General features: G+C 42.0%; 7 protein-coding genes across 15 annotated transcripts; 2 read left to right on the forward strand and 5 right to left on the reverse strand.

Moving 5' to 3' along the window:
• Nucleotides 1-35,272: 35,272 nt before the first annotated feature.
• Nucleotides 35,273-49,807, reverse strand: LOC120065056 (serine/arginine-rich splicing factor 7-like). 6 transcript variants are annotated; one of them, XM_039015730.1, is made up of 9 exons: nt 49,732-49,807; nt 46,130-46,310; nt 45,603-45,779; nt 41,484-41,552; nt 38,957-39,028; nt 38,774-38,827; nt 36,103-36,147; nt 35,653-35,688; nt 35,273-35,551 (listed from the first exon to the last, which is right to left on the reverse strand). In XM_039015730.1, exons 1-9 carry the CDS (start codon nt 49,790-49,792, stop codon nt 35,497-35,499), a joined length of 750 nt encoding a protein of 249 aa, XP_038871658.1. In that variant the 5' UTR covers nt 49,793-49,807; the 3' UTR covers nt 35,273-35,496. The 6 variants fall into 6 exon arrangements, with proteins under 6 accessions (XP_038871658.1, XP_038871666.1, XP_038871683.1 ...); XM_039015738.1 differs by lacking the exon at nt 49,732-49,807 and adding an exon at nt 49,213-49,303; XM_039015755.1 differs by lacking the exon at nt 36,103-36,147.
• On the forward strand, nt 49,309-51,098 carry gemin6 (gem (nuclear organelle) associated protein 6). The gene is made up of 2 exons (XM_039015788.1): nt 49,309-49,752; nt 50,094-51,098. The coding sequence occupies exons 1-2, from the start codon at nt 49,625-49,627 to the stop codon at nt 50,479-50,481; spliced, it is 516 nt and encodes a 171-aa protein (XP_038871716.1). The 5' UTR covers nt 49,309-49,624; the 3' UTR covers nt 50,482-51,098.
• Nucleotides 51,099-66,801: 15,703 nt separating this feature from the next.
• Nucleotides 66,802-134,530, reverse strand: LOC120065085 (son of sevenless homolog 1-like). Its single transcript, XM_039015801.1, has 22 exons — nt 133,511-134,530; nt 121,872-121,997; nt 115,953-116,084; nt 111,962-112,126; nt 110,865-111,074; nt 110,403-110,546; nt 109,689-109,799; nt 108,574-108,672; nt 104,685-104,812; nt 101,013-101,674; nt 86,858-86,939; nt 82,358-82,480; nt 79,984-80,087; nt 79,549-79,771; nt 75,818-75,937; nt 74,106-74,268; nt 73,685-73,802; nt 73,180-73,352; nt 72,513-72,629; nt 70,485-70,755; nt 68,781-68,902; nt 66,802-68,522 (listed from the first exon to the last, which is right to left on the reverse strand). The coding sequence occupies exons 1-22, from the start codon at nt 133,595-133,597 to the stop codon at nt 67,944-67,946; spliced, it is 4,059 nt and encodes a 1,352-aa protein (XP_038871729.1). The 5' UTR covers nt 133,598-134,530; the 3' UTR covers nt 66,802-67,943.
• An 801-nt stretch (nt 134,531-135,331) lies between these two features.
• On the reverse strand, nt 135,332-229,938 carry map4k3a (mitogen-activated protein kinase kinase kinase kinase 3a). 4 transcript variants are annotated; one of them, XM_039015813.1, is made up of 34 exons: nt 229,713-229,938; nt 197,319-197,376; nt 188,373-188,463; nt 187,705-187,769; nt 185,209-185,264; nt 184,463-184,510; nt 183,788-183,830; nt 183,059-183,131; nt 179,947-180,078; nt 179,254-179,316; nt 178,749-178,830; nt 177,225-177,347; nt 165,105-165,177; nt 160,386-160,447; nt 159,131-159,193; nt 155,844-155,902; nt 148,908-148,946; nt 146,971-147,030; nt 146,106-146,163; nt 145,495-145,714; nt 144,359-144,465; nt 143,480-143,521; nt 142,992-143,076; nt 142,426-142,505; nt 142,061-142,121; nt 141,333-141,450; nt 141,183-141,241; nt 140,762-140,865; nt 138,925-139,096; nt 138,683-138,751; nt 138,303-138,395; nt 138,003-138,073; nt 137,807-137,862; nt 135,332-137,050 (listed from the first exon to the last, which is right to left on the reverse strand). In XM_039015813.1, exons 1-34 carry the CDS (start codon nt 229,806-229,808, stop codon nt 136,963-136,965), a joined length of 2,769 nt encoding a protein of 922 aa, XP_038871741.1. In that variant the 5' UTR covers nt 229,809-229,938; the 3' UTR covers nt 135,332-136,962. The 4 variants fall into 4 exon arrangements, with proteins under 4 accessions (XP_038871741.1, XP_038871757.1, XP_038871749.1 ...); XM_039015829.1 differs by lacking the exon at nt 159,131-159,193; XM_039015821.1 differs by lacking the exon at nt 146,971-147,030.
• A 3,898-nt stretch (nt 229,939-233,836) lies between these two features.
• tmem178 (transmembrane protein 178) lies at nt 233,837-242,383 on the forward strand. Its single transcript, XM_038971588.1, has 4 exons — nt 233,837-234,401; nt 238,174-238,287; nt 240,501-240,638; nt 241,419-242,383. Exons 1-4 carry the CDS (start codon nt 233,990-233,992, stop codon nt 241,658-241,660), a joined length of 906 nt encoding a protein of 301 aa, XP_038827516.1. The 5' UTR covers nt 233,837-233,989; the 3' UTR covers nt 241,661-242,383.
• Nucleotides 242,384-252,788: 10,405 nt separating this feature from the next.
• Nucleotides 252,789-254,066, reverse strand: LOC120022422 (beta-1,3-galactosyl-O-glycosyl-glycoprotein beta-1,6-N-acetylglucosaminyltransferase 3-like). Its single transcript, XM_038966311.1, has one exon. It carries the CDS (start codon nt 254,064-254,066, stop codon nt 252,789-252,791), a length of 1,278 nt encoding a protein of 425 aa, XP_038822239.1.
• A 9,941-nt stretch (nt 254,067-264,007) lies between these two features.
• LOC120022428 (beta-1,3-galactosyl-O-glycosyl-glycoprotein beta-1,6-N-acetylglucosaminyltransferase 3-like) lies at nt 264,008-265,285 on the reverse strand. Its single transcript, XM_038966323.1, has one exon. It carries the CDS (start codon nt 265,283-265,285, stop codon nt 264,008-264,010), a length of 1,278 nt encoding a protein of 425 aa, XP_038822251.1.
• Between the last annotated feature and the right edge of the window lie 16,929 nt (nt 265,286-282,214).

Consider the following 282,214-nt stretch of genomic DNA (forward strand, 5'->3'; position numbering starts at 1 on the left):
ATTTTGATTTGTTTAACACTTTTTTGCTTACTACATTATTCCATATGTGTAATTTCATCGTTTTGACGTCTTCACTATTATTCTACAATGTATATAATAGTGAAAAATAAAGAAAAAACGTTGAATGAGTAGATGTGTCCAAACTTTATATATATACTCTGCTACAGCATGGCAAGCGGTACCGGAGCGCCAAGTCTACGTCCAAAAGGCTTCTTAACAGCTTCTACCCCCAAGCCATAAGACTCCTGAACAGCTAATCAAATGGTTACACAGACTATTTGCATTGTCCCCTGCCCCCACCCCCTGTTTTACGCTGCTGCTACTCTCTGCTTATTATCTATACATAGTCACTTTAACTCTACCTACAGTACCTGTACATATTATCTCAATTTCCTCAATTAACCGGTGACCGTGCACATTGACTCTGTACCGGTACGCGATGTATATAGCCTCGCTACTGCTATTTTACTGCTGCTCTTTAACTATCGTTATTTTTATTCCATTTTTTACTTACACTTATTTTTCTTAAAACTGCATTTTTGGTTAAGGGCTTGTAAGTAAGCATTTCACGGTCTACACCTGTTGTATTCGGCGCATGTGACAAATACAATTTGATTTGATTTGATTTTCTGGCTTATAAATTAATTATATGTACCCATTGATTCTTGAAGAATATAACAGAAGCCAAAATCTAAGCTTGTTCTACTCCGATTTTTTTAAGCAAAGTAAATGTAAACTAACACTTTATAGCTTAAAAACCTGGTTAAAACTATAGTTGAAGTCGGAAGTTTACATATACTTTGGAGTCATTAAAACTCATTTTTCAACCACTCCACACATTTCTTGTTAACAAACTATAGTTTAGCAAGTCGGTTAGGACATCTACTTTGTGCATGACACAATACATTTTTCCAAAAATTGTTTACATACAGATTATTTCATTTAATAATAATTAATTGGATCACAATTCCAGTTGGTCAGAAGTTTACATACACTAAGTTGACTGTGCCTTTAAACAGTTTTGAAATTTTCAGAAAATGATGTCATGGCCTTAGAAGCTTCTGATAGTATATAAACACCATGGGACCACGCAGCCGTCATACCGCTCAGGAAAGAGACGCATTCTGTCTCCTAGAGATGAATGTACTTTGGTGCGAGAAGTGCAAATCAATCCTAGAACAACAGCAAAGGACATTGTGAAGATGCTGGAGGCAACAGGTACAAAAGTATCTATATCCACAGTGAAACGAGTTCTATATCGACATAACCTGAAAGGCCGCTCAACAAGGAAGAAGCCACTGCTCCAAAACCACCATAAAAAAGCCAGACTGCGGTTTGCAACTGCACATGGGGACAAAGATTGTACTTTTGGGAGAAATGTCCTCTGGTCTGATGAAATAAAATAGAACTCTTTGGCCGTAATGACCATGGTTATGTTCGGAGGAAAAAGGGGGAGGCTTGCAAGCCCGAAGAACACCATCACAACCGTGAAGCACGAGGGTGGCAGCATCATGTTGTGGGGGTGCTTTGCTGCAGGAGGAACTGGTGCACTTCACAAAATGGATGGCATCATGAGGAGGGGAAATTATGTGGATATATTGAAGCAACATCTCAAGACATCAGTCAGGAAGTTAAAGCTTGGTCGCAAATGGGTCTTCCAAATGGACAATGACCCCAAGCATACTTCCAAAGTTGTGGCAAAATGGCTTAAGGACGACAAAGTCAAGGTATTGGAGTGGCCATCACAAAGCCCTGACCTCAATCCCATAGAAAATTTGTGGGCAGAACTGAAAAGCGTGTGCGAGCAAGGAGGCCTACAAACCATACCCGGTTACCCCAGCTCTGTCAGGCCAAAATTCACCCAACTTATTGTGGGAAGCTTGTGGAAGGCTACCCGAAACATTTGACCCAAGTTAAACAATTTAAAGGCAATGCTACCAAATACTAATTGAGTGTATGTAAACTTCTGACACACTGGGAATGTGATGAAAGAAATGAAAGCTGAAATAGATCATTCAATTTACTATTATTCTGACATTTCACATTCTTAAAATAAAGTGGTGATCCTAACTGACCTAAAACAGGGAATATTTACTAGGATTAAATGTCAGGAATTGTGAAAGACTGAGTTTAAACGTATTTGGTTAAGGTGTATGTAAACTTCCGACTTCAACTGTATAATTTTGTATTACATTTACATTTTAGTCATTTAGCAGACGCTCTTATCCAGAGCGACTTACAGTAGAGTGCATACATTTTACATACTGAGACAAGGATATCCCTACCGGCCAAACCCTCCCTAACCCGGACGACGCTATGCCAATTGTGCGTCGCCCCACGGACCTCCCGGTTGCGGCCGGCTGCGACAGAGCCTGGGCGCGAACCCAGCCCAGCCTGGGCGCGAACCCAGAGACTCTGGTGGCGCAGCTAGCACTGCGATGCAGTGCCCTAGACCACTGCGCCACTGACTCACCATCATGCATGGTGAGTCTTGCATCCATAACTCTGTATCAAGGCACAAGGCGAGACCCAGATGCAGACACAGGAGGCAGATGGTTGTAGTCTTACAATGTTTATTAATCCAAAAAGGGGTAGGGAAGAGAATGGTCATGTACAGGCAAAAGGTCAAAACCAGTTCGGAGTCCAATAAGTACCGAAGGGCAGATTCAAGGTCAGGGCAGGCAGGATGATCAGGCAGGCGGGAAAGTAGTCCAGAGTCAGGCAGTGGTCAAAACTAGGAAGACTAGCAAAAGAGAATAGAAAATGAGTACGGGGAAAAACATGCTGTTTGACTTGACTAAACATAGAAGAAGAACTGGCACAGAGACAGGAAACACAGGGATAAATACACTGGGAAAATAAGTGGCACCTGGAGGGGGTGGAAACAATCACAGGGACAGGTGAAACATGTCGGGGCGTTGACACTCTGTCTATGAATTTGAGAGTGGTTACGTTTCTCCAGCCCCATCCCTCAGCTTTTTACCGAAACAGAGGCGTTGAAAATTCTTTGTTATTATTTCAACTGTTGATTCCCCCTTCAAGGACCTTCTGTTCCATGCCAAGGAGCCAAAAAGAGTAGGAGAAGGGGTAGGGAAGGTAGCAACAGCAGAGTGAACAGCTAAGGATAAAAGCTTTGAGCATCAATCTTTTAAGCTTTGTGGTGGTTTGTACTTTTGAGTGGCTGTGTTTAGAATGTGAAAAAGGTAACAAAAAGTTGTGATTGTCAATTGATTTTCTGTCTCCATCTTTTGGGACTGTATGAGAAGAAAGGCAAAGATGAACATAGGACAGTTCTGTTCAGAGTACTTTCCTCTATTTTTCATCAAGATTTTCTCTCCATCTGTGGATACTCATCTTGATTATCAACTAGATTGAAACAAAAACTCCCCCAGCCAAGTCTTTATCTACCTAATGATGCCATCTACTATGCTCTTTTCCTTTCTCTTATTAGGATATTGCTACTTCTCTGTTTCTTTCCTTTTCTCTCTTTCACCTCTGCTGGACAAGGAACCCTCTGAAAATCATCAGTTCTACTGAAAGGGCCTCCAGTTGTTCACGTAAAATGAATGAATGAAGTAAATTGCCTTGAGAACAAAAATCACATTTCCATGGTCTCGAGGGAACATTCCTTCTTTGCATTCATGACCTAACACCATTTTCATGGAGCTATAGTTCATTTGAGTAACGACAATGATTTACTACAAGATATGAATTGGAATATGTGCTCACCTGGGTGAAAAATGGTAAATTAAGTATAGTATTTATTTATTGTATTGATGTTTAAAGATTTGATTAATCTAAATTGTTTGTCAACTTTGGTTTGTCAACGTTTCTGGGTAGAATTCTCCTCAAGCTGCTGGTTAAATGTCACTAGAAATATGAGATAAGTTCCTCAATTGTTCCTCAATTCCATAATATTATCCTCAGTACTGCAATTGAGAGATAAAATAAATATTCAGTCCAAAAAGTCTGTAAGATCTCTTGTTGAGATGTTACTAAATATTTGGTCATACACGTTTTAATTTATCCCTCATGAAATCTGAGGTAATAATAATAATAATAATATGATATTGCACTTTACTTTTATGGTATCAAATAGTTTCTTGGCATACACTACCGGTCAAAAGTTTTAGAACATATACTCATTCAAGGGTTTTTCTTTATTTTTACAATTTTATACATTGTAGAATATTAGTGAAGACATCAAAACTATTAAATAACACATATGGAATCGTGTAGTAACCAAAAAGGTATTAAACAAATCAAAATACATTTTATATTTTATATTCTTCAAATAGCCACCCTTTGCTTTGATGACAGCTTTGCACACTCTTGGCATTCTCTCAACCAGCTTCATCTGGAATGCTTTTCCAACAGTCTTGAAGGAGTTCCAACATATGCTGAGCACTTGTTGGCTGCTTTTCCTTCACTCTGCGGTCCGACTCAACCCCAACCATCGAAATTTGGTTGAGTTCGGGGGGATTGTGGAGGCCAGGTCATCTGATGCTGCACTCCATCATTCTCCTTCTTGGTAAAATATCCCTTACACAGCCTGGACATGTGTTGGGTATTTGTCCTGTTGAAAAACAAATTATAGTCCCACTAAGCCCAAACCAGATTGGATGGGGTATCGTTGTACCTTGAATTCTAAATCACAGACAGTGTCACCAGCAAAGCACTCCCACACCATAACACCTCCTCCTCTATGCTTTACAGTGGGAAATACAAATGCGGAGATCATCCATTCACCCACACCGCGTCTCACAAAGACACGGCGGATGGAACCAAAAATCTCACATTTGGACTCCAGACCAGAGGACAAATTTCCACCGGTCTAATGTCCATTGCTTGTGCTTTTTGGCCCAAGAAAGTCTCTTCTTATTATTGGTATCCTTTAGTAGTGGTTTCTTTGCAGCAATTCGACCATGAAGGCCTGATTCACTCCTCTGAACAGTTGATGTTGAGATGTATCTGTTACTTGAACTCTGTGAAGCATTTATTTGGGCTGCAATTTCTGAGGCTGGTAACTCTAATGAACTTATATTCTGCAGCAGAGGTAACTCTGGGTCTTCTATTCCTGTCGCGGTCCTCATGAGAGCCAGTTTCATCGTAGCGCTTGATGGTTTTTGCGAATGCACTTGAAGAAACTTTCAAAGTTCTTGAAATGTTCCACATTGACTGACCTTCATGTCTTAAAATAATGATGGACTGTCGTTTCTCTTTGCTTATTTGAGCTGTTCTTTCCATAATATGGACTTGGTATTTTACCAAATAGGCCTATCTTCTGTATATTCCCCCACCTTGTCACAACACAACTGATTGGCTCGAACGCCTTAAGAAGGAAGGAAATTCCACAAATGAACTTTTAAGGAGGCACACCTGTTAATTGAAATGCATTCCAGGTGACTACCTCATGAAGCTGGTTGAGAGAATGCCAAGAGTGTGCAAAGCTGTCATCGAGGCAAAGGGTGGCTATTTGAAGAATCTGAAGCATAAAATATATTTTGATTTGAAAAGAAAAACCCTTGAATGAGTAGGTGTTCTAAAGCTTTTGACCGGTAGTGTACGTGTCTACGACAGGAAAGAATATGAAAATAATATGCACTCTTATGCCTTGCTTTCAATGTAAAGACGGAGTATTTTGCTCTTAAATGTAAGAACTTTTGTCTTTGATACAGGTCTACACCAAAGGTCTTGATAATATTACATATTTCGGAATCCCTTTACAAAATTCCACCTACAACAATGTGCTTCTCTTAGAACTCCAGTGAAAGTATGCTGTAAGCCTGTGACTGTGAAGTGAGGGCAGTGTATCTCCCAGCCAGAGATGAAAAGATGATTTAATAATCTCAAGGTCAGAGTCAACTCATCTGACATCTCTCCTTTTCTAATGTGCCAGGATACAAATGTGCCCAGACACACTGAGGCACACAAAAGATACCATATTCCCTATATAGTGCACTACTACTACTGTATATGGGGAATAAGGTGCAATTGGGAAACCACCCCTGAGTAGACCACAGCGCCCTTTGCTATCACTTCAAAGGGTTTTTTAATTCATTCACCATGAAAATAGGTAGTTTTAGCCCTCATTCCCTTCAATAATTGAAATAAAAAACAGAAACTATGAGGGTATGTACTGTATGCTATGTAAGAAAATTAAATAATGTAAATGCATGCACACCCACACACACACACACACACACACACACACACACACACACACACACACACACACACACACACACACACACACACACACACACACACACACACACACACACACACACACACACACACACAGTTCAAAATGTTTCAGAGACTATGCAATGTTTCAGAGACTACGAATCATAAAACACTGTTACTGGCCTCTAAAGAAAAATCTGCATTCAAAAGTGATTTACAAATGCCCTACTTCTTCACCAACCCTACTCAGGGATCCAGAAGTATAAATAATAGGCATTACATAAGTTTCCTATCGAACTATGCCCTGCGACGAACCATCAAACAGGCAAAGCGTCAATACAGGGCTAAGATTGAATCATACTACACCGGCTCAGACGCTCGTCTTATGTGGCAGGGCTTGCAAATTATTACAGACTACAAAGGGAAGCACAGCCGCGAGCTGCCCAGTGACACAAGCCTACCAGACGAGCTAAATCACTTCTATGCTCGCTTCGAGGCAAGCAACACTGAGGCATGCATGAGAGCATCAGCTGTTCCGGACGACTGTGTGATCACACTCTCCGTAGCCAACGTGACTAAGACCTTTAAACAGGTCAACATTCACAAGGCTGTGGGGCCAGACAGATTACCAGGACGTGTGCTCCGGACATGTGCTGACCAACTGGCAGGTGTCTTCACTGACATTTTCAACGTGTCCCTGATTGAGTCTGTAATACCAACATGTTTCAAGCAGACCACCATAGTCACTGTGCCCAAGAACACAAAGACAACCTGCCTAAATGACTACAGACCCATAGCACTCACGTCCGTAGCCATGAAGTGCTTTAAAAGGCTGGTAATGGCTCACATCAACACCATTATCTCAGAAACCCTAGACCCACTCCAATTGGCATACCGCCAAAACAGATCCACAGATGATGCAATCCCTATTGCACTCCACACTGCCCTTTCCCACCTGGACAAAAGGAACATCTATGTGAGAATGCTGTTCATTGACTACAGCTCAGCGTTCTACACGATAATGCCCACAAATCTCATCACTAAGCTAAGGACCCTGGGACTAAACACCTCCCTCTGCAACTGGATCCTGGACTTCCTGATGGGCCGCCCCCAGGTGGTAAGGGTAGGTAACAACACATCTGCCACACTGATCCTCAACACAGGGGCTCCTCAGGGTTACGTGCTCAGTCCCCTCCTGTACTCCCTGTTCACTCATGACTGCATGGCCAGGCACGACTCCATGCATGGCCAGGCACGACTACCCATCATTAAGTTTGCCGATGACACAACAGTGGTAGACCTGATCACCGACAACAATGAGACAGCCTATACGGAGGAGGTCAGAGACCTGGCCGTGTGGTGTCAGGATAACAACCTCTCCCTCACCCTGATCAAGACAAAGGAGATGATTGTGGACTACAGGAAAAGGAGTACCGAGCATGCCCCCATTCTCATCGACGGGGCTGTAGTGGAGCAGGTTGAGAGCTTCAAGTTCCTTGGTGTCCACATCACCAACAAACTAGAATGGTCCAAGCACACCAAGACAGTCATGAAGAGGGCTGAGATCCTCAAAAAGTTATACAGCTGCACCATCGAGAGCATCCTGACTGGTTGCATCACTGCCTGGCATGGCAACTGCTCGGCCTCCGGCCGCAAGGCACTACAGAGGGTAGTGCGTACAGCCCAGTACATCACTGGGGCCAAGCTTCCTGCCATTCAGGACCTCTATACCATGACGTGTCAGAGGAAGGCCCTAAAAATTGTCAAAGACTCCAGCCCCCCTAGTCATAGACTGTTCTCTCTGCTACCACATGGTAAACAGTACCGGAGGGCCAAGTCTAGGTCCAAAAGGCTTCTTAACACCTTCTACCCCCAAGTCATAAGACTCTTGAACAGCTAATCAAATGGCTACCCAGACTATTTGCATTGTCCCCTGCCCCCAACACCTCTTTTACGCTGCTGCTACTCTCTGGTTATTATCTATACATAGTCACTTTAACTCTACCTACATGTACATATTACCTCAATTACCTCGATTAACCTGTGCCCCTGTACATTGACTCTGTACCGGTACGCCCTGTATATAGCCTCGCTACTGTTATTTTACTGCTGCTCTTTAATTATTTTTTATTTTAATTTTTTACTTAACACTTCTTTTTATTAAAACTGCATTGTTGGTTAAGTGCTTGTAAGTAAGCATTTCACTGTAAGGTCTACCTACACCTGTTGTATTCAGCGCATGTGACAAATACAATTTGCTTTGATTTGATTTATTTATATTCTCAAAAACGACCTAGGTCTTGCCGATGACAAGCATACCTATTACGTGATGCAGCCAACACCATGCTTTAAATATAAAGAGTGTTACTCAATGATGTTGTCACGATCGTCTTTGGGTGAGAGAGAGGACCAAGGCGCAGCGTGTGCAAAATACATCTTCTTTTAATGAGAAGAGAGAAAAAACATAAAAACGAACACTATATACAAACCAACAAAACAACAAAACAACAAAGAAGCTAAATAACGTAAGTGCACAGACAAGCAACAAAACGTTCAACATAGACAATTACCCACAACAGCTAAAGCCTATGGCTGCCTTAAATATGGCTCCCAATCAGAGACAACAATAACCAGCTGTCTCTAATTGAGAACCAATTCAGGCAACCATAGACTTTCCTAGACACCTACACTGAACACTAAACCATCTACTCTACTTAACCCCCTAAACCATACAACACCCTAGACAATACAAAAACACACAAAGACAACCCACCCCAACTCACGCCCTGACCAACTAAATAAATAAAAGAAAAAGGAACAATAGGTCAGGAACGTGACATAACCCCCCCCTTAAGGTGCGAACTCCGGGCGCACCAGCATAAAGTCTAGGGGAGGGTCTGGGTGGGCGTCTGTCCACGGTGGCGGCTCTGGCACTGGTCGTGGTCCCCACCCCACCATAGTCACTACCCGCTTTCGTAGCCTCCTCCAAATGACCACCCTCCACATTAACCCCACTGGATTAAGGGGCAGCACCGGACTAAGGGGCAGCACCGGACTAAGGGGCAGCACCGGACTAAGGGGCAGCACCGGACTAAGGGGCAGCACCAGGATAAGGGGCAGCACCAGGATAAGGGGCAGCACCAGGATAAGGGGAAGCTCCGGACTGAGGGACGGCAGCTCCGGACTGAGGGACGGATCCTGGCTGGATGGCGGATCCTGGCTGGCTGGCTCTGGCGGATCCTGGCTGGCTGGCGGATCCTGGCTGGCTGGCTCTGGCGGATCCTGGCTGGATGACGGCTCTGGCGGATCCTGGCTGGATGACGGCTCTGGCGGATCCTGGCTGGACGGCTTATGGCTGGCTGACGGATCTGGCTGCTCATGGCTGGCTGACGGATCTGGCTGCTCATGGCTGGCTGACGGATCTGGCTGCTCATGGCTGGCTGACGGATCTGGCTGCTCATGGCTGGCTGACGGATCTGGCTGCTCATGGCTGGCTGACGGATCTGGCTGCTCATGGCTGGCTGACGGATCTGGCTGCTCATGGCTGGCTGACGGATCTGGCTGCTCATGGCTGGCGGAAGGCTCTGGCTGATCCTGTCTGGCGGAAGGCTCTGGCTGATCCTGTCTGGCGGAAGGCTCTGGCTGATCCGGTCTGGCAGAAGGCTCTGGCTGATCCTGTCTGGCGGAAGGCTCTGGCTGATCCTGTCTGGCGGAAGGCTTTGGCTGCTCCTGTCTGGCGGAAGGCTCTAGCGGCTCCTGTCTGGCGGAAGGCTCTAGCGGCTCCTGTCTGGCGGACGGCTCTGAAGGCTCATGGCAGACGGGCGGCTTTGCAGGCTCAGTACAGACGGGCGGCTTTGAATACTCAGTACAGACGGGCAGTTCATGCGGCGCTTGGCAGACGGACAGTTCAGACGGCGTTGGGCAGACGGGCAGTTCAGGCGCCGTTGGGCAGACGGGCAGTTCAGGCGCCGTTGGGCAGACGGGCAGTTCAGGCGCCGTTGGGCAGACGGCAGACTCTGGCCGGCTGAGACGCACTGTAGGCCTAGTGCGTGGTGCCGGAACTGGAGGTACCGGGCTGAGGACACGCATCTCAGGGCTAGTGCGGGGAGAAGGAACAGGGCATGCTGGACCCTGGGGACGCACATTAGGCCTAGTGCGTGGTGCCGGAACTGGTGGTACCGGGCTGAGGACACACATCTCAGGGCTAGTGCGGGGAGCAGCAACAGGACGCACAGGACTCTGGGGACACACAGGAGGCTTGGTGCGTGGTGTAGGCACTGGTGGTAAAGGGCTGGAGACACGCACCATAGAGCTAGTGCGTGGAGGAGGCACAGGGCTCTGAAGACGCACAGGAAGCCTGGTGCGTGGTGTAGGCACTGGTGGTACTGGGCTGGAGCGGGGAGGTGGCGCCGGAAATACCGGACCGTGCAGGCGTACTGGCTCCCTTGAGCACTGAGCCTGTCCAACCTTACCTGGTTGTATGCTCCCCGTCGCCCGACCAGTGCGGGGAGGTGGAATAACCCGCACCGGGCTATGTAGGCGAACCGGGGACACCATGCGTAAGGCTGGTGCCATGTAAGCCGGCCCGAGGAGACGCACTGGTGGCCAGATGCGTTGGGCCGGCTTCATGACATCCGGCTCAACGCTCAATCTAGCCCGGCCGATACGTGGAGCTGGAATGTACCGAACCGGGCTATGCACGCGTACAGGAGACACCATGCGCTCTACTGCGTAACACGGTGTCTGCCCGTACTCTCGCTCTCCACGGTAAGTACAGGGAGTAGGCGCAGGTCTCCTACCTGACTTCGCCACACTCCCTTTAAGGCCCCCCCCAAGAAATTTTTGGGTTGTACTCACGGGCTTCCAGCCTTGCTTCCGTGCTGCCTCCTCATATCGCCTCCTCTCGGCTTTAGCTGCCTCCAGCTCTTCACGAGGGAGGCGATATTCTCCCGGTTGTGCCCAAGGTCCCTTACCATCCAGTATCTCCTCCCATGTCCATGAATCCTGTGTAGGTGGGTCCTGTTGCCGCTTGACACGCCGCTTGGTCCTAGATTGGTGGGTAATTCTGTCACGATCGTCTTTGGGTGAGAGAGAGGACCAAGGCGCAGCGTGTGCAAAATACATCTTCTTTTAATGAGAAGAGAGAGAAAAAACACAAAAACGAACACTATATACAAACCAACAAAACAACAAACGACCGTGAAGCTAAATAACGTACGTGCACAGACAAGCAACAAAACGTTCAACATAGACAATTACCCACAACAGCTAAAGCCTATGGCTGCCTTAAATATGGCTCCCAATCAGAGACAACAATAACCAGCTGTCTCTAATTGAGAACCAATTCAGGCAACCATAGACTTTCCTAGACACCTACACTGAACACTAAACCATCTACTCTACTTAACCCCCTAAACCATACAACACCCTAGACCAGGGGTGTCAAACTCATTCCACGGAGGGCCTAGTGTCTGCAGGTTTTTGGTTTTTCCTTTCAATAAAGCCCTAGACAACCAGGTGTGGGGAGTTCCTAACTAATTAGTGATGTTAATTCATCAATCAAGTACAAGGGAGGAGCGAAAACCCGCAGACACTCGGCCCCCCGTGGAATGAGTTTGACACCTGTGCCCTAGACAATACAAAAACACACAAAGACAACCCACCCCAACTCACGCCCTGACCAACTAAATAAATAAAAGAAAAAGGAACAATAGGTCAGGAACGTGACAGATGTGTTGTGTTGGATTTGCCACAAACATTACGCTTTGTATTCAGGAGATAAAGTTAATTTCTTTACCATATTTTGTTTCAGTTTTACTTTACGAACTTACTGCAAACAGGATGCATGTTTTGGAATATTTTTTATTCTGTTCAGATTTCCTTCTTTTCACTCTGTCATTTAAGTTGGTATTGCAGAGTAACTACAATATTGTTGATCCATCCTCAGTTTTTTTCCCTTCACAGCCTTTAAACTCTATAACTGTTTTAAAGTCACCATTGGCATCATGGTGAAAACCACTCCAGCAACTGAGTTAGGAAGGACGCCTGTATCTTTGTAGTGACTGGGTGTATTGATACACCATCCAAAATGTAATTAATAACTGCACCATGCACAAAGGGATATTTGTATTTTCTTTTTTTTGTCATCTACCAGTAAGTGCTCTTCTTTGCAAACCATAGCAAAACCTCCCTGGTCTTTGTGGTTGAATCTGTGCTTGAAATTCACTGCTCGATTTAGCGACCTTACAGATAATTGTATGTGTAGGGTACAGTGCTGGGGTTGTCATTTACAAATCATGGTAAACACTATTATTGCACACAGAGTCCATTCAACTCATGTGACTTGCTAAGCACATTTTACACCTGAACTTATTTAGGCTTGCCATAACAAAAAGTTTGAAAACTTATTGACTCAAGACATTTCAGCTTTTCATTTTTTTTAGTATTTTTTTTAAAGAAACACACCCATTCCAGATTTGTACATTTTTATAACAGATATTTTCTTAAACGTAAAGTACATACACTGTATGTGTGGGAATGTTTCCAATGGTATTTGGCCACTTTAAGCAGTTGATTCCAATCGCTGGGATCCTTTTATACAGTAAGTGGAATGCACTAAATTATTGTCAAACCTCCATTTATCACAGTAGGCAACATTTACGATTTCATTTAAAAAGCGAAGGCTAAACAATTTAAGAGGAGGATGGAGATGACTCTGTGCCATAACATTTTTCAAATTTTGTATCACATCACACCTCGGCCTTGAGAAAAATGTCAAGGTTTCTATGGAAACACTCCAGCTGGACAATATTTTGCAGCAGTGCAAAGTTTAGGACACATGTTGCATTGTAGAGGCTTCATTTCTCCAATAACAGTGCGTGACTGACATTATCCAATAAGAATAAGGTCGGAGTCCCAAATGGCACCCTAATTCCCTGTAGTGCACTACTTTTGACCAGAGCCCTATAGACCCTGGTCAAAAGTAGGGCACTATTTAAAGAGTATAGGGTGCCTTTGGGATGTAGTCTGCATGTGAATCAATGATGTGGCGCTGACTGCTCCCTGTTGCTACATGATAACAGGTCTACTGGTTACAGTTTGGGCATTCCATATTCAATATTTAGCCCGTGGAACAGTCCCAATATACACCAGCGTTGATCTTGAAAAGGCCCTCGACACTCTCCACCGAATATCCCTATGGAAAATACCTCACCAGTTTGGAATCCCTCCCAAAATAGTCAACGTCATCAAGACCTTGTACACCGATTTCCACTGTCAGGTTGTCTGTAACAGACATTGTAACCAACAGTTTCGTAGTCAACACTGGTGTTAAACAAGGATGCATCCTCTCCTCCACCCTGTTTGTTAAAGACATTAACTGGCTTATGACACAGACCCTGACAAATGTAAAAAGTGTCATCAGATGGACACTCCCCTCAACTCTGGAAGATCTGGATAATGCAGATGACATCAACCGGCTCTCCTGCGGACAATCTGACATGCGAGAACAGGTTGACAAGCTCACAAACACATCCCTACAAATTGGCTTGAAAATCAATGCAACGGAAACTAAGCTCATGAGGAAAAACCACAAGACGCACGCTCATTAACATAAACGGAGGAGCGGTGGAGGAAGTTCAAGAATTCCTCTACCTAGGCAGCGAGGTCAGTAATGAAAAGGACGTCAACATCCGGATCATCGAAGCCATATGGAAATCAACTGACTCAACATCAAAACCAAACTCCGCCTGTACAACAGTAATGTCCTCAGTGTGCTTCTGTACGACTCTGAATGATGGAGGGTAACATCCAGACTGTCTACAAAACTAGAGACTTTCCAAAACAAGTGTCTCCGGAAGACACTTGGCATTTACTGGCCAAACATGATATCAAATGAAGAACTGCACCAAAAGACAGCGTCATTGATTCAATATTTTGTTGACATTCTATATTGTAGCAAGCAGTGTCTATCCTGATGTATGTGTGATGCAGGGAGTAGTGCTCTCATCTCTTTACTGCAGGATCCATGGCTAAGACTCCCTATACAACTCACCGTCTTGACTGTCATAATGCCTGCATAAGGTTGTTGTAACTTGGAACTTTATACAGCCCTTTATGTCAACTTACGTCATGTTGTCTGTCTTTGCCATACCCCTGTTCTGAAGCACAATGCACTGAAACTTCACTGGAATCTGAATGTGTCATAGCCGATTAGCGATGGAGACCGGCAATGTGACCAGTTAACCCGTTTGTGTCTCATATAGTCAACTGGATGTCCTGTGTGGCTCTGTTGGTAGAGCATGGTGTTTGCATGGGTAGTGGGTTCAATTCCCACTGGGGCCCACACATATATAAAAAATGTATGCACTCATGACTATAATTTGATTTACAGATATATTATGTCACTTTCAAATAAATTGTTGCTGTAAGCTCATAGAAACACAAAATCAAGTAAAGGCAATTGTGCCTACAAAATGAATCACAGGGAGCTAGAAGATATTCAGTTGGTGAGTAAAAATGACAACATTCAGTGATGGTTGGAAAAGGCAGTCATGGGAGAATGTATTAATTCATCTGTAATGACTTTGTTTTAAACTTTTTTACAGTTCATGGTTTTCTCAGTCCATCACGGTTTGTTTATCATTGTTTTTCAGCTTGAAGCAAAAGGAGACTCATTTGTGGAAACAGTATAATGACAGGGGGAAAGAGTGCAATGTTGTTGAGTTACAGTTATAATCATTTTCATAATGACTATTCATTAGTGGCATTGGCAAATAAGGTTTGTGTTTTCACAGTGTTGGTTTTCACTGCTGTGACGCACAACAGAAATGACTCATTAACAAGGATCCATGACACTTTTAGGAGGTAAAATATCAACGTTGCTTGTTTGCCGAAGGAGGATTTTGAATTGGTAGTATGGATTAAATCTATTTTTATTCATACTTGTTCTCCTGGACCCTTGTGGATGTTGTTTTTCTGAGTTAATATTTTATGCTTTTTTTTATTCATTGAGGCAACAAGAGCAAATTAACTTTTAAAAAATATATATTTTTGGAGTGAGGACCCTCTACTAATGAATCTGATTTTCTGAGTTAACCAATCTCAAGAGAACCAGCAGGGTTCAATTCTAGTTGAGCTATAAAAAGTCACATTTCTTAATAATGTGAGTTCAGGGAAATCCACATGAAGCTAAATGTGGCATTTTCTGTTAATAGTTTTCATTTTACCTTCATTGAATGGATTTACCCCAAGACACAATCACCTAAACACACACACAAACACACAAAACATGTCCATTTACTTTAGGGCCCACCTAGCATCTTTCTCTTTTTCTCTTTTTCTCTTTCTCTTTTTCTCTTTTTCTCTTTCTCTTTTTCTCTTTTTCTTTCTCTTTCTCTCTCTCTCTCTCTCTCTCTCTCTCTCTCTCTCTCTCTCTCTCTCTCTCTCTCTCTCTCTCTCTCTCTCTCTCTCTCTCTCTCTCTCTCTCTCTCTCTCTCTCTCTCTCTCTCTCTCTCTCTCTCTCTCTCTCTCTCTCTCTCTCTCTCTCTCTCTCTCTCTCTCTCTCTCTCTCTCTCTCTCTCTCTCTCTCTCTCTCTCTCTCTCTCTCTCTCTCTCTCTCTCTCTCTCTCTCTCTCTCTCTCTCCATATATTTCCTTTCAGTCCAGGCCTCCTAAGTTGTATACAACCACACAAATAGATTGTAATGAATTTCTATGCCATTTTATTCATATGGCTACATCTTAAAAGTATATTTTAAGGTATGTTTTAGATTTTATTGAACAGATAGTGAGAGGATGACAATGCTGAACGATAGTCAGGCTGTGTCAAAGGGCAGTTTTGAATCTGTTACACTGAATGCATGTGTACCAGTGGCTGCAGCATTGCCACAGGACCCTCAAGGGCACTTCCTGCTTCCTTTTGTCCATTTCCCGTATGGTCACCACACTCGATTACCACCCCGTGCTCAGTGGACGAACGATGACGAAGCACTAAAACCTGCATGAATCTGTTGGGAGGACAATGAAGATGTAGGATCGGTGCATGCAACTGTGAGATTACATCCTGTGGGTGTTTGTTCATCTGCCTACAAAACTCTTCATCTCCAAATACTGTTTGTAATTATTAAACCACGTGGAAGTTCCAGAACGAAGAAACATAGGCAGTTTCCCCACAGACAAAGGCAGTTTCCCCACAGACAAAGGCAGTTTCCCCACAGACAAAGGCTGTTTCCCCACAGACAAAGGCTGTTTCCCCACAGACCTGGGTTCAAATACTATTTTAAATCATTTCAAATCCTTTATCTGTGCTTGATTAAAAAGCTTGCCTGGCTTAATGGACCAATAGAATAGTCCCAAAACGGTAAACCCCGGCCAGATGGCAGTCCAGGCAGGCTAGAGCAAACGCTCAAAGAATTTAAAAGATTTCAAAAATTATTTTAAACCTGGGTCTGTTTCCCCCTCCCGCCATGTCTCTCTCTGTCTATTTTAGCCTCGATCACGTCATGCAAATTAGTGTAGTGGCGGCCCAGTATAATTTGTTTACTGGAAGATGGAGGAAATCAAATTTCATGATAGCCGGTGACACAGTAGGCTATTGCTTGAACACATGCTTTATGTGGAAAAATGTATTGTTGTAAATCTAAGCTGGCCCAAATTCAATGAAACTGTATTGAATGAGGAGCAAGATAGTCTGGCTTCACTACAGTAATTGTATATAAAATAGGCTTCCATAAAATACACAACAGCGAGTTACAGAATTACTGACACGACAGAGTCAAATTCATTTCGAACCAACGTTGGGGTCAATTCCTGAAATACCCTGTTTAAAACATTGTGTATGTATGTGAATCAGCCTTTGGACAATTAGCCATGGAACTATCCTTTTGAGATATTCTAAAATAGAAAACATGTACTAAATAGACAAGACATGTATGTGTTTTTGGACAAGGTTGCTTCGCCTCCACTGAAAAGGGCTCTCATCGACGCTAATGGAAATGACAGACAAGGTAAAATAGAAACCAATCATTTACGGAACCAAAAGAGCACCTGCCACAGTTAACTGAGATGTTTTGACAGGACTGAAGGGATCAGTAGAGACATAAAGGGCTTGAGTCTGAATATGAGTCTACTGCCTTTATGTCCCTCCAGGGCCACCATAAAAAAGAAAGCATACTCGACAGCTGAAATGGCACTATATAGGACTCTAGTTAAAGTAGTGCACAATGTGTAGGGAATAGAGTGCTATTTGGGACACAGCCTGGAAATCTGGAGGTAGATGGATGTATAAGTGGCCATCGGATCTCTTCGATTAACACGACGTTCCTTTGTATTTCAATATTTAGAGCCTTGTGGTCTTGCATCTGGCTTTGTTCTTCATCTTTGGTTGTCGGGTAAATAGGTCCCCTTTCGGCTGCTCCTAGACAGAGGCTTCATCCCAAATGACACCCTATTCCCTTTACAGTGCACTACTTTTGACCAGGGCAATAGCACTCCGGTCAAAAGTAGTGCACTACATAGAGAACAGGGTGCCATTAGGGAAACACACAGAGAAGATGCATGGACTCATGGACGCTCTGTGTGTTGCTGGGACTATGTTACCTCTGGGAGAGGCGTTTATTTTTATTAGAGCTTCTTTGGTCTCCTTTTTTGCTGCTGACTGTGGCACCTCTGTGGTTTTATCTGATCTCTCTCTCTCTCTCTCTCTCTCTCTCTCTCTCTCTCTCTCTCTCTCTCTCTCTCTCTCTCTCTTTCTCTCTCTCTCTCTCTCTTTCTCTCTCTTTCTCTCTCTTTCTCTCTAAAACTGCGTGGAGGCACACCGCATACATCACACCCAAATGAGCCTCCCAATTATGTGTGTGATGGGGGACTAAAAAAAGCCTGGCTCCCTCATTTGCATGTACAGCTGGGCAGAAGGATCAAACAGATTGTTCATGTATCCCTCTTTTGCGCAGCGGTGTCTCAGCCTTGAATCACAAGCTAGGGGAGAAAGAAGTTCACATCCAAGTCCTTCCATTTTGTCTTGTTTCATTTTGCAGCCCCCTCACTCTCCTCACATCTTTGTCTGGCACACTGCATTATCGGGAGAGAAGAGGGAGAGAAAGAAAAAGAGAGAGAGGGGGAGAAGAGAGAGAAGAGAAAGCGGCAGCTGCAGGTATTGATCGTCGACAGCGTTCAGCATAATGGGTGTTAATGTGAGAGTTTGTGAGAGACGAGGTGCCGTGGCTGGTGTGCCCATCGGAGCAGGGACACGTGAACCGCAGCCGTCGTGTGCTAAATGATGCCATATGCCAGGCTCTCTGCCAGTCCCCTTGAGGTAAACCCAGACTAACTCATGCTAAATTGTCCTCACGCTGGCTAAGCATCAGATTCAGATTTCTTACAGTTAGGAATGAACTGCAGAGAGAGTGAATGTCTGGCCCTGAAGGCGTATGACATTGAATGTCGATCAGCCTACACAGGCCGCAGCAGGGCCATATTGAGGAAAATAGATGTTGATTACGATTGATTAAAAATAATTTGATTTGATGATGGGATGCAATAATGTGCTGTAACCTGGATCAATAATTTTTCTTAAAAAATTGGACTCCTACACAAACAATAATAATATGGAAACAAAAGTATTTGTGATTTTTTTTTAAAGATGAATGTTATGTCATGTTATGCAGAAACAGCCATCACACAATCCAATTGCGTAATGAGACAAGTGTTTGTTGTGAGAGCGGATGTCAGACATTTCCTCAAGTTCGTCAAGTACCGCTCAGAGCACTTCACATAGTGGTCTAAGACTAGACTATCGGTCCCCTCGGGTGAGAGAAAAAAGGCTAACTATGACCTATTTCAGGCCTTTCTTACTCTAATGAAACCAGCATAAAATAGAGCATGACAAAAGCGCAGTGGCAGGAAATGGTCAAAGGGGATGAGGCAAAAAGGAAATTATAGCCAAGTGGTTTTCAGACGCACTCGAGAGTCTTGTTCTTCTGTTCTTTCTGACAGCTATTGTGGTGCAGTTCTCTCCCCCAATTAGCCTTGCTGATGGTGTTGTCAACTAGTGTGAGCAAGCGTTTGAGAAAGTTTGACAGTACATTTGTGTGTGTGTGTGTGTGTGTGTGTGTGTGTGGTGTGTGTGACCAAAGCAAAGACAGGTCAAATAAAGTTTTTATTTCTGCTATAGGGCTTACAAATAAGTGCCTCTTCTGAGAAAGTTTGGCAGTAAGTGTGTGTTGTTATCTCCACTATAGGGCTTACAAATGAGTTGTCTCTTTACTTCTTCTGGTGTCCAACAAGTAACGTGTTCATTTAACTTCATTCGAGTTAATTCACCTAGTTAAGAAGTCTAAACCTTATCCGTCTCTGTCCAAAGTACCGTCCAACCTTCTACTTACTGCCCCACTCACGGCTCCTCTGAGCTCTCCTCTAGCATGCTGCCAGGTCTGTTTGTGCTGTCACTGTGACTATAGGAGTTGGCAAGGCAGCTCAAACAGCCTAGTTCTCCTCCATCCTGGGTCTGTTTTGGCTTGACTTGCTTTAGTTTGTTTTCTGGGCAACCTTGCTTGCTTGTCTTCTCTGTGGCAGACCTCAGCCTCTGTGTCAAATTGAGAGCTAGCGCTGCACCTAGGTCCCTGACACTTAAAAATAGGCTGACAGTCGTGCTCAAAGGCCCTTTGCTTTTCTCTCTCTGCTTTACTCTACACCTGCCAGCTCCTCTCCGTAACACGCTCCTTTGCCCCCTCGAAAAGTGTTTTTCCTGGAAGAGGTGACACGCCGGCTGCACTATTAAAAATGTGCGAGTAGTGTAACGTACTCAATTCCTACCCAGAGCAAATGAAATAGAAGGTTCACTGAACTTCTAGGATACCCAAAACATTTTTATAATCAGAAAATCTCAAGAGGAGTTTTGGTCATTCCCCTGTCTCACTTTGGCGAGCATGTTAAGATGTTTTCAGTTTATGTAATAGCCCCTTGTGCCCTGATGATCAGCCTCTCTCCCCTTGTGCACTCCTGAATTGGCGCAGTCTGACTCACTGAGCGAGGTGCCAAAGGGCCGCTGGCAACCAAGCCCTCCTCAATGGAGTCCTTGTTCTGCCTTCTCGCCCGTCGCCGCTGCCAACTCTGCTCTGCCCAGACGTTCCAGAGAAAGCAGCGGGATCATCCTCGGCTACTGGAGCGTCTTTCTTAAGACGCGTCCGCACTACATTTTTTTTTATAAATAAAAGATGCGTCCGCTTCCGACAGATCAGCCAGAGTGGTGGGAATCCTTCCGCAGACATACCACAACGTACCCCGAGGGATGATTTCGGACGTTCCAAGTCATCCCAGTTGGACAGTTAAGAGCCCAGTCAGTTGGTTGCAAAACAACTAAAATAACTTGTATACATTCAGGACTTTGCTCAGCATAAGCTGTCATAAGCACCGGCAGTGACAGTGGCTTTACCCCAGTGTAACTGAAGCACTGCCGACAGCTCAAACTGGCACCATAGGAGGCCCAAGATAGGAACAGCAAGTTGATCAGCCCTAGAGGTAAAATGTACAGAGGCTGGCCTTGAACGTCGTTGGGAAGATGAACTAGCTGAATGAATTGAATGAGCTTCCGTCTTCTAACTCAGTTGCAGCAGAGACCTGAAGGGTGTCATTAGAAAGCAATTTTTCTGGGGAGCGTTATAATTCAATTACACTTTGTTTTTTATTACCCCCCCCCCCCCCGACGTTTAATGCTAATTTGAAAGGCCCCCGAAAAATATTTACAAGCACCCTGTTTAGAGGGTCATGAATCTGGGCAACAACAGTGTTAAGGGCAGACATTTAGGTAGATGATGGAGTGAAACAGAACAGATTGAATGGCATTACTATGAACTCTGCTCAAAGCCATTGCTCCACTAAATTACTAAATATTCCCCCCAAACGAGATGGGCACAAATGACTTTGTGATTGACTACTCAAGCTGGATTATCTATGAGAGAATGGGATGGTTTTTTCCATTTTAAGTCAAAACTTGCACAGTTTTCTGGAGGGCGAGTGGGTGGCTGGGGAAGAAAAAAATCGATAAGGCTCTCATCCCTGTGAAGAGGTGCTCAGAGAAAGAGAAGGGCATGGATGAAGGAGGAGAAAGAGGGGGAGGAAGAGGTGAAGGGTGGGATGTGGGAGAGGTGAGAGAAAATGGACAAGAGGGACAATCAGTTGGCTGAATCAGTTCCAAGAACTCCCAAACACACACACACACACACCTCTGCTGAGAAGTTACCGCCTAAAACATCTATACTTGTCTTTCAACAATCTGCCTAGTAGCTCACACATTGTCCTCTGCATGAGCCATAGAAAGCAATACATATTTTCATACATTACCACTGTACTCTCAATCACAAGTCTCCAGAGTTCGATAAAACAAAAATGTTCTTGTGCCGAGGGAGTTTGTTTAATCAATAAAACAATGTTTGCTGTTGGAGGCAAAAAGAAAGTCCACTGGAAAGGACCCTTGGATGAATATTCCAGCTAACAAAAGTCTCCACAGGTGCCACCAGTGTCACTGAACACACACACAAAACCACACAGCGATGATGGTGGGTTCCAGACAAGACAAGGCCAAGTATTTCGCCAAAGCCATTGGTTTCCGCCTATCCGACAACACTCCCATTGTGTGCGTGTGAATGAAGGCTTCATCTAATTCGCTGAGTCCCGCTGAGCCCCCACCGCTGTGCCCCCGCCTGTGTTCACTAATACAACCACCTTGGCATGCTCACAACTACAGGGGCTCAAGGTGCCTTGGTAATAATGAATACATTATTCAAATGTATTCAGCGATGACATTTAAAAGTCTTCCTGGCCACAAATCCGGCCCCCAAAAAGAAACTCATCGCCCGACTGGATGTTTAATTTCTGTTAGTGTTGCGTTGTGTTGTTCTGAAGAGAGAACAGGTGGGAGAACAACACAGAACATAGCTGGAGTATTTATTACGCTATAAATCTTTAATTCTCTTCTATTGCGGCCTCGACCATTATTACAAGGCCCGATGCAAATGATTATTTAAGAGACACATGGCTGGGATTCAGATGGCCTGAAAAGGTCTGGCCTGAAAACTATGTAAAAGGAAAAAATAGGTTATTAATATTGCAGAGAGAGAGAGTGTCCACCTGCGTCAAGTCTCTTCAGTCTAATGGCCGACATTGTTTAAAGGCTTTTTACAATACAGCTAGTGGCATATTAAATATGCCAAATGCTAGAGGCAAATAGTATTTTATTTGCTGTATATTGGCTTTCTGTTTTGCAATATATAGAAGAAAATATTGTTAACACTGTAGTAGCCTGCAGGTAGGTTAAATGCATTATGAGACAGTGTTACCGAATTATTTAGCTGAGAATATCAGCTTGGGCCCCTGTAAAGTTAAGTCTGGTCATGTCTCAGCACTAAGGTTGCAAAACCAGGATATGTTACTGGAAATGTTCCACCTTTACCAGCAAACAACCAGAATTATTTTAGAAGATGACATCTAGTGGCATTTTTGTGTACTTCAGATTATCACAGGTGTCTAATTATACATGGCCATCTGTGTGCCCTTACCACATGTTAAATATATAAAACAACCAAATAGGATTATTTTAAAATAAAAAATAGAATGGAAAAACTGTAAAACATTATCCTAAATATAAAACATCAACTTAGTGAATACCATTGATGTTTAATACGAGGGTTTACGTATGAAATATCCTTAATATTTGTTTGAAGCACTTTTATTTATTTTACTTTGTCAATATGTCTTTGTTGTCAATGTTTTGTCGCCAAACTGGCAGCAGTTATGAAAAAGTCAATGGTTAAAGAAGGACTTGCAAAGTTAATTGAAAATAAGGCCCTTGTTGATTAGATGCTATTTAACTATTATTAACTATTTCATCTTGAACCATATTGCCAATCCACTAGAAACTCATGGAAAATATGGACAAAGATGTCTAAAAATGAATACTACACTGAACATAACAAAATATAAACACAACATGTAAAGTGTTGGTCCCATGTTTCATGAGCTGAAATAAAAGATCCCAGAAAGGTTTAATATGCACAAAAAAAGCTTATTTCTCTCAAATGTTGTGCACAAATGAGTTTACATCCCTGTTAGTGAGCATTTCTCCTGTGCCAAGTTAATCCATCTATCTGACTGGTGTGGCATATCAAGAAGCTGATTAAACAGCATGATCATTACACAGGTGCACCTTGTGCTGGGGACAATAAAAGGCCCCTCGGGGCAGTTTTGTCACACAACACAATGCTACAGATGTCTCAAGTTTTGAGGGAGTTGCAATTGGCAGCTGTTGCCAGAGAATTTAATGTTAATTGCTCTACCATAAGCCACCGTCAAAATTGTTTTAGAAAATTGGGAAGTAGGTCCAACCGGCCTAACAACCGCAGACCACGTGTAACCACGCCAGCCCAGAACCTACACATCCGGCTTCTTCACCAGCGGGATCGTATGAGACCAGCCACCCAGGCAGCTGATGAAACGGTGAGTTTGCACAACCAAAGATTTTCTGCACAAACTGTCAGAAACCGTCTCAGGGAAGCTCATCTGCATGCTCGTCATCCTCACCAGGGTCTTGAACTGACTGCAATTCGGGGTCGGAACCGACTTCAGGGGGCAAATGCTCACCTTTGATGGCCACTGGCACGTTGGAGAAGTGTGCTCTTCACAGATGAATCCAGGTTTCAACTGTACCGGGCAGATGGCAGACCGTGTATGGCGTCGTGTGGGCGAGCGGTTTGCTGATGTCAACGTTGTGAACAGAGTGCCCCATGGTGGAGGTGGGGTTATGGTATGGGCAGGCAAAGCAACAGACAACAACACAATTGTATTTTATCGATGGCAATTTGAATACACAGAGATACCGTGACGAGATCCTGAGGCCCGTTGTCGTGACATTCATCCACCACCATCACCTCATGTTTCAGCATGATAATGCACGGCCCCATGTCGTAAGGATCTGTACACAATTCCTGGAAGCTGAAAATGTCCCAGTTCTTCCATGACCTGCATTCTCACCAGACATGTCACCCATTGACCAAGTTCTGGATGCTCTGTATCGACAGCGTGTTGATGCGAAGGAGGTAAATGGTATTTGTGACCAAGAGATGCATATCTGTATTCCCAGTCATGTGAAATCCATAGATTAGGGCCTAATACATTTATTTCAATTCACTGATTTCCTTATATGAACTGTAACTCTGTAAAATCTTACGAATTGTTGCGTTTATATTTTTGTTCAGTGTATACTGTGTATTCAGACCCCTTGACTTTTTTCACATTTTATTATGTTACAGTCTTACTCTAAAATGTATTGAATTGTTTTTTCATCTACACACAATACCCATAATGGCAAAGTAAAAACAGGTTTTTAGATTTTTGTTTGAATTTTATAAATGTATAAAAAGACATAATATCACATTTACATAAGTATTCAGACCCTTTACTCAGTACTTTGTTGGAGCACCTTTGGCAGTGATTACAGCCTCGGGTCTTCTTGGGTATGACGCTACAAGCTTGGCACACTGCTCTTTTCAGGTCTCTCAAGAGATGTTAGATCAGTTTCAAGTCCGGGTGCTGGCTGGCCCACTCATGGACATTCAGAGACATGTCCCGAAGCCACTCCTGCGTTGTCTTGGCTGTGGTCTTATGGTCGTTGTCCTGTTGGAAGGAGAACCTTCGCCCCAGTCTGAGGTCCTGATGGCGCTGGAACAGGTTTTCATCAACTATCTCACTGTACTTTGCTCTGTTCATCTTTCCCTCGACCCTGACTAGTCTCCCAGTCCCTGCCACTGAAAAACATCCCCACATCATGATGCTGCTACCACCATGCTTCACCATAGAGTTCAATCTTGGTTTCATCAGACCAGAGAATCTTGTTTCTCATGGTCTGAGAGTCTTTAGGTTCCTTTTGGCAAACCCAATCGGTCTGTCATGTGCCTTTTACTGAGGAGTGACTTCACTCTACCATAAAGGCCTGATTGGTGAAGTGCTGCAGAGACGGGAGAATCTTCCAGAAGTACAACCATCTCCACAGAGGAACTCTAGAGCTCTGTCAGAGTGACCACTGGGTTCTTGGTCACCTCCCTGACCAAGGCCCTCCTCCCCCGATTGCTCAGTTTGGCCGGTCGGCCAGCTCTAGGAAGAGTCTTGGTGGTTCCAAACTTCTTCCATTTAAGAATGATGGAGGCCACTGTGTTCTTGGGGACCTTTAAAGCTGCAGAAATGTTTTTTTCACCCTTCCCCAGATCGGTGCCTTGACACAATCCTGTCTCTGAGCTTATGTTATATTATTTCCAATCAATTGAATTCAGGTGGACTCCAATCAATTTGTAGAAACATCTCAAGGATGATGGATTGGAAACAGGTTATACCTGAGTTCAATTTCGATTCTCATAGCAAAGGGTCTGAATACTGGGTCTGAATACTTTTAATTAGCTATACATATGCAAACATTTCAAAAAACCTGTTCGCTTTGTCATTATGGGGTATTGTGTGTAGATTGATGAGGTAAAACATTAATTTAATACATTTTAGAATAAGGCTGTAACGTAATAAAATTTGGAAAAATTCAAGGGGTCTGAATACTTTCTGAATGCACTGTATAAGAAAACATTTTAAAAAAGCTATTGAAGTATAAATTACCATAGATTGCCATAGATTACCTGGTAATTACCAAAATTACTAAAGATTCTGGTTACTTTGTTAAATTACCGGTAGCTTTGCAACAGTCTGTTTCCTTCTGTTTTGTGCACACTGAACACAACCATGTTCAACAGTGGGCAGACGCTAAAAGCAGAGACTAAGATAAGAGTCAGGCAGTTAGTGGTTGATCTTAGATGACAGTTAGTGGTTGATCTTAGGTCCCTATCAAGTTTTAAGGAAGACCCAGATGCAGACAGTGTCGAAGTAACCAAGGTGTATTACTAGAACAGGGGCAGGAAAAATGACAGGTCAAGGGCAGGCAGAGGTCAGTCATCCAGATCAGAGTCAAAAGGTACAGAACAGCAGGCACTCTCAGGGTCAGGGCAGGCAGAATGGTCAAAACCGGGAAAACTAGAAAACAGGAACTGTAGAATAAGACAGGAGCAAGGGGAAAAAGGCTGGTAGGCTTGACGGACAAAACGAACTGGCAACAAACAAACAGAGAACACAGGTATAAATACACTGGGGATAATGGGAAAGATGGGTGACACCTGGAGGGGGGTGGAGACAAGCACAAAGACAGGTGAAACAGCTCAGGGTGTGACAGTCCCAAAGGTTATGACTCACACTGTATTTGTGTTTGTATTTATTATGGATCCCCATTAGCTGCTGTCAAGGTAGCAGCTACTCTTCCTGTGGTCCAGCAAAATTAAGGCAGGTATTTTAAAACATTACAATACATTCACAACAGATTTCACAACACAATTAAGTGTGTGCCCTCAGGCCACTACTCTACTACCACATATCTACAACACAAAATCCATGTGTACAGTCGTGGCCAAAAGTTTTGAGAATGACACAAATATTAATTTTCACCAAGTCTGCTGCCTCAGTTTGTATGATGGCAATTTGCATATACTCCAGAATGTTATGAAGAGTGATCAGATGAATTGCAATTAATTGCAAAGCCCCTCTTTGCCATGCAAATGAACTGAATCCCCCCCAAAAAGTCCACTGCATTTCAGCCCTGCCACAAAAGGAACAGCTGACATCATGTCAGTGATTCTCTCATTAACGCAGGTGTGAGTGTTGACGAGGACAAGGCTGGAGATCACTCTGTCATGCTGATTGAGTTCGAATAACAGACTGAAAGCTTCAAAAGGAGGGTGGTGCTTGGAATCATTGCTCTTCCTCTGTCAGCCATGGTTACATGCAAGGAAACACGTGGGATCGGGGCACCACCAGTACAGAGCTTGCTCAGGAATGGCAGCAGGCAGGTGTGAGTGCATCTGCACGCACAGTGAGGCGAAGACTTTTGGAGGATGGCCTGGTGTCAAGAAGGGCAGCAAAGAAGCAACTTCTCTCCAGGAAAAACATCAGGGACAGACTGATATTCTGCAAAAGGTACAGGGATTGGACTGCTGAGGACTGGGGTAAAGTCATTTTCTCTCATGAATCCCCTTTCCGATTGTTTGGGGCATCCGGAAAAAAGCTTGTCCTGAGAAGACAAGGTGAGCGCTACCATCAGTCCTGTGTCATGCCAACAGTAAAGCATCCTGAGACCATTCATGTGTGGGGTTGCTTCTCAGCCAAGGGAGTGGGCTCACTCACAATTTTGCCTAAGAACACAGTCATGAATAAAGAATGGTACCAACACATCCTCCGAGAGCAACTTCTCCCAACCATCCAGGAACAGTTTGGTGACGAACAATGCCTTTTCCAGCATGATGGAGCAACTTGCCATAAGGCAAAAGTGATAACTAAGTGGCTCGGGGAACAAAACATCGATATTTTGGGTCCATGGCCAAGAAACTCCCCAGACCTTAATCCCATTGAGAACTTGTGGTCAATCCTCAAGAGGCGGGTGGACAAACAAAACCCCACAAATTCTGACAAACTCCAAGAATTGATTATGCAAGAATGGGCTGCCATCAGTCAGGATGTGGCCCAGAAGTTAATTGACAGCATGCCAGGGCGGATTGCAGAGGTCTTGAAAAAGAAGGGTCAACACTGCAAATATTGACTCTTTGCATCAACTTCATGTAATTGTCAATAAAAGCCTTTGACACTTATGAAATGCTTGTAATTATACTTCAGTATTCCATAGTAACATCTGACAAAAATATCTAAAGACACTGAAGCAGAAAACTTTGTGGGAATTAATATTTGTGTCATTCTCAAAACCTTTGGCCACGACTGTACGTGTGTGTATAGTGCGTATGTTATCGTGTGTGTTTGCATGTGTCTGCCTGTGTTTGTATCTCTTCACAGTCCCTGCTGTTCCATAAGGTGTATTTTTATCCGTTTTTTTATTCTAATGCTGATTCTAATGCTTGCATCAGTTACTTGAAGCGGAATAGAATTCCGTGTAGTTATGGCTCTATGTAGTACTGTGCTCCTCCCATAGTCTGTTCTGGACATGAAGACTGTGAAGAGATCTTTGATGGCATGTCTTGTGGGGTATGCATGGGTGTTCAAGCTGTGTGCCAGTAGTTCTAACAGACAGCTCGGTGCAATCAACATGTCAATACATCTCACAAATTCAATTAGTGATAAAGTCAATCTCTCCTCCACTTTGAGCCAGGAGAGATAGATATGCATATTATTAATGTAAGCTCTCTGTGTACATCCCTCTTTGTGGCCGCTGACCAAACGACTGAACAGTAGTCCAGGTGGGACAAAACAGGGCCTGTAGGACCTGCCTTGTTGATAGTGCTGTTAAGAAGGCAGAGTAGCGCTTTATTTTGGACAGACTTCTCCCCATCTTAGCTATTGTTGTATCAATATGTTTTGACCATGACAGTTTACAATCCAGGGTTACTCCAAGCAGTTTAGTCGCCTCAACTTGCTCAATTTCCACATTAGTCATTACAAGATTTAGTTCAGGTTTAGGGTTTAGTGAATGATTTGTCCCAAATACAATGCTTTTAGTTTTTTAAATATTTAGGACTAACTTATTCCTTGCCACCCATTCTGAAACTAACAGCTCTTTGTTAAGTGCTGCAGTCATTTCAGTCACTGTAGTAGCTGACGTGTATAGTGTTGAGTCATCTGCATACATAGACACATTGGCTTTACTCAAAGCCAGTGGCATGTCGTTAGTAAAGATTGAAAAAAGTATGGGGCCTAGACAGCTGCCCTGGGGAATTCCTGATTCTACCTGGATTATGTTGGAGAGGCTTCAATTAAAGAACACCCTCTGTGTTCTGTTAGACAGGTATCTCTTTATCCACAATATAGCAGGGGGTGTAAAGCCATAACACATTCGTTTTGCCAGCAGCAGACTATGATCGATAATGTACATTTCAGAGGCAGTCTGAAATATTGTTCCACAACAATTTTATCACCACTGACTAGTTGCTTTTACTGTCTTTATTCAAATTCTATTTCATTGACACAAACGAGGACCGTATATATTGTGTTTATTTGCCTTGTCAAAATGTCTTGTGATGTCTGTGGGCCACATCTGCCAGTATTATGCTGCAAATTAGATGTACTAATGGATAATTAAGTACCCTATTATATACTATATTAAAAGGTAGCCAACTATTTACGTTGAGAAGACAATGTACAATGTGTGCCAGTGTCCCTAGTCAGCTTCATGATTCTATGAGCAGGCTTGAGACTTTCCACATTTTGTCCTTTTACAGCTTGAATTTACAATTAATTAAATTTAGATTTTGTGTCACTGGCCTACACACAATACCCTATAATGTCAAAGTGGAATTGTGTTTTTAGAAATGTAGAAAAATGTATTAAAATTAAAAGCTGAAAGGTTTTGAGTCAATAAGTATTCAACCCCTTTGTTATGGCAAAGTTTAGGATTAAAAATGTCACATAATAAGTTGCATGGATTCACTCTGTGTGCAATAATAGAGTTTTACATGATTTTTGAAAGACTACCTCATCTCTTTACCCCACACAAACAATTATTTTTAAGGTCCCTCAGTCGAGCAGTGAATTTCAAACACAGATTCAACCACAAGGACCAGGGAGGTTTTCCAATACCTATTAGTATAAATTACACTTTGAATGGTGTATCAATACACCCAGTCACTACAAAGATACAGGCATCCTTCCTAACTCAGTTTTAGGAGAGTAAGGAAAATGCCCAGGGGTGTCACCATGAGGCCAATGGTGTCTTTAAAACAGTTACAGCGTTTAATGGCTGTGATAGGAGAAAACTGAGGATGGATCAACAACGTTGTAGTTACTCCACAATATTAACATAAATGACAGTGAAAAGAAGGAGACCTGTACAGAATAAAAAATATTCCAAAATATGCCTCCTGTTTGCAATAAGGCACTAAAGTAAAACTGCAAAAAATATGACAAAGAAATTCACTTTATGTCCTGAATACAAAGCGTTATGTTTGGGGCAAATACAACACAACATCACTGTGTACCACTTTCAAATTTTCAAGCATGGTGGTGGCTGTATCATGTTATGGGTATGCTCGTCTCCGGCAAGGACTAGGGACTTTTAGGATGAAAAGAAACGCAATAGAGCAATAATCTGCAAATATTGTACACTGAACAAAAATATAAACGCACAATGCAACAATTTCAAAGATTTTACTGAGTCACAGTTGATATAAGGAAATCAGTCAATTTAAATACATTTATTAGGCCCTAATCTATGGATTTCACATGACTGGGAATAGATATGCATCTGTTGGCCACAGATACCTTAAAAAAAATGGTGGATCAGAAACCAGTCAGTATCGAGTGTGACCACATTTTCCCTCATGCAGCGCAACACATCTCCTTCGCATAGAGTTGATCAGGCTGTTGATTGTGGCCTATATAATGTTGTCCAACTCCTCTTAAATGGCTGTGCGAAGTTACTGGATATGGGCAGGAACTGGAACACGCTGTCGTACATGTCGATCCACAGCATCCTAAACATGATCAATGAGTGACAATGTCTTGTGAGTATGCAGGCCATGGAAGAACTGGGACATTTTCAGCTTCCACGAATTATGTACAGATCCTTGCGACATGTGGCCGTGCATTATCATGCTGAAACATGAAGTGATGGCAGTGGATGAATGACACGACAATGGGCCTCAGGATCGCGTCTCGTATCTCTGTGCATTCAAATTGCCATCGGATAAAATGAAATTGTGTTCGTATGCCTACCCATACCATAACCCCATCGCCACCATGGGGCACTCTGTTCACAACGTTGACATTAGAAAACTGATCGCCCACACGACGCCATTCATGCTGTCGGCCATCTGCCCGGTACAGTTGAAATCATGATTCATCTGTAAAGAGCGCACTTCTCCAGCGTGCCAGTGGCCATCAAAGGTGAGCATTTGCCCACTGACTTCGCTTACGATGCCGAACTGCAGTCAGGTCATTTTTGCTAAATGTTTTTGTGCTTATGGAAAGTTTCTAGGATCAACACTTTACATGTTGCGTTTATATTTTATTCAGTATACAATACAGGTGTGCAAAGCTCTTAGAGATTTAATTCTTACATATTTTTGACTCAGGGTTGTGAATACTTATGTAAATTAGATATTTATATATTTAATTTTCACAAAATTTGATCAAAAATTATAAAAACATCATGGGGTATTTTGTGTAGATGGGTGAGAAAAACGAATCAATTTAATCCCTTTTGTATTCAGGCTGTAACACAACCAAATGTGGAATAAGTCAAGGGGTAAGAATACTTTATTTGTCATGAGCTGGTTAAATTACTTGATATTAGTACTTTCATTTAAGCTATAACATAAATGCAGGGTCCTTGCAATTGCATAGCACCTGTGATTCACCTTTGGTTGTGTTCCTTTCCAGTGCTGATCCTTTGCCTTTATAGAACCCAACCAACCAATAGAAGGAGCTCTATGTTTAAATGATCTCAATTGCTTTGAGGGTTTACATGGATAAACAGAAGCAGCAGGAAACAGCACTTGCCGTATCAACAAAATATAGGTGGACATTATGATATAAAGTTAGGCTTAGATGATGGATGTTTGTCTTATACATGACTTCCTCATATGAGAGGATTTAATTCCCCATTTCCCCAAGACACCACACCACCTTGATTCGTCTTCGAACCCCTTGCATACCAGAATAAGGTCACGCACATTAGGTAGTTGACATTTTGCCTTTGGCTAATGAGGCTATTAAAAGATATGAGCAGTCTCTTTGGATTATGATCAAACAGCTGGGAGGAAAAGGGGAAAACAAGGAGGGAGAAACAAGCGGTAAACAGCTGCATTCCAATGGGTGCATCCCAAATGGCACCCTATACCATATATAGTGCACTTCTTTTGACTAGTGCCGATAGGGAACCATAGGGCTCTGGTCAAAAGTAGTGCGCTATATAGGGAAAAGGGTGTGATTTGGGATGCAGATAAAGGCCTCGTTCCCACTGCTGTTATAGGCTAAACGCTCCCTGGTCTTTACCTGCCCAACAGCATGTTGGCGTGTCTGAAAAACACTTCAGACATTACTACACCATGAGATTATTTTATTATTGTCAAATCTTTGGCCAAGTGAAACTGAGTGGAGAGGGTAACTGGAGGCCCATCAACTGCATCATGATTATCATCTTTTATGACCATCTCTTACCCCCTCCTTTGTCTCTGTGACCTTGGGCGTTTTCATAATCAAATGTGTTTACGATTTTATTTTATTAGGATCCTCATTAGCCGGCGACAACTAGTCTTACTGGGGTCCGACACATAACGAAAAAGACATTACAGACAAAATACTTTACAATTTACATAAATGTAAAAACATTACAGTGCATCTGTTGAGGCTCCTCAGAGGCGGAAGGGGTGGACCATCCTCCTCTGCAAATTTCCTAAAAATGTAAATTGTAAAACATTTAAAAAGTTATCCTTTTTAGATAAAACTATACCAAATATAATCACCTCACCAAATAATTGATTAAAACACACTATTTTGCAAAGGTCTACAGAAGCCTCAACAGCACTCTGTAGGGTAGCATCATAGCTGGAGGAAAGCTAGCTTCCGTGCTCCTCTGTGTACATTGACTTCAATACAAAACCTAGGAGGCTCATTGTTCTCACCCCCTTACATATGACAACTTCCGGAGGATGTCCTCCAGCCTATCAGAGCTCTTGCAGCATGAACTGACGTTGTCCACCCAATCAAAGCATCAGAGAATCAATTTAGTACTGAAGGTATAACCAACAGCTAGCTAGCTCTACAGTGTATAAAACATGGTGAGTAGCTGACTCAAAAAGAGAGAAAGACAATAGTTGAACAGTTTTGAACAATTTAATTTCTTCCAAAATAAAGGAGAAGCAAGAGAGAAATAGAGAGAGTGAGAGATTGTCATTTTTTCCCAGTTTCACTTACTTGGCAAAAAAAATGCAGCTCGCTAGTTTAGCCTACTCAAACCGAGGGATGCTATGTTAAATAGCTGGCTATGACATTCCAACACAACACTGGAACTCTTCTAAGTCAAGGTAAGCTTTTGGTGATACTAATTTATTGCCACCGGGGTCACTGCTTACTGACTGTACACTGTAATGTTATTGCATGATTGTAGAGGGGTTTACTAAAGTGTTAGTTATATTAGCTATGCTGACAATGACATTACTTTACCTAATATGGTGACAACGATGTAGGCTGTGTTTGACCTGATAAGGTTTTTTCACCTGGTCACATACAGCTAATATGTTGTGCATTGATGTCCACAAGGGAAGGGAAGACGTGAGAGGAGGAGAGCACATAGACGCAATAAGGAATACAACATGGCTTCTATGAAGTGAACTGTGTTTATGCAAACAGAACAAGACAGGGATAAACATACCTGAATTTGTCCAATAGAAACTCTTGTTTGCAACTGTTGGACTAATGATCACACCCTACATAGTGCATTCGGAAAGTATTCAGACCCCTTGACTTTTTCCACATTTTGGTAGGTTACAGCCTTATTCTAAAATTGATTAAATCTACACACAATACCCCATAATGACAAAGCAAAAACAGGATTTTAGAATTTTTGCTAATTTATGAAGAATAATACAATTTAAAAAAATACATTTACATAAGTATTCAGACCCTTGGTCTGAGCCTTTAGGTGCCTTTTGGCAAACTCCAAGCGGGCTGTCATGTGCCTTTTACTGAGGAGTGGCTTCCGTCCTGGCCACTCTACCATAAAGGCCTGATTTGGTGGAGTGCTACGGAGATGGTTGTCCTTCTGGAAGGTTCTCCCATCTCCACAGAGGAACTCTAGAGCACTGTCAGATTGACCATAGGGTTCTTGGTCACCTGCCTGACCAAGGCCCTTCTCCCCCGATTGCTCAGTTTGGCTGGGGGGGCCATCTCTAGGAAGAGTCTTGGTGGTTCCAAACTTCTAGCGTTTAAGAAGGATGGAGGCCACTGTGTTCTTGGGGACCTTCAATGCTGCAGAAGTTTTTTGGTACCCTTCCCCAGATCTGTGCCTCGACACAAGCCTGTCTCGGAGCTCTACGTACAATTCCTTTGACCTCATGGCTTGGTTTCTTCTCTGACATGCACTGTCAACTGTGGGACCTTATATAAACAGGTGTGTGCCTTTCCAAATCATGTCCAATCAATTGAGTTTACCACAGGTGGACTCCGATCAAGTTGTAGAAACATCTCAAGGATGACCTTGGGTCTGAATACTTATGTAAATAAGGTAATTCTGTTATTTATTTTGTCATTATGTGGTATTGTGCATAGATTGCTGAGGAATTTTATTCATTTCATCAATTTTAGAATAAGGCTATAGCGTAACAAAATGTGGAAAAAGTCAAGGGGTCTGAATACTATCCGAAGGCAATGTGTCAGCTAGATGCAGGCAAGTGTGCAAGGCGGTATTGGATGTCACTGTCTGTCCATGTGTCCCTGTATGTCACCATAAATTTGTTTCTCGACCTGTGTGCACCTACGTTGTAAAATTTCATTCATAGGCTAGGTTGTAGCAACATCATGATGGTCATAGGGAAAATTTGAGTATCATCTAATAGCCTAAACCTGTCACTGTTACATTGGACTGGGTGAATGGAATATGAATGAGAGTTATCCAATACGCTGTAATAGAAATAAGGCCATGCTCATGAAAACAAATGGTCCTACCTCATCTTAAATGGCACTGGTGTGCATCTATCAGTTACACATACATGTCAGTACATAAGTACACAAGTAGGTCACATGTCTGAAATAAAATATTAACCTACGATTTGTAGAGGCAAGAGCTTAAAGTAGTAGTAGTAGCTATTTGGTATCAAGGATAAGACAAGAGCAGTGTGGTCTGATCATGAGTTCAAAATTCAAAGAGCACATTTCGCAAGTGCAACATTGCCCTCTATAGGTATCCCTCAATTCAAAACATTTAATTTATCAACCATTTCATTTAGTTGTGCTATATAAAGACCAACTGTGCCCAGATGGACAACACAGCACCAAAACAGTATCACAACCATTTTAAATCAAATATACTTTATTAACCAACAACTATTTCTAAAACACAAAACACAAAAACGCATTCCAAACTGGGTCCCCATTGCTTCTTCTTGAACCGTCAGTAATATGCCTCAGAAGGAAATGAACAACACCACATATGTTCAAATGATACAATACAATGGGTTTACAAAGAACTTAGTCACTAGAGATGCTAACATAAAGAAACAAAAACGTCCCAAGTTCAGTCGTCCCTCTCCGAGCTGCCATTTCGACGAGGACTCCTCGAGGTAGAGTGGCTGAAAGAGAGAGAAACAGAAGTTAGTTTCCCCTCTTCATTTATTTGCTGTGCATTAACCCCACATTAAAGTCATTACCTCAGCTGGGAGGAAAAACGCACCTTAGTTTTTGAGGTGAAGCTTTAGATTTTGAACAGCTGGGATTTAAAATAGAATTTTCATTTTAGAGCTCATTCTTACAAGACTTCGACAGCGGCAATTTGTAGCAAGCAAAGTATTTAAAGACCATGCATTTAATATAAGTTCGTCATGCAAAATGAATTTAAAGAACACAATTCAAATAACCTCTTAATACATTTTTCACATATTGAATTAAAGATGTGAATGTAATTGTTGTTGATTTATTGCAGAGTCTACCTTTCACATGTAATGCTTAAGTAGCCTGACTTAATGAACCATCACGCATCTACACCGTTAACTGTAACCATGCATAACGATTGCCCTCCCCTCGTTTTGCTGCTTATCATGCATTTGTCAAACTGTTCCACAGCTCGTATAGAGAGCAGAATGGTGGAAAGAAAATTGGGGTCAGACTCAAGACTTCTGCATACCTCCTCGTGGGGGAACCAGACTTGGATCTGCCCACAGAACCAGACCTGAAGAAGTAAACATACAAGGCATTCATATTCTAGTGTCCCTTTTTCTGGTTGGTCATTGTTGTTTTTATCTCCACCAATGGGCTAAGATCACTTCTGTTACTTTTCCTGCAGTCTGAACATTCAAAAGCTACATGGAATCTGATATTTCAAGCCACCATTGCAAACCACCTTCAATCTGATTGCTGGCAATGCGACTTGTCTGAACAGTCAAATCTGATTTATTTGCCCTCAAGATACGTTGTTGAGTTTGACAAGAACGTGACGTTGTAGCTAGCTAGCTTGTTAATGGCTTATAAACAAATTAGTGAATGTACTACAAACCTAAACAGCTACCTAGCTAGCTAGTTGACTGCTGCGGCTAGCCAAAAAGAACTAGCTTTGAAAGTTGGATCATCTTATCCTGAGGCTTTAAAAGTGTTCTTACACTATGATTTTGAACATTCAAAGCAACTGGGTAAAAGTCCAGGGAAGGCATTGCTGTCACCTTAGGATTGCTACAAAACGTCTGAGTAATAGGAAGCACGAGCACACCACCAATCAGCCTACACCACTGCACACACACCCATCGTTACTATGACAACTAGTGTAGCCATGTCAGCGAATGACTGCTATCTGAACACACACATGTATTTTTATTTAACTAGGCAAGTCAGTAAAGAACACATTTTTGTTTACAATGGCGGCCTACCAAAAGGCCTGGGAATTAAACAATATATAGGACAGAACACACATCACTACATAAAGAGAGACCTAAGACAACAACATAGCATGGTAGCAACACAACATGACAACATGGCAGCAGCACAACATGGCAGAAGCACACAACATGGTAGCAGCACACAACATGGTAGCAGCACACAACATGGCAGCAGCACACAACATGGCAGCAGCACACAAAATGGCAGCAGCACACAACATGGTAGAAACATTATTGGGCACAGACGACAGCACAAAAGGGCAAGTACGATTTGGTCACTTGTAACTTGTTGTTTGAACAGTCACCATTACAAAACTGATTTAAGCATTAAGGCCTGCAGTGTGAACAAGGCTTTAGGCCTCACTTCAACTCATTCCACGGATGGCCGAGTGCCTGCGGGTTTTTCGCTCTTCCCTTGTAGTTGATTGATGAAATTAGGTCACTATTTACACTAAACAAAAATATAAATCAATATGCAAAAATGTCAAAGATTTTACTGCGTTACAGTTCATATAAAGAAATCAGCCAATTGATATAAATTCATTAGGCCCTAATCTATGGATTTCACATGGGAATACAGATACGGTATGCATCAGTTGGTCACATATCTTCAACAAACCAAAAAAAAGTGGCCTGTGGAATATTGTCCCACTCCTCTTCAATGGCTGTGCAAAGTTTCTGGATATTGGTGGGAACTGGAACACGCTGTCGTACACGTTGATCCAGAGCATCCCAAACATGGGGCCGTGCATTATTATACTGAAACATGAGGTAATGGTGGCAGATGGATGACACGACAATGGGCCTCAGGATCTCGCCACGGTATCTCTGGGTATCCAAATTGCCATCGATAAAATGCAATTGTGTCCCTTGTCCGTAGCTTATGCCTGCCCATACCATAACCCCAACGCCACCATGGGGCACTCTGTTCACAATCAGCAAACCACTCGATCCCCACGAGGCTGTCTGCCATCTGCCTGGTAGTTAAAAATCAGGATTCATCCTTGAAGAGCACACTTCTCCAGCGTGCCAGTGGCCTTTGAAGGTGAGCATTTGCCCATTGAAGTTGGTTACGACGCCAAACTGCAGTCAGGTCAAGACCCTGGTGAGGAAGACGAGCACACAGATTGCCTTCCCTGAGACGGTTTTTGAGAATTTGTGCAGAATTTCTTTGGTTGTGCAAACCCACAGTTTCATCAGCTGTCCTGGTGGCTCATCTCAGACGATCTCGCAGGTGAAGAAGCTAGATGTGGAGGTCATTTAATTCTCTGGGAACAGCTCTGTTGAACATTCCTGCAGTCACCATGCTCCCTCGAAACATCTGTGGCATTGTGTTGTGACAAAACTGCACATTTTAGTGGACTTTTATTGTCCACAGCACAAAGTGCACCTGTGTAATGATCATGCTGTTTAATCAGGTTCTTGATATGCCACACCTGTCAGGTGGATGGATTATCTAGGCAAAAGAGAAATGCTCACTAACAGGGATGTACACAAATCTGTGCACTAAATTTGAGAGAAAAACTTTTTGTGGAACATTTCTGGGATCTTTTATTTCAGCTCATGAAACATGGGACCAACACTTGTTATGTTTATATTTTTGTTCAACGTAGTAACTCTCCTCACCTGGTTGGCTCTCTCTTCATCTAAAGCGAAAACCCGCAGACACTATGCCCTCCATGGAATGAGGAACCTGCTTTAGTCTCTTAAGTCAGTGATGTAATATATCAAGGGGACAAATGTCTAAATTGTAATACCCGAAACGATCAATACCAACACAAAATTGTATTTTGTTGCAGTAGTGACAATCTTTGAGGATTGACACAAACTGTTGCATTAAGTGTTAATTACTCAACGTATGTAGCTGCATTGTTGACAATAGCAATGCAACGCTGATCAGAGCATTGAAACAGTTATATTTCTCACCTGGTCTTTGCATGAGAAAGTGACCTAGACCTTGATCTGGACTTTGATCGAGATCTAAAAATAAATTAGGGGGGAAAGCATCAACACCCATCATTTACTAAATAAGTGAACAATGTTATTGTTTTACACAATGTGGGATCTTAATAATAATAATGCAAGCAAGTCCATTTTTCTACAATTTACCTTGATCTCTTGGGGGTAAGGGCTCTAGATCTTCTAGGAGAACGAGAGCGGCGTGGAGAGAAGGATCTTGATCTAGAACATAAATATCAAAAGCTGTTAGCTAACATACATTCAGACCCGGTAAACTCTGCACTGCCATTCCTGATCAACTACTCTATCATACAAATCTGTATATGTATCTGTGGTGAATGTATGTATGCATGCAGTATATGGAGTTGTGTACAGCATAACAGTGTAATGACAATTTACTCTACACTGAGTGCACAAAACATTAGGAACACCTGTTCTTTCCATGACAGACCAGAGCTCTCCAAACCGTGTTCCTGGAGAGCTACCATCCTGTAGGTTTTCCCTCCAACCCTAATCTAGCACACCTGATTCTAATAATTAGCTGATTGATCAGCTGAATCAGGTTAGTTACAACTGGGGTTGGAGCAAAAACCTACAGAAAGGTAGCTCTCCAGGAACAGGGTTAGAGAACCCTGACATAGACTGACCAGGTGAAAGCTATGATCCCTTATTGATGTCACTTGTTAAATCAGTGTAGATGAAGGGGAAGAGACAGGTTAAAGAAGGACTTGAGACATGGGTTGTGTATGTGTGCCATTCATAGGGTGAATAGGGAGTTTTTCCTAGCCACCGTGCTTCTACATCGGCATTGCTTGCTGTTTGGGGTTTTAGGCTGGGTTTCTGTATAGCACTTTGTGACATCAGCTGATGTAAAAAGGGCTTTATAAATACATTTGATTGATTGGGCAAGACAAAAGATGTAAGTGCCTTTGAACGGGGTATGGTAGTAGGTGCCAGGCGCACCGGTTTGAGTGTATCAAGAACTGCAATGCTGCTGGGTTTTTTACGCTCAAGTTTCCCGTGTGTATCAAGAATGGTCCAGCACCCAAATGACATCCAGAGAACTTGACAACTGTGGGAAGCATTAGAATCAACATGGGCCACCATCCCTGTGGAACACTTGACACCTTGTAGAGTCCATGCACCGACGAATTGGGGCTGTTCTAAGGGCAAAAGGGGGTGCAGCTGAATATTAGGAAGGTGTTCCTAATGTTTTATACACTCAGTATATTCAGAAAGTATTCAGACCCCTTCCATTTTTCCACATTTTGTTTCGTTACAGCTTTATTCTAAAATGGATTAAACAACATCAACAACATCTACACACAATACCCCATAATGATGAAGCAAAAACAGATTTTTTTTAAATTTTGGCTTTAAATTTTTTAAATACCTTATTTACATAAGTATTCAGACCCTTTGCTATGAGACGCGAAATTGAGCTCAGGTGCATCATGTTTCCATTGATCGTGCTTGAGATGTTTCTACAACTTGATTGGAGTCCATCTGTGGTAAACTCAATTGATTGAACATGATTTGGAAAGGCACACACCTGTCTAAATAAAGGTCCCACAGTTGACTGAGCAAAAACAAAGCCATGAGATCAAAGGAATTATCCGTAGAGCTCCGAGACAGGATTGTGTCGAGGTACAGATCTGGGGAGGGTTACCAAAACATTTCTGCAGCATTTAAGGTCCCCAAGAACACAGTGGCCTCCATCATTCTTAAATGAAAAGAGGTTTGGAACCACAAATACTCTTCATAGAGCTGGCCGCCCGGCCAAACTGAGCAATCGGGAGAGAAGGGCTGTGGTCAGGGAGGGGACCAAGAACCAAATGGTCACTCTGACAAAGCTCCAAAGTTCCTCTTTCAAGATGGGAGAACCTTCCAGAAGGACAACCATCTCTGCAGCACTCCATCAATGAGGCCTTCATCCCTACGGGGGAAGCATGGTGGCGGCAACATCATGCTGTGCAGATGTTTTTCAGTGGCAGGAACACTAGTAAGGATTGAGGCAAAGATGAACGGAGAGATCCTTGAAAAAAACCTGCTCCAGAGCGCTCAGGATCTTAAGACTGGGGCGAAGGTTCACCTTCCAACAGGACAACGACCCTAAGCCCACAGCCAAGACAATGAGGGAGTGGCTTCGGGACAAGTCTCTGAATGTCCTTGAGTGGCCCAGCCAGAGCCCTGACTTAAACTAGATCGAACATATCTGGAGACCTGAAAATAGCCGTGCAGTGATGCCTGTAGAGAAAATAGAGAAAATGGGAGAAACTGTAGAGAAAATGGGAGAAACTCCCCAAATACAGGTTTGCCAAGCTTGTAGCGTAATACCCAAGAAGACTCAAAGCTGTAATCGCTGCCAAAGGTGCTTCAACAAAGTACTGAGTAAAGGGTATGAATACTTATGTAAATGAGATATTGATGAGGGGGGAAACAATTTAATACATTTTAGAATAAGGCTGTAAGTATCAAAATGTTTAAAAAGTCAAGGGGTCTGAATACTTTCTGAATGTACTGTACAATCATTTTTATTTCATTATATGTGTTACGAAAAAAAGAGGTCCAAGAATAGACCCCTGAGGAACTCCATCGATGATTGATGTGACCCTTTTCCGAGGAAGTTGGACAACAGAGCCTTTGGAACGAGAAAAATGTGCATAAGAATGCTCACCTCCTGCCACGGCCCCGGCTGCGAGAGCGAGAGTACCTCCTCCCACCGGACCTGGAGTGAGACCGGGACCTAAACCACATCCAAACGAGGGGTGGGGAGGGAAAGATGGACAGTTCAGAGCAGGCCCCGCGAAGCCCCACATAACACTGCCTCAGTCTGTCTTTAATTCTGACCTGGCCTCTGACAACAACAATCACCCTAAGCCCACTGATGCTCTGACACTGGCTCAAATCAACACACAAAAAGAGGGGGATTACATTAGATTTAGCATTACACGTGCAATGGTACTGGTAGTAGGAGTCACTATATAGACTAGAGGTCGACCGATTAATCGGCATGGCCGATTAATTAGGGCCGATTTCAATTTTTCATAACAATCGTTAATCTGCAATTTTGGGACGCCGATTATGGCCGATTACATTGCAATCCACGAGGAGACTGTGTGGCAGGCTGACCACCTGTTACGCGAGTGCAGCATAAAAAGGACCTTGTGGCTACAAGGAGCCAAGGTAAGTTGCTAGCTAGCATTAAACTTCTTATTAAAAAAACAATCAATCTTCACATAATCACTAGTTAACTACACATGGTTGATGATCTTACTAGGTTAACTAGCTTGTTTTGCGTTGCATATAATCAATGCGTGCCTGCTAATTTATCATCGAATCACAGCCTACTTCAACTTCGCCAAATGGGTGATGATTTAACAAAAGCGCATTCGTGGACAAACCTAACCATAAACATCAATGCCTTTCTTAAAATCAATACAAGTATATATTTTTTTAACCTGCATATGTAGTTAAAATAAATTAATGTTAGCAGGCAATATTAACTAGGGAAACTGTGTCACTTCTCTTGCGTTCAGTGCAAGCAGAGTCAGGGTATATGCAGCAGTTTGGGCCGCCTGGCTTGTTGCAAACTGTGTAAAGACCGTAATTAATTTGCCAGAATTTTACATAATTATTACATAGAAGTTTGTGCAATATAACAGCAATATTTAGACTTAGGGTTGCCACCCGTTCGATAAAATACGGATTGGTTGCGTATTTCACTGAAAGAATAAACGTTTTGTTTTCAAAATGAAAGTTTTCGGATTTGACCATATTAACGACCAAAGGCTCGTATTTCTGTGTGTTTATTATATAATAATTCAGTATATGATTTGATAAAGCAGTCTGACTTAGCAGTGGTAGGCAGCAGTAGGCTCGTAAGCAAGCATTCATTCAAACAGCACTTTACTGCGTTTGCCAGCAGCTCTTAGCAATGCTTGAGGCACAGCGCTGTTTATGACTTCAAGCCTATCAACTCCCGAGATTAGGCTGGCAATACTAAAGTGCCTATAACAACATCCAATAGTCAAAGGTATATGAAATACAAATGGTATAGAGAAATAGTCCTATAATTCCTATAATAACTACAACCTAAAACTTCTTAACTGGGAATATTGAAGACTCATGTTAAAAGGAACCACCAGCTTTCATGTTCTCATGTTCTGAGCAAGGAACTTAAACGTTAGCTTTTTTACATGGCACATATTGCACTTTTACTTTCTTCTCCAACATTGTTTTTGCATTATTTAAACTAAATTGTACATGTTTCATTATTTATTTGAGACAATTGATTTTATTTATGTATTATATTAAGTTCAAATAAAAGTGTTCATTGTTCATTCAGTATTGTTGTAATTGTCATTATTACATATATACAGTTGAAGTCTGAAGTTTACATACACTTAGGTTGGAGTCATTAAAACTTGTTTTTCAACCACTCCACAAATTTCTTGTTAACAAACTATAGTTTTGGCAAGTCGGTTAGGACATCTACTTTGTGCAAGACAAGTAATTTTGCCAACAATTGTTTACAGGCAGATTATTTCACTTATAATTCACTGTATCACAATTCCAGTGGGTCAGTATTTCAAGGCCTACATTCAAACTCAGTGCCTCGTTGCTTGACATCATGGGAAAATCTAAAAGGAATCAGCCAAGACCTCAGAAAAAAAATGTAGACCTCCAGAGCAATTTCCAAACGCCTGAAGGTACCACATTCATCAGTACAAACAATAGTATGCAAGTATAAACACCATGGGACCACGCAGCAGTCATACCGGTCAGGAAGGAGACACGTTCTATTTCCTAGAGATGAACGTATTTTGGTGCGAAATGTGCAAATCAATCCCAGAACAACAGCAAAGGACGGAGTGAAGATGCTGGAGGAAACGGGTACAAAAGTATCTATATCCACAGTGAAACGAGTTCTATATCGACATAACCTGAAAGGCCTCTCAGCAAGGAAGAAGCCACTGCTCCAAAAACCGCCATAAAAAAGCCAGACTACGGTTTGCAACTGCACATGGGGACAAAGATCGTACTTTTTGGAGAAATGTCTTCTGGTCTGATGAAAGAAAAATAGAACTGTTTGGCCATAATGAACATCGTTATGTTTGGAGGAAAAAGGGGGAGGCTTGCAAGCCGAAGAACACCATCCCAACCGTGAAGCACGGGGGTGGCAGCATCATGTTGTGGGGTGCTTTGCTGCAGAAGGGACTGGTGCACTTCACAAAATAGAGGGCATCATGAGGAATGGAAAATTATGTGGATATATTGAAGCAACATCTCAAGACATCAGTCAGGAAGTTAAAGCTTGGTCGCAAATGGGTCTTCCAAATGGACAATGACCCCAAGCATACTTGCAAAGTTGTGGCAAAATGGCTTAAGGACAACAAAGTCAAGTTATTGGAGCGGCCATCACAAAGCCCTGAACTCAGTCCCATAGAAAATTTGTGGGCAGAACTGAAAAAGCGTGTGCGAGCAAGGAGGCCTACAAACCTGACTCAGTTACACCAGCTCTGTCAGGAGGAATGGGCCAACATTCACCCAACTTATTGTGGGAAGCTTGTGGAAGGCTACCCGAAACGTTTGACCCAAGTTAAACAATTGAAAGGCAATGCTACCAAATACTAATTGAGTGTATGTAAACTTCTGACCCACTTGGAATGTGATGAAAGAAATAAAAGCTGAAATAAATAATTCGCTCTACTATTATTCTGACATTTCACATTCTTAAAATAAAGTGGTGATCCTAACTGACCTAAGACAGGGAATTTTTACTAGGATTAAATGTCAGGAATTGTGAAAAACTGAGTTTAAATGTATTTGGCTAAGGTGTATGTAAACTTCCGACTTCAATTGTATATATAACAATTGGCCGATTAATCGGTATCGGCTTTTTTTGGTCCTCCAATAATCGGTATCAGCGTTGAAAAATCATAATCGGTCGACCTCTAATATAGACATAGCTGTTCATGGAGCTAACGTATCCTGCTTAAAGCAGGCCTTTCAGTTCTCTAGTAAAGAGTGGAAGAGAGGAATGTTATTGTCAAGTCATACATTGGAGATAAAAACACATTAATTGGTACTTGAAATAAACCTTGCGAGTTTGCCCGGTTGACCCACTTTGGACCAAGGTTCGAGCAGATCTAGGCGTTCTAGAAGTATCTATCAGCCGACTTCTGCATCTAGTCGTGTTCTTCGATTTCTAACGATGATGATTGTATTGACAGCCAAATCGCTTGATTGAGACTTGATAGATGCAAGGCGATTTGTCTAGACGGGACCATGGTCTACCTGGTTGTCCTCTTTACAAAACCCCAGGCTCAAATTGATAACCAAATCATCTGGTGAATTGTCAGCCCTCTATGAAATCTTTAAGGTGCAGCTAGAAGTGGCAGTTGCTTGAGAAGGGGAGGTCTGGCTGATCGATCAACCCCATGGTCATAGGATCGAAAGTGTGGAATTTGCTAGATGCCTCATGAAATCGTTAAGGATCGTGACACTCTGAATCAAACGACGAAACCTGAAATGTTTTGACCAGGTGAGTTGTTAACAAAAAAAACCCACATAACATTTCAGAAGTATTTCCATATTTTAAAAGGGATTAAGTGACAGACGGAGAGACAAAAGTTGCAACAACAGGTTGTATGATAGTATAATAATCATCTTAACTTTTTTTTATCTACATAAGACACTGAAAAATCAAGACAATGGAAAATAAGCCACAACTATCAAAATAAGAAAAGCCCAAAACAAGCTAAATCTGATGCATTGGTTAAGGAGGCTTTACCTGGTCCTCCTGCGTCGACCGTAGCGGTGGCAGTCGTAGGCATAGTGCCCCCGCTCACCACACTCATAGCACTTGTCGTTGGAGTCAAAGGGCCGGTTGGTGGGCGCACGCTCGTACCGAGATCGCCGCGGCATCCCTGTAGATAATTCAACTCGAACTCGAGATCCAGAAATCAACCTGAAAAACAGTCAGTTCGACAGTCAGCAAATTGCACAATGGCATAGTTCACTTCAAAAAGAGGACTTAAGGAAACCCATCTAAAGTGTAACAAGCATTTAGGAACATACCTTAAGTGTATGATCTGGATAGTAGCAAATGAGTAACAAGATAATACCAGCTACCTGCTTACCTTCTACTGATAGATGTCCCTAAACCAATAAAATCCTTCAATATTTGCAAAGAGCAAATTACATTATTGATTGGCAAACGTCAACAACAGAGGTGCCCTTTGAGCCCTTTCAGCTTGTAGGTCTTGGAAAGTAGGCTAAACTTGGGGGCAAAGTCTGAAGTCTTGAGGTACCACTTACTTGCCGTCAAGGCCTCGGACCGCATCTTCTGCATCCCGGGTGTCTTCAAACTCCACAAAGGCAAAGCCCGGGGGGTTCCTAGCGATCCACACTGTTCTTAAAGGTCCGTAATACCCGAACGCCCGCTCCAGCTCTCCTTTCCCTGCACCAGTGCCCAGGTTACCGACGTAAATCTTAGAGTCTGCAAAGGAAAAACAGAAAGAGGTGCCACCACTGCTGCAACTTGCTGACTTCTGTTCTGAGGGCCTTTGATTTCCCACTCCCCTAAGCTCAGTATCAAAAGGGTTGCTGGAAGTAACTGCACAAATGTAAAAATCACATTGAAATGCAGCCCTCTCAAGGCATCCCATATGTATTAAGGTCAGTGAATAATTAGCATAGGGTTGGCCTGAGGCAGTTCCTCATGCTATGGTCTAAATAAAATTATAAATTACTAGTGTCATTCATATGAATATAATATTGTGTACTTTTCCACATGACAATGAGCTGTATGTAGTGATTTACTGCAATGACCTCCTTTACCTCCCTTATCTCACCTCATTTGCTCACATTGTATATAGACTTATTTTTCTACTGTATTATTGACTGTATGTTTGTTTTTACTCCATGTGTAACTCTGTGTTGTTGTATGTGTCGAACTGCTTTGCTTTATCTTGGCCAGGTCGCAATTGTAAATGAGAACTTGTTCTCAACTTGCCTACCTGGTTAAATAAAGGTGAAATAAATTAATTTAATTAAATTACGTATCACCTAAATCACACTAGAGCAAATATTTGAAGCCTGAAAATGTGATAAATTAGGCAAAGGATCAACCTTATCTCTATACCTTGCTACTAGATTGTGTAACATCTAGTAATTTATCAATTTCTACCTGTCTGATTCAGAGGGGTTGGGTTAAATGCGGAAGACACATTTCAGTTGAATACTTTCAGTTGTACAACTGACTAGGTATCCCCCTTTCTTTATGATAAGACAAAAGGTTTATAGGGTTATGATTAGGCCTAGGGCCATGTTTGATTTGCATTAGTTGCCAAGTGAATGTGTAATTTGCTCTTTGAATTTAGATGTAATCCATCCCCTAACATATGTCATACATAACCATTGAATTCTTTGACACCAACTAACGTTACAGAGGCATGGTGTATTCATCAAGCGTAGCTATGTTTGGCTGTGGTGAACGAGTCAACACATCAACTAAGACAGAAGGTAGAACGGCTAGTGAGGTGAGGATTTTGTTTATTTTTGTTACTTAGCCTAATTAAACTGCAAATAAGGTCCAATTTTGCGGACCATTTCTGACTCATGAGCTGCCCTCTACAAAAGTAGTAAGAGTTTAGCACCTTAACCCATAGACTCTTTAGCTACACTAACGTTATCAGTGGTTCTCAAACGTCTTGTGGATCACAGATGTTACATGTTATTGATCTATTCCAGAGCTAGCACACCTAATTCAACTTGTCTACTAATCACTACTGATATATTTAAAGCCGCAATCAGCAGTTTAGCCTAAAGACCCAAAGTTGAATTGCATTGATTTCTACGTCAGGCAGAAATTGGCATTTGGACCAGGAAAGTTTCCTCTCCTGACCTCTACAAGCTAGAATGTTGAATAAAATAATATTTTAGTTTTTTGTACTTTTACCCCCTTTTTCATGATATCCAATTGGTAGTTACAGTCTTGTCCCATCATTGCAACTCCCCTACGGACTCCGGAGAGGCGAAGGTTGAGAGCCATGCGTCTTCCGAAACACAACCCTGGCAAGCCGCACTGCTTCTCTGCTCGCTTAACCCGGAAGCCAGCCACACCAATGTGTTGGAGGAAACACCGTCTAACTGACGACCGAAGTCAGCTTGCAGGCACCTGGTTCCTCAACAAGGAGTCACTAGAGCGCGATGGGACAAGGAAATCCCGGCCGGCCAAACCCTCCCCTAACCCGGATGACGCTGGGACAATTGTGCGCCGCCTCATGGGTCTCCTGGTCACGGCCGGCTATGACACAGATAAAATTATATTTTTACTCACTTTCCCGGTTGTCCATGTGGTTGGTCCTTTTGCAGGTAGGAATGTGAGACATATCGACAGGAAGTATAAATACAAACTTTTCAAAGCGCTGGTAGTGCGTTCAGATTTCTATCACTTGAAGTATGCATACTTGCCGAGCTCGTGCATGTGTTTACATGGTTCTGCGCACGCTTCAGGTGAAAAATCTGAACGCACCACCAGCGCCTTGAAAAGTTAATGCAAGTATACTTTCCTGTGAATATATTGTCTCACTTTACAGGTTGTCTGTAGGAATGTAAGTAATTCAACATTCTGGCTTGTGAGAGGAAATTTTCCAAACAAATGTATGGCATTAATAACAAAGCCTTCCCCGCCCCTGTTTTGTTAAAAAGCTGAGGGGTGGGGCTGTAGAACTAACCCATCTCAAATTCATAGAGCAATGGATATAAGGAATGACCATCCTATGATATCAAAATTATAGTTTTAACCTTGTTTTGAGGCTTTATAGCTAGTATTTGTTAACATTTACATTGTTTGTAAACATTGGAGTAAAACATACTTATATGTTGGGTTCTGATGGGGTACAACAGATGAACTAAGGTCATGAGGCATTTAAGCTGCAATATGTAACTTTTTGTTATGGAAAATATATTTCACAGCGGGTTAGATGGTACAATGATTCTCTACACAACGACTGTTTGTTTTGTCGCAAACTATTAGAATTTTAGCAACCAGGAAATGGCGGAGAGATTTCCGCATATTGCACCATTCAATTCTTCAACAAACATTGGGCACATTTCATTCATTTATACGTCCACAAATGGATGTAGCAACTGCAGATTGCCCCTTTAAAACATTTTGATCGAAAAATAGCTACATAATCAGCCATTGATTAGAGAATCGGGTGTGCTTGTTTAGGGCAAGAGCTAGAAAGCTAAGTAACGTTACGCCTAATGTAGCTAACGTTAGATAGTTAACTAAGCATGCGATTATCTTCACGAATACTGTATTTTGTCTACTATTGAACATGTGTTAGATTATCTTTTTGTGAAGTTAAAATATGTTTTGCTATTTAGTTTACCTCCTCCGTTTCGACCGTGTCTTGACATGATTCAAGGCCCGCTTTACAATCAATCTGCGCATGCGTGTGTCAAACTGATTCTCCTGAGAGGACTGTCAGAGACATGACGGGTCACTAAATGTACTCGTGCAATGCAATAAATTGCTAAATTACTCATATTTCATACCATAGTACATACCATGAATCACACAGTAGAGTATTAGGTTGGTGAAGAGGTTAGTAATGTGTAACGAGGTATTTAATTCTTCGGGCTGGAACCTTTGGAATTGGATCACTGTTTTCTACGACACCTTTGACCGTCGGACAAATTTAATCACAGGCTCAATCCAGCTATCCAGTAGCCAGCTCAATCACATGATTTGGAGATTAAAGCCCAGTGTAGCTTATTCTCGGTCAGAATATTGAAATAGTAATGGACACGTGGCGTCAACTGAAGCCACTGGAGTGGTGTAAATATGTCAACAAAGAGGTCAAAGTGACAGCGCACGAGAAACAACAACATCATGGTTGGGTTTTTACCGTTGATCCAGTATCTGCCAGGTAACTTCGTCACCTTCCCAGTACTCTTCCCCATGGCCATGTGCACAATTTGTTGATGGATAGCTTAAACTATCATATGAAAATAATACACCAATGCACTGATTTGTCAGTTTTTTCTCCGACTTATATAGTGTGGTACCTAGCTACAACAGTGACGAGTGACTACACCACTCTGTTATGAGACCTAAGTTTGAGCATCATACTTCGTAACTGCTATCCCTAGCTACAGTGTGATATATTTGATGTGACTCAGTCATAGACAATACCAGGATTGTTGCTTTGAAAGGGGTGTATATAGGCTGAGTTGACACTCAATGCATTACCTATTTTCCCTCCCCCAGTATAGTCCTAGTGACCTTCCAGGAGAAAGGAGGCACGCCGACGGTCCGAGTTGTGACAGGCCATGCAGTACAGGAAGTAGAGGTCCTCCAGGAGGGCAATGAAGAAACGGCGGGGCGACTGAGGGTCATTTTCACACCCCCAGGAGCCCACACCCTTGGCCCGGAAGAAGTGAGGCACAGGAAAGAGAGCCTCCGCCTGTGGCTGGAAAAGAACCGCATCCCCGTGGAAGAGAAGGGCGAGATGCTGTGCGTGGCCAACGTGCTGACAGTGAGCGCCCCCTACGGAGCGGAAGACTGTAGCAGCTCCAACGAGATCATCCTGGCCCGAGTGCAGAGCCTGGTGGAGAGCAACCCTGATTCAACTCCAGACCAGCCTGCCAACTCCTGATGAAGGATTCACTTTGACATATAGGGATATTTTCTCAAACACAGATCAGGCTCAGCCGAGTCCTGGAATAAAATACATTGTCTATTTTCTTGATCTCCATTGAAATAGCTTTTTAGTTCAGGACTAAGCTTAATCTGTGTCAGGGAAACCGGCTCATAGTGGATGTCAATAGTCTAAAATGGTCTCGTCTCCTTCATCTGCCTCTATGTGGGGGAAAAAATGGACTGGGAATTGGGTCTTGGCCATGTGTCTTTCACCTATCCCACATTTTTAGATAAGTGAAGGTCGAGGAGAGGAGGAGGGAAAGCCACTCTAGACTGTTGGGATGAACTGAGAGACACTTAAAATGCTTTGGATTGTTGATGGTTCAAATGTTACTATAATCATATTCAACAATGGACATTGCTATCACAAAGCAAACAGTTGGTAACATTTAGAAATGTGAAGTTTTGGTTCTAAAGATACCTTTTTTGTAATTTTGTAATGCACTTTTGTAATTAAACGTGCACTGTTACTTACAAACCAATAGTTGCATCTGTCCCGCAACACTTAAATATCTATAAAAAAAGACCAATAAAATACCTGTGCCTATAAAATCTATGTTATGAATCTTTAATCCTAAATCATTTTACTTGATAAAACTTGAATAAATCTCTGATAATTAGGCTTAGTGTACACCGGTGTATTTGGAAAAAGCCACAGGATGGTTTTTTTTCTCAATACATTTTAATACTTGTAGCTACTTTTTAAGTAAATACCTGCAGTCATCTTGTGCAAAATGTTAAGAGATAAAGCAGATCACATTTTTTCATTTGACCCCTGTTACATTATTTTACAATATGACGCTTACCTTAGTTCCCCAGAACAGTTGACCTAGTCACGGGTTTGTTTGTAAATAGCACAATGGGAGAAAGCGGAAGCAGGTGAGTCCAGGTGGGTATTGACACGGGTTGCATTTTATATTAAAAGTTTGCATCAATAGAGTGATCAGGGATATGCAACTACAGTTTTTCTTCACAGAAAATACATTAGCGCAACACATTCAGCAGAAAATAGCTTCATTTTCATCAGATGACAACAGAAGTGCAATGTTATTTGGCTGGCAGAAAATGAAATTACGTTGAAAAAGCAAATTCTTTTATGCAAAAACAATGCCCGGCCATCTAATGTTTATCATAGGAAGAACGTAGCCTGCTACATTTTCTAATGTTTTGCTTAAAGTTAATCGTACCAGAGTAGAGTAGGCTGGCTACACCGAGAAAAGTACTGGAGAAATGTATACTGAACGAAGACATAAACGCAACCTGTAAAGTGTTGGTCCCGTGTTTCATGAGCTAAAATAAAAGATCTCAGAAATGTTCCATGCACAGACAAAGCTTTTTTTTAATTGAATTTATTTTGGGCAACAGACAAATACACCAAATGCACAATGTGGACCCAGAGGATATCACTGGAAAGTATGAATTAAAACGCTTGTTTCCAAAGTGGTCCTCGATGGTAATCACAACAACACATATAATGATTAAAAGACAAGACAAAATTACAACCAACCATAAATACATTCATTTATATTGACATCCTAAAATGTGTCACTATTCACTGCACTTCTCCCTAACCTTAAAAATCAACAATATTCATTTCACATTAAAACAATCTACTCATTGCACATCATACCGATCCTTCAAATAATACACCTGACCAGCAGTAGGGGGGTACAAGGGACAGTGGAGTGGTTTCCCTTACTTAGACAACCATGTCCAAATGAAAACCTTTGCCTGCTTTTCAAAGCTATTTTTACTTTTTCTTTGCTTGATCTCCAAGGGCAGGCTATTCCATAGACAAATGCCTGTTTGGAAAACTGTGCTCCTCGCAGTACTGTTTACTCTTGTGATTGTACATGACATAACACTAGCTCTGGTATTGTGACTGTGTTGGTTATAGACCATATCAATGTGGTTTTTCATGTAACCTGGGGCATGATCATTTAAGATGTCAAACATATGGTTAAGTTCAAGTTGGTCTACTCTGGACTCCAAAGGCAACAAGCTCACCTCCCGGAACTCCTGTACCCCTATGTGGGTTCTAGGGGGGACATTCAGCATATACCTGATAACATTATTTTGCTTGACCTGCATTCTCTTTTTCAGCTTTTTTGAGAACCCACTATACCAAGCAGAGCAGGCGTAATCAAAATGACACTGAATCAAGGTTGAGACAAGCAGTTTCTTAACTTTAATGTTAAAATATCTAGTGTTATGATATAAAAATGTCAATTTGTTTGCCATTTTAGAAATCATTTTAGCAGCAATCAGGTCTGGGAAAGGGAAAGATCTAGGAACACACCAAGATAAGATACACTTGTTAAGATTCAATCTCCTTGCCTGCTCAGTTTACCATTATCTTGTCAGCCTTAAGCAATCTACGTTTTGTTCCAAACAAAATCGATTCAGTTTTCCCCAAATGTAGTGACAATTTGTTGTCAGACAACCAATCTCTAACAAAATGCAATTCCTTACTCAGGGTCTCCTCTATGTAAACTGCATCCTTCCCTGATACCAGTATGGCTGAATCATCAGCATGAAGCAGGAATTTGCCCTTTACTGTATCTGGAATATCATTAACGTATATAAGAAATAAGAGAGGCCCTAAAATAGATCCCTGCGGTACTCCACGGGATATTTCTTTGGCCTCTGACAGAACATCACCAACATTACATACTTGTGTTCTGTTGGTCAGATAAGACCTAAACCAATTCACTGCTACATAATTTAGACCCATGTATTTCAGTTTCATCAGGATAATATCATGGTCCACAGTGTCAAAAGCTTTTTGCAAGTCTATCATGACCATACCTGTATAGTTGCCCTTCTCATTTTCCTTCTTAATGTGGTCAATAAGGTGGATAAGCTTATTGCTCTCAAATTTTGTGCACAAATTTGTTTACATCCCTGTAAGTGAGCATTTCTTGTTTGCCAAGATAATCCTTCCACCTGACAGGTGTGGCATATCAATAAGCTGATTAAGCAGCATGATCATTACACAGGTGCACCTTGTGCTGGGGACAATAAAAGGCCACTCTAAAACATGCAGTTTTGTCACACAACACAATGCCACAGATGTCTCAAGTTTTGAGGGAGTGTGCAATTGGCCTGCTGACTGCAGGAATGTCCGCCAGAGCTGTTGCCAGAGAATTTTATGTTCATTTCTCTACCATAAGCAGCCTTCAACTTCGTTTTAGAGAATTTGTCAGTACGTCCAACCGGTCTCACAACCGCAGACCACCTGCAACCACGCCAACCCAGGACCTCCACTTCCGGCTTCTTCACCTGCAGGATCGTCTGAGACCAGCCATAAAACTGAGGAGTATTTCTGTCTGTAATAAAGCCCTTTTGTGGGAAAAACTCATTCTGATTGGCTGGGCCTGGATCCCCAGTGGGTGGGCCTATGCCCTCCCAGGCCCACCCATGGCTGCGTCCCTGCCCAGTCATATTAAATCCATATATTAGGGCCTCATTTATTTATTTCAATTGACTGATTTCCTTATATGAACTGTAACTCAGTAAACTCGTTGAAATTTTTGCATGTTGGGTTTATATTTTTGTTCAGTATAGCTACAAATCAGTCAGAGCGCTGTCTGCTCATAGAATGCCTGTTTGTGAATTCTCATCTGAGTGGAGAAGTGCAACTGAACCACGAAATTAGTCTGATGCCGAGCATAAATTACAATAACAAGCGTTTTAATTTCTGCGTTTACAAAACGCAGCAAGATATTTCTTATGCGTTTTATAATTTTTTCCTGCTTGAAAAACACAGAATTCTGTATTAATGTAACCCTTAAATTTAACTTGCTCTTTAATCTAAGTAAGTGGCTGAATTAATAAGGTGATGGGGCATCATATTGTGTTAGCTAATTGCCATGTTTGAGAAGTCAAAGCCCTTTGGATGAGTTATTTGTATTGCTGCCACTATCTTGAAATCCTTGGGGGTTTTCTCTCTGTTCTTGGCCCTTTTTCCTTCTTCAGTCTTATCTTCTCCTCTCCCCTATTCTCCTATCTTCTTTCCCCTATTCTCAGAGCAGGCAGGCCCATTGCCCTAGTAACTCGACTCCACATAGACTCAGCATAGCCTATATATACACAGATAGAGCAACGAGGCAGATATTTCACCAGATGTATAAATGTGAAGCTTCCGTTTGGCTTTTCCACTCACTACCAACTATGGTTATTAATCTCGTCCAATTCGAGGTCAGTAATCGCTGTTCTGATGTCCAGAAGCTCTTTTCGGTCATAAGAGACGGTAGCAGCAACATTAAGTACAAAATAAGTTATCAAACAATGCAAAAAAAATAAAGACATTTGCACAATGTCTCTGGTTCACATTCGCTTGTAAATGTCCAAACTCACACAAAAGGACATTCGGTAGCTCCTACCTTTATACAGTACCAGTCAAAAGTTTGGACACACCTACTCATTCAAATGTTTTTATTTTTATTTACTATTTTCTACATTGTTGAAAATCAAAACAATAAAATAACACATATGGAATCATGTAGTAACCAAAGAAGTGTTAAACAAAATCAAAATATATTTTATATTTGAGATTCTTCAAATAACCACCCTTTGCCATGATGACAGCTTTGCACACTCTTGACATTCTCGAAACCAGCTTCATGAGGTAGTCACCTGGAATGCATTTCAATTAACAGGTGTGCCTTGTTAAAAGTTAATTTGTGGAATTTCTTTCTTTCTTAATGCATTTGAGACAAAGTTTTGTTGTGACAAGGTATGGGGGTATACAGAAGATAGCCCTATTTGGTAAAAGACCAAGTCCATATTATGGCAAGAACAGCTCAAATAAGCAAAGGGAAACACCAGTCAAGAACTTTAAAAGTTTCTTCAAGAGCAGTCACAAAAACCATCCAGCGCTATGATGAAACTGGTTCTATTGAGGATCGCCACACGAAAGGAAGACCCAGAGTTACTTCTGCTGCAGAGGACAAGTTCATTAGAGTTGCCAGCTTCAGAACTTGCAGCCCAAATAAATGTTTCACAGAGTTCAAGTAACAGACACATCTCAACATCAACTGTTTAGAGGAAACTTCGTGAATCCGGCCTTCATGGTCGAATTGCTGCAAAGGAACCACTATCAAAGGACACCAATAAGACGAAGAGACTTGCTTGGGCCAAGAAACACGAGCAATGGACATTAGACTGGTCGAAATCTGTCCTTTGGTCCAAACGTGAGATTTTTGTTTCCAACCTCCGTGTCTTTGTGAGACGCAGAGTATGTGAACAGATGATCTCTGCATGTGTGGTTCCCACCATGAAGCATGGAGGAGGAGGTGTAATGGTGCTTTACTGGTGACACTGTCTGTGATTTATTTAGAATTCAAGACACACTTAACCAGCATGGCTACCACAGCATTCTACAGTGATACGCAATCCCATCTGGTTTGGGCTTAGTGGGACTATCATTTGTTTTCCAACAGGACAATGACCCAACCCATCTCCAGGCTGTGAAAGGGCTATTTCACCAAGAAGGAGAGTGATAAAGTGCTGCATCAGATGACCTGGCCTCCACAATCACCCGACCTCAACCCAATTGAGATGGTTTGGGATGAGTTGGACTGTAGAGTGAAGGAAACGCAGCCAACAAGTGCTCAGCATATGTGGGAACTCCTTCAAGACGGTTTCAAAAGCATTCCAGGTGAAGCTGGTTGAGAGAATGCCAAGAGTGTAAAAAGCTGTCATCAAGGCAAAGGGTGGCTATTTTGAAGAATCAAAAATATGAAATATATATTGATTTGTTTAATACTTTTTTGGTTACTACATTATTCCATATGTGTTATTTCATAGTTTTGATGTCTACACTATTATTCTACAATGTAGAAAATAGTAAAAAATAAATAAAAACCCTTGAATGAGTAGGTGTGTCCAAACTTTTGACTGGTACTGTATTTTTTACTTTATGAGCTGGATTGCATGTCTTTGCAATTGGTTTATTTTTGTTTGCATATTCAGCGAACAGCCTCCATTGAAATGCGCTATTACTTGTGCAAATGTTGTTAGCATTCTGGTATAGACGCCCAATGGCGCCTTTTGCGTTTGTTTTGGGTTCGAGCCATGAATGCTGATTGGCTGACAACTGTGGTATATCAGACCGCATACCACGGGTATGACAAAACATTTATTTGTACTGTTCTAATTACGTTGATAACCAGTTTATAATAGCAATAAGGCACATCGGGGGTTTGTGGTTTATGACCATGGGTTGTGTCCATAGTGGGCAGTTGTAACCTATAACATACCTCGTTCACTCTCCTCAGGACTTTAAACGGCCCCACAAACCGCGGACCCAGCTTCCGGCAGAGCAGGCGGAGGGGCAGGTTTCGGGTCGAGAGCCAGACCCTGTCCCCTGGTGCGAACACCGGGGCCTCACTGCGGCGACGGTCTGCGCCAATTTTCTGGCGCTTTATGGCGCGCTGAAGGTGAACGTGGGCTGCCTCCCAGGTTTCCTCAGCGCGCCGAAACCAATTGTCCACCGCAGGAGCCTCGGTCTGGCTCTGATGCCAAGGAGCCAGAACCGGCTGATACCCTAATACACATTGAAAAGGAGTGAGGTTAGTGGAGGAGTGACGTAGCGAGTTCTGGGCCATCTCTGCCCAGGGCACGAACTTCGCCCACTCCCCCGGCCGGTCCTGGCAATAGGACCGCAAAAACCTGCCCACATCCTGGTTAACTCTCTCCACCTGCCCATTACTCTCGGGGTGAAAACCTGAGGTAAGACTAACCGAGATCCCCAGACGTTCCATGAACGCCTTCCAGACCCTTGATGTGAACTGGGGACCCCGATCAGACACTATATCCTCAGGCACCCCATAGTGCCGGAAAACGTGTGTAAACAGGGCCTCTGCAGTTTGGAGGCCGGGCAACGGGAGGAGACAGGACTTCGAAAACCGATCCACAACGACCAGGATCGTGGTGTAACCCTGTGAAGGTGGAAGATCAGTCAAAAAATCCACCGACAGGTGCGACCACGGCCGTTGAGGAACAGGTAAAGGTTGAAGCTTACCTCTGGGCAGGTGTCTAGGAGCCTTGCACTGGGCGCACACCGAGCAGGAGGAAACATAAATCCTCACGTCCTTGGCTAAAGTGGGCCACCAGTACCTCCCATCAAGACAGCGCATCGTCCGACCTATCCCAGGATGACCAGAGGAGGGTGACGTGTGAGCCCAATAGATCAATCGGTCGCGGACAGCAGACGGAACGTACAGACGACCAGCTGGACACTCAGGAGGAGAGGGCTCTGCACGTGACGCCCGCTCAATGTCCGCGTCCAGCTCCCACACTACTGGCGCCACCAAACACGAAGCTGGGAGTATGGGAGTGGGATCCATGGACCGCTCCTCTGTGTCATACAGCCGAGACAATGCGTCTGCCTTGACGTTCTGGGAGCCTGGTCTGTAAGTAAGGGTAAACACAAAACGAGTGAAAAACATGGCCCACCTTGCCTGGCGAGGATTCAGTCTCTTCGCCTGCCGGATGTACTCCAGATTGCGGTGGTCAGTCCAGATGAGAAAAGGGTGTTTAGCCCCCTCAAGCCAATGCCTCCACGCCTTCAAGGCTTGTACGACAGCTAACAGCTCCCGGTCCCCCACATCATAGTTTCGCTCCGCCGAGCTGAGCTTCTTCGAAAAGAAAGCACAGGGGCGAAGCTTCAGTGGCACACCCAAACGCTGAGAGAGCACTGCTCCTATCCCAGCTTCGGATGCGTCCACCTCCACTATGAATGGCAAAGAGGGATCCGGATGAGCCAACACAGGCATCGAGGTAAACAGAGTCTTCAGGTGTCCAAGAGCCCTGTTCGCCTCAGCCGACCACTGCAAGCGCACCGGGCCCCCCTTTAGCAGTGAGGTAATGGGAGCAGCCACCTGACCAAAACCCCGGATAAATCTCCGGTAGTAATTGGCAAACCCTAAAAAAACGCTGCACCTCCTTTACCGTGGTTGGAGTCGGCCAATTACGCACGGCTGTAATGCGGTCGCTCTCCATTTCCACTCCTGAAGTGGAAATCCGATGCCCTAGGAAGGAGATGGATTGTTGGAAGAACAAGCATTTCTCAGCCTTGACATATAGATCATGCTCCAACAGGCGACCAAGCACCCTGCGCACCAGGGACACATGCTCGGCGCGTGTAGCGGAGTATATCAGAATATCATCGATATACACCACTACACCCTTGCAGGTCCCTGAAGATCTCATCTACAAATGATTGGAAGACTGATGGAGCATTCATCAACCCATATGGCATGACAAGGTACTCATAATGACCTGAGGTGGTGCTAAATGCTGTCTTCCACTCATCACCCTTCCGAATACGCACCAGATTGTACGCACTCCTGAGATCCAATTTTTTGAAGAAGCGTGCCCCGTTCATTAACTCAATAACTGTATTTATCAGAGGTAACGGGTAACTATATTTCACCGTGATTTTATTGAGACATCGATAATCAATGCACGGGCGTAAACCGCCATCCTTCTTCTTCACAAAAAAGAAACTCGAAGAGGCTGGTGAAATGGATGGCTGAATGAACCCCTGACGCAGGGATTCAGAGATATATGTATCCATAGCCACCGTCTCCGCTTGCGACAGGGGATACACGTGACTCCTGGGATATGCAGCGTCTACCAGGAAATCTATCGCACAATCCCCCCGTCGATGGGGTGGTAATTGAGTCGCCTTCTTTTTACAGAAGGCGAGAGCCAAATCGGCATATTCAGGGGGAATGCGCACGGTGGAGACCTGGTCTGGACTTTCCACCGTAGTAGCACCAACGGAAACCCCTAAACACCTACCTGAGCACTCTCGCGACCACCCTGTGAGAGCCCTCTGTGGCCAAGAAACAGTGGGGTTATGACAAGTTAACCAGGGTAGGCCTAGCACCACAGAATACGCAGGAGAATCAATAAGGAAAAGACTAATCTTCTCCTTGTGACCCTCCTGCGTTATCATACACAAAAGTGCGGTGACCTCCCTGATAAACCCTGAACCTAATGGTCGACTATCTAAGGCATGAATAGGGAAAGGCATATCCACAGAAACAATAGGGATCCCTAAACTATGAGCTAAATCTTTATTAATGAAATTCCCAGCTGCGCCTGAATCTACTAGCGCCTTATACTGGGAATGCAGGGAAAAATCCGGAAAAGTGACAGAGACAAACATTAGTGCGACAGAGGGCTCTGGATGAGAATGGTGCCTACTCACCTGGGGTGATGCCAGAGTGCCCTGCCTGCCTTCTCTATTCCCAGAGGAACCAACCCGGCACCGACCAGCAGTGTGATCTCTGCGACCATAGATGGTGCTCGAGCGGGAACCGCCTCCGGTCTCCCTGCGCACCATCCCTCCCAATTCCATAGGTTCGGGAGAGATGGTGCGGGAGGATGGAACAACCAGACCCCGATCTAGACGTCCACGAGTAGCCAGCATGTTGTCCAGCCTGATGGACATGTCCACCAGCTGATCGAAGTTGAGGGTGGTGTCTCTACAGGCCAGCTCCCGACGGACGTCCTCGCGTAGACTACAACGGTAATGGTCGGTCAGGGCCCTGTCGCTCCATCCAGCGCCGGCAGCCAAGGTCCTAAACTCCAAGGCGAACTCCCGTGCACTCCTTGTCTCCTGCCTCAGATGATAGAGGAGCTCACCCGCCGCTCTGCCTTCGGATGGGTGGTCGAATACCTTCCGGAAATGGCGGATGAACTCCTCAAAATGGTCCAACGCCGCATACTCCTCTCTACGCACAGCGCTGGCCCACTCCAGGGCTTTCCCGGTGAGGCATGAGATGAGGGCGTAACTCTTCTCACGGTCAGATGGTACTGGAGAGACCGTGGCCAGATATAAGTTCAGTTTTAGGAGAAAGCCCTGGCAGCTGGCAGTATCTCCATTGTATCCCGTGGGTAGGGATAAATGGATTTTGTTATCTTCAGGAGGAGGAAAAGCGTTCGACGGAAATACCGGTTGTGGTGGTAGAGGCGCTGGAAAAACTCCCTGTCTCTCCAAGCGATCCATATTCTGGACAATGCGATCCATGGCAGCGCTCAGACTGTCAATCTCCTCCGCTTGTTCCATGACGCGTTCCTCTAGCTCCATGAACGAAGTGTCTCCTCCTGCTGACTTCATAGCTTTGGTCAGGGATTCTGTCAGAGCCGTGTGTATAGGTGGCAGGGAAGTCAGGCGCAGGAGAGTTAAACTGAGTGTAAATGGAGACTTTTAATAAATGTCCACTTAACAATGCTCCAAACACGAAAATGTACATACATAAAATAAACATGGGTACGAGGACCCGTCGCGCACCTATACACCAATAAACAACAGTTGACATAAAACAATCCCTGACAAAGACATGAGGGGAAACAGAGGGTTAAATACACAAGAGGTAATGGATGGGATTGAAAACAGGTGTGTGGGAAGACAAGACAAAAGCAATGGAAAATGAAAAATGGATCGATGATGGCTAGAAGACCGGTGACGTCGACTGCCGAACACCGCCCGAACAAGGAGAGGCAACGACTTCGGCAGAAGTCGTGACAGGTTGACTGTGACAGCCACCCCCTGGAGAGCAGCTCTCCTTTGGGTTGTAAAGGGGATACACACAGACACACACACACCCTAAAAAAAAACATTGTTTTGAAACACAATTGCATACACACACACACACACTCCCACGCACACCCCAGGATAGATAAACTGCAACTACCTGCTTTAACATACACAGATGCACTATCTTGTTAAATAAACACTAACTCTAAAGCGTGACAGTTTCAAAGGAATAGATGCACTATATGCATAAATTAACACTCACTCTAAGGTGTGGGAACAGGAACAGGATCCCCATATATGGGCATAACCACGTGATACCTTCAGTTTAGCTAAATTGTCTTCACTGATCAGAGCATCCACCTTGTCTCCAGCCCAGAGAGAAAGCATAAAGAGAAGGACAACCCCCCTCATAGCTGCAGACATCTGAAACACACTGGAGTATCAACACACACACACACACACACACACACACACACACACACACACACACACACACACACACACACACACACACACACACACACACACACACACACACACAGAGTAACACTGTGTTATACACACTCTGCACACCATTTAACAGTTGGTAAAACCATTAGAGTAAACAGATATAAAGGGTATACAGTAAACATATTAACTCAGCAGAAAAAGAAACGTCCCTTTTTCAGGACCCTGTCTTTCAAAGATAATTCGAAAAAATCCAAATAACTTCACAGATCTTCATTGTAAAGGGTTTAAACACTGTTTCCCATGCTTGTTCAATGAACCATAAACAATTAATGGACATGCACCTGTGGAACGGTCGTTAAGACACTAACAGCTTACAGACGGTAGGCAATTAAGGTCACAGTTATGAAAACTTAGGACACTAAAGAGGCCTTTCTACTGACTCTGAAAAACACCAAAAGAAAGATACCCAGGGTCCCTGCTCATCTGCGTAAACGTGCATTAGGCATGCTGCAAGGAGGCATGAGGACTGCAGATGTGGCCAGGGCAATAAATTGCAATGTCTGTACTGTGAGACGCCTAAGACAGCGCTACAGTGAGACAGGAAGGACCGCTGATCGTCCTCGCAGTGGCAGACCACGTGTAACAGCACCTGCACAGGATCGGTACATCCGAACATCACACCTGCGGGACAGGATGGCAGGTACAGGTACAGGATGGCAACAACAACTGCCCCAGTTACACCAGGAATGCACAATCCCTCCATCAGTGCTCAAACTGTCCGCAATAGGCTGAGAGAGGCTGGATAGGGATTGTAGGCCTGTTGTAAGCCAGGTCCTCACCAGACATCACCGGCAACATCGTCGCCTATGGGCACAAACCCACCGTCGCTGGACCAGACAGGACTGGCAAATTGTGCTCTTCACTGACGAGTCGCGGTTTTGTCTCACCAGGGGTGATGGTCGGATTCGAGTTTATCGTCGAAGGAATGAGCATAACACCGAGGCCTGTACTCTGGAGCGGGATCGATTTGGAGGTGGAAGGTCCGTCATGGTCTGGGGCAGTGTGTCACAGCATCATCGGACTGAGCTTGTTGTCATTCCAGGCAATCTCAATGCTGTGCATTACAGGGAAGACATCCTCATCCCTCATGTGGTACCCTTCCTGCAGGCTCATCCTGACATGACCCTCCAGCATGACAATGCCACCAGCCATACTGCTCGTTCTGTGCATGATTTCCTGCAAGACAGGAATGTCAGTGTTCTGTCATGGCCAGCGAAGAGCCCGGATCTCAATCCCGTTGAGCACGTCTGGGACCTGTTGGATCGGAGGGTGAGGGCTAGGGCCATTCCCTCCAGAAATGTCCGGAAACTTGCAGGTGCCTTGGTGGAAGAGTGGGGTAACATTTCACAGCAAGAACTGGCAAATCTGGTGCAGTCCATGAGGAGGAGATGCACTGCAGTACTTAAAGCAGCTGGTGGCCACACCAGATACTGACTGTTACTTTTGATTTTGACCCCCCCCCTTTGTTCAGGGACACATTATTCCATTTCTGTTAGTCACGTCCGTGGAACTTGTTCAGTTTATGTCTCAGGTTGTTGAATCTTGTTATGTTCATACAAACATTTACACATGTTAAGTTTGCTGAAATCTAACGCAGTTGACAGTGAGAGGACGTGAAAGGAATCAATAATAACACATGTATACTCTAAAATGCAAGAGGGACAGACAGACTAGTGGCGTCATTCCAGATAAACCAAGGTCATTGTGATGTAATATCATTACGGGAAACCAAATTTCACTAGTTTGGCTTCTCGCCATCTGACAAACATGTTGGAAGGGGTGGTAGTAGATGGAGTATGGTATGAGTGGCCAGCCCCCGGCCGTGGACTGAGGATGGTAGCTGGCCTCCCGGCTGGATCAGCCCCCAGTTGATGACTGTGTTGAGTCTGCTGGCAGTGCCTTAGTTGTTGTCGTGACTTTACTTTCATTAATCTGATGATTGTTATTTATCTAATCAACTATGTTTAATTGTTACCCAATTAAATTAATCATCTAACAATTAACTCATTAGGATTTGGGGCACCATAAGAGAGGTTGTTTAGAGTTACCATCTCCCAAATGAAACTCTAAAGGTCTTTATCTATCACATCCATAAAACAGTTGACGTATTAATCATAACTTCGCATCATATCATCATTCTGAACAGTCGTAACCTCCTGCTTCTGCAAAAACCCCAACCTTACTTATGATTCAGTACTACACAAATTGGTTTGTTTATTTACTAGCTAACTAAATGATAGAGGATAAACATACACACTTAATACATTAGGAAAAGGTCCCTAGTGGACTGACACAATATGGTTGCTTTTTACAAAAGGAGATGGAGAGGGGGGATAGAGAAAAAGAGACATTTATCATTGATACATTTTAGAAACTATTCTCACAGTAATCATATACTTTGCACACAAACTGCCGCCCGTTTGTTTGGAGTAAGAAATCATGAATGTACGTGTCAATGCCTTGGTTCACTGTTGGGCCTTTTCGCGGCACACTGTCCAAAAGGGGTCGTTCATCCGTCTCTTCTACTGTTGCGCTCCTCTGCCCGTTAACTTGTCGTGTAGTCCTGAACAGAACTACAGAGTATATTCTACTTTCCATTTGCTCCTGAAGCTTACTTGAAGATAGGCTAGCCAGCTGTGTAGATGGTTCTCAGTGGTGATGAGAGTAGTAGAATACGTTGGTTTGAAGAGTAGTAGAATGGTCCCACTTAAATTCACTTTTCTAGATACTTTTCTTAGGACAGCTAATCAGCCACACCAGTGATTGTCCGAGAGTTGAGTTTTCTTCTCCCCTTGTGTTGGTATTCAGGGTTCAAACCACTTTACACGTGCAGCTGCAGCCTGGCGACGTTCTGGTCTCCGAGGTGAGTTTCCTTTCTTCACCTCGTGTTGAGGTTCAAAGTTCCAACCATTTTAAACATGTAGCTCCCACTTCATGCTTTTCTGATCTCGCTGTTTTTTCTTTACCAATCCTTTTATGCACTCTGATCGAAAGGGACGGTTCCGTTAGGCTGACACGCTCTCTGACCTCCCTAGGGGCGTGGCTACTTAATGTGCAAAGTTTATAAGACACAAATGATCTGAGATCATGGCTCCTAAAATCACATTCATATCTGAACTAAAAAACTTGAATTCTTCATATTTCATGCACAACGTAAAGGATGGAGACTTCGTACATGTAGTAGACAAAGCACATTCCTCAGTGAAATTTGGAGAGGGATGTTCTCTCTCCTTTAATTTACAACAGGGTGTGAGCCGTCACCCCCATTGTGCAGGAAGCCTGATTGGGCAAGACGATGGAAGGTTGAGCCCGGAAGTTACTGCTTAGAAAGACTCCAGCTGTGTATGGGATGTGTCGTATGATTAAAAGGTTCCTCCTGAATTGGCGTAATCAATTCCCAATACTATCAGAAACACTCAAATCACACATATTAGCCACAGTCTCTAGGTGACCAGCTGCACCGAATCAGGAACTTCAGTACAACTCTAACATTAATCAGTCAACCAATTATCCCCTAAGCGCCCCATTTGACTAATGGCTAAACGGGTATTCCTAACCTGAGTGTGTATGTAGTTTAACGTGACAGTGAAATATGAGTGTCTGTTGACATTCTAACTCAACATAGCAGTGAAACAAATTCCTTTACTCATCTAATTTTACCTGACTGCACACCTCAGTGCTGCAGTCTCGACTTGAACGCTTGGAAGTCATGGTCAGCAGTATACGTTTATTACCGATGTGGCACAATTATTGTGGGTTAAAGAGGTCTCTATTGCCAAGGCTTTTTCACAGTATTGCTGGTAAACACCAGAGTCACTGTCAATGAGATGATCACATACATACAGTACACATATACAACCTGGTCGCTAAACTCAAGTAACTTTCTTTTTAAGGAAAGTATTACTTTCCTAGATATTGGTACACTGATATTGCCGTCAGCTGACCCATCGCGGAACGTGTCTTGAATGTACGTTCTAGTCATTCGATTTCTATGATTCTCAAACTCCAGCCGTGTATGGGCCAGAAAAATAACATGTTTTTGGAAACAACTGACAGGATGACCCTATGGCACTTTGTCCGTTGGGAAGAAACCTGGGAGAAGAGCCAAGAATGATTACAATGAAGACGACAAACCCAGGTTAATTACTTTAGGCTATTGTGTGTGTCCCAAACGGAATCTATATAGTACACTACTTTTGACCAGGGTACTTAGGGCTCGTCAAAAGTAGTGCACTGTGTCTGGAATTGGGTGCCATTTGGGTGACTCACAGCCCACATTTTGACCCTAGGGAACAAACCATAGTATAACCTGAAGGTGGAACATTTGCACTTCTTCAAATTGATTTTACATACATAAACTATTGCCACAGTCACAGGCTATTGTTCTCCTAATTAAAATGTGGTGTACTCAAGATGTACTGTTAATATATGACCATTCCATAGTGAGTTGGTAACATTTGACTGGAGTGTGGTTTACCTGTGATTAAATGGATTGTATTCATGATCAAGCAAAATAAGGACAAAGACAATTCGTTGTGGCTAGTCATTCATATTTAGCCATCTAGGTAGCGCCAGCAATTCAACTGCATTTTGCTATGGCCCTTTTTGGATGCTTTAAAAAGGCATCCCTTCATCCTTCCTTTAAAATGGGGTTATACGGAACGTTTGCCTCTGGGGTGCACTTGAGTCAAAAGGGGTCCCCTGAATTGACAGAAATATTGCCTGTGTAATTCGAACTGCCCAGAAATGACCTCATTGGACAGAAAGGGGCTTATCTCCTGACACTTATGAGCAAAATCATATTGTAGGCTAAAACTAAGGAGTGTGTGGTTTCATGAGTTAAGAAATTGTAACATGTGGCTCATTTGGTAGAGCACGGCGCTTGTAATGCCAAGGTTGTGGGCTCTGTAAGTTGCTCTGGATAAGAGTGTCTGCTAAATGACTAAAATGTAAAAACAAAACTGGTCTTGCATGTATGAGGCATATACACAAGTTGAAGTTTGAGGTAAACAATTAGCAACTACATTTCCATACAGACCCTTTATGTCACTGATAGAGCAAGGTCTCCAGTACATAACTCGATCAGCTTCAGTCAGATCTGTGACCATTTTGAAGGAAGGAAGGAATCATTAAACAAATATATTCTAACTGGGCCTTTTGCATTCAGGACCGTAGCCAGCTCTTCACTAGTTTCATAGCGGACCTACTGCATAGGGTGGTAGAAACACTTTTATTCCCTTGTTTAAAGAAATCAAATCGTAATTTTCTTTACATACTCATTGGCAGAAATGAATCAGAACATAAAAGTACTAACACGAACTTAAGAACAATCACTTATTGTGTTTCTTGAAAAGTACCTCTTTGGTGTGGATGGGTACCTTGAATCAGGGTTTCCCAAACTCGGTCCTGGGCCCCCCACATTTAGTTTTTTTTGCCCGAGCACTACACATCTGATTCAATTATCCAACTCATCATCAAGCTTTGATTATTTGAATCAGCTGTGTAGTGCTAAGGCAAAAAAACAAAACATGCACCCAGGACCGAGGTTGGGAAACCCTGCCTTAAATCATGGTACTCTGGTCGATCTACTGGCACAAAAAAACTAAACGCTCGCCTCGGACTGAGTTTCTACACAAAGCCTTAAACACCATCTAACAACATGATTTCCCAAGTTCCTTTTTCCATCTGAGTGAGGTGGATTGAACGACAGACATTTGTTATGGGGGAGTTGAATGGGTTTGCAACACCGTGGTAGCTTGAGTCCTCTCTGGTCCGTCTCTGGTCAATATGGGCCACTTTAGTAGATCGTTTAGCCCATACACAGGGAGTTAAAACACTATTAAGTTTGTGGATTTCTCCTGGAGTCTGTACAAACTGGGCTGCAGTCTTTATCGTTCCGTCCTCCAGCGAGCAGTAGACTTGTGTGGTACTTGTTCATGGTTTATTACGGTTCAAGCTGTATGTGCATGGGTAGGCCACCGAGCTCATAGACAAGTAATGCTGCAATCGATTCACTTAAAAAATATGAAATAATGAAATAAACATTGGACAATGACAAACGACATACTGTACATACAAACACACACAACAAAACAAACAGTAAGATACCCCCCCCGAAAGGATTTTTATAGGGAATCTCCAAATGGTCTGCACGAATGAAAAAGGACAATCATCTTTCGTTTAAGTATTTTTTTTTTTTTTACAAGGGCACATGATTATTTTTCCAGGTAGCTAAGAACCTACACTGGTATTGTCTTTTTTTTCTTCTCAAAGTCAACATCACAATTAATGTTGTTTTTTGTCCAACTCTTTAGTGTTCAATAATTTGCCCCAGATTACATACACAAGTCTTTTTAAAAGGGGTTGGCATTCTCCAGCAGGGGCGGGCCGTCTCGATGCGCTAGGGATGGGTATGACACCGACTCCCTTTTGTACGTTTTGGGGGGGAGCTTGGGGATGGCTTGGGCAGCAGCGCTGCTGGTGCTCTGGCGGGGGGGCACAGGGGGGCCAGCTGCACCCCCCAGAGGGAGGAGGGCTGAGTCGCCGCAGCAGTCTGGGCTGCCGGGCCCCAGCAGTGGTAAGGGCGGGGAGGGCAGGTGCTTGCGCGGCCCCAGCGAGGGCGAGGGAGTCGGGGGTGGTGGCGGGGTGAGCGGGCCGAACGGCGAGGGGGGGAAGAAGGTCTGGCTCAGCGTGGGTTCGCTGCTGCGGATGCGGCCCTGCGGGGGTGGCTGCAGGTGCAGGGGGCTGTTGGAGCTGGAGAAGACGTCCGGCGTTCTCACGGGCTCCCGCGGTGGCAGGGTGGGTGGGCTGTCAGGCGGCTCCGACAAGGAGGTGCGCTCGGTCGAGAGCGAGTAGCGCGGTGAGTAGACCTTGGTGGTGGTGGGCTGCCGCGGTGGGATGGCGGGGGGGCTGTCCAAGTGCTTGGACATCATCTGGAATGTGAGAGACGCACAGATGGAAAAGGAGAAAGAAGGAGAAGTACAAACGTTATGAAGAGTGTGGGAGAACGACTCGACAAACTCTCAAAATTGTCATCTAAATCTCTAGCAAATAACTGACAGCGCAACTTAGTTGTGTTTCATTGGATATTTAGCATTCCACATCTACATTCTTGAATAAATCAATCGAGAATCCTCCTAATGGTACAGTCTCAGAACAACATTAGGTAGCAAACGTCAAAATAGAGTCACCTTCGAAGGGGAAGATTCAGCGGGGGCGGATTCGGGGCGTCTGCGAGGGGGCACAGGCGGGGGGACGGTGGCGTCTTCAGTGCTCCTGTGGAGACTCACCATGGAGGAAACTGAGGAGGACCCTGGAATAGAAGGAAATCAGGAACTCAAATTAAGTCTTACAGGAAGAGAGTAATTACACATATTTAACCCTAATTCCCCAAATTCATCCCATACAGGATTCTACAACTCAGGGATGGGCAACAGTGTCTGGGGGGTTCTCTCTTTTGCTTGGCACTTGACTGTTTCCTAGGTTTTAAATCAGACAATTTCTCCAGACATTCAGGCCCACGAAGAATGGAGTAAAAAAACAAGCAAAATGAAAACATTTAGAATAGAGGATGAGGAATGGATGGGTAATAGTTTTGGGAAGGGTATGCAAACGACACCCCTAAAGTATTATGTTCGAGGCAATCACGTCGACCAACTTCAATAACTAACTACACACCACAGAGTGATATTGTACAAGGATGCTTAGAGCAAAACCTCACAGTGACAATGAATTCAGGACAGGAGAACAGAAGGGGGTGACACTGATCTAGGGTCAGTTTAGCTGGTTAGTAGCCTGGTTAGGGTCGGTATTCAGAGAGAGGTAAACTGATCCGAGAGCTGTACCCGTGGGCAACGTCTACTTGGAGTTACGAAACTCACACACAGACGAGCGTTCGTTGCCATGGAGACAGACAGGCGCAACAGTGTGCGGAGATGGGAGCAATGAGGTGGATGTCAGTTGCATGCAGGTAGGGAGAGGCAAGTTGGGAGGGTCAGAATGAGTGAGAGACTTGATGTAGTTGCTTGGATGGGGTGTGGGGGGGGGGATTCACTGACAACAGGTAGGCTGGCTTTGAGAGGGTCATACTAACGTGGGCCGTGTGGTAAAGAGACCGGGGCAAAGATGCTGTCGCAGTCTGGACGGAGGGAGAGGCAGGAGGAGAGAAAAGAGAGAAAAGGCCCTGAGAGGAGGAGAGACTGATGCGGATGGACCAGTTTCATTTCGGACCACTGGACCTATCACCCATTAACCCGTTTATGTATTCACTGTTCACAATTCTGAAAGGACTGCGGGTGTCATCACCCCCCCACACACACACACGCCTTGTTACAACGGAGTTCTGAAAATGGGAAAGTTACTGGTATAATGCGAGTTACAGGGTAATGTAAAATGGGTTAGTATCTTTAGGGCAAGAGGTTGTGTTCCTTTGGCTGTGCTCAGAACAATATACTGTAAATAAATTGGAATACTGGCATTATCCATGTCGGTGCCAAACATTTCACAGCGATAACACTCAATTGCACTCTGACTGGTCTTGCATGCATTCTTCCTTCCTCCCTTCCTTGGAGTAATCACTGATCTGACATGACTGGATTGGTGAAAGCTAAGAAGTGGAAGACTTTGCATTCACCTAGCTAATCACTTAGCTCGGCGGCGGCGTGAGGGGCGTGCGCGGCTGACCTTAGCTCAGTGATTACTCCAAGAAGGGGAGGAAGGAAGCATTTTGACCGTTTCTTTAGGTACCACCTTAAATTCAAACTCTCAAACTGTGTTTAACTCTCAAAAACTGTCTCTATAAGCTCTAGCTGTGCTCCCACCCACCCCACCTCCCTTCCCTTCCGCCGCGATCCCCACCCAAGCTGCTCCCCCGTCCGGCTCGAAGGACCACCTACTGGAGTGGAAGGGGCTGGAGGGGCCCTGGGGCGAGTCAAACACGCTGCCGATGTCCGTGGAGCTGGAGGCGGCCGAGGCCGGCGGCGGCGTGAGGGGCGTGCGCGGCGAGTTGGGCGCAGAGGCGGCGCTCTCCATCTCGCTGTCAGGGATGCGGCTGTAGCTGATCTTGCGTGGCTCGTTCTGCAGTGGTGTCGGGTGGCGCATGGTGCCCGGGCGCACCGAGGACGGGCGCACGCCGGGCGACTTGAGCGGGCAGTTGTACTTCTTGGGCTGGAAGGAGAAAGGGAGAGAGAGAAGAGAGGTGAAGGAGGGGTCAGGGCAACACTATAATGTCAGGGCTACTCAACTGCAGACCCTCAGCCCTCAAGTGCTGCTGGTTCTTTTCTATCTGGTAGTTAATTGATAAATTAATGTCGGAAGATTGGGGAACTATCTGGTTAGTGTGTTACCTATAGGTAACTGCCAAAATAAACACCAACAAACATAAACCATAGATTCTACAAGTGTTTAGAACTTTATTGGAGGGATGTGACACCATTCTTCCACGAGAAATTCCATAATTTGCTGTTTTGTTGACGGTGGTGGAAAACGCTGACTCAGGTGACACTTCAGAATCTACCACATGTGTTCAATTGGGTGAGATCTGGTGGCTGACACACACACACACACTTTAAACCTTCTATGCACCTTTGAGACACCTCTTTCAAAGTCACCAATCTCTTCTTCTAGCCATGGTAGCCAAAATGGGCAACGGGAAATTTTATACATGACCCTAAGCATGATGGGATGTTAATTGCTTAATTAGCTCAGGAACACCTGTGCGGAAGAAACTGTTGTCAATATACTTTATATCCTTCATTTACTCAAGTGTTTCCTTTATTTTGGCAGTTACCTGTAATTGTTATAGGTATCAATTCTGCTGACAAATTGTCAGTCTTTTTTCTACCTTAATAGCAGGGGCGTTGCGTCCATAGAGGGCGCTCGGACGCCGCCCCACCTGGCAGCAATGAGATAAAAATGGATTTACAAAAATGTATATAATTATAAAATGTAATACTATCAAGTTTGTGTACACAAATAGCTGCATTTGAATCGAGTTTTCCCCCAAAAAATGTGCTGCTGTAATCGGCAGCGTAGTTCCAGCGTTCAATGCAATTCAAAGCGATCCCTATACCCCTTGCGGAACCTAAAAAAACGGCGCCAACAGAGGGCTGCCTTGCTACTAGTCCTTAGAAAATTTTACAAGCATTTCGCTACACCCGCAATAACATCTGCTAAACACGTGTATGTGACCAATACAATTTGATTATCATAGGATTCTAGCCACTCTTACTGAACCTTTCCAAAGAGCCCCTGGTTTTCAGTTATAACTCTGAACACCAGATGGCGACGAACTACAAGAACACTGGACTGTTGTCAGTTATGAAGTGAGTTCAGACACAGAAGATGACACTGTCAAACGAGCCATGACGTTAGCTAAAACTAAACTACACAAGTTTTTGTCTCTTACTGTATTCCCATATGCTTGTAAGTCTAGCAAATAAGTTGAACATTTGCAGTAGCCTACTAGAAATGTGGACTTACGTAAGCGTTATTTGTCAGCTACTTATTGCCAGTTTGCAACGTATTGACAACAGCCCCACTTGTTGGATATTTCACGAGACGCCACTGCTTAAGAGTATACATGGAGCCGCACAGCTTAAGTGTGGCCCAGTCTGGTCCCGTGGCTCAGTTGGTAGAGCATGGCACTTGCAACGTCAGGGTTGTGGGTTCGATTCCCACGGGGGGCCACTACTAAAAAGTATGCATTCACTACTGTAAGTCGAGTGAACTACTGTAAGTCGAGTGACTAAAATCTATTTATTTTTATTTTTATAGTTGACAAAAAGTATTTTTCATCTGAACTCGTGAAGATCCAATGTCCTTCTAACACATTTTTGAAATACAATAACTGATCAAACTGCATCGGGAGTCCGAGAGAGGATAATCATGTGAACCGTAAGATCGGAGAGGAACAAGACACTTACAAATCGAGGCAACGACCGGGCATTCCGAGGCTCGATCTCCAGCGACTTGTTGAACAGATAGTCAGCAAACTCCTTCTCTGCCTTGTCCTCCATTGGATTGAGGTTTTCAAAGAACTTCTGTGATACACAAAGGAGAGGGAGTCGTCAGAAAGATCGAAAGAAAGATCCATCGTGAAATATACATTGCTGTCCTAATGACGATAGACAAGGGTGTGGGTGATTGGGGACAATTGGATAAATAACCAAATAATACATGTCAGGAGCTGATTGGCAGTAACTCTCTACTAAGTGGTGAATCCTACCTTCCACTTATGTCGAATTTTCACTTAGCCATGCACTGATGTCAATGAGACTAAAGTTGAAGCTAGGGATCACCACTAAATGTATATCTAATCAAAAACGAATAGGTTGCTATGACTTGGCAAACTGTCAACTGTACATGGTAACTGTAGAGCTGAAATCGTTATATTACTTCCCTGTGTTACTCATATTTACACCCATTCATATTCCACGTAACTAAATGGTATTTGTGAAACGTCGATGGGTCGGACCATGCTGCAAAGCCGGAATTATTACAATTTCTACAAAAATGTTGACTACGCAGGCTGGCCATATAGTGGGAGCCGACTTCAACGGAACTTGTGACATCATTGTTTTTGCCCCTCACCCGGATATCGCTCTCCACCCGTAAGCAGTAGGGCTGGTTCTGGTACTGCTGGATCTCCCCGGTGATCTCGGCCACTTTCCGTCGCTTGCTGAAGTTGATCAGCTCCTTGCCATGCCTCTTCAGGAAGTCAGGGTTGCCTTCCTCCGTCTTCAGGATGTTCGTCAAGTAGATCCCTGAGAAGAGAGAAAGAAAAGACATGAGAGAGCGGAGCGATGATGTCCATGGACTGGCACCGGTCCGTGGAATGTTGCTGGCCGGTCCCCGAGATGGTTAACCAACACTAGTTTTAATGTAAGTGGTCCTCCAAAGAAGAAAAACCCTAGAATAGGACAGGATCAACTTCAATGTTCCCGAGGGGGAAATTGTCTTAGACACACAGTACTGCTGTATACAAAAAAAAAAAAAAAGAAAAAGTACATTACTTGTGAGTCCCTGACACAAAAGGGACCATAGCTTCCTGGTCCCTAGTCTCAAAAAGGTTGAGAAACACTGCTCTAGAACACACCAAAGAAGGGGACGCAGGGGGGGTTGATGGAGCGGAGTTTTGCCAGGTACTTCTTGTAGTGGTCCTCGCTCAGTTCGTGGGCCTCCTCCAGAATCTTCCGCTGTCGGCTTGGAATTTGCTGGAGAGGGGGCAGAAGTTCACAGTCAAAACAAGTATATATATTTCGTCCTACAGATGCATCTCTATTGTACACAGAGGCACATTGTGTCATGCTTCTATTGATAAGAAATCCGTCATTTTATGTTACCTCAACGTAGAGACGTACTAATTTCAATACTCATCAACACTAGGCACTTATTTGGTACCGCAATTTTCATTGGATTCATGCAATGCCAGACACTGTGATAACACAGTCTTGGTACTATTTCCTAACACCACCACCAAAGAATCTTGCAGAAAGAACCCCTCCGGCCTTCCTCACCTCGAAGGTGTGGTCTAGCCGGTAGACGGGCGAGGAGTTCATGGCGCTGACCACCTCCAGCACGCCATTGAAGTTGTTGAGCTCCTGGAACACCTGCAGGATCTCGATGATACGCGCCACCACCGCTGCCCGCTCTTCCAGGTTCTCCGTCTCTACGATACACCTGGTGTAGAACATAGTACATAGAAAATAAATGCTATTTAAACCCAGGGGCCAGGGCTGTGTTCATTAGGCACCAAACGGACAACTGATAAACATGGAGGGACTACCTGGATTTGTCCAACAAGAAACACACATTTTTGTTTTGAATTGCAAAACTTTTTCTGCTGCAAGCCCTAATAAACATGACTCAGGTCAGCATAGTTCGGTCAATAACTTCCACAGCTGGCGTAAGGTAAGTGGGGGCAAGAAAATAAGCACTGGTACATTTTAATGCTCCCAAATGTGTTTTAATTAGTAACATCATATTGACCTGTTAGTCCTCATTTGGTAACATGGTGAGCTATTAAGTCAGTGTAAGGACACATTTCACTCAACCAATTCAGTAGTCCCTGAAAACGAATCAGGAAGTCTCTGGAGATAACAAGCCTGGTGTAATATCACATGTAAAATCAGACAGGGATTAGCAGCTCATACACAAAGAACAGTCCCAAATGTTTCCTTCCTTTTCAGCTTGAGAATCAAGAGAGGGAGGATAGGAGTAATCACAGCCTTATTTAGGGTGAAATTCTGCCACCTACATAAAGCATTCATAACATCTGTATGCAAAGGACATGAATGACATAACTATATTGAACAAAAACATAAAAACGCAACATGCAACAATTTCAACGATTTTACTGAGTTACAGTTCCTATAAGGAGTCAGTCAATTGAAACAAATGCATTAGGCCCTAATCTATGGATATCACATGAGTGGGCAGGGGCACAGCCATGGTTGGGCCTGGGAGGGCAAAGGCCCATCCACTTGGGAGCCAAGCCCACTGTCTGGGGAACCAGGCCCAACCAATCAGAATGAGTTTTCCCCCACAAAAGGGCTTTATTACAGACAGAAATACTGCTCAGTTTTATCAGCTGTCCGGATGGCTGGTCTCAGACGATCCTGCAGGTGAAGAAGCCGGAAGTGGAGGGCCTGGGCTTTCGTGGTTACACGTGGTCTGCGGTTGTGAGGCCGGTTGGACATACTGACAAATTCTCTAAAATGTCGTTGGACGTGGCTTATGGTCAGCTTGCCAATTGCATGCTCCCTCAAAACTTGAGACATCTGTGGCATTGTGTTGTGTGACAAAACTGCATGTTGAAAAGGGGCCTTCTATTGTCCCCAGCACAAGGTGCACTTGTGTAATGATCATGCTGTTTAATCAGCTTCTTGATATGCCACACCTGTCAGGTGGATGGATTATCTAGGCGAAGAAGAAATGCTCACTAACCGGGATGTAAACTCATTAGTGCACAACATTTGAGAAGAAATAAGCTTTTTGTGCTTATGGAACATTTCTGGCATCTTTTATTTCAGCTTATGATGGGACCAACACTATACTTGTGTTTATAATTTTGTTCAGTATACATTGAGCTACATAACACTTACTTTATCATGCCATAAATTAATCATAGAAAATGCTTGGTCAACACTGCAAGTGTAAGGAGTATCATGGGTCACATTTCACATGAGGACCGCTTCTTTGTGCTGCCAAAAAAACAAAATTGGCTTACTTTTCGAACCACAATGTGAGGTTGGTGGTGTGGCGGATCATGCGCAGAAGGTTGGGCGAGTTCAGCTCCTTGTCCTCCTTCGTCCACACGCTGCCCACCAGCTCTGATGGCTGCACCGCCCTGTAGATATAGGTGAGAGAGAGGTCAATAATGCTCCAAACCAAAGATGTAGGATGAGATTACCATATACTCTAACTATTCTATGCCATTATCCAAAGCGACTTACAAAAAATGTATGCAGGCACTATACTGTATGTTTATGTGATCCCAGCAGGAATTGAAGCCACAACTTTAGTGTGGCTAGCACCATGCATTCACCATGTGAGCCACAGAGGGCCACCGTTATTAGTTTAATGACAAACAAAAAAAATCTGACTGTCAGTGGTTAGGTGCAAACTTCTACCGACTCCAGTCTTGGCAGCTAAGGGAGCTTTCTGTGCCAGCATTGCGGTAAGACTTTCAGACAATACCGGCGACCATTTTTGGGCCACCGAGCCAGTGTGTTGTGATCTCGTCGTAGGAAATGGAGTAGAGTGAATATGTGAATGTTTTTATTTGAACTTTATTTTAACAGGTAGTCTGCACTGAGACCAAGGGTCTCTTTTCCAGGGGAGCCCTGTGTACACAATACACATCAATATACAATATACACAATTAAAACTACACGTGCATAAATAAGTGTCAATATATATATTTTTTTAAATATGCAAAACGCAAATACACAATCATAAACAGTTACATTTCTCAGCTACTAGGTTTTCAATCAACATCCAAGCAGCACCAGAACATCCAGTTTTAATGAGATCTGTAAATTGTTCCAGCAATGGGACGCATTAAAACTAAAAGCGGATTTACCTAATCGGTGGAGACCCGAGGAACGTTAAGAGTTAACCAACCCTGCGAATGCATTTTGTAACTCATGTTTTTAATCCTTCAACAACAAAGTTAGGTAAATCAGATGCTTGTATAGTAAACAAATAGGGAGTAATGAAGTGACCTACGGGGCATTAGTGAGGACCAGCTCCTTCATGGACATTTCAATTGATATTCTTACAGTACATACATTGAGTTACCCATAGATGCTGATCTTGGGTCAGTTTTGAATTTTCCCCACTAACGGTTACGGTTAATATTGGGAGAGAGGAAGCTGATCATAGATCTGCACCTAGGGGAAACTTCACCCCGGAGCGTGGGAAAGAGGTGAGGGGATAACCTTGGGTATGGCCCACCCTAGCTGTTCCCACAGGCCCAGCGACGTCAGAGGGGGAAGTGTGTCCCTGCGTCCCCTCTCTGGGCTGCATGTTTGTGTGTGTAAGTATATGTGAGGAAAATTGTGCGTGTGTGCATGTGTCCTCTATTGTACTAAACAACTTTAATCTGGCAAAATGGGAAAACATAGAAACATATTCAGACAAGAGGTGGATCCAAAGCGATGACTGCATCAAGTGTGACGAATCATGAACTCAATTTTATTCACTGGTGAAAAAAATGATCACTTAGCCATAAGAATATCAATTGAAATGTCCATGAAGGAGTATATTCCAATGTAAGCGACCTCTTAGGAGGATCTGGGTGCAACTGCAAAGATACGAATACTGAAAGAACATCCCAAACTACAGTTGTTCGTTTTTTAAAGTCCTATTACCACTGAGAACTTTCTAATTACATGAAATTATATAACACAATTGGTAACAAATAATTACCAGGTATTTAGGGGACTAAATAAGGTGGTACACCTCCACCCTTCACTCCCCACCTGGTATGAAGGCAACAAATACAGCAAATTTGTGCCCTGTTTCAGGAAGCTAGGCGTATGTCGCACATCACTACTTCACAGGAGAGGCATTTGAACGTCTTTTACTTTTTATCAAAATGTGTTTTTGGGCAGAAATACCTTCTGGAACATGTGAACTTTCATGTGCCTTAATAGAAAATGTGTATTCCATCTGTAAATACGAATGAAATTGTTAAATTACAAGCCTAGTTGGTTTAGCCACGGAAAAAGACAGGAACCTTCCCGCTAGCCATGATTGGCTGAGATGGGTGGGCTGGACATGCCGGGAGATGAGTTTGGTTTGGTCTGCCATGTAGCAGGCTTCTGTCTATAACGGGAACTCTTTAGTATGTGTTGATAGTCATTTCTACCGCGCCGGTTTTTGAAAGTTTTAACATTAGCCATTGAGAACTACAAAAGTGTTGCTACTTTTGTCAACAACACTGATGCCCTGAATTTAGCAGGTGCTATTGACAGATCAGTTGGAAAAAGTTGTGATGGGCTACTTTCTGCACACGCCACGGTTAGTGTGAACCGGAGTGACTTAACACAACGCTGGCCAAACAAGATGTAGCTACAAACAAAACGGAGTTAAATGGTTCCAGTCTGCCGTGAAGATTTCATCCATGTATAAGGGTAAGAGTCTAGCTACATTTTCAGATATTATAAGTTTCTAATTTTGTCAGAAAGTCATTTTTCATTGCAAGTTAAAGCGTACTGTTAGCTAGCTAGCGCATGTTAGCTTGCTGGCTCGCTAGCTGACGTTACGTGTATGATCTGTAGTAATATTATTTGAATCAGAAAACGATTTTCATTACTAGTTATAGCTTAATGTTAGCTAGCTACCTAACATTGGACATTGTTGGTTAGCTTTAGCTACAACAATCAGTTTGTATTAGTACGAGTTGGGATTATGACGGTTCATTGTTTAGATAGCTACATGTCTAAACAAAAAAATCCACTTCGCCAGATCATTACACAACCCATCAAGTTAGCCAGGTGTGTCTGGGGGTGATTACGGCCATCTGTTGTATTTCATGAACACGTGTACGTCTAGACAATAGTGACCCATCCACTTAGCTAGATGTGGCTGGGGGGTGAATATAGCATTTCTTTCACATGGCCTATCAATTTAGGCAAGTGTGTCTGGGTAAGCATCATCTAATAAATGATCAAATATTGACACTATATTTTTTTATCTGGACAATTTCTATTTTTTATATTACTTGCAAATATGCAAGTAACCATTTCACAGTACCATTTACACCTTCTGTATCCTGTACATGTGACAAATAAACTTTGATTTGATTTGATATAATGTGTGTTTACCAGAGATGGTAAAGTCAAGAAAAACATGACCTGCACCAAAGTCATAATTAGGATATTGGACAAGGACTAGATAAAGTGTATTTTTTCCTGGAGCCTCAACTTATTGTAGGCTACTACTTTTAGCACTTTTAGTCTTGAAATACTTGGTTGTTTACTACACTACTCACTCGGTTTAGCACATGGCCTCAAATGTGAATCCTTAAAGAGATGGGTTGGGCTAAGGCTTAAGAGGATGTGAACAATGCTGAATGGGTGTAGACAAAGAAGAGCTCTCCAAGTTGGTGTACCAAAACATTCATGGGCAATTTTCTCAAAAGTGGGGTTACAAGTTTATCAACTTTCTAAGCAGAATTACTTTCTCAATGTTCCTCAACTGGAGTGTATGATATCCACATTTCTAGCTCTGAGTCTGTACTTTTATCCAATGTAAAAGACAACATTTAAAATTTTGCTACATAGGACCGAATCCAGGTGGTGGGTCACATTTTTGCTCTTGGACAACACTTACACAGCTGATCCAAGTAATCAAGCCAGTGATAAATTTAGGTGCCTTAGTACTGGACAGGAACAAAAAGAAATGGAGTTAAAAAACACTGGCTTGGACGGCCATACGGTACTGTAGGCCTACCTGTAGAAGTCGGACTCGAGCAGTGTGAGCTGTCGGGCGATCTCAATGGGGTGGAGGGTCATGAGGTCAAACTGGTCTGTTTGGCCCGGCTTACTGAGGTGCCACTCGATGGGCGGCGGCGAGCTCTCGAAGGTGATGTTGTGGCTGGGCCCGTTTGCCTGCGCCTGCTTCTTCCTCTGGATGATCTTGGTGATGGACTCCACCCACTTCTTCATGGCCTTGCCTGGGAGGGGTCACAGAGAGGGAGATTGTCACTCAGAGAAGAGAAGGAGAAGAGAGGTGAAAAAAATACACTAAATTAGAAGAATATAGAATACAAGAGACGGGAGAGGAAGAGACAAGAGGAAAAGAAGAAAGAGGAGAATATACAAGACAAAAAGAGAGGATATGCAACGAGAGAAGAGAAAGTCCTTGCCCCGATTTAGCCACACATACCTCGCACCAATGCAATGAACTCCTCCAGACGCTTGAGTAACTGGCAGTCCCGCTCAAAGTCATAGAAGTGGTGCTCCACCCAGTGGCGACATACATTCAGTACTCTGCAGGAAGAGAGAGTAGGTCAAAACCAGTTAGATAGCAGTTACAGACCAGCAAGAGACCGCTAACTACAAATCCTGACCTAAAAACTAAATAAATCTGACCCTGGATTAGCAACTTAAACCAACTCCTAAGAGACTGGGAAAGAGATGAGTTGACTGATAAGAGACCAGATAGCCACAGATGAATTGAGAGCTACAAAGAGTGCATGCCTGAAAAATATATGGCAGCTAGAAATGAAAACTGGATGTTCTTCAGAGAGAGATGTAAAGGTTTGAGGGTAGCTGAAGGCTGGGACATAAAAACAAACAAACAAACAAAAAAGATAATTAACGTAAAGTATATTGTCCGTGAAATCTATGTAGTATGTATAACCTGAAGTGAAGCCTGAGTATTGTTGTCCATTAGTTTACTCCAATTAGGGGAGGGGTGGTAGGGTTAGTGGAAAATAATGTAGTAAAATATATGCATAAAAAATTCTATATATTTACAATGCATTCGGAAAGTATTCAAACCCTTTGACTTTTCCACAATTGTTTTTCACTGCAAAAACAGGTTTCTAGAAATGTTTGCACATTTATAAAAAATTGTAAACTGAAATATCACATTTACATAGGTATTCAGACCCTTTACTCAGTACTTTGTTGAAGCATCTTTGGCAGCAATTACAGCCTCGAGTCTTCTTGGGTAGGACGCTACAAGCTTGGCACACCTGTATTTGGGGAGTTTCTTCCATTCTTCTCTGCAGAACCTCTCAAGCTCTGTCAGGTTGGATGGGGAGCGTCACTGCACAGCTATTTTCAAGTCTCTGGCTGGGCCACTCAAGGACATTCAGAGATTTGTCTGAAGCGAGTCATGGGTTGTCTTGGCTGTGTGCTTAGGGTCGTTGTCCTGTAAGAAGGTGAAACTTCGCCCCAGTTTGAGGTCCTGAGCGCTCTGGAGCAGGTTTTCATCAAGGATCTCTCTGTACTTTGCACCGTTCATCTTTCCCTTGATCCTGGCTAATCTTCCAGTCCCTGCTGCTGAAAATGATCCCCACAGCATGATGCTGCCACCACCATGCTTCACTGTAGGGATGGTGCCAGGTTTCCTCCAGATGTAACGCTTGGCATTCAGGTCAAAGAGTTTAATCTTGGTTTCATCAGACCAGAGAATCTTGTTTCTCATGGTCAGAGTCCTTTAGGTCCCTTTTGATAAACTCCAAGCGGGCTGTCAAGTGCTTTTTACCGACGAGTGGCTTCCGTCTGGCCACTCTACCCTAAAGGCCTGAATGGTGGAGTGCTGCAGAGATGGTTGTCCTTCTGGAAGGTTCTCCCATCTCCACAAAGGAACTCTGGAGCGCTGTCAGAGTGACTATTGGGTTCTTGGTCACCTCCCTGACCAAGGCCCTTATCCCCAGATTGATCAGTTTGGCCAGGCAGCCAGCTCTAAGAAGAGTCTTGGTGGTTCCAAACTTCCTCCATTTAAGAATGACGGAGGCCACTGTGTTCCTGGGGACCTTCAATGCTGCAGAAATGTTTTAGTACCCTTCCCCAAATCTGTGCCGACACAATCCTGTCTCTGAGCTCTACAGACAATTCTTTCGACCTCATGGCTTGGGTTTTGCTCTGACATTTACTGTCAACTGTGGGACCTTATATAAACAGGTGTGTGCCTTTCAAAATCATGTCCAATCAATTGAATTTACCACAAGTGGACTTAAATCAAGTTGTAGAAACATCTCAAGGATGATCAACGGAAACATGGTGCACCTGAGCTCAATTTCTTGTCTCATAGCAAAGGCTATGAATACTTATGTAAATAAGGTATCTGTTATTTATATTTAATATATTAGCATTTTTTTTTTTAAATAAACTGTTTTCGCTTTGTCATTATGGGGTATTGTGTAAATTGCTGAGGATTAAAAAAAATACATTTTAGAATAAGGCTGTAATGTAACAAAATGTAGAAAAGGGGAAGGGGTCTGAATACTTTCCAAACGCGCTGTATATAAACAAAATATATAAAAAAGTGCATGCTTCTGTTTCAACCCAGCATTGAAACAGTTTGAAACCTTTCTCTGCTAATCAGGACAGACTACCCTCCATGTGGCACCATAAGTATCACAAGAAAACCAGGATGTTCTGTTGACCACTAGGTCATGTTCATTAGGCACCAAAATAAAAGAAAACAGACGGGGGCTACCTCGACTTTTTTCCTGTCAAATGTTTTGCTACAGTTCCTAATGAACACTGGAATTAGGTGTGGTAAATTGGGAGGGGTGGAGAGGTACCGGAGTTGGACTGGCTGGACAAACTCCTTGCGAAATCGTTTGAGTTCGGCGCTGAGAGGTTGGTCTCCGTTCTCTATGGCCATCTGGTCTGCCTCTGTGGGCTTTGGCTCTGGGATTTCAAACCTGGAAGGTTCCGGAAAACAAAATCACAACTGAGAAGACACAGCAGTGTGGAATCTGGGAGACACCTTTAACCAGACAGTAGATGGTGATTGCTATACACTAGATGGCAACAATAAAGATTGGTATAATTCGAAATATTTGAACACCTAGGTATGTTTCTACCAGGGCTGACGCCATTTAGTCGACTGTTCGATTGTTTGGTTGATAGGCTGTTGGTCGGCCGAGATTTTTTGAGCGGAGCAGTCACAAACCTATATATTTTTTTCATTGCATACAAGACACCTGTCTGATTCACGCATGTCTTAGTGGAATATGCGGAGGCCCCGGAGATCCAAGAAGGGGAGTGTAGCTAAGATGCACAATGTCTCTCCCGACATTTCGTGCATAATCCCCCCATTACATATATCATCAGCAGAGTAGTACATTTACCGTTAATTCTCATAATTTCTAATTGATAATGTTTGTTTGGTTACAGTAATTTCTGTTAATGCATTCAATATATCATTACAGTTGTTTACCATTCTCATCGTTCGGAGTGGACAAGTTGTTTTGTTTGCAGAGCTCACAATCTATCCTACCTTTGTGAGAAAAAATGTCTGATTGCCTTAACTCCCCACCACAAATTTTTTATTTTACCTTTATTTAACTAGGCAAGTCAGTTAAGAACTAATTATTATTTACAATGACGGCCTACCCCAGCCAAACCCGGATGATGCTGGGCCAATTGTGCGCCACCCTATGGGACTCCCAATCACAGCCGGATGTGATGCAGCCTGGATTCGAACCAGGGACTGCAGTGATGCCTCTTGCACTGAGATGCAGTGCCTTAGACCGCTGCGCCTCTAGTTGTGGAGCTTCTCAAAGTAATTTATTCTTCACCTCAAACAGCGAGTAAAGGTGTTTTTTATTGATAATGACAACAGTTCCTCAACATATTTGAAAAATATTTCCAGCTCTCTCCCTTTCGATCGAACCACTCAGCATGAAAGGGAAAAGTGTAATGCTCTGATCCAGTGCAAACATCATAAAATACCTCTTATCCCTTGCACAAATAGCCTACAGCTGTGTCTGTCTGTCCCGAGTTTACTGGCGCAGGAAACTGAGGGCCCAGAATATTTTATAAAATGATGCAAGTTTGCTAGCGCGAGCGTCGGGCCCGGATCCAGTTGATGGCCTAGTTCAGGTATTCCCAAACTGGGGTACGCAATGCCGTCGTGGGTACGCCAAATAAAAATGTGATTTACATTTTTTTTAATGTTTTTTATAATAATAAATATATATATTTCTTTCACATTTTCAAACATTCCATTTATATTTTCCAACATTTGAGTGAGGTTTTCCAACATATACATTTGAGTGAGGTTTTTCTCTCGCCAGTCCACTTACCGATATCTGAACAAGAGAGCCTCATCAAAATTGCAACAAGCGGTTCTGTGACAATTTTATTTAAAATCAGAAGCCACTGCCAGATTTCTGGATTGGGCTGCGCTCAGAGTATCCTGCCTTGGCAAATCGCGCTGTTAAGACACTGACGCCCTTTGCAACCACGTACCTATGTGAGAGTGGATTCTCGGCCCTCACTAGCATTCAATCTAAATACAGGCACAGACTGTGTTTGGAAAATGATTTAAGACAGACTCTCCAATACAACCCAACATTGCAGAGTTATGTGCATCCTTTCAAGCACACCCGACTCATTAACCTGTGGTGAGTTATTCACAATTTTCGATGAACAAATATGGTTTCATATGTAAGATGATTAACTTCTTATGGCTGCAGGGGCAGTATTGAGTAGCTTGGATGAAAGGTGCACAGAGGTGCCCAGAGTAAACAGCCTGCTCCTCAGTCATAGTTGCTAATATATGCATAGTATTATTAGTATTGGATAGAAAACACTTTGAAGTTTCTAAAACTGTTTGAATTATGTCTGTGAGTATAAAAGAACTCATATTGCAGGCAAAAACCTGAGACGTTCCACTTCCTGTTTGGATTTCTTCTGAGGCTGCTAGATTTTCAACCAAGCTCCCAATGAAATTACAGCGAGATATGGATGAGTTTTCACTTCCTACGGCTTCCACTAGATGTCAATAGAACTTTGTCTGATGACTCTAATGTGAAGGGGGGCCGAAGGAGACAGGAATGAGTAATCACTGCCATGAGGTGACCACGCATTGAACATGCGCGTTCACGTGATAGGCAGCGCCGTTCCATCTCTCAAGTCAATGTAATTCTCCGGTTGGAACGTTATTCAAGATGTATGTTAACAACATTCTTAAGATTGATTCAATACATCGTTTGACATGTTTCTACTGACTGTTACGGAACTTTTGGACATTTCGTCACGTTATAGTGGACGCGCTTTGTGACTTTGGAATTGTTTACCAAAAACGCTAACCAAAGTAGCTAATTGGACATAAATAATGGACATTATCGTACAAATCAAGCATTTATTGTGGACCTGGGATTCCTAGGACTGCATTCTGATGAGGTTCATCAAAGGTAAGGAAACATTTATCATGTATTTTCTGGTTTCTGTTGACTCCAACATGGCGGCTAATTTGGCTATTGTTCTGAGCGCCGTCTCAGATTATTGCATGGTTTGCTTTTTCCGCAAAAAAAATTTGAAATCTGACACAGGGGTTGCATTAAGGAGAGGTATATCTATAATTCCATGTGTATAACTTGTATTATCATCTACATTTATGATGAGTATTTCTGTTGAAACGATGTGGCTATGCAAAATCACTTGCTGTTTTTGGAACTAGTGAATGTAACGCGCCAATGTAAACTCAGATTTTTTTATATAAATATGAACTTTATCAAACAAAACATGCATGTATTGTGTAACATGAAGTCCTATGAGTGTCATCTGATGAAGATCATCAAAGGTTAGTGATGAATTTTATCTCTATTTCTACTTTTTGTGACTGCTATATTTCGCTGGAAAAATGGCTGTGCTTATTGTGGTTTGGTGATGACCTAACAATCGTTTGTAGAGCTTTCGCTGAAAAGCATATTTGAAATCGGACACTTTGGTGGGATTAACAACAAGATTACCTTTAAAATGATATAAGACACATGTATGTTTGAGGAATTTTAACTATGAGATTTCTGTTGTTTGAATTTGGCGCCCTGCACTTTCAATGGCTGTTGTCATATCGATCCCGTTAGCGGGATGCAGCCATAAGAAGTTAAATAAAGAGCAGAATTATTGATTATTATTATATTATTATTTGTGCCCTGGACCTATAAAAGCTCTTTGTCACTTCCCACAAGCCGGGTTGTGACAAAATGTCACACTCATTCTTATGTTTAATACATTGATTGTATAGTGTGTGTGTGGCAGGCTTACAATGATGGCAAAAAACAACCTTTGAGAGTGTGCTGACCCTGGTGCTGGAGGGGGTAGGCAGCTGCAGATTGAATGTTTGAAGGGGTACAGGACTATAACAATTTTGGAAACCACTGGCCTAGTTGATACAATGTTTCAAGTTTGATGCAGACAGGCCATTATAGAATATACATATATTTAAAAAAAAATATTTTTTTTTTTTTTTTTTTTAAATCAGGATATTTTCTACCTGCAGGCTGCAATGTTAATATTTGTTGGCTTTATGTAGGCTTTATGTATTTTTTACAGAGTTGGCAATGGCAATAGAAGTTACTTTTAGATTTGTTTTATATTCATTTAGATAGAACTTAGATGAACCACATGGCAAAGATTTTAAGATACGAAGACTATTAGAAATTAAATGAAACTGTTAATTGATAATCCTAACTGGCACGCAGAACGGTAGAAATGGTAACATAAATTGGCATTCCAAATGGAAAAGGTTGCCGACCCCTACTGTAGCCTATTATCTGTGAAGGCTAGCAGCAGAGGGAGGAGGGCGGCACAGGTTTTTTCCCCTTCTGTCTAGGCCATCTTGATCTCTGGCTCTCTCGAGTGATTTGTGTGTCTCAATTATTTAATCAAACAGTGTACTTAAAGCATCAGACAAGCTACATATAGTTGATTTTATTAAAAATTGAAAAATACACATTTAAAAATGTCGACCAATCGATTGGTTGAAACAGACGACTCTCGGTTGACCAAGATTTATTTTAGTCAGGGACAGCCCTAGTTTCTATAAATGTATATAGGAATATCTTGTCCGTGATAAATACATCCCTGTCTTTGTTCTGACAAAGGTCAGAGTCAACGAGCACGGACAAATATCTTGTTGACTGAAAACATTTTCCGAAGTGAAAGGCAATGTATCTGATGTTGAAAAATATGATACAATATTAGACAAAGGTAGTTCTTCAGAGAATAATAACAGTGGAGCCCAAATCGTAGAATCCACATAAATCGTAGAATGGCATCAACATTCTCACCTCTCCATAAGAAGACCCAGCAGCTCCTGAGGTTTGCAGAAGGACCTGTAGGTTGTTAGAAATGTTCGGACAAAATTTGGATCTGTAAGAAGGAAAAACAATAGGATTGTCAGCCATTTTGTTAATCATTCGCAGCATTGTGCAAGTATCTATTTTTCTTTCATGACTTTCAGTATGAAATTTGCTACCGTTTGCCAGCTAGATATCTTATAACTATTAAGTTAACAGTCTAAGATATGCTAACCAATGTCATGTGTATTATTAGGCAACAAACAGAAAAAAACAGACTGAAACATGGGGGACAACTCGACTTGTCCAATAAGAAAAATGTCAAACATTCCCTAGTGAACATGACCCAGGTCTGTGTGTATATTAGGAGTGCGGATGCTGTGGTTATGCGGGTCTTGGAGTGGGAGCTAGCAAGAGCTAGATCTTCTGCAGTCCGAACAGAATCGTCAGCTAGTGGTTCACATGATGGATCTGTCCAAGCTCTTTCGCCGGGTCTGGCTGGGGTTGGAGGGCAGTGGGTGGGGGGGAACAATAGCTGCCTCAGTGTGGATTTACAAACAATCGGCCTGGAACCATTTCAGCCAGGAAACAGACGCTGCTCTGACGCACGCAACTGCCACTCCACCACACACACGCTTAAAAATAGATTACCCGCCTGTCCTTCCCACCACCGACATACACACTGCAGTGTTTCTCCTAGGCTTTGGCCACAAATACAAGTATACTGTGGGACAAGTCAACAACATTACTTGGGTATGACTCAACAGAATATGAACTTATAAAAAGTTAGATTTTCACTGGGCAGTTACTTTAAAGTTAACTTCCTGCAATTTTACAATTTTTTTGCCTTGGCTTATGTTGTGTTCTTATGCTATCCGAGTGACTCAAACTTTAAAACAAAATTAATTTTAGATTCTCACTGACAGTTTAGTTTTTATTCTGGTGGTTGTTAGTTCTCAAAGATGATCTTAAAAAAATATATATATAGCTCCATTATCTTTTCTACATATTTTATATCTGGATTTAAATCATTCAAGTGTAAACCGAACAGGTTTTACCATCCCAAACTTTATTTTGTAACTTATTTCACGCACAAGTCAAAAGTGTAGACACCTACTCATTCAAGAGGTTCTCTTTATTTTTTTTACTGTTTTCTTAATTGTAGAACAATAGTGAAGAAATCAAAACTATGAAATAACACACATGGAATCATGTTGTAACCAACATTTTTTTTTTTTTTTTTTTTTTTTTTTTTTTTTTTAAATATATGAGATTCTTCAAAGTAGCCACCCTTTGCCTTGAAGACAGCTTTGCACACTCTTGGCATTCTCTCAACCAGGCATTCTCTCAACCAGCTTCATAAGGTAGTCACCTGGAATGCTTTTCAACTAACAGGTGTTCCTTGTTAAAAGTTTACTTGTGGAATTGCTTTCCTTCTTAATGCATTTGAGCCAATCAGTTGTGTTGTGACAAAGTAGGGGTGGTATACAGAAGATAGCCCTATTTGGTAAAATGCAGAATCAAATCAAACTTTATTTGTCACATGCGCCGAATACAACAAGTGTAGACTTTATCGTGGAATGTGAAAAGTACCAGCCCTTAACCAACAGTGCAGTTCAAGAAGAGTTCAGTTGATTTGGTAAATATTTTCTTAAGTAGAAAATAAATAAAATAACACAATAACAAGGCTATATATACAGGGGGTACCGGTACCGAGTCAGTGTGCGGGGGTAGAAGTTAATTGAGGTAATTTGTACATGTACAGTTGAAGTCGGAAGTTTACATACACCTTAATCAAATACATTTAAACTCAGTTTCACCATTCCTGACATTTCATCCTAGTAAAAATTCCCTGTCTTAGGTCAAGTTAGGATCACCACTTTATTTTAAGAATGTGAAATGTCAGAATAATAGTAGAGCGAATGATTTATTTCAGCTTTTATTTCTTTCATCACATTCCCAGTGGGTCAGAAGTTTACATACACTCAATTAGTATTTGGTAGCATCGCCTTTAAATTGTTTAACTTGGGTCAAATGTTTTGGGTTGGGTTTTGGGTTTTTGGGCTTCCACAAGCTTCTCACAATATGTTGGGTGAATTTTGGCCTATTCCTCCTGACAGAGCTGGTGTAACTGAGTCAGGTTTGTAGGCCTCCTTGCTCGCACACACTTTTTCAGTTCTGCCCACAAATGTTCTATAGGATTGAGCTCAGGGCTTTGTGAAGGTCACTCCAATACTTGGACTTTGTTGTCCTTAAGCCATTTTGCCACAACTTTGGAAGTATGCTTAGGGTCATTGTCCATTTGGAAGACCCATTTGCGACCAAGCTTTAACTTCCTGACTGATGTCTTGAGATGTTGCTTCAATATATCCACATACATTTCCTCCCTCATGATGCCATCTATTTTGTGAAGTACAGCAGTCCCTCCTGCAGCAAAGTACCCCCACAACATGATGCTTCCACCCCCGTGCTTCACGGTTGGGATGGTGTTCTTCGGCTTGCAAGCCTCCCCCTTTTTCCTCCAAACATAACAATGGACATTATGGTCAAACAGTTCTATTTTTGTTTCATCAGACCAGAGGACATTTCTCCAAAAAGTACGATCTTTGTCCCCATGTGCAGTTGCAAACCGTAGTCTGGCTTTTTTTATGGCGGTTTTGGAGCAGTGACTTCTTCCTTGCTGAGCGACCTTTCAGGTTATGTCAATATAGGTCTCGTTTTACTGTGGATATAGATACTTTTGTACCCGTTTCCTCCAGCATCTTCACAAGCTCCTTTGCTGTTGTTCTGGGATTGATTTGCACTTTTTGCACGAAAGTACGTTCATCTCTAGGAGACTGAGCGGTACGACAGCTGCGTGGTCCCATGGTGTTTATACTTGCGTACTATTGTTTGTACAAATGAACGTGGTACCTTCAGGCGTTTGGAAATTTCTCCCAAGAATGAACCAGATTTGTGGAGGTCTACACAATACTTGTGGGGCTGTAGTGGACCCACGCTCCACTACAGCCCTGTTGATGTTAAATGGGGGCCTGTTCGGCCCGCCTTTTCCTGTAGTCCACGATCAGCTCCATTGTCTTGCTCATATTGAGGGAGAGGTTGTTGTCCTGGTACCACACTGCCAGGTCTCTGACCTCCGTATAGGCTGTGTCATCGTTGTCGGTGATCAGGCCTACCACTGTTGTGTCGTTAGCAAACTTGATGGTTTTGGAGTCGTGTTTGGCCACACAGTCGTGGGTGAACAGGGAGTACAGGAGGGGACTAAGTACACACCCCTGAGGGGCCCCAGTGTTGAGGATCAGCGTGGCAGATGTGGTGATTGACACCCTTACTACCTGAGGGCGGCCCGTCAGAAAGTCCAGGATCCAGTTGCAGAGGGAGGTGTTTAGTCCCAGAGTCCTTAGCTTAGTGATGAGCTTCGTGGGCATTATGGTGTTGAATGCTGAGGTGTAGACAACGAACAGCATTCTGACATAGGCGTTCCTTATGTCCAGGTGGGAAAGGGCAGTGTAGAGTGCGATTGAGATTGCGTCATCTGTGGATCTGTCGGCTGCCGAGAGCGTTATCACACAGATGCAGAACTGCTGGTGCTCTCATGCATGCTTCAGTGTTGCTTGCCTCGAAGCAAGCATAAAAAGGCATTTAGCTCGTCTGGTAGGCTCGCGTCACTGGGCAGCTTGTGTCTGGGTTTCCCTTTGTAGTCCGAAATAGTTTTCAAGCCCTGCCACATCTGACGAGCGTCAGAGCCCGTGTAGTAGGATTCAATCTTAATCCTGTATTGACGCTTTGCCTGTTTGATGGGTTGTCTGAGGGCATAGCGGGATTTCTTGTAAGTGTCCAGATTAGCGTCCCGCTCCTTGAAAGTGGCAGCTTTAGCCTTTAGTTCGATGCTGCTGTTGCCTGTAATCCATGGCTTCTGGTTGGTATATGTACGTACGGTCACTGGGGGGACGACGTCGTCGATGCACTTATTGATGAAGCCGATGACTGAGGTGGTATACTCCTCAATGCCATTGGATGAATCCCGAAACATATTCCAGTCTGTGCTAGCAAAACAACCCTGTAGCGTAGCATCCGCGTCATCTGACCACTTCCGTATTGAGCGAGTCACTGGTACTCCCTGCTTTAGTTTTTGTAAGCAGGAATCAGGAGGATAGAATTATGGGCAGATTTGCCAAATGGAGGGCGAGGGAGATCTTTGTTTGCATCTCTGTGTGTGGCGTAAAGGTGGTCCAGAGTTTTTTCCCTCTGGTAGCACGTGACATGCTGGTGAAAATCTGGTGAAACTGATTTACGTTTGCCTGCATTAAAGTTCCTGGCTACTAGGAGCGCCGCTTCTGGATGAGCATTTTCTTGTTTGCTTATGGCCTTATAGAGTTGGATGAGTGCGGTCTTAGTGCCAGCATCGGTCTGTGGTGGTAAATAGACAGCTACGAATAATATAGATGAGAACTCTCTTGGTAGATAGAGTGGTCTATAGGTACTCTACCTCAGGCGAGCAATACGTTGAGACTTCTTTAATATTAGACATAGCGCACCAAGTCCATACTATGGCAAGAACAGCTCAAATAAGCAAAGAGAAACAACAGTCCATCATTACTTTAAGACATGAAGGTCAGTCAATAAGGAATATTTCAAGAACTTTGAAAGTTTCTTCAAGTGCAGTTGCAAAAACCAAGTGCTATGATGAAACCGGCTCTCATGAGGACCGCCACAAGAAAGGAAGACCAAGAGTTAACTCTACTGCAGAGGATAAGTTCATTGAAGTTAACTGCACCTCAGATTGCAGCACAAATAAATGCTTCACAGAGTTTAAGTAACAGACTTAACAATTAATGTTTGAGGAGACTACGTGAAATCAGGCGTTCATGGTCAAATTGCTGCAAAGAAACCACTACTAAAAGGACACCAATAATAAGAAGAGACTTGCTTAGGCCAAGAAACACGAGCAATGTACATTAGACTGGTGGAAATTTGTCCTTTGGTCTGGTGAGTCCAAATTTGATATTTTTGGTTCCAACTGCCGTGTCTTTGTGGAACGCAGAGTAGGTGAACGGATGATCTCCGCATGTGTGGTTCCCACCGTGAAGCATGGAGGTGGTGGTGTGATGGTGCTTTGCTGGTGACATGGTCTGTGATTTATTTAGAGGCACACTTAACCAGCATGGCTACCACAGCATTCTGCAGCATTACGCCATCCCATCTGGTTTTACGCTTAGTGAGACTATCATTTGTTTTTCAACAGGACAATGACCCAAAACACCTACAGGTTGTGTAAGGGCTATTTCACCAAGGAGAGTGATGGAGTGCTGCATTAGATGACCTGGCCTCCATAATCCCCGAATCTCAACCCATTTGAGATGGTTTGGGATGAGTTGGACCACAGAGTGAAGGAAAAGCAGCCAACAAGTGCTCAGCATATGTGGGAACTCCTTCTAGACTGTTGAAAAAGCATTCCAGGTGAAGCTCGTTGAGAGAATGCCAAGTGTGCGCAAAACTGTCATAAATGCAAAGGGTGGCTACTTTGAAGAATCTCAAATATATTTTGTTTAAGCCTTTTTTGTTTAAGCCTTTTTTGGTTACTAAATGATTCCATATGTGTTATTTCATAGTTGATGTTTTCACTATTATTCAATGTAGAAAATATAAAAAATAAAGAAAAACCCTTGAATGAGTAGGTGTGTCCAAACTTTTGACTCGTACTGTAAATATGTATAGGGGTAAGGTGACGAGGCATCAGGATATAGTAAACAGAGTAGCAGCCTACATGATGATTGTATGTGTGTGTGTGTGTGTGTGTGTGTGTGTGTGTGTGTGTGTGTGTGTATAGAGTCAGTATACATGTGTGTGCATGTGTGTGTGAGCAAATGGTCCCTCTCACACTCACAAAAAAGTATTCAGACCCCTTGACTTTTCCACATTTTGTTACATTACACGCTTACTCTAAAATTGATTAGATAAAAATTGCTAACATGTTAGCAAATGTATGACAAATAAAAAACAAATACCTTATTTACATAAGTATTCAGACCCTTTGCAATGAGACTCGAAATTGAGCTCAGGTGCATCCTGTTTCCATTGATCATCCTTGAGATGTTTCTACAACTTGATTGGAGTCAACCTGTGGTAAATTCAATTGATTGGACATGATTTGGAAAGGCACACAACTGTCTATACAAGGTCTCACAGTTGACTATGCATGTCAGAGCAAAACCAAGCCATGAGGTCAAAGGAATTGTTTGTAGAGCTCAGAGACAGGATGGTGTCAAGGCACAGATCTGGGGAAGGGTACCAAAACCTTTCTGCAGCATTGAAGGTCCCCAAGAACACACTGGCCTCAATCATTCTTAAATGGAAGAGTTGGCTGCACGGCCAAACTGAGAAATCGGGGGAGAAGGGACGTGGTCAGGGAGGTGATCAAGAACCCGATGGTCACTCTGACAGCTCTCCAGAGTTCTTCTGTGGAGATGGGAGAACCTTCCAGAAGGACAACCATATCTGCAGCACTCCACCAATCAGGCCTTTAGGGTAGAGTGGCCAGGCGAAAGCCACTCATCAGTAAAAGGCACATGACAGCCCGCTTGGAGTTTGACAAAAGGCACCTAAAGGACTCTCAGACCATGAAGGACTCAGACCATCCTTGATGAAAACCTGCTCCAGAGTGCTCAGGACCTCAGACTAGGGTGAAGGTTCACCTTCCATCAGCAAGGGCATTGAAGATGAAACGTGGCTGGGTCTTTCAGCATGACAATGATCCCAAACACACCGCCCGGGCAATGAAGGAGTGGCTTCGTAAGAAGCATTTCAAGGTCCTGGAGTGGCCTAGCCAGTCTCCAGATCTCAACCCCATCGAAAAACTTTGGAGGGAGTTGAAAGCCCGTGTTGCCCAGCAACAGCCCCAAAACATCACTGCTCTAGAGGAGATCTGCATGGAGGAATGGGCCAAAATACCAGCAACAGTGTGTAAAAACCTTGTGAAGACTTACAGAAAACGTTTGACCTCTGTCATTGCCAACAAAGGGTATATAACAAAGTATTGAGATAAACTTTTGTTATTGACCAAATACTTATTTTCCACCATAATTTGCAAATAAATTCATTAAAAATCATACAATGTGATTTTCTGGATTTTTCCCCCTCATTTTGTCTGTCATAGTTGAAGTGTACCTATGATGAAAATTACAGGCCTCTCTCATCTTTTTAAGTGGGAGAACTTGCACAATTGGTGGCTGACTAAATACTTTTTTGCCCCACTGTAGCTGTGCAGCGACACTCCCCATCCAACCTGACAGAGCTTGAGAGGATCTGCAGAGAAGTATGGGAGAAACTCCCCAAATACAGGTGTGCCAAGCTTTTAGCGTCCTACCCAAGAAGACTCGAGGCTGTAATCGCTGCCAAAAGTGATTCAACAAAGTACTGAGTAAAGGGTCTGAATACTTACGTAAATGTGATATTTTTAAATGTATTTTTATATATATATATATATTTGCAAACACTTCTAAAAAACATTTTTCTGCTTTGTCATTATGGGGTATTGTGTGTAGATTGATGAGGCGAAAAAAACACGATTTAATCAATTTTAGAATAAGGCTGTAACGTAACAAAATGTGGAAAAAGTCAAGCGGTCTGAATACTTTTCAAATGCACTGTATTATAGATCATTTGAAAGGTCATGAAAGAACCACTTGTCAAACAAAGTTTAAAATGTATCAGGGTTTCCTTTTTAATGCTTACAGGTCATTCGGATATGCAGTGGTGTAAAGTAATGAAGTAAATTTTTGAAGTATTTATACTTAAGTAGTACTTTAGTGCATCTGTACTTTACTATTTACTCCATACATTTTCCCTGACACCCATAAGTACTCGTTACATTTTGACAGGAAAATGGTCCAACTCACACACATCAAGAGAACATCCCTGGTCATCCCTACTGGCGCTGATCTGGCGGACTCACTAAACACAAATGCGTAATTTGTAAATTATGTCTGAGTGTTGGAGTGTGCCCCTGGCTATCCGTCAATAAAAATATATTTTTAATTTTTTTTATGGTTGGTTTATACCTCCTTTTGATACTTAAATACATTTTAGCAGTTCCGTTTACTTTTGATACTTAAGTATATTTAAAACCAAATACTTTTACTCAAGTAGTATTTCACTGGGTGACTTTCACTTACTTGAGTCATTTTCTATTAAGGTATCTTTACTTTTACTCAAGACAATTGAGTACTTTTTCCACCACTGCTGTTGTGTACCAGAGGGGTCAATGGTCAACGTTCTGTTGACCTGAACATTCCGAAAATGTGTCTGAATCTCTAAGCTTTCCAATCATATAAGATTAGAGGGTACAAGTGCGCAATAACTTGTTGTATAGTGATATTGTTTGTCATAGGGTAAAATCCCAATGGGAAAAATAGATGGGACGGAGGGATGAAAGACAACACGCAGAAAGCTATCATTGCTGCACTGATAACACACATTTTCCAACTCTAGGGACATTGACCTTCAAAAAAATCACTTAGAGACATCATTGTTCCAAGTGAGCCCGACCGACCCTCCTGGCTCATGGACTATATTGATTCTTGACTACAATTTATGGCAAAAGAGAAGCATAGTTCCATGCAAATTGTAATGCAGATAGTCAGGACAGAGAGATAAGAGAGAAAGCGTGTGTTGTCCCTGCCCTGCTGTCTCCTGGGTGGGAGTAGGGTGTGTGTCCAGGCATGAGGTGCATCGCACAGGAAGCACCTTTTTCCCCTTTTCAAATTACCCTGGCCACACAGACACACTTTTCCTCAAAAGGCTTGTTTCCCTTGGCTTATTTGAAATCAGTGGCACACAGACTGTTGGAAACTAAAAAGGAAAATAGTGGCCTATATTTACACCCTACTTTTTATTCGTGGGAGGAAGTTTACACAGGGGTGTGAGCTGGACAGTCCACCCATAAGAGGAATGTTCTCTCCTGGCTTTGTATTGTGCTGGAATAACCTTGGGCCAATGTTTTTTAACTCCAGTCCTTCAATACTCCCCACAGCACACATGTTTGGTGTAGCCCAGAACAAGCACACCTTAATCAACTAGTCAACTAATCATCAAGCACTTGGGTGAGTTGAATCAGGTGTGCTTCAACAAAAGTGTACAGTTTGGGGGGTACTCATGGACCACAGTTGAGAAACACTGCTCTAGACTTGCAGAGACAAAACCCAAACGTATGTGTAAGAGTTCAGAAAGGATTCCGTGCTATAAACAAAGGAAAACGTGTGTCTTTAAGAAGATTTTATACAACACCTGTATGGTTGCATGACATTGAATAACACATAGAAACAGACCAAATTCAGAAGCGCTTGGCCTAAATGTTTTGCTCCCCGGATTACCAGAGCCCACATCCACTTGGACTTTGAGCGATTGAATTTGGCGATTTATTTCCCCAAAACGACGTCATTACTTTTAATTAATGAAGAGCTTATTGGTCCAATCGCAGCCTTGTATCTGGTTAGGTACAATGGCACCCGTCAGTAGAGAAGAATACAGACCCCATGGTCTAACTACTACTATGCATGATGGGTCATTCAGCCTTTCTAAAGAGTGACTTCTCACAAAACCCAGACAAAGAATGACCATGATTTTCTGAATTTTCACAAAATATAATCCATAGAACAGTCCTTAGGTTGAAGGATTGTTGACATATATTTGACATTTGTATCTAAAAGCATAATTGAGAAAGAATTAATACAAGTTGGCATATTTCTGACATTTTAGCCTTATCCAGGCCGCCTTTAAAACTCCATAGTGTTTCATCTGTAGGTGCTACTAAGCAAACATTGGTGTCATATGAATTTTTATTGCTTGCTCTGAAATAGGAGTAGTAATTTGGTTTCAAATCACATTTTTACATTAATTTATGAATATAGAAAAATAAACATAAATAGACATTTTTGATTTGGCATTTAAAAAAATATATATATATTTTTGAACATGATATAGCCTACTCTACAGGCATATCAAAGTTCCAGATGGGATCTCTGCTACTCTTAGTCATGATCCAATTTGTAAGCATTACCAACAGTGAATGTGAAAATGTATTCAAAATGGTCACCCTCTGCTGGTGATATGCAGGATACAAGTAAAAGGAGGGCTGTGATTGGTTACATTGCCTATTACGCCAATTTCTCTGTATAAAATGGGCCATAACTTTAAAACTAGCAGAGATCCCACTCTGGAACTTTGATATGCAACTTCAAATCTTTTTTATTTTATTTTTTTATCAAAAAACTCTTCATATTACAGAACAAGTGGTAAAGCTTCATACGACAATTTCTGCTTTGTAGCACCTACAGATTAAGCATTGTGGAGTCTTAAAGGAGGCCTGGGTAAGCCCAAAATGTCATAAATATGTCAACTTTGAGATAAATACAGTTGAAGTCAAAAGGTTACATACACCTTAGCCAAATACATTTAAACTCAGTTTCACAATTCCTGACATTTCATCCGAGTAAAAATTCCCTGTCTTAGGTCAGTTAGGATCACCACTTTATTTTAAGAATGTGAAATGTCAGAATAATAGTAGAGCGAATGATTTATTTCAGCTTTTATTTCTTTCATCACATTCCCAGTGGGTCAGAAGTTTACATACACTCAATTAGTATTTGGTAGCATTGCCTTTAAATTGTTTAAACTTGGGTCAAACGTTTTGGGTTGCCTTCCACAAGCTTCCCACAATAGTTGGGTGAATGTTGGCCCATTCCTCCTGACAGAGCTGGTGTAACTGAGTCAGGTTTGTAGGCCTCCTTGCTCGCTCATGCTTTTTCAGTTCTGCCCACAAATGTTCTATAGGATTGAGGTCAGGGCTTTGTGATGGTCACTCCAATACTTTCACTTTGTTGTCCTTAAGCCATTTTGCCAGAGCTTTGGAAGTATGCTTGGGGTCATTGTCCATTTGGGACCATGCTTTAACTTCCTGACTGATGTCTTGAGATGTTGCTTAAATATATCCACATAATGTTCCTCCCTCATGATGCCATCTATTTTGTGAAGTGCACCAGTCCCTCCTGCAGCAAAGCACCCCCGCAACATGATGCTGCCACCCCCGTGCTTCACGGTTGGGATGGTGTTCTTCCGCTTGCAAGCCTCCCCCTTTTTCCTCCAAACATAACAATGGTCATTATGGCCAAACAGTTCTATTTTTGTTTCATCAGACCAGAGGAAATTTCTCCAAAAGGTACGATCTTTGTCCCCATGTGCAGTTGCAAACCATAGTCTGGCTTTTTAAATGGCAGATTTGGAGCAGTGGCTTCTTCCTTGCTGAGCGGCTTTTCAGGTTATGTCGATATAGGACTCGTTTTACTGTGGATATAGATACTTTTGTACCCGTTTCCTCCAGCATCTCCACAAGGTCCTTTGCTGTTGTTCTGGTATTGTGAAATAATCTGTCTGTAAACAATTGTTGGAAAAATTACTTGTGTCATGCACAAAGTAGCCGACTTGCCAAAACTATAGCTTGTGAACAAGAAATGTGTGGAGTGGTTGAAAAACAAGTCTTAATGACTCCAACCTAAGTATGTAAACTTCCGACTTCAACTGTGTATGTCAACAACCCTGTCTCCAAAGGACTATTTTATGGATTACATTTCGTGACCATCCTGAAAATCATGGCATCTTTTTGTTTGGCTTTAGTGAGGAATCACTAAAGGAGTTCAGGTGTCACTGAAGTCTGCAAAGTGATTACCTCAACAACACTGTAATGGCTAGCTCACCAACATTCCACAAAGGGCTGTGTTTAAATTGTATTTTTATTTAACCTTTATTTAACTAGGCAAGTCAGTTAAGAACAAATTCGAATTTACAATCACGGCCTACCAAATGGCAAAAGGCCTCCTGCGGGGACAGGGGCCTGGGATAAAAAAAAATAAAAAAAATACAATATAAAAATAGGACAACACACACATCACAACAAGAGAGACAACACTACATAAAGAGAGACCTAAGACAACAACATAGCAAGGCAGCAACACATGACAACAACCACATGGTAGAAACAACATTGTAGCAGCGCAAAACATGGTACAAACATTATTGGGCACAGACAACAGCACAAAGGGCAAGGTAGAGACAACAATACATCACACAAAGCAGCCACAACTGTCAGTAAGAGTGTCCATGATTGAGTCTTTGAATGAAGAGATTGAGATAAAACTGTCCTGTTTGAGTGTTTGTTGCAGCTCGCTCCAGTCGCCAGCTGCGGCAAACTGAAAAGAGGAGCGACCCAGGGATGTGTGTGCTTTGGGGACCTTTAACAGAATGTGACTGGCAGAACGAGTGTTGTATGTGGAGGATGAGGGCTGCAGTAGATATCTCAGATAGTGGGGAGTGAGGCCTAAGAGGGCTATGTAAATAAGCATCAACCAATCAATCAAGGGGAAGTTCAGTATTTTATAACTTGATGCTAGAGGGTTCCTAACCCTGAAAGTAGTCTATGGGCCGGGAAAAACTGTAATCCGTGGTTTGATTTTCTTTAAACAGCTACGCACAAGGTGAGGATACTGAACTTCCCCTTTAAACACCAAACAGATAGGCAAATTACAGGCAGGAAAGATCTGCTACTACCGGTCGCTTACTAAATGGCGACGTGAAGATGAATAGGCTTCATCCACTTGTTTTTTGTTCTTTATCAGTTCTCGTTGTGTTATCTGGGGCTAAAATGACACTGAAACAAAGCAGGTCATCGCATATCCGCGTTCTGACGTCAACTGTGGCCAAATATTTACGAGCAGTGTGAAAACAGCTATAAATGGATGCGGGGATGACGAAAGTGGGGGGAAGAAATAGGCCTTCCACTATCTTGTCTTTTATGTTTAGCATAAACTGCGTTTGCGCCAAGTTCAAGGTTTTGTGTGTAGAACAACAAGGTGATAACAGGAACATGCACGCCAGGCACTGGGCAAGTGCATAATTGCATAAACACAAACATGGTGTGGACACATGAGTAAAAATAAAAAGGTCAGGACAAAATTAACAAGATACAGAAAATATCTAGGTTTCTAGGAATTCGCTTTCACCTGTCCAGTTCTCTCACATTCAGGAAAAGAAATGTGGAGAGGGAGCCATAAAAGATGCGACCCATGTCTACTTCCTGCTCCTCGTAGCCCTTTACACTCGTACCTGTATACAGGTTGAAAATAGCATATGTGGCAGTACAATAACATGCAGTGTTAACGTTTATGATCACTATGTATGATGTACAGTTACAAGATGACATGGCGTCATACCCTGGGTGGTTCTGAACAGAATGAGCCTGTTTGTCTAAAGCATGACTCTTTTCTATCCGCACCAAAATCACGACCCGTTTCTCTGAATTGCCCTGTGAAAGCCTAACACTAAGATAGTATTTTATAACTGAGCTAGTCATCATGTTGGCAATAGAACAAGCTTTCATGATGCCCAGCTGACACAGATTGCGATTTATAATGGTCAGTTTTTGGATTGCATGAACAACAGTAGTTGTGTGACGACGGTGATGCTGGGTTGTGTTTCAAACAAAACAAATACAAGTGTGCTTGCTCTAGTTCCTTAACGGCTCAGCTAGGAGAACACAAAAAAAAAACGTATAGTTGAAGACTGAGTCATTAAAGTGCAAAAAATTACTTAGGAACTCTGCACACCAGTTAGTCCTCTCACTCAAACTATTTTTTATCTGAGGTTGCACCTACCCCACATTTTCCAGGAATATTGTTATCATGTTACTGAATGTATCCAGAGTATTTTCAGATTTCATTATCAACAAACGCGGTGAAAAGTACAGTAAACGTCAAATGCACATAAAATCAACAGTGTAATGTTTGGATTCAGTCTTGTGAAAGGTGGACTATCGTGTCCTCAACTTTGGTCTAATAATGTTCCCATAATCTCATATTTCTTTCAAATTGACTCCTACCGACCACTTTTTAACCCCCAAACCCTGCCCCTTCCCCCCTGTTCTACGATGGGAAAGGGTCTGCAAGATGTTCTCTTTCAGGATTTAGCAACTACTGTCACGCCACACATCTGAGGGAGGTATTTGTATAGCACGCTGTATGAAAAAGGCACGCATTTCAAAAGGTCATAACAGGTCATACATAGGAAACCCTTTCTGTGTCGTGTGCTTTTTCCTCACCTGCATACATGTGGAAGGTGAGCCTTTCGATGAGCTTGAGCACTGTCCCCGCCTTGATGATAGGGATGCCCGACTTGGACTGCACGTTCTCCTCGAACACCACGTTCTCCTCAGAGTCGGGCGTGGCGAACCGGTAAAGCTCCGCCCCGGGCAGCCTCATTTGCTCCTCCTTCTCCTCCTGCAGCATGGCCGAGTCCAGCATGCGCTCCAGCGTCGAGCGGTACTGCAACGAGATGAGCGCCGCCATCCAGCCATTCTTGTCCTCGGCCGACTTGGCGGCGAACACCACGCTGTTACCGTCTTTGAGGATGATCTCAAAGGCGTGCCGGTACTCGCCCTCCTTGTCGTCCTTGTCGTTGATCTGCACCTTGCGCATGAAGAACTTCTCCTTGAGGCGGTACTCGGCGGTGGACGAAGCGCCAGGCAAGCGCGGCTGGCCGTGGTTGGACTTGCAGCAGATCATCAGGCCGTCGAAGAGGAAGATGTGCCGTTCGTGTTTGGCGCCCACGCGTGTCAGCGTCCCCTCCATGATGAACTCGTTGCAGCACTGGCCGATGTCCTTGCCCTCCCAGCCGTCAATGTTCTTCTGGATCTCGTTCATCTTCTTGATGGCCAGGTGCTTGCCCTTCATCTGCTGGCTGTAGAAGCGGCAGGCCGACTCGCTGGCGCCACCGAAGAGTTTGAGGGGAAAAGTTGAATGTAAGAGAAAGAATGTGAGAGAAAAAAAAGGGAGAGAGGGGGGGGGGAGAGAGGTAGGGAAATGTGGGTCTGATGTTCACAGAACATTGACAATGGAAAACAAATCAACAAAGCCAGCGAGACTGAGATGGAGTGTAGGGTCAAGTGTGGGTGGCTGAGTTTCTAAAGCAACGGTATAACTAAAACTGGTCCAGGAGGGGGTTCCTACAAACAACATCTCATTAACAAAACACTGGGTGCGACTGAAGAGACGTGACTGGCATCCCCACCCATAACTATAATCCTGACCCTAACCTTAAAGGAAAATTCCACCCAAAAACGATCTTGTGGTATTTGTTTCATCAGATTTTCAAGATATATAACTTTCAAATACAGAAATACAGCCAATACGATGCATTTTGCATATAATCTTGAAAACTGGATTGCTGACATGTAAAACATTTTGTAACTTTATCAACAGTGGACTAAAGAAACAAATACCAAAAGGTCGTTTTTGGGTAGAGTTTTCCTTTAACCACACCAATAACCCTAAATTTAACCCAACCAGAACCAATTAAGGTAACTAATTCAATATCGTTTTGCTGGTCAGTCATGTCCCTTCAGTTTCCACCCAACACTGGTGGACCAGCAGGCCAATTGACTAGACGTCCTCACCATTCCAGCAGTTGAACAAAACGGTAGTCTACCGAGGAAGGGCCCACACCCATGGTTAACAGGGTGCCTCGGAGGACCAACTGAGAAAGTGCATAAGAATAGAATGAGTCTAAAAGAATAAAGAGCATCTGATTATATTTCTTTGAGCCAGACACTATTTAAATATTGTTTTGGTTCATCATACCTTTAATATGGTCTATGGTATGACTATCATGTTCAAAAATGAGGTATGAGTATCTCTCATTCCAGTTCTTTTAGGAGCACAATGTAGACTAGTCTTTGTTTTAATCAATCTCTTTATTCTCATATTATACCAATGTCTATTTTCAGTCTTTACTCATTATTAAGGGCCATGCCCCCTGTAATAGTTAGGTCATGTGAGTAGTAAGTTCAAAACCCTTTCAGAAATTCACTACGAAAAGACTGGTTTGAGTGAAAACCAGCACATGCGGTGGTCTTTCAAAACCAGAATGACAAAACGTAAGTAAACAGAAGACGAGAAAGCTCTGCGGCCCACCAGAACCAGAATCTCACCTCTATTGCACATGACAAATCAGCTGAGCAATAATTCCAATGATCACTTCTAAAACCACCTACTTAGAATAATAGAACAGCATTGATCCAAGATTTATTAAAGATTTATTGGGGGTTCTACAATCGATTGAGTGAGAGGGGATGGAGAAAGAAATCAACAAGGATTTAACACCCGCTCGTACAGTGCATCTGAACTAGACCTACTAGTAAACAATCGCAGGGGGGAGCTTACTTTGTTTTTCACGGACGCACAACGACTTGCATCAGCACTCCCGAGAGGCAGGGGAGGCAGGCAAAGCGAACGTGTGCGCGCCTGTCTTCATACCAGCACCTCAAAGTACAGGATGACTGTCAACCGGCCAGAATTAGCTTCCCCGAGAGACGAGGGGCACCTCTGAAGGGCAAGGGATAGACTACACTCAAAACTTCACCCCAAAATCTTTCATTCCCATTTCCCAGTCCCGTTAAGTGTGAAACTCTAAAAACTATATACAGAAAGAAAGTCAAAACTTTGCCTACTCTCAAGTCTGATCAGAGGTTATATTTGAAGTGCATTTACATTCATCTTTAAACTAGCAGTCTTATGATGAAATGAAGTAGTTAATTATAGCAAAAATATATATATAACGAGCATCATTATCAAACCATCATTTATTCCAGGCAGCGATGGACCTCGCCAGAGCATTAGCGACTAAGAGGTTATTATGTTCTCCTAATGAACAGCAAGCTTGCGAAAGAGCAAGCATAATTCAAATGGCTGTGACAATAGAACTCTTGGGTTGTTCTTTGTTCTGGCTCTCGAAATACAAAGACCCCTAGAGACAGGAAAGGTGTAGCGAAAAACGGCCAAAGTCAACAAAGGCAACCCTTGTTGGGTACCCCAACTCAGTGTGTCCTCTCAAACTGTCCATTTTAGCCTCCTGTTTGTGTCACCATCCCCATGTTCCCGCCAAAGTATGGGGTGCAAAGACATACCGTAAGATAAGCCATCCTTTCCCCATGAAAAATGAAACCAAAAAGAACAGCAACAAAGGGGTAATTTTGGGGTGTTTATACCCTACGTCCTCATACTCAACGCTCTTCGCTTCCACGCAGGTAAAGAACGAGCAACAACCGCATGTAACCAAAAAAACACCCTGTTTTCTTCACCAATACAAAAGGAGGGATGGAGAGAAAAATGGTCTGCAAGGTTGGGATGCTAAAGTCCACTGCTGAAAGCAAGGGGATTCTTTTTTTCCCCCTTTCAAACTCTCTCACCTTTTTTTTCTTTTCTCAAAGCCGGGAACAATAATACCAGAACAGGACAGCCCAATTCCTGTCACAACTTCCCTCCGACAACACAGTGGCGAGCCCCCTCCAACCCTTTCCCTCCCCCCACAGGTCTATTTTAGGTCCAGAGGGAAACTCAGAACTGAGCTTAGGGTGGGGGGTGTGCAGAGGATGGGAGGAGTACACCAATGAGGCAGTAGTAAGAATTGCTGTGTGTGTCTATCGTGATGTGTGTGTTGTGCAAGTGTTAACACCTCTTTGAGCATACATAGTGCACATTCGAGACATATCCACCTACTGATGCACATGTGGTACATATGTGCATCTCTGGTCTGTGCCATTATGTGTGTCTGAGTTAGCTTTCCATATTTTGCTTGTGGATTTCTATTATTGCATCAGTCAGTGTGTGTGCAAAATGTATTGTGTGTGTCAGAGCTAGCTTTGTATCTTCTTGGGTAAAGAGAACCAGGTGTGGACGGACCGGGAGGGGTTGTAAGTTGGCGCTCCCCTGCCTACCTCAGCCTCCTCTTGGCCATGTTCTTGGAGCAGATCCTCTCCATGCTACTCTGCAGATTGAGCAGCGCCGTGATGGCCTGCTTCAGACACTCCTTGTCCTCCTCGTCCTCACTTTTCTCCTCCAGTTGCTGTGGAAAAAGAGGAGGGGGGGCAGAGAAAGAGAATAAAATGGGTAGAGAATAAAATGTTGGGTCAGGTGGTTTCGCTGGTAGGGGGGAGTCCGGTGAAGGATCATGATGCGGTCGGTATAAGGCCAAACTCATGAGCAAGATTAGGGCTGAGTAAAGAATAAATTCTTCCTCGCTCGCCCTCTCCATCATTCTCACATTCCCAACCCCCTCAACTCCAGTGTTTTCCCCTTAATTCTTACTTTCTTTAGCGACGACCTAGGAACAAAATGGCTACCAACATTCAACTGACACCACATGACCCTTTGTGAAATACAACGCAAGTCTTACCCTCCTTTATATATACAGTGCATTCGGAAAGTATTCAGACCCCTTGATTTTTTCCCACATTGTTAACGTTACAGCCTTATTTTTTTTTGTTTCCTCAATCTACACACAATACCCCATAATGACAAAGTGAAAACAGGTTTTTTGAAATTTTACCAAATTTATTTAAAAAAACTAAAACAAACACCTCCCATACATAAGTATTCAGACCCTTTGCTATGAGACTCGAAATTGAGCTCAGGTGTATCCTGTTTCCATTGATCATCCTTGAGATGTTTCTACAACTTGATTGGAGTCCACCTGTGGTAAATTCAATTGATTGGACATGATTTGGAAAGGCACACACCTGTCTATATAAGGTTCCACAGTTGACAGTGCATGTCAAAGCAAAAACCAAGCCATGAGGTCAAAGAAACTGTCCGTAGAGCTCCGAGACAGGATTGTGTCGAGGCACAGATCTAGGGAAGGATACCCAAAAATTACTGCAGCATTGAAGTTCCCAAAGAACACAGTGGCCTCCATCATTCTTAAATGGAAGAAGTTTAGAACCACCAAGACTCTTCTTAGAGCTGGCCGCCCGGCCAAACTGAGCAATCGGGGGAAAATGGCCTGACCAACAACACAATGTTTACTCTGACAGAGCTCCGGAGTTCCTCTGTGGAGATGGGAGAACCTTCCAGAAGGACAACCATATCTGCAGCCCTCCACCAATCTGGCCTTTATGGTAGAGTGGCCAGACGGAGGCCACTCCTCAGTAAAAGGCACATGACAGCCCGCTTGGAGTTTGCCAAAAGGCACCTAAAGCACTCAGACCATGAGAAACAAGATTCTCTGGTCTGATGAAACCAAGATTGAACTCTTTGGCCTGAATGCCAAGCGTCACGTTTGGCGGAAACCTGGCACAGTCCCTAAGGTGAAAGATGGTGGTGCCAGCATCATGCTGTGGGAATGTTTTTCAGCGGCAGGGACTGTGAGACTAGTCAGGATTGAGGGAAAGATGAACGGAGCAGAGTACAGAGAGATCCTTGATGAAAACCTGCTCCAGAGCGCTCAGGACCTCAGACTGGGGTCAAAGTTCACCTTCCAACTGGACAACAACCCTAAGCACACAGCCAAGACAACGTAGGAGTGGCTTCAGACAAGTCTCTGAATGTCCTTGAGCGGCCCAGCCAGAGCCTGGACTTGAACCCAATCGAACATCTCTGGAGAGACCTGCAAATAGCTGTGCAGTGAGGCTCCTTATCCAACCTGACAGAGTTTAAGCGGATCTACAGAGAAGAATGGGAGAAACTCCCCAAATACAGGTGTGCCATGCGTGTAGCCTCATACCCAAGAAGACTCAAGGCTGTAATTGCAGGCAAAGGTGCTTCAAAGTACTGAGTAAAGGGTCTGAATACTTAAGTGATATCAGTTTTTTATTTTTAATACACTTGCAAAAATATCTAAACACCTGTTTTTTGGTCATTATGGGGTATTGTGTGTAGATTGATGAGGGAAAAAATGATTTAATCAATTTTAGAATAAGGCTGTTGCTAGCATGCTGTGGTTAAAGTACAGAAAGCCCTACCTTTTGCATCTGTAGTGACGGTGTTTATATTATGGTTTGATATAAGCTTGTATATACCTGTACAAACACATGACATGTAAGGGCTAATCAATGAGGGGCTATGCGTTCTATGGAAAATAATGAACGACGTGGAAGGAGTGTTCTACGATGTGCTAGCCGAGTGGAACTAACCTCCCACGGAGTTGCATTATTTTCCAGAGAACGCATAGAGCCCTGAGTTGATTATCCCTTTTATACCATGGCTATAATTAAACACATTTGCAGCTAAAAATGGTGTTAATTTGCAGGTAGAAATGTACTCAACATCCACTGAAGTAGCTAGCAAGTTTACTAGTTTCCTTGGTAACCAAACAACCAGACGTGGTACTATGAAAATCTAATTCAACAATGGCAAATGTTTTCAATTTGACTTTTGCTTTCAAATGCAGCTCAAACATAGAACATGTAAGGATTAAATATAGCCTTTGAATTCTACCGTGCCCTATAGGGAAATAATGCACACTCTAGAATTCCCTTCAAGCCAATCAGAAACAAGTATTTAACAATGCCATGGTATAAGTCTACATACTGTATTTGCACAACGATAGAAGAGAACCATCTCCCCGAAAACCAGGATAATCATGTTTTTACATCTTGGAATGGCTTGAGACACCATAAGTTTGCCACCTTGTGAGAAAATTGAGAAACCATGCACCTCCAGGAGTGGATGGTGAAACCGAGGTCATGTTCATTAGAACATGCAACACAAAAGGTTTTAAAAAGCATTTTGCACAAAAAAAGGTAGTCCCTCCCGGTTTGTCTGTTGTCTTCCGTTTGGTGCCTAATGAACATAACCCATGTGTTTGCATCCTAAGTCTGTCCCTTTGGCTATGCCATCTGAAGACAAAGAAAGAAACTACTTCTCTCCACACCCTCTTTTCCTTTACCCTGGACTCGCAGTAAGTAAGCTGGGGGTAGAAAAAAAATGAAAGATGAGGGATTTCAGCGATTTAGCCCTCTGCAGAGCAGCCGCCACCTCCATGGCTTGCTGGAAAGAGGCTCACTGGAGAATAGGGACTGTGGGGGCCAAATCTAGGCCTACGGGTGAACAAGGAGCCCAAACACTAAGGCTCTCTCGGAGGTGGCACATGGTTCGGGTAGCAGATATTCCACACTAGTACAGATCATGTGGTCCAGCGGTAACACTTTCTGCTCTAAACACATGCATGACTACCCACCAGAGACCAATCTTCATATCCTCCCTTTCTACTATCTGTCCCTCCCACCTACTCTCCCTTCTCTGATTTCAAACCTGTCTGATTAAGTTAAAGACTACGAGGAGAGTGGAACCTCACTCTCCTTCTAAGGGGCAATTTCAATCTGCAACTGATACATCCATTTAAAAAATAAAAATAAATAAATAAATAAACTTTTTAATTAATGATATATAGCCATTAATTCATGGGTGGTCAAGTCCTTGAATTCATGGATCGGTCTATGAATTTGAGAGCGGTTACATTTCTCCTGCCCCATCCCTTAGCTGGGACCCCTTTGTTGTTGTTTGGAACTGGAGATATTAAGAGAAAAAACATTGAGATTGAAAAACATTGAGCCCATCAAATGTGGGCTGGTGGATCATCGTTTGGGGAGAAACCAAGGCTTTCTGATCCATATGCAGTACCTTTCAGTAATAGATACACAATCTATTTATAAACTTTATTATTAAACATAATATATGCCATTTAGTAGATGCTTTTAACCAAAGCGATACATTTTACGTATGGGTAGTCCTGGGAATCGAACCCACAATTCTGGCAATGCAAGTGCCATGCTCTACCAATTGAGCTACAGAGGAACAACCACATTATGAATGCTCATATATGCCTACCTTTAAGATCTCAAAATAGTGGAGACAATGATAGACAGGTGTCAGGAGTAACCGGGGCAGGACGTACTGGACTGCTTCCTTAAAGCCTTCGCATATAGACTGGGGGTTCAGAGACAGACAGAAATGAGTGTTAACTTGGGCAGGTAATACAGTGTCAAATCTTATCAAGGTATATTGACCAGGGATATGCAAACAGTGGTCTGGGGGGGGGGAAAGTTTTATAAAGTTCTTACCTTAGGGAAAATCCACCCAGAAATGGCCGATAACATTTCTAGTATCTCAGATTATTCTGGCAATTCTCACAGGGACTTCGTTGGGAGGAATGTTTGACATGCATTTTTACATTTTAATCACTTTTTATTTTATTTATTAAAGTGGCCATTTTATTCCTTTTTAGACCTAAAATGCCTCCTGTAAGACCTTATGATCCATGAACCGTACATGATACAGACACCATCTTGATGCAATTATACTCATTGTAGTGTGCTCTGAAATATGGAGTATGTCTAGATTCTGAAATACAATTGTTCACAATTCTAATTCATATTTTGGAGCACAATGACACCAAGATGTTGTCTGTATCATGTACGGTTCACAAATCAAAGGCTTTTACACGAGGCATGTACAGGTCTAAAAAGGGCTTAAAATGGCCACTTTCATCTCAATGAAAAAAAAGTGTTTGCGATACAAATGTAATAAGCATATCAAACATCCTTCCACACAGTGAAGTTCCTATGTGAGAATTTCCAGAACAATCGGATACCAGAAATATTTCTGGGCCTTCCTGGCGTGGACCTTGCCTGGTTGCCCTAACAGTCAGAATTTAAACGCCAAACTCTGTTAGATGCACATCCAAGAATGGCCACCAACAAAAAAGTTAACAAGCAAATACTTCACATGCAAATAGCGCGTGATTAACATTTGTAGTACACGATTAATTACATTCCATCAGAGCAACTCATAACTTTGTAAAAACATAATTTAAATACATCAGTCGACAACAAAAACATAAACATTGGAGTAATCAAGCCTGACTTTTGGGCTTATGATAAGGAGTGGTCAGCGGGGGGCTGGTGAGTGTGGTCAGCGGGGGGCTGGTAAGTGTGGCTTCTGACCTGGAGGTATGAGGCAGCTCCCGGTTTAGACAGCTGGCTGAGGAAGTGATCGTGGAAGCCAGTCCGCAGGATGTCTTGAGCATACGTCTCATAGGGGTCGAAGGCCAGCTCCTGGATATAAAAAAGAAAGATGTATCAAATATGAAATGTCATGTTTTATGACAATGGCCACAGGGTGTAAGTGGGGTCTGTGAATGACAAGGAACCTTGCCTGGGACCTGAAGACTTGCGTTAGCTCCCTGAGCTAATGTCTAGGTCCTAAGCTTAAGCTCGGCGGACTAACAGCGTTGTGGTGCACAAGAGCAATGTATTTTCAGACACAGGTGTAAGTGTAACAGAAGTGGTTTGTGTAATGAGCAACCTTCACTGGTACCTGAAGACTCCTGTTAGCTCCCCAAGCTAATGCCTAAGCTTTAGCTCAGTCTTTGGGTGCCCAGGAGCAATGTATTTGCAGAAACAGCACACACACCAACACAATATATATGCGCGTAAACACACACACACATCCCCACAAATACACACTTTTTTGCAGACAGCAATTTCTTAACACAGACAGCATCACACAAACATGCATAACAATCCCCCCCAACCACACACCTACCATGGCCAGGTCTTTGAAGCAGCTGCCCACCACAAACAAGCTGGGCTCCCACAAACACCACATAAACATACACACGCACCATCCCTCCCACCCCCCCACAAACACACACTCACCTCGGCCAGGTCTTCGAAGCAGCTGCCCACCAGCGGGTGTGGGCTCCCCTCGTCTGTCATCTCCACCGTGTCTTCAATGAGGCCCAGCAGCTTGAGGGTGACCTCGTGGATGTCCACGATGCGGCTGAAGATGTTCTCCACGTCCTGCAGGGGGTAGTAGAGAGAGGGGGAGAGAGAGCGAGAGAGGATGGGAGACAGGGAATTAAGGAAGGGGAAGGAGGCAGGGAGAGAGTTGGGGGAAGAGAGAGAGAGAGAGAGAGTCGTGTGGGAATAGGGGGAGTGTGATGGAAAGATGGGTGGAAGGGGGAGATGGGGAGCAGAGTAATGCAGGAAGGTGGCAGGAGAGAAGTGAGAGTGGTGGTAGAGGGGAGAAAAGGAGTGGAAAAAGACGAGTCAAACAAAGTCCTGATGGAAGACCATAGATGTGCAAGTGTGTGCGAGGGTACCTCCATCACTACTCACATGGTGGGAGAAGAGTCCGGCGTCGGAGGCAATTGGCTCGCGGAACACCTTGATGATGAGGTTGAGGTCGCGCAGGTACTGTCGGACCTCGGCCATGAAGGTCTTGACCAGGTCGTAGTAGGTCTGCTCCTCGCTGGTGGACGGCTCCTCGTCCATCAGGGGAAAACCGCTGATGTCCTCCTCATCCTGGTGGAACATGTCCATCAGAACCTGGAGATGGGGGAATAGAAGCGGCCAGACATATTCTTACCAATTACTCAGTGTTACGGACCACTTTTTGCTCCCGAGTGGCACAGTAAGAGGCGTCACTACAGTCCCTGGTTCGAATCCAGGCGGATCACATCCGGCTGTGATTGGGAGTCCTATAGCGCAGCACACAATTGGCCCAGCATCATCCGGGTTTGGCCGGGGAAAGCAGTAATTGTAAATAAGAATTTATTTTTAACTGACTTGCCTAGTTAAATAAAGGTTCAATAAAAATAAAAGTAAAATTCATAGATTGAATAATCACACAGAGGGACATCAGCATAGATACCAGGTTGGAGTCAATTCCATTTAGTTCAGTCAATTAGGAAGTAAACTGAAATTCCCATTTTCTTCAGTCATTTTCTGTAAAGAAGATGTGGAATTGGAATTTCAGTTTACTTCCTGAATTGAAATGGATCCCGAGAGACCCAAGCTTAGAAACATGCATGCGCACGCACAGGCAAACAAAAGCGGGCACACATTCTCGCTCATTCAGCTGGCATTCTTCATCAGCTTACGTTCAGAAATGACCCTACGGACTCCAGCTTTAGTTGTATATTGGCCAGTCGGTGTTGTTCCTGAGACTTCTCACCATCACACGCCACCAGCCATACTTAGGCCAACAACAACAACAATAGCATTTACAAGCCAATCTAATTTCATAGTCATAGCAACATAAAAGGGGCAATCTGGGATTGGTACAGTCAATCTTGAAGAAGACTAGAAATGGTTTAGTGGCACATACGGCCAGTGATGTCCTGCTGGGGGATCTCACAGTAGCTGATGTTGAAGATCCTCTTCATAATGCATTACAACACACTGTGAAGCACAACACAGTTGTTAACGCTCACCTTATCGGCACACATGGCCACGGTGATGTCCTGCTGGGAGATCTCGTAGTGGCGGATGTTCCTCACGTAATTCCCTGCCAGCTTCAGGATGTCTGCTGAGATGTACTCCAACACGGCCACGATGTACACCGACACCTGGTGGTCAATCTTGTACCCTAGTACCTCCTGAACAAGGGAGAGGGATTATGGGAAAATGAGTCCACTACGTACACCTACTGTGTACTGGCGGTCTTGTACCCTAGTGCCTCCTGAACATGACCCAGGAAGAGAGGAATCATGGGTAAAAAGCAGGGTCAGTGTGGTTTGACTACTGTACAATCTGACCCTGCCGTACTTTCAAATTAATGTAAACGGTGCTGAACTGAATGGTACACAGAACACAGAAAGTGCAGGGTAAGAATTCCTTTATGCGTTTTGGTTACCGGTACACATCATTGAACAGTAATTGGGCACTATAGGTACTTTAAATACTAATTAAGTCATGTAATACGGTCATGCAAGGCTCAGAATTGTATAACCGGTGTTCTTAAAATGATGTTAATCAAGTAATTCTGTTGTTGCTGCACATCAGTATGTGTATTACTAAAACAAAGAGCACTAACAGCTCATAGCAAAAAAGGTCTAAAGAATATAGTTGGAATATTCTTATCAAGTATCCAATAAGAGACATGTTTTTTTAAAAGGTTGCTTGGTCACTCATAAAGCATCTATATGGTTAGGTGTTAGTTACCATTCTAAAATGTAAATCCTATCATTCCTTATTTAAAAGGGGCAATAGGTAAAAGAATACAACAAAAAGTGCAAAAAAGTGTAGGTCTTTCAGAACTTTAACCTTTTGTATTCTTGGAAGCATGGTCTAAATTAAGTAAATCTTTGCATCTCGGCCTCCTTGGAATTTTCCTTTTCATGGTTTGAGTGCGAGTACCCTTTGAACTCTACAGCCACCATTCATTCTAGCCTGAGCGCAAACCCTCATACTGGCCTTCGACATTTCTCCATACCCATCCCACAGCTTTTTACCAAAATGTGTTATTGTTTCAACTGCAATCGCAATTAAAGTATTTGGCATGGCTGAATACATTTTGTTAAGCATGACAGGTTCATCATGGATTTTCAGTAAGTGACCAATTCCACAAAACAGTTAAATGTCTCCCTCTATTGGTCAGTATAGGTACTGTGAGAAAAGTGGCCAATACCGCTCCTCGAGCTGTGTTCAGTAGGCACTGAAACAGAAAACATTTTGGACAAAGAAAAAACAAAATGTCTATTTTGTTTATTGAGTCACGTTAAAAGCGGTTCAATCAATCCTTTGTCTGTTTCATAAAAATGTTTCTGAAGTGTAGAGCACAATTCCTCCTTTGGCCGACTTTCCTTCCAGTTCTCTACTGCCAATGACTGGAACGAATTGAAAAAAAATCATTGAAGCAGGAGACGCATATCTCCCTCACAAACTTTAAGTATCAGCTGTCAGAGCAGCTTACAGATAATTGCACCCGTACATAGCCCACCTGTAAATAGCCCACCCAACTACCTCATCCACATATTGATATTTATTTATTTTTGCTCCTTTGCACCCCAGTATCTCTACTTGCACATTTAACTTCTGCACATCTATCACTCCAGTGTTTAATTGCTAAATTGTAATTATTTCACCACTATGGCCTAATCTTACATCATTTGCGCACACTGTATATAGACCTTTCTATTGTGTTATTGACTAAGTTTGTTAATTCCATGTGTAACTGTGTTGTTGTCTGTGTCGCACTGCTTTGCTTTATCTTGGCCAGGTCGCAGTTGTAAATGAGAACTTGTTCTCAACTGGCCTACCTGGTTAAATAAAGGTGAAACATATATATATTTTTTTAAAGATATCAGTAACTGGGTCCTGTTCAGGAGGATGTAACGTTACAACACTTTCAGATATATTGTGTAGAACAGCTAAAACGGATTAATAAATTAATACATGACAGACAGTCCTATTTGCAACATTCAGGACTTTTTACTGTGCCCTCAGAAAGTACTCACACCCCTTGACTTTTTCCACATTCTGCTGAATTTTGATTGTGTCACTGATCAATACACAACACCCCATAACATCAAAGTGGAATTACATTTTTAGCAATGTTTAGATATTAATTTAAAAAAAATCTAAGCTGTAATGTCTTGAGTCAATAAGTATTTAACCCTTTTGTTATGGCAAGCCTAAATAAGTAAAAATGTGCTTAACAAGTCACATAATAAGTTGCATGGACTTACTGTGTGCAATAATAGTGTTTAATATGATTTTTAAATGACTACCCCATCTCTGTCCCCACACATACAATTAGTAAGGTCCCCCAGGCGAGCAGTGAATTTCAACCACAGATTCAACCACAAAGACCAGCAAGGTTTTCCAATGGTTCGCAAAGTGCACCTATTGGTAGATGGGTAAAATAAAAAATATAAAGCAGACATAGAATATCCCTATGAGCATGGTGCAGTTATTAATTACACTTAGGATGGTGTATCAATACACATAGTCACTAACTCAGTTGCCGGAGAGGAAGGAAACCGCTCAGGGATTTCACCATGAGGCCAACGGTGATTTTAAAACAGAGTTTAATGGCTGTGTGATAGGAGATAACTGAGGATGGATCAACATTGTAGTTACTCCACAATACTAACCTAAATGACAGAGCGAAAAGGAAGCCTGTACAGAATAGAAATGTTCAAAAACATGCATTCGGTTTGCAGTAAGGCACTAAAGTAATACTGCACACAATGTTGCAAAGAAATTAACTTTATGTCCTGAACACAACACGTTGTGTTTTGGGCAAATCCAACACATCACTAAGTACCACTCTCCATATTTTCAAGCACGGTGGTGGCTGCATCATGTTACGGGTATGCTCATCTCCGGCAAGGACTTGGGAGATTTTTGGGGATAAAAAGAGTATAGGAATATAGCCAAGCACAGGCAAAATCCTAGAGGAAAACTTGATTCGGTCTGCTTTCCAACAGACACTGGGAGACAAATTCACCTTTCATAAGGCCAAATATACACTGAAGCTGCTTAGCAAGACGACATTGCATGTTCCTGAGTGGCCTAGTTACGGACCGATTTTCAAGGCGATTTTGACAAGACTTGAAAATGTCTAGCAATGATCAACAACCAACTTGACAGAGCTTGGAGAATTTTTTTGAATAATGTGCAAATATTGTACAATCCAGATGGGCAAAGCTCTTAGAGCCTGACTAACGTACTTGGCGTTGAAGACCTAGGCTACATCCTGACCTTACAGGTCCCTTCATTATGATTGGTCTAGCCACCAGGGTCATGTTCAGTAGGTACAAAAAGTTTTGAAACAGTAACGAACTACCTGAAATCAGGGTCCAACGTTAACCTTTTCTTTGTAAATGCATTAGGGTCATGCAGGGGCCTAGGTTGATATCCTTGGTCTGTATATATTCAGCTCGTAATAGGCTACATTTGGTTATTATGGTATTACTGTATTAAAAAAACAAATATAATTTAGCAATGTAGACATTGTATTATTTTTGCTAGTATGTTCACTATTGAAGTTTTACTTTTGTAAACCACTTTCCCTAAAATAAAAAAACTTGGCGAGTAGATTGATGAGCCCTTCTTTCTACTCTGGACAGCTCATGTGTGCCGTGTGAAGGCATCAACTCATGTAGTGCGAGTGCTCAAGAAGTTCTGACTTGCGAGGAGCGTGGTTGAATTAACAGCCAATCATTTTGCTCAAATACAAATAACATGACTTTTCAGTGTGTAGTTTTCAATGGTTTTCAATAGCAGACTGTGACACAGCAGGTAAACTGGAACAACAAAATGCGCTGAGAAGATACTGCCCCAACATGTTTTTACTGGCCAGCATCAAAGTCTGATCCTGCTGAAAGTGTCCAGTAAGAAACATTCATTTTCGCTTTCCATTTCAAAATGCTTTGCCCTACTGAACATGACCCAGAGACATTTGGGATTATGGGTTACCTTGAGCAGCGGGTGGATCTTATCCACTGGCAGGGCCAAAGGATTCCTCCTCTTCCTCTTTTCGATGGCTGCCTGGGCGTCGGCGATAGCCCACTTATCGATAGGGTGAGGGAAACTCTTCTGCACTCGCTCCTGAGGGGAGGAAAGGAGGGAGGGAGATTGAGAGCCCTTCAATAGTGCAATACTTTTGACCAGAGCCCTATGGGCCCTTGTCAAATGTAGTGGACTACATAGGGAATAGGGTGCCATTTGGGCTGCAGTCAGGCCTTACTTATCTCTTATTTACTTAAATTACATATTTCCTGGTCCTCTGTTGATGCTGCATCCATAGGCAAAGCAAACATGTCTACATTCACTGGGGGCAAACATGACTCCTCCTCCTTCAAACTGCCCTATGACACTTGACATAAGCATTTCCATGCGTTCACCATTGTTTTATTGTCGCAGGCGTTTCACATGGGATTTTTCCCTTAAAAAAGGGACATCTAACAGGTTATGTCAATGGGAGGGCGGGTACATGACATGTACATGTCAAGTGTCATGTCACACTTCTGCTGCAGGCACTACCAGGATGTCCCTCCCTTGACGTATGAGTTAGGCTAAGAGTTTCTGTAACCATTTTAAAAAAGGGTGAGAACTACAAAATACATCCACAGTTAACGGAGGACATCTTCATAAGCACTACATAAAAAGTCATAAGAGCTTATGTCAACAACTTCAAGTTGACATAGGCTTTCTGAGGCCTAGGCATTTACAAAATGTTTGTGTTGTATATTTGAGGGAATCAAACATTTATGTTGTGCTTACAAAGGTATTAAGGAGCTCTTTATGAATGCGTTATGTAGTTCTTATGTAGGGTACATACATAGTACGCAAACAATACAAATTTCCCGCAATCCATTGGATTCAATGGGTCACAAACTACAATATACACAAGCACAAATGAGAGTGGTCAGTCACCAACCCTGGCAGGTCAAGGGTTAAAGTTCATACAGACAGGGTCACAGGGAGAGGTCAACAGAAAGAGAGAGCACAGAACTAAGGGAGGAGTAAACATGGTAAAAAGAGACCACATATCCATGGTTTGACTTTACCATGCCCCATGGCTAGGGTCATGGACCGTAAAAAGCACCTGCGGATTTCACGTGAACCTTCTGCTCGCAATAAATGAGTCAAGGTAGACAAAACAAAAACAAGAGGTGAAAACAGGTTGGCCATCTAAAACATGGACTGAACAAAGCAAGATTTCAGATGTTTTCTGCATTAGCTCATGTCAGTTAACATTGTAGAATAGCAAAAAACAACATAGTGTGATGATGCGCAAGAAAACGTTCTACTGTTCAATGACATCCAATCAATCAAGATATGAGAATGTTGTGAGTTCTGTTCAAATGATTGTCAAAGCAATATCAGTCAAAATACATGTCCGTAAATAGCTTAACTTTTCTACCTGTCACTTTGGGTAAATGGATTGGATTCGTAAGAATACAAATGAATGAAAACTGAGTTTTATCTCAGTGCAAATCAAACCATCTAAAGTACACCGTGATCCGAGTTTAAAATAAATTAACTTCACGAACACTGATAATTTCCCCTTTTGGGTGGGCACATAAAATCAACATCCTCTTTTACTGCAATCCTGACTTCACCAGCTGTCAATAAAAAGTGTGTCTGCTACAGAATGAAATTAAGCGGAATGCTATGACAGAGACATTTAAAGCGGCAATCAGCAGTAGAAACAATAACAAAGTGGACTCCCCGCCCCGGTTCGGAAAAAAGCTGAGGGATGGGGCTAGAGAAATGGAACCAACCAAATTCATAGACAGTGCTATGGATGCAAGGACTGGCCATCCATGATATCAACATTATACTTTTAACCATGTTTTGAGGCTATATAGTGTTTGTTTACAAACATTGGAGTAAAACAAGCTTATATTTTGGCTTCTGATGGGGTACGACAGTTGAACTAAGCTCATGAAGCATTTATAAATTATATTCTTCAAGAATCAATACGTACAGATCATTAATTTAAGTCCCAAAATTGATGTATACTGAAACAAAATATTTAAAAAAACATAACTTTCAACAATTTATACGATTTTACTGAGTCACAGTTCATAAAAGGAAATCAGCCAATTGAAATAAATTAGGCCCTAATCTATAGAGTTCACATGACTGGGAATACAGATATGCATCTGTTGGTCAAAGATGCCTTAAAAAAAAGGTAGGGGCGTGGATCAGAAAACCTGTCAGTATCTGGTGTGACCACCATTTGTATCTTGCAGCGCGACATCTCCTTCGCATAGAGATTATCAGGCTGTTGATTGTGGCCTGTGGAATGTTGTCCCACTCCTCTTCAACGGCTGTGCGAAGTTGTTGGATATTTTGCTGGAACTGGAACACACTGTCGTACACGTTAATCCAGAGCATCCCAAACGTGCTCAATGGGTGACATGTCTTATATTCAGGCCATGGAAGAACTGGGACATGTTCAGCTTCCAGGAATTGTGTTCAGATCCTTACGATATGGGGCCGTGGATTATCATGTTGAAAACACTCCACACTGCCCTTTCCCACCTGGACAAACGGAACACCTACGTGAGAATGCTGTTCATTGACTATAACTCAGTGTTCAATACCATAATGCCCACAAAGCTCATCACCAAGCTATGGACCCTGGGACTAAACACCCTCTTGCAACTGGATCCTGGACTTCCCGACGGGCCACCCTCAGGTGGTAAGGGTAGGCAACAAAACATCTGCCACGCTGATCCTCAACACGGGGGCCCCTCAGCGGTGCGTGCTTAGTCCTCTCCTGTACTCCCTGTTCACCCACGACTGCATGGCCAGGCGACTCAAACACCATCATTAAGTTTGCTGATGACACAACAGTGGTAGGCCTGATCACCGACAACGATGAGACTGCCTATAGGGAGGAGGTCAGAGACCTGGCAGTGTGATGCCAGGACAACAACAACCTCTCCCTCAATGTGAGCAAGACAAAGGAGCTGATCGTGGACTACATCAACGGGGCTGTAATGGAGCAGGTCAAGAGTGAGTTCCTTGGTGTCCACATCCAACAAACTATCCTGGTCCAAACACACCAAGACAGTCGTGAAGAGGGCACGACAACACCTATTCCCCCTCAGGAGATTGAAAAGATTTGGCATGGGTCCTCAGAACCTCAAAAGGTTCTACAGCTGCACCATCAAGAGCATCCTGACTGGTTGCATCACCGCCTGGTTTGGCAACTGCTCGACATCCGACCGTAAAGCGCTACAGAGGGTAGTGTGTACGGGCCCAGGATATCACAGGGGCCAAGCTTCCTGCCATCCAGGACCTATATACCAGGCAGTGTCAGAGGAAAGCCCAAAAAATTGTCAAAGACTCCAGTCACCCAAGTCATAGACTGTGCTCTCTGCTACCGCACGGCAAGTGGTAACGGAGCGCCAAGTCTAGGTCCAAAAGGCTCCTTAACAGCTTCTAGTCCCAAGCCATCAGACTGCTGAAAAATTAATCAAATGGCCACCCGGAATATTCACTTTACCCCTACCTACATGTACAAATTACCTCACCTAACCTGTAGCCCCGCACATTGACCTGGTACCGGTACCCCCTGTATATAGCCTTGTTATTATTTTATTTGGTAATTTATTTTATATATATATATATATTTTTTTTTTTCTTAACTCTATTTCTTGAACTGCATTGTTGGTTAAGGGCTTGTAAGTAAGAATATCACAATAAGGTCTACTACACCTGTTGTATTTGGCGCATGTGACAAATATAGGATCTCGTCACGGTATCTCTGTGCATTCAAATTGCTATCGATAAAATGCAATTGTGTTTGTTGCAATTGTGTCACCCTGGTGAAGACAGCGACCATACAGATGAGCTTCCCTGAGACGTTTTCTGACAGTTTGTGCAGAAATTCGCCGGTTGTGCAAACCCAAAGTTCCATCAGCTGTGCGGGTGGCTGGTCTCAGACCAGCTGAAGAAGCCGGATGTGGAGGACCTGGGCTGGCGTGATTACACGTGGTCTGCGGTTGTGAGGCCGGTTGGACATACTGCCAAATACTCTAAAACGAACATTAAAATCTCTGGCAAAAGCTCTGGTGGACATTCCTGCAGTTAGAATGCCAATTGTACACTCCCTCAATTTGAAACATCTATGGCATTGTGTTGTGACAAAAGTGCACATTTTAGAGTGGCTTTCTATTGTCCCCAGCACAAGATACACCTGTGTAATGATCATGCAGTTTAATCAGCTTCTTGATATCCCTGACCTGTCAGGTGGATGGATTATCTTGACAAAGGAGAAATGCTCACTAACAGGGATGTAAACAAATTGCTGCACAGGATTTGAGAGAAATACGCTTTTTGTGCATATGGAAAATGTCTGGGATCTTTTATTTCAGCTCATGAAACATGGGACCAACACTTTACATGTTGCGTTTATATTTTTGTTCAGTGTAGCAAATGCTGATTGCCCCTTTAAGTAGAAGTAGCCCCCATCACTGGTCAAGGGTCAGTTTATTTCCCAGACGATAGGTTAAATGAGGGGATCAGGGGAACAGTCGTCTGATCCTAGACCTGTGATTTAGAGGCAACTTCTACCTCGCCACAGCTCGTTGTTGTTTCCATGAGGGACTCCAAAAGGGAAGGTCTGCTCACTGTTTTTCTGCTTCCAAACGGAATCTTTTAATAATACAGCTTAGACAACACAATCACAACGATTCAACTTAATTGTGATTGAAATGTTGTGATATTATCACCTGGAACTACGCTTCAGTAAAAGATCACGAGGGCAAAACAACACTGAGCACACATTCCTTTTTCTCTATGTCACATATGTCAGAGTCAAGGCCCGCGGGCCACATCCGGCCCGCGAGAAGGTTTTTTACGGCCCCTGGGATGATCTTGATTTATTATTAGAACCGGCCCGCAGACCGCAGCAAGCCGGCAGCCCGCAGATCTTTTACACGCACCAATACTACATTTCCCACAATGCAACGGTGACGCACCGAGCAGTAGGCTGCTTCATTTCAATATTTATTGGCACAGCAGTCGTCAGCATCACAGTAAAATTAACTTTCAGATAACCATCAAAAATGGCAAAACGGAAGGTGGACACTGAGAACCGGGGGTTTCAAACAAGGTGGGAGTCGGAGTATATGTTCACGGAGGTAGCTGGAAAACCTGTGTGTCTTCTGTGTGGAGAAAGTGTGGCGGTACTGAAAGAGTATAATCTGAGACGACATTATGAAACGAAACACGCGGACAAAAACAAGAATATGGACATGGAACAAAGGCTACAAAAGGCTAGATTTTTGCACTTTATTTTATTGTATTTCAATCCAATTATATTTTAAAAATATTTCAGTTGAGTGGATGATAGAAAATTGCTATTATTGTTTTTTTCTTTGAAGTAAATTTAGCCCACTTTTGCTAAAATAGAAAATATAGGCTACTGATGGTGCCTTGAATACCGGTTTCTTTCATTTAATGTTCATGTTATGGGGATTTTTATATAAAGGAAATTTGTCTTTTGTGTCTGTTGAAAATTAAAGATTACTGACAGAGCCATAAGAAAATATTGCTTTATTTATCTGATCATATTGGAATATATTTGTTAGGTTTTCAGTAGGTTCAATTAGGTTCACTAGACTATATGCGTCATTTAAAATTTTTTCAATGAACATTCGAACAGTCCGGCCCTCGGCTTGTAGCTAAATTTTTTATTTGGCCCTCCGTCCATTTGACTTTGACACCCCTGCTCTATGTGAAGGACCTTTTTGTCCAAAGCTCCTGTTATTGCTTTGGAAGTGTGTAAAAACCCCCTCTGTTTACACTCTGTAAAAAAGGGGTCAACAAGGTTTTTGGTCCAGACACTGTTGCGCTATTGACGGAGATCCTCACCTCCACATCCTGCACGCTGCGTGGCTGTGCCTGGCAGAGCATGCTGAGCAGCAGCAGGATCAGCTCCTCGATGTACTGCAGCGCATCCTCCTGGGACGACAGTTTGGGATGTACCTGGCTCAGCACCTTCACAGAGAGAGATATATAATATTTCAGTATGAGTTTATTTATTTTTTGGAAAAACAGCTGTTAAAAAGGTTGGATCGGCAGAATACGTGGTAAACATGTATTAGTTCAGTATAGGTTGAGTTGATTATCATTACACTTTTTTTTGGATCAACTGTTAAAAAGCTTGAGGTGCATCTGGCTCAGCACCTTCACACAGAAACTAAGAGAGATGAGGCTAGGCTATTAGTTCAGTATGGATTCCAGCTGGGCCCAAACTAGTTGAATAAATGGTGTTTCCATGGAATAGAATCAACGTGGAAAAAGTAATCAACGTAAGGGAATTTAGAAACATTTTGTAATTTTTTCACCCAACTAAAAAAGAGAGAAGATGAGGTAACCCTTTACTTGACCCGCAGAGTCATAACACATTATTGCACGGTCATAACCATGTTATGTCCTAACAGCTGACATAACTGTCATGACGCATATTAAGATCTGTTGTGACAGTGTTATTTCCTTGCTGTTATGAAACCTACATAAGAGTGGAAAGGAAACTTCTTGGCAGAGAAAAAACTTATTTGAATAAATGTGGGTTCTGAAACTTCAGGCTAGGGTCCTTTTTTCTCAATTTCCGCCTGACTGACGTGCCCAAAGTAAACTGCCTGTTGCTCAAGCCCTGAAGCCAGATATGCATATAATTGGTACCATTGGAAAGAAAAAACTTTGAAGTTTGTAGAAATGTTAAAATAATGTAGGAGACTATAACACATAAGATACGGTAGGAGAAAATCCATAGAAAAACCAACCAGATTCTTTTTTCCACAAGATGTCAGCACTCTGTGTTCAAGGTTTCAGGCGTGTTTCTTCCAAAACGAGTAAGAAATATGAGTTTTAGTATTGGGACACACTATTGGAAATTCGTGTTTGGTCGCACGAGGAACATACTACTTTCCGTATGAAAAATTATAGTTTGATTACATTTTAGGGTATCTGAAGAGTCAAAAGAAACGTATTTTGAATTGTTTTAACAAAGTTATACACACACACACTTGAGGTCGGAAGTTTACATATACTTAGGTTGGAGTCATTAAAACTCGCTTTTCAACCACTCCACAAGTTTCTTGTTAACAAACTATCGTTTTGGCAAGTCGGTTAGGACATCTCCTTTGTGCATGACACAAGTAATTGTTTAAAGTAAGATTATTTCACTGTATCACAATTCCAGTGGGTCAGAAGTTTACATATACTAAGTTGACTGTGCCTTCAGACAGCTTGGAAAATTCCAGAAAATTATGTCATGGCTTTAGAAGCTTCTGATAGGCTAATTGAAATAATTTGAGTCAATTGGAGGTCTACCTGTGGATGTATTTCAAGGCCGACCTTCTAACTCAGTGCCTCTTTGCTTGACATCATGGGAAAATCAAAAGAAATCATCCAAGACCTGGGAGCAATTTCCAAACGCCTGAAGGTACCACATTCATCTGTACAAACAATAGTATGCAAGTATAAACACCATGGGACCACGCAGCCGTCATACCGCTCAGGAAGGAGACGTGTTCGGTCTCCTAGAGATGAACGTACTTTGGTGCAAAAAGTGCCCTCGGTCTGGGGCTCCATGCAAGATCTTACCTCGTGGGGCATCAATGATCATGAGGAAGGTGAGGGATCGTGGAGTGGGACTACTGCCTCTAACGCTGTGTCCCTGGTAACTGACTGAGCCCAGTGACGAGAGCACAGCATAGACACTCCGGTCTCCTCAGTTCGCCTCGCCAGCCGAGGCCTCCTATCAGAGCATGACTAAGCAAGCTGAGTCTCTACTCCCCCCCCCCCCCCCCCCCTCTTAGAGAGGGCACGGTCTCTACTCAACTTGGCAGCTCTTCAGAGGCAGAGAGGGAGGGAGAGTTACAAAGGGAGAGAGTGTGAGTGTGAGCGAGAGAGGGTGTTTTGGAACTGAGGTCAGATAGTATTAAGATGGAGACCTTAGAAATAGAAAGTAAAACTATTTCTATGAATATGCCATTTCATTTTGAGGGAGAGACTGCATAAAATAGTAAACTGATCGCTAAAAATGGTGCAGAGTGGATAAAAGCAAAAAGGCACAGATGGCGTGAAAAGCAAAATGAAAGGGAGGTAAGTAAAGAGGGGACTATAACCTACAGCAGGGATCATTTAGATATTTTCAACATAATTACTAATTATTTGGAGACTGCAAATTGACTGCAAGAAGCCCGAATAGATGTATTTGACTAAAACAATACATTTCAAAACTTGCTTACATTTGTATGCAATTAAACGCATCTCTCTATTAGGCACGGGAATACTTTGGAACAGATTACCTAAATTAAAATCACTTGGAGCTGATTTCCTGCTGTTAACAGTCATTTATGTCCAACAATTAAAATAAAATACTAAATACAAACTCCAAAATACATACAGTACCAGTAAAGTTTACACACCTACTCATTCAAGGGTTTTTCTTTGTTTTGACTATTTTCTACATTGTAGAATAACAGTGAAGACATCAAAACTATGAAATAACGCATATGGAATCATGTAGTAACCAAAAAGTGTTAAACAAATCTAAATATATTTGAGATTCATCAAAGTAGCCATCCTTTGCCTTGATGACAGCTTTGCACACGCTTGACACTTCACTGGAGCAAGACATACGGTGGAAACCAATTCGAGCCCATGACAAACACCAATTCAACAAGGTAGTGAGCAAGTGACAAAACTTCAGATAGAAATGCAGAGAATCGAAACGTGGCGAAAATCGTACTGTAGCTGAAGTGCAATCTTCTCCCATCACAAGGCAAAGGAAACTCCCATCTTCTATGGAAATACAGAGGTTGCTGTACTGGGTCTATAAAGCCTGAATGTTCTCTAATGCCTCCATTTTACACACACACACACGGCTCCTCAGAGGAGGACCATCCTCAGTGAATTTAATAGAAATAAAACTATACTAAATATATTCACCTCACCAAATAATTGATTAAAACAAACCGTCTTGCAGTGAAGGTCTACAGTAGCCTCAACAGCACTCTGTAGTGTAGCACCGTGGTGTAGCTGGAGGACAGATAGCTTCCGTCCTCCTCTTGGTACAATGACTTCAATACAAAACCTAGGAGGCTCATGGTTCTCACAACTTCCATAGATTTACACAGTCATTATGACAACTTCCTGAGGACGTCCTCCAACCCATCAGAGCTCTTGCAGCATGAACTGACATGTTGTCCACCCAATGAAAGGATCAGAGAATGACTCTAGTACTGAAAAAATAAGCTACAGCTAGCTAGCACTGAAGTGCATAAAATGTGGTGAGTAGTTGACTCAGAGCGAGAAAGACAGTTGAACAGTTTTGAACATCAATTTCTTCCTAAATTAAGGAGAAGCAAGAGTGAGATAAGGTTGTTTTTATTTTATTTTTTATTTTCACTTAGCTATCGAATGTAGCTAGCTAGTTTAGCCTACTCAAACAGAGAGGGATGCCATGTTGGCTAGCTGGCTATCAAACACTGGAACTCTTCCAAGTCAAGCTTTTGGTTTTATTAATTTATTGCCACCGGGGCCCGCCGTTGTAACTGCTAAACTGCTTTCTGACTGTACATTGTACTGCATGATTGTAGCCGGTTTACTAACACGTTAGTTCTAGTAGCTGTGTTGACTATGACGGGACAACGATGTAGGCTGTGTATAGCAGCCAGCGGTCCTGATATGAAGGTTTGGCTTGGAAATGTTTTTTCGCCTGGCCCAGACAGCTGATGTGTTGTGCACTGAAGTTCACAAGCGACGGGAAAAGGTGATAGGAGGAAAGCGCGTCGATAGTTGTGAGAAGGAATTATATATACAACGAGCAAAGTGAGCATGCTATTTTTCTGGTGGCTGCTATGAATGTGAACTGTGTCTGATCAGGGGTGTATTGATCCCGCCGAGTCGGTTGAAAAACATTCCTTAAAACGGAAGCGGGATGAACATACCTGAATTTGTACAATAGAAACTAATTTATAACTGTTGGACTAATGATTACACCCTAGATCAGCTAGATGCAGGCAAGAGTGTGCAAGGCGGTATTGAGTCACTGTCTCGCACCTTGATTACTCAAAATTCTCTCGACCGGTGCACCTACAATGTAAACTTTCAAACATAGGCTATGTTGAAGCAATCTCATGATTGGTACAGGGAAAATGTGAGTAGCATATGAGCCTAAAACTATCGATGTTAGATTGAGCTGGGTGTTACATTGAGCTGGGCGTTACATTGAGCTGGGTGAATGGAACATGAACGAGTCATCCACTATGCTGTAATTGAAAGAAGACAACGCTCATAAACAAAGATCATCCTCCCTCATCTCTAATTTTTATCATAGGTACACTTCAACTGTGAGAGACGGAATCTAAAACAAAAATCCAGAAAATCACATTGTATGATTTTTAAGTAATTAATTTGCATTTTATTGCATGACATAAGTATTTGATCACCTACCAACCAGTAAGAATTCCGGCTCTCACAGACCAGTTAGTTTTTCTTTAAGAAGCCCTCCTGTTCTCCACTCATTACCTGTATTAACTGCACCTGTTTGAACTCGTTACCTGTATAAAAGACACCTGTCCACACACTCAATAAAACAGACTCCAACCTCTCCACAATGGCCAAGACCAGAGAGCTGTGTAAGGACATCAGGGATAAAATTGTAGACCTGCACAAGGCTGGGATGGGCTACAGGACAATAGGCAAGCAGCTTGGTGAGAAGGCAACAACTGTTGGCGCAATTATTAGAAAATGGAAGAAGTTCAAGATGACGGTCAATCACCCTCGGTCTGGGGCTCCATGCAAGATCTCACCTCGTGGGGCATCAATGATCATGAGGAAGGTGAGGGATCAGCCCAGAACTACACGGCAGGACCTGGTCAATGACCTGAAGAGAGCTGGGACCACAGTCTCAAAGAAAACCATTAGTAACACACTACGCCGCCATGGATTAAAATCCTGTAGCACACGCAAGGTCCCCCTGCTCAAGCCAGCGCATGTCCAGGCCCGTCTGAAGTTTGCCAATGACCATCTGGATGATCCAGAGGAGGAATGGGAGAAGGTAATGTGGTCTGATGAGACAAAAATAGAGCTTTTTGGTCTAAACTCCACTCACCATGTTTGGAGGAAGAAGAAGGATGAGTACAACCCCAAGAACACCATCCCAACCGTGAAGCATGGAGGTGGAAACATTCTTTGGGGATGCTTTTCTGCAAAGGGGACAGGACGACTGCACCGTTCTGAGGGGAGGATGGATGGGGCCATGTATCGCGAGATCTTGGCCAACAACCTCGTTCCCTCAGTAAGAGCATTGAAGATGGGTCGTGGCTGGGTCTTCCAGCATGACAACGACCCGAAACACACAGCCAGGGCAACTAAGGAGTGGCTCCGTAAGAAGCATCTCAAGGTCCTGGAGTGGCCTAGCCAGTCTCCAGACCTGAACCCAATAGAAAATCTTTGGAGGGAGCTGAAAGTCCGTATTGCCCAGCGACAGCCCCGAAACCTGAAGGATCTGGAGAAGGTCTGTATGGAGGGTGGGCCAAAATCCCTGCTGCAGTGTGTGCAAACCTGGTCAAGAACGACAGGAAACGTATGATCTCTGTAATTGCAAACAAAGGTTTCTGTACCAAATATTAAGTTCTGCTTTTCTGATGTATCAAATACTTATGTCATGCAATAAAATGCAAATTAATTACTTAAAAAGCATACAATGTGATTTTCTGGATTTTTGTTTTAGATTCCGTCTCTCGCAGTTGAAGTGTACCTATGATAAAAATTACAGACCTCTACATGCTTTGTAAGTAGGAAAACCTGCAAAATCGGCAGTGTATCAAATACTTGTTCTCCCCACTGTACGTAGGTGCTTTCAGAAGTGTGTTTTGAGTGGGGAACGATCAAGGTCTAACAGGAGGTCCTGAGATAATGTAAAAGATGTAGCCTAGCCTGACACAAGGCTCGTGGTTAGGCTACATCATGATTGCCAATGGGGAAAAAACTGGAAGATTGACTAGAAAGCTCTGCTTGTAGATGGAAAATTGCATGCTGCAATTCTTTAGACCGTTTGATCAGACTTCTTCCTTTGCTTTGCCTCCTTGTGAAGGCAAATGATGAATAAACAAAAAAATGAAAACAAGTCTTAAAACCCATTATAATAAGGTAATAATCTAAATAAATGAGTTGCAAATAAAATCTGCACACACACACACAAGATAATATATGGAGGATAGGTTTATGGGAAACTCCCAGAAAAATTGGAAGAAAGGCTCATTATTCCAACTGAAAATTGGGGGCCAACTCAATGCTCCCCCACAGAAACAATGCCTAAGGTGGACTTCAACTCAAAAAGTGTTGTGTTTTAAATGTTCTTCAAGCCTTGTTCTTCAAGCAGTGTCCTCACCTCCAGATATGTGTAGTAGAGCAGTGTGGTCCTCTGATAGACAACATCAAGTAAAGAGTAGAATGAAATACTTGGTTGCAAATCCAAGGTCACTCTCCAACCCCAGGTTATGAGAGGACTGAGTGTCATTCTAAAAGGAAGCATGGAAGTCTCAAATCCAGAGTAAGCTGCTGATCATGTGAATCAAGTTTGTTGATGACGATTCAAGCTCAAGTTAATTGGCTCCAGATGTGCAAGGTGGCCTTGTGAGCCCTAGCCCCACATGACCTCTTCACCTGATCCTGTGTCACTCTTGGCCCAGATGTTGCCGATGACAACTAAACTGGTGTACCCAGGTGCTCCTCCCTCAATCCCAGCTCAAATCCAGTCCCCAACCCTTGCCCATAGCCCTTTCGTCAAGAGTCTAAACAGAACTGAAGGGACCAGACAGATCTCCTAATCTGCAGAAGGAATCTGGGCCGGAGCTGCCCGTCCCAGGCAGGTAGGTGTGGTGGAGAGAAGGCCCTGGTTCCTGCATGCCAGACTAACCCAAAGCAATGCCAGGAATTTCATTCCCAGGAACCCCAGCCAGTGCGGGCCTGCACGGCACGACATGCAAATAGTAGGGATGTGCATCTTTCCCATACGGGAACGATATTTTTTTGTTTGAAACGATTTGGTTTGATTGGAGAACGAATCAATGCAATTCGGTTTGACGCACTAACATTTGTTGTATAAACACATTCATTTTCAATTCTAAATAAAAATCTGCTGATGGAACTCATGAGCTGGGCCTCCCTGAGCTGGATCTGTCTGAGCTGATTTATGGGTGTGTGTGTCTGTGTGTAAATGATGTATGTCTATGGTGTACTATGTAGGCACCTGAGCTGATCCATAAGGGAGACTAGGCATCTACCACCCCACTACCATATTTGGGGGGGGCAATGGAGCCTGATTTCTGTCAACCCCACTACTAAAATCACCACCTGCTAAAATAACAAGTTAATTGATGGATTAATTGTTTGAGCTAGTATTGTATCAATATTTATTGTTTACAAATTAGCTATGACATAGCAATACTTTGGATTTCACCCCATCTCAAAATCTAATGGTTTTGACCATTTTGAAGTTTTTACAGAGTGACATTTTCTTCTCTCGCTTCAACCATGCAGTGCGCCTCGCAAAAAGGATTGTGGTCCTCGTTATGAAATTATCAACTTTACCCGTTATATATAAAAATGACCATATACAGACAAAACTATTGCTGATGGTGAACCTGAACAATCAAAATCAAATCTATTTTAAGCACTGTTCGGCAGGTAAATCCAGATGAATTGTCTCCGGTAGCTGTATTCCCCTAAAACACCATTTTCAACCGTGCATAGACAACAATACCCAGCAAACACAGATTTTTACTCAACTAATAAAGCCTAATATCATGCAAGCCATTTTACTATTTGAATGCTGAAGGTGCCGAGCAGATGTGCAATATCAGGAACAGACCGCCTACCCCATGTTGGTCAGCGCCCAAAGCTGAACACAGTTTTCCTAGGCTACTGATGATGTCTGGGGTTGTTTCGCAAAATGACTTGTACATCAATGACTGTCAACAGTCACACGCAGTTCAACACTGAAGGAGAGGACACATCAGTTGTCACAAAAGATGAGGTAGATTCGGAACGTAGAAAGAATTGAATACAACTCCCCAAAAATTGTGAATGGGTGATTCATAAAGTTTTAATTGATTTTATGACCAGATGCAAGCTACATTTGGATCGGTTTGGGGTCCGCGGACCGATGTTAAACATTTGAAAATCGGGGACCGATGCATTTCAGTGAATCGTTACATCCCTAGCAAACAGACTAGGGGAACAACAGAAAGAGGAATGGGGCACACCGTTTATATGGAAAATTGTCTGCGCTTGAAAATTGTTATTACTGCAGCTAAACTGATTCATTTGATTGATTATCGCCGAAGAGTAGAGGCAAGATGCAGTATGTTTGGATGTTAATGCCATTGTAATGTGAAAAGTCTTCGTAAGTACATATGGAAGAATCAGTGTGACATTTTCCATCCCCAATTTAAGATTATGTCCATTGATGTTTAGCAGGGCTGGGAGAATATTAAGGGCTATTCTACAGACTACAGCTGTTTAAAAAAAAAAAAAAACCTGACCACAACTTCTCCCCACAAAATGAACAAATTACTCTGTGAAAAGTTCAAAAATTCCAGCAGAGAACTTCAAAGACTTTGCAAACTCACTCCATTGGAAATGTGTGGGGAGGCTAAAATGAGGGCTTGCTCTTGACAAAGCTTTTCCTGGCAGGGCTGGCAAACCTGGCATTTTGGCTTTGGCAAAGCAGGCCAAAATGTCTTGAGCAGTGAACCATGGAGAAAATATATATTTTTAAATGGCATGACAAAACAAACCGATTTCCCCATTTCATTCCACAGCAGAAACCTGAACAATGCTCATCCACTGGAGCGCATGCACGTTTTCAAATCCTCTCAGTTCCCTGTGCCAGCACATTCCAGACAAATGTAACAATTTTTTTGAAGCCAATAGGCCAATGGCTAAATCAATAGGGTGAACAGAGGGTGTCAACTTTGAACGGCTCAATGAGGAGAAGCTGGTCTTGCCATGGGGCTCTTTTGAAGTCTTCCATAACCTCTCCTAGACTTGTTGACACAGCTTGAGCGGGGAAAGTAACACTTGAGGGATCCAATGGGGGTGGTTTGGAGGAGAAGGGGGTAAAAGCTTGTCGCAAAAATGTCCTTAAGGCGACCCACTGGGGCTATAACCTCCCCTTCGTTGTCTCTCACTCCTGTTTTCTGCGAGGGCTGACTTGCTCTGACCTCATGCATTGGGCTACATTCCTGCCATGCCTGTGGCGTTGCATTGCTACGGCATCATCGCACTTTGGCATTTGCCGGCCCTTGCCAGTCTACACACAACAGGAATGCAGAGGCCATCCCCCCTCGTTGGGATTCCACATGTGCCAGTCATCCAAAAGTGAGAACTCGAATAAAGACTTCTGCGGCATTCCTCCACAGTTCATTCAATCTCCCACATAAGACCAACTTCTCAACATAATTCACAGTGTACCGTTTCTGCAGCGTTAGCTAAAAGATTAACCGAGGCATGTCAAAGGTCATTTTCATTTCCAGATTCATATCAAGCGGCACATTATCATTACATAATTCAGTTCTAGCTGGTCCATTAGGATGTTTTACTTTCAGTAGGCTAGAATTCAGTTTCGGTATTATTAACCTACTGTTTAAGTATTCTTCTGATTCTTCCAGTTCTTCTTAGCATTCTCTTCTCCTGATCACTACCTCTGGTCTAACGTGACACAGAGGGGCTTAGACTGAGCCTGCCCCTTCATGTCAAACTCCCATTGTAAATTGGGATACTTATTGTGTTTGTTATTCAGGTGTCCTTTCACCTTGACTACTACCATTATATAGGCCTAATAGTTTTTCTGTTTAGGTTTTAATTAAGAATGTTACAGTGCCCAAACTTGGGCAAGGCCTAGGCTGCCGTGAACTAAATATATGCTAGTCATTGACAACACTCATCTTAAGAATGCACTGGGGTGAATTTTTTTTCTTTTTTATACGTTTAAAAAAATAAAATAAACAATATGCTCAACTGTCATTGTAACATCTCACTCGAGAGCTGTGACTGAAGTTCACTGACTCGGCATTCCCCTGCTTGCAGCATCTTGCTGAAAAACCCCACCCTAATCGCCTCACGCCAGCTATAGGCCTCTATTTACCAACACACACACAGGCAAACCAGAGAGGCGCTAGTCAGTGTACACTCTGTGTAGACCAAGGTAACGTGTGTGGTGTCACAAAAATTTGCCCACATCAGACATGTTATTTCAAACCACCCCAAAGGCTGATATGCGTTTGTTTGATCAACAACAACAATTTCACTCAGCAGCGAGTCTGTAAATCGCCAAAAACATGGCCACCACCTTCATGAGACTATATGAGGGTGTCCCAAAATATCGAGACTGAGTCAGAACCTACTTAAAAAAAGGTGCCCGAGTCAATCTTGATGAGCTGTGACCCATGTAATGTTTCGAAACCTAATTTCTCTTCAAATACCTGGCAAGTCTAGGTGTGCAATTTGATGTTCTTATTTTCTTTGGTAGGAGGTAGAGTAAAGCAGAGTATCACAACAACAATATAAAAAGATACATATGACTAATCTAGCAACAACTTATGTAGTGTTAATGATGTTGTCCATGTAAATGGTCAAATAGTCATTGATTGGTCATGGATAAGCTATGACAGTCCACCATCACTTCCACCAACATAGAATTTCCAAAACTGCCTTCAGGGACAAGAACAAACAAATGACTCGTTTCATGATGATGATTAGTACTACAATATTCAGGGTTGCTGCTAGCAAGTACTTTATTTATTATATGTCTGAAATTGAGGGCCCAGTTTCAACGTTACTATGGACCCCTTAGCTTAGGAAAAAGTGATGCAGTTTTGTCGAGGGGGGACGACGTTCCGTGAGCGTGACAGCGTCCTCCCCCACAGAAGCTTCCAGTTCCGTCACACTCAAACTGACACTGTGGACAAGATGTGCATACAGTGACGCTGAGATAGCAGATACAGATAAAATGGGACATTTTTAGGAATGGTGTAATGGATGGGGAACTAGTGACGTTCGAGTTTAGGTGTGGGAATCAAACAAAACCATTTGAGTCAAACATAGGGCTGTGTCATATAGAAGCATCGCGTCCCCACGGGTGCACCCCAATAATGAGCGGGGGGCAGCTAACAGTAGTCGAAATACAATGTTATCTTGGTACTATTAGCACACACAATCATCTCGCTACACCCGCAATAACATATGCTAAATAAATGTCGCACCCAATAAAATGTGATTTGACCAACCAAACCATGTGTCACTGGCAACATGGTGTGTTTTGACGTGGCACCATTAAATGTGGCAAAAATCAATTCCTACAAGACAACACAGTTTAAGGTAGCTAATTAACGTTAGCTGACTAGCTAATAATAGCCACTTTGCTTGTAATGCATACCCTCGCCGTCTAACGTTAATTTGTTCGCTTGGCACCTGCCAACTTCCTAGCTTACCTTGTTCAGGGAGGGTACCAATAGCCCCCGCCATTTCGGTGCGTTCTCCTCGCTGAAAAAGTCGTACTGAACCTGGGCCGCTTGCATGGCTTCAGCTGCCGGTCTTCGTGCGCTATCTTGCAGCCAGTGAGCGATGTGTGTTCACGGCCACTTTTCACATCAAAACAGTATATAGTGTGGCCTGTGGTTGGAACTGAGAGGTGCAATATTCTGTGCGGCCCGCTGCCTCAGAATATCCACCAAATGAGCATTCCTCTACCAAAACAGTTAACAATGCGACCATTGCATCGGCAGTGTACAGATGTTGATAGTTGATAGCTGCTAGCTAGCCGTCTCCAGCTGCCGAAGCAAGTAGCTATCGTTAGCTAGCAGGCTTGCTCTTTCGGACACCGAGAGTTTAAAAGAGCTAAAATTCACGAAACCAAAGATACTTCAAACGCTAACTAGCAAGCTTGCGTTGCGTTGGCAGATGGAAATTATTCCAAGTTCCGAACTTACGTTGTTGGTGGCAACAAAGGTTAGCCTAACTAATTTAGCAAGCTAGTAGTAGCTAGCTAGCAGCCGAGCTGGTGATGTTACTAGCCGTAGCCGATCGATCCGAATCGGAAGATGGTTGGCAGTCGTGATGAACTAACTAGCAATATGTGGACAGTGGCGTAGCTGACTAGCTAGTATCCAACTTGGGAGTGAATGTGTCACTTCACGTTTCGGGAAATGCGATACTGTTCGTCCTTTTCGGCCAGTTGAATCATTCCCTATATTTTGGGCATAAAAAACCTCTTCGGTACATTAATCGCCCATTTTCACCGAATCTTCGGCAGGGTGGATATTGATAACCGTGTTATCCTCCATGAATTTATCATTTCCAAAACATGTCTTCAGAATATTTATCTTTTTGTTTGGTTATCGCGAAAACCAAAGAATCCACGCAAAGGCTGGCTTTAATTACCAGTTTACCTTTGGTCAAAATTATTTATTTAGACGATTGTTATGACTCGGGTCGGGTGCAGTTGCTGGTTGAAGAATTGCACAGGCGCAGATGATAGCTAATGACGTCGTTAGGGCTTGTTTTCGATAATCATCGCGCCTGCCCACATTCGCAGATCTGGATACAATCTGGATAAACCGAGATTAATAATTGATTAAACGATAGCATGAAAAATATCGTTTGATGAGAAAGATCAATTGAAACCATTGCAAACTCAATGTGCCTAGTCACATTACCTCCATACATATCTACCTCCGTCACTCCAGTATCCCTGCACATGTACATATAGTATTGGAACTGATTTTTTTTTAAATCCGTATTTAGTATGCTTACTTAGTGTATTTTTTTTATTATTTCTCTTGTGCTTTTTTCTAGTAATACATTGTTCTGGATTATTGCGTTGTTGGGTTGAGTTTGCAAGAAAGGCATTTCACTGTACTTGTGCATGTGATGTTAAAACATGAAATTTACAACATACCAACGATGCATGTGAACTAGTGCTAGTTTTGTGCGCACGCGGTGAGGTCGCAGACTTGACTAACAGAGCCCAGAGAAAACATAATGGAAAGCATTCATCTTTTTGTGGAGACTTCCCAAAGCAGACACCTCCACTAACTAACTGGGTGGAGCAGTTCATGGTATAGTAAGTATTCCCAATGTTCAAAATACACATCTACATCTTGGCAGAAATTATTCCATAGGTTTAATAGGCTTAAAAATACATATAACCACTAAAATATCAGACAGAAAAACATTAGGCTTTCTTATTTTTATTTTTTTATATAATTTTTTATTTTATTTCTATAGCTCATCAGTCAATCAATGTATCCCTTCGAGTTAAAATGTTTAATATGTAACATGTCCAAATATAGCAGTTGTACAGGCGAAATTAAGCAATTTTATTTTACAGTATTTACATGAAACAAAAGCAATATGGAAAGAAACCAAGTGAGAAGATCCTTATACTTCATCATACCGTCTAAAATTTTGGAGAAAAAAAAAACAGGCTTCCTATGGCTCATCAGTCAATCAATTTAGCCCATCGTGAGTTAAAATGTTTAATATGTAACATGTTCGAATATTAGCAGTTGTACAGGCACAATGAAGCAATTTTACTTTACTGTATTTACATGACACAAAAGCAATATGGAAAGAAACCAAGTCAGAAAATCCTTGTACTTCATCATACCCTCCTTTAGTTGTATAAGCTACATGGAGTCAGCAAGGGACATTTAGTGTTACATGTTCAATTTGGCCCCACACTATGAACAATGCAATTTAGCAAACATTCAACATTCAACTCATTGGCCACCATAAGGAAAAGGATTCTAAGATGGTACAACTGCCCAGAGTCTCTTCAGTTTGAATGCAGTTTTAACAATAGCTTGGCGTGTATGTAAAAAATAAACCTTATATTGCCTGGTTAAATTTGTCTGAGTTTACATCTAAAGTGTGTAGTATGATGCATTCTAATGCACTCGTGCAGATACTTTGTTATAAGCACAATTTAACCATACCTTAAATGTAAGAATAAAGTGTTTTACTGCGTACACCTATGTGCAAATTTCACAACCAGTGCATATCTGAGTATTGACAACTTTCTATGGGGTTTGAATTAAAGTGTGGGAAAATAAAATGACATTGCATATGGCTTCATATCAAAATGAGTCTAACATATTAAAAAAAGGCAACGCATGATCAAAATGAACAGACACTTTGCTCTTTGACATCCTACCACTGTTTTGTAAAATTACATTAGTTGACAAGCCCTTAAAAGTAGTACCCCACATTGATTAGGCAACAACTCTTTATATCTCTCAAGTTGGGGGGCAACTGTACAAAATATATGCAGCATGGTTATCTACATGACATACTTATAGTGTACAACCTCAATATTCTATTTACATTAATTACAAACACATCGGTCAAGCACTTGTTAGGTAAGGATGCATGCTCTCAGAAGTTGGTCAATACTGAAATAGTGTGATATCCAGGAATGTGGGTTTGTGTTACTATAAATGTCGACTTTCAATTCAAATCATAAGGTTAAATTAAAAACCGGACACATCCAATGTCGCTTGCTCGATGAATGGTCCGATTGCAACTCCTTGGTCTCAGATGCAGAGTTAGACATGTCCTCCTCATCATAGTCTGTTCCCATCAGGGATGGGGTCAGTTCCATAGTTTAATTTCAGGACATGAATTCCAATTTATGAATAGAAAAATAAACCTAATTGCAATTTTCAATGAATGAATTTAATTCAGATTTATAACCTCTTAAAATGTAACTGAAACCAATCCTGGGCCATGTTCATTAAGGCATACAATGGAAAAATGTTTTGCAACTGACAATGAAACTAAGGTTTCTTATTGGACAGGTTCAGACTGTACATCCCTGTATCACTCCGTTTCAGAAAGTGTTATGCCTACTGAACCATACCCTGGTTCCCAGAGTGCAGGGTGGTTAGTAACTGTTCTCGTGTCCAGCCAGGATGTATAGGTTGCTGTGTGCTGTAGGGTTGTCTGTAGGTCTGCTCTCCAGCACCACAACCCTGCAATCAAAGGTACAACAGGGGTGTATTCAGTGATGTGAAATGTTCTGAATGTTGCAGATAGAAATAAAATGAACTGCATGAATACGATATAGCAATCTTCTGAGATGCGACTGCAAAAAATAAGATCTGGAACGCCACCATAGCTATTACAGGCAATAATCGAGGCACTTAAAAATATATTTACCTTACATATTTTTATTTATTAATTTGACAGCACATTCAGAAATGAGGGAGATATGTGTAGAGGAACAGATAGATGAAAAGGACAGAGGGGATTCGTACCCATGTCAGCAGAGGTCTCAAAATGAATTTGTATCCACAACACTAAACACAGAGTTCCCCAAATGGTGGTGATTTTATTTGCAAGTTTTCTGAGCAAAAATATTTATTTTATTTTAAATGTGTTATTATTTTATTGTCGGACATAAAAGACTGTAAAAACACCAACAAATCAGCTCCAAGTGATTTTAATTTTGGAAATCTGTTCCAAAGTATTCCCACGCATAATAGAGAGACATACAGTATGTGATCGTATACAAATGTAAGCAAGGTTTGACATGATTATGTTTTAGTCACATATTCTATCCGTTTGGGCTTCTTGCGGTCAATTTGCAGTTCACAAATTCTTTCTGATTATGTTCTGGGCCCCCTGACCATCCGCCCCCCCCCCCAAAAAAAATAGTCCTGAGGCTGAATCTAGTTGATGATCCCTGCTAAACGGATTTAGCCTCAATCTAAAAATGGATTTCTCACCTGTCTGATCCTAGGAGTCGGAATATCCTGGTGTTGTCGGAAATCTCCTGTGTGATCTGGTGGGAATATGGACAGGATCTAATATTCTCGTCATCGCAGTCATTATCATAGTCATCATATTACAACAACAATAAACAGTTCAAATACTATTGTTATATACAGTTATTGCATCAGCCGGGGCATTGACACAACTTGCCTCATTAGATTTGAAACTCCTTCCTTGCATGCCATGTCTCCAGAAAGCCAGAACACTGTCTTGAAGGCAGACTGTGGAAAAGATGGATGTTTAACATACCAAATGTAATTATTTTACCAGAATGTCATTCATCATAACATGACTGTGATACTCTGCTCTCCATTCTATAGCTGTTGATACGTGTGTGTGTGTGTGTGTGTGTGTGTGTGTGTGTGTGTGTGTGTGTGTGTGTGTGTGTGTGTGTGTGTGTGTGTGTGTGTGTGTTGGCTAAACTCTAGCAAAGGGGTCAAGGGCGATTACCTATCGACTCAATCTGGAAATTAAACGTCAGCTCAGCTGAAAGCTTTCTACTGGACTTCAGCCTCCCCTGCAGATTCACAATCTTAATGGACCCTGAGGAGTTAAACAATGATGCTATTACAAGAAACTGAAGACATCCAGGCACAAAATGGCTGCCGTCCACCCAGGCGGGGTGCAACACATTGGTGGCTATTGAGGTGAGTTTCCCTCCATCTTATTTAAAGGACCGCTCAGTGATAAAACATGATACACTGTTAATATATTGTCATAATGTTATTAGAAATGCATACAATGAACGTACAATGCATGTATAATCTACATAGATAATATTACAATGCAAATCAGATTTTTGGATAGCCAAGACATGCTGCTAGACTCACGATCCAGGCAGACAAGAATGGTGTCTCTTTCCAGTTGAGTCACATGGATAACACAGGTCTGTGGAGTGTCTAGGAGGAGATAAAACATAAAAACGTCAACGAACCATTTAATCTGTTGCTTTATTAGCGTCAAACATTTTCCATTATGAATGGAATCAAATAGGACTATATTTTCTCTAGAGTTGTGTCAAGGCTATCTATGTCAATGAGGAGTCAAGGTCAGTCTTTGAATGAGACCTTACCGGACTCTTTGAGCCAGGGGCAAGCGGTGTTGGGATCCAGCGTCTCAAAGCGTACCACCTGGTTGAGCTCCGTGCCCTTGCTGACGCCCATACAGATGAGGGGGTACTGGTGCTCGGGCACCACAAGCATCTCAAACACCTCCATCGGGCAGGGCAGGGGAAAGTCAATGTTCTTAGGAAGACAGGGTTAGCATTAGCTATGTCAACGTTAGAAAGAGGGTTAGCATTATCACTATGCTACATTGGTCTAGACTCTAGCATGTTAGCATGCTAATCTCATATTCAATGTTCTTGGGAGTAGAGGAGAGTTAGCATTAGGCATGTAGACGGGTGGGGTGTTTACCAACAAAACCGATGCGTGCGTACGCAAACACAAAGTAAAAACAGACGGGGTTGGTTTAAAATCAAAGTATTATTAACAACATGTACGATATACAGTTGAAGTCAGGTTAAATACACTTAAGTTGGAGTCATTAAAACTCGTTTTTCAAACACTCCACAAATGTCTTGTTAACAAACTAAAGGTTTGGCAAGTCGGTTAGGACATCTACTTTGTGCATGACACAAGTCATTTTTCTAACAATTGTTTACAGACAGATTATTTCACTTATAATTCATTGTGTCACAATTCCAGTGGGTCAGAAGTTTACATACACTAAGTTGACTGTGTCTTTAAACAGCTGGGAAAATTCCAGAAAATGATGTCATGGCTTTAGAAGCTTCTGATAGGCTAATTGACATCAAAACACTTGAGTGACCCCCTTCTGTCAAGAGATTTAAAAAAAAAAAAAAGTTTGAGTTAATTTCGTGGTGCAGTTTTAATGCAAGTTTGCTGCAATTCTATACATTTGCAATGGCGTGCAAAGAAGATTTTGCAGTTTTAAAACAAATTTCCTACAATTCTACTAATTTTGTCATGGGGTGGAGAAGAAAATTGGTTGTTTTACAGTTAATTTCCTGTAATTCTACACATTTTTCAATATGTTAGAGAGAAATGTTTGCAGTTTTTAATATGATAAAGTGAGACTTACAAAATCAAATGGGGTCCCCCGACCGGTATTTCGATCACGATAACAAGTTTAGTAGCTGGCTGCTAAACTAACTTTAGCAATCGAAAAATGTGTTTGCTGACATGGGCTAATTGACTGACTATCAGTGACTGACATAAGAGAAAAACTGCTGATGCACAATCAAATTTAGAAATTGCACCTGGTCAATTCTACAATCCTGACTGACCTAAAAACTCCCTGGTCTAGACTCTAGCATGCTAATCTAAAATTATGTTCTTGGGAGGAGACGGCTAGAGTTAGCATTAGCTTGTAGATTACAAAGTAAGGGTAGCCCAGTCTATGTTGGCATGATTATCTCAAACCCGAACACCTCCATGGGCATGGCAGATGAAAGTTAATGTTCTTAGGAGAGGACAGGGTAAGCATTAGCTCGTCGGTTACAAAGCAAGGGTAGCTTAGTTTATGTTGGCGGGTTAGCATGCTTATCTGAAACACAAACACCTTCAGTGCCAGTGGGCAGGGGGAAGTCAGTGTTTTTAGGAAGAGGGAAGTGTGTTGCCATTAGCATGTAGGCTACAAAGTAAAGGGATGTCTCTTAGTATATCTCAAACACTTCCATTTGACAGGACAGTTAGCGGAAGGTTGTGGATTATCTTCCCTGGAGGCTCTTAGCATAGCTACCATCAATGCTTTATTGTTTTGGTTGAAACCTCATATAGCTATGACATGGGCTCTCAGCACTCCTCAAAGGTTTGGAGAGTCAACCGTGAGCCTGGCAAACACAAAGAGATGGCTAAATAAATGCACACAGATGCAAAAATTCTTACCTTGATAAGCATGAACTTCTGCATGGGCTCCACCCATTCCAACATGACCACACTGGATTGGAAGGCCCCACACAAGTACTTGTGGCCTGTGTAAGGGTTTCTCACTAAGGGGGAATAGTTGGTAGTCAGCCGGTTTTGTCAATCATACTAAGCTGTGACCACAATAATGTATTTCAAAGACCTTTCTACTATTGGTACTCAGATGAAGAGTTTGTTGTCATAATTGGTTATAAGGGGGATGGAGAAGTATTGTGTTTATTACATGTAGTGAAGTGATGCATCTAAGAAACACAGTAGTGTAGCAACTACTCTCAATCTTGTAGCAAGATGACGTAGCAACTTGTGGGAAAGTAAGGGGTTGGATGTGGAAAGAGGGGAAAACTGAGGGGGAGAGAAAAAGAGAATGTCCATGTCTACTCACCCACACAACACTTCTGACATCCCTTGGTGTCGGGAATCTTATTGGAGATGGAAAATTTCCTAAAAACCACAATAACAAGGAATTTAGTCAGAAAAGTGGGACTCTTCCCACAGAAAACTCCTACACACAGAGACATCGCCATCTTCTTACCTTGGAATGATTTTGTCTGGGAGCCGGTGGGTGGGGATGGCCATTGGCAGCTTCTGCATCTGTCGAGCATGCTCGTACAGACCCGCCAGATTGTGACAGTATAGCTGCGAAGCTTTTCCTGCCAAAAAACACAACGAACACACCTTTTGAATGCTTTGAATGCAATTATATCTTTGATTTTCACGCAAACAGTACAGTGTCTAACTGCTTGTATATCTGAAGCAAGTATTGACAAGTACTATTTACGATTTATATTTACGAGTGCATATTTAATGATAAAATAAGACTAATGCTCTTGATGACATATTGCTGCTGATGGTTTATGTTTTTAATGTCTGTCACTGTCATTGGGGAGGCAGGTAGCCTAGCGGTTAGAGCGTTGGGCCAGTAACCGAAAGGTTGCTGGATCGAATCCCCGAGCTGACAAGGTAAAAATCTGTTGTTCTGCCCCTGAACAAGGCAGTTAACCCACTGTTCCCTGGTAGGCCGTCATTGTAAATAAGAATTTGTTCTTAACTGACTTGCCTAGTTAAATAAAGGTTAAATAAAAAAAACTATTTTAAAAAATGTGTGCGGCCAAAGGTACATTTTATATGATGTGTCTGGAGAATCTATTCTATTAACTACAAATAAAACAAACAACGTAAAACTTTGAGTGTGCACTACAGTTATTTGTTGAGGTATATTAGCAATGTTTGGCAATACAGGTTTCTATGATGAATCCTTACCAGATATGGAGAGCAGACTATTACTCATGACATAAAGCCATGTACACCTCCGGGGAAAGAGCTAGGGGAAAAAAAACATGTTTCAGTTTTTAATGGGTGGTACAATGAATCATAATCCGTGTCTTATTGACCAGTTGTGGATAAAACCTTGTGGATCAAACCTCAAATCCTTTACTTGCGTCACAAAGGAAGCATTCAAATTGAACTATAACCTGTAGTATGATGCGATAAGAGAATATTTTCCTCCTTCACATAAATACATTGATTATGTTTTGCACATTACACTGTAAAAACATTGGAAGCAGTTAGAACAATTTTAATTTACTGACAAAAAGATAATACAAATGAAATAATGAGACACTGACCTGTTCCATGGAGGAGTCATGTAGTTCGTTGAGATTTAGAGTGTAAATGCCCTCTTCGGCGCCGAATAGCAGGTATTGGTCTAAAACAGAGAATTAAACGATTAAGTATTATAGCAGAGAGACTGGCAAACTTGGATAATACACACATTGCTTAGCACACTGCCTAAGAAGGAAACTACTAATAGTAGCACACGCAAACTGCAAATAAGACATGGGGTAAGACTAAAATCAAGTTAGCTTCGACTCCTGCTCTAGGCTTCTCCAAGCCTTTCTCGAACAAGAATATGGTGGGACGACTGGTAGCGTGAGACTGAAAAATAAAGTTATCAAATGCTTCAATTCAATCAATTGCAGATAAAGGTAAATCGCACAGCGGGTTCGGTCAAAATATGAACCGCACTCTGTCTGTCACACCCTGCACACCCCTTGCGGACATTGTCATTGAACACTGACACGAAACCACATCTGTCCTTAAAACACAGCATAAATACAGTTTCCTGTTATCTGCAATTGATGGAATCAGGGTCCATGGCAGTTAGACAGAAATTAATTGGCACGAGGCCCACCTCTCGTGTCGGGGTTGATCCAAGACGCCGCACAGTGGATCTTTAGAGGGCAGCCATTGAAGACTTTGGAGAAACAGGCTCCCATCTGTCCAGCGAAAATAGAAAACAAAATGTAGAGGATTGTAGGTGTTTAGTTATAGTTGATCAATATAGAGCATATCACAATGTAGAGTACCTGGAAAAGCCCTTTATAAAATTCAGTACAATATAATAAATCGCTTATTTTGAAACAAAGTTGTGGCAGGATCTCTAGCTCGAGAGTCACGGTAATTACAAATGTGTTATGAACTCAACACTACTACTTTTAGGTTGCTAATGACTGAATTACAATTCACATAAATTATTTAGATAATGAATGTGTAATCAACACATTTGTGCTTTTGTTTCTATATCTTAGTGCTCATTTGCTTTTTCCTACAGTGCAGAGTTATAGTTTTCTACTTGACAATGCGTGTGTGTAAGAGCAGGTAAGGGGTGTTAAGACTTACGTGGACTTTTGGCGTAGGGGGAAGGCCATTACTGATTGGTTTCTGAGGAAACAGGAAATTACATCATCATACCAAGGTCAGCGTAGAATGATTAACAATCATAGTTCAAATATACTGTATATTATACTGTAATATTTTGAAATATAAAAATGATATGTGGATCTTATAGAGTTCTATTTAACTATGCGTTAACAATGTTATCATTCTGTCTTTATCAGTGCTGTAATAACTTGGGAATGACACGGTAACACTTTGAACGCACTGTAAGTGATCTTTAATTCATGAGTCGTTGCTTATTAATGAGTAACTAATGAGGTAAACATAGAATAAATGCTATTTTTTCAGAGCTCTGGGTGCGAATAAAAATCCACTTCTAAGAAGAACGAGAAGATGTATGTTTAGTCATAATGTAAAATCGCATAATTATATATGTTGCAATGAAAATGTAAGCCTGTTATCAAAGCTGTTCGGACATGTTAATGAATTAATCACCATTTACATAAATTATTCTCCAAATAACTTACTTTCAGGTAACACGTAGTCAAATTAGTGTGTAAAAATGTGAAAAGGTCAGAAACTGTCTAAATAACACTTTCTATGAACCAGCACTGTGTGTAATTCATTATGCAAAAATGCATTATGTATATAATGAACACCTCACTATAGGTATTAATGAATTAATGACAGCCATGACCACTTATCAATATAATGCACTTTACTACATGTATGTTTAAAACAATGCTTACAGGAAGTCTTATAATGCACTATGGATTTGACAAAATCGACTTTAAGTGCATTATACACAAGTTATTCACAGAAAGATTTGCCACCAATTTTTACGCACAGCTTCTGACCAAGGCTACATTACTATGGTGTTACCGGAATCTCTTTCCTGTCCTTCCTCGTGGTGACGCTAGGTGGCATAGTAGACTGCTTCTCGGCACCACCAGCATCCCCGCTCACTTCTGACGAGCTGAACCCATTGCCTGTTGGGAGGGAAATTAATTATGGATTCATTTTTAAATATTACATGATTTATTTAAACGATTCCCTGATAGCCACAATTTGAATGGTGCTGTGGAGAGTGAAAAGGAAGCAAGAGAGTATGTGGCTCTGTGGGAACTGAGCAATTCCAACAATTGTGCTGAAACAAGACACTGATACGACTAAGATCGCCACGGTGACTAAACTAAGACTTTGTCTCAATAGTCTAAAGTGGCGTCCTCGTCTCTTCTCCTTGACATATCTGAAAACATCAGGACAGGCGAATGCAATATGATGGAATAGCCCAGGTACTAGTCCAGTTCTTTCACGTCAAGCGCAGACGAAGGAAAACTGATGAGGGGAGGAAAACTATTGCGATGCACACGTGAGGGACAGTGAGCTTCGTTTGAAAGTTGGCCCCTGCCACCAGACTACTCGAAGCAGACAGGATGTGGAAACTGGGGAAGTTTGTGTGAGTGTGTGTGTACTGGAAGGTGACTCATGTGGCAGAGTGGGTGTGTGACATTATCGCAACACCAGTCACACCACTGCTCCTAATTAAACAGGCTATAAATAATAGCTGGGGCACACACATACACACAGGGTCCACTTTGGAAAAGCTGACTGGCTAAGAGAGGGAGGAAGTGGGGTGGAGCTTCTTGAGTTTAGTAGAGTGGGTGGATAGATGTTGGCAGGGTTGGAAGGAGAGATCCCTGAAAACAGTGGTAGCTTTTATCTCAGCATCATCACACTTATTGTCTAAGTGGTCCAGGTTGGGTATTGTGGTTGGTATTGTGATGAGTTGAATTGAAGTGACTGACTGATTCATTAATTTATTAATTGACCCATTCACCCACCGACCCATTCATTCATTCATTCATTCATTCAAGGGGACCACAGCTTTGATTCTCCAATTAAGTGCAGGGGAGATAAGAAAACCAGCATTAATGCATTTCTGACATAGGGGATACCACCACTCCCAGAATGCACCCATTCAGTTTGTGAGCATGCCTGAAGACTACGTTACCTACCTAAGCTAAGCTGCCTGTGTGGGGGGTGTCTGGGGGGCGGCGGCCTGGGCGGAACATGGGTGGCAGAGCGGGCGGGGCTCTCGGCGGCCGGACACCGCTTTATGGTCCCCCCAATGTCGTCATGGTCACCGGGGGAGCCGTAGAGACCGGGGGAGCCATGGTGAGCAGGGGAGCCATGGTGAGCGTGGGAGTTGGCACTATCCTGTGGAATGGGGATGGGCTGAGAGCAAAAGACAAAACAGAGTTCTGGTAAATTCCCATTTAATGGACGAAGTCAACTGAATTTAAACAAATGACGTTTGTAAAAAATAAATAATAATAATCATAAGTTGAAATTGATGTGACCCACAACGCTACATGATCGGCATAAAAGCACACACGTCAACATGTAATCATCATCATTGTATGTAAAGTATTATGCTCTACTGCACACAATAGGGCTATAGGAAATATGAACAAGTGTTGTGCTATGTTCAATTTAAAGCGGTGCCAAAAAAATGATTCCTGTGTGTACACTGCAGAAAAGAGATCATCTTATAGGTTGATATGTGAGGAAACACTACGCCCTCAGTCTCATATGTTGGACAAGGAGTCATTTGAAGAACACATACCTTGACGTTGGGAGGCGGTGGTGGAGGCTCTTTGGGCCGCAATGTGGAGCCCTTGGCACTAAGAGAGAGAGAGGGCATAACTATTAGAACAAATTATTGTACTAACAGTTATACCTTTGTGTACAGTGTATAAGAACACCTTCCTAATATTGAGTTGCACCACCCCTCTTTTTGCCCTCAGAACAGCCTCAATTCGTCAGGGCATGGACTCTACAAGGCGTCAAAAGCATTCCACAAGGATGCTGGCCCATGTTGACTACAATGCATCCCACAGGAGTCAAGTTGGCTGGATGTCCTTTGGGTGGTGGACCATTCTTGATACACACGGTGTAACTGTTGAGCGTTGCAGTTCTTGACACAAACCGGTGGGCCTGGCACCTACTACCATACCCCGTTCACAGGCACTTCAATATTTTGTCTTGCCCATTCACCCTCTGAATGGCACACATACACAATGTCTCAAGGCTTAAAAATCCTTCTTTAACCTGTCTCCTCCCCTTCATTTACACCGATTGAAGTGGATTTAACAAGTGACATCAATAAGGGATCATAGCTTTCACCTGGATTCAGTCTGTCATGGAGAGAGCAGGTGTTCATACACTCAGTGTATATCCTGGGTCACGTTCATTAGGCACTATTAGGCATTATTAAGCATCAAATGGAAGAAAACAGAGTAAATAAAAGACGGACTATCTGGACTTGTCCAATAAGAAACGCTTAATGGACATGAACCTGGCCCCTAGCAGAGTAGCCAGTTCCAATCATTTGCATAACGAAACATTCATAACTACAGTTTACAGAGGAAATGTTAAGAGGCCAGTTAATAAGTTGAAAGGAGAAAGGGGTTGAAGACAGTAGGACTTACTGTTGCATTTCATCATCATGGTCACCACCATCATCATCATCTAAATGAGTCTCGTGTCCCCTAAGGGAGGAGAAGAGGGATGTACATTTCAATTCAATACAACTTTATTAATGCCTTTGTAATTGCCCCTCTGGGATTAATACAATACAATTATTTGTAGTTGTATTGAATTGAATAGGTACAGAGAGGCATTTCTCAATCGTGGCTCAGAATCAGCTGAGCGCTCCCTTCTAAGGGCTTTGGAGAGACGAGGAAAGATCCACCCCATAACAACAATCCTATTGAACAGCATTTCAGCAGTGGGAAACATGCTCTTCTCCTGTCCAATGAAGGAAAATTGTTAGTAGGCACCCCATGTCCAAAACATTTCAACAGTGAAATGTGATACTAAGCACCATTATCCATTTCAATGTGAGGTCTACCTTAAGGTGTCTTCCATGCTTCCCAACCGAAACCGATCAGAAGAGTTTGCGCATATATTATGACGACGTTTTGTGAGGTTTTTGTTCGTTTTGGACTTCGCTGAGGGATTTTTCCGGCACACAGTTTTTTTTCTTGAAGTTGGTAGCCAAAGTCTACGCCCCTTCATCAGTGATTGTTTAACAGTAGGGATTCCTCAATTAAAGTCTTTGTCATTCAACGAAGCGACTCATTTTCATGCAATTTTGTTGTTCAAAAATACTGCACCAAACATCTTAGTTAGATGTAAAATTGCACGACTAAGATCTCCTCGGCAAAAACGTCAAAATTAATGATATTTCTGGAGTTATTTTTGATTCATTCGGTCTATTTTGAGGAAGTGTATACTGGCTATGGCATCTCAAAATGAACAAATGTACTATTGCCCCTTTTTTTCAGGTTTTTTCAAGCAGAGGTCTTTTAAGGGAGTATGCGATCACACTCATTCGGTTCGCCTAGCCGACTTTGGATAGCCGCCAGCAGCTGACGCCTTTAGTAGTGAACCGGCCAACATTTGAGAGTGCCCTGCTTCTGTAAGTGCCATTTCATCAACAAAGATGAAAGTAGAGAAGACATCCGAAACAGTCATTGCCTTATTTTGAACCGAGTCTAGCTATCCATTTGTGCTGTCTTGCCAAACATCACGTGTGGCAAGACAACGAACATAGGAGTTGGCGACACAGCACAAACCGATCTGGGACCAGGCTAGCTGACCTGCTCGTCACTTGTGTATTGGAAATCAGTGTGCAGGTATCTTTCCTGCACGAGGTGTATTTTTTTTACCCTAACGCTGAGAATTAATGCATGCCAGCGGGACACCACCCTAGCCACCGAGAGACAAAGACTACAATAAACAATAGCGGACATCCCGCCGGTTTTCAGCCCCGGCTGCGCTATAACTGGCCATACGGCTTTAACGCCTTAGCAAGGGTGAGAAATCCCCCCCGGTCTTCGCGGGAGTGGTTCTAAAGCAAATTAGTCGTCCATATCACTCGGACAAGCACAGAGGCAGAAGGTTAGGTCACATTAAATATTGAGTATTGCAAGAGCAAGAGGCTCAGGAGAGAGGGGTGGGGGGAGGGAGAGCGAGAGAGAGAAAAAGTGGGGGAAGGAGAAAGAGAGAGGGAAGCAGAGTGAGAAAGCGAGGGAGAGAGGATAAAGATGAGAAAAATATATGAGGGGAAAGGGATGAGAATAAAATAGTTGAGAAAGAGATGACAGAGATAATAATAACTTTTATTTTATAAATTCTTTATTTAACAGGGAAGCCACATTTATTTTTCCAAGTGAGCCCAGTCCAATATAGAGATAGAAATGAGAAGAGAGGATAGGAAAAAAATTGAAAGAGAGAAATAGAGTTTCAGTGAAAAGAGAGATAGATAGATAGACAGACAGAAAGAGTGTGTGTGAGAGAGAGAGAGAAAGAGGAGTAAAAACTAGAAAAAAGGGGACAGGAAGGAAAGCACAGCTGGGCCTACCTCTGGATTAGCTCCTCCTCCACCGATTTCAGAAGACTCCTGTTGCGAGATAAAGACAGGAGATAAGAGATAAAACAGATAAAAGGAGATAGATACTGTCATGTTTACATTTGCACACAAGGGGTACTTGCAGGGAGTGGTTGAGGATGAGGGAGACGATTTCCCAAAACACTGTTTTACAAAAAGGCTTTTATTGACTTGAAGTGTAAAGACGGCGCTAGATTGATGTTGATTGTTCAAAGGCCGATTTCCCGTCCGTTTTTCGGAAGATGCTGTGAAAGTACCCAACCAACCTCCGCTTTCTTGTCTAAAAATATCAGTGGAGCCATATTCCTTTTTGTAAAAGAACTTTGTTTCTCCAATCTAGATTCTCCATGTCTTGGATTTAAATTATTTAGTGCGACCCGGGGTCGTGCGCTGGGGGCAGTTCCAACAAACAAATTGCCAAGTGATTGTGGAAGAGCCAAAAATAAAAGGCTACTTATGTTTTATGAATTAGCACTCGGCGAAACCTCTCGATAGGTAGAAGGAATGTTGGCTGAACATTAAAAAACAAACAAACATCAAAGCTGACAGGGTTCCCTGCTAGTGCACAACAACCTCTCAAACACACTATGCTCAGCAGTAGGCTACTCAATCTTCTATTTGTGGTTCCGATGGCTCAGTTAGTTATGTCATGATGCTTGCAATACAATAGTTGTGGGTTTGATTCCTGCACGGGCCACACCGGGTATAGGTTAACTGTGCGTTGCTTTGGAAGGGTCTGCTAAAATGTATACATCGAAATTATATCATATTAGTAGTATTGTATAAGAGAGAACGCTACATTGCTTTGTGTGGAAAGTGCTAGTTACACAGGTTGCAGCTACACTAAATTACCATATTACCATAATTACTGTGATTTTTTAAAAATATATATTTTGGGGGGGGTGACCATTTAAACACAATAGAACCACACGTGGATACAGTACAATGGCATTAAAATCATTGAGGATGAGAATAAAAACATTTTCATTGTAGTCCTCTTGAAAGTACTTTAAAAACAAAATATACACAACAGTGACGAGGCGACTCCGGGATGCTGGCCTTCTAGGCAGAGTTCCTCTGTACAGTGTCTGTGTTCTTTTGCCCATCTTCATTTTTTATTTTTATTGGCCAGTCTGAGACATGGCTTTTTCTTTGCAACTCTGCCTTGAAGAACAGCATCCCGGAGTCGCCTCTTCACTGTTGACGTTGAGACTGATGTTTTGCAGGTACTATTTAATGAAGCTGCCAGTTGAGGACTTGTGAGGCGTCTGTTTCTCAAACTAAACACTCTAATGCACTTGTCCTCTTGCACAGTTGTGCACCGGGGCCTCCCACTCCTCTTTTGATTCTGGTTAGAGTCAGTTTGCTCTGTTCTGTGAAAGGAGTAGTACACAGTGTTGTACGAGATCTTCAGTTTCTTGGCAATTTCTCGCATGGAATAGCCTTCATTTCTCAGAACAAGAATAGACTGACGAATTTCAGAAGAAAGTTATTTGTTTCTGGACATTTTGAGTGTGTAATCAAACCCACAAATGCTGATGCTCCAGATACTCAACTAGTCCAAAGGCCAGGTATATTGCTTCTTTAATCAGAACAACAGTTTTCAGCTGTGCTAACATAATTGCAAAAGGGTTTTCTAATGATCAATTAGCCTTTTAAAGTGATAAACTTGGATTAGCTAACACAACGTACCATTGGAACACAGGAGTGATAGTTGCTGATAATTGGCCTCTGTACGCCTATGTACAGTTGAAGTCGGAAGTTTACATACACCTTAGCCAAATACACTTACTCAGTTTTTCCTGACATTTAATCCTAGTAAAAATTCCCTGTCTTAGGTCAGTTAGGATCACCACTTATTTTAAGAATGTGAAATGTCAGAATAATAGAAGTGAGAATGATTTATTTCAGATTTTATTTCTTTCATCACATTCCCAGTGGGTCAGAAGTTTACATACACTCAATTAGTATTTGGTAGCATTGCCTTTAAATTGTTTAACTTGGGTCAAACGTTTCGGGTAGCCTTCTACAAGCTTCCCACAATCAGTTGGGTGAATGTTGGCCCATTCCTCCTGACAGAGCTGCTGTAACTGAGTCAGGTATGTAGGCCTCCTTGCTCGCACGCGCTTTTTCAGTTCTGCCCACACATTTTCTATAGGATTGAGGTCCGGGCTTTGTGATGGCCACTCCAATACCTTGACTTTGTTGTCCTTATGCCATTTTGCCACAACTTTGGAAGTATGCTTGGGGTCATTGTCCATTTGGAAGATCCATTTGCGACCAAGCTTTAACTTCCTGACTGATGTCTTCAGATGTTGCTTCAATATATACACATAATTTTCATACCTCATGATGCCATCTATTTTGTGAAGTGCACCAGTCCCTCCTGCAGCAAAACACCCCACAACATGATGCTGCCACCCCCGTGATTTACGGTTGGGATAGTGTTCATCAACTTGCGAGCATCCCCCTTTTTCCTCCAAACATAACGATGGTCATTATGGCCAAACAGTTCTATTTTTGTTTCATCAGACCAGAGGACATTTCTCCAAAAAAGTACGATCTTTGTCCCCATGTGCAGTTGCAAACCGTAGTCTGGCTTTTTTTATGGCGGTTTTGGAGCAGTGGCTTCTTCCTTGCCCAGCAGCTTTTCAGGTTATGTCGATATAGGACTCGTTTTACTGTGGATATAGATACTTTGTACCTGTTTCCTCCAGCATCTTCACAAGGTCCTTTGCGGTTGTTCTGGGATTGATTTGCACTTTTCGCACCAAAGTACGTTCATCTCTAGGAGACAGAATGCGTCTCCTTCCTGAGCGGTATGACGGCTGCGTGGTCCCATGGTGTTTATACTTGTGTACTATTGTTTGTACAGATGAACGTGGTACCTTCAGGCATTTGGAAATTGCTCCCAAGGATGAACCAGACTTGTGGAGGTCTACAATTATTTTTCTGAGGTCTTGGCTGATTTCTTTTGATTTTCCCATGATGTCAAGCAACGAGGCACTGAGTTTGAAGGTAGACCTTGAAATACATCCACAAGTACACCTCCAATTGACTCAAATTTTGTCAATTAGCCTATCAGAAGCTTCTAAAGCCATGACATCATTTTCTGGAATTCTCCAAGCTGTTTAAAGGCAGTAGTGTATGTAAAACTTCTGACCCAATGGAATTGTGATACAGTGAACTATAAGTTAAATAATCTGTCTGTAAACAATTGTTGGAAAAATTACTTGTGTCATGCACAAAGGAGATGTCTTAACCGACTTGGCAAAACTTTAGTATGTTAACAAGAAATTTGTGGAGTGGTTGAAAAACGAGTTTTAATGACTTCAACCTAAGTGTATGTAAACTTCCAACTTCAACTGTAGATATCCCATAAAAAAAAAATCTGCCGTCTCCAGCTACAATAGTCATTTACAACATTAACAATGTCTACAATGTATTTCTGATCAATTTGATATTATTTTAATGGATAAAAAAAATTGCTTTTCTTTCAAAAACAAGGACATTTCTAAGTGACCCCAATCTTTTGAACAGTAGTGTACATCTAAAATACATCTCATCAATAGGGAGGAAAGAGTAAAATTAATAAAATAGATGACCACGTAACCTTCATTGATCCAATTATACTTTCTTTTAGCCTGTGTCGCTTTAAAGCATTTTGCCCATAAACCATTTCTTAAAGGGATAGTTAACCCAAATAACAAAAGGACACATTGGTTTCCTTACCCTGTAAGCAGTCTATGGATGTCACGTTCTGACCTTAGTTCCTTTTTTATGTCTTTATTTTAGTTTGGTCAGAGCGTGAGTTGGGGTGGGCATTCTATGTTGTTTTTTCTATGTTTTGTTCTTTTGTTCTATTACTATGTGTTTGGCCTAGTATGGTTCTCAATCAGAGGCAGGTGTCAGTCGTTGTCTCTGATTGGGAGCCATATTTAGGTAGCCTGTTTTCCTTTGTGTTTTGTGGGTGGTTGTTTCCTGTATCTGTACCATACAGGACTGTTTCGATTTTCGTTTGTTCATTCACTTTGTTATTTTGTATTTTTGTAGTGTTCAGTTTTTATATATTAAAATGGACACTTACCACGCTGCACATTGGTCCGATATTTCTTACTCCTCGTCAGAAGAAGAGGAAAGTCGTTACAATGGACGAGGTATGACAGCAATCCATGATATGGTTTAGTTTCCCTGTCACCGTTTCCACATGCTAACGTTTTACAATTTGTGGGACAAATCCTATTCAAGTCACAGGACCGATATTAGCATTTTTCGTACATCATGTTCAAATCATCCGAAAGTATCTAAAATTGATTGTGAAGCTTAACAAAGTCACTTATAGATGTTTTGAATATGATGCGTGAAAAATGCTATTATCGGTCCCATGACTTGAATGGGATTTGTGCCACAAATGCTAAATAGAATTTGTGCCACAAATGCATTTGGAACAGTCCCAGGGAAACTAAACCAAAGCATGGATTGCTGTCATAAACCAATATGTTATTTTGTCATTTGGGTGAAGGTTTAAAGCTGAGATAAACAAAACAGGGTCAGCAGTTTTACCTTAACTCCTTTGCGTAGGGATGGATTTTATATGGTTCGGTACACCATTCCATTCCTCTGCACCAGTGTTAAGGAAAAAGCTTTTTCCAGCCATGCTCCTATAGTGCAGCGGTCTGATATTGGCAACACTGCCTCTGGTGTGATGGCTATGAGAGTCTAATGAAATTTAAAAAACCAGACAAGTAACTGGGGGCAAGGTCATGTAGAACTTTAAAAAAACATTTTTTGATCTGCACCACCCGGAGGTCAACTGGAAGCCACTTCAGTTCCCTGAAATTATTAGGACAAATGTGCATCCTAGGGCTGAGCTTGAGTATAATTCTCATCAGTTGGTTTTGGGCCATTTGAAGTTTGTCCTTCAGATTTGTTTTTATGCCACTGGACCATGAGATACAAGCATAGTCATAGTGGCACTGGATCAGAGATGTTGCCAGGGTCTGCATAGTAGGCTACTGTTTAAGAGAGGATGCTAGTATGTTGCTTTGTGTGGAGAGCGCTAGCTACACAAGTTGTGGCTAAGCTAAATTACCATTTAATGATTATTACTAGCACTGTATAAGAACAGTGGACGCCACATTGCTAAGCTGTGTGTGGAAAGCGCTAGCTTCACATGTTATGGCTAAGCTAAATTACCTACAAATATACTGTATTATTACTAGTACTGTAGAAAGGATGCTACGTTGCTATGTGTTGAAAGCGTTAGCGACACAGGTTGTGGCTAAACTAAATTATCATATTATTACTAGTACTGTTATGTTGCTCTGTGTGGAAAGCCCTAGGATCACAGGTTGTGGCTACGCTAAATGACCAGGTTGTCATATTATTACTAATAATGTATAAGGGTGCCGCATAGCTTTGTGTGGAAAGCTCAAACTTCACAGGTTGTGACTAGGCCCATCTGTTAGTGTAACTGGGAGCGGCACCTCTCGCCTCTGTCTCACTCGTGTATCACTCCATCTGTCTCAACGCCCCACCGGCCTTCTCAAATCTCCATCTTCCCCTCTTATCCCCCTCCCCTTCATGAATGGCTGTCTCTACAAATAAACAATAAAATACTTGAGAGTGGAAAAGTTTGGAGGAAAAAAACTACACACACTCAAGATTTCCATTAAGATTCAGTGCAATATAACCAGAGTTGAGTTCAAATAATTTATCTGGGCATGATCGGCCTTGCCTAGTGGCAAAAGTGCACTCCAGATAGGCTACAGAAAACAGTGAAAGTATTTGAAAAATGTCAAATAGTATTCGAATCCAGGTCTGAATGCAACTTGCCTAGTCATCTTACCCTTATACTCCCGAGCTCCCGAGTAGTGCAGCGGTGTAGGCACTGCATCTCAGTGCTAGAGGCGTCACTACAGACCTGGTTCGAGTACAGGCTGTATCACAACCGGCCGTGATTGGGAGTCCCATAGGGAGGCGCACAATTGGCCCAGCGTCATCCGGGTTAGGGTTTGGCCGGGGTAAGCCGTCATTGTAAATAATAATTTGTTCTTAAACTGACTTGCCTAGTTAAATAAAGACAATGATCCAAAAACACACAATCAAGTCTACATGAAAATGGCGAAAAAGCAACACATTTGAAGTTTAGGAATGGCCTAGTCAAAGTCCAGACCTAATCCCAAATGAGATGATGTGGCAGGACTTGAAATGCACAGTTCATGCTTGAAAACCCACAAGTGTTGCTGAGTTACAGCAGTTCTGCATGCAAGAGTGGGCCACAATTCCTCCACTGCGACGTGAGAGACTGATCAACAACTACAGGAAGCGTTAGGTTGGAGTCATTGCAGCTAAAGGTGGAACAACCAGTTATTGAGTGTAAGGGGGCAATTACTTTTTCACACAGGAGCATTGGGTGTTGCAAAACTTTGTTTATGAAATAAATACAATAAGTATGTAATTGTTGTGTTATTTGTTCACTCAGGTTCCCTTTATCTAATATTAGGTTTTGGTTGAAGATCTGATAACATTCAGTATTAAATATGCAAAAATAGAGAAAATCAGAAAGGAGGCAAACACTTTTTCACGGCACTGTATCTACCTCTATCACTCCTGTATCCCTGCATATTGTAAATATGGTATTGGAACCGACCCTGTATATACAGTAGCTCACTTACTTTCTTGTGTTCTTATTTTTATTTCTTGTGTTTTTGTTCTAAATTGTTATTTTTACTACTGCATTGATATTGATTACTGCAAATCAAATCGAAAACGACATTTTATTGGTCGTATACACGTTTAGCAGATGTTATTGCGGGTGTAGCGAAAATGCTTACATTGTTGAGTTTAGAGCTTGCATTAGCATTTCACTGCACTTTTTGAACCCTCCATGCATGCAGTCTCACTTACTTATGCCCTCCCAAGAAGGAGCTTTTGGGAGATCCCTCTTCGTAATCCATCTGCAAGTCCTAGGGGAAATGAAGACCGTTACACAAGACAGAAGCTTTATTTCATTTCACTTTGCATGTTCCATTCCTCATGAGTCAGAAAGTCATTATAACTGCATGATGACGTGCATTAGAAATGAGAAATAAATGAATAAGGTTGGACCGAGATGAAATCATGACATGTTAAAGCTCCATCTCTTTTGAGTGATAGGTGACAGAGGTTTTGTTGTGCAGAGGTGCTATGTATACTGTAATTCTAGTCGAAAGGCAATGTGATTGCTTTTTGATTTATTCAGTTGGTGAACTTCTATTCATTGGCATGCCATATGGCAGTCATTCATTCATGCATGCAAATACATCATACCTCTTAATAATAACAATTTAATTGGTTAAGCATGTAATGGATACACACAAGCAAAGAAGATGCTGATTGGTGGATGAGCGGTTTGTTTGAACGTCAACAAAATACATGTTGGTTGACACTTCATTTAATGGCAGCTACTGTATATGAACCAAACAAATAGCTGTTTATGCTGGACACAATACTTGTCCTTACTGGTTATGACAATGATCACATTAAAATAATTTTAAATATTTACAGTATACATTTGAAAAGATAAGATGCATCATTGGTTAGACCATAGCCTTAAACTCAGGAAATGAAGTTGATATGACAAAACTTAAAACATATTATTAGTTGATACAACTACGTATTTTAAGTGGGGTAACTCATCTTTTAAGGTTTCGTTTCTAGGCGCTCTAATTGAGTTCTCACCAACATGTCAAAAGGAGACAATCGTTATAAGGTGAGACGTTTTGAGGATTTAGTACAATGATGACAAATGACCAAGGTCGACAATGACACAGCAACTCAGAAATAATGCAGATATCTAATACAGGACATAGTTTACAGTCAGAACAAAATTTAGCAGTTTTAACTCAGCTTTAAACTACAGTTTTCTTTGAAAGATTAAACGTTGCTTAATAAATCAGAAAAGCTTGGTAATTCTGTCAGTTTAGTCTTAAAATTGTATAGAGTAGGAGGGGTAAACTAATGGCAAAGGCCTTTTTAACTCTTTTCTCTGAGCTTAAACTCTATCTCCACAGTAAAGACTGGATAAACTGTGTGGATGACACATCTGTCTTAATCAGATTGACCACCTTCTGCCTTTGGAGCGGAACTCTCAGTCATGCAAAACCGCATCGATTTTTTTCACCCCTAGATTATCAGACAAAATTACGTTATTCACCGCTATGCGTTCTGCTGAGGGAGGGATTTTCAGAGAGGGAGGCAGGGGAGAGAGGGAGGCAGGGAGGGAGAGAGAGAGAGAGAGGGAAGGAAGCTATAGAGAGAAAGAGAGAGGGAGGGAAGGAGAGTTGACAGAAGATCTCAGGCTTTGCAGCTCAGTGACTCTGTCACCTCTCTGTCCTCCTCCATCCCTCCGTCCTCCCCCTCGTCTGAGTCTGCCATCATTGCGAGGGCGATGCGCTTTGATAACCGTCCCTGTCGTTTTCTTCCATTCCTTCCCCTATAATAACGGTCTCTTAGTCACAGAGATGCCGGGGCTGCGTCCCAAATGGCCCCCTATCCCCTATATTGAGTAGTAAAAGTAGTGACCTATAGGGAATAGGGGACCGTTTGGGACAAACCAGGTGTCAGCCTTGAACCCAATGTACACAGAATCTCAGAGGGTGCAGTTAAGAAACTGTTCAGCTACCATCTTTAGTGTCTACGTGATGACATAGTGAATAATGGCAATATATATTTCAACTACAGCGTATATGTACAACTAAATATATGCGTAAGATGTGTGCATAATTGTATCTTTAGATTAGATAAAAGCATCAGCTAAATTCCATATTACAATATCATATTTCTAGGGCACATTGCTGCTGTATGGCCTAATGGGAAACGCTTGACAATAAACCCTTTAAAAAAGGGTAACTTTTGTAAAATGTTACCATATCACAACACATTCATGCAGGTTGTGGGGAGGTTGTGAGGAGGTTGTGAGGCTAAGATGAGGCCTGTTTTACTGCGGTGCAGCTGTTGTATGGTTGCTGTATGTACCGTTTGTTACGCAAAGCATCTGTAGCAGGCGCTTAGGCAGCACTTCCCAGTCCAACACGGAGAGTTTGTACCAATGGGACAAACAATGACACTTTTCTCTATCAACCTCCTTCTCTTAACCGCTCTCTCTATCCCTTCTTCTCTCAACCTCTCTACTTCTCAACCTCTCTCTTTCTCTCTCAACCTCTGCCTCTCCCGCCTCTCTCAAGCGTTCTCTTAACCTCAACATCCCTTGCTCTCTCTGAACCTCTCTCTCTCTCTCTAAAACTCACTCTCTCTCTCTCTCTCTAAACCTCACTCTCTCTCTCTCTAAACCTTACTCTCTCTCTCTCTCTAAACCTTACTCTCTCTCTCTAAACCTCACTCTCTCTCTCTCTCTCTCTAAACCTCACTCTCTCTAAACCTCGCTCTCTCTCTAAACCTCGCTCTCTCTCTAAACCTCGCTCTCTCTCTAAAACGCGCTCTCTCTCTAAAACGCGCTCTCTCTCTAAACCTCTCCCTTTCTCAACATCGCCATCCCTATATCTCCATACCAACCCCTCTTCCTCTCATCTCTCCAGCTCCCTGTCCTCCCTCGTCTGAGTCTGCAATCATTGAGAGGGCATTGCACTTTGATAACCGTCCCCCTCTCTTTAAACCTCTCTCTCTTTGAAAAAGAGACGTGTCGCATTGTGACAAGGCCTAAAAAATAAAGCCCTTTTGTGCCCCTGTAAACAACAAGCGTACGCTAAAAAAATAAAACTTACTACAAAATAGGCTAGGGGACGAGTTAGATGCAATATATTTCATCATTTTAACCTGTTTGGTGATTTTTCATGCTGATATTACTGCGCTATTTCATCATCCACGTCAAAACCAGTTAGGAATACAAAGTGATCATACTGTAAGGTATACAGGGCATCAATAAATGTGCAGTGATGCATGACGCTGTAATAACCAAAAGGAACTATAGGCTGCAAACTATATGTTACAAAAGAGAGTACATGTCGCAAGGGCACGGGTTATGTCTTTACATGCAACAACAAGTGAAAGTGTTATGGGATGCCAACGAAAGGAGCAAGACAGCGGCCTTCAGAGTGAAAAGCATCCAAACGTGAACTGACAACATATGAACTGCGATGAGGATGAGACAACACAAAACGGAGGTCAAATATGGGCAAAAATAAGAACAAAAGTACCATGTTAGATCTTGCCGTGTAGTATTGTTCTTCCACACAGTCCAAAAAATCGTCAGAGTCGGGCTGTTTAGTAGACAGACCAAGAAAATATAGATTATTCACAGTCATCTGGTATTTATAAAAAATGTAAAAATCACACACACACACACACACACACACACACACACAGTATCATTTTTTGGTGAAGTGTTTAAGTTGTTCTCCGAAGAGGTGGGATGATGGTTGGGTTAAGAAATGTATACACAAATAAAACACACATAAGGGGTGAGAGACTCAAAAGGCTGGCCAGGGGACCAAAAGGATACCATGCAAGTGGGGCCTTCAGAAAATTATCTTTCATGGACTTGCGCTTCTAAAATAAGTGGCCGACCTTCCCCTCCAACAGAAGAACATCAAAGACAGAAGTTGAAAGAGCGTGGTATTACAAGCCTACGATTTTTTTTTTGATAATTATTTATTTTTTTAATTAATATTTGCCAAAATATAAAAATATATTTAGAATAATAAAGAAAAAAGTTACAAATATAATATTTTGCTTAGTCGCCCGAGTGTGTGTGTGTGTGTGTGTGTGTGTGTGTGTGTGTGTGTGTGTGTGTGTGGAGGGGGGGGGTTATAAGAAAAAAAAAGCATAAAAGATGAGAATACTTCAAGACTGGAGGATGGGAAGGCACTGTGTACAGACTTTATAATTGTGTTGATTCACACACAATTTCAAACACTGCTACATTCAAACACCGTTTAGACTAGGTTAGATATTTCATTGTTGGAAGGGTTCGAAAATGTATTTAACAACGCGAGAGTCTCTCACCCCTTCGGTAATTTTTGAGGTCAACACACAAACTACAACTCCTATCTGTTGACTGTGGGTACATCACAAATGACTCCCTATTTCATATATAGTGCACTACCTTTGACCAGGGACAATATGGTGTCATTTGGAGCACACATTCTGGGTTTCCAATATAGCTTTGTATGAGCTATTGAGCTACTCTGTCATCCCTATTGTGCCACATACAGTTAATATAGTCTATATAACATATAATTCCGTAGTACGCCTCATCCAAAATACAATGCACAGTTAAGGGATAATAGCAGTGCAATAGTAATAGCAGTAGCCATGGAAATTGTGAGGTTCTGAATTTAAACAGTTGTTATTGTTGCAAAGCGTGATTTGGTTGGTCGAAAAGTGTGAAATGTTGATGGGCAAGCGTGTGTTGTGTTGTGTGTGTGTGTGTGTGTTAGGAGAGTCACTCACTGCTGGTTCGTGATGAGGTTCAGTCTCCTTCCTAAGCGGGGGATCAAACTTGACTTGATCAACTATCAGGGTTAAAAAAATTAAACACAGAGAATTACACAAACTGCAGTACCAAGAAATGAACACACGACACATTTCGAAATATAGTCCCAGTGGCCTGGCAAAGAAAAAATAATTAAAAACGCATGTGTCGAACAGTAACATAAGCACAACATATCGCTAAAGATTGCTTATGGGCATATTCCTACTAGTGCAGGCACTTTCCCCCATAATCCCCGTGGGCACGGAGTCAAAACTTAATGGCAAAGATATAGACCCTCACATATAGAGTCCCTGAATGAACAGTAAGCAGTTCCCCATGTGCCTTTTGCAGATGCAGGGCGAATATTCAAGTCTCTTGGGAAGTGATGTCTCTGCCACTCTGAGTGACAAAAATGAGAGCTGGAGAGATAAGGAGGGAGTGTGGGGGGGAGTGGTTTTCCATACTTAACCACGAGGTCATGAGAAGGACCGATCCGGAAGAAATCTGAAAAGCGTTCGTTACATTGTTATAAACGTGACATTATAGATGTCCTAACCAGTCACAGTGACCTTAGTAGATGTTAGATTGTGGCTACTCACTTGACGCAGTTGTAAAGATGCATTATAAAGGATTTGTATAATTTCAGCCAGTAGTTTTGAAAGAAGCGCTCACGAGCCAAAACGGTTCCCCGAACATTGTGCACAATTGTGTACAACGTCAGTACATGTGGGGATGTGCATGTTGTGCTCACCCCGCAACCTCATTGGACAACACTGTGCTGACCTGATCCCGCCTCCCACTATAAACTTGCAACCTTATTGGAGCTCATTCCACCTGCCAATCAACATTGTCCATCAAGTTTGGTTGTTGGCAGGCTAGCTCCCGTTGTAGGGTATGGTGTCAGACTAATATGGCAAACGAGCAAGCAAATGTTAGAATGTAATTTTAAACAATGGAAAATGTATACTTCTACACTACATGACCATAAGTATGAGAACACCTGCTCGTCAAACATCTCATTCCAAAATCATGGGCATTCATTTGGAGGTGGTCCCCCCTTTGGTGCTATAACAGCCTCCACTCTTCTGGGCTTTCCACTAGGCTTTCCACTAGGCTTTCCAATAGATGTTGGAACATTGCTGCAAGGAATTGCTTCCATTCAGCCACAAGAGCATTAGTGAGGTCGGGTGACTAGGTCTGGGCTCGCAGTCGGCATTCCAATTAATCCCAAAGGTGTTCGATGGGGTTGAGGTCAGGGCTCTGTGCAGGCCATTCAAGTTCTTCCAGACAGATCTCGACATTCCATTTCTGTATGGACCTCACTTCACGGGAGCATTGTCATGCAAGAAAAGGGAAGGGCCTTCCCCAAACTGCTGCCACAAAGTTGGAAGTATAGAATTGTGCAGAATATTATTGTATGCTGTAGTGCTAAGATTTCCCTTCACTGGAACTAGCCCAAACCATTAAAAACAGTCCCAGACCATTATTCCTCCTCCACCAAACTTTACAGTTGGCACTATGCATTGGGGCAGGTAGCGTTCTCCTGGTATCCACCAAACCTAGATTTGTCCTTTGGACTGCCAGATGGTGAAGCGTGATTCATTACTCCAGAGAACGTGTTTCCACTGCTCCAGAGTCCAATGGCGGTGAGCTTTACACCACTCCAACCGACGCTTGGCATTGAGCATGGTGATCTTAGGCATGTGTGTGGCTACTCGGCCATAGAAACCCATTTCCTGAAGCTCTTGATAAAAGGTTATTGTGCTGACGTTGCTTCCAGAGGCAGTTTGGAACTCGGTAGTGAGTGTTGGCAACGGAGGACAGGAGATTTTTACGCGCTAAGCACTTCAGCACTTGGGTGGCCTACCACTTCGCGGCTGAGCCGTCGTTGGTCCTAGACCAATAACAGCACTTACAATTGACAGGGGCAGCTCTACCAGGGCAGAAATTGACTTGGCATCCTATGACGGTGCTATGTTGAAAGCCACTGAGCTCTTCAGTAAGGCTATTCTACTGCCAATGTTTGTCTACTAAGATTGCATGGCTGTGTGCTCGATTTTATACACCTCTCAGCAACGGGTGTGGCTAAAATAGACAAATCCACTCATTTGAAGGGGTGTCCACATACTTTTGTATATATAGTGTGTTTGCATCAAATGTCCTACTCTTTGAAAGTCGTGTATTGATTGTATTATATGACTACGTGATGAATGATGATCGCTGGCAATCAACAGCTGCAGTGTTGCCCACATTGGGATTACCCCAATCATACATGCGTGAAAGTTTAAAAGGTGGACACATGGATTTATTTGACTTGAACAACAAAGTTGTTGACACAACAAAGTTGGGCCGATATTTTAAAGTGGGTGAAAGTTTGCAGTATACTTTTCTCGAGCGCATTACAGTTGTGTGTGTTGTCACATTCGCGATTCACGAACAGAATGGATGGACGCGCCTTGTATAAACCTTATAGCCTATTGCACAATATATTCAAAAATTCTAACAAAATACAAGGTTGCTGGTTCGAACCCCTGATCTGACTAGGTGAAAAAACTGTCAATGTGCCCCTGAGCAAGGTAATTAACCTTAATGGCTCTTGTAAATCACTCTGGAAGAGAGAGTCTGCTAGATTACAAAAGAAATAGTCGAAAATATATAATTTCTAATTTCGGATATTTTCTAATTTATGATGCATGGATTTGATCAATGAACTTGCTGTATTTTCGTTGTTATCAAATCAACTAATGGTAAACCATGCAGGCACTTGAAAACTTGCTTCAGAGCGCACGTTCACTACATGACAGGCACGAGTGCGTAATCTCATGCACTCAATGATGACAGGTTAGGAAGTAAGTATTCAGTTGCTTTTATCCGCTTGGAGAGAACTGTAGATCGTTTATTATGCATGTATGAGCCATACAACGACACGTTGAGTCCAAAACAGAAGGTTTACATTTTTTTAAATCGTTTTTAATCTTCCGGTGATAGTCAAGCAAATAACTGTCGGTCTCACGGTAATTGACCATTAATTAGCACAAACACATTAGCATCTCCTGGCTTCCACACATAGCCTACAAGCCACTGATGCAGACCTTTGGAACATCTACATTTTAAAAAGTCTAATAAATCAATTTAATATAGCCTACAACTTCACAATAAATCCATGATTTACTTTAGACATGATATGAAGAAAATGTAGTCTATTTCAGAAGAGCAGAATAACATACTCTGAGTTGTCCTGAGAGCTCCATCACATGATCGGGTCTTTCCCACAGGTTACAAGTGAAGACAGACACATCGGGGATGCAACGGAGTGCGTCCTTATCCAATTCCGAGGTGCATATTGAAGATATTGGAAGACCCGTCTATTTACTTTTCGTCAGCCAACAATATGAGTAGGCCTAACGAACAGCAAGAGCACTAGCCTATGTCAATCTACTATCCCCCATAGTACAAAGGTCAACCTATTCTATTCTGTGCGAGAAATAAATATTCCAAACATAGTCTGGGACAGTTGTGGGATGCGATAGATCCCAAATTAATACAACCACTAGCATCCCCAAAAACTTTTTTACGCAATGTGGCTGACGCAACAGATCAGAACGTTTAACTTAAAATGTTGATAAACTATTAGGCTATTTCTTCCCATTATAAGCGCTGCAATGAGCACATGGTAGTACGCTATATGCGTAATGTTCCATTAGCGGAAAACACCATTATCAAAAGTGACTGCAAATGCAATTATGCGTGTAATGCTTTTATTAAAAAGGTGCATTTTTATGGTGAAAATGATCTTCCCGAAACTTGAAACTCACTCACTGCTTATGTATGCCAGTTAGGCTCTTTTGGCCACTTTAGTTGTGATACAAACCTTACTAAAACATATGGGCTATGCTACATGAGGTCTGCAACTATGATTCAAAACGTTTTTTAAAAAGCCCTTCTTTCTTATGCTGGGCATCATTCACAAGTGATGATATATAATTCACAAGTGATAGGCTAATATTGTCACCCATCAGACTATTCTTGATTTAATATTGTCTTTACATATACTAAATAATATATGTGTGAAATCTGTTATTATTTAGAATGGACCATTATCATGCACCGGTCTCGAAATAGGGGCAGCGGGAAAAAATACATGTAATCTTTGCTTTTCCCTGTGGTTTATTTTCATGCCAGCTAGGTACTCCTGTTGTAAATATAAGCAATGTGCTTAATATTAGGATAGTTGAGAAATAAATATAGTAGGCCAAGCCTATAGAAAGCTGACCCTCCTATTTTTAGTAGAGGCCATTACTCTGTTTTCTCGCGCAATTGCATAGCCTATTGAAATGTTGCGCAACATTAGCTCATGGCCTCTCATGAAGTGTTTGATTAGATTTTCGAAGACATTTGCATTGATGTCAGAGCGATTAGAAGGACAATAGAATCCTGAGTACCAGGTAGTTAGCAAGTTTGGTAGGCTACTAATGACCATCAGTGGCATCAGAACTTGGTGAAGCTTAATTACCTTGACTAAACGGTCATGTGGAATTTGAATGCCTTCATGACTCGTGACCGCCAGTGTGGCGGTAATACGGCCACCGCAACAGCACTAGTCATGACTGCTTACGACATACTACGGCATGCTAATGTCACTCTCATAACAGTCTTATACCAGAGGGATTAAAACAAATGCTACTGAAGACACTCACAGTTGATCTCAGAGAGGGTCTTCCCTTCTCGTGTGTTCCCGGAGCGAATCCGATGCGGCACAGGTACTGGGGGCTGTCAAAACAGATAAAGTGGAGTGAGGGAGACAGTACAACACTAACTAGCCTGGTCCCAGATCTGTTTGTGCTGTATTGCCAACTTTTATGGACATTGTCAGCCCAAACCGATCAGGGACCAGGCTAGTAAATACATTAGTCAAAAATTTAGCATTTTTGGATGCAGGCATTCTGACATACATTCCACCTACAGTACCGTTTATGAAAGCGTCACAAAAACCCTGTATTAAAAAGTAAAGCACTGTTGTGTGTTTGATATTATTTCAATGTGCTTGTACGCATCTGACACTGCCTTAAAATGACATATAAAAAGGGATTAAATTGTATTTTCAAGTATTGTGGGGGCAGCATTATGTTATGGGTATGCTGGTCATCGGCAGGGACTGGGGAATTTGTCAGGATCAAAAGAAATATGAAAGGATCAAAGCCCTGGTAAAAAGTTAAAGGAAAACCAGCCTGTCTTCTGAAAACCTAGAGTTATATTTTTCAGCGAGGCAATTACACACGTTGTTATGCCAAAGACACACCAGAATGGCTTTCCAATAAGTGGTGAGTGTTCCTGACTGGTTTAGTCTCAGTCCTGAATTAAATTTGCTCGAAAATCAGAGATAAGGTTTAATTATTCCTGTCCATCTGTAACGATTGTCTATTTCGTCCTCCTCAGACGAGGAGAGGCGAGAAGGATCGGACCAATATGCAGAGTGGTTCGTGCTCATGATGATTTATTAAAAACCGAAACTGAACACTGAAATACAAAACAATAAACGAAGTGCAGAAAACCGAAACAGTACCGTGTGGTGAAAACACTAACACGGTAGACAAACACCCACAAAACACACGTGAAACCCAGGCTGCCTAAGTATGATTCTCAATCAGGGACAACGATTGACAGCTGCCTCTGATTGAGAATCATACCAGGCCGAACACAAAATCCCAACATAGAAAATCACACATAGACAACCCACCCAACTCACGCCCTGACCATACTAAATAAATACAAAACAAGGGAAAACAGGTCAGGAACGTGACACCATCAATGATTCCTAACCAAATTTATTGAGCTTAATATTAAGCAATTTTGACAAAAATAATGGACAAATGTTGCCTTAAGAGTTGTGCAAAGGCTGACGTATGACGTAAAGGTAACGTAAGGGTAATGGCGGACTGAAGGGATTTATGTAGAGCACCTCAAGATAAAACATAATATTCGAAATATCTGCTAAATTAGACTAAAATATTAGCACTACTTAATCTGGTGAGTGATAACCTTCAATCTGGACAATAACACAAAACAAATCCTAAAACTAGAGACATTTATCGACAAATATTACGAAAACAGGCAACAACCAAACATGACGGAGAGTAAGACAGGGGAACCGATTACAAAACGAAAACGTGACTCTTCTACAGACACTGATGATTGAATATTCTCACCACCGGGAATGGTAAAGGTCGAAACCGATCTGTTAAAATCAATAAATGACAAACTGGGTATACTTGAATTAGTTAGTAAGGATATAAAAGAGTTGAAGGCAAGCCTAGAGATGAGTGATGAAAAAGCTGCGACATTGGAGAAGCAAACACACGCGCTAAAAGGGACAGTCAATAAGATTGAAACCGAAATGAATGGAATTAAAAAGGAGAACACCGTTCTGAAAGAAACCTTACTGGACATACAAACTAGATCCATGAGAGATAATTTGGTACTTACAGGTATCCAAGAAAAAGAAGGAGAAGTTCCTGAATCTATAGTTAGAGAGTTCCTCCTTACAGCGCTTCAGATTCCACGCGAAGTTATCGACAAAATCCAACTTGAACGCGTTCACCGCTTCGGACAGAGAGGGCAGAGGTACGAACGCCCAATCGTTGCCAAATTTGCTTCATTTAAAGATAAAATAATGGTTAAAAGCCTGGGTAAAAGACTTGCTGGGACCAAAATTGGCATGAATGATCAGTTTCCGAAGGAAATTGCAGAACGGCGCAAAGTTCTGTATCCAATTTTCAAAGAAAATAGATTAAAAGCGAAACGAGTAGCTCTCGTCGTTGATAAACTATATATTGATAACCAGTTGTTCAGAGACACAAAGACTACTCCATGGTTATTTTAAAAATTACAAAGTTCTCATAGACGAGGGAAATAAACACAATTCAAGCCCGGTTACTGATTGCAACAATACAATAAAAAATATAGCTTTTCTATAAATCTTCACATATAACTAATTGAACACACAAGCACTAATTCAACATAGTGAAGATAAAAACTAAGTATACAGAAGGCACAGTATGTGTGGATGGTATGGTTTGTGTTTATTTTTTATTTTATTTGTTATGTTTGGAAAGTTGAGTGAGTGAGTAATGAAATGGTTGCATATCCCAGAGCCAATGTATTGCTGTGAGCCGGGTATGAGAGGGCTTTCAATGTTGTTCAGATGATGGATATACTTTTATAATGAATTATACGTCTTATTTATTTATTGTCCTATCATGGAGAACTACATTTTTTATTTTTATTTTTTTATAAATGATATCTAATTATTTATTATCCTATTTTAATGGTACGGTCCATGGCACTATACCCTAGACACCCACCTGAATGACCCAGATACTAAGGAGAAGTCCCTAACTGTTTTATGTGCCCGCTGTAAGCGGTCTGTATGCAGCTAAAATGAGGTCAGAGACCAAGAGCAGCACTGCCCCCTCAAGATTCTGAGCCTGCTTGGCAGGGTTGGTCCTGCAAAGCCAAAGCCCCATAAAGGGAGAGCATAATATACAAGGAAATTCTCAAAGCTGCTAATGAGAACCTTGACGACCTTGTACCTAGCCGGTGGGGATTCCGGTGGGGTGCCCCCACCCAGCCAGTGGCAGTGCTGGCAACACTAGCTGCAGTAACCCATGGGGAGGGGGTCACACTCGGACATTCAGAGAGGGGGTATATTATTGTGGCCCTGGCGGCACAAAATCAAAGTCGGACTGCATGGAGATGCGTGGGGACATGGTCATGACGGGTGGCCGTATTGTGGGTGTTTCAGGAATAAGGTGTACATTTGACCTCCATTATCTAGGATATGACAATGGTAAATAAATCTCTCAATTTTTGCTAATTTTTTGTGCGGTCTTGCAGGCCTTCTCATGCAGCTGCAACTGCAAGTGCATTTGTAAATCATGACCCATCTTGAGTTGGGCTCTGGGATGGTGCAATTGTTGAGAAAGTGAGCTTATGGTTGTGTGGGGGTAAGGGCTGAGTGTGTGTGGGTGTATGTGTGTATCCCACAACTGTTGCGAAGGAAGAAGTAAAAGATGTTAGGGACAATAGAGGATGATCCACAGATATATATAATACAAATCGAGGTGAGGGCAATGGAAATGCATATGGTAATTGATCTTCTTCAATTCGGTAAATGGCACTGTATGCTCTTTTCAAAGAATGGATCCCAGTCGGTTCAGGGCTATGGGATACAGGGGGTCGAGGGTGGTCTACCGGGCATTGGGATGACAAGCCATCTCGAGATGAGGCCTTTTAGCGGGTGGAATAGTAGGGACCAATTGGAGGTTTACTTAGTAGAAATGCAAATATCATGGTACAACTATATAGACACTCAATCATTATGTTACTTTTTAATAGTACGTTTACAAAAATATATTCTGATTAAAAGAATGAAAGGTGTGTCTCATTATGGTAAGTGGTGAAATAAGTATAGCCAGTTACAATTGTAATGGCTTAGCAGATAAGAAAAGACGATCAGTATTTACCTGGCTAAAAGAGAAGGATTATAATATCTATTGTTTACAGGAAACCCATTCAACAGTTTTAGATGAAGTTTTGTGGAAAAAGAACTGGGGGGGCAAAATATATTTCTCCCATGGGCAAAGAAATTCAAAAGGGGTGATGGTTTTAATTAACAATAATTTTGATCCAAATGTGCAAATTGTCCAAACAGATCCTCAAGGTAGATGGATTATTTTAAATATGTTATTGGACAATAAACAAATATGGCTTGTTAACCTATACGGTCCGAATAATGATGATCCAAGCTTCTTTGAAAATATATATAAGAATTTATCAACTCTACAAGCAACACTAGACTCTATTATTATAGTGGGAGATTTTAATACGGTCTTAAATACCTCTATAGACCGGAAAGGAAATCACACTACAAACTATCACCCTCAGGCACTTAAGGAAATCATGAATGTCATGGATATATTGGAATTAGTGGATATATGGAGACTTAAATACCCTGATTTAGTGAGATATACATGGCGGAGGCTGAATCAAGCTAGTCGTCTTGACTACTTTCTTATACCATTCTCTCTGGCACCAAAAGTTAAAAAAGTGTTGATAGGGGACAGAATGCGGTCGGATCATCACATAATTGGCATATATATTTCTCTTACAGAATTTCCACGTGGGCGAGGATATTGGAAATTTAATCAAAGTCTACTAGATGATAAATTGTTTAGAACTAGGACAGAAGATTTTATAACTGACTTTTTCAGACATAACATAGGTACAGCAGATCCCCTTATTGTATGGGACACTTTTAAGTGTGCCTTTAGAGGCCATGCAATTCAGTACTCATCTATAAAACAAAGGGAATTTAGATCAAAAGAGTCCATATTAACAAAGGAAATTGAAGGACTAACAGTACAGTTAGATAGCAATAAAAACGGTACCATAGAGGCACAGAATAAGTTAGAGGAAAAACAAAAAGAAATGGAGGAACTTATTCAAGAAAGATCCAGTGTAATATATTATAAAAATAAAGTGAACTGGATGGAATATGGGGAAAAATGCACCAAATTCTTTTTCAATCTTCAATATAGAAATGCTACCCAAAAAAATGTATTAAAACTTGTTACAAATGATGGAGTCACGCATGATTCACCAAATGATATTTTGAAAGAGGAAGTAAAGTACTTTAAGAATATGTTTTCGTTTCAGGCTCCTCCATCTCCACTAACTGAAACTAATTGTATGGATTTTTTTCCTATTAATAATGTAAAATTAACATCTGTACAGAAAGACTCATGTGAAGGCCAAATTACAGAGGAGGAACTGCTTGATGCAATTGGGGCCTTTAAGGATGGGAAAACTCCAGGGCTGGATGGCATACCAGTGGAAGTATACAAAACTTTTTTTGATATACTCAAAGGACCATTATTAGCTTGTTTTAACCACTCCTATATAAATGGTAGATTATCAGACACGCAACAAGAAGGTCTGATATCGTTATTACTGAAACAGGACCCAAGTGGTATATATAAAGATCCAGTCCAATTAAAAAATTGGAGACCTCTTACACTTCAGTGTTGTGATGCAAAAATCCTAGCAAAATGCTTGGCGCATAGAATAAAAAAAGTTTTGTCAGATATTATTCATCCTAATCAGACAGGTTTTTTACATGGACGATACATTGGAGATAATATAAGGCAAGTACTGGAAACAATAGAACACTATGAAATATCGGGGACACCAGGTCTGGTTTTCATAGCTGATTTTGAAAAGGCTTTTGATAAAGTACGACTGGAGTTTATATATAAATGCCTAGAATATTTCAATTTTGGGGAATCTCTTATAAAATGGGTTAAAATTATGTATAGTAACCCTAGGTGTAAAATAGTAAATAATGGCTACATCTCAGAAAGTTTTAAACTATCTAGAGGAGTAAAACAAGGTTGTCCACTATCGGCATATCTATTTATTATTGCCATCGAAATGTTAGCTGTTAAAATTAGATCAAACATTAATATTAATGGATTAGAAATCCGTGGCTTAAAAACTAAGGTGTCATTGTACGCTGATGATTCATGTTTTCTTTTAAAACCACAACTAGAGTCTCTCCACGGCCTCATAGAGGATCTAGATACCTTTGCTATCCTCTCTGGATTAAAACCAAATTATGATAAATGTACCATATTACGTATTGGATCACTAAAAAATACACATTTTATATTGCCATGTAGTTTACCAATTAAATGGTCTGACGGAGATGTGGACATACTCGGTATAAAAATCCCAAAAGAAAGAAATGATCTCACTCCAATAAATTTTTATAGAAAGTTAGCAAAAATAGATAAGATCTTGCTACCATGGAAAGGAAAATACTTGTCTATTTGTGGAAAAATCACCCTGATTAACTCTTTAGTCATATCACAGTTTACCTATTTGCTTATGGTTTTGCCTACACCTAGTGACCTGCTTTTTAAATTATATGAACAAAAAATATTCCATTTTATTTGGAACGGCAAGCCAGATAAAATTAAAAGGGCCTATTTATATAACGAATATGAATTCGGAGGGCAGAAATTATTAAATATTAAAGCATTAGACCTCTCACTAAAGGCATCAGTCATACAAAAGTTATACTTAAATCCAAACTGGTTCTCTAGTAAATTGGTACGAATGTCTCATCCTATGTTCAAGAAGGGCCTTTTTCCCTTTATTCAGATTACACCTGCTCACTTTCGGTTGTTTGAAAAGGAAATAATCTCCAAAATATCCTTATTTTTTAAACAAGCCTTAGAAAGTTGGTTGCAATTTCAGTTTAATCCACCTGAAAGGACGGAACAAATAGTACAACAAATATTGTGGTTAAATTCAAATATAGTAATTGATAAAAAAACTGTATTTATCGAAGAAATGTTTAAAAAAGGTATAATTTTTGTGAATGATATCATAAATAGGACTGGTGGAGTTGTCACACATGCAGCTAACACAGACATATGGAAATGTCTGCTCTACCCAAAATTACAACCAATTAATTGCAGCATTACCACAAAAATGGAAGAGGCAAGTAGAAGGGGAAAAAAGTAAGGAACTTGTATGTCGGCCCTGTATTAAAGAACATAAATGGTTAAAGAAAAGTGTGATAAATAAAAACATATACCAATTTCATTTAAGGACCAAAAAACTGACAGCTGTGCCATATAAATTGCAAAATAGTTGGGAAGAGATTTTCGATGTACCCATTCCATGGCACATGGTTTATGAATTGATACGCAAAACAACGCCGGATTCAAAACTTCGAATTTTTCAATTTAAATTACTGTACAAAATTCTTGCAACTAATAGAATGTTATATATATGGGGTATACAATCTTCCCAGCTCTGCAGATTCTGTTGTGAGGAGGCAGAGTCATTAGATCATTTATTTTGGTATTGTCCATATGTAGCTCGTTTTTGGTCACAGGTCCAGGAATGGCTGAAGAATTGCAACATTTGCCTAGAACTAACGCTACAGATAGCAATACTGGGGGATTTGAAAAGCCATAGTCAATCAATCAATAATATAATAATTATTTTAGCAAAAATGTTTATTTTTAATTTACAATCTGTAGAAGCTATGAGAATAGGAAGGTTCAAATCTTTTGTGAAGCATCACAGCACAGTTGAAAAATATATGGCAAATAAAAATCCGAAATGGATGATGTTGGAAGATAGATGGGAAGGGTTGAGTGGAACTGAAGGGTGGGACTAATAACAAGATAAACAATGTAGGGCATACGGGATCTGTGAAATGTGTATAGGTGCGGAGCTTTTGTGAAATAGCACAGTTACAAGTGGAAATAAAATTGGATGGACAACAGAAATAGAGGAAGGACTAAGAACAAACAAGAGAGAACTATTATAAAGTAGTCTGTGTCTGTAAAATAGGTATAAGATGTATAAATTGAAGGTAAAAGCAGAAGTGTTTATTAGTTTACTCCAATTGGGGGAGCGGTGGTAGGGTTGCGGGGAATAATAATAAAGGTATATTCTTTAAAAAAGTATGTATGTCTATATAGGTATGTGTATGTATATATGTATATATGTATGCATGCGTGTATGGATATATATATTTACCCCAAAAAATATGGGGGATTGGAAATGATGCAGACAATTACATTGGAAGCAACATTCTTTCCGCAATATTAAGCTGATCCACCCAGTAAAAAAAAAAAAAAAATTAAAAAAATAATAATAATTAAAAAAATAATAATAATAATAATAATAATTAATAAGTTGGTTGAATATTATTCACAGCTGTAATGGCTGCCAACAGGTGCTTCCACCAAGTATTAACATACGCCATCAAGACATCTTTTAGACATTTTTCTCAAAATTTCTATCAATTTAAATGTGGAGTAGATTGTGTAGATCTGTAGGTAAAAAATCCAGTGTAATCCCTTTTTAGCAAAATGTGAAGACTGTGCAAGGGGTGTGTAGAAAAAGTATTCAGACCCCTTCACTTTTTCCACATTTTGTTACGTTACATCCTTATTCTAAAACAGACAAACATTTTTCCCTCATCAATCCACACACAAATCCCTATAATGACAAAGCAAAAACAGGTTTTTAGAAGTTTTTGCACATTTATAAAAAATAACACACTGAAATATCACATTTACATACACTACCAGTCAAAAGTTTTAGAACACCTACTCATTCAAAGGTTTTTCTTTATTTTTACTATTTTCTACATTCTAGAATACTAGTGATGACATCAAATCTATGAAATAACACATATGGAATCATGTAGTAACCAAAAAAAGTGAGATTCTTCAAATTGTCACCCTTTGCCTTGATGACAGCATTGCACTCTCTTGGCATTCTCTCAACCAGCTTCACCTGGAATGCTTTTCCAACAGTCTTGAAGGAGTTTCCACATATGCTGAGCACTTGTTGGCTGCTTTTCCTTCACTCTGCGGTCCGACTCAACCCAAACCATCTCAATTTGGTTGAGGTCGGGGGGATTGTGGAGACCAGGTCATCTGATGCAGCACTCCATCACTCTCATTCTTGGTAAAATAGCCCTTACACAGCCTGGAGGTGTGTTGGGTCATTGTCCTGTTGAAAAACAAATTATAGTCCCACTAACCCCAAACCAGATGGGATGGCGTATCACTGCAGAATGATGTGGTAGCCATGCTGGTTAAGTGTGACTTGAATTCTAAATAAATCACAGTGTCACCAGCAAAGCACCCCCACACCATAACACCTCCTCCGCTATGCTTTACGGTGGGAAATACACATGCGGAGATCATCCGTTCACCCACACCGCATCTCACAAAGGGCTGTCATGTGCCTTTTACTGAGGAGTGGCTTCCGTCTAGCCACTCTACCATACAGGTCTGATTGGTGGAGTGCTGCAGAGATGGTTGTCCTTCTGGAAGGTTCTCCCATCTCCACAGAGGAACTCTTGGTCACCTCCCTGACCAAGGTCATTTCCCCCACCCGATTGCTCAGTTTGGCCGGGCGGCCAGCTCTAGGAAGAGTCTTGGTGGTTCCAAACCTCTTCTATTTAGGAATGATGGAGGACACTGTGTTCTTTGGGACCTTCAATGCTGCAGAAATGTTTTGGTACCCCTCCCCAGATCTGTGCCTCAACACGGTCATCTCACGGATGATCAATGGAAACAGGATGCACCTGAGCTCAATTTCGAGTCTCATATCAAAGGGTCTGAATACTTATGTAAAAAATGTATTTCTGTTTATTATTTTTCATAAAATGTGTAAACATTTCTAAAAACCTGTATTTGCTTTGTTATTATGGGGTATTGTGTGTAGATTGATGAGGATTTTTATTTTATTTTATCCATTTTAGAATAAGAACAACATTTGGAAAAGGGGAAGGGGTCTGAATACTTTCCGAATGTACTGTATATAGCGTCAAGAGGTAAGATCAGAGATCTGTATAGATGCTCATGTCTCCGCACTAACAATGGGAATTGTTGTCCAAAAGGCGGAAGGCATGCGACAAGCTTAGATTTAGGTGAAAGTGAAACCTCTCGCTTCGCCTCTTCCTCTCTGATAAGATCAATATAATGTAACGACAATCAGCGATAACGATGATGAGAGAAGAACAAGAATTCAAATGTGTAACCGTCTTTGCAGACGGAGTATGAGTCCCAAATGGCACCCTATTCCTTTTATAGTACACTACTTTTGACCAGACCCATATGGGCCCTATTCAAAAGCAGTACACCATATAGGGAATAGGGTTCCATTTGGGACACTCAGGTGAGTCACATCTTCCTGGCAACCTTCCATGTTTCCCTGATTAAAAAGGCTGGTGTAAAAATAACACCACTGAATGTCGCACTTTGATGACACATGCGTAATGAAAATGACCCTTCTGAGGGAGGTCGTCAACCTTATATCCGCCCTCCCACCAAGCCCTGTGGGGAAAATCAATAAGTGTGCATCCCAAATGGCTCCCCATTTCCTATATAGTGCACTAATTTATCCTATATAATGCACAAATTTTGACAGCCGCCCACATAGTGCACTACGTAGGGACCAGGGTGACATTTGGGGGCAGCCAAGGTAGTCCCAGGATGGCTTCCACTGTTATTTATTTAACAGTGTGTCCTCCCTCGTGCATCAGAGGACATGCACTTTACTTTATGTGACGGGCTCACAGTGGAACTGACAGTTCCAGGGCACAAAATGGCAGTTGAATGACATCCTTCACTGCCTGGTTGTTTTGAAGAAGAGACTAAAAGCATTTAGAGCCAAACCGTCGGAAACGAAGGGCGGTTGAAGGACCTTCACCAGTACAACTTAATCTCGGGATATATTATAGGATCATTCTTGTCTGTATTTTATATTTTATTAATTTAGCAGATGCTCTTATCCAGTAGTGAGTACATATATTTTTCATACTTTTTCTTGTGCTCCCCCGTGGGAATTGAACCCACAACCCTGGCGTTGCAGGCGCCATGCTCTACCAACTGAGCCACACGGGTCTACCGTTAAAGACAAATAGCATTTGGCTCCAATTTACAATAAGTGTCCCCGATACCTTTGTATTTACATGTAGAGCTACAGTATCTACACTGTAATTACACTACCTGATGTAAATATTTATTATCGGACTAAGTACTCAAGAGGTAAGATTTAGCATACATTTTAGCAAGGACCCAATGGTAACACACCATTCTCCACATCAAACAATTTCAGAACAATGTCCATTTCTGAAGTTACACACAAACACACTTCTCATGCACAAAACATCTATGTCTGTGTCCACACAATCTAATTTACCAGAGCAGGCAAACACACACATGTAGGCCCACAATGCCTCCACACACACACACACGGTACCTCTCTGCCAACGGCAATACGTGGGAGTTGCAGCGAAAGGGGGAGGGGGGGGTCAACAGGTTGAAACACACCCCAGTATGAGCCAAACGACCCTCTTGTATTTCAACTAAGGGCGAAGGAGAGAGGCAGATACACTCAGCCCAACTGATGAGAGGAGTTGAGGAGGAGTAGGGTGAAATTGCCCTTAGATGCTGATCTTCAGGTCAGTTTTGCGTTTCCCCCACTAATGGTTAGAATTAGTGGCGTGTACATTTGATGAGGAAATTGTAAAAAAAAAAAAATGTGCAAGAAGCTAAGAGGCTAATTAACCCCTATGCTAAGGCTAGTACATCTTTAAAATTAAAACAAAAATATATAGATGCTGTATAATATTATACATTCTGTAATTGTCTAACAAATATGCATTTAAGTGTGCCAATGAACAGGACAGAATGTTCAGTCAGTGTATTCTAGTATAATATTGGCAACGGCAGAAAGTACTGCTGAGTGTGAATACTGTGGCTATGAATAGCAAAACCACTCTTGTCAAGCTCTTGCTGTGCATAATACACAGACTAAATTGACCCCTAAAACCTACAATGACAAAATGTTCTGTATGACAAAGTACAGTAGATGCTCTATAACCAATTATTGTCCTCTAAAGTCAATTAAAATGATTTACTGGCCTTGATCAATCAAAACCGGTAACCATGAATACAGGTAAGAAAACAAAAATCTAAATTATTACTACTCCGCTGTGAAAATCGATGTCACCATTTTAAAATGGCAACCTCCGAGGCAACCTAGCCTGGGTGCCAATCTGTTTCCTCTATCTTGCCAACTCCTTATGGAATAGTCATGCCAAATGTTTGGATTGACGCTGAGTGACAAGGAGTTGGCAAGATAGCAGAAACAGACTAGCACCTTCGCTAGAGGCAAAGGTTACTGGTTCTGATTGAGTGTCTGCAGCTCCACTGTACCTCCTCAGGCTCCTCGGGCTCGTCATCTAAGTGGTCGTCGTAGGAGGAGTGGTCCGGGTTGCTGGCCTTGTCCAAGAGCTCGATGGCCAGCGTTCGACTCAGGGGTTGTGAGACAAAGGGATGCTGGGGAAACATCAGGGGACAACAATGAAGCTGAGTTCATACTGTAGGATAGCCTGGTCTCGGATCTGTTTGTGCTGTCTTGCCAAATCCTATGGTTATTGGTGGGGCAATGTTAGTTTGAGATTTTGGCAATTAAGTTCAACCATAGCAGTTGGCCAAACTATACAAACAGATCTGGGACTGGGACTAACTGTAGGAGACTATGGGCCAGATCCAGTCAAGAAAATCCATGTGTCAGAAAGACTGCATTATGAGAAATGCAATCGAATAAAACACTTTTTTTTGGTACCTATATTGTCAAATTAATCATAGCACTCAATTATTTAAAAAATGATAAAAACATTTCCTGCCGTGGTTGTTCCCTCTTGAGCCAAATAGCAGTTGAATAAAATAGGAGTTGGCTTGGCATGGGGAAAATGTTATCTAAGATGAGATAAGATACAACTTTATCCATCCCTTAGGACAATTCGATTCAGGGCTAAAGTGGTGCATCTGATATGAACTGATATACAAACACTAGACAGACACAAAACATTTAGGCTGCGTCCCAAATATGGGCCCTGGTCAAGTAGTGCATTATATAGGGAATACTATGCCATTTGCCTCAGACAAGCATGACACAAGATTTTATCCTGTTTTTATCACATGCTAGTGCAATAGATTATTAAAAGGCTAAAGAGTAATGTGTAAAAGGCACTATAAGTGCAGTAGATCTTCAAATGATTTGATAAACAAGATTTCTAAGATAAAATATTTAAAAAAAAACGTTTGAGCTTGTAAGAGTTAGGTGGGTTACTCTGTCCATGTTAATTTGAGTAATAAACATGGAAGTTCTAAGAACACAAACCTCAGGCTACTAGTAAATAAGAGTTGCTATGTAAAAACTGCAGCACTTTCTGAGATTGCGACATTCTTTTTCAGGCTTTTAAATCATTTTTACCCATTGATTCTTGAGGAATATTTTAAGTGCCTCATGAGCTTAGCTCAACCATCAGAACCCAAAATATAAACTTGTTTTACTAAAAAACAAACCCTGTATACCTTCAAAACTATAATTTTGATACTGTATCATGAATGGTCAGTCCTTGCATCCGTTAGCTCTTTCTATACATTTGAGAGTGGTTACATTTCTCCAGCACCATCCCTCAGCTGTGTACAAAAACAGTGGCGGGGTAACTGCTGTGTTATTGTTTAAACTTCATATTTCCCGTTTAACCAGTCTACGTATAACAAATGCAAAGAGGGCTCTAGTTCCAAATATTCACACTATTTCACTAAATCTTGACCTTGAACATTTGAAAGAGTTACTTACAAACAATGCTCTATGGGTTGTCACTGCGGCAACCAAATCCCTTGATCTACACAATGACGTCACTACAATCCCATTGCTGAACATCTTACCTGCAGCAGCTTGTCTGAAGAGGGCCTTTTCTTTGGATTTTTCGTCAACGATATCTTTACAAAATGATGAAAATTACTGGTCCTTGGGGAGGGAGAACGAAATTGGATTAAAAAATATATATATTCCGCCTATTCGATCATAAATATTCCATTTATATGCTAATAACGATCAAACCTCTTTGGGATGAAACCTGACCCCATATTATGTGTAAATCGAGTTAGGCTGTCAATTCTCCAGCCCCTCCCCACAAAAAAACAGCCTTTCTCTGAGTCCAATGACATCGACACGAATCTGAGGCTCCTTTACCGCCGTGACAGGCGTGTCTGACTGTTAATATTTTAGCAGCATTTTGATTTGATTCGTTAATATTGTATTACGTCTTTTTTTCCATCCAGATCTAATGTATAAGAGTTGGGGTGGGAGAGGACGGTGTGTTCAAGTAGCGAAATAGAACTGGCCAGGGTGTAGGTAATGTTGCAGGCAGTAACCCTAAAAGACACTTACCACTTCACCTTGTCTTTCAACTTGGGCGGCTGGAAGTTACTTTTGGTCATTAAAAACAGGGCTCTGAGAAAAAGGAAAAAAAAGGTGTAGTTGTGTATTTAAGGAAATCAGTCCTTACACTTACAATCCTTGCTTTTACTCAGAGATGCTAACTTACTAAGCATACATTTAAAATAATGATGTTCTGCTTTCTCTGTGTTCTGCAAATGCATACAACGAGTTTGTAGAGTCATTGCATGTTAGAAATATGGGACCAAATAACTAACTTTTGACTACTTCAATACACTAAGTGAATTTCTCCAAATATTTCTTCAAATGGGGGGCTAGCTACATAAAGTGCTTTCATTTCTTAACGCTAAAACATCTAAGTTTGAAAATAACCTCAAATAAAAGGTGCCATTCTGTACTGTCACCTCATATGAAACATTTTATCTCAAACCCAAAATCCTTGAGTATAGAGCCCCAAAAAGATATATGCTTCCCTGTCCAAATACATATGGGGGGGTGTGAGTGTATACGATTCCCCTGCCTGTATGGATAAGAATCCGGGCACCTACTGGCCCCTTCTCTCTGTCTGCTCTTCATTTCATAACGGTCTCTGTCAAAAACAAACAAAATACGAAAGGAAAATTCACTCTCCTTTAAAAATAAAAGAAGAACCCTGGTCTGATGCCAATGGGTCCAAACACTAACCTCATCGGGTGAAGGTCGAACATGGGCGGCTGCAGCTCTGCCAGCTCGATGGCGGTGATGCCCACTGCCCAGATGTCGCACAGGTGGTTGTACCCGCCCTTCCTCTCCACGGCTGCCACCTCGGGTGCCATCCTGCACACAGGGAGTCGGCTCAGTCAAATGAACCGTTCACCACATAGCCTTGGCACAGTCAATAGCAATTAACACTACAGGGTCATCTCAACCAACTCACACTGATCTCTCAACTCACACTGTATAACCCACTGTGCCAATAACTCGCTTATAAATGTTTATAAATATGAACACATTTTGTAAATATTTCAAAACATTTGTTTAGCAGTGGCGCGACAACTAGAGCCGCCAAGTGGGGGGCCACTAAAATGTTTTGCCCCCACGGTCTGGGGTGGCAACCCACCCAAATCTCGCGTAATGCCCAAAAATGGCTACAGCCAGCACTTTTGTAAGTATTAAAATTCATAAGCATTTATAGGGCTTATTCATGAAAATCATTATAAAGTGTAACCCAAACACTGGTCTTAAATTAATTTGATAATACCAGCAGTCATCCTCATCATCATCACAGCATTATTGTATTATCATCATTGAAATCAATATAATCAGAATCATTTGACTTGTTTAATAGGCTACTTTTAAAAATCTAAATCGAATACACTGGCCTAAATTGGGTTTGATGATAGAATTTAGACCAGCATCATCATTGCATTTGAGTCATTTATCAGACGCTTTTATCCAGAGCAACTTACAGGAGCAATTAGGGTTAAGTTACTTGCTCAAGAGCACAGACACATTTTTCACCTAGTTGGCTCAGGGATTGAAACCAGCGACCTTTCGGTTACTGGCCCAACGCGCATAACCACTAGGCTACCTGCCGCCCATCATCAAATCACCACCACCACCACCACCACCACCACCACCACCACCACCACCAAATCAATATAAATCAGAATATGTTTGACTCGTTAACTTTCTAGACTAGAGTCGAAGCCCTGCCTAAACTGGGCAGGGGTTCTACTAAGCTAACATATGGAATTGTTTTAAGGTCATACCAAAGATCATTTAGTTATTTGATTTTGAATTTTAAGACCCCTTAAAAAATATGAATAAAACTATTATTTGATGAAATATTGAATTAGCCCATACGAACATACTGAATAACAGTCACTACATGGAAGAACAGATACTACCCCCCAAAAAATCTAAAGGAAGTTTGTTCTGAAGTGTCTGTCCTACAGTGCCGTGAAAAAGTATTTTCCCCCCTTTCCGATTTTCTCTATTTTTGCATATTTTTGATACTGAATGTTATCAGATCTTCAATCAAAACCTAATATTAGATAAAGGGAACCTGCGTTTACAAATAACAAAAAAAAAAAAAAAAAAACATTATTTCATAAACAAAGTTATGCAACACCCAATGCTCCTGTGTGAAAAAGTAATTGCCCCCTTACACTCAATAACTAGTTGTTCCACCTTTAGCTGCAATGACTCCAACCTAACGCTTCCTGTAGTTGTTGATCAGTCTCTCACGTCACTGTGGAGGAATTGTGGCCCACTCTTGCATGCAGAACTGCTGTAACTCAGCAACACTTGTGGGTTTTCAAGCATGAACTATTCGTTTCAAGTCCTGCCACATCGTCTCAATTGGGATTAGGTCTGGACATTAATAGGCCATTCCTAAACCTCAAATGTGTTGCTTTTTAGCCATTTTCATGTAGACTTGATTGTGTGTTTTTGGATCATTGTCTTGCTGCATGACCCAGCTGCACTTCAGCTTCAGCTCACAGACGGATGGCCTGACATTCTCCTGTAGAATTCTCTGATACAGAGCAGAATTCATGGTTCCTTCTATTAAGGCAAGTCGTCCAGGTACTAAGGCAGCAAAGCATACCCACACCATCACACTCCCACCACCATGCTTGACTGTTGGTATGAGGTTCTTACTGTGGAATGCAGTGTTTGATTTTCGCCAAGCATAATAATTATAATAATACATGGAACTTATATGGGGCGGCAAGTAGCCTAGTGGTTAGAGCGTTGGACTAGTAACCGAAAGGTTGAAAGATCGAATCCCCGAGCTGACAAGGTAAAAATCTGTCGTTCTGCCCCTGAACAATTTTTAATATATAAATTATATTGCGCTTTATAGATATTAAAAAGAAAAACTAGAAAATAGGAGTCAAAACAAAACATCAGACTAAACAAAACATGAATAAAGAGAGGGGTGGGCTCAAAGCAGGGAAAGAGTGTGATGTATCAGTGTATGGGAAGGGTAGGGTCAGGATTTAAATACAAACATGGTTTAGGGCAAGGTGCGGCATTGGGGTTAAGATACGAACCCAGTTTAGGGTAAGGGGCTGGAATGGGGTTGGGATACAAACCCAGTTTAGGGTAATGTGTGGGATTGGGCTTAGAAAAAAAAAATATATATATATATATTCTACTAGCTTTGTAGTTTGAAATGCAAAACATGTTTAGGCTTGCATATCTTTTTGTCAAGCATTCTCAAACTGTTAAAATCTCTGGTGACAGACACGCATTGAAATGTGTATTTAAGCCCTAATTTTTGTCACGAGACTTTCTCAATATATACACTTACATAAAAAAAGTTTCAACTGGTAACGTCAGACAAGTCTTGTGAGGCTTGTGGGGGCCGTATAGCAAAACAGAGAACACCATCGTGTTTGTGCGTCTCATCTTTCAATAGTCCTAATAGTTTTTTGTAGGCCAAACCGTTCGAACGCTACAGACGTTTTCGTAAGACCAATTTTCCAGGATGTCTCATGGTCCGACAAACACCGCTCTGGCTCTACCACCTTTTACTGCATATGCGGAAGTGCAACATCGGCAGATGCAATGCAGGAAAAAACCATCTCTCTAAGTTCAACTGATAGATTTTGATGGGGATGTTTTTATTATGCGGGCCGCGGAAATCGGCTCTAGGGGGTCCAACACCTTTTAAAATCAATTGAAGGGCACATTCATATCCTGCTTGACAAAATGGTGGAACGATAGATCCATGGATAGATTCCCCTGACTTGGGTATCAAGGGACGGAGAGAATCGATAGAAGGGGGGGAAATGATGAAGGACGTTACCAGTAAGGTGTGCCGATGAAGGATTTTCTCTTGGCAATGGTCATCGTGATTTGGGCCGAGACGCCAAAGTCAGCTGCCAAGTGAAGAAAGAAAGACGTGAGAAGCCTGACTTTGTAGTTATATCTACACGAGGCCTCCATTAAGTGTAATTAATTATGCCTTTTTAACATGTCATTACTCACCAATGAATGATTTGTAAATGATTTATTTAAAGTCAGAGTTACATTAATACAGTAACAGTTTATCAGGAATAAATGGCAAATAAATGTCCAAATGCAATCAACAACAGTTTATGTGAATGTCTAATACATGTTTGATGATGATAAACTATGCATAACGATGTTGAAATCAATTCAAATCATGCAATGCTCATGTATTGTAATAATTATACATCTTTTGTAAGCTGGCGCAGGTAATATTCCAAAAGGAATACGATATAAATGGTAGTGTTAGCACTGATACAATTATCACGGTCCAAGCTGTGCGTGCGTCGCAGACTTGATTTCACCTACTACACACATTGAATAGGAAAGCACGCACACACACACAGAGAGAGAGAGGACAGACAGAGAGACAGAATGTGAAAGCAGAAGGTGCTCTTCACAGCCAAGCGCAATTAACAGCTTGTCAATCTTCGCCAGGTGATGATTCACACGCTCATCAAATTGCCATGATTCATCATATTGAAACACACATCAAAGAAAACAGTTGCACGTCTGGACTCCTTACCTAGTTTGACGTACCCGTTGTCTGTCAACAGTATGTTTGCTCCCTTTGTACACATAAAAGAAGATCAGAACGTCACAATGGATCTGCAGTTGCATAGGCCTATGGAAGCGTTTAGTACGTTTTTACGTATTTTTTCCCCCTCAACAACGTATCAAACGTCTAACTAACTTGTATCTCCACATTTTCAGTGCAATTTCATTTCTGCAGCAGTCTCTTAACAAGGCCATCTATCAAAAGGAAACTTCACAGGGGAAAGACCAAACCGGGAAAAGCCTGGAGTGACTTTGAAAGATGTCTTGCTGGGGATTAAAATGGTGGCCATTAGTGTCAGAAATGTTTTTATAATGGCTATTGCACATCTATGCCAAGAAATTCCAGAGGAGGACACTAAAACTACTGTCAATGTAATTGTACATGTCTGGGTAAAGGTGTTGTTGGTCTGTTTGTGTGTGCGTACAAGCTTGTGTAAAAGTATTTCCTTAAAGAGGACAATAACCTCTATTCTATCCTAAACTACACAATGTATTCCTGCTTGAAACGGTTATTGTCCCAGTCCCACCTTACCTTTGTCTTTGTGCACTCTATTCTATTCTATGCAATGGAAGCCATGTATTCCTGCTACAATGTGCCATTTTCCCACCTTACCTTTATGTCTCTGTGCATTTCCCACCTTACCTTTATGTCTCTGTGCATTTTCCCTTTGTTGTGTAGATAGTAGAGACCCTGTGGAGGGAAAAATGCCTACAGTGAGAGTCAGTCCATTGACCTCTTCACAAATAATATCCTATCCTAATATGGTGTCCCTTTTTAGCCAATTTACATCCAACCAAAATCAGCCACATATACTTTTCCAAAGCATGAGAGCATTGTCATTTAACCAGGAAAGCAATAGTCTGGTTACTTATTTTCGGGGATTTGTAATGATGGATTTATTATGGTATAATAGTTGTGTATCAAAATCAAACAAATCAATGACAACAATAGTCCTTACGATGTTGCTATGCAGGTAGCCTAGTGGTTAGAGCATTGGGTCAGTAACCGAAACCGGTTGCTGGATCGAATCCCCAAACTGACAAGGTAAAAATCTGTCGTTCTGCCCCTGAGCAAGGCAGTTAACCCACTGTTCCCCGGGCACCAAAGACGTGGATGTCGATTAAGGTAGCCCCCCGCAGCTCTCTGATTCAGAGTGGTTGGGTTAAATGCTGAAGACACATTTCAGTTGAAGGCATTCAGTTGTACAACTGACTAGGTATCTCCCTTTCCAATTCCTATTGCTAAAGGCTGTTTTCAGTCTCATTTCGAGTGGATGGATCAAATCAAAGGTAAGAGGACGTTCAAAGGCAACACTTTGAGATGAAAGACGTGTGTCAGAAGAAAAGTGAACGCTTGAGCGTTGGAGGAGGCAAACTGAATCAACGTACCTGAAGAGTTTCTCGAGACACGTAGGCTATTTGTGATTCTGTGAGAGGCCCCGTCACTGAAAGATAAGGAGAGACATGGTTGGAGCCTGAGAAGCGCACGTGCTTTATTAAAACGTTCCTCGGCCGTTGGTGCTTGAGACAACATCTGGTACCTGAACTCAAATGTATCATGTATTTCTTTAATATTATTTAAGCTAAAGGTCTTATTTGGGCACATATCAGCATTTCAAGCCACATTTGAAGTATTTGTGTCGTTTAACCCCAGCGTCAACCAAATCACATCAAATCAACAATAGGGTCCACAACTGGATGTTGATCTGACAGCTTTACCTGGCAACGTTAGGTTATTTCAAGGTCATTATTGGGACTATAGAACAGACCAGGCGCAACAGGATCCTATTAAAAACGGAACAAAAATAGATTTGCTACTGAATTAGACAGAGCTAGATTCCTAGGTTCTTCTTAGATTTCAATATCATTTATAGCACTATACAGGAAACTGCATATTCTCAATGAGATCGCCTGTATAATAAACAAATAAAATAACTGTCTATTCAAACATGATCCTCCGGAATTGGCTCACATGTCTGCCTCTCTGCCTGCCTGCCTCTCTGCCTGCCTGCCTCTCTGCCTGCCTGCCTGCCTCTCTGCCTGCCTGCCTGCCTCTCTGCCTGCCTGCCTCTCTGCCTGCCTGCCTGCCTCTCTGCCTGCCTCTCTGCCTGCCTGCCTCTCTCTCTGCCTCTCTGCCTGCCTCTCTGCCTGCCTCTCTGCCTGCCTCTCTGCCTGCCTCTCTGCCTGCCTCTCTGCCTGCCTCTCTGCCTGCCTCTCTGCCTGCCTCTCTGCCTGTTTGTCTTCAGTTTGAGTGAGAACACGCATCATACACCATCCTGCTTCAATCGTAGGCTGTGTGAGTGCTTTGGCCATACCATTGAGAGCCTAATCTTCTTAAAGTCTCTACTAAGTAGATTGCAAGCCATGATAGCACCAGTTGATTGGGGTCTGATTAAAAGGTGCAGTCAGTCACATGACAGGGCTAATTAAACTAACTTTCTCTTAGGCCTCTAAGGGGTATATCAAAAAGCAGGGTCACCAACTTAGTCAGTTCAAATCAATTGTAACATTCCCATTTCAAGCTTATCTTTCCAAAAAATGATGACGTTACTTCCAAATATTTACACAGGTTAGCTGGCAACTCATTGACCATGTTTCAATTGGAAAACTCAGTCGAAATGACCTCCTACCTTTATATTCTTTCTTTCTTTCATCGGCACTGACCTGAAAGAACCTATACAGGTGACAGCATACTCCCAGCTATGGTCTACCATACTGCTTTCACCTATCCTCCATGTTCAGATCAATGCAGACGGAGAGGAAGCTATGTTAGACTATCGACATGCCCCCTTGACCTCCCCCGCCACCTGCCTACAGGGCGGGTCTAAAGCCTTGTTAAGAATACCCAACATCTAAACGACGGCGGTTAAAAGGTCCAAGGAATGTAACGACGCAACGGAACTACAGGGCATTTCAGAGGCCTTCCGTTTCGGGGACCCTCTATTTACTCCGGAGACGTAGACGGAGCCTTGGGTTGGGGACATTACGAGCAGCGTGTCGTCTCCGTGGCAGCGGGGAACTGATATGTGGGAGGCTGAGATCAACGGTACTTGGTGGTGTCGACTGCTGTTCTGTCTCTCTAATGAGGGGCCTCGCAGCCGACTGAGCCCAGCACAGTCATTAAGAGCAGAATCAACACGGTCTCTTGTGAGCGCGTGTGTGTGTGTGCGCGCACACACACAAGTGCGACAACAGCTGCTTAAGACAGCCGCTCTAATGACCTGTGCTTTAAATGGGCAATCTGCAGTTCAAACAATTACAAAGAGGTCACGCCACCAGTGCTTTCTAACATAACTCCGGGACGGGGCTGGAGAAATGTAACTGCTCCAATGTATAGATGGAGCTATGGATGAAAGGACTGACCACCCATGACATCAAACTTATAGTTTTAGCCATGTTTTAAACCTATACAGTGTTTGTTTACAACTTACAATGTTTACAAACATTGGAGTAAAACCAGCTCATATTTTGGGTTGTGATGGGGTAAGACAGTTGAACTAAGCGCGAGGCAATTTATAAATTATATTCTTCCAGAATTAAAATGGGTATATATATCATCTCTTTTAAAGTCCAAAAATGGACGTAGCAACTGCAGATTCTCCCTCTAACAACCAAGACAAGAAGAAGAAGAAAAAGAGTAATACGAATCTGTTAACTGTCTGGTTATGTGGTAGGAGCTAGGTTACTTCCTACACGGCAACTGATTCCCTCTGGGCCGTGGTATAAAGCAGTGTACTACAAAGGGAATAGGGTGCCATTTAGGATGTACCCCTAGTAAGAGGACGCCTAGCTAGAGTGAGGAATTAGCTTAAAACTACACACCGAAACGGCTGTCATTTTTAAAATGTGTGTGTGTGTGTGCTGTATGTTGTTGTGTATGCTTACCATGATATATGTCTTGTAGGGACCCTCCCCCGCAATATTCCATACATATCCATAATTTATCTCTCCTGTAAAGAGCAAAAGGAAACAAATGACATTACAATTGATACTGTACGTCTAAAAAATAGTCTGAGTAAAAACCAAATGCTAGGGGGTAGGGTGGAGTCTGGGGGGGCAGAGCGAGAGTATGAGGAATGCTTTTGGGAGTATTTTGTAGGTCGTGACACAGCATGATGCGGTTTGGCTATTAGGCCACAACCTCTCTCCGGGCAACCAACGCGTTGATACTTCCCTCTCTTCAGCCCCTGCAACTTCTCAGTATGGCCACCCTCCACCTCCCTCACCTCCCCTTGTCTTGAGCAGTTCAATACAAAGCATTTCCCCAGAGCTAGCAATTAGCCACATCGCTAGCTAGCGTTAGTGCGGTTAGGACCGGAGGCTCTGACTGTAGCTTGACTGCAGTGGAGTAAGACTCCACACTGAGTGTGTGTGTGTGTGTGTGTGTGTGTGTGTGTGTGTGTGTGTGTGTGTGTGTGTGTGTGTGTGTGTGTGTGTGTGTGTGTGTGTGAGTGGCTGGGAATTGACTGAGCCAGAGCAGGGGTGGAGGAGGGAAGGGTAGGTTAGAGGTGGTGACGGAGGGAGCGCAGGGTGCGGGCCTTTAAATATGCTACCTTAAGTAACTGCCAAAGTAGGCCACGATGTTAGAGTGCTTGCAGTCCTTCATCATGACGATTTCCTGCTGCACCACCACAAAGTCCTCTCCTGTGGAGAGACGGCAGACGTGAGAGAGCAGGTGAGGAGAGAGACAAATTCACATATGTACATAAACACACATTTATAAACACATACACAAATAAATGTAAACACACTTGAATAACTTTAAAAGGAACTTCAGTAGCTTCTACATGAATAAAATGGCATAAAATAAGTTTGAATTATTCTTTTTTTTTTTATGCAGACACAGACACACGCTTAGACCACCTCGCTGAACCAAAGCACTCTGGCAAGACTAGCTTGGAACTTACAGAATTGGCAAAAAAAGTAAGTGGACTCCTCTCTGTCTCTAAACAAGTACCAACTGTGCATTAGTCTGCATACTGACCCGGATGTGCAGAGATAATGGCTCGGAGGATTGATTTAGCAGAATCAATGCGTTACTTGTAATCTATGCTAGTCCCTTTTGATGAAGGCATCTGTCAAACTGGCAAAGCTATCACTGCAAACATTAAGCTCCACACCTCCCAAATGAGGACCATACATCTCAGAATCAATGAGCCGCACGACGTCCAACTACGATCACTGAGGGGAATCAATTCCACAGATCATAATTACACAGGCTGGCAATATTCAGTTTGGCAGCTTGTCAACACCACCAGAAGGCCAGTGTTTCCCGACACTCAACTCTATTCTAATGCGGGGGAAGGTGATGGGCTTGGAAACTGGGGAAATAGAAACCAATAGAAGCTACGTTTTGGGGGGCCTGTCTCCTTGAGGGTGCACTCAAAACACACACTCACAGTTAAGAAATTCTCTCAATGACAAGGCGGCAGTGAATAGCCCTTGACTAAAACCCGCTGGGGATGCTTGCTTTTCGTTTTTAGCAGCTCTGTCAATACGGGATGCGTGCTGCACATTCAAACCCGGCACTCTCCATCAGCACGAGCACTGTTGCTAGGTCAGCGCATTTCTCCCAGGCAGAGCTATCGAGCGCAGCTCCACCCGATGCTTCTTCAGAGGGAGAAGCAGGGCTCGTTTATTGGTTTTAACAAGAAATGACTGCCCATGAAGCTCTCCCTCGCCTTCGATTGGCCCGAGGGACAGACGGCGGGCCTGGTTGATTGGATGAGAATTTATTTTTTTCGACAATGTCCCCTGGGGTTCGTGGACCTGACGGCGCCGATCTGGGCTGACCTTGATCTCCGTCTCGGGTCTCAACGTCTATAAACGTGTGCGCCGGGACAAACGCTTTGGAGGAGCGCGAGAGAGAACAAAGTCACTTTAGTGTGACTGCTGGCTTAATGACGCTCCAGGCCTCATTAAAAAGCTGATCATTTATTTTTTTTACACCTCCCTCTCCACTATTCAATATTTCTAAGCCGGTCGCTTGCTCCGCGTTCAAAATTCCTTCTGTAGTCTCAATGAGAGATGAAAATAAATATGTATGCTGGCTTACGTAATGGCTCATTAAAATGTATGTAACGTGCTGGATATGCAAGGCGAGGGTTGTCTATAGCGTTGAAGCTGCAGAAAAAAAAGAAGAAAAAAAAGTTTACATGGACCCTATGATGAATGAAATATCATAGGGGGGGTTTATATATTGGGGGGGGTTTGCGGGTCTTTTTCTGCTTACGGCCTCCTCCTGAGGGAGTGTCCCAGGATTCACTTTCAACAGTGACCAAGGTCAGATGGCCCTGGTGCTTCCTGTCGTGGTGAGCCTGTCCTTCTCCGGTGACTCGGTGACATTTTTCCAGCACAGAGGGGATTGGAGAGAGGGGCTGACTGAAGGATGCTCTGGGGGTTGAAGTTTCCCCTAGGTACAGATCCAGGATCAGCGTCTCCTGCTCCAATCATAACCTTAACCATTCGTTGGGAAAAGGCTAAACTGACCAAAGATCAGCGTCTAGGGGCATGTAGGACTGGGGGAGAAGTCTACTACTGACTGCAATCGCCTCTACGTGCTAACACCAAAGGACTGACTTTGGATAAACTCCTGCACACTTATCTCGAGCTTGCCAGAATGAGTCTTTGGACTCAAAACAATTTATAAATATGTTATTTTTAGAACACAAGTGGAGGTTTACTGGCTTATTACAGAGATGTAATGTAAGCTGTAAAGTTAAGAACATGGCGTCAACAATGAATCATTATAAAAGTATTTTTCTCTTCTGTCATTCATTTACTCTTCTGTATTCTTTTTGATCACAATATCCTACAAATACATGGAATGAAGTATTTATCTGCAGTTACAAAACAGTGTTTAGTATTTACATTCTGGTCACTTAGCCCTTACATGTTGTACATGTATGGACCAAATGGTCGTTTATTATTTGAGCTATTTAGCAAACAGTAGTGAATGTTTGACACGGAATAAAGACTTTTATTGCTGACCCCAGAAGAGCCGAACTTACCTTAGCACAAGGATAATGGAATGCGGTTCCCCTTAAGCTCTGACATAAGGTCCGTTTCTTTGCAGCTTTACCCCCTGACCGGTGCAGTTTAAGCCTCTGGTCAATAGCAGTGCACTATGCAATAGGGTGCACCCTTTGGAATGCACACATACACTGACAGCAAGTAAGGACCACATAATGTGATGGCTGTACAACCACAATCTCATGTTGGCTAACAGAAAATTGCTTAGAGTTGGCAGATACCATGGACGACTGGAAGCCATCAAGGTTGTGCACATTAGGCACCAAACGGAAGAAAAAAGGAATTAAAAACAGAAATGCTCATTTTGGTTTTCCGTTGCAAAATGTTTTCAAACTTTTCCCGTTGCATGCCCTAATGAACAGGATCCAGATTTGGTGGAGGGGGCCTTATGGAAACAGATTGTGATCTATTGGAACAGTTACACAGATCTTGGCAGCCTCTAAGCAAGATTGTTGGACTGTACACGGACAGCACAAAGCACAAGATGAAGATAAAGCCTGGCAGCCAGCCCAAATGAAAAGGAAACTGTGACCGAGATGCCATCTGAAAATCAAACAGCACAAATTGTAAAAAAAAATTACAAATATTAAATTCATTATTTGAATTCTGCACAGCACGCCACTAAAGCGAGATAAGCCAATTAGACCCCAGCAAACTGTTGCTAGGGAATGTTAGTTGGGCTAAAGCTTTGAAAGCATCTTTGGGAAACAGTTTTACATTTGAGATTGAAACAGACAGGCAGATATAACAAGGTGCTGAATATGGTGTCCGGCGTTGGTTAACTGTGACATGTTAGAGGGTGTTAGCCGCCCACCCTTGGTGTGTGTGTGTGTGTGTGTGTGTGTGTGTGTGTGTGTGTGTGTGTGTGTGTGTGTGTGTGTGTGTGTGTGTGTTTGTCCACTCCACACGATATGATAGTCAATCTGTCAGCCTATGTCTCGCCTACGTAGGTTTCCATGGTCCTGGCATTGGCGACACACCTCGAGCCATCAACCCTGTCGCCACGAAACGCACTCCTGGACATCATGGCGACATCTGTCAAGAGTGCCAGCTGCCCTGGCCGTGATGCGTACTGACAAGCACCTCCATGTCACTCCACCCTGTCACGGTGGATTGTGGCACCTTCCCCTCGTGTTGCCGCGCTGTTGGCATTTTAAGAGGTAGGGTGAAAAGCTTGGCAGCATGAATGTTAGATGGGGTTCCTGCAGTGCGTTAGCCGGAATGGCTAATAAGAGACCTCCGGGCTGAACTCCACCGCATGTGGTCCACCTGATAAATGCGGGCACACACACACACTCTCTCTCTCTCTCTCTCTTTAAAGCTTCTGACCACTTTCCAGCTCCAATTGTCACCGTCAATCTAGCAAACCATCAAAGGCCTGTCAAGTGCATTCTCTACCTCTAATGCACTGTAAGAAGACAATAAGCATTTCAACCCTAAACATCCGCAAGGTAAGTTCAAACGACATCAGAAACACCATCTTGAATTTTTTTATTTCACCTTTATTTAACCAGGTAGGCCAGTTGAGAACAAGTTCTCATTTACAACTGCAACCTGGCCAAGATAAAGCAAAAACAACAACACAGAGTTACACATAAACAAACGTACAGTCAATAACACAATAGAAAAATCTATGTACAGTGTGTGCAAATGTAGAAGATTAGGGAGGTAAGGCAATAAATAGGCCATAGAGGCGAAAATAATTACAATTTAGCATTAACACTGGAGTGATAGATGTGCAGATGATGATGTGCAAGTAGAGATACTGGGGTTCAAAAGAGCAAGAAGATAAATAACAACATGGGGATGAGGTAGTTGGATGGGCTATTTACAGATTGGCTGTGTACAGGTACAGTGATCGGTAAGCTGCTCTGACAGCTGATGCTTAAAGTTAGAGAAGGAGATATAAGTCTCCAGCTTCAGTGATTTTGCAATTCGTTTCAGTCATTGGCAGCAGAGAACTGGAAGGAAAGGCGGCCAAAGGAAGTGTTGGCTTTGGGGATGACCAGTGAAATATACCTGCTGTAGCGCGTGCTACGGGTGGGTGTTGCTATGGTGACCAGTGAGCTGAGATAAGGCGGAGCTTTACCTAGCAAAGACTTATAGATGACCTGGAGCCAGTGGGTTTGGTGACGAATATGTAACAAATGATAAGTCGACACCCAATGGGCCCCGGTAAAACGTAGTGCACTATATAGGGAATAGTCATTTGAAACGCAACCTTGAAGTGACTGGAATTCCCAACAACACAGCGACATCACAGTACAGTGTTCTTTTATGATAAACAGGATCACACACCTAACATTGATGGTCTTTCATAAAGGGGGCTTTGAAAAAAGTGCCTTGAGCGACTACATGCATAAGACAATGATACCCTGTAAGGACTGCTTACAAGGTAAGGTTACAAATATGTCATTTTGTCATTTGGCTTACTATCCCTTTATATAAATAAAACATGGTTTACAGTCAGCTGTGGATGATAATACAACTGACACAAATCAAATGTTTGAAATGACCATGGCACGAGCACAACCTAAAAATATGCCACAAATAAACCCCAAATCAATTCCTGTTACTGTAGAGTTATGCAGTGTCCTTACAAGAACGGACACACAAAGGGAGAGGAAAGTTGCAGCAAATCAATAGTGCCTATTAACGTTAAAAGCGCTACGACAGAGGTCTCTCCAAAAGCCTTGCAGAAATACTCCAGTCTTGTGTGTCTATACTAAAGCCGCTTCCAAAACGGAACCCTAATTCCCTATGTAGTGCACGATTATTTCATTATTTTCTAAATAGGGAATAGGGTGCCATTTGGGACACAGCACCAAAAGCAAGGCGGGAGCTGTCACAGCGGATATGGTAAAGAGGTGGTTTGACATTAAAAGGAGAGGATCAGCGGTTCAATGCTGACTGACCCCTCAACCTTCCACCCAAGAATAGCTTTGGTTGTTGAAGAACACACTCACGTACAAGGACAACAACACACACGGCCGCACACACACATCAACACAAAATGATGAAAGTTAACATTGGATAGCTACAGATGTAGTAACTTCATTTGAGCCAGTTTGCTACAACAGGAAAATAATCCTGCAGCAACAGGAAATGTGAATTATTATAATTTATGGACATTTGTGTAGGAGTTGATACATTTTTTGTAAGGGAAAATGAAGTCTGAAATGTCAAAGTGGAAATTACAAACTTCAGAAGCCTTTTTAAAACCGCAAATACACCACACGTTTTAAATGTCCTGTACTGTAGGAATATTCTCCTGCAACAGGTTAATCAAATTATGATCCTATTCTGTACTGTAGATTTAACTGGACTGCCTAAGAGTTGAATATTAGTAGTAACACACACAAGCGTGCGTCACACAAGCAGGGGCTGTAGTAGTGTTCATTATTTCAATAGGAGCTAGTTCTTCCTGTCTGAACTCTTACCAGCCGCAACGTCAGATGGTACCCCACAAGCCTCAGGCTGCATATCTGTACACACACCCGCACACACATAGATAACCGCACACATGCCCGTACACAATTTTGCACGCACACACTCACACGCACGCACAATCACAGTCCATCAAGCCTACCACCTGCTGACACCCAGTCTAACAAGCCAAACTCAAAGTGAATCCCTGTTGATTTATAGCAAGAAAATGTAAGTAAACATTTCTTTAGTCTCTAGCCTAGCCTACACCCACCAGTTCCCACCCCCTGGATTGGTTTGTCCCAACTATAGCATCAACAGTTAACTGTAAAATGATTCTGAAAGTTGACTGAGACCAAAATGTTAATAAGATGTATTGAGTTGTTGTTTGATTCGGATTCTAATAGCGCCATACCTATTAGAATCAGTAAAATACCAATATAATATCATATGACTGTACAAAATGAGAATTCCACATTGACCCCTAGCCACCCATTGTAGATCTGAAAGGATTGGATAGGTATAAGCAATAAAGTAATAGCTCCACTTTGTCATCAATTGTTTTCGTGATAAGGCTTACATCTATCCGAACCTCTCCGATTTCGTATTAAGAGGTGTTAGAGCGATCGGTTGACTTGGAAATAGTGTTATAGGTAGCTCAAAAGTATGAGACCGCTCATAGAAATGGAGTGTTTCCTTAAGGTTGCGTTTTCACACATAGCAAACATCCTTAGCAAATTAATAGATTATGATTACTAGAATGGAACCACAGGAGGTTGGTGGCACCTTAATTGGGGGAGGACGGGCTCGTGGTAATGGCTGGAGCGGAATGGTATCAAATACGTCAAACGCGTGTTTCACGTGAATGGAACGTCATTACCAAACTAATTCTAACATTACTTACATATGATCAATTCAACCTCAATAGATGACCTAATCAATCCACGTATCATAGCCAGGAGACAGAAATGGCCTTAGGCTAAAAAAAGTTAGCATACGAGAGCTAGTTTGCTATTATTCCCACATATGGAAGCAACAGAACAGAATGCAGTTTAGAGATTGCAAGGAGACTGATAACGTGCTATTCATAGCAGAATTCAATTGCGCAACTGACCGGTGACAGATTATCACCAAACACAAACCAACTATAATTAGGCTGTTTTATAGTGGTACCTCCCGGGTGGCGCAGTGGTCTAGGGCACTGCATTGCAGTGCTAGCTGCGCCACCAGAGTCTCTGGGTTCGCGCCCAGGCTGGGCTGGGTTCGCGCCCAGGCTCTGTCGCAGCCGGCCGCAACCGGGAGGTCCGTGGGGCGACGCACAATTGGCATAGCGTCGTCCGGGTTAGGGAGGGTTTGGCCGGTAGGGATATCCTTGTCTCAGTATGTAAAATGTAATGAAATGTAAAAAAAAAAAAAAAATGTAATAAAATGTATGCACTCTACTGTAAGTCGCTCTGGATAAGAGCGTCTGCTAAATGACTAAAATGTAATGTAATGTAGAAGCAATTATGACTAACTGTGGATCAATGAGATAGCCTGCTAATGCTAACTAAGAAAAACACTACAATAAAAATAGCTTTTTGGATTGTTAGACATCGCCTCCATAGGTTATTGGAGTAGTGAGTCAGTTGGCCTATACCACGCCTAGTTTATCCTTATGAACAAGGTTGTGTGTGTGTGTGTGTGTGTGTGTGTGTGTGTGTGTGTGTGTGTGGGGGGGGGGGGGGGGGGGGTCAGAATTAGGGCTGCAAAATTCTGATAACTTTCCCAAAATTACCAGGTTTTCCAGAAATCCCAGTTGGAAAATTACCAGAATAAGATTTTTTTTAACCCTATTCTGAATATTTTGTGTTAGTGCTGGGCTAGAATAAAAACATGTACCCCCCTGAGGGTGTCACGCAAATGGACGAGCAGCACTGATGTAGAGTAACAGGTAACACTTCGCCTATGGAAGTCCTGCAATCTTCACACATTGTTGCATCGTGACAGGATGTGACATTCAATGCATTTTAATAATACAAGGCGTTTGAGCTATGCAATAATGTGAAATTGCACGGGATCCCTCCAGGGTACTCACTAGCAACAGCTCTACAAGAATATCAACAGTGTTACTTTAAGTTTTTCTGAATAACAATTCATATCTATCATTGTCATCTTATCAAATTATAAGTACATCTTGGATTTTGATGCATTCGATATAAGCAGGCAGCTTTTGAAATAACACAGACTTCAAATCTGATATTCCTCTCTATTAGAAAATGATAATCTTATTGTGGCGCAGACAAAGAGCTTGGCCGCAAGCTCCAACAGGTTTACTCTAACACTCCAACTTAATCAAGCCCTGCCATCTGAGGCTGGGATTAAGGTAAATCTGGTCTGATATGGCTCCCAAGGCTAGCTCCACTCCACATTCCTGGCCTGACGTGGGACACATTCCATTTGGGACGCAACCAGGCCTGCCTGACTATTATAGAAAAAGTCCCAGATAAACACACTCTCATCGAAAGCGATGGGTAACAAATGATAATGGTAGGCATGAAGCAGATGCCTTTTACGCTAATAAGGCCGGTGTGTGGCCTATACAGGATTTAAACCCGCAACTCTACTGTAAGCAACATGCTCCAACCAACTTAACCACTAATGTTATGCTCCCACTGGGTCATAATATACTGTACTTCCATGCATATGGCCTGGGGCATTCAGGTGGGTTGCATTTGCATAACACTTTTGTATTTTGCCTACGGTCTTAAGTCAATTCCTCCAAATGTTTAGTGGGTCTCAGAAATAGGCACAGTAATGACTGGAGAAGTAGGATGGTGGGGTAGAGAAGATTTAAGTAAGTCAAATGGAATAATAGGTCAGGAGAGGCTAAACTAGCTGAGACAGTGAGATGAGTTGTAGGGTGACGTTGCCCCTCGACGCTGAGCTTGGGTCAGTTTTGTATTTTCCCCACTGATTGGTGGAGGGCAAGCTGATCCTAGATCTGTACGTGGGGGAAACTTCACCCCAGAGTGTGAGAAGATGGAGGCAAAGATTCTTACCGGGCTCCAGTTTGATGACCTTGATGGCCGCCAGCTCCCCTGTGGTGACGTTCCGAGCCTGGAAGACAAACAAGACAGAGGGTGAGCACATCGACCAGTCTCCACACGCAGAAAACCACGGGCGATCGATGGAGAGCTGCCCAAGAGCATACCTTGAGGAGGATGTGTTTTGGAACCGGGGCCGACATAAAAAAGGTCCAACGGAGATGTTTTTATCTGAATATAAAATCATTTCTGTGTAACAATTAAGTATCTTACTGTGATTCTTTTCGACCATTTTAAATGAAAACAAACAAAAATATTTTCTTAGCAAAGAGCAATTTCTCAAGCAAGAATTTTGCTAGGACTGTCGAGGAGTGGTCTGAGTGAGGAGAGGAAAACTGAAAACTAGCTGTTACTGGTAGACTGGTTTGGAACTCTATTTCTTATTGGTCTATTAACTAATTATTTGCCTGGTGTCCAAAACTCCATCCCACCAAAGCAGGCTGAAATTTCACAGTATTATTCCAACCTCATAGTGTGGAAATATAAAACACAGGGAAATCACGTTTGACTGCACTGGGCCTTTAAATAGCTACAGATAAAACTTGCATAGTCATGATGACTCCGGTTTTTCGAGATTCTGGTATAATGGGACTACTGTGTATTTTGGTTTTAATCCCAACTGGACTAGTGCGGAATTGACGGTCACAAGGAAACTCATATTTCATGTGTTCAGTGAGAAGATATTCAAGTCATTATGGATTGAAAACCAACATGCGGTCATTCAGGATCAGGGAATGATCATTTAGATAATACGTCTATTTTATTGTGGAGAAATGCAATAGGCCTACCTTCAATACAGGTTATTACTAGATGGGGAAATCCAAACACAGAAAAGAAGCATAAAGGCAGACATTTAGCCGGCGGATTCAAAGGTTAATCGAAATTGGTTTAGGATTGAGGTTGAGTTTAGGAGGGGTGAGTTAGAGCTAGGGTTAGGGTGGGGGAGGGGGGGGGGGGTTAAGGTTAGGGTTACCACTGCCAAGCATTAAACATGTATGGGCACTCATCCCGTTCAGACTGCACTCTCAAAAGGAATTTCTTCCACAAAAGCACAAGGGGGGCAGTGGATGGAAGGCATGGGAGGAAACAAGACGCAGGATCAATGACTTGAGTCTATTTTTCCACGCCTTCTATCTGCTCCACCATCAGATGCAGAGAATCCCAGTTTAGAAGCAGATGTGATGAGCAAGAAAATCATTCACCGCAAAAATGAGAAAAAATGAGAGAGAAAAAACTCTTCAGAGCCAGCAAGCTCACATTGTATGTTACATTCATGAAGGGCTGAGCTTGGAGAGAATGACACATAAAATGAAAACGCCAGCAGGGTACAGTCATAAGATACTCAAGTTCCTTTGGATAGACGTACTATACAACATACCTGACCCCGGGAGCAAAGTGCATCAAGAATCAATGTCACACTTATAATGGCATCTTGGCAAGTGTCACAGCAAAGGTGACACTTCTGCGCTTCCTTTGAAGCAATTGGAAAAAGCAACACATTGATTTTCCACAAAAGACAGTGAAACAAATTATCACACACACACAAACCCTTGTGAGGCATATTAAAACCTTGGTGAAATTGAATACACATTTCTGCGCAGTCTTTCACTAATGACCTGGATGCGCTTTGCGAAAAACACCTCCAAAAGGTTAACTAGCACCTTATGGGAAACGTAGACCGCTCGGAGATCAATCGCGGGATCAACCTCACTGGTGGTGTTAACAGGCACTTCTACTAAAGGTCGATATCTAATTTCATAGAAAATGGCAAATCATATTGGCCATTAACGCATGGTAAATGCAAACTACGCCTGTGAAGTACAACGACCACCACCAGCACACCACCCCCACCTCATCCCACCACCAGCCTAAGGTGAGAGTTGAGGACCGTGGGAAACCGCCCACCGGGTATCGACCAGTGCCCTTGAGGGGGCGAAGGGAGAGGAAGGGGCTGGTTGATGATGATCATGTCACAAGGTCTCGGTATGGTTAAGTCCGTTGTGTTTCCCCCTCTGTCTAGTTTCTCCATATCTAGTTAGATACTAGAATGGCACCATCATCTAGCCTTCTGGAGTCAAGTGGCTATGTTCCAATACATGCTTTTGTCGTTGGTGGCTGCATCCCCCTCTCCGCAAGTCTAAGGGGCCAAAATGTCACCTCCCCTTCCGAAATTCAAAGGATGTCCCGCCCTGCGAAATTGTGACTCCTCAATATAACCAGTGACGCAAACCCAGTGCAGTGCAACAATGTTCCTCGCTAGTTGCCGCATCCCAAAGTCTGTTGACGGACGTTACGTGAACATTCATGTCACGCACTCTGTCGGCGAGTGATTAAAGCAAATGAGCTTAGAGCAAATGCCATCACGGTGACAAAGGAAAAGGAGGAGAAGCAGACAGGCCATGGAGCCTTTACTCTGACCGGCCCCCACCTAATTCTTCTCCGACCCCTCTACGAACTTCAACCCCTACTCCTTCCAACCTTCCCATGCCCCTTATCCCGCCATTGGGAGCACTAACCCCACCCCAACCGCTCCAGCGCCACTCAGCCGAGGCAACACAGGGTCAAGATACAGCTTTCCCCTCCATCGGGAACGCTGACCCAACTCTCCTCCGCCCCAGTGCCATGCACTCAGCCAAGCTCAGGCAGCACAGGCGCAGGGCACAGCAGGCCCTTTGGCTACCATCTCAGGTAATTACAGCCAGAGAAAATAAATCGCAACATAGGCCAAAGCGACACGGGCCGCAGGGGCCACAGGGCTTGCACAGACTGCAGATCAGAATCTGGAGCAACCAGTTCTTTGCACCAGGGTAGCATTTATTTCACTGCATTTTGAGCAAATGAGATAGATACATGTTCAAGGCAATGTGTAGGCTTGTTGCTTTTGGATGTGGTCAGTTATAGCGGTTTTGTGGTGTTTAATGTGTGATGCAATTACTGTCATTGTTTGTAAGAATAACGGATGGAAATATAATCCAGAAATGCAGTGAGGCATGTTGTTTTCTGTGTCTGATCAATCTATTCCTGAACGTCAACACTCAAACATCAGAGACATGTCAGGAGGGAGACTAAAAAAAGGATGTTCATGGCAGACACTTGTCTTTATTGGGTCATTTAATGTGAAAACGGAGCAACTAATGACCCTGACGTTGTGGACTTTTCTGAAATGTAACCCATAGAAATTACCTTTGGAGGAAAGATGTTTATTATACATTTCACGTCTGTCTCCAAATGGATTGAGAAATAAGTCATGTTTTGTTCCATTTCCCTTCTGCATGCCTGCTCATAGCAGTGCTGTGGAATTCCACTCACTTCCTGGTCTGAGTGAAACAAGAACTACCATTGATCCAGCAGCTTTGTTTACAAAGGGAGTATGACAGATAAGGGTAGCTAATGCTAAATGCTAATCTTTCATGGTGAGGAAAGAGAAGACCTCTTTTGAACTTGTACTGAAAAATGTTACAGTGGAGAGAAGGCATCCATGAAGTATTTAACATGTTAAAGGGATAATTCCCCCAAATTACAAAATGGCATGCATTGACTTGCATTGTACTTGTGCCTTAAATGCAAAAAAGTTAGCACTTGGAGACAGTCGCCAGGTAAACAAAACCAAAGCAAGACACCTTGTCCATAGACTGCTTACAGGGTAAGGAATCTAATATGTAATTTTGTAATTTGGGTGAACTAACCCTTTAACATTTTCCTGAGTCAAGTAAAACCGGTGTATGGTTTTGCGTAGACTCCCGTCTGAAATATGCAAACCACAAAATGTTTTACAAAAATACAGCCACAAATTTTTGATGCAGGTTTGATAGAATCCAGGCCACTTTAATGTCAACAGTGTACTTCTGACAAACACTCAGAATTACATATTTATAATATAATAAAACGTGTCACTTAGTAGATGCTTTATATCCAAAGTGACTTATTGTTTAGTAAGTGCATGTGATCACTGCGGGAGTTGCACAGGCGATATTGACGTTGCTAGCTCAATGTTTGCTCAACTTGCTCAACTTCAAGGCCTGAGGAACAAGTCTCAAAAACCCAACCCTAGGAAACAGTGACTAGGGTCTGGTTTCAATAACAGACTTTTGGCAACTTCGATAAGGGGGAAAAAAATGTCCAGGGTGTTTTTTTTTCAGACAGACAACTCTCCCAACAAATCACGAGACAGACATGCCAGAACGTTGTAATTCGAAACCAAAGTTCAGGCAAAACCTTTGCAGTGGTTTTAGTGAAGGTAGCTGAAGCAAACTAGCCACTTGCGAAATGCACTCATTAGAAATAACCTCTGTGATCTCAATCTTGCTAGATACTATTTTGTATTTTATTCAAGAGGATAAGATCGTGATGTGGGCAGTGACGTAGTTACTCTATACCTAAAAAGTCCGTCATTGAAACCAGACCCTAATTACGGTTGCTTAGGGTCGGGTTTTCAAGACTACTGAAGAACAGGTCCATTAAGAGCTGACAGAGAGGATTTCCTCTGCTTTCCAAACCACAGGGTCCAAAAGTGAGAAAACCTCTGCGTCCAGCCTCTCACACCTTTGGTGACACCTCTGTGAGAGGGGGGTACGGAGCACGCTGGGGCGTGCTTCTAAACATTGCAGATAGAAATAGAATGAATAGAGCTGACAACTCCCTATTCTACTGTACATGACAGATAATCCAACATGGTCTACACAGTACATTTCTATCTGAACATGCATCCTCCTCAGGCCCCTAGGTCCAAGTCTTTGTTTCACTTTGTTTTACAGGTCTCTATTTAGGCTACTTGTCAGTCATGTTAATGAAATGTTAAACAATGTTGTGGTCCTCTGTAGCTCAGTTGGTAGAGCGTGGCGCTTGCAATGCCAGGATAGTGGGTTCGATTCCTGGGACCACTCATATGAAAAATGTATGAGGGTATGACTGTACGACACATTGGATAAAAGCATCTGCTAAAAGGCATATATTATACATATAAATGGTAATTGCATATTAATGACCCGATAATTACTTAGGAAGCAAAAAGAAACTGACCCTAGATCAAGGACAAAATCAACTGCTAACTAGGGATGTAACGATTCAGCAATATGCATTGGTCCCGGTTCAAATGTCCCCGGGTCCCCAAACTGTTCCAAATTTAGCATGAATCGGTCATAAAATCGATTGAAACGTTACGAATCGGCGGTGCAGAAAAATGTTTTGCTCATATTACTTTCTACTTTCTGAAAATACCTCATATTTTCTGACAACTGATGCGTCCTCTCTTTCAGTGTCGAACTAAGCAACTGTGTTGACAGTCATTGATGAAAAAGTCATTTTACATGCCAAACAACTCAGGCATTATCAGTAGCCTAGTCAAACTGCGCTCGGTGCACGGCTTAGCACGCTGACCAAGAGGTAGGCCGCGCGTCACCTTCAGCATCAAAATATTTGTAAAATGGCTTGCGCATTATTAGGCTTTATTAGTTGAGTGACAACCAATGTCATTTGCTAGATTATTGTAATCAAATGCGCTGTTGAAAAGTGTTTTTTTACCGGAATAAAGTAGCCTAAACTACCGCCTGAGAAACGTCTCATCAGGCTATAGGCTATAGCATACCTGCTGATCGGGGCTTAGGCTACATTACATTTCATTTTCAATTGTTCCAGTTTACCATCAGCAATAGTTTTGGTCATTTTTAGATATACAGGGTAAAGTTGATCATTTCATGAGACCAGAAAACTTTCAAACGGTTTGACATGGGGGGGTGAAATCCAAAGTTGTGCTATATATTCATTGGCTATGTCATATGATTTTTTTTTAAAGATAAATTGATTACATTACTAGCTCAAACACTTTGAATCTGCAAAAATTACTAATTAATAAGTGGATGATGGTGATTTCAGATCAAAAGTGGAGGGAGAAAAAGCTAACATTACCTCCCTTATCTGATAGTGGGGTGGTAGATGCCCTGTTTCCCTTATGGCTCAGCACAGGAGCCTACATTACACATGTATATAATTCTCACATACAGACAGACAAACAGAGAGAGAGAGGTCAGCTCAGAGAGAGCCAGCTCAGAGAGATCCAGCACAGAGAGATCCAGCACAGAGAGATCCAGCACAGAGAGATCCAGCACAGAGAGATCCTGCTCAGAGAGATCCAGCTCAGAGAGGCCCAGTACGAGTGCCATCAGCAGTAGTTTTGAATTTAGAATGGAAAATGAATGTATTTATGCAACAAATGTTAGTGTATCGAATAGCACCGAATCAATTCAAACTAAAACGTATTATCATTCCTGTATCGTATCTGAGGCCATGTATCTAGATACGTATCGAATCGTCTTGAAAGGGAAATATGCACATCCCTAATGCTAACCATAGCCACAAAAAGGGTAGATGGGGATCCGAAAGGGTGCTGAGACAAAAAAGGAGGCCTTTTATTATTCTAAGCATTTGACTCCTGAATAGGGTGTTTTTGACGATTCCCGGATGTGGATACGCGTTCATACAAAGTGCCTGTGAAGGACAGTCTAGTGTGATTTCAGTGTCTGACCATTAACTCCATTCTGTAATGTTACAAATATGTATTCATTATTTAAAGGCTCCTTTATAATGCCTCCATAGAGGTGTCATAAGCATGTCATTCAAGCACAAAGTAAGGAGATGGGTTTAGGGTCTTGTGCTTCATACCAGATAGAATCTGGTTATGTGACATCATTTGTCAACTTCTAATGTAACGCCAATTAAGTAGTGTTTATGACAACCTTATGTAGCTAGGCATTATGACGACACATTTAAAACAAAGTGTTAGGCTATTTTAAAGCAGTAGTGACATAACCATTTATGAACCGCTCATATACCTCTTATGAATGTGTTATGTAAGGGTTATGAATGTGTTATGAAGGCCTTATGTAGGTACCCTTCAAATAAAACACTGCCGACGACATATCAGAGCCAGGTGTGTTCAAAGTCAGGGTCGTGAGCCCCGGTTGGTCCGCATGGGGAGATTCCAATCTCGGCGCTGTGATAGCGGAACAGGAAGGGACAATGGCCCAGTTGTGGGACTCGGGTAAATAATTGATGAAAAATTCCAAGTGTGAAAGGATTGGGTGACAACATTTATGAGGGTTCGCCGAGGAAAAGAACATTGGTGCCGTCTTGTGTTTCGCAACAGGCTTTTTATGCAAAGACAGTTCATTGATACTGTAAAATAGATGCTTTGTATTGACACACGAAAAGGATGGCCTCACTGTCTCCTAGCTAAGGGCAGACTTTTGATTTTATTTTCATACAATGAGAAAGACGTACCAAGAGATATGTCGGCCTACTGAGAGATTAATGGCGAGAGAGTGACAGAGAGAGTGCGATCTCAACAGACTGAACGTGTATCAGATTAGTATCTAATTGGCTAGGAGGAAGAGAAGAGAGAACAGGAGGCAGAGAGAGAGAGAGAGTAGTATGTGTTGTGAAGAAGGCAGGCCGACAAGGATCAAGACAAGAGGGTTAGTAAGCTAAAGTGTTAATCACCTTAACCAAATCAAGAGCATCCCCCCCCCATAGCCGTGCCTCTGGACAGCTTAAATGGACTGAGATGACTGGATGCCAAGTAGGCTCTTCACTACACTCTCTCTACACAATGGCTGCTGCTGGACCACATCCAGTCAATGTCTATTCAAAGTTCAGACCCAAACTTCAAAGAGTTCCGGTTGAGCTGAACGGGGTGTATTCAGTGCACACCGTAGCAAAATGTTTCGCAACGAGTTTCTATTGGACAAATTCAGGTAGGTCAGTCCTCGTTTAATTTGTTTTCTTCTGTTTGGTTTCTAGTGAATACACCCCTGAACGTTGAGGTAGCACATGAAATGCAGTACTTCCTGAAATGCAGGAAAATCAATGGCCCTGTTGGAATACTTCAAATGCATCCTTCCCTCCTTCCTTTCTTGAAGTAATCACAGATCGGAATTGGTTGGATCAGTGAAGTAAAGGGGTGGTAACCTTGCTTTCATCTTTCCAATCACTTATAGATCTGTCGATTACCTCAAGGAAACAAGGATGCATGCATTTAAGCATTCTAACAAGGCCATTGAGTTTGAAGGAGGCCTAACTCTCAGGAGATCTGCTTACACAATCCATTCCCCAGTTAACCACCACAGCCCTTAGAAAGAGAATGAACAAATTCCACTCAAACCAGGACTGTGACGCAAATATGCAGCGTCACCATATTTCCTTTAGACCCGCACTCTGCCTCTCACTGTATCTCTCTTGTTCACTTTCCCGCTTCCCCTCACTCTTTCCTCTATCTATTTATCCATCTGCCTCCCCCTCCCCTCCATTTTTCCTCTTTCCATCCCCCAACTCCACACTGACACACTCCCTCCCCGGACAATAGGGCTTCCTCAGATTGTTGAAATCAATACAAAACCATTTTCTAGACGCATAGAAGCCGCAGAACTATCAAAACAACCCGACCCAAGCCTGATGTACTGTCCAAACAGGCAGTTAAGCTATTTAAAAAAGGAGTGGGAGGACGGTATCCCCTCACTTGTCAGTCTCACCTTAGGAAAGGAGAAAGCAGGGACAGTGAGAGGCAGACCCTCTGCTGCTCACTCCCTCCCTCCGTTGAGACTGACCATCAGATGCAGGCGCCATCAGTCCAGTAAAATAAACAAAAAGCTAATTATTTCAATTTATGCTGTGCCTCGCAAGTGATACAACAACTGATCTATTTTGTTATCAAAGCTCGTGTTTTGGAATATAATATGGTCTTAAAATAACAATATTGTCAGGCCAAGCACATAGCCAATATGCTGTGATAATACAGTATATACAGACTACTGCACAAACTTCAGTCCGACAGAACTGTTTTTATTAATGTTGCATACGCTTATATTTTTTTAAGTCATGTTTAAAAAAAAATCTGAGCAGTAGCTTTCGGCTTGCTTTTTAACTGCGAAAGTGATCTGGACTCAGAAAAGGTTGGTGATCACTGCTATAGACAGCACAAGCCTATGGGAAATAGTCATTTTGGCCGCGGATGTCACTGTTACTGTACAGAGCAAGTTTAAGGTGTTTGTGGGGGCTGCATGTTGTGGTAATTCGGCCATTCTGTGGCTCCGGGGAAGTTTTCTATACAGCCTGCCAGGTGCGGGCTAAACTGAAATGCCACGCTTTGGCCATAGATCCGATCGCGGATCTGGTGGCATTTCGGAGAATCCCGAGAGCCATGCTTTCTTTGGAGGGGTGGATTGTGGATTTTGCTTAAGTTTCTTTTTTGATTTTAGGATCAATGTTGTCACAGTTGCTTCTCGTTGAAGAGGTAGCAGCTAACATTCCAATGCCGTCGCTAGCTATCCTCTTCCTCCTTTTCTGAATCAATTTCTGGCCATTTCTTTCTAGCTGGCAAAATAAGTGAGCTAGATTTTGTGTACTGCCATATGTTGAATACATAACTAAGTTTGGCACTGCTATGGGCTAGTAAAAATCCTTAACCTAGCCAGCTAGACAGTGATAGCCACAAGCTAAATCCGGGAGAGAGGGAGGAAAGAATTCACTTGGTTTCATCAGCTGCTGGCTAAATCAAACACATATTTCCACATATAATTGATATATTGTAGAAAAATCCTGACAGACATTTCCATATTAAAAAGTGAAGTGCCACTTACAGCTTACCACAGTACAGTAGGTTACAGGCAACATGTTCCTCAACCGTGTGAGTCATAGAAATTACAATCTTGCGTTCGTGGCTTTCCATCAGTTTTCATGGCTTTTATATGCAGGGAGCATAAACTGTACAATTGTAAACAAACAATTATTTTTCAAGAACCCATTTCTAAAGAACCCATGTATATTAGTTAATATACAGCACCAACTACATACATATATGTTAGGGTTGGTACATTGTCTGCTACCTGGACTTGGTGTTCATTACAATAACAGTTAACACTTACTATCATGACCATGATATAACACTCTCATGCCACAGTCATTCGAATGTCATAGTAGAGAGCCACAGCTAAAAGTAGGGCTGGGCAGTATACCGTATTTTACTATATACCAGTATTGCTGCATGGACCGGTTACGGGTTTTTACTTTACCTTCTATAACGGTATTTGAAAGTTTGGTATGTTAAATGTGATATGCCTTGTGTAACGTCCACTTTTATAGTTTACACCACTACTTGAGTCATCCCTATCCGCTCTCCATGCAACTTTCCACACAGACTTAGCCACGCCCAATGTCACTCAATGAGTTGTTGTTGCTTGACCACGAGACACTTGCGTTCAGTCTGCATGGTCAATGCAGCACATGCAGGATTTTCTTAGCAAGTTTTAGCTAAATCATGTTAGCCGCTAATGCTAATCACTAGTTAGCTAGCTAGCTAATAAATGTACAGAGTCCGAGCAAAAGTAGCTTGCTAATACAGCCTGATACCAGTGCTGTAGTAAATCAGCATGTTGTTTGTGCAACAGTATCTTTTAAATCAAAGACGAATAGGAAAAGCATGAATATGTTGGCTAGATGAAGAAACATTTAATGTAGCCAAAGATTATAGGGTCTCCAAGGAAACACTGACCATCACTTTGGTTCCTACCCTGTCACAATAATTCCTCCCTGGCATTTTCCTTTGTTGTAATGTCAAACAACACTGTATTCAAAGTGCCCGCTATTATTTATATTCCAACCATAGAATTAGAATAAACATTATGTATTAAACAAAAATATAAAATACAACATGTAAAGTGTTGTTCCCATGTTTCATGAGCTGAAATAAAAGATCCCAGAAAATGTTCCATATGCACAAAAAGTGTATATCGCTTAAATGTTTTGCACAAATTTGTTTACATCCATGTTAGCGAGCATTTCTCCTTTGCCAATATAATCTACCTACCTGACAGGTGTGGCATATCAATAAGCGGATTAAACAGCGTGATCATTACACGGGTGCACCTTGTGCTGGGAACAATAAAAGGTCACTCTAAAATGTGCAGTTGTCACACAACACAATGCCACAGATGTCTCAAGTTGAGGGAGCGTGCAATTGGCATGCTGACTGCATGAGTGACCAACAGAGCTGTTTCCAGATAACATTTTAATTAATTTCTGTACCATGAGCCACATCATAGAGAATTTGGCAGTACGTCCAACTCGCCTCACAACCGCAGACCACGTTTAACTACCCCCGCCCATCACCTCCACATCCGGCTTCTACACCTGCGTGATTGTCTGAGACCAGCTACCCGGAAAGCTGATGAAAATGTTGGTTTGCACAAACAAAGAATTTCTGCAAAAAACTGTCAGAAACCGGCACATCTGCGTGCTCACCAGGGTCTTGACCTGACTGCAGTTTGGCGTCGTAATCAACATCAGTGGGCAAATTCTCACCTTCGATGACCACTGGCATGCTGGAGAAGTGTGCTCTTCACGGATTAATCCCCGTTTCAACTGTACCGGGCAGATGGCAAAAAGTGTGTATGGCGTTGTGTGGGAGAGCGGTTTGCTGATGTCAACGTTGTGAACAGGGGTTATGGTACGGGCAGGCATAAGCTACGAACAACGAACACAATTGCATTTTATCGATGGCAATTTGAATGCACAGAGATACCGTGATGAGATCCTGAGGCCCATTGTCGTGCCATTCATCCACCGCCATCACCTCATTTTTTAGCATAATAATGCATGGCCCAATGTCACAAGGATCTCTACACAATTCCTGGAAGATGAAAAAGTCCCAGTTATTCCATGGCCTGCATACTCACCAGACATGTCACCCATTGAGCATGTTTGGGATGCTCTAGATCGACGTATACGACAGCATTTTCCAGTTACCGCCAATATCCAGCAACTTCGCATTGAAGAGGAGTGGGACAACATTTCACAATCAACGGCCTGATCAACTCAATGTGAAAGAGATGTGACGCGCTGCATGAGAAAATCAACGGCCTGATCAACTCAATGTGAAAGAGATGTGACGCGCTGCATGAGCAAATGGTGGTCACACCTGATACTGACTGGTTTTCTGATCCACGCACTTACCTTTGTTTTTTTTGTTTTTATCTGTGACCATCAGATGCATTATTTGTATTCCCAGTCATGTGAAATCCATAGACTGGGGCCTAATGCATTTATTTAAATTGACTGATTCCTTATATGAACTGTAACTCAGTAAAATCTTTGAAATTGTTGCATTTATATTTTTGTTCAGTGTATTTCCATTACTCCAACAGTTCACCCAAGTATTTTGATCTTAATCGCAAGTCAAATCGCAACATTTGGTTAAAAATAAGGCCTAGTTTTCTTTCTCCATATAGTGCAGCCCTATGTGGCAGCGTAGAAATTATCTCAAATGAGTGCAAGAAATGCAGAAATTGATGGGAATGCAGGAAATTATTTTAGGTTGAATTGAACAGTATAAAACAATCCAAATTGAGAAAGACCCAATGAAATCACTTATAAAGCAAATTAAGAACTTTTATTATTGAAAAACATAAATACCGTCCAAAATTTGAAAAATACAGTGATATGATATTTTGGCCACTAAGTAGAAGCTATTTGTTAGCAAACAACTGGTATGCTGTCCATTACAATAACAGTTATAACACCTTCATGACATAGTCATAATGACAAAGCGAGAGATTGGGACTCTAAGGCTCTATCTGCATTTTTCTCAAAATGTAGTTATTTGACATAGCCTTGTTCTGTTCAATGTCCTCTACCTAAATACGCCATGAAAATGTTGTTAAGTTCAAAAGAATACAAGACAGAAAGTGCTGACACCATTCAAACCAATGAGGGTTCGGGACTTTAAAGCCAATTATCTCAGAGTCATCTTTTTGCAGATAGAATCTTATAATCCCAAGCTCTCGATAGGTAAATAAATATACATCACATTTTAGTCATTTAGCAGACGCTCTTATCCAGAGCAACCTTTGTCTCAGCATATGACAATAATGTTCCTGACAATGGCAAATTATTCATAGTTATTAGATTATTACTATACTTGTTCTGTCATTCTTACGACAGTATGACACACTTCAAGTGAAGCACACTGTCTGGAAAAGCCAAGTCCTCCTACTCACAAAAAAACATTGAAGGAACTCAGACATTTCATTAGCATTCTTTCACATGCAAGAATGTTATCTTAAAGTCTAGGATGATAGACGACGAGGAATCTTATGGAGCCAAATGGAGCCAAAGGGAGTAGGGTGAAGTTGCCCCTAGACACAGATCTTGGGGCAGTTTAGCATTTTCCCCACTAATGGTTAAGGTTAGGATTGGGTGATGGGCAGCTGATTCTAGATCTGTACCTACTGGAATTTTTTCACTGGAACGCAAAATGTTGTCATGTTGCAGCTAGGTAAATCACCATTAGAAAGCCTCTACGGGCCTCCATAATAGTCTTGATATTGCACTCATGCAAGTGTTTTCTGGAATGTGAATGCATATACAGTGGCTTGCGAAAGTATTCACCCCCCTTGGCATTTTTCCAATTTTGTTACCTTAAAACCTGGAATTGAAATGTATTTTGGGGGGTTTGTATCATTTGATTTACACAACTCTGAAGATTCACAATAAAAAATATTTTGCTTACAAACAAGAAATAAGACAAAAAAACTGAAAACTTGAGCATGCATAACTATTCCCCCCAAAGTTAATACTTTATCAAGCTACCTTTTGCAGCAATTACAGCTGCAAGTCTCTTGGGTTATGTCTCTATAAGCTTGGCACATTTAGCCACTGGGATTTCTGCCCATTCTTCAAGGCAAAACTGCTCCAGCTCCTTCAAGTTGGATGGGTTCCGCTGGTGTACAGCAATCTTTAAGTCATACCACAGATTCTCAATTGGACTGAGGTCTGGGCTTTGACTAGGCCATTACAAGATATTTAAATGTTTCCCCTTAAACCACTTGAGTGTTGCTTTAGCAGTATGCTTAGGGTCATTGTCCTGCTGGAAGTTGAACCTCCATCCCAGTCTCAAATCTCTGGAAGACAAACAGGTTTCCATCAAGAATTTCCCTTTATTTAGCACCATCCATCATTCCTTCAATTCTGACCAGTTTACCAGTCCCTGCCGATGAAAAACATGGTGTTCTTGGGGTGATGAGAGGTGTTGGGTTTGCACCAGACATAGAGTTTTCCTTGATGGCCAAAAAGCTACATTTTAGTCTCATCTGACCAGAGAACCTTCTTCCATATGTTTGGGGAGTCTCCCACATGCCTTTTGGTGAACACCAAACGTGTTTGCTTATTTCTTTCTTTAAGCAGTGACTTTTTTTTGGACACTCTTCCGTAAAGCCCAGCCCTGTGGAGTCCACGGCTTAAAGTGGTCCTAGGAACAGATACTCCAATCTCTGCTGTGGAGCTTTGCAGCTCCATCAAGGTTATCTTTGGTCTCTTTGCTGACTTTCTGATTAATGCCCTCCTTGCCTGGTCCGTGAGTTTTGGTGGGTGGCCCTCTCTTGGCAGGTTTGTTGTGGTGCCATATTCTTTCTATTTATTAATAATCGATTTAATGGTACTAAGTGGGATGTAAAAAGTTTAGGATATTTGTTTTTTATAACGCAACCCAGATCTGTACTTCTCCACAACTTTGTCCCTGACCTGTTTGGAGAGCTCCTTGGTCTTCATGGTACTGCTTGCTTGGTGGTGCCCCTTGCTTAGTGGTGTTGCAGACTCTGGGGCCTTTCAAAACAGGTGTACAGTTGAAGTCGGAAGTTTGCATACACTTAGGTTGGAGTCATTAAAACTCGTTTTTAAACCACTCCACAAATGTATTGTTAACAAACTATAGTTTTGGCAAGTCGGTTAGGACATCTACTTTGTGCATGACACAAGACCTAAATGTACCACGTTCATCTGTACAAACAATAGTACGCAAGTATAAACACCTTGGGACCACGCAGCAGTCATACTGCTCAGGAAGGAGACGTGTTCGGTCTCCTAGAGATGAACGTACTTTGGTGCGAAAAGTGCAAATAAAACCAAGAACAACAGCAAAGGACCTCGTGAAGGTGCTGGAGGACACAGGTACAAAAGTATCTATATCCACAGTAAAACGAGTCCTATATCGACATAACCTGAAAGGCCGCTCAGCAAGGAAGAAGCCACTGCTCCAAAACCGCCCCAAAAAAGCCAGACTACGGTTTGCAACTGCACATGGGGACAAAGATCGTACTTTTTGGATAAATGTGGCCAAACAGAAACTGTTTGGTCATAATGACCATCGTTATGTTTGGAGGAAAAAGGGGAATGCTTGCAAGCTGAAGAACACCATCCCAACTGTGAAGCACGGGGGTGGCAGCATCATGTTGTGGGGGTGCTTTGCTGCAGGAGCGACTGTTGCACGTCACAAAATAGATGGCATCATGAGGTATGAAAATTATGTGAATATATTGAAGCAACATCTCAAGACATCAGTCAGGAAGTTAAAGCTTGGTCGCAAATGGGTCTTCCAAATGGACAATGACCCCAAGCATACTTCCAAAGTCGTGGCAAAATGGCTTAAGGACAACAAAGTCAAAGTATTGGAGTGGCCATCACAAAGCCCTGACCTCAATCACAAAGAAAATTTGTGGGCAGAACTGAAAAAACGTGTGCGAGCAAGGAGGCCTACAAACCTGACTCAGTTACAGCATCTCTGTCAGGATGAAAGGTGCCTAAATTCACCCAACCTATTGTGGGAAGCTTGTGGAAGGCTACACGAAACATTTGACCCAAGTTAAACAATTTAAAGGCAATGCTACCAAATACTAATTGAGTGTATGTATGTAAACTTCTGACCCACTGGGAATGTGATGAAAGAAATAAAACCTGAAATAAATCATTCTCTCTACTATTATTCTGACATTTCACATTCTTAAAATAAAGTGGGGATCCTAACTGACCTAAGAAAAGGGAATTTTTATTAGGATTAAATGTCAGGAATTGTGAAAAACTGAATTTAAATGTATTTGGCTAAGATAAACTTCCGACTTCAACTGTATATATACTGAGATCATGTGACACTTAAATAAAGTCCACCTGTGTGCAATCTAACTAGTTTTTTTTTTTTCATTTCACTTCACCAGTTGACTATTTTGTGTATGTCCATTACATGAAATCCAAATAAAAATCAATTTAAATTACAGGTTGTAATGCAACAAAATAGTAAAAACGCCAAGGGGAATGAATACTTTTGCAAGGCACTGTAGGTAGCATACATTCCCATGTTACCAAATGTTCTCACTTGCAGAGATGATGCTGATGACTGAAAACAACCCAGCAGCTATGAAATTGGCTGCAGGGTATAGGCAAAGAAAACAGATAAATGGAACAACTATGGCTTTCATTATTTCAGCAAGTCTATCTAGGCAGTTTTTAAAAAATGTCCGTCAACTGGGTTGTCAATACATTTACAATGAAATTGGTGATCAACTCAATTGGCATTTTTAGACATACAGTTGGATCCGAAATTATTGATCATAACATTTAGCAAAAATGACAATATAAAATAAAATTTAAGTTCTGAGCTATATTACATGCAACAAAAAAAAAAAAAAAATTATTGGACATATTATAATAATACAATTACTCAGAGAAAGATATTTTGTTTAAAAAGCAACATTATTTATTCTCAAAAAGGTAGGGCTAAAAATTATTGACACCCCTGTTTTCAATACCTCACCTTACAAGGAGTTGGAGAACACATCTTAGACCATTCCTACATACAGAATCATTCCAGATCCTTGAGATCCTTCGTCTGCACCTCCGGCTCTTCAATTCAAATCACAGGTTTTCAAGTCCTAAGACTGAGATGGAAATTTCTTTGTGGATTTTGATGTGTTCTTGGGGTCATTGTCTGCTGGAAAATCCACTTGTGGACAAGTTTCAGCAACCAGTGTTTTGTCTAAAATGTCCTGGTACTGGGTAAAGTTAATGATGCCGTTGACCGTAACAAGGTTCCCCAGGACCCAGTCATTTTTGCTCATCTTTATCAATGGTGTCAATAATTTCCAACCACACTGTAGTTTGAGGAGTGAAACAGTGGGGGAGAGGGATACGGTAAGGTATAAGATAGTAAGCATTGTTTATGGCCCAAAGACAATGAGTTGTGTTGAGCACGAGAGAGAGAGTATGTACATAGCCGAATTGTTTCTTTGTTTTTCAGTTTCAGTCACATGACAAGGGCTTTGATCCTACTGCTTCCTTTTCCCGTACCTTTGAGCAAGACTTCCTTTCACAATGCTTTTCTCATGAAATAAGTAGTTCCTGACTTAGCACGAATGGATACTACAGCACAATGATAATTAGGCCTATTTCAAGAGAGATAGTGTGTAAAAGGAAATGCACAAGATCTTTGACGTGTAGTGCACTTTCGGGGGGATAGGTCTACCTAAAACAAATCTATATTTATTGCAGCATAGGCCATCTCCCTTACCGCTCTTATTTAGGGGCACTGTGGGCACTGACGGTAAAAAATAAGTTTGCGTATTATTATAAGTGCTTGTTAATAATCGTGTGCCAACTGTCATGACAGAATTACCCATGTTAGCACCAATTACCAGGTATTTACCTAAGTATTTCATGAAAGAAAGTAAGAAACCTTTTAGAGGGCCTGTTTAGCTGGTTTCTGAAATGGACCAATTTACTTCAAAATAGAAAATTGGTATAGTAGCTCATTTTCTGGCCTAACTCGGACCACTCTGGTGCTTGCAAGCTAAAACCTTCAGAATGAAAAGATTGACTAGTGGGTTGAATCCCAACGTTGAAGTATGGATATAAACTCATTATATGAACAGTCATCGATGCACCTTTTAAAAGTGTTAGAAAAACAAAGTAGGCTTGAAGTCTTTTTAAAATATTCAAGCTTAGCTAAAGATTGCACAGAAAAATGTGGCCTTGTATTTCAAAACATGGCCAACATTCACATAATAAGTTAAAACTGAGAAACCCTTAACCGTGGAAGCCAGCATTTATCTTTGAGAGCCCCTTGAGCGATTGTTTTCTTGGGCCTGAAAAGGACATTTGTTAAAGATAGGCTACTGTGAATGTAACAATAGGACAACTAAAGTCATCAACTGTAGACTATTGTCCTGTCCATCTTTAGATATACAATTTACATTGATAAATATAACAGGGGAGAGCATAGCCCTTGATCATGACTCTCAGTTCCTTATCTTTCATATCAGCAAGAAAAAAATAAAACACACACACACACACAGTACTGTGCAAAACTTTTAGGCAGGTGTGAAAAAATGCTGTAAAGTAAGAATGCTTTCAAAAATAGACATGTTAATAGATTATATTTGTCAATTAACTAAATGCAAAGTGAGTGAGCAGAACAAAAATCTAAATCAAATCCATATTTGGTGTGACCACCCTTTGACATCTTCAACAGGATAACAACAATAAGCACACAGCCAAGACAACGCAGGAGTGGCTTCGGGACAAGTCTCTGAATGTCCTTGAGTTGCCCAGCCAGAGCCTTGACTTGAACTTGATTGAACATCTCTGGAGAGGCCTGAAAATAGCTGTGCAGCGATGCTCCCCATCTAACCTGACAGAGCTTGAAAGGATCTGCAGAGAAGATTGGGAGAAACTCCCCAAATACAGGTGTGCCATGCATGTAGTGTCATACCTAAGAAGACTTGGTGTTTCAACAAAGTACCGAGTAAAAAGTCTGAATACATATGTACAGTTGAAGTCGGAAGTTTACATACACCTTAGCCAAATACATTTAAACTCAGTTTTTCACAATTCCTGACATTTAATCCTAATAACAATTCCCTCTCTTAGGTCAATTAGGATCACCACTTTATTTTAAGAATGTTTCAGAATAATAGTAGAGAATGATTTATTTAAGCTTTTATTTATTTCATCACATTCCCAGTGGGTCAGAAGTTTACATACACTAGTATTTGGTAGCATTGCCTTTAAATTGTTTAACTTGGTCAAACGTTTCAGGTAGCCTTCCACAAGCTTCCCTCAATAAGTTAGGTGAATTTTGCCCCATTCCTACTGACAGAGCTGGTGTAACTGAGTCAGGTTTGTAGGCCTCCTCGCACACACACACTTTTTCAGTTCTGCCCACAAATGTTCTATAGGATTACCACCACAATCAGATGCGGGCACTAAGACCGCACTCAGTCAGCTGTATAAGGAAATAAGCAAACAGGAAACCACTCACCCAGAGACGGCGCTCCTAGTGGCCGGAGACTTTAATGCAGGGAAAACTTAAATCAGTTCTACCAAATCTCTATCAACATGTTAAATGTGCAACCAGAGGGAAAACAATTCTAGATCACCTGTACTCCACACACAGAGACGCGTACAAAGCTCTCCCTCGCCCTCCATTTGGTAAATCCGACCACAACCTATCCTCCTGATTGCTGCTTACAAGCAAAAATTAAAGCAGAAAGCACCAGTGACTCGGTCTATTAAAAAATGGTCAGATGAAGCAGATGCTAAACTACAGGACTGTTTTGCTATCACAGACTGGAACATGTTCCGGGATTCTTCTGAGGACATTAAGGAATACACCACATCAGCCACTGGCTTTATCAATAAGTGCATTGAGGACGTCGTCCCCACAGTGACTGTACGTACATACCCCAACCAGAAGCCATGGATTACAGGCAACATTCGTACTGAGCTAAAGGGTAGAGCTGCCGCTTCAAGGTGCAGGACTCTAACCCGGAAGCTTACAAGAAATCCCACTATGCCCTGCGACAAACCATCAAACAGGCAAAGCGTCAATACAGGGCTAAGATTGAATCATACTACACCGGCTCCGACGCTCGTCGGATGTGCCAGGGCTTGCAAACTATTACAGTCTACAAAGGGAAGCACAGCCGCGAGCTGCCCAGTGACACAAGCCTACCAGACGAGCTAAATCACTTCTATGCTCGCTTCGAGGTAAGCAACACTGAGGCATGCATGAGAGCATCAGCTGTTCCGGATGACTGTGGGATCACGCTCTCCATAGCCGACGTGAGTAGGACGTTTAAACAGGTCAACATACACAAGGCTGCGGGGCCAGACCGATTACCAGGACGTGTGCTCCGGGCATGTGCTGACCAACTGGCAGGTGTCTTCACTGACATTTTCAACATGTCCCTGATTGAGTCTGTAATACCAACATGCTTCAAGCAGACCACCATAGTCCCTGTGTCCAAGAACACAAAGGCAACCTGCCTAAATGACTACAGACCCATAGCACTCACGTCTGTAGCCATGAAGTGCTTTGAAAGGCTGGTAATGGCTCACATCAACACCATTATCCCAGAAACCCTAGACCCACTCCAATTTGCATACCGCCCAAACAGATCCACAGATGATGCAATCTCTATTGCACTCCACACTGCCCTTTCCCACCTGGACAAAAGGAACACCTATGTGAGAATGCTATTCATTGACTACAGCTCAGCGTTCAACACCATAGTCCCCCTAAAGCTCATCACTAAGCTAAGGAACCTGGGACTAAACACCTCCCTCTGCAACTGGATCCTGGACTTCCTGAAGGGTCACCCTCAGGTGGTGAGGGTAGGTAGCAACACATCTGCCACATTGATCCTCAACACTGGAGCTCCCCAGGGGTGCGTGCTCAGTCCCCTCCAACTCTCTGTTCACCCAAGACTGCATGACCAGGCACGAGTCCAACACCATCATTAAGTTTGCAGACGACATAACAGTGGTAGGCCTAATCACCGACAACGATGAGACAGCATATAGGGAGGAGGTCAGAGACCTGGCCGGGTGGTGCCAGAATAACAACCTATCCCTCAACGTAACCAAGACTAAGGAGATGATTGTGGACTACAGGAAAAGGAGCACCGAGCATGTCCCCATTCTTATCGACGGGGCTGTAGTGGAGCAGGTTGAGAGCTTCAAATTCCTTGGTGTCCACATCAACAACAAACTATCATGGTCCAAACACACCAAGACAGTCGTGAAGAGGGCACGACAAAGCCTATTCCCCCTCAGGAAACTAAAAAGATTTGGCATGGGTTCTGAAATCCTCAAAAGGTTCTACAGCTGCAACATCGAGAGCATCCTGACCGGTTGCATCACTGCCTGGTACGGCAATTGCTCGGCCTCTGACCGCAAGGCACTTCAGAGGGTAGTGCGTACGGCCCAATACATCACTGGGGCAAAGCTGCCTGCCATCCAGGACCTCTACACCAGGCGGTGTCAGAGGAAGGCCCTAAACATTGTCAAAGACCCCAGTCATAGACTGTTCTCTCTACTACCGCATGGCAAGCGGTACCGGAGTGCCAAGTCTAGGACAAAAAAGCTTCTCAACAGTTTTTACCCCCAAGCCATAAGACTTCTGAACAGGTAATCAGGAAATGTAAATGTAATCAACGGTTACCCGGACTATTTACATTGTGTGCCCCCCCCCCCCATTTTACGCTGCTGTTACTCTGTTTATCTTATATGCATAGTCACTTTAACCATACATCCATATACATACAACCTCAATTGGCCCGACCAACCAGTGCTCCCGCACATTGGCTAACTGGGCTATATGCATTGTGTCCCACCAACCCCTCTTTTTACACTACTGCTACTCTCTGTTCGTCATATATGCATAGTCACTTTAACCATACCTACATGTACATACTACCGCAATAAGCCTGACTAACCGGTGTCTGTATATAGCCTTGCTACTCTTATTTTCAAATGTATCTTTACTGTTGTTTTATTTCTTTACGTACACACACACCTTTTTTTTCGCAATATTGGTTAGAGCCTGTAAGTAAGCATTTCACTGTAAGGTGAAGCTGTAAGGTAAAGCATTTCACTGTATTCGACGCACGTGACAAATAAACGTGGATTTGATGTCAGGGCTTTGTGATGGCCACTCCAATACCTTGAATGTTGTCCTTAAGCCATTTTGCCACAACTTTGGAAGTATGCTTGGGGTCATTGTCCATTTGGAAGACACATTTGCAACCTAGGCTTAACTTCCTGACCGATGTCTTGAGATGTTGCTTCAATATATGCACATAATTTTCCTCCCTCATGATGCCATCAATTTTGTGACGTGCACCAGTCGCTCCTGCAGCAAAGCACCCCCACAACATGATGCTGCCACCCCTGTGCTTCACGGTTGGGATGGTGTTCTTCGGCTTGCAAGCCGCCCCCTTTTTCCTCCAAACATAACGATGGTCATTATGTCCAAACAGCTCTATTTTTGTTTCATCAGACCAGAGGCCATTTCTCCAAAAAGTACGATCTTTGTCCCCATGTGCAGTTGCAAACCGTAGTCTGGCTTTTTTACGATGGTTTTGGAGCAGTGGCTTCTTCCTCGCTGAGCGGCCTTTCAGGTTATTTCGATAGAGGACTCGTTTCACTGTGGATATAGATACTTTTGTTTCCTCCAGCATCTTCACAAGGTCCTTTGCTGTTGTTCAGGGATTGATTTGCACTTTTCGCACCAAAGTATGTTCATCTCTAGGAGACAGAACGCATCTCCTTCCTGAGCGGTATAACGGCTGCGTGGTCCCATGGTGTTTATACTTGCGTACTATTGTTTGTACAGATGAATGTGGTACCTTCAGGTCTTTGGAAATTGCTCCCAAAGATGAACCAGACTTGTGGAGGTCTACAATTGTTTTCTGAGGTCTTGGCTAATTTCTTTTGATTTTCCCATGATGTCAAGCAAAGAGGCACCGAGTTTGAAGGTAGGCCTTGAAATACATCCACAGGTACACCTCCAATGGACTCAAATGATGTCAATTAGCCCATCAGAAGCTTCTAAAGCCATGACATAATTTTCTGGAATTTTCCAAGCTGTTTAAAACTCATTTTTCAACCACTCCACAAATTTCTTTTTAACAAACTATAGTTTTGGCAAGTTGATTAGGACATCTACTTTGTGCATGACACAAGTAATTTTGCCAACAATTGTTAACAGACAGATTATTTCACTTACAATTCACTGTATCCAATTCCAGTAGGTCAGAAGTTCACATACACTAAGTTGACTGTGCCTTTAATGACTCCAACCTAAGTGTATGTAAATACCAACTTTAACTGTAATATTCATTTTTTATTTTAATACATTCGCTAAAATGTCTAAAAAACAGTTTTTGCTTTGTCATTATTGGGTATTGTGTGTAGATTGATGAGGGAAATAATAAATGTAATACATTTTAGAATAAGGCTGTAACATAACAGAATTTGGAAAAGGTCAAGGGTCTGAATACTTTCTGAAAACACTGTAGGTTTGGTGTTGTTGATGTTTGATACTGTGAAACTTTGGGAATAGCTCACAGAATAGCTCATGATAACTTGGTTGGTACAGGCGAGCACATCAGCGGTGGAGCTCGATTGATTGCTCTCTGTCTCATGGAAATAGTTGCAGTGTTTAGCTGTATATAGCCAGCTAACTAGTTGGTTGTTTTGTCTTGTTTCTACCTATTTAATTCATATGACAACGGCCCAAGCTGCTTACTGTAGCTAACTAACTAGTAAATCTTTCAGCCGAGTGTAGCGGTAAATTTGGCCTGCTCTCACGAAGCGTCAACTTCAGCTGTCCATTTCACTAGCTAGCATTACAGACAACTAGCCACCGAAATGAAGGCTAGAGTAATTTGTGTTTATCTGTTGGGTTTAGGTTAGGGTTTGTCATGTTTGCTTGGTGCAGATATCCACAGGCTATACATTGCCTCGTTTTCCTATTATTTGACAGCTTAGCTGTCCTATTAGAGTAGTAGATTCCTGCGCAGCGGAGCTCATATAATGAGTTGGATATTTGTTTACATAGCCAGCTAACAAGTTGATTGTTCTGTCCTGTTTCTAATGATGCAACTGTCCCAGCTTCGTAACTAAATCGGCTAACTCTGTAGTTAGTCTGTCAGGCAAGAGTTGATTTAATAAACTCAGCAAAAAAAAGAAACATCCCTTTGTCAGGACCCTGTCTTCCAAAGATAATTCATAAAAATCCAAATACCTTCACAGATCTTCATTGTTTCCCATGCTTGTTCAATGAACCATAAACAATTAATGAACATGCACCTGTGGAACGGTCGTTAAGACACTAACAGCTAACAGACGGTAGGCAATTAAGGTCACAGTTATGAAAACTTAGGACACTAAAGAGGCCTTTCTTCTGACTCTGAAAAACACCAAAAGAAAGATACCCAGGGTCCCTGCTCATCTGCGTGAACGTGCATTAGGCATGCTGCAAGGAGGCATGAGGACTGCAGATGTGGCCAGGGCAATACATTGCAATGTCCGTACTGTGAGACGCCTAAGACGGCGCTACAGGGAGACAGGAAGGACAGCTGATCGTCCTCGCAGTGGCAGACCAGGTGAAACACCTGCACAGGATCGGTACATCCAAACATCACACCTGCGGGACAGGTACAGGACGGCAACAACAACTGCCCGAGTTACACCAGGAATGCACAATCCCTCCATCAGTGCTCAGTGTCCACAATAGGCTGAGAGAGGCTGGACTGAGAGCTTGTAGGCCTGTTGTAAGGCAGGTCCTCACCACACATCACCGGTAACAACGTCGCCTATGGGCACAAACCCACCGTTGCTGGACCAGACAGGACTGGCAAAAAGTGGTCTTCACTGACGAGTCGCGGTTTTGTCTCACCAGGGGTGATGGTCGGATTCACGTTTATCGTCAAAGGAATGAGCGTTACACCAAGGCCTGTACTCTGGAGCGGGATCGATTTGGAGGTGGAAGGTTCGTCATGGTCTGGGGCGGTGTGTCACAGCATCATCGGACTGAGCTTGTTGTCATTGCAGGCAATCTCAAGGGAAGACATCCTCCTCCCTCATGTGGTACCCTTCCTGCAGGCTCATCCTGACATGACCCTTCAGCATGACAATGCCACCAGCCATACTGCTCGTTCTGTGCGTGATTTCCTGCAAGACAGGAATGTCAGTGTTCTGCCATGGCCAGCGAAGAGCCCGGATCATAATCCCATTGAGCACGTCCGGGACCTGTTGGATCGGAGGGTGAGGGCTAGGGCCATTCCCCCCAGAAATGTCTGGGAACTTGCAGGTGCCTTGGTGGAAGAGTGGGGTAACATCTCACAGCAAGAACTGGCAAATCTGGTGCAGTCCATGAGGAGATGCACTGCAGTACTAAATGCAGCTGGTGGCCACACCAGATACTGACTGTTACTTTTGATTTTGACCCCCCCCCCCCCCTTTGTTCAGGGACACATTATTCCATTTCTGTTAATGACATGTCTGCGGAACTTGTTCAGTTTATGTCTCAGTTGTTGAATCTTGTTATGTTCATACAAATATTTACACATGTTAAGTTTGCTGAAAATAAACGCAGTTGACAGTGAGAGGACGTTTCTTTTTTTTGCTGAGTATACACACACACACACACACACACACACACACACACACACACACACACACACACACACACACACACACACACACACACACACACACACACACACACACACAGAGAATGGGGAATGGGAGCCTATTTGCCATGTCACAGCCTAGGACTAAAGCGAGTCGTTTTGGAGTTGTTTTTAAAAGTGGTAGGAACTTCTATCTGTTCCAGAGCTTGTAATGGATTTCAAAAAGACAATGGACGGGGTTGACCATCTTGAGCAACTGAGGAGCTATTACAATGTTGGATGCACTGGCAGAAAATGGTGGAAGTATGTGTTTTGGGGGATGCTCAACATTGCCATCATAAATGCGTACATTGTGGGGAACTCTGCAAAGGCCCCTTCCCAGAAACCCCAGGCTCTGGTCCCTGAAGGCATTCAAAATGCAGCTTGTGCATTCACTTTGGGATATGGCTACAGTGGCAGGAAGAGGGGAGGACCGAGTTGTAACTAATTTGAAAGCAGGTGAAGTTTGAAGGGCGCAAGAGAGGGAGTGGTGTGCATCTGGAGTGAACACAGGGCAAAGAGTGGGAGATGTGTAGAAATGTATTTTGGGTGCTCTACGTGTTCTGTTCCACTTTGCAGGATGGGGCAGTGCTTCCAGAAGTTCCATGACATGTTGTAGGCTAAACGCCAATACTAAAGTGACAGTGTGAAATAAGAATTTCTCCTACAAATCTTTTGTTGTCTCTGAACAGTTGTGTTTTGTATCTTCTCTATCGAATACTTGTTGCGTTCACTGAATTGTTGTCAAAATAGGCTACTATTTCTACATTTTGTGTCAGGCCTGGTCTGTACTAAATCTTATTGAGAGAGCTAACCAACATTTTGAAAGATTCTCTGAATAATTTGAATTTTTACAATGATACAGAAGTAGGAATTGTTGTCAATCAAATGGCCTACTTTGTGTGGGTTTTTAAATACCATCTGAATATCATCCTCTCATCACATTTTGGATAATTGTTTTATTTATATGAAAATAATATTTACAAGTATCATATATTATACTTTATACATTTTAAGTGAGTAATTTACAACAATTTAAATAGTCTAGGGTTTTTTGTATTTACACAATGGAATACAAAATGAGTGTTATTCCTACTGACATGAATGTGGTATCATACAGTACATGACAAAATGTATGTGGACACCTGCTCATCGAACATCTCATTCAAAAATCATGGGCATTAATATGGAGTTGGTCCCCCCTTTGCTGCTATAACAGCCCCCACTCATCTGGGAAGGCTTTCCACTAGATGTTGGAACATTGTTGCGGAGACTTGCTTTCATTCAGCCACAAGATCATTAGTGGTCGGGCACTGATGTTGGACGATTAGGCCTGGCTCGCAGTCGACGTTCCAATTCATTCCAAAAGTGTTCAAATGGGGTTGAGGTCAGGGCTCTATTCAGGCCAGTCAAGTTCTCCCACACCGATATCGACAAACCATTTCTGTATAAACCTCGCTTTGTGCACGGGGGCATTGTCATGCTGAAACATGAAAGGGCCTTCCCCAAACTGTTACCACAAAGTTGGAAGCAGAGAATCATCTAGAATGTCATTGTATTATGTAGCGTTAAGATTTACCTTCACTGGAACTAAGGGGCCTAGCCCGAACCATGAAAAACATCCCCAAATCATTATCGCTCCTCCACCAAACTGTACAGTTGGCACTATGCATTGGGGCAGGTATCGCTTCCATGGCATCCTCCAAACCCAGATTCGTCTGTCGGTGGTGAAGCGTGATCCATCACTCCAGAGAACGCCTTTTGTGGCTGAGCTGTTGTTGCTCTTAGACGTTTCCAATTCACACTAACAGCACTTACAGTTGAGCGGGCAGCTCTAGAAGGGCAGAAATTTGACGAACTGACTTGTTAGAAAGGTGGCATCCTATGACGGTGCCACATTGAGGGTTTTTCTTTTTTTTACTATTTTCTACATTGTAGAATATTAGTGAAGACATCGAAACTATGAAATAACACATATGGAATCATGTAGTAACCAAAAAAGAGCAAAACAAATCAAAATATATTTTATATTTGAGATTCTTCAAATAGCCAAACTTTGCATTGATGGCTGCTTTGCATACTCTTGGCATTCTCTCAACCAGCTTCATGAGGTAGTTACCTGGAATACATTTCAATTAACAGGTGTGCCTTCTTAAAAGTTAATTTGTAGAATTTATTTCCTTCTTAATGCGTTTGAGACAACCAGTTGTGTTGTGACAAGGTAGAGGGAGGTATTCCGAAGATAGACCCAATTGGTAAAAGAACAAGTCCATATTATGGCAAGAACAGCTCAAATAAGCAAAGAGAAATTATTCCATCATTACTTTAAGACATGAAGGTCAGTCAATAAGGAACATTTCAAGAACTTTGAAAGTTTCTTCAAGTGCAGTCGCAAAAACCATCAAGCGCCATGATGAAACTGGCTCATGAGGACCGCCACAGGAATAGAAGACCCAGAGTTACCTCTGCTGCAGAAGATAAGTTCATTGGAGTTACCAGCCTCAGAAATTGCAGCCAAAAGAAATGCTTCACAGAGTTCAAGTAACAGACATCTCAACATCAACTGCTCAGAGGAGACTGCGTGAATCAGGCCTTCATGGTCGAATTGCTGCAAAGAAACCACAACTAAAAGACACCAATAATAAGAACAGACTTGGGCCAAGAAACACAAGCAATGGACATTAGACCGGTGGAAATTTGTCCTTTGGTCTGGAGTCCAAATTGGAGATTTTTGGTTCCAACCGCCGTGTCTTTGTGAGACGTGGTGTGGGTGAACGGATGATCTCCGCATGTCTATTTCCCACCGTAAAGCATGGAGGAGTTATGGTGTGGGAGTGCTTTGATGGTGACACTGTCTGTGATTTAATTAGAATTCAAGGTACACTTAACCAGCATGGCTACCAGAGCATTCTGCAGCGATACGCCATCCCATCTGGTTTGAGCTTAGTGGGACTAGAATTTGTTTTTCAACAGAACAATGACTCAACACACCTCCAGGCTGTGTAAGGGCTATTTTATCATGAAGGAGATTGATGGAGTGCTGCATCAAATGACCTGGCCTCCACAATCCCCCGACCTCAACCCAATTGAGATTGTTTGGGATGAGTCGGACCGCAGAGTGAAAGAAAAGCAGCCAACAAGTGCTCAGCATATGTGGGAACTCCTTTTAGACTGTTGGAAAAGTATTCCAGGTGAAGCTGGTTGAGAGAATGCCAAGAGTGTGGAAAGCTGTCATCAAGGCAAAGGGTGGCTATTTGAAGAATCTCAAATATAAAATATATTTTGATTTGTTTAACACTTTTTTTGGTTACTACATGATTCCATGTGTTATTTCATAGCTTTGATATCTTCACAATTATTCTACTATGTAGAAAATATTATAAATAAAGAAAAACCCTTGAATGAGTAGGTGTTCTAAAACTTTTGACCGGTAGTGTGTGTGTGTGCGTATAGATATATAGATATCTATATATACACCTTTCAAAAGTGAAGGGTCATTTAGAAATGTCCTTGTTTTTGAAAGAAAAGCACATTTTTTGTCCATTACAATAGCATCAAATTGATCAGAAATACAGTGTAGACATTGTTAATGTTGTAAATGACTATTGTAGTTGGAAATGGCAGATTTTTTATGGATTATCTACGTAGGCGTACTGAGGCCTATTATCAGCAACCATCACTCCTGTGTTCCAATGGCACGTTGTGTTAGCTAATCAAAGCTTATCATTTTAAAAAGCTAATTGATCATCAGAAAACCATTTTGCAATTATGTTAGCACAGCTGAAAACTGTTGTTCTAATTAAAGAAGCAATAAAACTGGCCTTTTTTAACCTGGTTGAGTATCTGGAGCATCAGCATTTGTGGGCTCGATTACAGGCTCAAAATGTCCAGAAACAAATACCTTTCTTCTGAAACTCGTCAGTCTATTCTTGTTCTGAGAAATGAAGGCAATTCCATGTGAGAAATTGCCAAGGAACTGAAGATCTCTTACCACCCTGTGTACTACTCCCTTCACAGAACAGCGCAAACTGGCTATAACCAGAATAGAAAGAGTGGGAGGCCCCGGTGCACAACTGAGCAAGAGGACAAGTACATTAGAGTGTCTAGTTTGAGAAACAGATGCCTCACAAGTCTTTACCTGGTAGCTTCATTAAATAGTACCCACAAAACACCAGTCTCAACGTCAACAGTGAAGAGGCAAACTGTGAAGACTATTTCTTCCTAACAACGACAGCCAACTTAGCCAAACATGGAATGATTTAACAAAAGCGCATTTGCGAAAAAAGCACAATCGTTGCACGACTGCACCTAATCATAAACATCAATGCCTTTCTTAAAATCAATACACAGAAGTATATATTTTTAAACCTGCATATTTAGCTAAAAGAAATCCAGGTTAGCAGGCAATATTAACCAGGTGAAATTGTGTCACTTCTCTTGCGTTCATTGCACGCAGAGTCAGGGTATACGCCACAGTTTGGGCTGCCTGGCTCTTTGCGAACTAATTTGCCAGAATTTTACGTAATTATGACATAACATTGAAGGTTGTGCAATGTAACAGGAATATTTAGACTTATGGATGCCACCCGTTAGATAAAATACGGAACGGTTCCGTATTTCACTGAAAGAATAAATGTTTTGTTTCGAGATGATAGTTTCCGGATTCGACCATATTAATGACCTAAGGCTCGTATTTCTGTGTGTTATTATGTTAGAACTAAGTCTATGATTTGATAGAGCAGTCTGACTGAGCGATGGTAGACACCAGCAGGCTCGTAAACATTCATTCAAACAGCACTTTTGTGCGTTTTTCCAGCAGCTCTGATGTTTATGACTTCAAGCATATCAACTCCCAAGATTAGGCTGGTGTAACCGATGTGAAATGGCTAGCTAGGTAGCGGGGTGCGCGCTAATATCGTTTCAAACGTCACTCGCTCTGAGACTTGGAGTAATTGTTCCCCTTGCTCTGCATGGGTAATGCTGCTTTGAGGGTGGCTGTTGTCGATGTGTTCCTCGTTCGAGCCCAGGTAGGAGCGAGGAGAGGGACGGAAGCTATACTGTTACACTGGCAATACTAAAGTGCCTATAAGAACATCCAATAGTCAAAGGTATATGAAATACAAATGGTATAGAGAGAAATAGTCCTATAATTCCTATAATAACTACAACCTAAAACTTCTTACCTGGGAATATTGAAGGCTCATGTTAAAAGGAACCACCAGCTTTCATATGTTCTCATGTTCTGAGCAAGGAACTTAAACGTTAGCTTTTTTACATGGCACATATTGCACTTTTACTTTCTTCTCCAACACTTTGTTTTTGCATTATTTAAACCAAATTGAACATGTTTCATTATTTATTTGAGGCTAAATTGATTTTATTGATGTATTATATTAAGTTAAAATAAGTGTTCATTCAGTATAGTAATTGTCATTATTACAAATACATTTATTTATTTATTTATTTGTTTTTTATTTATTATTATTATTATTATATATATATATATTCTTTTTTTATTTATTTTTTTAATCGGCCGATTAATCGGTATTGGCTTTTTCTGGTCCGCCAATAATCGGTATCGGCGTTGAAAAATCATAATCGGTCGACCTCTAGTAAGGATGCATATGCAGTAGACCCATTTGAGGTGTCGAAAGGGGTGAAGTACGCACTGTGAAAAGTGGAGTTTGTCAGAGTGAACAGGAGTTGTCTTATTTAGATTTAATTGTATTTCTGAAGAATAGAGGAAGATTGCAGTGAGCCTCAAAAGAATCCGGACAACAGAAGTTTTGAACTTTGGAGTACATCAACTGTCAAAGGAATCATCTCAGGGGTGACGACGGATGTTCAGGTTGAATACCTGAAGAGAAATCCTGGTGTGATTGGTGCCCGGCGTCTGACCCGTTGGGTGAATGGAGAAAAATAAGAAAGTATGTCGGTCCTGTTGTTTTTTGATACAGAGCAAATACCTACGCATGTGAAGTTTGATTATGTAAGATACGCTGTAAGAGCTTTCTTCCCCAAACCATTGCAGTGAAAGAATTGTAAAGGATTTGGCCATGTTTCAAGTGAGGTGCAGACGGACAGAGTATACTGAAGAATGGTGTGTAGAAGGACACCGGTGTTCAATTGTGGTGGGGATCATGATCCCGAGTTCCTAGAGTGCCCTGTAAGGGTGAAGGAGATTGAGGTTGCAAAAGTTAGAGCGGTTAATCAAATTTCCTATGCGGAGGTGATTAAAAGGTTAGAGAAAACAAGTGATGGTTGTGAAGATATGGTAGTGGACCGACCACAGCCTGGAGTAAATGTTTGCTGCCAGTCAAAAGATACCCTAAAAAAGGTGGATTTTATGGCGTTCATTGCCACAGTTATAAACTCTACGGCACAAGTCTCAAAGAAGTCTAAGAAACTGGACATTATTGTGGCTGCGGCAGAAAAGTTTTTGGGCCTGTGTAGCGATCAGATCTGTTATATTTTTTATCAGAAAAGTTTTTGATTTAGTTTAGCTTATTTATTTTTGTGGGGGAATCCTGTTTCCATCCCGTACAGTAGGTGGCGGGATGCACATAACATTGTGCGATCGTCAATATACCATAGAAGAAGTACAGAACATGTAAGGTCCTATGACTATAAGGAATAATGTTAGGCTACTTTAGTCCACTATTGTGCTAAGGATTGCGATGACAACACTGTGAAAGCAAATTGAAAACATTATAACAATATCGTTCGTGGAATTTGACCGGGATACGTATACATGTATTACAATAATAGGTAGAATTCCTTACGGATGTAGTAGGCTTTGTGAATTGGAACACATCTGTAGCGAGTTGGTAAACATGCTAACAGCTTGGATATACAGTAGTTACTATCTCAACAACCACTGTTATTTCCCGACTGTCTAAACTCCTGAAGGCTACTCCAAGTTCCTACATTGTAGTCAGGTTACTAATAACAATGTCTTTATTGGTAGCATATCAATGGTTTATCAAAAAAGAGGACAATGTATAGCTAAAATCCCTTTTACCTTGTATACATCTCCGTAGGTCCCGCTCCCAATTCTCTGTATTAGCTCGAAATCCTCTTGCGGATTTCGCCTTGAAAGGTCGAAAGTGGAAGCCATTTTTAGGTCCCCGGTTTAGTTATCCAGTCGCTATATTTGTTGTAACACTGACACCACATATAACGAAAAACATACAATATAAACACACGTCGTCAGAAAATATCACTGCCTGACTTCACTGTAACTTTAACATGGCCTCCTCTGAGCACTGCGCGTGCGCCGCAGCCAGCTTGTCCAAGAGGGGAATGCAAGGAATGGGCGACAAGAAGGTGGGTCGCTGGCTGGCTGGGGTCTCTGGTAGAATTCTACCCCTGGACACAGATCTGGGATCCGTTTAGCGTCCACAAATTCTCAATCGTTGGGGGTGAAACGCTAAACTGATCTGAAACCAGAGTTTAGGAGCGACTAGTTTGGTTTTGTGTATCCTACAGAAATGTTTTTGACACGAGGATCATGAATACCCTAGTAATTCTCTACTTGTTTACAGCTGGATCATTTCTTCTCATTCTCACAAATATCCAGAGTGCAATAGAGTAAAATAGCATAGAATTTGAGAATTAGGAAAATAAGGATCATAAACTTGGAAAAACAATCTTATGAGTTTGATTATACCAATCAATAATTATGGTATAATAGATAATATGCTGCATTAGCCTACTATATTGATACATTGTATTGCTTTTCTGTAAAACTGGAAAGCACACAAAATAATAACCATACAGTCAATCATATTGTGGGAATTTATTATAATCTATTGTCTTGTGAGCCAGAATTACTAGGCATTTGTGCATGTGGAAAGTTTGCAATACATGTATTATTTATAACTTACTATTTGATTGAATGTATTATTGTACAGAACTATTAAAAAGTCCATATTACTGAATGATCGAAAAATGACTAATACAAAGCCAATGCATTATTACATTTGACCATATCACACATCACTCTTATTCTTAATTTCCCTTTATGTCCTGCCTTTGTGTAATATCCTCCAGAGAAAAACAGGTGTCACTAGATGGATCTGTCCCTACTCCCTAGGCCTATACTAATCTGAAAATAGGAATGCACAGCACAAAAAAATGTATTCAACAAAGACAATCACACACACACAATGTAACCTTTTCCAACATGCATGAGAGCACCAGCTGTTCCGGACGACTGTATGATCACGCTCTCCGTAACCAATGTGAGTAAGACCTTTAAACAAGTCAACATTCACAAGGCACCAGACCAAACAGATTACAAGGACGTTAGTATAACCGAGTCTGTAACACCAACATGTTTCAAGCAGACCCTGTGCCTAAGAACACCAAGGTAACCTGCCTAAATGACTACCGACCCGGACAAAAAGAACATCAATGTGAGAATGCAACTGGATCCTGGACTTCCTGACAGGCCACCCCCAGGTGGTAAGGGTAGGTAACAACACATCTGCCACACTGATCATCAACACGGGAGCCCCTCAGGGGTGCGTGGTCAGCCCCCTCCAACTCCCTGTTCACCCACAACTGCATGGCCAAGCACGACTCCAACACCATCATTAAGTTTGCCAACGACACAACAGTGGTAGGCCTGATCACCGACAACGATGAGACAGCCTATAGGGAGGAGGCCAGAGACCAGGCAGTGTGGTGCCAGGATAACAACTTCTCCTTCAACGTGATCAAGACAAAGGAGATGATCGTGGACTACAGGAAAAGGAGGGCCAAGCACGCCCCCATTCTCATCAACGGGTCTGTAGTGGAGCAGGTTGAGAGCTTCAAGTTCCTTGGTGTCCACATCACCAACAAACTATCATGGTTCAAACACACCAAGACAGTTGTGAAGAGGGCACGACAAGACTATTCCCCCGCAGAAGACTAACAAGAGTTGGCATGGGTCCTCAGATCCTCAAAAAGTTCTACAGCTGCACCATCGAGAGAATCGTGACTGGTCGCATCACCGCCTCGTATGGCAACTGCTCGGCCTCTGACTGCAAGGCACTACAGTGGGTAGTGCGTACGGCCCAGTACATCACTGGGGCCAAACTTTCAGCCATTCAGAGCCTCTATACCAGGCGGTGTCAGAGGAAGGCCCTAAAAATTGCCAAAGACTCCAGCCACCCTAGTCATAGACTGTTCTCTCTGCTACCACACGGCAAGCGGTGCTGGAGTGCCAAGTCTATGTCCAAAAGGCTTCTTAACAGCGTCTACCCCCAAGCCATAAGACTCCTGAACAGCTCATCAAATGGCTACCTGGACTATTTGCATTGACCCCCCACCCCCCCTCACTTTACTTCTACCTACATGTACATATTACCTCAAATACCTCAACTAACCTGTGCCCCCGCACATTGACGCTGTACGTATATAGCCTCGTTACTGTTATTTTATTGTTGCTCTTTAATTATTTGTTATTTTTCTATTTTTATTTTTGTATTTATTTATTTTTTACTTTCTTAACACTTATTTTCCTTAAAACTGCATTGTTGGTTAAGGGTTGTAAGTAGCATTTCACTCTTGTATTCAGCGCATGTGACAAATAATATTTGATTTGTGATTTGTACCAATTTGGTCAACTAGCAAATGTGCCAATTTAATTGCTCAATTTTTTTCCACCAGTACAGATTGCAATCATTGTCATCACCATTTACATGTTTAGTTATGCAATTTTTGTCATGCCAGGCACACATCCAGGCTCCATTTTAATGGGCCATTATTAGAGCTGGCAAAGGTGCAGATCAAACAAGCCAAATAAACACCCACAAATCCATTTCAGCAATGCTCGCTTTGTGGCAATTATTTCATCACTATGAGCTCAATTCAGACATTGATACTGTGACAGAATAGAATTGCAATAGCATGATGCTGAAATGGCTATTGATCATTTGTTTGGGGACTGTTGAAAATCCTGACATTTTGGATAAGTCCCCTGAAAGCTTTATGTACAGTTCATGAACTCTGTTCATTAGTTCACTTTGATATGGCCATTGTGTGGGTGTGTTTGGTTTCACTATCCTTGTGGGGACCAGAAGTCCTCACAAGGATAGTAAAACAAGGAAAATTGGGGACTTTTTGCCATCCTTCCCCAAAAGGAAAAAGGCTATTTTAGGCTTAGGAGTTAGGTTTAGGGTTACAATTAGGTTTGCAATTAGGGTTAGGGGGTAGGTTTAGCGTTAGGAGTTTGTGTCTGGTTTAGGATTAGGGGTTAGGGTTAATGGTTAGGTTTAGGGGTTAGTGAAAATAGGATTTTGAATGGGAGTCAATTGTTTGGTAGTGTGTATGTGTGTAAGAGAGAGAGAGTACTGCAGTAAAGGCTCATATCATTCATAGTTTGTGTGACCACTGTGCTCAGAACAGGTGCGTCAACCAAAATGTAATACAATTCCAACATTGTAGCTGGTCTGCACTCAAAAAGGAGATTCAAGGTTTCTTTTTAGTATTAATTTAATTTAGGGGTAGGTAGATAGACAAACGTTTCGGCCTGTATCATATGTTTGATGTGTGTGTGTATGTGTATGTGTCTGCATCTGAGAGAGAGCGAGAAAGAGAGAGAGAGAGAGAGAGAGAGAGAGAGAGAGAGAGAGAGAGAGAGAGAGAGAGAGAGAGAGAGAGAGAGAGAGAGAGAGAGAGAGAGAGAGAGAGAGTAATTTAAGTTTTACACATTAAAATTGTCAACCTGTTACTTGTTACTTGGTGTATTGGGGAAATTGATGTTTTATCAAAATTAGGATGCAAGGGTTAAGTTACAGGAAACCATTATTTTCTCTTATAGACACACCCATCTTTATTACTGACTGTGAAAGAGTAGGACAACCTTGACATTCCCTCACATACGCTGTATGTCGCCTCCGGGAGATGGTCATTTTCCTCTCCATGCGAATAGGAGGAGCCCTCCGTTTTACCCGACTGTGTCACGGACGAAGAGGACAAGCCCAGGTGCTGAGGAGAGGGAAAGAGCGATAGGGGTGGTGTGGTTTCTGCAGGTAAACACTAGTAATCTCTAGCACAGAGAGGCAAGTGCGGAGTTTAGCCCACACCCAGCACGCTTGCGGACACCGTACCGATCCACCTGTGTTGTTTTCAGCAACCCGCGGGTGGGAAGCAGCCAATGCCAATGCGCTCTCGACTGTAGACCATGTTCGCAGGTCAGAGGATGCGTAAAAATGCGTAGTAACTGGAATAGTAGGTGCTGGAAGAAGGGCGTCCGACTGTCAACACGTCTAAACTGTGCGCATAGCGCCGAGCGCTGATGTTCAAACCATGGAGAAACAAGCTCTTGCAACGGCTCTGAGCGTGTCCATGAGCGTTATCTCTTTACTCTTGTTGGTCACCGCTATCTTCACCGACCATTGGTACGAGACAGACACCAGAAGGCATAAGGAGAACTGCGACAAGTATGGGTCGGATTCTAACGACCAGAAAAACAGGGAGATGCCAATATACCACTTGCCTCTTGTGGACAACAGCAACTCCAAACGGAACGTGGCGCTTATGAAGCCGATTCACGTCGGGAGTAGAGAGGAGGAATTACTTGAGAACTGGAGGGCGATACTGGGGATGGGGATTCTTGAGACGGAATGTGGGCGTCCGTTGTTCTCCACATATTCTGGACTCTGGAGAAAATGCTACTTTCAAGGCATGGACCGGGATATCGATAAACTCATATCAAAGGGTAAGTTTTAATGTGCACATTAAAAAGTGGGAGAAAAGAAAAACGGTTGTCAAATTTGCTGTCAATAATCCGTGACTATAGGCAAGGACTGTTTTGCATCCCTTTAATCGAGGTAGCTCCATCTGTGGTGATGATTCTGCATACGTGCATTGCGTCAAAACAAGGTTTATGAGGGCTCATACACAAGGGCTCATGAATATACACGCCCAAACGAATTTCCAGGAACATTAATTGCTATTTCAAACTCATTACCAAGGCTTGCTTTAGTAGGCTATTATGATTTCTATAATTGTCGCATCATGATGAGGGTGCTGGGAAATTATAGCCTAATGATTTAGGTTATTAATATGCTAATTTATGAGGAACATTTTTACTTTTATTTCCCTCTCATTTTCCCACAGTGGTAATCGTTGTAGACAGGCCTTGGAAGTGTTTGTTTATGTTGTTATCCCAGTCAAATTGTCAATAGAGCCATCTATAGGGCTACAAAAGCCAAAGTGTTGATTGACTACACTTAGAAAAAAATATTCCAAAGGGTTCTTTGGCTGTACCCATAGGAGAACCCTTTTTGATTCCAGTTAAACCCTTTTTGGTTCCAGGTAGAACCATTTTGGGTTCCATGTTAAACCCTCTGTGGAAAGGGTTCTACATGGAACCCAAAATGGTTTTACTTGGAAGCAAAAGGGTTCTACCTGGAAGGGACAGCCTAAGAACCCTTTTAGGTTTTAGATATCACATTTTTTTTACCCACGAAGAACCCCCTTGGAAGCCATTTTTTATTCTCCAGGGAAAAGTGTTCAACGTGGAATTCTACAGGGTTCTTAAGAACCTTCTCTTTGGAAAAAAGGGATCTAAAAGGTTTATTTGATTGAAAGTGTTCTACCTACAACCATAAAGGGATCTCTTTCAGGGAAACGACAGAATAAACCTTTTTCTAAAACTGAATTCATGCCCAATGTGCTGAAGTTCAAGTTCCTACAAAGTATTTTTAAGGTTGAAACTCAAAAAGTCGATCGGGATGAAATGATAACTTTTCCGCGCGGTGTCCAGTCCATCAAGATTAATGTCGCCCTGATTAAGCCAGCGGTTAAATGTCACCGAAACCCACTTGCCACCTTGCATTTAAAACAGCTGAGGTGTCATGTGAAGGACTTCGAGCTTCAACACCTACCGTTTGATTTCTGTCAATGTGGATTTCATTTGATACCTGCTTCAACCTGTGAAGAATTGTGCCCATACACTCTTAGAAAATAGCATTCCAAAAGTGTTCTTTGCGGAAGGTTAGGGTTCTACCAAGAACCGTTTTGATCAGAAGAACCCTTTTTGGAAGACATGATTCTTTGGAAGGCGAAGGTTTCTAACCTAGAACTTTTAACATCCTAAGAACCGTTTTTGGAAGAAAGGGTTATTTGATGATTGGAAAGCAAGAAGGATTATTTGGAAGGCATGAAGGGTTCTACATAGAACCATATATACAGTGCATTAGGAAACTATTCAGACCCCTTGACCTTTAACACATTTTTTTGTTACAGCCTTATTTTAAAATGAAATAGTTTTTCCACCTCATCAATCTACACACAATACCCCATAACAACAAAGCAAAAACAGGTTTTTAGACATTTTTGCAAATTACCATTTACTCAGTATTTGGGTGAAGCACCTTTGTCAGCGATTACAGCCTCGAGGCTTCTTGGAAATGACACTACAAGCTTGGCACACCTGTATTTGGGGAGTTTCTCCCGTTCTTCTCTGAAGATCCTCTCAAGCTCTGTCTGGTTGGATGGGGAGCATCGCTGCACAGCTATTTCCAGGTGTCTCCAGAGATGTCCAATCGGGTTCAAGTCCGGGCTCTGGCTGGGCCACTCAAGGACATTCAGAGACATGTCCCGAAAGTCACTCCTGCGTTGTCTTGGCTGTGTGCCTAGGGTCGTTGTCCTGTTGGAAGATAAACCTTCACCCCAGTCTGAGGTCCTGAGCGCTATGGAGCAGGTTTTCATCAAGGATCTCTCTGTACTTTGCTTCGTTCATCTTTCCCACGATCCTGACTAGTCTCCCAGTCCCTGCCACTGAAAAACATCATCACAGCTAGATGCTGTCGCCGGCTGGGGCGCGGCAACCTGACAGACCGGCTGTAGCAGGGGAGCCTGGCGATCTGGCTGAGGCATGAGAGCCTGACGAAGCGGCGGAGGCAGGGGAGTGTGGCGATCTGTCTGAGGTATGAGAGCCTGTAGCGGCTCCCGGACCCGACGTCATTCCCACCAAACAAAATAAAAACACTCCCTGATACTTCCCTTAGGTGAGGCGTCATTCTGCAACGATGTGCGCTGGGAGTCGGGAAGCAAGTTCAGGGAGTGAGGGTTTTAATAAATAAACACAACATAAAACAAAACAAGAAACACGAACAACGCACAGACTAAACACTGGAACAGAAACAGAAACAATGACGCCTGGGGAAGGAACCAAAGGGAGTGACATATACAGGGAAGGTAATCAGGGACGTGATGGAGTCCAGGTGAGTCTGATGACGCGCAGGTGCGTGTAACGATGGTGACAGGTGTGCGCCATAACGAGCAGCCTGGTGACCCAGAGGCCGGAGAGGGAGCACACGTGACAACTGTACTCTCATATAAGAAAGAGACAACATTTTACAGTAGGTCACCTTTAGAGACACCGTAACATCAGCAAAGGTAACTTGGTAACACTTTATAGGCAGCCTTTATAAAGGTACCGTTTCTAAACGGCTTATAACAGTTATTTAATCATTTGTAAATGCATTATAAACAAATTAAAAAGGGTACCTTATAAAGTGTTACTGAGAACTCACAATGTAAACCTGTCTAAACCTGTCCAGTTTGGAAAGATAACAAAATAGGCAACAGCACAGGCCAAGTTAAATTAATTTGTCCTGCATATAGTTGATTACTATACCAATTCAACTCTACAGTAGACCTAGGCCTGCCATGCGCGTAAGGGAAACTGGACAACCCAAGTCATGCGCTGCTTCAAAGCCAAGTAAATGTCACAGTGTTTACTATTTTCAAACCAAGTTAGCCATTGCATGGAAATACAAGAGCTCAAATGTCACAGTTTGAGGCAGTTAATGACGGTAAAAAAATATATTGAGTATTGCCCTTTACAATGTGACCTGACACATCAAATTTATAACACTGTTATAAGCATTCCCTGTATAATATGCAATGCCTGGTTTATGACACAAAAGGATCCAACCCTTTTTTTAAATTTTCACCTAAAATTCCATACCCGAATCTAACTGCCTGTAGCTCAGGACCTGAAGCAAGGATATTCATATTCTTGATATCATTTGAAAGAGAACACTTTGAAGTTTGTGGAAATGTAAAAATAATGTAGGAAAATGTAACACATTAGATCTGGTAAAAGATAAGGCCATAATGTATTATTCCAGCCCAGGCACAATTTAGATTCTGGCCACTAGATGGCAGCATATGTGCAACGTTTTAGACAGATCCAATGAACCATTGCTTATCTGTTCAAAATGTTGTATCAAGACTGCCCAAATGTGCCTAATTGGTTTATTAACGATCACTGACATAAAGCTGTTATGACATTAAAAGTTAAATGAAACTTTTATACAGTACATGATTATAAACCATTATAATATGGCATTATGCCATATACATCTTATGGTAACTTCAAGTAAAGATCTGTAAGTAGGGCAACGATTTTACATAACAGAAGTCATACGTGCTAATGTTAAAACGTAGAGCTTTTTAGTAATCCATTCTCTCTACAGGTATTGCGGACCGATGCACAACTGTCAAGTACCATTTCTCTCAGCCTATTCGGCTTCGAAACATCCCGCTCAACCTGACGAGAACCATTCAGCAAGATGAATGGCATCTCTTACGTATGTATTGCAGTCCCAGAACCATCAGCAATAAAACCGCTTGCATGGCTAGCTGTTTTTTATAGAGATAAATAGTTATGGTGTCTTTTTGTAGGAATTAAAGGAGGCTAACTGCAACATGGCTCGTTGGCCAAAGCCTATGGGGAAATGTGTGTTTTTTGGGGGGGGGTTGGATATATGCCAAAAATAAGGTATCTGGTAAACACAGGCTTAAGAGATCTTATACGTTTTGTTCTATGAGATAATCTTCCTCAGCTAATGTCACTTTGTGAATTTTGAAGCATTTATGTAATCAAAACAAGCACATATAGTACATAAATACTTTAGAAATCATAAATGTCATGTAAACTGACTGATATTATCTCATAGAACAAAACATATAAGATCTCCTAAGCATGTGTTAACTTCAGATCTTATTTTCAGAGTTTATCCTAAAATCCCATTCTTTCCCCATTCATTTCCGCAATAGCAATGCCCAACGAACCAGAGGTAGAAAATGCTAGCTCATTTCCGGTTTGGTCTGAGCCAAAAGTCTTTTGAACAATGGTTAGATGCTCTTGGTGTGGTGTGAGAAGTTTGATTCCAGGTGCCCTACAACTGATCTATGTTGGTGTCTGTGGTGGGATAGTCTGACGTCTATCATGAGTAGTGTTAGGGTCCTTTTTAGATGAGCTTTTCCAGGTAGTGGTTGGTGCAAAAAACATAGCGACCCTAACTTTCATCTTACGGATTTGGGGCAAATTTCTACCACCATCTTTGCTCAAACAATATCATTGTATCCCTACCCATATTATTTCCATGATTTATTGGGGAAATGTTTTACTGTTACTTGCTCTTCCCATCCCTTGTATTGTGTGTTTTTTTGTATAAATAGTTACATGTTTTATATGTGTGTTTTTAAAATATGTTTTTCAGTGCTTCGTACAGTACTGTAGACGAAAGGTTCTGAGCATGTCTGTTGTGTCTAGGTTTGACAATGAAATAACAGTGGAAGTCCAAATTCCAGTGCTCCATATTCATTTGGCTTCATGCTGTGGAACCTTTAGAACCTTCAGACAACCATAGTGATCTCTTCAGAGAACCATGATCTGTAATAAAGCTAATACTGTACCCACATGCTGAATATGTTAAGCTAACCTTTCGAAGCTAGCATTCCTACTCCAGTGTCCGACCCCTGATGATCGGATTACTACATGGTTATAGAAAATGTTCACGGGGAGGAAGTAAATGTCAGCTTGTAAAAGAAAAACATATTAACTCCACACAGTCGTATTATTACTGCACAACTAGTCTGAGGAAGAACATTCATCAAAGTCAACATACGATTGGTTTTCTTTGTCTGCCTGCCACCTTTAGACAGTGTTTGCATCCCAAATGGCACCCTATTCCCTATTAAGTGCACTACTTTTGAGTGCACAGTTGTTCCCTATTAAGTGCATAGGGTGTTATTTGGGACGCCGCCAGTGTTTTTCCTGTTCGAGTTTGATCCTGTGTTAGGATACTGCAACTCGATCTGACAAATGTATGAGATTTTTTTTTTGGGGGGGGGGTATAGTATCGGGTATGTGATTTATGATCAATGTGTCATAATGTTGTTACAGTATAGTTGCAGGAATTGAATATTCCCATCAATATATCCCGCTATAACACTGTTGTGTGTTGAGTGACATAATGCTTGCCATAACGTGTACGGAAAAACAAGGCACAATGCTGTCATGATGCATTAAGGAAATTTTTCACCTATTTCACCTATTTTTCACCTATTTTTAACAGTCGTTGCTGGCCATTTTACGTTATGACAGGCGTCATGTCACTCTTATGACAGGGTTGTAACAAATGTAGGACAGGGGAGACGAAATGCAAAGTATTACCGAATAAAAACAAACGTTTCCCGTGGTTGTTTGGAGACTGTTGAGGGGTAGCATGAGCGGGTTTACTAAGGGGTGGTTGTCATGGAAATGTTGGTGTGTGCATGTGTGCTAATGTTTTCACTTGTGTGTGTGCCCTTGTGTGTGTGTACGCTTTGTGTTTGTCTGTGTGTGTGTGTGTGTGTGCTTATGTGTTCGCTTTTGTGTATGCTGGTGTCTGTATCTTTGTGTACTTGCTTGTGTGTGTTATGTTTATGTGTGTGTGTGTGTGTGTGTGTGTGTGTGTGTGTGTGTGTGTGTGTGTGTGTGTGTGTGTGTGTGTGTGTGTGTGTGTGTGTGTCTCAGATCTGCGGCGAATCACGGCGGGGTTCCTTGGGATGGCGGCTGCCGTTTTGCTGTGTGGTAGCATTGTGGCCACAGTGGGCTTCTTTTGGGAGGAGAGCCTCACCCAGCACGTCTCCGGCCTGCTCTTCCTCATGGCAGGTACAAAGCCTGCCAACTACCAACACCCTACCTCTCCTATGTGTGTGTGTGTTAGAGAGACAGAGAGAGAGAGAGACAGCGATATAGAGAGAGTGTGTGCTTCTCTTTCCCTATCATTGTTTGTTTCAACTTGTGTCTCTCTGTGCCTCTTTTACAACAGCTTATCTCTATATCTCTATCTTTAGTTTTCTCCCCCTTTGTCTCTCTCTCTCTCTCTCTCTCTCCCTCTCTTTCTCTCGTCCAAATCTTCCTCCCAACTGTTCATCAAACACATACAGTAAAGGCTCTTTTTTAGCAGAATTTGAAAATGCCTAATGGATACAGATGCATTCATAATACCTTAAACACAGGTGTTAATATGCATAATAAAACATGCCATAGCCATTCATAATAGCTAATCGCTACAGACAGGAGACTACTTCAATGGTTGTATGCAAACATTCCTATAACATATTTCTAACATTACACAATAGGGCGGCTCATTTTTCATTTCAGTTGAGTTTTAGATTTCCTTTCAACTTGTGTTTTTTTGTTTATTTATTGATGTTATACTCATTAATTACCATTCCATGCAGATGGTTATTAAAGTGGCAATTCGGGATTGGTACATCCATTTTTAGACTTTTTAATGAATAATATATAGCCATTGATTCTTGAAGAATATAACTTAGAAATGCCTCATGATCTTACTTCAACTGCCTAGTCTGTCCTTTGTTGTTATTTGAGTCCTGTATGACCTCTTTAATAAAAATCTTGGCGCTAAAAATGTGTCCCCTCCAGGGATCTTCTGCACCATCTCCTTGTGCACCTACGCCGCCAGCGTCTCCTACGACCTCTCCCGGAACCCACCCTTCATCTATGGACTGCCCGGCGACGTGGACCATGCTTACGGCTGGTCCATCTTCTGCGCCTGGGTCAGCCTGGGACTTACCGTGGCATCGGGCTGCCTCTGCACCACCTACCCCTTCTTCAGCCAAGCCAAGGCCCTGCACTCCAAAACCGCCCGGGAGTCCTCGGTATGAGCTGTATGAGCAGTGTGAGAGAATTGAGCGCCCCCTGTAGATTCGGAGGATGAATTGTTGGTGTGGACATTCTGTTGCTGACTGAAGACCAATATAAGAGGAGATGTTTTATTTGTACGAAACCAGAGATGAAACATAGTTTCCACGGTGAGATATGGGAATCTTGTTGGTCTTTTTTGTGGACTCTCGCCATCCTTTATCGAGGTGTTATGGAAGGTGCAGCTGTTAGGATGTGTTATGTGTGTGTTTGCATGTGCACACAGGCAAACTCACACATACATATGGACCTACACATGCGTACACAAGCACACACACACAGTCTCTCTCTCTCTCTCTCTCTCTCTCTGTCTCTCTCTCTCTCTCCAAGATATGGAGAACAATATGAGAGTGAATAACATGAAACGACGCAAATACCCACACAGGCATACCACACACATAAAACATGTGTGTATATATTAGCATATATACGAAAAAGGCATAATTCTTATGGGTGGTTTGGTAAGGTTGAATCAAATGGACATTGTATAAAAATACTAGTATCACTTTAAAAGCAAGAACTCTCATTTTTTTCAGATGTAAGTAATATATTTTCTAAACTCTTAAGTACAAAACTCTAAACTGATAACATGTGTAATGCCCCCTATCTTATGTTCAGAACCTTTGATTGTGCATTCATTGGGGTTTCTCACATCTTTCACCCCTGAGTCATTTATGCAAAATCAAAGTTTTGAGCCCATTTATTTTGTCACCAATACATCAGATAATTATCGGCTCACCATGTAGTCATTTTAACGACTATTTTCAGTTGTTTGTTTTTTTCAATCACTTTTGTGCAATTTTCACTAGTATGTGGTACATCTTCACAGCAAGCACAAAAATCAAAACAGATCATCACAATCGCTCATGTTTCAAAACTCACATTTGCAATTGGCTGAGTAAAACAAACAAAAAAAGTCACTTGTTCACTGCATCAAATCACTTTTTTTCAAATTTGGATAAATAATCAATCTAAGTATCTGCTTTTCAAAATGCAATATTCACTTTACTTTTGATATGAGTTTCTTGTCATTTGTTAACAATACAATTATCTATCACTTAATCAAACTGCTCAAAACTGATAACTACTGAACCACAAGTATGTACTGCCTAGTTAACGTATATAGTTTGATAACTGTTGAACACTGTAAATGTCTATATTTTTACCTAAATGTATCAATTTGACATCAATTTATGTTGGAAGGTAAAAGCAAATCAGCCAGTGTGCTCCAATAGGACAAAAGGGAAAGAGTCACTATGTGCTCCAATAGGACAAAAGGGAAAGACTCACTATGTGCTCCAATAGGACAAAAGGGAAAGAGTCACTATGTGCTCCAATAGGACAAAAGGGGAAAGAGTCACTATGTGCTACAATTTGGGATTATATTGTAGTGCACAATGCACTGCTGAAATACCTGGGTTGTGCACTGCTGATACACATTTCAAAACTGTTCTTTTTCAAGTACTAAATAGAAAGCATACTAGATGGTAAATATATATTTTCCATACAGTATTTGACTCTAACTTGACATACCATTTTTTTAAACAATTTGTATCCAATGGCAGGTTGTGAGCATGTTGAGAAATATGTCAGTTTAACGGTTTCATAATCCTTATACAGCACATGTGTAGGACAAATCATCAGAAATAGGGGTATTGTAAAGCAGTTGGCTACTGTAAAAACATCGTACGGTGTTTTGTATGCTATTTCTGCCGCATGCAACATTGTGAAAGATCACCTTTTCTACGTGACTTGTCAACTAATACAGTATCGCCTGTCGCTCTGCTTGAAATTCATCAGCTTACAATGTACAAATGAAATTCAGATGATGAGTGAAATATATTATTATACACAATACAGGCATTTCAACACTACACTACCATTCCAAATTGTAGCACACAGAGTGACTCTTTCCATTTTGTCCTATTGAAGCACACTGGCTGATGGAGAATGATGTAGTATTTACAGTCACATCCATATATGATTTGGATTTACCTTCCAACATAAATTGATGTCAAACTGATACATTTATGAGGTAAAAATATAGAAATGTACAGTGTTCAGCAGTTATCGAACTGTATACGTAAAGTAGGCATTACATCATTTTGGTTCAGTAGTTATCAGTTTTGAGCAGATTTATTAAGTGATAGATAATTGTATTCTTAACAAATTATAAGAAAACCATATAAAAAATAAAGGGAATATTGCATTTTGAAAAGCAGGTACTTAGATTGAATATATATCCAAATTGAAAGAGTGATTTGATGCAGTAACTTTGTGAATTTGTTTGTTCTACTCAGTCAATTGAAAATGTGCTTAGAGTTTTGAAACCTGAGCCATTTTGATGATCTGTTTAGATGTTTGTGCTTGTTGTGAAAATTTACCACATACTTGTGAAAATTGCACCAAAGGGATTGAAATAAACTGTAATCCACAGCCTATGACATACCGACGGATTCTATTGGTAATTTCAGTTGTGGCAATCAAATTGCACAAAGTTTTTAGCGAACCCATTAACCAGTCCCTTCCCAAACAGATGAGGCATAATCACTAATCATTTCAAAATGTGTGCCAGACTGTGAGAAGAATACTGACAATGATAGACGAAGGACTACAGGGATTGTTGCTTACAAAGTTGAGGAAAGTCATTTTTCTCGCTCATGGACACAAATGGTGCACGATTCAACATTGGAATGTGAAAACAGTAGAAAATGGATGAGATAATGTTGACACACCGCTTGAATGGATGTAAGACATTTGTGTTGGAACGTCATCACATATGTTCTGAGCAGCCAACAGTGAGGGGTGGGCCCTGAAAGTTACATGCTGCCCCATGGAATGGCCAGCTTTCGCAACGACTCTATCTAACCTGGAAGACTTGTAGGGACCTTGAATGGCTTGTGGGGACATTAAATGACTTGTGTGGACCTTGCAGGTTATGTATGTTCAACTCAGCATGCTGTGTCAGAAGCAGAGCAGCCTTTCTGAGATGGTACATTGAGCTTCAAGTCTTCTATATTGACATTTAAATTGAGCTGTAAATAAAATATGATCAACAAGAACGTGTCTAAAGAGTTTATGACATGCCTTATGTTGAGCTTTGTCTCTGTGTGTTACCTGTGTTACAAAGGCCTGCATGATGCTGTTATAATGCACTTTCAAGACCCCCTTATAAGGTCATATCCTAATGATCCTTCATGCACTCATGACAAAGTCTTGTCAGTATACCATTGTAGCACATCAGAGCATGGTTAAACTACTAGATACCAGAGATCTTGAGCAGTATTGCCATAATCGTCTATGTTGGGAGCTGGGAGCGGCACTGTGTGCAACGCTGTTCAGTGTCCAAGGAGCTGAAATCAGCAATCAGCTGTCTTCTATTTTTAACTCAAATTGCAGTACTGTCCATGGTTCTGAAACATTATTTCCGTGTGCACTGTTATAATTGCACGATTTGGGATTAGCACAGGTTAGATATAAGCACTTTAATTTTACCTGCTGCTTTCCCAATAGTCACCACATCAGGCTCAAGATCACTCAAGATCACTTTGAAATGTCCGAAGGATGATGGCAAATGCCTTCAAAACCGCCCTCTAGGGGCGCTAGACTTGGGTTTTGCTAGAGCCATGTGGCAGATGGGCGTAATCTCATGACTCCGGATCTGAAGGTAGCGTGTTTAATCCCAGTGGTACACACTCATTTTTTAAATTGTTTTCCGTATTCCAAACCCTTAATTTAACAATTCGTAATGAATGCCTAAACTTTATGTTTTGACCTTATCAAAAACCTTAACCCTTAACTTCTGACATTTGGAGCAACTTCAAAATTTGAGGTTTGGAGAAACGGAATGATGCTGAGCAGGAGGAGATGGCTTTATTGGTCCGCTAATACAGAACTATTAAAAGCACAGTGCACTACTTTTGTTGGGAATCCCCCACCCAAACAAAAATATAAACAAAAAATATTACAACATTTCTTCAGATTTTTCAGGGGGTGCTGATGGTGCACCCCTACTTCCCGCAGCTATGCATTCAGACCAGCCTTCCTGATTTAACTTTCAGAAACTACATTAGTAGAAAGTGGACTGGTTTGACCTGTAGGCCTATGACAAACACTCTAAAAGTAAAAATAATTATCTTCCCAGAGCCTTTCAAATCAAGACGTCCATTTATTAAAGACACTCTCCAGCTATTTGTTTTACTTCCCCCATTGAAAAACGATATTCTGAGTATATATACAGTAAAGTACCGGCACGTAAGGGTGAAGTAAACATACTTGAGCAAAATAGTGTTTTTCAGGAGAAGAAAAAAAATTATTCAAGGAGTTGGTCTCTCTGATTGGTGCACTCAGATGTCATCAGCATTCCCCCTTGATTGCTGGAACAATAGAGGAGCAATAGAAGACAAAAGGCCCACCCATCCACTTGTGCCATGTCATGAGGAGATCTGCACCAGCTACTGAAATACACCTTTCGTTAAGTAAATCAGGTGATAACTGAGGTGCTAGGGAGGCTGGAGTGGGTCTTTAAGAAATAGTGTAAATTCAACTAGCTTGTAAAATCGAAATACTATCCCCATTTTTCAGGTGTCCATAGGATTAATCTCTTCTAATTCTCTCTTCTGAGAGAAAACACATTTTCTTGGATCTGTGTGCTGAGGTTACCGTAGGACACACCTTAGAGAACCTCAGTCTCCATATTGAAAGTGGACTACCAGTCAAGTCTCTATTCTCAGGTGAGAACAACCCGACCACAACTCCATCTCTTGACTCCAAAGTCCAAGCCACTTACCGTGCTGGAACTGCTGACCAGCGCAAGGCCACAGTCCTCTGGGGTCAATCCCGACCCCAGAAAACCATCTGTGATCAAGATGATCCTGAGGAAGTTTGGTTGTCTAGGCTTAACTCAGAAGGTTGAGTCGTGTCCTGAGCTGACCCAGCAGGCCCGACAGCATCCAGATCTGCCACAGAGTGCTGTGAAGCATGTGGAGGCCAGTGCCAATGCCAGTCAGGTGTTCGGGTACCTTTCCTGGAAGCAGCTGAGGTATAGTCTCGATCAGGAACTGAGCCAGTCCAAGAGGCCTAAATTGAAGCAGCAGCGACAGAGGAAAAAGCCAGTCAGCACTTCAGATAAGAAGTCTGGCAACATTTGGAGCAAGAGAGCAGCCAACTGGTGTAAAGCAGAAGACATCAGCTCGCACAAATGCCAGATAGAGAAGGGAGCATTGTCACTGATATTCCGCTCACATCAGGGTTGGGGTCAATTCTGTCAATTGAGGAAGTAAACAGAAATTCCAGTTAGATTTTTTTATTTTATTCTCAAAGAGCGGCAATGAGGGAATTTTTAAGTGGAACACACAAGTTTAGTTTTATTAGTCGTATGTACAGGATACACATGATATATACTGTCCAACGGTTCCTTCTCGAAAATATGAACATAAAGTAAATGGCTCTGCAGACACAAACTTAAACACATGGCTCGTAAGGATTACATCATCATATACTTATTTTTTGGGGGGGGTGGCGGTGGGGGGGTTAATTAGTATAACATCTGTCAGTTATGTACTTTCATTCCACAATTTATATGTGAGTTACATGTAAACATTTGTCATGAGAGAAAGGAGAACTGCACATCAAACTGGCCAGGCCCGGATAGGAATAAAATAGGGTGGTGGTACAATATTACCACTGAGTTTAGTGACTGTGTAACAATACAAATGGCTTTCAAAAAGAAACAAAATATAACAGAAAAGAGGTCATGAAATGTTCCTCATCAATTCAAATGATCATTATAGACCTCTTTGACCATTGCATTTCAGGCGCACGTCAGAAGATGGCAGTCTACTCATGTGAAGAATAAGTGAAAAATTAAGGCAACTGGTTTGTTTCCTGGTGACAAATTAGTAACACTGTAATACCTTTTAAATACATTTGAAAAATGTATTTGTTCTTCATCTACTTGCTGGAACTTAACCTGTTTTGGAAACAGTGAAAAAATTGGAAAACAAATCATTCCATGAACAGAAGAAAATAAATACCAAAACTCAACCATAGCATTTTGATAGAGAAAGACAAACAATTGTCTATGTTACTGATGGAAATGATGGTGGATGTTGAGCCATAGCATAGCAAGCCAAAATAAACTCAAGTGATCTTTCACATGGATTTAGGAACAACCAGAGCCATATATTTGTGTTCATCTAAATATATTTGGGAACAACCATCTATTGTCTTCTTAAAGATGATTGGATGAGGGCTCTTCATAACGTCCATTCTGACCACAGTGTTGTGAGTCACCCTGTGGTGGTACGGCATCGGGTCATAAATGATGGACATTACCGAACAAATCAAACATTTATTGGGGAACTGGGATTCCTGGGAGTGCATTCTGATGAAGATCATCAAAGGTAAGTGAATATTTATAATGTTATTTCTGACTTCTGTTGACTGCACAATATGGCGGGTAACTGTATGGCTTGATTGGGCTCTGAGCGCCGACCTCAGATTATTGCTTTTTGCTTTTTCTGTAAAGCTTTTTTGAAATCTGACAGTTGCATTAAGCGGTTGCATTAAGGAGAAGTGGATCTAAAATTCTATGTATTACACTTGCTCTTTGATCAACGTTTATTATGAGTATTTCTGTAAATTGATGTGGCTCTCTGCAAAATCACTGGATGTTTTTGGAACTACTGAACATAACGCGCCAATGTAAACTGAGATTTTTTTATATATATATGAACTTTACCGAACAAAACATACATGTATTGTGTAACATGAAGTCCTATGAGTGTCATCTGATGAAGATCATCAAAGTGATAGTGATACATTTTATCTCTATTTCTGCTTTTTGTGACTCCTGTCTTTGGCTGGAAAAATGGCTGTGTTTTTCTGTGATTTGGCGGTGACCTAACATAATCGTTTGTGGTGCTTTCGCTGTAAAGCCTTTTTGAAATCAGACACTGTGGTGGGATTAACAACAAGATTACCTTTATGGTTTAAAATGGTACTTGTATGTTTGAGGAATTTTAATGATGAGATTTCTGTTGTTTGAATTTGGCGCCCTGCACTTTCACTGGCTGTTGTCAAGTCGATCCCGTTACCGGGATTGCAGCCGTAAGAAGTTTTAAGATAGGCCTACTCTTCAAAGAAGTCGGGTTTTAAATGTTTTCGGAAGGTTATGCAGGGACTCCGCTGTTCTCAGTAGCGGTGCATTTGTAAAAACAGGTGTGTTGTGGAGGAATGAGAATTGACAGCTGATGTTTTCTCATTTATACAATTTCACATACTGATCAATTTCCTGTAATGACAGACATGACGCTCAGATAGCAAGTGTTATTGACTGGTGAAACCAACTTTACATGAAAGGCAAATTTGAGGGTAAAATTAAGTTTTAAATAAGTCTTTATTGATTTATTTGAACACCCTTATTATGAGTTTTTTTATAAAACCTCCATTTATGTTCTTTATACTGCGTAAGCCTAGTGAATTAACTGTCGTAAAGACAGTGCATTCTGTGTGCTCCAGGTTTATGACAATATGTTTTTGGTATAACTAAGCAGACACTCCCAGATTAACCATATGTTGCTTTGAAATGAAGGTATGACTCCAGACATCAAATGGCTACATCATCCACCTCTGGGTCAAACTTGTTAGCGATGAGATGGTGGTGTTGTAGGAGCCACCAGAGACCTCCAGCCCAGTAGAGACACACAGCTCTCCTGGAGGCACCGGAGCAGAGTGTATATGGGTTCCTTTCCTCACATCTCCTTCCAGGTAAGTTCATCATGCGAGCAATGGCTTCATGTCTGATTCATGGTGCTTGATGTGGGGAGGGTTAGACCCTGGAACCGAGGGACTTCCTATATGAATATTAAGCAGTTTGCTCTCCCATGAGGTTAAATGGATCATGATGAATGGATATCAAAACTGTTGGGCAAATTTACGTTCAAAGATGTCATTAGCCATTCCATCCAGAGATAATTCATGTGAATCACCCTTAATGTCAGAGGCAAATGCAATGCTTGCAGCTCTACTGACACTTTCTGCTAGTAGAATGAGCACTTTGTTCAACAATGTCTGCTAAAGTGGGTTAAATGGCTATCATGAAAAAAAGAGATCATGAAATGTTCCTTATCAATTCAAATGGGCAGTTAAGGACTATTTGATATCACATTTCAATCAGCAGGTGGCATTCTCTTCAAATGAAAAGGAGAGTTAAAGAGTAAGGCAACTAGCCAAGCAATATTGTCATTTATTTACTTGAGGTGAACAGTTTATTTGGTTTGGAAGTGACAAACAATGCAGCCAACTTTTTAGAGACATGAAAGGCAAAATTGAGGGGGCAAAAGTTCTTTGAACACCCGTCATATGAGTTTTTTTTACAACCTCCATTGACGTCATCAATACTGTCTAATGATATAGTAGACACTCTTATCCAGAACCACTTCCATTTAGTTTAATAGTTAAACCTGTCATGAGAGACTGGGGTTGGTTGGGGTCATTTCAGGAAGTAAACTGAAATTTCCATTCCAGCTTTCCTTATTGCTTCGATTGTCTCGTTAGAAAGGCAACAACGAGGCTTCACTTGACAGTTACAGTGCCTTCAGAAAGTATTCACACCCCTTGACATTTTCCACATTTTGTTGTGTTACAGCCTGAATTTAAAATGGATTCAATTGAGATTTTCTGTCACTAGCCCACACACAATACTCCATAATTTCAAAGAGGAATTATATTTTTGACATTTTTACTAACTATACTGAACATAAATATAAACACAACATGCATCAATTTTGTTATGTTAAAGCCTTAATCTACAATGGATAAAGATACATGTTTTCACTCAGCAATCTACACACAATACTCCATAACGACAAAGCAAAAAAACAGAAATACCTTATTTACATAAGTACTCAGACTCTTTGCTATGAGACTCAAAATTGAGCTCAGGTGCATCCTGTTTCCATTGATAATCCTTGAGCTATTTCTACAACTTGATTGGAGTCCACCTGTGGTAAATTCAATTGATTGGACATGATTTGGAAAAGCACACACCTGTCTATATAAGGTCCCACAGTTGACAGTGCATGTCAGAGCAAAAACCAAGCCATTAGGTCAAATCAGTTGGTAGTATAGTTCCGAGACAGGATTGTGTAGAGGCACAGATCTGGGAAAGGGTACCAAAACATTTCTGCAGCATTGAAGATCCCAAAGAACAAAGGGGGCGCCATCATTCTTAAATGGAAGAAGTTTGGAACCACCAAGACTCTTCCTAGAGCTGGCCACCTGGCCAAACTGAGCAATCGGGGGAGAAGAACCCTGATGGTCACTCTGACAGAGCTCTAGAGTTCCTCTGTGGAGATAGGAGAACCTTCCAGAAGGACAACCATCTCTGCAGCACTCCATCAATCAGGCATTTATGGTAGAGTGGCCAGATGGACGCAATTCCTCAGTAAAAGGCACATGACAGCCCGCTTGAAGTTTGCCAAAACGCACCTAAAGTCTCTCAGACCATGAGAAACAAGATTCTCTGGTCTGATGAAACCAAGATTGAACTCTTTGGCCTGAATGCCAAGCGTCACATCTGGAGGAAACCTGGCACCATCCCTACTGTGAAGCATGGTGGTGACTGGGGCGAAGGTTCACCTACCCTAAGCACACAGCCAAGACAACGCAGGAGTGGCTTCGGGGGAAGTCTCTGAACATCCTTGAGTGGCCCAGCCAGAGCCCACACTTGAACCCGATCGAACATCTCTGGAGAGACCAGAAAATAGCTGTGCAACAACGCTCCCCATCAAACCTGACAGAGCTTGAGAGGATCTGCAGAGAAGAATGGGATAAACTCTCCAAATACAGGTGTGCCAAGCTTGTAGCGTCATACCCAAGAAGACTCGAGGCTGTAATCACTGCCAAAGGTGCTAAAACAAAGTACTGAGTAAAGGATTTTAATACTTATGTAAATGTGATATTTCAGTTTTAATTTTATTTTAAATGTGCTATTATTTATAAAAGCCTGTTTTTGCTTTGTCATTATGGGGTATTGTGTGTAGATTGATAAGGAAAAAAACATTTGAATCCTTTTTAGAATAAGGCTGTAACAAAATGTGGAAAAAGTCAAGGGGTCTGAATACTTTCCGAATGCCCTGTATTTTGAGCCTAGACTGAATTATTAATCCATATCACTGCAGTTAAACAAGTTCATAAAATAATGAATTATGTTGGCTAGCACTTATGGCACTTCCAAGGCTATTTCATTATGATTATTACGGTTGTGTCAATCAAATTATATATTTAGGCTATTGTAACAAGGTGTTAGGTTCTGACAAACAGAGTGAAAAACTAGTCAAAGCTCAACCAAGTTTATTCACCCACTGTGTCAAACAGCTGAAAAGACAAAAACATGTTCCCACCAGCACCATTATTTATACCCTCCTTTAGGCAGAGTCTCCTCTTCGCACCTCTAAACAGTACATCTTTGCTGCTCGGCAGGTGAAGTGTGTAATAAAACGGTTCTCTCTTCGTCTGACCTGACCTCAGCCCACATTCCTCACTAATCCACAGCTATCCAAGTTTATCAGTGACCACAACCAAGTGATTGCCTTTTCTAGTGAACATTCGACAAGCAACAATGGGCATGACGGACAGAAGTAGTCAGTACAGGTGTGATCAAGCCTTACATCAAAGTTGCCTGAAGCTGAATGGAACGTGGTATACCCTGACCAGTTATTCAGAAGAAAATCCTCTGACTGTCTAATTTCTCATCGGAAATTGCTTCTGACATTGAACAGGGTTAGGGTGTTTCATTAGTTTCAGGCTCTCCTGTGCCACTATTCCCAACATCTTATAGGTTGTAAATAAATCATTTTTATTTGAACACCCCAATTATTTATTTTTTTACAACCTATATTGACATCATATAGACTGTATAAATATATAACTGTTGTTTAGAGAGTGTATTCCAAATGCAACATGACATTTTAGGTATAACTTAGCAGATGCTCTTGTCCATAGCCTCTTCCAATCAGTGCGTTCAATTCAACAGGTAAAACAACCACATATAAAAATGATACCAAGACACAAATAAAAAAATGTACATTACTGTATGTGCAACCCTTTCTCATTTCGTAGCTTTTTCCAGATACTTCCAGATGAACCATATGTTGCTTTGAAACGAAGGTATGACTCCAGACATCTAATGGCTACATCATCCACCTCTGGGTCAAACTTGTTAGCGATGAGGTGGTGGTGTTGTAGGAGCCACCGGAGATCTCCAGCCCCGTAGACACACACAGCTCTCCTGGAGGCACCGGAGCAGGGTGGATATGGGGCTCCTTTCCTCACATCTCCTTCCAGGTAACTCCACTTCACCATGCGAGCGATGGCGTTCATGTCTGATTCATGGTACTTGACGTGAGGAGGGTTAGACCCTGGCACTGAGGGCATGCGCTGCAGAGTGGCCCACAGGTGCTCATCAGGACTGTAGGTGTCCCTCTCCCACTCCAGCAGGGCCCGAACCTCCTGGCTGTCAAACACGTGATGGACAAAGTCCCTGGAGACCACGAAATAGGCATTTCCGGAGAACATGGGGGTGCTGATTGGAGGAGGGCTCTTCGTAACGCTCGTTCTGACTACTATGTTATTGGTTATATTGTGCTGATATTGCCACCGGCGTTTCTTATAGTCGACGGTGGTCTCAGACTCCATGCTGTTCCTCCCGTTGAGCAGTTTGAGTGACTGAACCATCTCTGTGTTGGTTTTAATGGGGAAATCTGTTCCACAGGTATTGAGCAGGTACCTCCACTGGACAGGTGACTTCAACAGGTCCTTCATACAGTTTAGATCTGCCTGCACTCGAGACCACGATGCATAAACCACACTCTCTGTCTTACTTGCCACAAACACATTGGTAAAACAAGTCACAATAGCCTTTACTGCAGTCCTAAATTCCTCTGAGGATTTCTGGTCCACATGCACGCAATATACATTCTGAGGTGTGTACACTGCACGCAGGAGTCGCTCAAACATCTCAATCTTCTCATGGACCACCATGGAGTAGGCGATGGGTAAGTCTCTCTCCTCCACACTCAGCGGCATCATGACGAACCCTCTGTCTGTAACGTACGTTTTACAGTTTCGGGTCAGGTCGTGGTAGAACGCCTCAGACAGAAGCTTGGGCTTATTCTTTGTTTTCAGAAGTCTTCTGAGCTGCTCCTTGTCGATGCCCTTCAGGTCTCCTTTGATGATGGCTAAGCAGGCTGGCAGGTCGTCTGCGTAGTCCTGTGGCAGGAGGTCAGGTGCTGGGAGCGGGCTTCTCTCAGAACAGGTTGGGCGTCTCAGAGTGTTCCATAGGAGAAGAGAGATTAAAGCAGACATTAGGATGAGAAAGAGGTTTCTGAAGAAGCATATATGTGATGTTGATGACCTAAGAGGACCCATAACAAAACTATCTATCTACAGTATGTAATATTAGCATTTGTGCAGACCATAGTCCGGGAGCACTGCTGTTAAATAATGAATGTCACACACACACTCAACTCAGTTTAAAGTGAGTAGGTAATCATTAACTTTAGTAGGCATGGCTACTGAAATTAAAAAGTACTAAACTTGGAACAAATGTGGTTGAAAATGAATTACTAACCTACAATACCACACTTTCAGCATTTCCAAGTATTGGCATGATGCTCTGAATTACACAATTCTAACCCACTTACCCAACGCAATCAATATTGTTGGAGACATACAATACTTTTGACTGGTACTGTATGTATTATTAGTATTTCTGCAGACCATAGCCTGGGAGCACTTCTGTTAAATGATTAATGTCACACACACACACACACACACACACACACACACACACACACACACACACACACACACACACACACACACACACACACACACACACACACACACACACACACACACACACACACACACACACACACACACACACACACACACTCACTCACTTTAAAATGAGTAGGTAATCATTAACTTTAGTAGGCATGGCTTTGTACTGTCTAGAAATACTTTAAATGAAAAGGTACTAAACTTGGAACAAATGTGGGTTGAAATGAAATACTAGCCTACAATACCAACATTTTCAGCAGTTCAAATGAATGGCATGATGCTCCAAAGTACACAATTCTAACCAATTTACCCCACGCAACCAATATTATTGGATATTATAATATATATTTTTTCATATAGAATTATGAACATCTTAAACAGTTGGCCATATGCAGGTCATGGTTGGATGTCATCTTGGCAACCAGGGCCAAATCTCCAGCTACTAATTGTAATAGTTAAACCTGTCATGAGAGACTGGGGTTGGTTGTGGTCAATTCACTCAATTCAGGAAGTAACCTGAAAACGACGTTGGAGCGGGTTATGGTAGGGAAATGGTTGGGGTCAATTACAGTAGATCAATTCAGGAAGTAAACTGAAATTCCTTTCACAGCTTTCCTTATCGCTTCAATTGTGTCATTAGAGAGGCAATAACTGTCAGGATGGTGTATTGGAGGCAAAATAAAGTGCAGGAGAGCAGATTATAATGAACAGGTGCACTTTATTATAGTTCCAAAGAAACGAGAGCACTACATGAAACAAACTCGCTCAAAAAACGGAACATAAAAGGAGAGCGCGTAAACTAACACCACCTAACATGAAAACAATTACACAGAACACATGATGGGAAACAGAGCGTTAAATACAAGTAGCTTAATTGGGAAATGAAAACCAGGTGTGTATGGAAACAAGACAAGACAAATGGATATACGAAAAATGGAGCGGCGATGGCTAGAAAGCCGGTGACGTCAATCGCGGAACGCCACCCGAACAAGGAGAGGGGCTGACCTCGGCAGAAGTCGTGACAATAACAAGTTAACAAGTTGTAGTGATAAATGACACAGTCAAACAGTATGTTATTTCTGCTGAATGATTTCCTTCTGAGAAGGTGGTGGTAAAGTCCAAACCACCTGGTGATGCATTGTGTAAAAAATAATTCAGTGGCTTAGTAAATGCTATTATTTTCAAAGAAAAATTCATGTTTCTGGTTTTACTTAATTTTTGTGTTAAAAAAGCTTGACTTTTGAAAACGTAAATTCAATGTAAAATATTGCAAAACTGAATGATTATTTGCATGTAAAAACAACTTGCATAATATTTTCTCTCAACTTAAGAATGTTATGTTCTTGCAACAACTTTTTAGAGGATTGTTGGTATTTTTGTTGTTGTTGACTTCATGATATTTTTACACAATGTTTTATGCATTTTTGAAGAAAGAAAAGTAATATATTTCTATATTGGTATTAAGCAGTTTGTTGTGCTATGAGGTGTAATGGATGATGATGAATGAATATCAAAACTTTTGGGCAAAGATTTTCAAAGATTGACATTTAAATTGAGCTGTAGATAAAAGATGATCAACAAGAACGTGTCTAAAGAGTTTATGACATGCCTTATGTTGAGCTTTGTCTCTGTGTGTTACCTGTGTTACAAAGGCCTGCATGATGCTGTTATAATGCACTTTCAAGACCCCCTTATCATGTCATATCATAATGATCCTTCATGCGCTCATGACAAGTCTTGTCAGTATACCATTGTAGCACATCAGAGCATGGTTAAACTACTAGATACCAGAGATCTTGAGCAGTATTGCCATAATCGTCTATGTTGGGAGCTGGGAGCGGCACTGTGTGCAACGCTGTTCAGTGTCCAAGGAGCTGAAATCAGCAATCAGCTGTCTTCTATTTTTAACTCAAATTGCAGTACTGTCCATGGTTCTGAAACATTATTTCCGTGTGCACTGTTATAATTGCACGATTTAGGATTAGCACAGGTTAGATATAAGCGCTTTAATTTTACCTGCTGCTTTCCCAATAGTCACCACATCAGGCTCAAGATCACTCAAGATCACTTTGAAATGTCCGAAGGATGATGGCAAATGCCTTCAAAACCGCCCTCTAGGGGCGCTAGACTTGGGTTTTGCTAGAGCCATGTGGCAGATGGGCGTAATCTCATGACTCCGGATCTGAAGGTTGCGTGTTTAATCCCAGTGGTACACACTCGTTTTTTTATTTTTTTTCCGTATTCCAAACCCTTAATTTAACAATTCGTAATGAATGCCTAAACTTTATGTTTTGACCTTATCAAAAACCTTAACCCTTAACTTCTGACATTTGGAGCAACTTCAAAATTTGAGGTTTGGAGAAACGGAATGATGCTGAGCAGGAGGAGATGGCTTTATTGGTCCGCTAATACAGAACTATTAAAAGCACAGTGCACTACTTTTGTTGGGAATCCCCCCCCCAAAAAAAAATATAAACAAAAAATATTACAAAATTTCTTCAGATTTTTCAGGGGGTGCTGATGGTGCACCCCTACTTCCCGCAGCTATGCATTCAGACCAGCCTTCCTGATTTAACTTTCAGAAACTACATTAGTAGAAAGTGGACTGGTTTGACCTGTAGGCCTATGACAAACACTCTAAAAAGTCAAAATAATTATCTTCCCAGAGCCTTTCAAATCAAGACGTCCATTTATTAAAGACACTCTCCAGCTATTTGTTTTACTTCCCCCATTGAAAAACGATATTCTGAGTATATATACAGTAAAGTACCGGCACGTAAGGGTGAAGTAAACATACTTGAGCAAAATAGTGTTTTTCAGGAGATGAAAAAAAATTATTCAAGGAGTTGGTCTCTCTGATTGGTGCACTCAGATGTCATCAGCATTCCCCTTTGATTGTTGGAACAATAGAGGAGCAATATAAGACAAAAGGCCCACCCATCCACTTGTGCCATGTCATGAGGAGATCTGCACCAGCTACTGAAATGCACCTTTCGTTAAGTAAATCAGGTGATAACTGAGGTGCTAGGGAGGCTGGAGTGGGTCTTTAAGAAATAGTATAAATTCAACTAGCTTGTAAAATCGAAATACTATCCCCATTTTTCAGGTGTCCATAGGATTAATCTCTTCTAATTCTCTCTTCTGAGAGAAAACACATTTTCTTGAATCTGTGTGCTGAGGTTACCGTAGGACACACCTTAGAGAACCTCAGTCTCCATATTGAAAGTGGACTACCAGTCAAGTCTCTATTCTCAGGTGAGAACAACCCGACCACAACTCCATCACTTGACTCCAAAGTCCAAGCCACTTACCGTGCTGGAACTGCTGACCAGCGCAAGGCCACAGTCCTCTGGGAGTCAATCCTGTGTTCCTACCCCAGAAAACCATCTGTGATCAAGATGATCCTGAGGAAGTTTGGTTGTCTAGGCTTAACTCAGAAGGTTGAGTCGTGTCCTGAGCTGACCCAGCAGGCCCGACAGCATCCAGATCTGCCACAGAGTGCTGTGAAGCATGTGGAGGCCAGTGCCAATGCCAGTCAGGTGTTCGGGTACCTTTCCTGGAAGGATAGTCTCGATCAGGAACTGAGCAAGTCCAAGAGGCCTAAACTGAAGCAGCAGCGACAGAGGTAGAAGCCAGTCAGCACTTCAGATAAGAAGTCTGGCAACATTTGGAGCAAGAGAGCAGCCAGCTGTTGTAAAGCAGAAGACATCAGCTCGCACAAATGCCAGATAGAGAAGGGAGCATTGTCACTGATATTCCGCTCACATCAGAGTTTGGGGTCAATTCCATTTCAATTCTGTCAATTGAGGAAGTAAACAGAAATTCCAGTTTGAATTTTTAAAAATTCTCAAAGAGCGCCAATGAGGGAATTTCTTTGTGGAATATGAATTTCACTTAACTTCCTGAATTGAAAAGGAATTGACCACAACCCTGGCACACATACACATAGTCACACACATGTTTAGTTTTATTAGTCATATGTATATGATACACATGGTACATACTGTCCAACGAAATGCTTACTTGCAGGTTCCTTCTCAACAATGCAACAGTAAGAAATAATAAAAGATAAGAACATGAACATAAAGTAAATGGCTCTGCAGACACAAACTTAAACACATGGCTCGTGAGGATTACATCATCATATACTTATTTTTTATATAGGGGGGGGTGGTTAATTAGTATAACATCTGTCAGTTATGTACTTTCATTCCACAATTTATATGTGAGTTACATGTAAACATTTGTCATGAGAGAAAGGAGAACTGCACATCAAACTGGCCAGGCCTGGATAGGAATAGAATAGGGTGGTGGTACAATATTACCACTGAGTTTAGTGACTGTGTAACAATACAAATGGCTTTCAAAAACAAACAAAATATAACGGAAAAGATATCATGAAATGTTCCTCATCAATTCAAATGGGCATCATAGACCTCTTTGACCATTGCATTAATTTCATCTTCATCTACTTTCTGGAACTTAACCTGTTTTGGAAACAGTGAAAAAATTGGAAAACAAATCATTCCATGAACAGACGAAAATAAATACCAAAACTCAACCATAGCATTTTGATAGAGAAAGACAAACAATTGTCTATGTTACTGATGGAAATAATGGTGGATGTTGAGCCATAGCATAGCAAGCCAAAATAAACTCAAGTGATCTTTCACATGGATTTAGGAACAACCAGAGCCATATATTTGTGTTCATCTAAATATATTTGGGAACAACCATCTATTGTCTTCTTAAAGATGATTGGATGAGGGCCCATTCTGACCACAGTGTTGTGAGTCACCCTGTGGTGGTACGGCATCGGGTCATAAATGATGGACATTACCGAACAAATCAAACATTTATTGGGGAACTGGGATTCATGGGAGTGCATTCTGATGAAGATCATCAAAGGTAAGTGAATATTTATAATGTTATTTCTGACTTCTGTTGACTGCACAATATGGCGGACATATTTTTGTCTTGATTGGGCTCTGAGCGCCGACCTCAGATTATTGCATGGTTTGCTTTTTCTGTAAAGCTTTTTTGAAATCTGACACAGCGGTTGCATTAAGGAGAAGTGGCTCTAAACTTCAATGTATAACACTTGATCTTTGATCAACGTTTATTATGAGTATTTCTGGAAATTGATGTGGCTCTCTGCAAAATCACCGGATGTTTTTGGAACTACTGAACATAATGAACGCCAATGTATACTGAGATTTTTGGATATAAATATGAACTTTACCGAACAAAACATACATGTATTGTGTAACATGAAGTCCTATGAGTGTCATCTGATGAAGATCATCAAAGTGATAGTGATACATTTTATCTCTATTTCTGCTTTTTGTGACTCCTGTCTTTGGCTGGAAAAATGGCTGTGTTTTTCTGTGATTTGGCGGTGACCTAACATAATCGTTTGTGGTGCTTTCGCTGTAAAGCCTTTTTGAAATCAGACACTGTGGTGGGATTAACAACAAGATTACCTTTATGGTTTAAAATGGTACTTGTATGTTTGAGGAATTTTAATGATGAGATTTCTGTTGTTTGAATTTGGCGCCCTGCACTTTCACTGGCTGTTGTCAAGTCGATCCCGTTACCGGGATTGCAGCCGTAAGAAGTTTTAAGACAGGACTACTCTTCAAATAAGTCGGGTTTTAAATGTTTTCGGAAGGTTATACAGGGACTCCGCTGTTCTCAGTAGCGATGCATTTGTGAAAACAGAATGTGTTTGTGGAAGAATGAGAATTGACAGCTGTTGTTCTCTGAACATGTTTTCTCATTTATACAAATTCACATACTGATCAATTTCCTGTAATGACAGACATGACGCTCAGATAGCAAGTGTTATTGACTGGTGAAACCAACTTTACATGAAAGGCAAATTTGAGGGTAAAATTAAGTTTTAAATAAGTCTTTATTGACTTATTTGAACACCCTTATTATGAGTTTTTTATACAACCTCCATTTATGTTCTTTATACTGCGTAAGCCTAGTGAATGAACTGTCGTAAAGACAGTGCATTCTATGTGCCCCAGGTTTATGACAATATGTTTTTGGTATAACTAAGCAGACACTCCCAGATTAACCATATGTTGCTTTGAAATGAAGGTATGACTCCAGACATCAAATGGCTACATCATCCACCTCTGGGTCAAACTTGTTAGCGATGAGATGGTGGTGTTGTAGGAGCCACCAGAGACCTCCAGCCCAGTAGAGACACACAGCTCTCCTGGAGGCACCGGAGCAGAGTGTATATGGGTTCCTTTCATCACATCTCCTTCCAGGTAAGTTCATCATGCGAGCAATGGCTTCATGTCTGATTCATGGTGCTTGATGTGGGGAGGTTTAGACCCTGGAACCGAGGGACTTCCTATATGAATATTAAGCAGTTTGCTGTCCCATGAGGTTTAATGGATCATGATGAACGGATATCAAAACTGTTGGGAAAATTTACGTTCAAAGATGTCATTAGCCATTCCATCCAGAGATAATTCACGTGCATCACCCTTAATGTCAGAGGCAAATGCAATGCTTGCAGCTCTACTGACACTTTCTGCTAGTAGAATGAGCACTTTGTTCAACAATGTCTGCTAAAGTGGGTTAAATGGCTATCATGAAAAAGAGATCATGAAATGTTCCTTATCAATTCAAAATGGGCAGTTAAGGACTATTTGATATCACATTTCAATCAGCAGGTGGCATTCTCTTCAAATGAAAAGGAGAGTTAAAGAGTAAGGCAACTAGCCAAGCAATATTGTCATTTATTTACTTGAGGTGAACAGTTTATTTGGTTTGGAAGTGACAAACAATGCAGCCAACTTTTTAGAGACATGAAAGGCAAAATTGAGGGGGCAAAAGTTCTTTGAACACCCGTCATTCTTTTTACAACCTCCATTGACGTCATCAATACTGTCTAATGATATAGTAGACACTCTTATCCAGAACCACTTCCATTTAGTTTAATAGTTAAACCTGTCATGAGAGACTGGGGTTGGTTGGGGTCATTTCAGGAAGTAAACTGAAATTTCCATTCCAGCTTTCCTTATTGCTTCGATTGCCTCGTTAGAAAGGCAACAACGAGGCTTCCCTTGACAGTTACAGTGCCTTCAGAAAGTATTCACACCCCTTGACATTTTCCACATTTTGTTGTGTTACAGCCTGAATTTAAAATGGATTCAATTGAGATTTTCTGTCACTAGCCCACACACAATACTCCATAATTTCAAAGAGGAATTATATTTTTGACATTTTTACTAACTATACTGAACATAAATATAAACACAACATGCATCAATTTTGTTACGTTACAGCCTTAATCTACAATGGATAAAGTACATGTTTTCACTCAGCAATCTACACACAATACCCCATAACGACAAAGCAAAAAAACAGAAATACCTTATTTACATAAGTACTCAGACTCTTTGCTGTGAGACTCAAAATTGAGCTCAGGTGCATCCTGTTTCCATTGATAATCCTTGAGCTATTTCTACAACTTGATTGGTGTCCACCTGTGGTAAATTCAATTGATTGGACATGATTTGGAAAAGCACACACCTGTCTATATAAGGTCCCACAGTTGACAGTGCATGTCAGAGCAAAAACCAAGCCATGAGGTCAAATCAATTGGTAGTAGAGCTCCGAGACAGGATTGTGTAGAGGCACAGATCTGGGGAAGGGTACCAAAACATTTCTGCAGCATTGAAGATCCCAAAGAACAAAGTGGGCGCCATCATTCTTAAATGGAAGAAGTTTGGAACCACCAAGACTCTTCCTAGAGTCACCTGGCCAAACTGAGCAATCGGGGGGGAAGAACCCTGATGGTCACTCTGACAGAGCTCTAGAGTTCCTCTGTGGAGATAGGAGAACCTTCCAGAAGGACAACCATCTCTGCAGCACTCCATCAATCAGACATTTATGGTAGAGTGGCCAGATGGACGCAATTCCTCAGTAAAAGGCACATGACAGCCCGCTTGAAGTTTGCCAAAACGCACCTAAAGTCTCTCAGACCATGAGAAACAAGATTCTCTGGTCTGATGAAACCAAGATTGAACTCTTTGGCCTGAATGCCAAGCGTCACATCTGGAGGAAACCTGGCACCATCCCTACTGTGAAGCATGGTGGTGACTGGGGCGAAGGTTCACCTACCCTAAGCACACAGCCAAGACAACGCAGGAGTGGCTTCGGGGGAAGTCTCTGAACGTCCTTGAGTGGCCCAGCCAGAGCCCAGACTTGAACCCGATCGAACATCTCTGGAGAGACCAGAAAATAGCTGTGCAACAACGCTCCCCATCCAACCTGACAGAGCTTGAGAGGATCTGCAGAGAAGAATGGGATAAACTCTCCAAATACAGGTGTGCCAAGCTTGTAGCGTCATACCCAAGAAGACTCGAGACTGTAATCACTGCCAAAGGTGCTAAAACAAAGTACTGAATAAAGGATTTTAATACTTATGTAAATGTGATATTTCTGTTTTTATTTTATTTTAAATGTGCTATTATTTATAAAAGCCTGTTTTTGCTTTTTTGTTATTTTGAGCCTAGACTGAATTATTAATCCATATCACTGCAGTTAAACAAGTTCATAAAATAATGAATTATGTTGGCTTGCACTTATGGCACTTCCAAGGCTGTTTTATGATGATTATTACGGTTGTGTCAATCATATTATATATTTAGGCTATTGTAACAAGGTGTTAGGTTATGACAAACTAGTCAGAGCTCAAACCAAGTTTATTCACCCACTGGGTCAAACAGCTGAAAAGACAAAAACATGTTCCCACCAGCACCATTATTTATACCCTCCTTTAGGCAGTCTCCTCTTTGCACCTCTAAACACTACATCTTTGCTGCTCGGCAGGTGAAGTGTGTAATAAAATGGTTCCTTCTCTCTTCGTCTGACCTGACCTCAGCCCACATTCCTCACTAATCCACAGCTATTCAAGTTTATCAGTGACCGCAACCTTTTCTAGTGAACAATCGACAAGCAACAATGGGCATGACGGACAGAAGTAGTCAGTACAGGTGTGATCAAGCCTTACATCAAAGTTGCCTGAAGCTGAATGGAACGTGGTATACCCTGACCAGTTATTCAGAAGAAAATCCTCTGACTGTCTAATTTCTCATCGGAAATTGCTGCTGACATTGAACAGGGTTAGGGTGTTTCATTAGTTTCAGGCTCTCCTGTTTAACTATTCCCAACATCTTATAGGTTGTAAATAAATCATTTTTATTTGAACACCCCAATTATGATTTTTTTTTTTACAACCTATATTGACATCATATAGACTGTGTAAATATATAACTGTTGTTTAGAGAGTGTATTCTAAATGCAACATGACATTTTAGGTATAACTTAGCAGATGCTCTTGTCCATAGCCTCTTCCAATCAGTGCATTCAATTCAACAGGTAAAACAACCACATATAAAAATTATACCAAAACACAAATAATTTTTTTTACATTACTGTATGTGCAACCCTTTCTCATTTCGTAGCTTTTTCCAGATACTTCCAGATGAACCATATGTTGCTTTGAAACGAAGGTATGACTCCAGACATCTAATGGCTACATCATCCACCTCTGGGTCAAACTTGTTAGCGATGAGATGGTGGTGTTGTAGGAGCCACCGGAGATCTCCAGCCCCGTAGACACACACAGCTCTCCTGGAGGCACCGGAGCAGGGTGGATATGGGGCTCCTTTCCTCACATCTCCTTCCAGGTAACTCCACTTCACCATGCGAGCGATGGCGTTCATGTCTGATTCATGGTACTTGACGTGAGGAGGGTTAGACCCTGGCACTGAGGGCATGCGCTGCAGAGTGGCCCACAGGTGCTCATCAGGACTGTAGGTGTCCCTCTCCCACTCCAGCAGGGCCCGAACCTCCTGGCTGTCAAACACGTGATGGACAAAGTCCCTGGAGACCACGAAATAGGCGTTTCCGGAGAACATGGGGGTGCTGATTGGAGGAGGGCTCTTCGTAACGCTCGTTCTGACTACTATGTTATTGGTTATATTGTGCTGATACTGCCACCGGCGTTTCTTATAGTCGACGGTGGTCTCAGACTCCATGCTGTTTCTCCCGTTTAGCAGTTTGAGTGACTGAACCATCTCTGCGTTGGTTTTAATGGGGAAATCTGTTCCACAGGTATTGAGCAGGTACCTCCACTGGACAGGTGACTTCAACAGGTCCTTCATACAGTTTAGATCTGCCTGCACTCGAGACCACGATGCATAAACCACACTCTCTGTCTTACTTGCCACAAACACATTGGTAAAACAAGTCACAATAGCCTTTACTGCAGTCTTGAATTCCTCTGAGGATTTCTGGTCCACATGCACGCAATATACATTCTGAGGTGTGTACACTGCACGCAGGAGTCGCTCAAACATCTCAATCTTCTCATGGACCACCATGGAGTAGGCGATGGGGAAGTCTCTCTCCTCCACACTCAGCGGCATCATGACGAACCCTCTGTCTGTAACGTACGTTTTACAGTTTCGGGTCACGTCGTGGTAGAACGCCTCAGACAGAAGCGTGGGCTTATTCTTTGTTTTCAGAAGTCTTCTGAGCTGCTCCTTGTCGATGCCCTTTAGGTCTCCTTTGATGATAGCAGAGCAGGCTGGCAGGTCGTCTGCGTAGTCTTGTGGCAGGAGGTCAGGTGCTGGGAGCGGGCTTCTCTCAGAACAGGTTGGGCGTCTCAGAGTGTTCCATAGGAGAAGAGAGATTAAAGCAGACATTAGGATGAGAAAGAGGTTTCTGAAGAAGCATATATGTGATGTTGATGACCTAAGAGGACCCATAACAAAACTATCTATCTACAGTATGTAATATTAGCATTTGTGCAGACCATAGTCCGGGAGCACTGCTGTTAAATAATCAATTACACACACACACTCAACTCAGTTTAAAGTGAGTAGGTAATCATTAACTTTAGTAGGCATGGCTACTGAAATTAAAAAGTACTTAACTTGGAACAAATGTGGTTGAAAATGAATTACTAACCTACAATACCACACTTTCAGCATTTCCAAGTATTGGCATGATGCTCTGAATTACACAATTCTAACCCACTTACCCCACGCAACCAATATTGTTGGATACATACAATACTTTTGACTGGTACTGTATGTATTATTAGTATTTGTGCAGACCATAGCCTGGGAGCACTTCTGTTAAACACACACACACACACACACACACCTGTCACGTTCCTGACCTTATTTCCTTTGTTTTGTCTTTGTTTAGTATGGTCAGGGCGTGAGTTGGGGTGGGCATTCTATGTTATGTGTTTCTATGTTGGGTTCATTTTCAATTAGCCTGATATGGTTCTCAATCAGGGGCAGGTGTTTTACGTTTCCTCTGATTGAGAACCATATTAAGGTAGGCTGTTCTCACTGTTTGTTTGTGGGTGATTGTTCCTGTGTCAGTGTTTGTGCCACACGGGACTGTTTCGTTCGTTCGTTCGTTAGTGTGTTCCTTCCTGTTCTTGTTTTATGTTCTCAAGGACAGGTCTGTTCACGTCGTTTTGTTATTTTGTATTTTGTCAAGTGTTCTTCATGTTCGTCTTTCACAAATAAATATACTATGGATACATACCACGCTGCATATTGGTCCGATCCTTGCTCATCCTCAGACGAGGAGGAGGACGAGCGTTACAACACCTCACTTTAAAATGAGTAGGTAATCATTAACTTTAGTAGGCATGGCTTTATACTGTCTAGAAATACTTTTAATTAAAAGGTACTAAACTTGGAACAAATGTGGGTTGAAATGAAATACTAGCCTACAATACAAACATTTTCAGCAGTTCCAATGAATGGCATGGTGCTCTAAATTACACAATTCTAACCAATTTACCCGACGCAACCAATGTTATTGGATATTACAATATATATTTTTTTCATATAGAATTATGAACATCTTAAACAGTTGGCCATATGCAGGTCATGGCTGGATGTCATCTTGGCAACCAGGACCAAATCTCCAGCTACTAATTGTAATAGTTAAACCTGTCATGAGAGACTGGGGTTGGTTGTGGTCAATTCACTCAATTCAGGAAGTAACCTGAAAACGACATTGGAGCGAGTTATGGTAGGGAAATGGTTGGGGTCAATTACAGTAGATCAATTCAGGAAGTTAACTGAAATTCCCATCACAGCTTTCCTTATCGCTTCAATTGTGTCATTAGATAGGCAATAACAAAGCTTTGCTTGACAGTTGTAGTGATAAATGACACAGTCAAACAGTATGTTATTTCTGCTGAATGATTTCCTTCTGAGAAGGTGGTGGTAAAGTCCAAACCACCTGGTGATGCATTGTGTAAAAAATAATTCAGTGGCTTAGTAAATGCTATTATTTTCAAAGAAAAATTCATGTTTCTGGTTTTACTTAATTTTTGTGTTAAAAAAGCTTGACTTTTGAAAATGTTAAATCAATTTAATATACTGCTGTAACGATCTGGGTGTCGTAGGTCTGAAGTCAGGTGCAGGAAACAGAGAGTTCAAAATAGTGCTCTTTATTGCACAAACGGCGGACACAGGCCACCTCACAAAACCACTGGGTGCCGAACAAAACAAACGCCCCAAACACAGGGACTGAAACAGTATAGCAAAAAAACAGTGGCGTGCCGTGGGCCTGGGGCCTGGGCCTTCAGTGAGGTACTACACAATCCCACCCGAATTAATCCACCTCTTATTACCATCATTATGATGCCATGGCTCTAGACACTATACATTTAGACAGAACGCAGTATAACCAGGCGTTGCGTCACCTTGAAATTGACAAATTGACATTTTTGGGTAAACAGTGTTTACCCAAAACATGACACAATCAATGAGTCTTTTCAATATTTCCCTTCACCTTTTCATTGTGCAGCTCCGTTGCCCTGCGCGCTTGTTCTTTGAGCTGTAGATCCACTCCGGTGTCCCCAAAAGTTTTCAAAAGCACCATTGCTTGTTAGTGCCCAGCCGTACTTTGGTGTCTCGTTGCTGCCTTGGTTAGACAACTCAAGTTTGCAAAGCCAGTGTGGCTCCAAACACCAAATCGATCACTTGCAAATAATAGGCATTCCCAGCAGTACAGTTTGCAGTGCTTCTCGGAGCCAAGGAGCCTGTGAGCCATTGACAGCGCTCGTAGTTGAAACTTTGAAAGTGGCGAGCGAACGAAGCCCTTTCCCGCCTGTGACAGGCTTTGTGGCGTCGGGCGACCTCTCCTTACAATGTCTAACTTTTCTTGAAAAGTTCGTCTTGAGAATGGCGTTATAATTATATCCTCGACCAAATCGATATCTTCTCCTCCTTCCGCCATTGTGGGTTGAAAAAACAGCTTAGTAGTACGCGAATTAATTCGTTTATCAAATTCAGTTTCCTAGATCTCCATAGGACCTGCCTCTCAATATTGGTAATCCAATCAAAAGACGTGCACGCACTACGCCTGCTAGCTGGCTCCTGTGTAACACTGGAGCCAGCCAGCAGGCGTACAATAGCCAACTCTAAAGCTGATTGGTTGACACTAAATTTTCATTTCCATTCACTATAAGCTACAAGCGCCCGCACTGTTGATTCTGAAGGCCTGAGGGCAGATTTTAGACCCCTGGCAACACATGATGGCTGAATATGATTGGATAAAAGATCTAACATAAAGACCAGCCCTCCAAATCTCAACCTGGGGCTGGAAGCAGTGCAACCAAGAGGAAAGCTATGAAATTAAGAGTTTAACTCTTACTCTGGGGAATAATTTAATACATATTTGTGGGAAAATATATTTTAAAAAAAATTATATTCTGATGATGTTTAGGCCAGCAGAGAAGGCCTTGCAGGCCCTGACGGCCCACCACTGCAAAAAACCCACGAACAGGAACAAACACGTTCGTCTCAAACGTACACAAAAGTTACACCAAAACAATCCCGCACAAAGAAACAGGCGGGCCGGCTGACTAATGAAGCCCTACCAATCACCACAACTCATAACAGGTGTAATCAATCAACATACAAGGAGGGGGAGAAAGAAACAGTGGCACCGCCGAGCGCCACCCGAACGGGAAGGGGAGCCACCTTCGGTCGGAGTCGTGACAACTGCAAGATCTGAATGATTACTTGCATGTAAAAACAACTTGCATAATATTTTCTCTCAACTTAAGAATGTTATGTTCTTGCAACAACTTTTTAGAGGATTGTGGGTATTTTTTGTTGTTGTTGACTTCATGATATTTTTACACAATGTTTTATGCATTTTTGAAGAAAGAAAAGTAATATATTTCTATATTGGTATTAAGCAGTTTGTTGTGCTATGATGATGAATGAATATGAACATTTGGGCAAAGATGTTCAAAGATTGACATTTAAATTGAGCTGTAGATAAAAGATGATCAACAAGAACGTGTCTAAAGAGTTTATGACATGCCTTATGTTGAGCTTTGTCTCTGTGTGTTACCTGTGTTACAAAGGCCTGCATGATGCTGTTATAATGCACTTTCAAGACACCCTTATCATGTCATATCATAATGATCCTTCATGCACTCATGACAAGTCTTGTCAGTATACCATTGTAGCACATCAGAGCATGGTTAAACTACTAGATACCAGAGATCTTGAGCAGTATTGCCATAATCGTCTATGTTGGGAGCTGGGAGCGGCACTGTGTGCAACGCTGTTCAGTGTCCAAGGAGCTGAAATTAGCAATCAGCTGTCTTCTATTTTTAACTCAAATTGCAGTACTGTCCATGGTTCTGAAACATTATTTACATGTGCACTGTTATAATTACACAATTTGGGATTAGCACAGGTTAGATATAAACTCTTTAATTTTACCTGCTGCTTTCCCAATGGTCACCACATCAGGCTCAAGATCACACAAGATTTACTTTGAAATTGGACATATGTCCATGTCCTAATGATGACGGCAAATGCCGTCAAAACTGCCCACTAGGGGCGGTGGGCTTGGGTTTTGCTAGAGCGTTGTAGCCGGGGGTGGCAGATGTGCGTAATCTCATGATTCCGGATCTGAAGGTTGCGTGTTTAATCCCAGTGGTACACACTCATTTTTAAATTGTTTTCCGTATTCCAAACCCTTAATTGAAATTTTCGGAATGAATGCCTAAACTTTATGTTTTGACCTTATCAAAAACCTTAACCCTTAACTTCTGACATTTGGAGCAACTTCAGAATTTGAGGTTTGGAGAAACAGAGTGATGCTGAGTGTCACGTTCGTCGTATGGAGGAAGAGAGGAGGACCAAGGCGCAGCGTGATAGTAATACATTCTTCTATTTATTTACCGAAACGAAGAACACTTGACAAACTATACAAAAAACAATAAAACGAACGTTTTAGCGGCTCAGGACAGACGGGCGGCTCTGACGGCTCAGGACAGACGGGCGGATCAGGCGGCGCTGGACAGACGGGCAGCTCAGACGGCGCTGGACAAACGGGCAGCTCAGACGGCGCTGGACAGACGGGCAGCTCAGGCGGCGCTGGGCAGACGGGCAGCTCAGGCGGCCCTGTACAGACGGGAGCAGGACAGGGCATACTGGACCCTGGAGGCGCACAGTAGGCCTTGTGCGTGGTGCCGGAACTGGTGGTACCGGGCTGGGAACACGCACCTCAAGGCTAGTGCGGGGAGCAGGAACAGGGCATACTGGACCCTGGAGGCGCACAGTAGGCCTGGTGCGTGGTGCCGGAACTGGTGGTACCGGGCTGGGGACACGCACCTCAAGGCGAGTGCGGGGAGCAGGGACAGGGAGTACTGGACCCTGGAGACGCACTGGATGCCTGGTGCGTGGTACCGGCACTGGTGGTACCGGGCTGAGGAAACGGACCTCAGGGCGAGTGCGGGGAGGAGAAACAGGGCGTACAGGGCTCTGGAGACGCACAGGAAGCCTGGTGCGTGGTGTTTGCACTGGTGGTACTGGGCTGGAGACATGCACCTCAAGGCGAGTGCGGGGTGTTGGAACTGGAGGCCTGGTTCGTGGCGCCGGCACAGGAGGATTGGTGCGAGGGGCTGCCACAGGAGAGCTGGTGCGTGGGGCTGCCACAGGAGAGCTAGAACGTGGGGCTGCCACAGGGGGTGCAGGACTAGGGAGGCGCACAGGAGGCCTGGTGCGTGGGACAGGCACTGTCATTACCAGACGGTTAGCACGCACCTCAGGACGAGTATGGAGAGCTGACTCATGTAACATCAAATCCCGGACACGCTCCGTCGGGCGGATGTCGTGCCTCATGCACCAACACAGCAACTCCCTCATTTCACTCTCCTCCAATTTCCCCATTAATTCCTTCACAGTCTCTGCTTCACTCCCCTTGCTCACCGCCAATTCCACCCCGACTGGCTCTGGTTCCATCTTCGGCTCCTCATGGTAAGCACGGGAAGTTGGCGCAGGTCTCCTACCTGAACTCGCCACACTCCCTGTGTGCCCCCTCCCAAGACATTTTTGGGGCTGCCTCTCTGGCTTCCAGCCGCGCTGCCGAGCTAGCTCCTCATAATGCCGCCTCTCGGCTTTCGCTGCCTCCAGCTCTGCCTTGGGGCGGCGATATTCACCCGGCTGTTCCCATGGTCCCTTGCTGTCTAATATTTCCTCCCAAGTCCATTGCTCCACAAAGCGCTGTTCCTTCCTTTCACGCTGCTTGGTCTGGTTGTGGTGGGTTATTCTGTCACGTTCGTCGTATGGAGGAAGAGAGGAGGACCAAGGCGCAGCGTGATAGTAATACATTCTTCTATTTATTTACCGAAACGAAGAACACTTGACAAACTATACAAAAAACAACAAAACGAACGTGAAGCTATAAACGAAAAGTGCAGACACAGGCAACTTACACATAGACAATAACCCTCGAAATCCCAAAAGAATATGGCTGCCTAAATATGGTTCCCAATCAGAGACAATGATTAACAGCTGCCTCTAATTGAGAACCAATCTAGGCAACCATAGACATACAAACACCTAGACTAGATAACATCCCATAAACATACAAAACCCCTAGACAAGACAAAACACATAAATCACCCATGTCACACCCTGACCTAACCAAAATAATAAAGAAAACAAAGATAACTAAGGCCAGGGCTTGACACTGAGCAGGAGGAGACAGCTTTATTGGTCCGCAAATACAGAACTATTAAAAGCCCAGTGCACTACTTTTGTGGGGAATTTTTTCAAAAAAGAAAATATCCCCCAAAAATATTGCAACATTTCTTCCGATTTTTCAGGGTGTGCTGAGGGTACACCCTTACTTCCCGCGGCTATGCATTTAACTTTCATAAACTACATTAGTAGAAAGTGGACTGGTTTGGCCTGAAGGCCTATGACAACCACTCTAAAAAGTCCCAAAAATGTAAGTAAACATACTTGATCAAAATACTGTTTTTCAGAAGGAAAAAAATCTATTCAAGGAGTTGGTCTCTTTTATGGGTTCACTCAGATGTCATCAGCATTCCCCCTTGTTTGCTGGAACAATAGAGGAGCAATAGAGGACTAAAGGCCCACTCATCCACTTGTGCCTTGTCATGAGGAGATCTGCACCAGCTACTGAAATGCACCTTTCGTTAAGTAAATCAGGTGATAACTGAGGTGCTAGGGAGGCTGGAGTGGGTCTTTAAGAAATAGTATAAATTCAACTAGCTTGTAAAATCTAAATACTATCCCCATTTTTCAGGTGTCCCTAGGAGTGGTCTCTTCTGAGAGAAAACACATTTTCTTGAATCTGTGTGCTGAGGTTACCATAGGACACACCTCAGAGAACCTCAGTCTCCATATTGATAGTGGTCTACCAGTCAAGTCTCTGTTCTCTGGTGACAACAACCCAACCACAGCTCCATCTCTTGACTCAGAAGTCATAGCCGCTTACCATGCTCTGGGAGTCAATCCTGTGTTCCTACCCCAGAAAACCATCTGTGATCAAGATGATCCTGAGGAAGTTTGGTTGTCTAGGCTTAACTCAGAAGGTTGAGTCGTGTCCTGAGCTGACCCAGCAGGCCCGACAGCATCCAGATCTGCCACAGAGTGCTGTGAAGCATGTGGAGGCCAGTGCCAATGCCAGTCAGGTGTTCGGGTACCTTTCCTGGAAGGATAGTCTCGATCAGGAACTGAGCCAGTCCAAGAGGCCTAAATTGAAGCAGCAGCGACAGAGGAAAAAGCCAGTCAGCACTTCAGATAAGAAGTCTGGCAACATTTGGAGCAAGAGAGCAGCCAACTGGTGTAAAGCAGAAGACATCAGCTCGCACAAATGCCAGATAGAGGAGGGAGCATTGTCACTGATATTCCGCTCACATCAGGGTTGGGGTCAAATCCATTTCAATTCTGTCAATTGAGGAAGTAAACAGAAATTCCAGTTTGAAATCAAATTATTTTCTCAAATAGGGGCAATGAGGGATTTTATAAGTGGATTTTGAATTTCAGGTCACTTCCTGAACTGACTGAATTGAAAAGGAATTGACCCCAACCCTGGCACACATACACATAGGCACACACAAGTTTAGTTTTATTAGTCGTATGTACAGGATACACATGGTCCAACGAAATGCTTACTTGCAGGTTCCTTCTCAACAATGCAACAGTAAGAAATAATAAAAGATAAGAATATGAACATAAAGTAAATGGCTCCGTAGACACAAACTTAAACACATGGCTCGTGATGATTTGATGATCCTTGGTTGGGGTCTGAGCATATTATTTGTTGCGATTGCAAACGTAATAAAATGGTGGTCCGATAGTCCAGGATTATGAGGAAAAACATTAAGATCCACAACATTTATTCGACATAAAGTGAATCGATTGAGTGCTCTACGATAATCATGGCTGGTCATGGCTGGTCGAAGGTTCACGCTCAGATGATTCGTTGAGAGCCCCGAGACAAAGGTACAAAGGTTTTTTTTATAGCCAAGATACACCCCTTTCAACCTACATGATGAACAACAGATATATAGAATGGGTCACAAGGTTAAGATCTGTATGAAAGATACCTATAATACATAGCAGACTGTATCTGCTGTGTCAACAGTTTTCATTGTGTAGAGACCAGTGTCTGGCCCTCCAACTCCAAACTGGGACCATCTCTCCCTGATACGGTATGGAACAGAAACATTAACTCATGCTCTGGAATGCTCTTTAGGTTGTATCACCCAAAAGACATGGTAAATCTCTCCTGTCAGTGTTATCTCCCAGAGGCCCATCCTCAGTAGAACACACACACAACAGTTAAGAATGCTCTATTCTGTTGCATAAAACAACCATTTGATGCAATAAAAGTATTATAACATAATCTTGCAATTTTTCGACCATAATGTTCCTCATCAATTCAAATGGCATTTATAGACCTCTTTGACCATTGCATTAATTTCTTCTTCATCTACTTGCTGGAACTTAACCTGTTTGGAATTTGAAAACAAATCATTCCATGAACAGAAGAAAATAACTACCAAAACTCAACCATAGCATTTTGATAGAGAAAGACAAACAATAGTCTATGTTACCGATGGAAATGATGGTGGATGTTCAGCCATAATAAACTCAAGTGATTTTTCACATGGATTTAGGAATAACCAGAGCCATATATTTGTATTCATCTAAATATATTTGGGAACAACCATCTATTGTCTTCTTAAAGATGATTGGATGAGGGCTCTTCATAACGTCCATTCTGACCACAGTGTTGTGGGTCACCCTGTGGTGGTACGGCGTCGGGGGCACCGTGAAAGTTATTTAAGATAGGCCTGCTCTTCAGAGAAGTAAAGTTTCAGATACTGGTAAATTTCATGTAATGACAGACATGACGCTCAGATAGCAAATATTATTGAGTAATGAAACCAACTTTACATGAAAGGCAAAATTGAGGGTGAAATGATATTTTAAATAAGTCTTTATTGATTTATTTGAATACCCCTATTTTGAGTTTTTACAACCTCCATTGGTGTTATTTATGCTGTGTAGGCCTAGTGAATTAACTGTCGTAAAGACAGACAGGGATAATAATGCTCATCCATAAGCGGTGCTCCTAGTGGCTGGGGACTTTAATGCAGGCAAACTTAAATTTGGGTGAATAAAGGTTGAAATATCATTGATCAATGCCTCAACCAAATATTACCCAAATTTCCACATTGAAATGACGTGGTGTGCCTAGTGGGTTGCAACAGTACTAGATACTGCTATCACATACAATCTTTATATACTGTTAAAACACACGTCCAACAGGCTGCTCCGGTGTCTATGAAACGGACAGTGTTTATCCCTGAATCTCCTTTGATACAGGCATCTTCAGAGCACGAGGGAAAGGAGTCTACTACATCAGATTCACCACCATGGGACGAAAGTCTTATGAGAAAATTGGTGTGTACTTGACCAAAAATGGACAGCAACAGCAACACAACGTCCAGGACAACTTCAATGGTAGTTACGAGTACATATCAGGTGCCATGATTCTGCAACTGGAGAAAGATGATCATGTGCACATGGAGCTTCCCTGGGGGTGTGGGCTGTTTGATAACTCATACAATCACAACATCTTTAGTAGCTTCTTGCTCTTTCCCACCAACCCAGCTATGGTCCTACACCACTAAGGTCCTTATGTCCCTCCCGAGCCCTGTACTAAAGTTCACACCCATAAAGTCCCCAAGTCTTTTCTAGTCAGGAATAATTGATAATTAGTTGATGCAATTTTGAACACAAAGCTTCTGTCAAGTTGTGTAATTAGCTCATTTATAATAGGGTTTCGATGCATGACTTGCTCTTGGCAACATATGTCATAACAATGCAATTTCACTGAGAGCCATGATTCAACAATATCTTTTCTATGGGAGTCACAGAGACAACAGGATAGCATATCTGTTATTTGGGTAACACTTTGTTTGTAGTAGAATCATTGGCTCATATTTTATACCTGACGATTATATCTGGTACTATCCCCAAGGTTTGGAAGGCGGCTCATGTACCTCCCCTCAAAGGAGATGACCCTTGCCACCTAAATAACTATCAACCTACAGTTGAAGTCGGAAGTTTACACATAACTTAGCCAAATACATTTAAACTCAGTTTTTCACAATTCCTGACATTTAATCCCAGTAAAAATTCCCTGTCTTAGGTCAGTTAGGATCACCACTTTATTTTAAGAATGTGAAATGTCAGAATAATAGAAGAGATAATTATTTATTTCAGCTTGTATTTCTTTCATCACATTCCACTGGGTCAGAAGTTTACATACACTCAATTAGTATTTGGTAGCAGTGCCTTTAAATTGTTTAACTTGGGTCAAACGTTTCGGGTTGCCTTCAACAAACTTCCCACAATAAGTTGGGTGAATTTTGGCTCATTCCTCCTGACAGAGCTGGTGTAAATGAGTCAGGTTTGCAGGCCTCCTTGCTCGCACATGCTTTTTCAGTTCTGCCCACACATTTTCTATAGGATTGAGGTCAGGGCTTTGTGAAGGCCACTCCAATACCTTGACTTTGTTGTCCTTAAGTGTGATCGATCTAACAATGGAAATACATGTCCTCAAAGATGGAAGGCAGACGGGAGAAGGCGAGATCAGGTGGGACCATTCTAGCCAATGAAAGGGCAGATATGCGTGTGAACAACAGGTCATAGAGATTGCGGACATAGAGATTGCGGACTCATATTTGTATCTGTGCCATCATAGCGTCTGTGACAGCATGGGCAGCAACCATTAAGACTCCATTTTAAAGTAGTCAATTGTCCCAACTCATAAGAATCCCCACCCAGTTGGCTACTTTAAAATCGTGGAAGCTCTCCATTGCAGTGTCCATGCTAAAACAGGTTATATCCATGATAAGTCCTCTATCTATCTTTATGACAACAGGCACAACTGCTATATAAAGTAGTTTTTTTCAAAGTTGCCGAAATGCCGTATGCATCCATATCAGTGCATTCCTAACAACCTAACCATTACGAAACTCCTTTTCGATCAAATAAGCTTCACTTAGAAAATTAGCAATTACATTTTTGTTGACCAAATTTGACACTCTCATTGACTTCACTTTGTGGGCTTATTTTCATGGAGAGATTTTGGGCTGAGTAAAACCTCTTCCTCTATGGCTGGATTCACTCCCGGCCTCTGTTTTCCACCCTTTCCATCAGCTGGGCAATCTGCAACTGCTATTTCCATTTGTGGACTTTTAAATGAATAATATAAAGCCATTGACTCTTGAAGAATATAACCTATAAATGCCTCATGTGCATAGTTCAACGAAGCCATCGATGACGTCACCCCATTGTTTCCTATGAGAATGCTCAGTGGCGCATTTGAAGATCAAGAGGTGTCATTTCAGCGTGTCACCATCTTGCTACATGAAGGAGTTTTAAGACACATTGCATGTGTAGTTTGAGCGCTTCTCTAGGAAGTGACGTTGCAGGCTAGCTCAGTGCTGCCTCCTCTCCATTTAGTCAGGGGAGAATGACTGCCCCCTAGCATTGAGGATTTCATGTTGAAGGCCGACCGAAGCACGGCAGGTATTGTTTCCAGAAAACACAATCCCCCATTATAGTGTATGAGGAAACGGCGATCTATGTGGTCAATATTCATGGGTATATAAAAAAACATTGAACACAATCATGGTACCAATAGTTGGTTCTAATACACTAGGTGTATGTCCGTCAACTGATTCTTTTGAAATTGCACACAGAAGAAGTAAGTTATAAGGACAATTTAGTTGCGAATGCAGCCTGCAGTACCTCGGTCGGCCTTCAACTTGAAATCCTCAACACAAGGGGGCAGTCGTTCTCCCCTGGTCTAAGATACATATTACTGTATTCCTTTACAGGATTTGGACTTTTTGCCCTTCCAAAATATTTAGATTTTTACAATTTTGAAAAAATGGCAAAATATTAATCTGATTGTATAAAATGTCCTTTAATTAACCCCATCAGGACCCAAAAGATACGTTTGTTTTACTTCATTATTTGTTAACAATGTAATTGTAAACAAACACTGTATAGCTTCAAAACATGGTTAAAACAATCATTTTGATCTCATTGATGGTCAGTCCTTGCATCCATAGCCCCGACTAAAGGATGACCGCTTTGTTATTGTTTGAACTGCAGATTGCCGTTTCATGAATCTCTTCTGGTTGACCTGCACACACAGAGACGTTTAAAGGACATTTTATACAATCAGATTAATATTTTGTCATTTTTTCAAAATTGTAAAAATCGAAACATTTTTGAAGGGCAAAAAGTCACAATCCTGTAAGGGAATACAGTAATATGTATCTTAAGCGTTTGTCAATACAGTATCAGCTAAATGTACCAGAAGGGGGAGCCAACTTACTGTTTATCAGAAATATCTAATTGATCAAATACCCAACTCCTAACACCATACACAATCATGTACACACCAATAACAACTCTACTGATGTCCCTGAGACAAGCTAGGTTTCAAAACTTTTATTTTCTGTGACAGAACTAATTCAGCCTTGGTACACATTACAGATTGTGTACGTCCCTCCTGTTTTGGGTGCACAATGAAAGAAAGATTATGACATTCAAATACATTTGAACAGCAAACAAATACATTTAAACCAAAAAACCCTGATAAATAAAATAAAACACACAATGAAACCTAGAACAAGCATTCTGAGAGAAATATGGTGCTCGTATTACCTAGCCTGGTGGTCCAGTCTGTTTGCGCTTTTGCCAACTCCTCTCTGTGTTCGTTCCTTGTCATACAGGATGTACACTACATGACCAAAGGTATGTGGACACCTGCTCGTCGAACATCTCATTCCAAAATCATGGGCGTTAAGATAGAGTTGGTATAGTAGCAAATAGAGTTTGATACTATAACAGCCTCCATTCTGCTGGGAAGGCTTTACCCTAGATTTTGGAACATTGCTGCGGGGACTTGCTTCCATTCAGCCACAAGAGCATTAGTGAGGTTGGGCACTGATGTTTGGCAATTAGGCCTGACTCGCAGTCGGCGTTCCAATTCATCCCAAAGGTGTTCGATGGGGTTGAGGTCAGGGCTCTGTGCATGCCAGTCAAGTTCTTCCACACCGATATCGACAAATCATTTCTGTATGGACCTCGCTTTGTGCAAGTGGGCATTGTCATGTGAAACAGGAAAGGGCCTTCCCCAAAATGTTGCCACAAAGTGGGAAGCACAGAATTGTCTAGAATGTCATTGTATGCTGTAGCGTTAACATTTCCCTTCACTGGAACTAAGGGGCCTAGCCCGAATCGTGAAAACAGCCCCAGACCATTATTCCTCCTCCACCAAACTTTACAGTTGGCACTATGCATTGGGGCAGGTAGTGTTCTCCTGGCATGCACGAAACCCAGATTCATCCGTCAGACTGCCAGATGGTGAAGGGTGATTCATCACGCCAAAGAACGCATTTCCACTGCTTCAGAGTCCAATGGCGGTGAGCTTTACACCACTCCAGCCGACGCTTGACATTGCACGTGGTGATCTTAGGCTTGTGTGCGACTGCTCGGCCGTGGAAACCCATTTCATGAAGATCCTGACGCTGCCTCCAGAGGCAGTTTGGAACCCGGTAGTGAGTGTTGCAACCGAGGACAGACGATTTTTACGCGCTACACGGTTCAGCACGTTCTGTGAGCTTGTGTGGCCTACCACTTCACGGCTGAGCCGTTGTTGCGCCTAGATGTTTCCACTTCAGCACTTACAGCACTTACAATTGAGCGGGGAAGCTCTAGCAGGGCAGACATTTGATGAACTGACTTGCTGAAAAGTTGGCATCCTATGACGGTGCCATGTTGAAAGTCACTGAGCTCTTCAGTAAGGCCATTCTACTGCCAATGTTTGTCTATGGAGATTGCATGGCTGTGTGCTCGATTTTATACACCTGTCAGGAACTGGTGTTTGCTGAAATAGCCGAATCCACTAATTTGAAGGGGTTTCCATATGTATATGTAGTGTATGTATAGCTTGACAAGGATAGAAGAATAGAAAGTTGTCTACAGCACAGTTACAGAAGGGGACCAGGCTACACAGTATGTCTGACCAATGTTAATACATAAATCAATTTGTCCAGAGACGGGCCTAGGCTTGTGACAAGTTGAGGAAGAGTGAATCAATAAAATATTGTCAATGTGTGTGACATCACTAATAGGAACAATGAGAAAGGTGAAATAAACAGAAGCCATAAAATGGCTATTTTTTTACGCATCAGCTATCCTAATAGTGAATCTATGTGCTTAATGTGAGAGAAAAAAATTGGTCTCGATTCCTTTTGTTTTGTTTAAACCAGTCAAAACTGTGTGAGAAGTTACAATACCATGCATTCACACAATACTGATAAAGTGATACTTCTTTTTTTTAGGATTGGCTGAATTCACTCTGTAGTAGGTGTGTAGTATTCGTTTAGGCCCCTGAATGACGACAAGACAACTTCCATTGCAAGAAAGGATAAAAACCCCTCAACAAGGACCTTGAGAACCACCCAGACTCCTTCAGAAATATAGAGGAAAAGAGGGGTGAAAGTCAATTCAAACGCAGCTCCCCTGGAAGGCAACATTAGCTATTCTTGTGTCCCCAAAGGGTAGGAAAATAAATAGCTTGAATCTTATATGTTCAACATTGAGGCCAACTACCTCACTTTGACAACACTGTACACTATATACAAAAAAAGAAAACACAGACAAAGTACTGCTTCGTCTTTTCCTCAAACTCGACATCGGCAAACTCAAGCAGAAGCAATGTCGTTTTGGACAGTACGAATAACTTTCATCAACACAAGAGTATGAGATATTGCCTTTCATACAAATAAGAAAATGACTTGTTCACATTACTTTAAAAGAAGTGTAGTCTTTCAGATGACATTGTTCCAGGAGCAAACACACAAAAACAAACTTTAATGAACCCAAATCCATTACTGCTCATTATCAAAATGTGTCACCTAATGTTAATGATAACTACGGCTTATTATATACAGTTATGTTTACACTCATGCATATAGTTTACAAGAAGCACATTGATAATCCAACATTGCGGATTATTCAGACAGAGGTATAGACAACACTAGCACACTATGCTCACCACAGCGCTAAAGTGAACATCGCCGCACACCTGGACAAGGAATCAACAACAATGTATGACTAAACTTGACACACGAGAAATTCTTGAGGACTTTCCTATGAAAAAAGCACAACTGTAAAGTTTGTGTTGTTTTCTCTGTCACCTGCGGTAGTTAACAGACAAAATGGAAGATGCTAGTGACATCACATATATAAAAGGATTGGCAGTCTCTGTCTTGGAGATCTTGATAGCGTACTACAGGGATGGGCAATGGAACTCATCATGAGGGACTGCAGTGGCTCGTGGGTCTGCGGGGGGTGGTATGGATGTCCATACCACCCCCCGCGAACAAAACATTTTAGCGAACCCCTCGTGACAGCGAAGAGATACATTTTACGTTTTAAAGTTCATTTCCTGCAATTCTACACATTTTGCCATGGGGCGTAGAGAAAATGTTGGCGTTTTAAAGCAAGTTTGCTGCAATTCTACACATTTTGCCACAGGGCGGAGAGATTTTTTTATTTATTTTACAACTAATTTAATGCAGTTCTACTCATTTTGCCATGGGGCGGAGTGAAAAATGTGCAGTTTTACAGCTAATTTCATGCAATTCTACCAATTTTGCCATAGGGTGGAGGTAAATGTTATCAGTTTTTAATATTATAATTGATAATCAATGGGCCCTACTCTGTTTGGTAATTCGACCATGCTTACTACAAGTCTAGATAGCTGGCCACTAGACTAACTTACCAATCAAAAAACAATTAGCAGACATGGGCTAATTGAGTGACTGCTGATGCACAACCAAATTTCGAAATTTCACCTTGTGTATTCTATTATTCTAACTCTCAACCGTAAGTTGAGACCCCGACTAAGCTCCTAAGAATGTGTTTTTGATTTTTTTTTTTTATGTATTGTTCCGCAGGCCTATCCAAGGCAGTTGCCCATCCAAGGCATACTATACATTTTCTGGACTTTATCTTCTTACAACGATGGAAGTCCTATTCACCCAAATATGGAAGATCCATACTGTATCCTTGTCTTAGGATATAATTCTTGTCATAAGAGGTCTGATAAGAATATCAAAAGAGCTTCAACTCAACCACCCACGCTAGAAAAGGTTGATTCATGTTCCTAAAAACATTTTCAAAAAGCTGTCACTGAAAGATATCGAGGCTCATTCCTTCCCATTATATATTTTTTGTTGATAAAACAACTTGTTGATTTCAATTTACACAGTTTAGTTTTTGTTTTACAATGATATTTAATTTGTAAATTGTGTTAAATGTATCTTAGTGAAAATTCAGATCACCTTCTGACAAGACATCTCTGTGTATTGTGGTCTTCTTTACACTGTCTCCACTGTATAACATTCTCACAATCTCTTCATTGTAAAAATGGTCTGTTAGCAGACAAAGCCGACTGAATTAAATATGTTTAACACAATTAAAAGAAAGACCATAGAAGATATAGGATATAAATACATTTCACAAAGACATAATGATTATTTCACCTCTAATTAATTATTTATTGACTTGTCTAGTGTAATAGTATTGTTGCTGATAAATGTTTCATGGGGAATTAAAAAAAATATATAACATGTGCATTAGTGACATTTTATATCAAGACATTCTTCTAGTAAGGAAAGGTTTCTTTAGTTTCTGTAATATTGGAGATGCAGTCATGAC

This window comes from Salvelinus namaycush, chromosome 2 (genome assembly GCF_016432855.1).
Source record: "Salvelinus namaycush isolate Seneca chromosome 2, SaNama_1.0, whole genome shotgun sequence".
In the NCBI taxonomy this organism is placed as follows: Eukaryota; Metazoa; Chordata; class Actinopteri; order Salmoniformes; family Salmonidae; genus Salvelinus; species Salvelinus namaycush.

What these genes read in the sequence shown, in the direction of transcription:
- gemin6 (XM_039015788.1), top strand. Translation starts at nt 49,625, where the DNA reads ATGGACACGTGGCGTCAACTGAAGCCACTGGAGTGGTGTAAATATGTC. An exon ending in GTTGATCCAGTATCTGCCAG is followed by an intron (nt 49,753 to 50,093) that starts GTAACTTCGTCA and finishes TCCCTCCCCCAG; the next exon opens with TATAGTCCTAGTGACCTTCC.
- LOC120065056 (XM_039015730.1), bottom strand. Translation starts at nt 49,792, where the DNA reads ATGGCCATGGGGAAGAGTACTGGGAAGGTGACGAAGTTACCTGGCAGA. An exon ending in TGGCAGATACTGGATCAACG is followed by an intron (nt 46,311 to 49,731) that starts GTAAAAACCCAA and finishes TTTCCTTTGCAG; the next exon opens with ACTCTAAGATTTACGTCGGT. An exon ending in GCTTCACCTCAAAAACTAAG is followed by an intron (nt 35,552 to 35,652) that starts GTGCGTTTTTCC and finishes TCTCTCTTTCAG; the next exon opens with CCACTCTACCTCGAGGAGTC.
- LOC120065085 (XM_039015801.1), bottom strand. Translation starts at nt 133,597, where the DNA reads ATGCAAGCGGCCCAGGTTCAGTACGACTTTTTCAGCGAGGAGAACGCA. An exon ending in GCTTCGAAGACCTGGCCGAG is followed by an intron (nt 109,800 to 110,402) that starts GTGAGTGTGTGT and finishes TTTTATATCCAG; the next exon opens with GAGCTGGCCTTCGACCCCTA. An exon ending in CACCTTCCACATGTATGCAG is followed by an intron (nt 86,940 to 101,012) that starts GTGAGGAAAAAG and finishes TCCTTCTTACAG; the next exon opens with ATCCAAATTTTGTCCGAACA.
- map4k3a (XM_039015813.1), bottom strand. Translation starts at nt 229,808, where the DNA reads ATGGCTTCCACTTTCGACCTTTCAAGGCGAAATCCGCAAGAGGATTTC. An exon ending in AGGACAGGAAAGAGATTCCG is followed by an intron (nt 143,522 to 144,358) that starts GTAACACCATAG and finishes CTGTTTCCTCAG; the next exon opens with AAACCAATCAGTAATGGCCT. An exon ending in GGAGTTTCAAATCTAATGAG is followed by an intron (nt 137,863 to 138,002) that starts GCAAGTTGTGTC and finishes TATTCCCACCAG; the next exon opens with ATCACACAGGAGATTTCCGA.
- tmem178 (XM_038971588.1), top strand. Translation starts at nt 233,990, where the DNA reads ATGGAGAAACAAGCTCTTGCAACGGCTCTGAGCGTGTCCATGAGCGTT. An exon ending in CGATAAACTCATATCAAAGG is followed by an intron (nt 234,402 to 238,173) that starts GTAAGTTTTAAT and finishes TTCTCTCTACAG; the next exon opens with GTATTGCGGACCGATGCACA. An exon ending in AGATGAATGGCATCTCTTAC is followed by an intron (nt 238,288 to 240,500) that starts GTATGTATTGCA and finishes TGTGTGTCTCAG; the next exon opens with ATCTGCGGCGAATCACGGCG.
- LOC120022422 (XM_038966311.1), bottom strand. Translation starts at nt 254,066, where the DNA reads ATGTCTGCTTTAATCTCTCTTCTCCTATGGAACACTCTGAGACGCCCA.
- LOC120022428 (XM_038966323.1), bottom strand. Translation starts at nt 265,285, where the DNA reads ATGTCTGCTTTAATCTCTCTTCTCCTATGGAACACTCTGAGACGCCCA.